The 288358-nt window shown below is 38.5% G+C and overlaps 4 protein-coding genes across 14 annotated transcripts; 1 reads left to right on the top strand and 3 right to left on the bottom strand.

Annotated features, from left to right (window-relative positions):
* Nucleotides 1-11084: 11084 nt before the first annotated feature.
* PHEX (phosphate regulating endopeptidase homolog X-linked) lies at nt 11085-110631 on the bottom strand. Its single transcript, XM_032204727.1, has 22 exons — nt 110520-110631; nt 106111-106179; nt 103838-103999; nt 89277-89363; nt 88056-88282; nt 84387-84455; nt 81595-81711; nt 78653-78736; nt 78219-78364; nt 71724-71817; nt 67181-67309; nt 64128-64229; nt 45518-45595; nt 43673-43776; nt 35457-35515; nt 23860-23914; nt 20544-20611; nt 19624-19754; nt 16516-16581; nt 16291-16395; nt 14737-14813; nt 11085-11187 (listed from the first exon to the last, which is right to left on the bottom strand). The coding sequence occupies exons 1-22, from the start codon at nt 110629-110631 to the stop codon at nt 11085-11087; spliced, it is 2244 nt and encodes a 747-aa protein (XP_032060618.1).
* A 17724-nt stretch (nt 110632-128355) lies between these two features.
* On the bottom strand, nt 128356-173468 carry SMS (spermine synthase). The gene is made up of 11 exons (XM_032188168.1): nt 173354-173468; nt 158787-158907; nt 149919-150012; nt 149116-149180; nt 146410-146585; nt 144433-144587; nt 143434-143523; nt 142300-142414; nt 141680-141759; nt 132303-132418; nt 128356-128909 (listed from the first exon to the last, which is right to left on the bottom strand). Exons 1-11 carry the CDS (start codon nt 173406-173408, stop codon nt 128879-128881), a joined length of 1098 nt encoding a protein of 365 aa, XP_032044059.1. The 5' UTR covers nt 173409-173468; the 3' UTR covers nt 128356-128878.
* A 26684-nt stretch (nt 173469-200152) lies between these two features.
* On the bottom strand, nt 200153-234254 carry MBTPS2 (membrane bound transcription factor peptidase, site 2). 3 transcript variants are annotated; one of them, XM_032188139.1, is made up of 11 exons: nt 234138-234254; nt 229694-229842; nt 227852-227990; nt 223875-223978; nt 221229-221356; nt 217439-217557; nt 216273-216453; nt 213700-213794; nt 211527-211722; nt 205658-205733; nt 200153-204271 (listed from the first exon to the last, which is right to left on the bottom strand). In XM_032188139.1, the coding sequence occupies exons 1-11, from the start codon at nt 234210-234212 to the stop codon at nt 204049-204051; spliced, it is 1485 nt and encodes a 494-aa protein (XP_032044030.1). In that variant the 5' UTR covers nt 234213-234254; the 3' UTR covers nt 200153-204048. The 3 variants fall into 3 exon arrangements, with proteins under 3 accessions (XP_032044030.1, XP_032044045.1, XP_032044037.1); XM_032188154.1 differs by lacking the exon at nt 200153-204271 and adding an exon at nt 211332-211396 and having other exon boundaries at nt 205672-205733; XM_032188146.1 differs by lacking the exons at nt 200153-204271; nt 205658-205733 and adding an exon at nt 209758-211396.
* An 11379-nt stretch (nt 234255-245633) lies between these two features.
* SMPX (small muscle protein X-linked) lies at nt 245634-285344 on the top strand. 9 transcript variants are annotated; one of them, XM_032197319.1, is made up of 5 exons: nt 245634-245786; nt 249323-249382; nt 253269-253358; nt 257293-257443; nt 258549-260294. In XM_032197319.1, exons 2-4 carry the CDS (start codon nt 249344-249346, stop codon nt 257428-257430), a joined length of 267 nt encoding a protein of 88 aa, XP_032053210.1. In that variant the 5' UTR covers nt 245634-245786; nt 249323-249343; the 3' UTR covers nt 257431-257443; nt 258549-260294. The 9 variants fall into 9 exon arrangements, with proteins under 9 accessions (XP_032053210.1, XP_032053200.1, XP_032053184.1 ...); XM_032197309.1 differs by having other exon boundaries at nt 245634-245766; XM_032197293.1 differs by lacking the exon at nt 245634-245786 and adding an exon at nt 246617-246773.
* Nucleotides 285345-288358: the final 3014 nt, after the last annotated feature.

The following is a 288358-nucleotide window of genomic DNA, read 5'->3' on the forward strand; positions in this document are numbered from 1 at the left end:
TGAAAGCTTTTTTCTGAGGTGCTATGGATGTTATCTTTATTTCCTACACTGTGGACATTTTTTTTTTTTTAGCTGTTGCAGTTTCTTCTCACATCAGCCGGAGAATCACCTTTCTGTTTCTCATTTTATGTGGTATTTTGCCTGATGTCCTCCTGGTTAATGATTATCTAAACATGTTAGTCAAGGTCTGAGAGCACTGCCTAGCAAATGAAAAAGTTTTCATTGGGGCTAATTTTAAAACTTCCTGTATTCTTGCTTCATATTTTGTCTAAAATCCCACCTGAGACCTGCTTTCATGACCCCTCCTCTCTTCTTCCAGCTTTCAAGAGCAGTCTTTAAACCTTTACTTTTAAACACTCATGAGCTCTATCATGGATTAGCCTCTGTTGTATCTCACTTAAAGTCATTCTGCTTGTGTGTCACCTTGAAATGGAGAGCAGGGTCTTCCAGTTCCTGTACTACGTAGTCATAGTTAATTCCTGCTAAGATTAATTGAAAATTGTTAAAAATATCACATATTTCAAAACCAACTATTTTCATGACTAAACGTTCCTTCCAAATAGTTGTATTTGTTGGTTGTATCCACCCTCTGCAGAAGAACTAAGTAAGTCTTAGATACTCCTTAGGTGCCCTCTGAACTTGACATCCCTCACACACTCCTTCTGTCTTGCCAGCTAGTTAGGACTGAGGTGCTCTGGAGATACTGTATCCACCAGTGACCTGGTTGTCGTACTGAGGTTGAGAAGCTCGTTCCTTCAGTGGATAATCTTTGGAGTGAAGTCCACTATACCTGTGTAAAATGCCTTCTGTAAATGTTTATATTATGAAAGAAACATTGCTATTTCTTTGCTTCCTACCATTCAGGTCTTTTAAATGTAGTTATCCTCACCATCTTGCTGGGTCTGGCAATAGCTTTGAATTTTGTTCACTGGTTAGTTCTTGAAAATAGGCTCTACCACCATTGGCAGCACTGAGATTCCTACCAGGGAAATAAGAAATTACACGATATGTCTTCTGTATATACCCTTGCAGCTGGGAGTTCTGCTTGATTTCTACTGTTCTGACTTCTTAATTTCAGCTCTTTTGTTGGGTTTGATAGCTGACTTCTTTTTTTGTTTGCCTCTCAGAAACACAGGCTGCATGTTTGTAGAGCTGAATTCATTAATTCAATGCATCTGATATCTTTGCTCACTTCATTATTGAATGACTTATCTTCACTGTGTCCCCTCCCAAGGTTAGTTCAGTTAAATATCTCCTGTCAGGAAATGACTTGATCAAAAAGATGAAGTGAAACAGGTTGGCTCAGGGAGTATTTTTTGGGGAGAGGAACTTCCAGCTTAATGGGTGCGAAGCAGTGTATTTCTGCTGGAATGAGCTGGGGTTCCCTACAGCAAGGAGCTACACAGAACTGAGTTGTCCTCTCCTAGAGCTTTCTCGGTGCTTTTTTGATTAAAAGATGGCCATTTGAAAAAATGAGATGAACAGTATGTGTGCAGGCATAATCTCATCCCTACCTAAACTACGTAACTAAATATTCCTCTTTGGTGCTTCCAGTGCTTTTGTGAAAGGAGAACACTTAAATAACATTGTGAACACTAATCCATGAAAAGTTGGGTCTGAAAAGCTTAGACACTGGAAGAGGGCTTAAAGAAAAATAAAAAATAAAATAAAATAAAAAAGCACCTAATTTTCTAAAAACTCCCATCTACACCTGTCTCCAAGTCTTTTGTGTGGAAATGTTATTCTCTGTAGAAAAAAAAAAGGAAATGTTATTTTTCAAACACATAGAATTTCAAAAATAAAATGATTCCCCAAAGAATAAAGGAAGGCACAACAGGACTTACTCTTTGGTTCATTGATTTTAGGGCCTTGAGGGACCATTATGATTATCAAGTCTGAGAATCTGAATAAGACAGACCAAAAAAATTTCAACATTAATTCCTCCATTAAGTTCCTCTTGTAGCTGAGTGATAGAAAAGGCTTTAGACTGGCATCCAATTTCATCCATTAGCAAATGCTACTTGTCTGTCCAATTTCCACAAATAATTCTCTCTCTCTCTCTCTCTTTTGTTTGTTTGTTTGTTTTGTTTTGTTTTTTTCTTTTCCCAAAGTATACATAAAGTAATTTGAAATCTTTTAAAATGAGTGTTCAGTTTCCCATCTTGGCTGGGCCATTTTTATACCTCCTAGAAGAGATCGTTTGCTGTGAAGAGTACAAGTACTCAAACTTGGGAAATCCATAAGGGACGGAACCCTGTTGTGGAGACCAAACCTACTCACTGCCAGTTGAACACAGTTTACCTATGAGAGCAGGAAAAAAAATTAAGGAAACATTGTTATTGATAGGAAAGATGGTGTTAAACTTTGAACTGGAGTTCACTATCACAGTGCAGAGCAAAAATGGCATGTTATAGGGATAACTCCAGATTCCAGACATAAGGCACCACTTTCTCTCTGTTTATGGTCAATACTCACCCCTAGACCTACAAAAGAATGCAGAGAGCAAGGCTGGATCTGAGCAACCCAAGGCAGCACATGAAGTCCCACATCTCTGAAGGTTTCTGTGGGACCTTGCTCACAGGGAAGTGTCTAAAGCCTGGATACTCCTCAGGTACTGCATCAGGAAGTAGCCCTGCATTTGCACCATGGAGAAGGGTCCTGTGTGAGCTTGGCTGTGGTAGGGACCGCATGAGCTGGTGGTGCTTGTGGGGTAATGCACTATGCAGGGCAGGAGGGCTTGAGAGGATCCAGGCCTCAGCCCCGAGGTGGAATGAGCAGAAGGTGTTGCTGGTGCTTTGCCTGCAGGCCCTGAGGTATGCGCCACTGGGAAGAAGTAGAAACCTTCCCCTCAGACTCCTCTCTTGCTTTAAGGAACAGTGTCAGGTCTTCCCCAAGTTCAGCTCTGCTTTGGAGCTCATGACCACCAACTGCAGGCTTACAATGGTGCAGACAGGTGTCCGGCAGCAGCAGTGGGGCTCCATTATCCTTTCTTTGCTGCGTGTGCACAGCGTGGCTCAAAATGGTGGCACTGGAGGGTGGCTTTGCAGCAGGGACAGTGAGCAAGGAGGGAGAAAGACAAAAACATCAGACCCTGAAATTTAGGGTAAGATTGCAGCAGAGCTGCTAATCCCACTTGAAAGAATGGGCTTGAATCCAATTACAATTTTTTTCCAATCCAATGGGAAAACCATTACGCTGATGACGATCGGATTGGTGCAGCCATGGCAATCTTGAAAGCATTTAGGATATTGTGATTAAATGATATAGTGGGCAAAGACCGAAATTGCTTCTCTAGAGAAAGCACAGCACAGATAAATTTTTAATTAAAATGAATTAATATGACATTTTTATTTGGAAAAACACATGAAAGAGAAAAAATAAAATTGAGGGGTATGAAAAAGGGAAAACACCCCTTTGTTTTCTCTTCTGGCTGATTGTCACCACACTGTTTTAAAAATCCCATTGCTTCCCTGTGTAATCAAGTTGATTAAAATCCTCTAAAGAAATAAAACAGCTGCACAGACCTTCAGAATCACACTCTCCTCTACTGCGTGTGTATTGTCTTCTTTTCAACAGCTTTGTTTTCAAATTATTCTTTTCCCTTCATTGCCTCTGAAAGCCTATTACTGGATTTATTAAAACAAAGCTGAATAAGCATGCTGAATACAGACACAGTGATTGCCTCAACACATGTTGTTCTTGCAAAGAGTACTGTGCTAGCAGGTCTAAACTGCCGGCTGTCGCTGAACTGAAAGCAGAACAAAGAAAAACCCAGCTGAACTAATGAAAGCGTTCACTAAACGAAGACTCCATATTTTGCCCTTCCATCACATGCTGCAGAGATAAAATAATAATTATCAGGCTGAAGTCAGGCCATGACATTTTCCTTCAACCCAGGCTAGGCTGCAAAATGTTCCTGGACTGGCTCTAGGATGACCTGACACCTTCCCACCACCACAGGCTGGGACCAGGCAGCTGCTACCTGCTGCTGCTGCAGCTGTGTCCTCCAGAGCATCAGCCTGCCTTGGGGTGTCTCAGAAAGGGGACACACTGCTGCCCTCCCACTCCCTCTTGGGTTTCTTGTGCTTTGCTGCAGGAGGTGGAGGGGATGAGGGGAAGGTAGTGGTCAGGATGGAGGATGTGCAGGGAGCACTGCAGACTCACACTGCACATATGCACACTGCATGCTGCACACACACTGCACATATGCACACCCCAAATGTGCACTGGACATGTGCACACTGCACATTGTGGCAGTCCACCTGGGCAAGGCAGTGTGGGAGGAGGTGGGTGGCTCACCAAGGAACACTGCTGAGCACGGTGTTAGGGCGAGCTTGGTCCCTGCGCCATGCATGACATCTGTGGCATTTCAAAGGTAGCACCTAGCAAAGCAGAGACATCTCTCATCCCAGCCAAGACATTAAGCTTCCTGTGTTTATTTTGAAGATGCAGTCTGGAAGGAAGTGTTGGCCTAATATTGGTGGGACAAGTTTTATTCTTGTCCTGCCTACTGACTTTGAGGTATTTACTTCAGCTCTCTGCAGCTGTGTTTCCTCATCTGGCAAATGAGATTAGTGCAAGCTAATGCCTTTGGAAACTACTCAGTGGACTATGAAGGAAAATTCCTGTGTAAGACACTAGATATTATATTCTCAGTCTGACTTTCTGTCTCATCATGGAGACCAGAAAATCTAAATGCCCTATATAAACTTACACTTAGATCAACAGGACATATCATGTTTACTTTCATAGATAAAGGTCTATTACCAATAAAATTCAACTTGTTATCTTTCATCAAAAAAAAATACTGAAAAAATCTGAAACAGCAACAAAGTAACTTTTAAAGTGTTTACAAAGATGAAAATGTAATACCTGCAAGATAAGAGTAAACAGAGTCAGTCCTATGCAAACGATGGTGGACTGGACTTCATTGTCTTAGAAGAATCACAAAGACTAGGTTGGGGTTTTTTATTTTTATTTTTTCCTGTCAATAATGTGTCCCCCAAACAGTTTTAAATCAGTAAATTCTATGTGCTATTATACAGATGGAGTGAAATGCTGGCCCCACTGATGCTAATGACAAATCACCCAATGAAGTCAGTGGGGTCAGAGTTTTACCCTGAGACTCTCTTTATTTAAAAATAACTCATATTTCTGACATTTTTATATACACTTACATAACATAGACTTGCAGACTTCCTGTGCTGTGCCTATATATATTATCTTTTATAGCAGTGCCCTTGTACTAATGCTTTGTAAAATCTTTTCATGATTTACAGCACTAAAGAAAAGATTTTCTAATTTCTCTTCATCATACTATTCCGAGGTCACACTGTATGGTGCTCTTCCCTCTCCAGTGCAAACAACTGAAACCCCACTCTAGCAGAATGACATGCAAGCATACGCTTTGATTTTAAATGTCTAATCAAGAGCAGCCACAAAGTATACCAGTGTCTTTAAAATACAGTGGCACTGCATTGTTTTGCAGCATTGACCTACAAAGGCAGCATATTTTCCTTTAGAATATCACGATATGATATAAATTGGTTAATTTATAGGCCTGTTACATGTGCTTGGGAGACAAAAAGGGTGCAGAAAAGTAGGAGGTAGTGACAGAATTACAGATCCCTTAGAACCATCAGACAGCCCATCCAGTCTCCTGGATAATGCAGCAAGCTCCAGTCAATGCGGTGCTTAGCCCCCATCCAGGTACTGAGCTGCAATACCCATGTACACATGCCTCAGTGCCCAGTCACGAAGGCCAATGGGCCTCCTGCACTCCCATTTTTCTCCCTGCAGGAATGATCTGGCAAGTTTGTGTACCATTTCCCAGCTCTGGTGGGTCAGCTACTTCTTCTGCAAGAGTGATAGTTTGATATTTTTAATCGCATGCTGTGACATATATTTATTTTTCATATTTGTTGTATATGAGATTTTTGTTGCTGGTGGTTTTACACAAATACTTTCCTAGTGTTGAAGCAAGAGAATGTGACATCATATTTTTTTTCAGGTTCCTGTACCAAAATCTCTGCTACTCAAATTTCAGAAGGGCACTATACATTGGCCATGCAAAACAACCAACACTATCATTATTCAAAGAAGTGTTGATATCCTGAGTAAATTTTGTGATGGAATTTAAAAACAAACAAACAATCAAACAAACAAATAAACAAAACTTTAAATTCCCTTTTGAAATCCCCAGGCTTTTTAAAACAGGTCACTTTTCACCAGTTCAAAGCCTAGATAGGGATGTGATAATTTTTTTAGGTACATTTTTGAAAATATGCATTTAGGTTCACACCCACAGTTAATATATGCATCTGTGTATTTGTCTAACCTTGTACATAAGGCTCTTTCAGCTGTGATGTTTATGGATGATTAAAATTATATCATTATATCTGTTTCTTTGATGACAAATTAGTGTAACACATTATCTTGATTCTCAGTAACTTCCAGCTTTGATGTTATATTTAATAAAACATGGTGCTGTGTTGGAGAGTCCCTAGGGAATCTTTAATTTCTTTTCTTTTTTTAAAATATATATTACATTTTAAATGGGATTAAATTGTCTGATCAGTGAGGCAAGCTCTTGCTGTAGTAGATAAACCCTGAATTCCTCAGGGCGATTTTTAAAGCCTCTTTCCAAGACACAGGCAAGCTCAGCAAACCCCGCGAGAGTTGAGCAAAATATTTCCCTCATTCCGAGGCTGGTTTCACGCTCCCACCCCAACATTTGCTCGTCTCATTCATCTCTTTCCATGCAAACCTGAATTTTATGTTTGCAGGTAGCTCTTCTCTCACTCCTTGTTATGATTCAGAGGCTTCACATTGGGGCAGTTCTGCTGCCTTCCCCTCTGCACCATCCAGCCCTCATCCACAGTAGCTTGTTCTATGTCTATTTTAATTGCCTCCAGCGGATTAGCAGGGGCAAGTGGAACTTAATAAACTCTGGCTGGAGATGGCCCTGCTTTCGCTGTCAAAAAATAACAGTAGCTTTGAGAACCTGGGGCCATGTCATTATACTCTTTATTAGATTTTATAAAGACTATATATTACAGAAGTAACATTGTAGATTTGGGCACTTACAGGACAAGCAGATTCTGTCATAGTGCATGCATACGAAAATTCTTCATCGCTTTGGCTTTTATTGGCTAACACAATTGTCTTTGAAATAGTCTGTTAATTTATTATGCAAGAAGGAAAATTAGGAAGTACAATAGACTCACCAGAGAAATAAAAATCCAGATTAAAAAGACACAAACACAAAAGACCTTTTAACTCACTATGGTTTTGTCTCGAGTCGTCAGGTTTTTAATATTTATTTGGAGACAGACATATATATTACATTGCTGTAAGACAGACTTCTATGCTGTAGTTTGTGAATAATACTCAGGAAAAAGTTACACATAAAACCATCTGATTATTTCATAAATGTTTCAAACATTTAGTGTCATGATAGAATTCTTATCTGAAGAATGCTGAAGTCCCTGTGCACAAGGCTTAAGACAGAACTTTATAATGCAGCTGGTTTGTTTTTTTTTCATCCTTCAGCATCAGGCCAAAGCCTGGACATCATTGACATACCAAAGGGGTTTACGCAGGTGAGTAGCACAGCTGCCTTTTCAGAGAGCTACTCGTGTAAAGCTACCCTTTCACAACAGGATCAGCAGAAATACTCACAGTGTACAAGGTGGTATTACAGCTTTCTCAATCTCAGAGAAATAAAATAAAATTAAAAATAATAATAATAAAAAAAAAAGGCTTGCATAGTTGCAGAATCAGAAGAAGGGGGCATGGGACAAGAGTAGAGGTTGTTTCTCTATGACTACACAGTAGAGAAAATCTCTTCAAATTCACACAGGCAATTTTTATTTATTTTTTTTTTTCATAGCAGATCTTTCCCCTCCAGACCACTGGAAGATAAGATTACTGACCCAACAGAAAGAAATATTTTACAATGTGCTTAAGGCAAAAATAGTGTTGCAATAATTACTGGCAATTAAAAAAAAAAAAATCAATATAAAAGTTCTAGGAGAAAAACATATATGATGAAGGATCTGTTTGCATAGAGGCAGTAAGTGAACCTGGTAGTAACACAGCAAGACATTGGTAGCAGAGACCTGGGAGGCACAATGTGAAAACGAAGCAGGGCCAGGGAACCTGTTAAAATAGAGGCAATGTGAGGAGACCTCACACGTCATCACCTTTTTTCTAGCTATCTTAGGTGACCTGATTTTATGAATGTGCTTATTAGTTACCTTCTGCTTTGTTTTCCAGCTGGCACCTAAATAGCTGATTCCAAAGTGAACTGTAAATTGTGCAGTCTGCTCTTTGGTTGGTTGGATGTAAGAAGCATCCAACTTCAGGTGAGGTGGCTCCTTGAGGAGGCTCCTTGTGCTAACACAAAGCTCTGCATGCTGCTGTATGCAAGACCTAAACCCAAGGCAGAAAATGCCTGAGTCAACAGCAAGATAGCCCAGACCTGGACACTACTGATGAACATGCATGTCAGCAGCAAGGAATTCTGGCTTTCTTGGCAGTACACAGGCCTCCTCTCAACTTATAAAAGCAGAGTCCAAAATCTGGCCATGCCCTCTCTTTCTTCCTTTTAGTGCATTGTTGTCAAGCACCTCCCTGCAATGCCCCTGGCCCAGGACCCATCCCTCTGTAGGAGATGGGTGCCTGCCCTAGCAAGGATGAGATTGTTTTGTAGTGGTAGCTGTGCTATTGGGAATATCCAGTTCAAAAGTCTTTGGTATTAAACATGAAAGCCCTGAGCCTAGCAAGAGTGACATAAGGCATTTTAGAAGAAACCACTATGCAGTACAGAGTTAGAACCCCCCAAAAATACAAAATGACAGGATCTGTCCCACTGGAAAATAGCCATGAGAGAGAAATTCTTTCAAATGCATCTCTGACCCAAGAGATAAAAATAGAAAACTCCAAGCAGACTGTTGTGAAAACATTCTTGCCTAAGCCAGTAATTTAGAAAGTTTAGATAAGTGTTTGAGTCGCTGTTCTGACTTCTTTGAGGACAATGACCGTATTGGTACTACCTTTAATGAGGCCAGGATTTCACCCCTGAACTTTGTGCTGTTGATCGAATGCAGCCAACATCAAGTTGTCTCAGTACTTTTATGAGAACAGGAATCAGGACAGCACTCAATTTGCTAAGGAACTTTCCCATTAGTAGGCAAACCCTGTGGCTTTGCTCAAGAGCCATTCCTACTTGTCTAAGGAAAGTTCTTATGAAAATACTGTTATCTAAATAGTTTGTGTGAAAAATATCAACAGGCAAATAAATGGTAGTAACAACTCAAAAAATAAACTATGTTCCATAGAACTAAGAGCTGGCTCAAAGGAAGAAAAGTGCATTTGCTCTTAAGAAAAAAAAATAATAATGATTTTCTTCAGGGGAAAATTAAAAGTAGAAAATCCTAGCCCCTAATATATATATATATATATATATATATATTTCTTTTTTTATTGTGGCACTGATGACTTAAGTTTGGGAACTCAGCTTCCTTCACTCTGAAAGGTAGTTTGAGGATTTATTTTATTTTATGAAGTATGTTTCCATAATGTATCCCTTCTTTATAAAGACATAGGAAACTAACCCCATTTGCAAAAACTTAGTTTCAGTTGAACCTTCATCCACCTTGACTATTAGAAAATATTTGATCAATCCTTGTAAAAAATTTATTATACTAATATTTATATACTGATAAAATAAAAATTAAACAAATTAATAGAAGAATCTATATTTTTTTTGTATATATATATATAAGTATATACACAGACGTATAGATTTGCAGTAATTAAATCAATGTAAAGAAACTCTCTCTCAATTTAAAATGATTCCACAATCCAAAAATGAATTAATGCACAGGGTATAAATAAATACCAGTTAAATATGTATCTTTCTGTTAGGGAAGAAAAGGCTATCTTAGTTTTCTTCCCCCTTATTAATAATTTTCTGTTAAATATTTTCTGCTACTAAATTTTATTTTATTTTTATTTAATATTGTTAGAAATCAGATAAAAAACTCAACTGGCCTGTGCATATGCTGTATTTAATAGTCCTCTACTTCTAAATTTGTCTTTTGACCCAGACAAGTCAAATGCTGCTGGCACTCTGTTTTTCAATCACAGATTCTTCTTTCCTTAAAACTACAGGTAATCTTGCCCTGTTTGGAGCATGAGGACAAACGTACACTACTTATATTCTTCTGTAAATCACAGACACTAACACATAGTAAAATTAAAACTGGTGTAGTATTTCAGGCTTAAAAATAAATGGAGGTGAAACCATCTTCAGCACAACGTAAAATTCAGCCCATGAAAAAAAATGCCCCCCAAAAAACTGCCCACACTTTAAACAGGAATAAGTGATGTAATAAATCTGGGTATCATGGTGCTGGGAAATCCCTCTGCAAGCCTCTGTTTTTTCACCATACATTGATTTTTGTCATAAGCTGTTCTAAAATTAGAAAAGGACAGGATCTGACAAGTATCCTTTCTATTTAGTCCTAGCAGATGGAAACCATGAGGTGCTTTCTCAGCTTGAAGCTGTTCCAAAACCTAAGGCAGTAATCTGACATATTAAACCTAATTTATATAAAGTCTTGTGCCTTTACATCATGCAACATCATTTATGGCGTGCTGGGCAGTGACAGTTTAAGTTATGAAAATGCTGTATCACACAGCAGATCAGAGCTGGTTTTATAGCAGGTCTCATGAATTTCTTCATCCAAAAAGAACAAATTTTGTATGGGAACATTCTGCATAGCACCCCTGCAGAGCAATAGATTAAAACTGGATTTTAGCATTTACCTCTTGCTCATATATAAATCAGGAATTAGAATTGATAATGGCAATTATCCATCAATGGCAATGCAACTGCAGATGAACAGGAGGAGTTTTATAGATAAAAGGAGTGTCCATATAGTTCATCCATATGGATGCGTTTGAAGTAACACCTCTCCAGATTGCAGAACATTATTCTGAAACTCTAATGGTGGGCATGAGCTCAGATGCAGCAGTTCACATTGCAGACCCCTGTCGACAAGACCTGGATAGGATGTCTACCACAGCCGGCAGGATTCTGCCCCTCGGTTCATATTCGTATTTACTGGGCAGCTGAAAGCTTTACGGAACTCTTCAAAGTTGCTCATGGCACCAATAACTCTGCAAAGAGAAAAGAAAAATTCTCAGCAGGCAGGTTATCTTCTATTAAACATCGTGGACCTGTGAGTGTTTCAACACATTCACTTCAGGTTGAATTTTCAGGCTTCCCTTTTCATTTCTCCAGAAATAAAAAGAAAAGGTTCAGGAGAAGCACTCCCATTTAAAGCTAATGTAAAGACAATCTTGTTTCATTCAGTGCTTTGAGAAATATCTTACTTTGCTAGAAACTCTACCAAAAACAATTACTTTTTTGGCAGGTCCCATGTCATTTAGAATGATTTTCCAATCTGAGCCTTGGCAGGAAAGGTAGGGGGAGATCAGCAGTAGACTTGTGTGGTGGAACCCTTCTTCCAGCAGCTGCCAAACTGCTGCAGCCCAGCACACAGCAGTGTGTAAGCACACATGGGGGTTGTGCTGGAAGTGGTTCAATTTGGCTCATGCCAGCCAGCTTGTAACAACACTCCCTACCCCCCCCCCCCCCCCCCACACACACACACACACAAGCCATCTCCCCAAGACTTTGCAGCCTGAAGCCAGGGTGGCAGACAGAGCCTCTCTTATCAGCCAGCTCAACCCTGGGCCTCCTAGGCCTTCTGATATTTTGGAAATCCATTTTCTGGAGCTTCTGATCTGACCAGCAACCAGGCTCTCTTGTTTCCACCCCATATGGCATGACAGTGAAAGAGCACTTCTCCTCACACAAGCTAGACAATGTGCCTGAATCCTAGACCAGCACCTTCAGGCATACAGGAAGAGCTCTTTGTGTTTCTTCTTCCATATCTGTATTATTTCATGCTGTCAGAAATGATTATTTTACCATTGCTAGATTGGAATTGTGTTGTTTGCAGATTTTTCCTGTGCTTTTAAGCTCATTGGAGTTTACTAACCTGAAATTTGAAATGGTATTAAGGTAAACAGCAGCCTAAGTTAGAAGCAGAAAAGTATCTACTGAGATATTAATTGTGTGCCTTTCTGCTCTCCTTCTTATGCAGTGGGAAGACATTTTTCTCCATTGTAGGCAATCAGCTTCTCAGCATAGCTCAGCGTGGTAGAAAACATTCTTATTACATTGATTAGACTTTCTGTGGGTAAGAGAATTTGCAGTCAGCTGGTGCAAAAATATCTAAAGGTCAGTTTTGTAAGGAGAATTACGAAATGTTGTTGGGTTTCAAATAAGATATACAGCTTTACTGTAAAAACATTAAAAATACCCACTCAGGTGCTGGAACAGAAATAGCTGGTCATGCTGGATTGCTACTGACGTTGGCAGTCATTCTGCCTGCCTCATTGGGGAGTTCACTTTGAAACTGTCATTCAAAATATGTGAACTCCCATGTTAATATGGAAGATCTGCCATTTAAAAAATAAATATAACCAGAATCTAGTCAGCAAAAGATCTTTATGCATCCATTAACGTGACTTTTCTATGCACGGTTTGACATTGCCATGTTAACTGTGGAATCAGAATCAGCTTTCTGGGTTTCAAACCACTGACCTACAGCAGAGACACCTTCCCCTGAATGGGTCACCCTGGGCTCTGACTGTCAATAGAAAGGCATACTTGCAGAGTTGAAGTAATCTAGCTTCTAGCTTATTTATTTACAGAATGATAAGATATGCATTCAAAATGCCTATTCTTTTTCAACTGAGAAGAGAACTGGGGGTGACTAGCTCAGATGCACACACCTATGCGCAAGATGTGTGGTTTTCATTTTTATTGTTTTTATTTTATTCTATTATTACTATTACTTTTTGTAATTACTTAGGAAAGGCTGTTTGGGATGTCTGGATAGCAAGTACTGTCATTTTGGAAAGTAGCTATATTGCTGCTATAATCATAATGGGTTTTGGACATAAATGAAGCAAAGCTGGGGGAAACAGATCATATTGTTCCAGTTGATACAACATGGAAGAAGAGACAAACCAAAATTTCTCTTAAGTTCTGAAACAGAAGATTGTTCTGGCTATCTCACATAAAAACTAAGAAAAAGATTTGTCTATATTTTCTATACTCAAAATTAATCTAATATTCTCTGTAATTATCTTCCATGACCTGACTCCTTCAGCTAAATAAGAGTTTTTCCTTGTGAATGCATTATTCTTAGGTTTCTCTGCACATTTTGTGTTTTGCACCATCTAATAGAAATGTAGCAATGTGATGTTTTCATATATAGAGAAAGGTAAATAAATCTGAGGATTTTAAAGCCAAGAAATGGTTGTTTTTATCAAAATCTGACATGTAGGAGTTATAAAAAATATCACTCTGTAGGCTGAGGCTCAGCTGGATACTACAGTCTTCATTGTCATGAAGTATTTTTCAATTGTTAAAAGGCATGTAAATTTGTATATCATAGTTGTTTTATTCAAGCTGGTGTGGCAAGTATTGCTAAGGTATGCTACTGCAAGTTTAAGTGCAGAGTGCAGAAATCTGCCAAGACCAGGCATACTCATCTGCATTGTTAGCTTACATTAAATTTGTGCTATAATCTTTCCAGCTCCATTATTTATTAACTCATTCTGGTTATAAGTACCTGAAGGTGTGCTATGCATACTGTGTTTATATGTCCAGTTTTGGTATGGCTATGTCCAGGGAATATATCAGAGTACCCGTACCCTTTGGTCCATGAAACAACCTCACAGCTCTCCTGTGAAGGCAGTGTTGCTATTTTTCCTTTATCAAGAGAGATAGATATGAGGCAAAGGGAGCTCATAAATCCTAAATTTACCCAAGGAAAATCCCAGCTTCCTCTTTAGTCAATAGAAAGTGGTAGGAAACTCCATAAGATAACCTGACTGAGGGCAAATACACAATTCTTGGTGAAGTAAATGCAAATGACATGAATCCCAGAAGAAACAAATTGCCCTTGGTCATGCAGACTCTGTGGAGATACAGAGAAATAAACACTGGCTTCCTAATTCTTACATAGTCTTTAAACATTCTTCATTTTCCAGTCTCTCCTTCTTGATGTTCAGTGGTTATGAGAGCCTGGCACAGGCCTCTTTGGCAAAGAGGTTGACATGCTGTTATGGTTGGACTACCACAGCTCCTTTAAGAATTGTGTCTTGGAGGTCAACTGAAGAGTTCAGTCTTGAACGGAACCTGTGTGGCATGTTTTGCTTTGCTTTTCTACCTGTTCACTATTAGTATAATTCAAGGCACTCTCTTTAAAGCTTAAATGAATTCAGGGAGTTTGAATCAAGGACCCTCCTAATACTCATTGTTTTCTACACTAGATTGTCATAGGAAAAAAATAAATAAAGATAGATGAAACATTTCATATACTCAGGTCTTGATTATAGAACATCACAAGAATCACAGCATGTTCTTGTTCAACTACTTTTGAGGGTAGATGCAAGTCCCTCATTTTTACAGAAGAGCATTTGTAACAGCAGAATATAAGCTAATAAAAACACTTGACTTTGAATATAGGCCAAAACCATAGGCCAATTTTGTGTTTCTTAATTTCTCTTAACATGCTAAATTTCTGCTCTTGTCTGCTGCAGTGATGATTCTGCATGTATACTAAGTAAATATATTATTTATACTACCTGAACATAGGAGGGCTGTGAGCTCCAGCATATATTTGTTCTCTTGCGGATTCTGATCTAAAGGAGTTGCATCTTACCTAATAAAAGATAAAAAGAAATAGGCACATCATTTGGAATGACTTTGCAAGTTAAAGCAGAATGTAACATCACAGTTCTTAAGATGCTTGTTACTTATAGAATGTATAAAATGGAAAGACACCACTAATTCCTATTTGATTTCACCTTTGCTAGCTTGCAGCGTTCTCCTGATATATTATCCTGTTTTTTGAAATCCTCTAATGGATCCAGTCCCCACCTGCTGTTTTTCTCCACCCACTCATTCCCTTCATCTAATCATAGTCACTTTACCAGTTCTTTTTTTTTTTTTTTTTTTTTTTTAATATACTCTATAATTGTAGTTTGCTTTTCAGCTTATGCTGGAGCATCTCACACCTTAATAATTACCAAGGATATTTCTTGGTCTCAAAGCTATGTAATGTTTAAAAGGTACATATAATGATGTTTCCCATCTCTAGAATTGCAGCTGCATTACCTTACATTTGTTCCACATTGGAAAGGCAGTTTCTTTTGAAATGAAACATTTTTCAAGTTTCCATTAGTGTTCCCCAATTCACTATTCCTAATACAATGCTTGGCCCAATTGTAACTGACCACAAAACAGAGTAGAGAGAATATTTGCATAACTGAGTAATCCATCTTATGCTGTATCCATTGCATGAAAAAACTCAATCTGTCAGTCCTTACCTTACCTAAGCCCCTGCGTCGAATATTTTCTATAAAAATCCTTTAAGCCAGACCACATATAGGATATATGTGCTTCAGTATAAACTACCAAAATTCAATCTTTTCATCAGTTAATATTGTCAAACTTAAGTGGTCATAGGTCTGTACACTACTACCTGTGGCAGAGAAGTGCCAGGGTAGGTTTAAAACCAACATTGGTTGCACTGGGTCCTGTTTCTTCAATTTTCAATGATTCATGCCTTCAGGTGGCTGATGCAATTTACAGCTCAACTTTTAATCCTCGTATAGGGAGTTTGCCCAGTTCTTTTATACAAATAAATCATTTCTGATATTCTCCCTTGTTTTTACAAAAGCTCGCATCTTCTATCAAAGTTTTACTACAATGTGTCCAATGTACAGCAAACAAAGGTAAGAAAAAAATAAGCAAAGATTTTGTTCACCACTGCTTAGTTTCACTGAACAATGTGCTCAGTAACAAATGGTGGTGGTATATCTGCAACAAGAGTTTGTGGTGGATAAACTGCTGGTGGAAAATAGTCATAAAATTCTGCGCACTTTAAGCACCAGAAAACTGGGATGCTAACATAGAAAGAGGTTATATAAAAAAAAAAAAAAAAAAAAAAAAAAAAAAAAAAAGAGAGAGAGAGAAAGAGAAAAGAAATAATAGTCTTGTGAAAATAAGTCTCTGTTTATATCATTAAAAGTATGGATTTGGTTGCTATAGATTATTGAAACAAAGCAGCCTCATCTCTGCACTGTACCTTGTGCAGGTCAATAGATGGAGACTCAAAACATATTTGTATTACTCACGTGGGCATAACTCAGAAAGAAAAGCTGGTTGTGTGTGAAGTCAAGGCCTGGCAATAAAGGTTCTTCGTCTCCTCCTCTCTTTTCTCTAATCCATCTCCGGTATGCCTAATAAGAAACAGATACAAAGTGTCTTTCAGTGACATGGAACCTAAACACGACTATCTTTCTCTTTCTCACTCTCTTTTTTTAGTAATACCACATTCCAGATATTTTTCATATACTTACTCTGAAAGCCTCTCGCAAACCTCCATTATCTGCAATGTTTTCTGCCAAAGTCCGCTTGCCATTCACCTGGCAGAATGAAAGAACTTCAGTCATTTGACCTGTTTCTGAGCTTCCTTCTTGATCAATTTTAAGGGACAGGGAAAAAAATAAAGGAAGGCAAGGACAACTTCATCCAATTTCAGCCATCGTATCTCTGGTTAAGAAAACTGGTTTTCAATGTGAAAACTGTCAGTAAACAATCCTCTGTTATGAGTTATCCTGGCTCTTTGCCTAGATCTCTGTAGCACAAAATGTAGTAGATAAAATGCACTCAAAAATCCTGTCCCTGATCTTTGATCTGAGAATCAATAATTTTCCCCTGAAGATTGTTTTTCTCTGGTTACATGTGAGATCCAGTAGCCCCCTTCATAAACTTTTATCCAATAGGTTATATTTGTTTCTCTACATAACTCTTTATGTACTCCTGGGATGCTAAAGTGACTTTCAAGTCAAAACATAAAAGAGCATAATTAAAACTAGCCATCAGAGACAGAATTGAAATTTATAGTATATCCAGTGCTCTAAAAATATCTGTGAAGGAGATTCATGTTGCTTTTCCCCAATATTGATTACAAGAGTAAGAGTGATGGAAACAAGAATATGCTGTGAGAAGCAGTGCTATCAGAACTTTCTGAAAAAGCCAGTCTTCTGGTATTACAAAGTGCAATATCATCATGGAAAAATCCTCATTTCTGCAAGTGCAGCATTATCTCCGATCACCCAGCTGATACGGTCTTAGTGCTACCAGACAGTATTTGTAATTAAGCAGTTTTACTCTCTATTGTGCCTAAAATGAACAATGTAAATAGCACAGTTTTGAGCTGAGCTCTGAAGATCAATGCTGACTCACAATTCTTCCAATGCCATGCTCTCCCGTGCCATGGGAGATGAGCATAGGAGGGGCTGGGTTCAGGACCCACTTTATTTTCAGGTTGGTATAAAAGGAAAAAATGGGGTAGAAAAGGTAAAAGGGCTCAGAAGATACACAGGCACATGCACTCAGTCCCACCACTCAGTGTAGATTAGCACCCAGGTCAGAGCCAAGGCATCTTGCTTGACACTTGGCAAGGGCGTAACAAGGAGAAATGGGAGCAGTAGAGGAAAGAGCAGACCCTTTCCTACCTGTCCTTCCTCCCCTCAGAAGGCCAGAGATGGAGATAGGAGGGAGGTTGTCAGGAGAAAAGTTGCTGGGACACCAGGGAACATCCATATGTATTAACTTTTTTTTTTTTCCAGCCTACATCCTCACACATTTTACTTGTGGTTACCTTGTGAAGTAGACTGATTTAGAGAATGAAATGAGAGTAAGCTTGCAGTGGTGTGTGAGCCACAGGTCATTTTAATAAGTGGAAGAAGTCCTTCTGCTGATCTCAGGAAGCTCTGGGTCAGGTATCTGAGACTAGTGGGTGCAGACAGGTCATGACAGGGCTCAGAGACCACGATAAGCCCTTTATTTGATCAGTTGAATTTATGCAATTACTGCACTCTGAAGCTATTTCTATATCCACTTTTTCTTTCATTACCTTGCTTTTCTGTAGATATTTTTATTGTAAACTAAATGAGAAAGAGGAAGAGTAAATAGGTTTCTTGATCCGTGTAAAATATTCGTACAGGAGTAAAAAAAAAAAAAAAAACAAAAACCTGCAGAATGTATGAATATTGATGTAAATGACAGCAGAAGGAAAAGCTCTTTGCATGCATAGCTCTTCATACAGAAGCGATAAAATACATCAGAAAATACTACGATTATTCTTCTATCCTCTAAATAGTGCTTTAGGTTATGCCACAGAAATAGAAGGAAAAAGCCTCACATTACAAGGCTGCGAATAACAGGATCTCTTCATAAGTCCACCCACCAGCTTCAAAGGTGATAACTACACTGGAGGGGATAACTCAGATCTACCCCATTTCAAGAGACACCATAGAAAGTAAAGTGGATAGTCGAACCATTGGCAGGAACATTAGAATGACTCTGTGTTTCTTAGGGAAGGTTTTAATGACCTTCTGTACGTGACGTTTTTGTATTGACAGTTCTTGTCCTATAGACGTTCAGGAACAAGCCTGAGAATTGGTATATACAAATTACTTTGTATGAATTACTTTATATCTGAGTTGTTGAACTTCAGATTGGACTACAATATGGTCTTGTTATCTCTGAGACAAATATAAACAGCCTGAAGAAAGTATTACAATTATTGCTAAGCATTCAATGCAACTTCTAGAAAGGCAAAGAATTTATTGTAATTCTGCTTCTAAAAGGTAAGTAGAGGTGGTGAAATTGACTAGGGGGTTGGGTACGTGTTTTATCCTGAACATTAAGATTAAAATCATGTCCTGGCCAGCATTAGTGGAATTTTAGCTATTGACTTCTGAAGACCTGGGATTTATCCTATTTATTCTCTGTTTGGGACACTTACATAAAGTGCACATTTTCAGAGAAGTCTATAGCTCTGATAGACAATAAAACAGAAAAAATTTCCTTGCACTTTCTTTCTCAGTTGTTTTCTATGAGCTACTGCTATCATAGTCCCTTCATTTGGGATACAAATTGGGTCTGTGTGCACATATGGAAAAAATAGCAAGAGTTGAATGTGAAATAAAGTAGGGTTTATACATCTGTTTTTATAGCTGTAATAAATAACAAGTATAATTGCTAAAGGAATGTATAAAACATGCTATTATGTTCTTCTTTTTAAAAACATTGGCTGCTCAGATTTCATTACTGACCTCATCTTCAGAAGACGTTTAACATGCTCAGTAATTAGACCAGCCCTGCTGAGTGGCTTCATCCTCTTCCTCTGTTTCCAATATGATGTGATGGGGAGAAGCAGTTTAACCCTGTCACCAGGGTATGAGTTCTGGTATTTGACTAGACTAATCAAATCTGGCAGACAATTTTAATCACAATTATTCACTTCAGAAAATGATTTGTTGTGAGAAATGAAGGTGGTAGCCTAATATCCCAATATATTGGGATTTATGAAAAGATAGATAAAAACAAACAAAAAAAAAAAAAAAAAAAAACACTCCTAATATACCAGTGCTTTCAATCACTTCTGTTTTACATACATGTAAGCCAGCTCTCTTCCAGTAGTAATTGCTGTATTGATTAACCATACATTTTGTCTTCTCTTTAAATTTTTCTTCAGAGCCAGTTGTCCACCATGGGTCTAAATTTCCATTTTTGTCGTATTTCCGACCTTAAGAAAGAAAGAAAAAGAATGAAAAAAATGAAAGAATGAAAGAATGAAAGAAAGGAAGGAAGGAAGAAAGGAAGAAAGGAAGAATGAGAGACCAGAAGAAAAGCAAAACAAAACAATAACAGAACAATAGCAAAATGAAACAAACAACCCATAATTTTCCAGTTTGGGAATCTAGCACTTCCACAGAAGTTAGAGGTAAATGTACTCATGGAAGTGTGTGAACAAAATGCTTAATATCAGCAGACAAAATCTTTACCTCAGTCAACTCAGTAGTAAAAAGCTCACATTCAACTATGCAATGTAAGAGGGATATAAGCTTTCTTGTGAATATAATTGTATTTTTCATCCTCAGCCTATATCTCTTTGTTTCTTTAAACCTGGTGACAACTAATTTATTACTTGACAAGAAAAAAAAATCTGTGTCATAGAAACTTCTGAAGTTTACTTTTTTTTTTTTTTTTTTTTGTCTTGGAGCAAAACTTGAACATTAGAACTACATTCATATAAACAAGGAAAATATATATGTCCCATTTCCCAGGCTGGTAGTTTAAGCAATGGAGACCAGACCACAACTCCTTGGCCAGGTTCTTACCTTCCCATTATAGAACTGAAAACAGCTTTAGGGAATTTGACAACTTGAACAAGACAGCACACTTCAATTTTCTTCATGCAATTCAGCATTATTAAGAAAAAAACAATAAAAGAGCTAAAGTACACACACGTCATCTTTCTAATCTGTCAACTGTAAGGAAAATAAAAGTTATCAACATACAGACAAACACTCACCATTATTATCAAATCCATGAGTAAACTCATGGCCAACAATTACTCCTATAGCACCGTAGCTTAGTGACCTGTAACACAAAGAAGCAGTTTTCTCAGAAAGTGTCTACACAAAAAAATCAAAAGAACAGAAGACAGAAAATCAAACAGATTTGTACCTCAAGAGAGATCGTTATTAAAATTGGGAGGGGCTGGGGGGGGATGGGACAAAAAATCGTAAGGTACAATTTTGACTTAAGGTTGTTGAAAGTCTGAAGGTTAAATCCTTACTTGTTTAAAAACAGTCTTCAATATAAAATTTCAAAAAGCATTGCTGTGGCTCACTCATTTAACCAAATCATTTATTAGCATCATCTGAGCTCCAGAATGTCTCCTGCAGCTGATTGTATTATGTATATTTTAACCAAGAACAGAAAAAAGTTATAGATTGTATTATTCTCTTATAGTCATGAAAAAAGCATAGATCAAAGGCTGCAGTGGGCTTCTGTAATGCAAGGTCCAATCATTCTTCACTGGCATGCAACAAACAGACTTGCAAATGACTCTATAATGCAAAGCATTTAATAGATCTTCTTTCAGTTTTCAAAGTAAAGGTCAGACAATTTTCTTGCACCTGCACAGGGATAGGGCATGAACTGCAGTCACATAAATGCACCGGAGAACCAGAATAGACAGAAATATTTTGTATTCTTGGTTGACAATAAATGACATTTTCCTTGTTATACCCGAATAAACACGCATCTGGGAGAAATAGGGATGAAAGGTTCAGTATGAAATGTAATGGATATAGTGGTATAGTGTGTGTGTGTGGGGGAAGTTATCTGCTAAATTCATCTTTCATTTTTTAAGTTGTTCCTTGTGATTTTAATTATTTCCGTTATTGAGATGCCATATTTCAAAGTAGCTGAGAGTATTTTCAACTGATTGTATTGAAACAGGAGAAAGGCTGAGTGTTTTGAAGTAACATGTTATTACTGGACCTAATGATCCATAGCACACTAATTGCTCATCTCAGTCATGCCCAAAAATTATGATATGATTTAATTCCCCCTTCTCCCATGGCAATTCTTCACTTTGGATTTCTTTTTTTTTTTTTTTCCTGAAAAGTAATTTACATGTGATAAAATCTTCCCTATTGCTTTTTATTTTCCTTCTTTTTTTCTTTTTTTCCCCACTACTATTGCAAACCTTCATTAGAAGATGTTGGTTAAAATTATACATTTCTGCAATGAAAATATCACCCTTTTGTGTGACAAATTTCAAATCTTGTGTAACACATATTGATAATTATCCATACTTAATGTACTATATTAGACTTGTTTTCCACATCTGAAGAAAAGTGGTTACACAAGATCTTTTAAAGAATAGCATGCAACCTATAAAGAGTTCAAGAAGAACCAATGAGACCTATTACTAAATGCATCTTATTAATGATAGGTAGCAGAGAAAACAGGCTGGTTCCCAGGCATACCCAGGTCTTTCCCCAGCTCCAAAATATGGGGGAAAGTTTGGGATTAAATTTGTCCTTTCCTTCTATGAACCCCATTCAGTATTTTGTCCTGCTCAACAACAGCTTTGCCAGAAATGCTCCCAGGTCTGCTCATGCTCTTCACTTTTGGGACACAGCTAGACACAGGTGGAGAGGATTAGATCAAGCCCAACAAGTACCATATTGGAGAGAAATGTTCTGGGACTGGGGAGGCTCTGAGGACAGCAAGGAAGCTACTGACTCAGCCTGATGTCTCTATTTCAATAAATCTGGCACTGAAGACTCATAACTATGAATAATGGCATTTGGATGGTATTTTATTTCATGTACTGAGATGTAAAGTGACAACTTAACTTCCCTTTATGCAAATAGATGCAGCTGTTTTATAGTGGTTATGCTGGAACTGGACACTAGATATGCACTAAATGTTAAATATTTGCTAAATCAGTTTTTCATCAAGTGCTGATGATTTTTTGATGATTTTTCTGTTCCAGTGCCATGTACTGTTTCTTTTAAGCAAACAGAAAACAGATCCAGAATATTTCAAGGACAAAAGCAATCTGTTGTCTGATATAAAACAGCTACATTTGTTTACTAAATTTCATTTTGATACGTACTCAAGCAAAACCAATTTAAGCTAAGGTAACCTTTAAAGAAGAGAAATGAGCAAAGTACAAATCTTTGAAAGAACCATAATTTTATCACTATGGGAGAAGGTCAGGGCACGGAGAAACCTCTTCAGCAAGTAAAGCTGGAAAATGATCTGTAATAACCACAGCAGAAAATAAGTTCTCCTTAACCAGAAAGGACTTTTCTCTATCCCCAGTTACCACTCAGAAAGTCACGTGGCTAGGGAGAATTCTTTTTGAATGCAAATTCATTCGTTCCTAAATTGAATGCATCTCTCTACACATACTGCCAAATTTTTTGTTTACAGGGACACATCCAGACTGGAAGATGGCAAACCAAAAACGTTTTAAAAGTTTGATTTTATTTTTTCACAAATATTTATTAAGGACATGTTTCACTTGTAATTGACTTTCTCTAAGTACAAAATAACTTTCAGAAACTGGTGTCAGAGACTTTTTCTGGTCTGAATCTGTCTTAAAATAGAAAGATATTGGACTGCATAGAAGCAGTCATCTTTCAAAATTAAATATCTGTGACCCGTAATTACTCTTCCTTGTCTATAGTAGCACGTAAGCCTTCTCAGACAATCACTCTTGCACATAGAGGTATTCTCATGCACCTCAACAAACAGACCCACTGTTAATCTTAGATTTTAGCAGAAAATGAGAAGAAAAAAAAAAAAAAAAGATAATAGATGGCTTCTCAGTCTTTTCTGTTGAAGGAGTGTTGGTCAGCTGATTTACAATTGCTTTTAATACCTGCCATATGCACACTGCTGCATCTGCATACTATAGCATTGAACCACTTCTACTAAAGTGCACTTAATTAGCAATTCATGTGAAAAATCAGTCATCAGTTTAAGACAACAGCAACACACATACTGCTCCCCAGGGTAAGAAAAGTTATCACACAAAGCAGCAGTTTTCAGATTTTTTTTTTATTATTATTATTATTTTTATTTTTTTTTACTATTGCAAAATCAGGACACAGCAAGGAAAAACAAGGCAACCCAAAGGTTGAGCTTTCCCTATACAGTGACAAGACAGTATTACTATGAAATACTTATTGGCTATCTTTAGCAGTATAGCCTGTTTTCTCTATGCCCTCTTCTTTGCCTGTATGTATTTTTCATGTAACTAACACCGTTACTTTCTATTCCTTGCTTTCACGTGTAAGAGGTTCCCCTGATGCAGTACCTACCTAGGATACTCTGTTCCCCAAAAGAAAGGCTTTTGCAGTTCTCCTGCTGGGAATCCTGTAATAGCAAAAGAATGACAATTGGCATCAATACATCAATATAGCTGAATTGCAAAGTAAGTCAAAAGGCCCAACAGTCACCTTTTTTGTTTAGTTTTAGAAGATTTTGCTAGGCAAGCTTTACCTCAGGTGGTACTTTCAGAATACGATGGAGAGGATCTTTGAGAAGTGGAGATCTCTCTCTTTCAGGAGCCCAATGAAAACAAGATGCTGCATTGCAAGAACATCTCCATGGCTATATGTGCATATATGTGTGTTTGTGCATTTGTTCCCATGAATAAACAGCTAGCATTTCTCATGATAAAGAAGAAAACTATTTGATTGCTTTCAGATGTGTTGACAGATCAACAGAGAATTTACAGTCAAAGACCAACAAGAATTATGAAATTGTTGGTTTAGTGAAGCTTCAGTACAGCAAAAGACATATGAAAGTGATATAACGTAAACCCAATTATAGTCTGTGAAATCAAAGGTAAAGGAACATACTTAGGCACTTCAGTAGAGGAGAGCTGTAGACAGTCCAGGCTGTAGAGCCAGTCTAGCTACAGGAATTACCTGGCTGCTTCTGGTAACAAGTAGCCAAAACACACTATCATTGTAGACACTGCAGTGAGTGGTGATCTACTACGTTACACAAAGGAGCCAAAATAGTTCCTTCATCAAAGTCACAGGTCTATTTCTAAATCATGGATGAAATTTCACTGCTATGATTCTGAAGACGATGGAGCAAACCATGTTAACAGTTTAACAACCCAAATAGTTGTCAAATAAAACAGACACTTATACCCAAAGTTTTCAAATGCTGGTGAAAACTGTAGTTCATCTGGGTCCAAATGCAGAATTTGATGCCTCACATGAAGAATTCTTATTTACAAAGCATGGGCTTACATCCACTTTGAATGTTACCCCAGAGGAAATGGTCCACTGATGATTCACTTGCTTTCCCAGGAATCTCTGCTTCACCTTACAAGGATCACTGCAAGAAATCACCCGGCTACTCAGATCAAAACAAACAAACAAAAAATGTATTCACTCGATTTTGATCACCTTCAGTTTTTCACTGACATAGATTTTCCAGTAATGTTTCAGGCAAAATTTCTGCTTTCCTTCCAAAGACATTAAATACAATATCCTGAGGGTAATTCACACCAAATGATATAGCAAGTGTTATGTTCTCCTGACTGCTTTTTTTTCACCATTCTACCCTGGCTGCCTTGACTACCTATTTGCAATTAGCTTAACAAAAAGTATGGTTTTCAAACTTATTTTCTGAGTACTTTTTTCTCTTACTTATGCAGATGCTGTTTTGTCCTTTCAAGCATGTTATCAACTGCTTTCCTGTTGCTACAAAACACAATTGTACCAATGTCAAGGACAAAGCTTTCCTGATCTAATTCTCTTTACCTCCCAGCACACACAGAAAAGTGTTGAGTGTTTATGGTGTGTGTTTTTAAACATCTCACAGTAATGGTTCACTGGCACATCCTGTTGAAAATTGTTTGCTAGTACACTAAGTTCTTCCTAAAAAAAGTCTTATAAGTTTAGAGAGGAACAAATCCATCCATTAGCGCCTGGTCCAAAATATACAGAGGCTAACAGAATTATCCCAGGACTGGGCTGTGGCACATTTATGTAAGTAAACGGCACTCCCCCATTCCACATTACAGCATGCAATGTTCCAGCAGGTTGGTTCATGTGACACCTGAACCTTCAGTGTCCTGCTCACATGCATTTTGTGACTGCTATATGTTGTCATCAACTTTGTGTGCTAAGCACCATAAGGTACTAAGAGTTGGAAATCTACCCTGAACTACATTGCATGCTTCCTTCCAAGTTCAAAAGTTCAGGCACACAGCCGTGTACCTGCTAGCACATCAAGAGGCTATCAAGATCTTGTAAGGAGCAGAAATTGCTTTGCTTATGCGTACACTTCAATAGTGAATTTGCACTTGTCTGTGCTCCGATAGAGGTATACATGCATTTTTTTGAGTAAACTAGGTGCAAAGTTTCACTCAGGTTCACCCACCTAAATAATATAATCTAAAGGTACCTTCATGTGACAGTGCTGAAATAGTCACATGTGAGTTAAGCCATGAGATAAAGTTACCACTCATGTTATGTGAAAGAATGGGAAGAAGCTCCAACCATTCAACAGGTTGAAAATTATCTTACTCTAAGTCAGGATCCATTTTAGATAAGACATGCCAAATAATGGAGTTTGTTTAAGGAGTGGTTTCTGCTTGTGCTGTGTGAAACACCTTTGTAGTTCAAATGCACCAAAGCAAGCTAAGGAAGTATTTTCAGGCCAAAGTGAGTCACTGAATATAAGACCTGTTTAAGGAAAACTCAGGGAACCCAATAGGGTGTTTTTGTTCAATAAAATTACTATCTAGTTTTAAAAGTGATTCCTGAGCAGCTAATAAAGTGGGGGTGTCCTTTCCTTCAGAGATTCATGGTACTAAGTGATAGAGGGTGCTTGTCCAGTATTGCAACAGTACAGGGATACAAGGAACAGTTTTGAAGCTGGCAACACAGGGCATCCCTCTAGAAACAATGTCTCCCTAAGGCAAGTGTCAAAAAGATTGTCCTTGGAGGAGACAAGGAAAACAATATCCTAGACCTAGAATCTCCTTGAAGTTATGACATGTGATAGATCACCTGACAGTTTCTTATTCTGTGCTGTTTTGAATCCCCTGAGTTAGGCAATTCCCTTCTGAAGCCTGTTTCTTGCTTGCTTGCTTGGCATATTGCACCTAAAAGAATTAATGACAAAACTCAGCGAGCTCATAGTAGGATGCAGAAGCAATAAATACTAATAAGATTATTTATATGCCACTGGAGTTCAAGTGAGAAAAGCACTGATCTGGAGAAGTAAGTCAGGCAGACTTCAGTTTCACATCTTAAAGAATGGATATAGGCAATGAGTAAGTACTTATAGCTAGCACTTCAACACAAATTTAGCCTTTAGTGCATCTTTACATGCTTGCTCTCTCTACATGGTCCAAGAAGAGGAATATAGGCTTAAAACCCCTCTGTCAGTTATGTGTACAGTTTACTACTAGTGCTGACTTGGAACACAGAAAGATAACTGTGCTCTCTTATTACAGACCCCCAGAAAAATCTCTCTGCCATAGGTATGATCTGGACTTGCTGAATCTGCCTTGCCTACTTTCTTACATCCGACCTACTTTTGTAGCAACATTGCAAGACTGCAACATCATTCTGAGATGGGCACATGCCATAAGAGCACTGGAGATTTGTGGACATCTGAGCTCAAACTATCAGAAAACAGCACTAATACTGTACATCCAAGCATTTTAGAGAAGGCAAGATGGATGAGCTGGATTGTCCTCCAGATGGACTTTGTGCCATTGATCACAACCATTTAAAGCCCAGCAGCCATGATCATAGATAGCCCTTTGAGTCCAGCAGTTCCACCAGTTTTCAGTCCACGTGAATGTCTACTTATCTAGTCCTTACTTCATCAATTTGTGTTTGAGAATATTGTAGGAGAGTGTGGAAAGTCTTGCTCAAATCAAGATAAATGACATGCACAGTTCTCCCCTCATCCCCAAGTAGATGATAGAAGGTTATTGGGTTGGTCAAGAAATGGTTTCCTGGATCTCTACTTTGAACCCTGTCATATACACAGGGACAGAGGTGAGGCTGACCAGCCTGTAGCTCCCTGGATCCTTCTTGTCCTTCTTGAAGATAGGAGTGACATTTGTTTTCTTCCAGTCCTCAGCAACCTCCCCACAACCTTTCAAAAATAAATAGGAGTGGCCCTGAAATGCCATCAGCCATCTTCTTCAACTAATAGGTTTGTCTTACCAGATCATGGACTTGTGTCTGTCCAGTTCTGTTTATATATTCCCTGATCTGCTCTTTCTCCAATGAGGTAGGACTCTTTGCTCCTTTGTCTGTTTTACCGGTAAAGACTGAGGCAAGAAAGGCATTGAGTACCTCAGTCTTTATAGGATCATTTGTCACCAGGTTCCCTGAGCCATTCAGCAGTGTGTCCACATTTTCCCTAAACTTTCTGTTGATGCTGATATACTTGCAGAAACCTTTCTGACAGCCCTTCACATCCTGCACCAGATTCATCTCCAGGTAATTTTCCTAACCTCTATGCCCACACCCTTGGACAGTGACTTTTTGCTGAACTTTCCTCTTGTTTATTTTACTGCTCTGGAACACAGGAGTATTTCAAACAGTGAAGCACATCTGGCTTACTTTAAATATTTCACTCTGAATATATGCTGATCTTGAAGCTCTGACAGCACTCTCCACCTGCACAGAACTACTTTTAACTTAACTGAAGGCATCTAGTGTCATTTTATCTATTGCACCAATTTTTAGCCTCTCTCCCCAGCAAGATGCTATGAAGTTTGTTGGAGTATATTTCAAGCTTGAAACACTTTTTTTTTTCTTTTCATTTATTTTCCCTCTCTCTCTCTTTTTTTTTTTTTTTTTCCATTTTATTTTTAAAGTGGCTTTTACTGCAATTAATGAATCAATTTACCAGCCAATACCATATGTTATTATACACATTTTGCAGATGAACACCCTGAAACTCAGGGGAATAATACTACTTCTCCAGAGAGACACAAACAATGACATTTCATCTTATAGTTCACTGTAACTATGGAAAGTAATAATGGATGAAGTAAACCAAAAACAGGTGAGATGCCTTAACATATCATAAGGAAACTTGGAGTTCAAATCTCAGTATGAATTCCAATTCTATAGTTCATTTACATTGCATAGTATTTTTAACTAAGACAAGATCTAGTAAAGCCTCATTCAAAGTCAGTGCATTTACCGTTTCCAATAATTAGCTGGTTTGTTTAAAGCAACTTCTTACAGGCTAGTGAATCCAGCACATAAATAGCAGATGTGGGAGACATCTGTGCTAAGCTATGTGACTTACAGGGTTCTCTGCTGATTGTTGTACTGGCTGTCCTCAGATGTTTTTTTAAAAAACTGCAACCTGTTTTCAAGTGTCATTGAACCAATTCGTATTTAGAATTTTAAATGGATAAGATATAAACAGAAGACTAATTTCTGGTCAGTAAGCAAAGGATTTTGAGTTCATGTAAGTAATTAAACGTGAAAAATATGAGGATGCTGTTTAGTTATCTAAAAACAGCATGAAGGGTGGGATACAATTCTTTAAAATGGCTCTATAGATTTCAGATTTTTTGGATAACTGAATCTCTTCCCAGTGCCATTTGAGATGCCTTTGCATATCCTGCTTGGGACATGCAGTGTCAATCTCAATGGAATAAGGTCTCCTGTCTCCAGGGTCTCAGATCTGCAAGATATGATGACATACTGGATGCTGTAAAGCATCCCAAACAGCTTTGATCTACGTATATGAAGGCAATTAGGATCACTCTGTCATAACATTGACTTGAATCCTACATCTTATTACAAGTTCTATCCTGCAGACAATAAGGATGGAAAACATCTATTTTTTTATTATAATTGTGTGAGGCACAGTAACTGTTTCAGACTGTGCACACGTACAAAGCATAACTTTCTAAGTCGTAGTGAATACATTCATTAACAGATAAAGAGAAGTGATGTCTTTAAAGCAGAGGACTCAGAAACTTTTGGTTCAGTTCTTGGCTCAGTTTCCATTTCATCTTACAAAAGAGGGTCTTTGCTGCTCATGAAACAGAGAGAACCTCAGTGGGGCACTGTGAGGAGAAATGCACGAAGGTTTGTGACAAGCAAACGAGTAAGTGTGCTGAGGGACTAAGAAACATGTTTTTACAATAAATTTTAATCTTTATTTTCTAAAGGCAACAACTCTCTAGATTCCCCAGATGAAAAGAAAAGCACAGGGAAAAAAAAAATCCTATTTTAAACATTTCTACATAAGAATGTTAGGAAGAAGAACTAGAAAAATGTGTGTAAGGATCATGTATCATGTCACCTATAACTGTAAGTAAATAAAAGAGAATACTGGCCATTCATAAATAGGAAAAAATGAAAATGAGTGCTCACTTAAGAACACTTAAAGCTTACTTAATAACAGAGCTCAGAAAGTATTCAGTCCAAATTTGTTATGTTCATTAACCTCCTGGAAACTAATGGAGCACTTGAAACTACTTCATCAATAACCTTCCAATTAGTCCAGTTCTTAAGGGAAGAGAAAGTGCCGCTATGTGGAGTCCCCTGGTCCTTCCCCAGCCATGGCACCATGTGCTGTTTGCCAGTGCTTGCCTGGCTCCTGGCGAGATAAGAGTTCTCCTTTGCAACTCACAGCATCAGCCAGCTGCCAGCATCAATATCTGCATGCCACTTTCTATAAAGATGATACTTACTGCCTAATATGAGCTCTCATCTGTAGTTTTCTCTATGGGTGCTAATTCAAACATAATTTTAAAATTCTATTTTAGATTATATCTTCTTCCTGTAGCATGTAATGAAGCTGTTCTCAAAAGAGGCCTCTTGACTTTCTAGAGAACTGCAGTACAAGCAAAAATGATGTAGAAGAAGCATAGGTATAAACTTACAGAGATAACATCAACAGTAGTTAATTATCCAATACATCTATTCAAGCTCATACCTCATTGAATGTATTGCTTATATTTGCCTCAGTTCACTGTAAATCCACTTTTCATTACTGTTCACAACCCACAGATGTTACTCTTTTGACATATTCTAGAGGCAAATATATCGACACTTGGAGAGAAAATTAAACACACCAAATGTCTAATGAGCAGTTCCCTTCTACCCTACACACATTCAAGGGCCAATATTTTAGTGTTGTAATGAAATAAAACCCTTTCTTGAACAGAATTATGCTAGCATACTTTGTTCATCACTTGTACCTATTTTCATCATGTACCTGTTGGCTGCTCTAGAGCTCATTAAAATAAAGTCTCTTTTGGAAAGTGTTTCTATATTCCAGTGATCATAATTTTAAAATATGGTGTTCATGCTGCTTAGGTTATATGAAGTGTGCTTAGATACATCTGTAGCATCTAAAGACAATGATACGTACCTGTTGTCCTTGTTAAGTACATGCAATTGAACAGAAATTGACTAGCAAATACTAAGAAAAATACAATTAGAAATTAAAAGTGATTAACAACCATTATAAAGATAAATGGTTGTTAATCTAAAATGCTTTGAAACATGGAAAAAAATAAAAAAATAGGAAATAAATAATACTCAAGTATAGAGATCATCAGGAGCAAACTTTAATCATAAGATAAATTTTATATACCATAATTAATAAATTTGCTTTTTGCAGCATATCTTGCCTTGATACTTACTTCTCTTCTGGAAAAATTAACAGAATTGTTGTTCATTTGAGCTATTGATAATTTACTAATGAAAATTAAATGAAGTAATAGCAGCCATAAAGGATGTTTGCACTGAAGCACAGCAGAATTCATTACAATCTCTGCACATTGAGTTTTGCTTTATTCTCCCAAATCCAGCCATTTTTTAAATAATCTAGTTTCTACTGTTTATTAATTTTCACTTTTAGTGACGAAAGATCTTTTCTTTCAAGCTATTCCATAGTCAAGATGCCACTAAAAATATTAGCAAATTTCCCTTCTATGAAGATTTTATGAACTTGCATGGAGATTGCAGCAATTTCTTGTTTAACACTTAAGTGAGCAATACAGACTACATTGACAGGAGAATTTATAGACCTTTCACCGGGAGCATGCCAGAGACCTCCCTGTGCTATGGGTGCAGAAAGCAAAGGCATCTTCCTAAAGTTAAGAAGTGATCAAGGACCCCCATGTTCCCCTCCACTTCTGCAGGTACCTGATGACAACTCCTTTTCAAAGTCCACAGATCAAGGCACAGACAATGCCTTTTCTCTAAATTGTTTCATGAAACCTTCAGTGACTAATCAAGTTTGGAGTTGCTGTGGTTAAGTTGATAATATCACACAGTACATTTCTGTTTCTAAATTGAGCGCTCTTAATTTTTAGAATCAACTTTAGAACCAAGTCTTTTCCCGTTAATGTAGCAGCTGCTTTCCAGAAACAATTTACATTATGCATTTTAGAATTCAGTTTTCTCAAATAGTCCTTAGTAAATGCACTTACCAAGAGAAGAAATAGATGGGCCTTGAACACACTAAATTCCAGTTTGTGTACTGAAGAGCAACACTCAAGAAGATAAAGAGCTGAGCTAGTTCGTTCTCTTTTCTCTAGCAGTGACCAGTAGATATCACTGGAAAGAGCATTGGGCATCTATCTGTGAGGTAGTTCTTCCATTAGCACAACTTTCAACCTTCCAGCAATCAGTAGCTGAGGGACCTGTCCTCCTGAAACAGAGTTTATCCTCCTGGATCAAAAACTATCCCTTTGTTCAAGACAGAACACCCTCTTTTTCCGATCTTCTGCTAATAGAGTGCAGAAGATCCTTTGGTAACACACCCCTCCAACTATTTTGAAAACAATGAATTTGTTCTTACCTCCTTTTCTCATCTCTTTTCTCATCTCTGATTAGTCTTTGAATACTGAATGGACATTCTTTCCTGTCTCATGATAAATTCCAATTAATAGTATTGGGAAAGAACTTCATGAAAAGTGTTCCGTGGAAATGAACATAATATATCAAGTTCATTTACATGCTGAATTTGAAAAAAAAACTCTAATAGACTAGGGAAGCATGACTTTTTTTTTTTTCTTCCCCCAAAAAGAAAGAAAACAAGTCACTTTGACTCTTCCCCATTATTTCATACATTTACTCATTCTTATTTGTTATGATCAGTTTCCTTCATATAGGTGCTAGAATACTGCATATAATTATATCCCTCTGGATGATCTTTGAGAAAATAGGATTTGACATTTGCCACACGCATTCTTCCCATGCCATGGCTGGTGTAAGTGACAACATACCAAGGCTGGTTCTTTGGCAATTTCTAAGTTCCTTTGGAATACCTGAGTGAATATCATCTAGTGCTTATATTTGTCCCAGTACACTTTATGAATTTCTTCTAAAGCATCTTCTATTAACACTATAGTTAAGACACTTGATGGGAATTAATTTCCATAAGAAAAAGCTTGAGGATATGAACCTCCCAAACTCTTCCAACACAAAGAATTGTATTATTTTTATGTATTAAGGAATGTCTTTTTTCAGTGTATTTGAAAAAAAAAAAAAAGTTTTATTATTAGTTCTTATATTCTTAGAAAGTTGTTCCTCCAATCTTTGTGGGGTTCTTATATCACAACTTTACATTTAACTTGCAAGAGCTCAAGCTCATTTTTATTCTCAAATTACATTATTTGTAGAATTTTGACATTCTGTTTTATAGAACTTTTTTTTTCTGTCGTTTAACTACACCTTTAAAAAGGACACAGGTTTTGTAGCATATCCCCAGCCCCTGCAGAACTTGCTGTGATTACAACTGAAAACATAGCTATACAGCAGTAAGGCAATAATTCCTGTGTGTGAGATTTGCCCAGAGATATAGCCCACAGCAGGAATATGCTTGGGATTGCAAAATTTGGTCTAACGCGGTACAGTTCTTTCCCAGCATCATTACTAAGAACTCAGTAACAATGTGAAAAATATTTATCAGCAGCTTCAGACCTGAGCACATTCCATGCACATCTCACAGAGGCCACATTCCCTGCAAAGCACATTGATGGAAGTCAGCAGTGGAAGATCATTTTGTACTGTGCCTTTCTTCAAGCCTCTCCTCATTTTGCACATCATTTTGAGGGCAAGGTTACATTTGTAACTCTCTCCCTCTCAGGTAGAACAGAGGTTTTTTTTCAGAAAGAACCACCTAAACCCTTTTATAGGAACAGCCTTAACAGGACAGCAAGCAGCACTATCCAAATTTCAAGGTCAAATGCCAGCAATACAAGACGGTCAGCAGTTGTGATACAAAACACAATCACCCCTACACCCATGACGGATAGGTTACATTTGACAGCCCTCTGCTTCGTGACACTTAGACACAGTGAGTGCACAATTCAGCTGCAGTAGCTCCAGCCTCTTCATTGAAGATTTCTCTAATGTGCCCTGGCAGAGAGGCTAGGAAAGCTGAATGCTGCTGAAACTTGAAAAGACCCAATATTAAAGAAGATGTAACAGCAACAGCTCTCATTTTGCACTGACTGAACTTCCTCTCTGTCCACACAATACATCTGAAAGAGCAGTGGAGGCACGTGCTCAGTTTAGTGAGAAAACCAAATGTCCTTTTTCAGATGTACTTTAGAGCTCTGATCAACTTGATGAAACCTGCCTCAAGCATACACTCCAACGATCAACAAAAATGCGGCTGCTTAATGATGGCAGACTTCTAATTAAAGTGGAGCAGTCTAGGTCTAGAACTAATTTTAATCAAAAGACCAGCCTAATTATCATACTTGCTTTACAAATTAGCTCACTTAGATACAAAAGAATTTAAATTTGGAGGCTAGAAATTATTTACAGAAATAGGCAAGGACAGATACCAGTAGACCCGGATCGCCTGTCCTCTGCAGTACCCTCTTCAGTAAGAAACATTCATTCATGGCCTTTCAAAAATTGTTTTTCTATTTGATCAAGAAGGATTCAGGAGAAAGCAGGGGAGTCACTCAGTGATTTTTGACAAGCCTGTCCCTGAGGACCCAGATCACAGAGGTTACAGCACTCAGCCTTCCAGACCCTGGCAGCATAAAACTGGAATGGCTGATTTAACTTGCAAAGCTAATAGCAATAAAGAGAAGTGTCAGGGCAAAGATAACACTATTATCCACAGAAATACTAGCATAGACTTTTAAAACCAGTTAGAAATTTTGCATGCAAATTCCTATTAAAGCAATTGGAGCAAACATCCAAACCCATACACATCTTTGGAAAATCTCAACAATTTTACCAACCCAGGATTTATACTCAGTAGAAACAACAAGGAACTAAAATTAGTGCAAGACAGGTGGCACCGAACATACAAGAAAATTTCATCATACTATACAGGCAAGAATTTTAAGTTATCTACAAATACCGCTTCTTGTCCTTGTAAGGTATTGAACAAATCTGCTGGACACCACTTTTTTTTTCTTTTTTTTTTCTTTTTTATGTCACAATCTTCTATAACCATGTTTTTTGCTACGTATCTAGTAATACTAGCAAACTGAATTGCTGTCACTTAGTGTTACTGCATATTTGCATATTTATAGGGGTATGTGTGCACATGTTTTTGCTACAGCAAACAGAAAATAGAAACAGTAGTATAAACTTTAATAAAAGTGATTTAAGCTAACATTTTTGTTCATATTTGCAATGAACAGACTACACACACAAGCAGTTACCACAACTCAGTTTACTCAGGGTAATTCACTAAGCAACAGCAATTCAGATTTGTTGGAGCCCTTGCTTTTCCAGAACTATCCTCTAACCCTCTAAATAAAGATGCCTCACAGATAAATTATGATGTTTGCAGTTCTGATTTTCATCCCCCCGATACACAGTCACACACACGCAAAGTGTACATATATTTTCTGAAGCTTAATGTAACATTTGCCAAAAAGACATTTTAAAAACAGTCTCAAAAGTCAGTTACTCACTGATCTGATTGGTAGAGGCACTATAAAAAGCATTGACAGTAGTTGGGCTGGTAAACCACCTGTAGTAAGAGCAAAAGAAATCTGTCAGTACACTTAAACAATTTTTATGAATAGAATAAGCAGAGATAAAAAGTTTACTCAGTGGAAAGAGAAAATGTAAAAGATTGAGGATACATTAAAGTTAAATTATTTCTCCAGTTCAGCTACAGTTTCTGGAACATTGAAATCTATTGTTTAATGGCTTTACTTTAAGTGCACTTACTCGATGAATGTTCAACAAGACTGATTGTTAAGCTTCCTATTACCTAATCCACTCTATTTCTAAGTGATGTTTGTACTTGTGAGGTCTTCCATGATGACAAACTGAAGTCCTGACTTCACCCAACAGAGGTGCAACATTGATAGCAGCTGTAAAAACTCTCTAAGTTTTATTATACCTGTCTTTCAACCATGTGCAGAGAAACTCCCTCTTGAAACTAGAGAGCATTTTGAAATGACTGAAGTGGCTTCAGACTCTTTGCTGAATAGGCACTTGTATGATTAGGATGATGTTAGCAACATGGGTAGGTCCTTTCTGGAAGCCTAAATTTGAAATAAACAGCTTCACGCTCTGTACCCTACCCAGTGAGCATCAGTGTGCCCATAAACAAATGGACATGCTCAAAGCAAAACTAATTTTACATGAAATGTTACCATTTCTTCTCATGTTTAGATTTCTCATATTTACTGGAAGGAAACCTAGATTTGAAATGCAAATAGGATTTATGAATCTCCTTAGCCTAAGCTCATCTATATTGGCAGTGGTTTCACCCATATGAGTGGAAAAATCTCAATAGGTTTCAGCAAGATCCAAATCCCCTCTGAGGAAATTCTGACTTGACTGAGTCCAAGATTTCACCTTATGCTTTTATAATGAAGAACTGAGAAAAAATTAAAGTAATCAAGATGATGAGAATTTGTAGTTAACTCATAATAAATTAGAAACAACTGTAATAAGCTTCCAAAAAAAGGAAAATCATGATTTCTTTAGCAACATATTACTCAGAAGTTTTGTAAAGCCTGCAAGCAATGAAAATAATGCAATTGCTTTGGAAAATTCCCTTCAGAACAAAAAGATGGCAGCTGCAAAACAAGGAGTAAGACAAAGGAAGATCTATCAAAACATGGAAAATGTGTGATGCCGGTGAAATTCAAGTGCATGATTTGTGCTTTAAAATAGCACCATCAAATGAAAGAGCTATCTTCAGGGCCTGACTGTTGTTCTGGCAGTTGATGTCCTCACATAGACCATGTAACAAAGGGGAGTGTTTTAGGATGGCAGCAGCCTGTCTTTTATCAATAAGTTTATCTGCTTCTCTCATGTTCAAAGCTGAGCAGCTTATTTTATAATGCAGTAACTTGAAAAAGTAACCAAGGAAAGCCAAGGGTGATGTCTTGTAAATGTCTAAACCATCCATCACACTATACTCTCTAATTGCCACAGATAATTCTCCCACTTTTTTTTTATTAGGAGATGCTGAAGGGGAGGAGCAGGGGGAGGTTGTTTATTTTGGTGTGTTTTCTGTTTCCTCTATAATAAGGGAATGAAATGTGAGAGGTAATGTAGTGAGATAATGGAAAACTGAAGAAAGAATGCTTATGGTGAGGGGATAAAGAAAAAAAATAGGGGCTCTAATTGACCACATTTTAGTTTCACATTTGTTGACATCAGTGATGAGCTGAAATGTTTTGAAGGATTCAAGCCAGGCACTTGTGCAGTGGTACTGCTCTCTCAGCTTAGCAGTAGCTCTGAAGGACTCTATCTGTCTTTGACAAGGAGACAACCCTGGAGGGACCCACCTGAAATGCTCAACACTATAATTTGGATTTTACTCAAAGTTTGAACAGACACAGCATTGCAACTTCTAACTCACCCTGTGGGTTTGCTCCACTTAAAACATCCTTTCTATTCTCTTGAACAGCAACTTCTAAGCATGAAAAAGGCTTCCAAACAACAAACAACTCCCTTTTTACAAATCCTTCTTACAGTGTGTGTCTTACAGGGCTCCCTCATTTCCAGGCACAGGATCAAGGGCCTGAGGCAGATAACTTACACTTCAAAAGAGACTAATGTGCTTTGCTCTCTTCCCCATCCTCTTTGCTGTTGCACTCCCGGGGCCACACTGAGCTCACTGCAACCAGCTCATGATGGGAAACACCACAAGGAGTGATTAAAGAGTTCCTCAGGTACAAGCAATGTCTCTCTAACATCACAAGTTTTCACCTCTTTTTCTGGGTGAGGAGCTAACCATAGCAATGCATGTATTTGTCATAACAGAAACACCTCACTTGGCCTGAGTGCAGCCAACACTGCACCACTGCTGGCCACACTTTCATACCTATAAAGCTACCTCATCACTTGCAGACAAGCTGCTGAGTCTCATCACAATCTCTGTATCCTGTGGCTACTCCTTTCTTCATGATTTATTACCGCAACAGCAGAGCCCATCTTGTCTTCTGAGCTTAGTATAAGCCAGACACCAATAGCAGTTTCAATTTTCTCACTGTAAAACTGAACTATGTTCTTTTTCACAACAAGGCCTCAAGGACAACCCAGTATGAAATTCGTTATGCTCTCAAGCAGATAGAAAGAGAAAACTTAGTAGCTGTACCAAGGCACAAAGAGTCACAAAGAGATTTCTGGTGACAAGCAGTGTATACTGCTGAATTTTATATTTGATGTTTAGAGACTCTGGCAAGGAGCATATTTGCAATCCAGCATTTTGTTGTACCTTGCAAGCCACTCTCAAGAAGATTTAGAAAGCATTTACCACAAAAGAACAGAAATAAGTGAGACTGCTTCTATTTAGACTAGATGAACAACTTTACCTCACATTTGTCAGCCTCTTTCAGTGAGCGCCTTGAAATGACTGAGTCTTCAGTGACAGACCTTAACTAATAATATATCAAATTACTATATGAAGACCTGTAATAAATAACTGTCAATGTTAAATTTTAAGGTGAAGCAAATTTAGAAATAGTTCTCACATTCCTGTTTGAAGTCTGGTTGGTCATTTGCTCTAAATCGGGTTACAATGTCAGTGTATTTGACCCACTATCAGGACAGGAAAAAGAAAAAAAGAAAAAAAAAGAAAAAAAAAAAAAGAAAAAAAAGACAAGCATAACAAAATCTAAGCTCCCATTAATTACAGACTAAACAATAAATCTAGAATTGTTTCCTCTGTTTCTATTTCTTATTAGCATGTGAAAGAGGAATAGCTGAGTGTAATGTCCTGTAACATTACCTATCAACTACTGCAGCAGTCAAAACATAAGGCTATGGACTTGATACTTGTAAGTTTGATATCTCTTGCAAAGAAAATCTTGTACTGAGATAACAAGTGAGGCAGATACTCTTATAGGTTTGTGTTACAGCTATCTCCACCATATCTTACTTCCTGAGTTAAGAGCATAGTGTGCTACAATGGCAGTCATGAAAAGCGTTGACTGGGAATGATTACAATACAGGGAAAAGCTTATTTCTTTAATTCTCCACAAAGCATGAACTGAAGTTGCAATTTGTTCTCTCAACTTTTTGAGTTATAGGAAACACTCCAATTGAGCAGAATTTGGTATGCAGTGTCCAAAATATATATTTTTTTAATTTTTGTTGTTGTCTTTTATAGACATATACAAAGACGAACTTATGAATATATAATGCATGTAAGCTGGTCAGAAGCAAAAGACAGTACAAAGTTACTAACGAAGCTGGAATCCGGAAAATTTCTTCCCAAAATAACAACTATAAAGAAAAACTTCTTCAAGGTGACTTTGAAGGATGTGTTTCCTCTTCTCACTCTTAGCCTGCTTTATACATTTTCCTGCATAGAAATAAAAGATTAGCCTCCCAGCTCAGTCTGCCATCTGTCTCCCTTGGGGCTGGGCTAGAAACAGGGATGGTGAGGCTGGGCTCATCCTCCAGTGCCACATCACTGTTTAAAATGAGGTTCAAAGGCCAGGAAAAGGCTTCAGGAGGGTCCTTTCCAGTCTCTCCTCTCCAGAGCAAGCCCACCCACAGGATTTCTGAGCTCAGAGCCCTGAGTTTCTACAGAAGTCAACAGCCTTCCTGGAGTCTTTTGTGGCTTCTTTTCCTTTTTTGCAGCTGGATCTTTTGTGGTGTCCTTGACCATGTCCAGCCCAGCACCTCCCCTGCAGTGAGCCAAGGGCCAGGGCTGACAAACAACAGTGTGTGGTCAAGAAATTCAAATAGGTCCTGGAGGAAACACAGGAACACTTCTGGCATGCCCTGCTATAGGGCTGGCTACCAGATGCCTACATCTCCAGCATGTAAGGCTGAGTGAAATAATCTTAGAGGTCATTTCCCAACTTCAAAGGAAAAAGACAATAATAATGAGTTCTGATGCCCAGAAAAGTTCTCTGACTCCCTGTTACATGCAACTGTGCTATAGGTGTTAAGAAGCATAGATTCAATGACTGTTAAAAAGGTGTGTATATACATATGCATATTTACACAAATGAACATATATGGCTCCATGGATGGATAAACAAATACCACTGAAACACTAATTCTTCTCTATCTTTCCCTTCCACACTGTCATCACCTCCCCATACACTGCTTATTCACCTCCCTCTGTTCTAACTGTGTCTTATCTGAATTAATGTAGTTACATTCACACTTGTTCTCCTCCCTCCCACAGTCCACCTTTCCAGCCTTGCCACCTCTGGTCTGCCCTCTCCATCCAACCCGCACCTCTTCATTCATTGTATTCCTTGGGTGCTGCCACAAATCCCTCTTGTATATACTCTCCTGATACCAGCAATTTTTCACCAGTTTGACAGAGCCATCTGCTGGGATACAGACAGGTACTGAAGGCTGCAAGGTGCATCTCCTGTGGCTGTGGAGACTGCAGGGGAACCAGGTCCCTGGAGACCCCAGTATCATGTCATAGCTCCTCAACACCAGATGGGTGTGACAGGTTTCCAGGTGCATTCCTCCCATCCACAGCCTGATCAGCATTGCACATGATGCCCTTCCTACTCCTTTTCACAGAATCATAGAATCATACAATCACTAAAGAATTTAGGGTCCTTAAAGATCACACAGTTCCAATACCTTGGCAGGGTCACCTCCCACTGGACCAGGTTGCCCAAAGCCCCAGCCAACCTGGCCTTGAACACCTTCAGGGATGGGACATCCACAGCTTCTCTGGGTAACCTGTTCCAGTGCCTCACTACCCTTACAGTGAAGAATTTCATCCCAATATCCAATCTAAATCTACTCTCTTTTAGTTTAAAGCCATTACCCCTTTTCATATCACAACACTTCCTTTTTGCTGTAGACCCAACAATGGGTAGGTCAGGAAGGAGCAAAACACAGGACAATGAATTTTGATAAATACTTCTGGCTTGGAGGATTTTTTCTGTTTCTTAGATTACAAAACTGTTGAATTCCCAGAATAACTATTTCCACTTTCTTATCCACATTCCTCTTGCTTTATCAAACTCCTTTGTCTTGTACCTCTCGGCTCCTCTGTCCCCTGATAGTGTTTCCCTAGTGTTTCAAGTGAACTAGCACTTTGTTTTTCCATATAGTTGACTATGCTGATGAAACTGAGTCCAGACTGAAATAATATTGCTGAGAAATCTGCGCTGTCTGCTAAATGAATATAGTGTTTCACATTTGGGAGTAATATCACAGTACTATGCGATAACTTATTTCCTTATATACTTGTTTTCTTATTTATCTTTAACAGTCCAGAGTGTGGACCATCTTTTAATATATATCTCTAAATATATAAATATTTTGCTAAAACCTACTGAACTAAGGCAAAGGAGAAACAAAGAAAATGGAAACAAACCCCCAAGGGTAATTCTCTATTAACACAGTGCCAGGCTTCAGTATAGGCCAATGATCTGTGGAGTTCAATGAGAGATAAAAGTTTAAAAAATGAAGACAGAAAAAGAGAAGAAAAAGAAGGAAGGAAGGAAGGAAGGAAGGAAGGAAGGAAGGAAGGAAGGAAGGAAGGAAGGAAGGAAGGAAGGAAGGAAGGAAGGAAGGAAAAGAAAGAAAGGAAGAAAGGAAGGAAGGAAGGAAGGAAGGAAGGAAGGAAGGAAGGAAGGAAGGAAGGAAGGAAGGAAGGAAGGAAGGAAGGAAGGAAGGAAGGAAGGAAGGAAGGAAGGAAGGAAGGAAGGAAGGAAGGAAGGAAGGAAGAGAAAAAAAGAAAAAAAAAAAAGAAAAGAAAAAGTAAAAGCCTCAGAATGCAGTGGTCTGATAGCCAAAATGTGGCAAGCACTGATGTGTTTAAGGCCATCCTTGACATGCCTTAAACTAGTGGGAATTATTTGTTTATTATAATAAATTAAAACACAGGATGACAGTTTTACTAGAGGTGGCAATGGCTCTCTGTGCCTTGGTAGTCCTCAACTGACACAGCAACAGTGGCCAGTGTAAGGGACACCACCTGCAGATCTCTTTTCTATCCCTGAGCAAGTGCAGAAGCAGAATAATCCCCCAAGAGGAAAAACCACGGCTGAGGGCTCAGACAGGCTTACCCCCAGCCCTGCAGGGAACAGAGCATATAGCTGTGCTGACAGAGAAAAGTTATCGAAAATCAGGTTGGGATGCCCCAAGCCACACTGTTCCCCAGTGAGATGCCCAGAATGGAGCTGGAAGGGTCTGTCCCCTGCCCTATATGTATGCACACGTAGGGACAGCAATCCCACCAGAGGTTCCTATCTATCCTCTTATGCAGCAGCCAGTACAGAAGGGGTTATTTTTTCCCTTTTACTCCGCTTCCTGTGGATGAGCTACTTTGTGACCACATATAGACACTGGACCTGTTTATCTTCCTGTTTTGTATTGCTTTTTTAACCAAATTTAAAAAAAAAAAAAAAAAAAAAAAAAAAAAAGCAGGCTGGAATAGATCTACCTAAGGGCAAGACAAAGGTGATGAGGAGACTGCTGTTAAGTAATCCTCAAAATAAAAGAGCAAAGACAAGGAAGAGAAAGTAGTCAATCTTGAAGTGGTTGGTAGGGTAAAACCTTCAACTTTTTGAAGCATAACTACATGAAATGACAGTTCTCAGAGGTGACAGCCCTTGAGGTGTACATTCAGGGACTACCTGGCCATTAATTTCCCTACAGGGGGCATTTGCATTCTTGCCAGCAGTCTACTTGGTCTGTGTTAGTGCTGCCTCAACTCTGCTCACAGGATGAGGGCTGCTGATTACAATTTCTGTGGAGAGGCAAGCATTATGTTTCACTGGGTTTAACCATTGCAGTGTCAGAGAAAGGCATAATGAGCTCACGATAACTCACCATTAAAATCAAGCAATAAAAAAAAACTGAAAATATGCAGCCAAACTATGAAATTCTAACCAAGCACAGGCTGCGTCTGCCCTACTGGCACTCTCTTCATGCCTCATGGACAATGCAGAGACATCCTTGAAATATAGAAATATTGAAATAGTTCAGTATGAGAAGGAATTTCTGGAACCATAAGGAAATAGCACCACAGGAGCTAAGCAGCAGCACTGATTTCAAAGGCTCTGTGCAGAAAGAGTTATTTTTAAGTAGTGTGATTAGAGTAATTAAATTCTGTTTATGTTATAATTTGCATTTTAAGGATTTGATTACCCACCAGTAAGAAGAGAGACTGATTCTTTTATGTATTTGATGACTATATGTGACACAATATGTACTCTCAGGTTTACAAATAAAATATAACATATGTAAATTAAATCATGTCTTAGGCTGTATGACTGCAATCAACAGCAGGTAACTAACAATGCTTATTGCTATCATTAATAATATTATCTCTTGATAATGGCTCCATTCATAGAAAAATTATTTCATAAATCTCTGCTCTATCATTCCAAATTCTAACTGTGACCAAGAGACATAATCCAATTTTAATTGAGATTCAATTAGTTTTTTTTTTTTTTTTTCCTCATTAAATTAAAAGTTTAAACTGACAGAATATGTCTATTGTGCATCGGAACAGGGGTACCTAGAACTTAATGAAAAGAGTACGTTTATGATAAAAATATCCCCAGGAGTTTCTGAATAATTGTGGTGGGTTTTTTTGCCCATAGGCTTTTTCATTAAAAAATGTTGCTGTGTGTATAGTTCTATTACAACATAAATTATATAAATTAAATAATGTAATTTAAAACATTGTTAAAAGATTATGAAAATTTGTCTTTTGTCTACTCACTCTGTTTTTGGAACTTCTTTTCTAAGCCAGTAGAAATCAGACTGGGCTGCATATTTGCGAGTTTGTAATACATTGCCAAAATAGTCACTTTCTGTAAATTTAAGCTGTATGGATAAAGCATAGATATTTTTAGAACATGTCCAAGAAATAAAAATAATAAAATAAAATAAAATAAAATAAAATAAAATAAAATAAAATAAAATAAAATAAAATAAAATAAAATAAAAAAGCAGAACTTTTAATTTAAACAAGATAATCACATAATTTTTTAGTCATTATCAAACTAAGTAAAATTTCCACATTTGGTAGGAGGAATAAATATTTTTTAATAAATACTGATGTAAGTTAAGAAATGAAGGGTGAAAGGATCTTTGCAAGGGACTAGTGGAAAGCTCTTGCCTGTGCAGAGAGAAACTAAGGAAATCAAAAGTACCCAAAGATAAATTGTAGACTGCATGTTTCTGTGTCTATTATTAGGGCAGACTCTTTTCCATATGGAAATGGGTCTATACTTATTTCTAAAAGTCCATTTAAAAGCTGCTTTCAAAACTGTAACAAAGCCTCTTGTTTTTTTTTCAGTTTGTTTTGCATTTAATTACAAATACTTTGTACTATGTGGCCTTGGAGGATTCTGCTGCCATATTTACCATTCCTCACATTAAACACTTACAAACATAGGGCTCCATGTTCCCATAAGCCTCCAGATCTATTAGCAAGCACCCCCACAACAAACCATGAAATAAAAAGGGATGTTAATGTTTTATAAATCCAGATGATATCCCTGCAAACAGTTTCAAATAGTCCCAGGACTTGTGAGTTACATTTCAGATTATGTTTCAGATCATAAAATTATAAAAATAATATAAGAAAAGTTACGTTTCAGATTTAACTGGGTTTTGCCACTGTGATTAAGAAGTTTTTGCTAGACATTACCATTACCTGGGCAAGTAACTCCATACCCTGATTGGTAAAGTTGGCCACATCCTCCATCTCATTACACTGGATTCACAGCACTGTCTTGACCCACTTTTCCATGAACAAGGAAGGACTAAGCATGTAGAACTTCTTCAAAGGTTTCTCAATAAATCATGCCTCCTTCTAGCGTACTTTCCTGTTTTCTGACATAGTAACTCTATCACTACTTGGATTTTAGTGGCTCATGATTGAATTTGTGGTTCTACTTTGCCTGCAACTTGCAGTAATACAATCTTTCACATACACACCACAGTTACCCCTTTGGAAAATGACAAAATATCTTATTCTTTATCATCTTCCTTCCTGCTGTGGTTAGGATACCAAGTCAGGAAGGAAAGTTGGATCCTTGTCCAGCATCTGTAACAACAGGGCTGTAGAGTGGTTAAGACCTCCCAGTATGATGAGAAACAAGCATAAATAAAATTCATAGCCTGGAGAAAGGAGGCAGAGCCTATACAGGCATCATCAATTGTGATAAATCAGAAGAAAAATGCATTAGTTTATTCTGAAGGCCATTACTCTGAGGAAGAATGCTTTTGTTTTTGTTTTTGTTTTCTGTTTTTATATGTAAATTAAAAAAAATATATGTTCGAATACTTTAAACCTTAAAAACGTTTAATAGTGGGGAGGTTCTTTGTACCCAGGCACATTTTACTCCCAGCAGGCCTGGAGGCCATCTCAATTAGACATGCCAACATTTACACTTTGGACACTAGAGCTAACATACTCAATTCAACATTTAGAAATAACCAGGCAAGCAGAATTCCAGATGTGGGTAAAACTAAGGAGCTGTGATTTTAGACAAGGGTGAAACAAAGCAAAGAATGGTCACAATATGTAAAAGAAGAAAGCCGCAAGTCTGACACTTACTGTTTTGATGTCTTCATTAATATATGTGTCATTCATTATAAACTGGGGATAACCCACTTTTGCCATAACTGCTTTAGCCTTTGAAAAAGAAAAAAGAAAAAAAAAAAAACACAAAACATTGGCAGACATAACCATTGCTCAGTGTATGACACTTTATTCCCCATTCTTTTCCCATTGCATATTATTATGCCTTCCTGAAGGCATCCTAATTTAACTTCAAACCAACTTGCCTACAAGGTAAATTTGGTGCCACAAATGAGTTTCACACCACATTGTGGAGGGTCTAGATTGTGTTGCCAGATTATCACAGTGGGTCTGTTGATACCTGCAGAGTTTTTGAAGAATTACAGCAATGTGAGCACAAAAATATTTCCTAGCAATTTTTGAGTTAATCAAATGGTCAAATGGTTCTTTCTGTAATGAATGGCCAAATGGTTCTTTCTATAATGTTTTCAAAAAGACACCAGGAAACGACCCGTTTTGCTATGGCACAGGCTGGTACACATCCATCTGTTAAAATAGATTTAATTCAGAGATATGGCTGACCCTGGATCCCCGCAAGGGCAAACTGCCACTTACACTTGAGGCCATGTGCACACTTTTCTGAAGGACACCGTACTTTCCTAGAACCCTATGGCTGACCTTTTTATTGTTCTCCACTTTTATCCCTTTACTTTACAGTCTTTCCCCTTTCCCTAACATCAGGAAAGGTGTTAAATAAGACACTTCACATTCCATTGACTTTGTTTTTTTGCTTTTCACTCATGAACTGGTCCCACTGTTTATGTGAAATCCTTGTAAACATGCTGGTGTGGATTGATAGTACCTGTAGATGAGTATTGCCACTTCATAAATCATAGTATGAGTATATAAACAACCTTAGCAATGTCCTCACAAAAAACACCAGCAAGCCACCCAGACACCCAGCATCTCTGTGGATACAACACGTTTCAAAAGAAAAGCAAGAGGATACAAAAGGAAAGGGTGACATAGAAAGAAGTAAAATATGACAAAGCCTTAGAATAACTTAAAGCCATGATGGACCAGAGTAGCAAAAAGATCTCACTTTGTATGTTTTTGGGAAGCTGAACATAACTTCTCCTTAAGCCTTTGGAATTACCCTCATCCCTCAAAAATAACTCTTCTGGAAATACTGTCCTTCAAACAGAAATACTTAAATCCAATTGTATATTGCAAGATATGAAATGCAACAAACTGATTGGCCTTTTAACCAACTACAGCCATACCAGTCCTGCATTCTGTCTGCAAACAGACCCCAGACCTCTCTGGAGGCCCCCTGACTTCTACTTCTCTCTTGCTCCATGAGGGGTTTGTTCAAGGGAGCAAACTATTTTTACTTCTTCCACAGTAAAATCCTTGCTCCCTTCCCCCTCCACAGCATCTCAACCTACAGGGCTTCCTACGAAGATCACAGACAGCAAGAACTGAAATTGTTATTCCACAACTGTAAGAAGGAAGCTGATAGGGAATTGCCTCAGTTTAACCAAAATTATTTTGTCTCCTCTTTTATTTTTCAAGAAGAAAGACCTCTTTGCTTCTTGAAACATCTTCAATTTTTCAATCTCATTTCCAACCCAAAGTCATAATCCTCCATTTGTGACATCACAATTAATTGCAGTTGAGATAATTATGATGTCTCAAATAGAAAATTACAACTTCAGGTGGGAAATGAGCAGCAGGAGCAGATGAACTCTTAAGCAAGAAAGATCCCATTGTCATGCAAATATCCCTAGTGGGGGAAAAAAAAAAATCAAAAAGGAAGACAAATGCTGAAGAGGAAATATGAAGTGAGCCAAATTAACTCTCAACAGAATGTTCTCTCAGTTTTCCAGAAGGTACAGCAGCCTTTCAAGATATCAAGATATTTCAAATGCTTGGGGAGAAAAAAAGGAAAAAGAACGGAGCACAGTTCATCTGCAAGTTTGTATATAATCAAGAGCATCTATTTTTTGTTGCTGATGGTGCTGTCAGGTCCAGCTGACTGAACTTTTGTAAGGGATTGGAAAATTTTCTTTTCTATTTCCAGTGCTTCAGTTCTAGTTGTTATACTGCTCTAGATAAAGTGAAGAGTAAAACTCATCAGATTTAGTTTCTACTCAGTCAGCTGCTTAAGCAAGTTCAGTGAATCTCAAATAATCTGCATGTGTTCCAGCCATCATTTGAATTGCTTAAAGTAGCCTCTGTGTTGAATTTACTTAATTGAGTCCCTTAACACTTTAGATTTTATATCTATTTAATCAACTTATATGATAGAGTAATTCCTTTAAAAGCAATTTAAACTGCAACTTGCAAAAATACAACAATGATTTTTAAAGAAAAAGTAAGGATTTACTGTGTTAGTACAATGTCATTTCACTCATGATTTAGCTAGTACAGTGTCAATCAAATACTGTTGATCATATTTTAGCACATAACTATTTTTTTAAGCTACATTATACCCTTTAAAAACATTCTTACCTTCTAGATTGCCTTCCAAATGAAAGCAAAAAAGATTCACACCTCACTGGCTGTAAGTGCAGAGGACTACAAAGCCAGCCTATGTCTGGAAGTGAGAAGCGCTACTTTACTGAAAGGTGTGGAACATGAGCCCTGTCCTCAGACCCACAGTGTTAGCTATGTGGTCAGGAACACAACATGCCCATCTCCTCTTCACGACATGGACATTTTGGGTAATTGTGGAATATCTGCCACATATATCTCAGTCTTTTCCAAGCAGCCCAGTGAGAGCAGCAACATGGAAATAAGAGTTTTCAGCCCTTTTAAGTCCCACTCTTTTATCAAACATCTCCAAGGGTGAGGATGATTCCTTTTCTAGGCTGCTTACTAGCAGATCTGATATAGGCTGACTGAAATATCATGTATTATTTAATATTAATTTTATATTTGAGTCATATTTAAATTTGTTAGTCTTGTCATGACTCTGCTGCATTAGAAATAGAAGATTGGAAGAGTTCTCCTAACCAGACTTGCTCAGAATTGCTGGGCTCACTTACCAGGATATACAAACTCTTGCTCTGTGCCTTTGACAACTGATGTTAGGAGCTTATGATTTCCATGCATGCGGAAAAAGGGTCAGATGCTTCTGAGATATCTTGTTATACATGCTATATAGAATGCTAGTAAATAACCAAATTTGTCTGAGGATATTTTGAAAGTAAACTCAAAATGTAATGTTGCTCTTAGTACTTTGATGTTTTAACAATGGCTAAAGCTGTCTGTAGTTTATAAGATATACATAAGGGGAAAGTATTATTTTATTGCAATGGTTACTTAGAAATTTTAAACAAAACATGTGTGTTGTAAATGTCTGAGCAAATAGGAAAGAAAACCATATACTCCTTAATAACTAAACACACCAGTAGACCTTATGAGCATTACTAGCAATTCTGGTGACTTCTTAAATGTTCCACTAATCAAGTAGGATAACAAAGATTCAGAAAAACATGCTTTGTTACTACAACATGAAGTTACTTTGCAGCAAGCCAAAAGGCTGTGGCACACCAGTAAATCTCCTGATTCTGACAGTGAAGGAAACGAGATCCTGGTGGAGGGGACAGCTACCTACAAGAGGACGTAGGAAGCTCTGTGAAGACCCTGGGAATTCCTTCACCAGATTTTCTCCCAACAGCTTTACAACAGGTCCAAGCCCTTTCAGCTGAGCCCAGGGCACAGCCCAACTTACAGAATGATAGAATCATTAAGGTTGGAAAAGACCTCCAAGATCATCTGGTCCAGCCATCCCAAACTTATCTATCACTGTCCAAATCATCCCAACTTATCTACAAAGCAGACAAGTTTGAAAGCATCTTGTTAGGAGTGGGTTTCTAAATTTGCACATTGGAAGTTTCTTGCTTCATTTTATACCTTTTATTTTCACTTGAGTAATGTTTAATGGCAGTTTGAAGACTCCTTATTCATAAAGCACAAGAAAGTAGAAAGCTCTCCTAAGACTGGCATGCTCTCTGACAATCAAGTCAGTATTTTCCCCTTGATAAGATAAAAAGTATGTTTAAAGGATCAGCCTTCCGGGAGGCATGCTCACACATATGGGCAAAGCAAATGAAATGTGACAAATGTACAGGAACCAACAATGTGATAATTGCACATGAATCCATTGTAAACACACCATGCACAACTTTTTATAGTTTAAAGGCTCATTTAATTTATCTAATTTGCATATTAAGTAACCATTTGTACAGGAGGAAAAGGAATGATGTGGTATTTCCCCTAGCCGCTGTCAAGAATTCAGACTAGCTTAGGCTATCAAGCAAATGAAGAAAAATCATCTCCATGAGCTTCCTCTCCTGCCACTGAAAGTGAGAGGCTCTGGCAGGGGGTGACACAGAGCAGCAGCAAAATTTAGAGGAAACTGTGATAACTGTTTTCTATCCAAGCAGCCAGAGAGAGCAGGCTTCAGGGCAGAGGACCTGGTATGCAACTGCTCCCTCTGCCACTGATTAGGCCAGGAAGCTTCACCACTGACTTCCTCAGGGCTGGGATTTTATCATAAGTTATGTCCTTCTCTTTCTGTCATGAGAGCTTTGTATGTCATTTTACTACAAAGTAATAAAAGGCCTTTCACTCTTGATTTAACTTGCCAAGGTGGAAACAAACACATGTGTTTCAATGTTACAAGGCATCATCGGTCAAGTGAAATTCTCATTTGGCACCCAAATGTAGCACATGAGGTTTCCAAGAGCCTTTTTTGCCCATTATAGCCAGATCTGGACACTTTGTAGGTCTGCTAGTGAAACCAAGTACTGGCATATTGTATTCACTGTTAAATAAATAAATAAATATCTCTATATATCTCACACCCAACAAAGTTTTATGAGTCTGACATAGATCTTCTGCATATCAACTTGACTCACAATAACTTTGTGAAGATCATTTTCAAGCTTCTAAAAATAATAAAAAAATAATAATACAATTACAGTTCACTGAAAAATTAGCATGAAATACATTTTGAAAGCTAAAATCATTCACAGCAAAGTAATGTTCCATTTAATTACAAAGATTAATTCAGCCTTTATGTACGTGTCTGGTCTTTTCATTTTTCATTGAAAACAGATGATTCAAGAGCCATCTGGTAAAACTGCTGCATAAATATCACTGCATCTATTTAGGTTTTATGTATAGAAAAAAATGGGAAAATAGTAATGGATCTTGGAAAAACAGTGAAAAGTTCCATCACAGGGCTAAAGCCAACTCCTACAGATATCAGTAGGAAGTGACACACTGTCTTGAGTAGGACCTGGACTGGGCCCACCTTAATAAGGTATTTTATTTCTGCCGCAGAGGCTACATCAAATGTCAGGGATTTGCACATCATAAACTGCAATCCAAGGTGAAGTAGCAACTCAAGCATGAACTCTTGGCCTGAAACAATAATTTTAAGAGTACTTGATCTGCACTCAACTGACAGTAATACATACTTCAGAATATAGCTAATCATCAGATTATTTATTTTTAAACTTTGCTTTAACTTTCCTCCTATATTTGTGTATCACAATGCAACCTGTGTAGACTGTGCCTATCAAACATTCTTTCCAAGATTTTTAGAGCTAGTGATACATTTAATAAACAATACTGATACCACTCCACACTCCATCACTCTGTGATATTCCCCACCCATATTTCAATAATCATTTTGAAAGTTTTAAATTAACCTGTTATGACAATGAAAAAAAAAAAAAAAAAACAAACACCTGTGGTTTCATTCTTGTAATAGCTTGAGTTCAGGAGCTAGAAAAAAATCTATCAAGTGACTTACATGAATAATCATACCCAGCAACAAAATGGATTTTAAAGATTATGGCATCAAATACACTTACAGCACCGTGTTTTGAAAAGTAGCTAAGTCCATTTAACAACTATGTACTGCCAAATGAAAAAAAAAAGTCCTAGTCCTTGCCTTGCTCCTCCCATCATAGTCCATGGTTCTGCTCATGCTGCTGGCAACCACAACCAAGGCTCTGTGAGCTGTCTCAGGTTCTTGCTACATCTTTCTGCAAGATTATTTAGATCATTATTCCAGAAGAAATGTACTTTTTTTTTTTCCCACAAATATTTCTTTGCCAGATCAATGAGCTGAATCACTACAGAGAGAGATCCAGCAAGTGCTGGAACTAGTGCAAGACAAGTGCTGGGAACACATGATGTGGGAAAGAAGAAAAGGAACACCACTGGGATTATGTGTTACATTACTTTACCCCTTCCTCTGAATCATCTTTTGAAACCAAAGCCTCATTCAAAGAAAATTTCCTGAGAAGAAATTATTACCAATACACATGGGTACCATAATGTATTTTACCATCCAAGGGAAAGGAGGGGAAACGGGACACAAAATTTTCTAAGCAAACAGTTGGAATTATATAATTACTCTTAATATCCAATAACTGTTACTAACCATAAAGTTACACTTATAAGTTTATTAGGACAGCCAAACATAGAAAAGAGCCAGAAAAAAAAAAAAAATAATTTACATCATAGTGTGACTCTTTCCTGTCCTAAATCCCTTTTAGTTCTGGCTCTCTGAAAGGTAAAGAACTTGAATGTTCAAGCATTCTAAAACTAATTTCATTGGAATTAAATTTTCAGTTTAAACTAATCCTGCATTGATTTTTTAGCAACAGAACCAAGCTAAATAACAGAAAATCTGAAAGAGTATGACTTCTATAAACATACAAATTCACTGTGATATTTTCACAAACATAACTCCTTAGTTCAATGCAGCAGTATACCTACTCATTATACCTACTCATAATTTTACCTACCAGCTTTGTTCCAAACTCACTCTGCTGCCATGGATGTTTGAATTTTACCAAGAAAAAAAATCTTTTGTCCATTTTGTCTTAATTCAATTTTTCATTTGTAACCTCTGCATAACAATTATCATGATTTCATTATTTTATGCATAGAACATTATATATGACAGGCATGAATTCTGTCTTCCATGAACAGAACCTTAGCTCTGTAAATAAAATACATTTCTTTTTGGCACACAACAAATATCTTCCTCTGTGCTTATACAATACATAAATGATTAGATATATCTCTTCCATAATTTTGAATGAGAGCTTAGTTTGACTCCAGTGAATCAACGGGATATCCAATTACACAATCAAAACTGTTTTTTTTTACATCCCTAAGTGACAAAAAAAAACAAACAAACAAACAAAAAAATGGTGAACGTGAAAACATCTGAGTAACAGCTTAACAGCTTGGAAAAACACCAAAATCTCAAGCAGTCACAACTCCAATCGAAGACTTCAAGACTTCTGTTTACAGGCAGAAAGTTGTGGAGGACTGGGGAGGAGGCCGAGGTAGGGGGAATCCCCACCTCAATTAAAGAGATCTCAATTAGCAGTTAATGATGGTCATTATATAGCTTACACCCACATGAAGTAATGAATACATATGGACAACATTTTAACCAGAACATGCTTCAAACAAAAATAAAATAATTATTGACTTCAAGAGAGAAGAGCAATGCCAAAGCTAAGTGTGCTTTAAAATTTTACTCTGATCCTGTATACCAGGCAGAGCACATTGCATACCAGAGTAATTTCTGGCTTTAAATCTGAAATATTTTCTACAGTTTAAGAGTAGGTGTCACCAGAAATAGTTTGTGGTTGCAGCCTGATTGGCTGCTGACCTTCATTTACCTGTCCCTTTGACTTGGCTTCCCAATACAGAAAACTGAAATAATACTTCATGTATCAAGCACAGTACGTGCATTTTGGCTTTCATTTAATCCAGGAAAAAAAATAAATAAAAAATAAAAATAAAAATAAAAATAAAAATAAAAATAAAAATAAAAATAAAAATAAAAATAAAAATAAAAATAAAAATAAAAATAATAAAGGATAAAGTATACTCCAAAATGAACATAGAAACAACCAAAAAGTAGATTTCTCTCATTATCTCTTCGGATTTTCAGTTCTGGTTTTCTACATCACTTTCTTTTTCTTTCTCTTTTTCTTTTAAATGAGTACAGACAAACTCCATGATTCAACCTGAGCAAGACAGAAAGGGCTCCTCCCAAGAACTTTGGTGACATGGCTACAGTGGACACCCTCGGGTGCATCTTCCCTAGCACCATGACAATCACACATAGCACTGTGATGTTTTTTCGGGGTGGCTGATGTCTGCGCCTGGCCTCCCCGTCATGGGTTGACTTGCTGCAGTGTTACACATCTGGGAAGTGCTGCTAGGTGGAATAGGGACAAGGAGCTAAAGGCATGGTTTCAGACTGTACGAGCTCCTAGACAGCTTTTAGGCATGATTCAGGGGACAACATGCTTCAGGAAACACTCCTGACAGTATCATTGAGGTTGCACCAGGTTCAATGACCTTCACAGTCATCCAACACTATCCCAGACAGTTATGCCTCCTTGCTTATCACCTTATATCACATTCTGGGAAAGACAACACATACTTTAGATACATAAAAACATTACCCCAGTAATCTTCATCTTGGCCTTCATTTTATTTCAGACTTGCTGAACTTGGAAAAAAACAGGGGGTTTATGTCTTGGGGACACCACACGGGCCCAAACGTGACCTAGACAGGTGCTGTAATATGAGTGCAACCACTTTCTGTCACACAAATTTATAGCCACATGATTTCAGTATAAGGAGATTTAAGTATAAGGACTTCCAATCACTCACAATGAAACCAGGGCAGACTAGTTCCCACAAAAGAATCAGGGAAAATACCTCATGTCAGTACCTCTCCATATTAGCACAACTGAGCTATGTAGCAAAAGAACTATTTAAGGGCAAATCATCACTGTACAAAGCTCCTAAGTCAGTTTTAAGAGTCTCTGGGTTTTCAGTGGAGTAGGGATCATGCTTGTAGACCACAAGAAAGGATGGTGCACAGATATGCACACTGACTCAGCCTGTGCTATGTCCAGGTGCAGCATCATGTCACCATGCCAGCAGTGACAGGTCCGCTCTGGCACAGGGATTTTGTCTGTGTGTCCCTCTAACACACCTGAAGATCACCTAGGGCATGAATTCAATAATGCATGTGCAGCCAGCTGGGAGCTCCTCCAGCTGCACTTCAAACAAGCCAGAAGCAAAAGTGTTCTGGTCTGGAGGCACAGAGGATTTGCAATGCCACAAAGAAAAAGACACCTTTGACCAGGATTTGGCACATTATCAATCTGCAGAAATTACGTTGCATTTTTTGTAGAAACTCCCTGGACTTGCTTCATTGTTCACCCCCTGAGCTCCTCATCAGCCAACTGGAACTCTTGCTGTCATGCCACCTTGTGCTAGAAACACACCCACCCTATTGAAAAAGTGTTTCTGCTGCTTTTGTTTTAGCTCTGAGGAAACAGCAGGTTTACCAAAAAAACACTGTGCTGCCTGGCAAAATAAAAGTCTCAAAGGCCCCAGTGTGCTGAAGAGATCTCAGGCACTGAGTGTTGTAACACCCTCTGTGAGAGAGGCAGCCAAGGGGCAGGGAAGCTCTCTCTACATCCTGTAGAGGAAATGAGTTACCACATTGCTTCTTCTGGCAGTTTTACTCAGAAAAACGCTTTATAACCTGTTCCAGAGGGGGATGACTTCTGACCTTAGCCTCTGCGTGCATGAGTTTATATGCATTTAATATTTTCAAGGTTATCTTTGCCTAGCAAAGGGTGCAGAGCTACTTTTTTATTAATGAATAATATGCAAAAAAGTCTCTTTCCATTTCTAGCCACAAATGAGCATCAGACCAAGTCTCCACACATCTGAGACCAGACACGACAGAGACTCATTCCTGCACTACTCTAGGTCCCCAGCCCCCATTTCAGTTTCAAACACAAACATTGTTTGCTTTATATTTAAATCAATTCCAATTATGTGTTTACTTTCAAATTGATGCAGCTCACCCCTTTTCCAGAAGAATGAGCACAAGACACCGCACAGTATCCTTCATGAAGGAGGGCGGCTAAGGAAGCTTTTATTTTCGGTGAAGCATTCTGGCTTCTGAAAAGCCAGTGAGGGAGCAAATTCCTGGGTCCAATGACCTCCTTGTTATAAAACTCCTCTAGAAATAATCTCCAGCAACACCACTACCTGAAGCGTTTTGAAGATCCATTTAACATTTCACAACTTCGCTTCCATGATCAGTGCAATACTTGAGCCAGCTAAAGTGCTGCTAAGACTAAACAAGAAGGCAGCTTTCCTCTCTGGGGCTCAGACAGGCATATATAGATTGTGTTGACATGGAGGTCAACGCAGGCAGGAAAGATAGGAAAGCCAGGTAGATACCTAAGCTTGCATTTGGACTCATCTTCCAAGCAAGACAAGGATATCCCATGCCTCAAGAATCTATTACTGGTCAGCTGGAGGACTATAATTTCTTTGTAACTGTTCCTCTACAGAAGGCAATAAAGCAACAAAGCCAACTAAAATTAGAGTTGTCCAAGACTTCCAGGGGTGATGGGAGATTTCCTGACCTTTGGAAGAATTAAGCTGCCTTTGAACATACATATGCTTTCACATTGCATTTCTGCCACAAAATCTTCAGATTCATCCCAGTCCCTGAACATCAGAAGATGGGTCCATCCACCTCTGTCCCCCTCCCTCCGTTTCAAGCATGAGATTTGTCACAGATGTTTTGATGTCATGCACCCATTTGGGTCTTATGCAGTTGTGGCGGAGTCTGAAAAATGACAGCTGAGAGATCAGGGTTAAATACAATTTCCTCTCTCTTCACCTGTTTTCCACTATCTGTTTGCACGGTGCTCAGTTTATTAATGGAACTGACATCCCTGCACAACTGAGTGAGCAGTAGCAACAGCCACATAACAAGGGAGAAGCTGACAGCAGTGATCTAACCCCAGAGGTAAGAGATAAGCAAACATGCCATGGCTATTAGTTTCAACTCTGGCCAAGAGAGAATAACATCTCCTGTGGTTACTGAATAGAAAAGCCCAGTCCTCCTGAAAAGGTTAAATTAAATTTTGGATGTGAGAGAGATTATTCTTTGCATGTGAAAATCAAAGTTTGTAATGAGAAATAAAAATTTGACTTCTAAAATAGAAAGTGTTGTTTGATGATCTGATGGAAAGTGAAGGTTTATTTTTTGTTCAGGGAAAAGCGTGGAACACTCTTACACCGAAATGAAAGTGTCATTCATTCTCTTTATCTTCCAGGTGAAAAACACTATGCTGAATATTAGCATTTTCCAAACAGCTATCTCAGTGATGCTGAGATATTCTACTGTCCATATTCCACACTAGGTAAGTACAGCAAGCTTTCCAAAGCCCCCACATCATTTCCGAGCTACACAGGATTTATTTCACTTCCTGCTCTCTATCAAATTCTCCCTTTCTCTTCACATGCCCATGCTTAAGGTAGGATAAAGATGAGTTACACCATGCAGGTAAGCTCCTGGTGATATATTTAATGCCCAAGAAAGCTGCAGAACGTGGCTCTGCCTATTCTGAACTCCAAACCATGTTTCAGCTGAATCAGGAGTCTTGCTCACTACTCCCTGCAATGAAACTGCTACAGTACAGGCAGAACCCCAACTTTTCACATTAAAGGACTACCCTGGACAGAGACTATCCTCATTGCAGGAAGCTGATTTCCTCAAAGGAACAGTATGGTTAGGGATGAACTGGCATTAAGTAGAAGTATGCTTTCCCATTTAAAAATGACAAAGTTATTGCAAAACTCTGAAAAAAAATCTAGTAAAAACAGCAAAGTTGGAAGTAAGAACCTGCCCCCTTGGCTTTTGAACAGAAATAAAGTGTCTAAATGCAATTAGAGCTTTTAGAAAGTTCTCCCTTTTGCTAGTTCTTCAGAAGCAAGTCTGGCAGCTTGTGAGTGTTCTGAAGCAGTCTTACTCTTTGTGAAGTTCTCTGAAATCCTTGAAACAAAAATATAAAGTCATCTTAAAAGAACCAGTGAAAGGTGTCTTGGGATCTTCTGTTTTGGAACTTCCCCCTCCTTACAATTGTCATTATGTCAGTCGTGTGCTGGTCTTCCTTCCAGAAAAAGCTCACTTAAGATGTGGGAGGCACTGAAACACAGTACTGGTTGCTTTGTGATATTCTTACATTATTTTATATAAGTTGGATTCACAGACCCCACAAGGTACAAAAACACATATTTCTTTCTGCACAGCACCTACTGACCATTCTGAAGATTGGATGCCTTGTCATCTTTGTGCAAAATTAACATGGCATTAGGCAAGATTAATTTCAGCTCCTGGAGCTGTGGTGTCTGGCCTCTTTGCCTGGATATGCCTAAGATGTTAATGAAAAAGTACTTTTCAGAACTTTATCTAGTGAATGTCTTGAGCAGTCTGTTTGAATACTCCCATACTCCCTGCATGTAATTCACAGATTCGCAGAATGGCCGAGCCTGGAAGGGACCTCTGACGATCATCTAGTCCAACCACTGCCAAGCAGGATCACCTAGAGCACATTACACAGGATGGCATCCAGGTGGGTTTTAAACATCTCCAGAGAAGAAGATTCCACAACCTCTCTGGGCAACCTGTACCAGTGCTCTGTCACCCTCACAGTAAAGAAATAATTTCTCATATTCAGCCAGAACTTCCTGTGTTTATGTACCTTCATGTTCCAGGGTTATATGCAAAGACACAAGGGCATGAGGGAAAAAAAAATAAATAAAAATCAGGCAATGATGAGATGATTCTCTGGTTTCCCCACTACAAGACTGTAGGAGGAGCTGAAGACATTTTCCAGACCAAAAAAAAAAAAAAAAAAAAAAAAAAAAAGGAGGTGCTTCCCCACACAGAGCACAGTGAGGCAGTGGAAATCATTGCCATAGAAAGCTGTGTATGAGAAAAATTGTCATGGGTTCAAAAAGACAAACTCACAAGAGAAAAAAATGAATAAATACAAAGACACCAATTCTGGCTTGGGAAGCAACTGAACTGCAGATTGTCAGAGGCTGGGAGAGGATGGCAGGAAAGTATCCCTTTATGCTTGCCCTGTCCTTACATTCATCTCTAAACATCTGCTACTCTTTGGCCACTGTCTGAACTAGAAATTGGACCTCTGGTCTGAGCGGTATGGCCATCATGTTCTTAGTGAAATCATCCAAATGTGAAGAGAAAATGACCACAGAGAACAGGGAAAGATGGCAGGGACTCAGCTAATTGATCAGAGGCCAGGATACAACCAGCTGAGTTCCAGCTGAGAAGCGAATGGCTTCGGTGGGATAACCGATGGATACGTACCTCATCTAAAGTAGTTATACTTTGTTGAATCAGGGCTTGTGCAGATGACTCTTGAATTCCTTGGGGCTATTGGTTTTAATTGCATTGCATTATTTAGGGAGGTTTGCTGTAGCTCTCTGAAGCAGAACAAGCCCTGTAGGCTAAGCTAAGGTGCCTAACACTACCTGAGAGAGACATGTATGGCTAAGCACTGTCCTTATATTTTCCCGTGTTTCTCTTGCCTCGATCTTCAGACAGAGAGAGATGCAAAGAGAACAAATGTTGCGTATATGACTTCCTTAGAGAGAAATAAAACCAAGCAGCAGGCAAGTTCAGTAGGCAAAAAATGATTGCACAGTGACCTTGGGATTTGTGCTCCATGACCTAAAGAGGTTAATAATGTTACAGAAAAATCTTATTACAGAAAAACAAGCTTTTTTTTTTTTTTTTTGGCTTGTCATCTATGCTTTAAAAATAGTATTGCAAAGCAAAAAAGATAACTTCCTACAATACAGCCTACTTTACAAGAGATTTGCAAACTTTCAGAAAACAAGTTTTTGTGTAAAAGTCTCTTTTTTCAAGCCTCCAGTTAAACTCAAGCACAAAGGGCATTTCAGGAAGGAAAAAAGTGATTAATAAAATAATGGCTCCTGCACAAGATAGGAAATAATTTTACATCTCAGTGACGAACTTCCAATGAATTATCCTCTGAAGAGCAGCAGAGATAAATTACCATTTTAAAGATGAGAGCACTGATCACATGAGCCATGTCAATGGAATTTCAGTAGCGGGTTCCCCTTGTCCCTGTGGACCACCATTACTAAACACAGTTGTCAATACCGTTTGGCTGACAAAGTGGACTGCAATCTGCACCTTCTTCGTCAGGGAGACAAAAGACTCCCCTCTCTCCCTCCCATCCTCTTTTGCCATCCTTCTTAGAGGCTGCAAGGTGGCTGGGCAGCTGTTGAGGCATCTTTCTGCAGAGCTGCTGCAACTTGCAGACCACGTACCTAAAGACTGTAGCAAGACATACCTTGCACTCATTTGAATATTTTATCTGCTTTTCAAATGTGGGCAAAATTTAAGGCTTACAAAATAGGGAGAGGAAAAAAGGACAAGAATAGGAACATGTTTTCTTCTTTTTCTTTTCCTTTTTCTTTTACTTTTTCCCTGTTTCCTTCTTTCCTTTTCCTTTTCTTTTTTATTTTTTCTTTCTTTCCCCTTTCTCTCTCTCTCTCTCTTTCTTTCTTTCTCTCCCTCTCCTTCTCTCTTCCTCTCCTTCTCTCCTTCTCACCTTCTTTCTCTCTTTCTTTCTTTCTTTCTTAAATCAGAGATCTCCACTGAAAATTTGGGAGGTTAACAGGCATAATTTAAGCAAATTTCTAATGATAGTCAACTACAGATCAATAAAGTAATGCTTGCACAGGGTGAAGGAGGCAGGACAGGGCAGAAAGCAGAGCATCATAGCAGAGTGCCAAATGGTCCTCTGTGATGTGGAGCTCCTTTAGAAGCAGCATGAGCTCCATCCAGAGAATTAGGTGAGAACTGCACATGAAGACAGACCACAGCACCTAAGCCTGTCAAAATCTGACTTTGTAAGACTGTTTTTCAGATGGTCTGGTTTAAATCCATGTTTCAATCATCTAAAGACAGGAATGGAGGGGGTAGGAGAGAGGGAAATTGCTAGCTACTTTCTCATATTGTTCTAATACAGACAGAAAGCCAAACATTAACTCCAGAGTTTGCAGGGACTGAAAAGATGATTCTCAGAAATCAAGCATTACAAGAAAAATGATCTTTATGTCACATGGATGTGTTGGTTTGATCCTTTTAATACATGTTATATTCATCAAATTAGAGTGAGCAAGTAGTGCTAGGTGTCTTTTCTGAACAACTTAAAACAACAGAACATACACACAGAGTTATAGGTAAGAAACATTACAGTGATTAGATGGAGCTGACAGGCTGCCTAAAGCAAAATCTAAGCATCAATTCCTGAAGAAGGCCTTAAGGCTTTCAGAGGTTGATGGTCCCTGTGATTGCAAAGCATCAGGGTGACAGCAATGTGTACAGGTGACCTCAAGGTGTACTTGAGGCAAGTACACAAGCAAGGTGGGGATCAGTCAGACAACAGGTAGCAGACACCATGTAAGACTGTGACTATTGTGAGAGAATTTGTGGTTAATTCTCTTTAAAGCCTGCCAAGTCATTTGCATTAGAGTGTTGTCATCTGAAGATACAATCACCATAAGGAACAAGATACATCTGAGTGTTCATTCAGGAAGGTTCACTGTGCAGACATCCAGATCTTGCATTTGATCTTGTTTCTCTTTCAGGAAATTGCCAAAAAGTTTGCTAATGACCCTATTATTTCTGAAGTTAAATAAAGGGCTAACTACAAAATAAACTGCTCATGTGAAGTAGGCCCAGTAAACAAGCAAACAAACAAAAACAAACAAATAAACAAAACAAACAAACAAAAAACTACGCTTCTAGAGTTCTTCTCTTTTCAAAGCATTTAAGAATAAAATGAGATTAAAAATATGGAGGAAATGCTAAGTATATGGACTTTCCATATAACCTACAGTTCTGCTGTAGAACTTCAGGCATCAACTCTGCTCTGCCTCACTACAAGGGACAATGTGCCCAGGTGGCTACAGAAGTCTGAGAGTGAGAAAAATAGGATGGCATTTTTGTCCTCAGCTCTGTCACTGGGCCAAGCTACTCCTGTGCTTTGGTATCTCATCCATAAACTGGGAATGAGGCCCAACCTCCTTTGACAGCTACTGATGAAGACATGATAAAGGGCCACGACATTCTTTATCTCACTAATAACTCCGTTTCTTTACTTAACAGATAATAACAGTAATGATCAGGTGCCATCTTCTGTTCTGGAAACAGAAACAAGGAGAAGATGCTTGCACAGGACTTGAAATTCATTTCAAAGTAGAATATCCTACTCTAATAAAAAAATTCCATGGAGGTTTTATTAACCACAGAAAACTAGAACAGATGTTTTATGTGTTACTGGGCTCAGTCCAGCAATAATTGGCCAAAATGCTAATGTTTTGCCATATTAAAGCAGATCAAAGCAGAGGGTCCTTTCTGAAAGAAAGTGCCTTTTGTCTGAAAGAAAGTACCTCCAGCACCCCACTGTGCTCTGTTATAATACTGGCTTCTGCTTTGCTCCAAAACAAAGAGTAAACCTAAGAAGCTCCCCAGGATCATACAGTTTGCTCTTCTTCAATTCAAGAACAAAGCTTCTTACTAATTTTTGAAATCCATGGCATTTGCATTGTCTTCAAGATGTGGATGAAAACTGTCAAACTGACAAAGAAATGTCTCTTTTATAGTTCTATATAATAAAGCAATACTGATGTTTTTTTTAACAACTCAGCAACCCCTAGTCCAACATTCCTGTTGACTTGTTTTTCCTGTTTTGTTAAGGGATAAGTATTAAAGAAGTGACTACATAACGTGCTGGACTAATGAGATTTTAAAAAGTAACAGATTTTGAAAGTTTTGTTGCATGATATATCTTAGATTTCCACAGTGAATTATCTGTCTATATATGTAATTAATACATTTCTTAAATTAAAAAAATGTCCATCCAAATGTTCCAGCACAAATCCAATACCAATCATTAGCTATAAAAGAGTATTTGATAAACATGCATAAAGTTCATATTTGGAAATCTACCAAAATGCCTTTCCAGGTTACTGCAATTTCTAAATCATTATGTAGCACTTATAACCCTGACCTCATTCCTACCTCAGTAAACTATAAAATTGTTGCTCAAGTCAGTGATAATGGGTTTAAACCATTTGCTATGCAAATGGTTTAAATGTAGTAGTATGGCATATAGTAGTATTTTTGTTGTACAGCTTGCATTTAGTTTGTCATGCACTGCTCAGCCCAGACTCACCTCATTAGCTTCAGAAATTTAACTGAGATGCCTAAACAGGGAGCGAGTACTGTAAGCTTCCTAAATATGTCAATGGAGGGGACATGGGCATCTCCACCCACAGAAGATCTAACCTAACTTCTGAACACAGCCCTCCCTGAATTGGGAAAGATGGATCTTTTTAGGGACTTTATTAGTTTGTGGCAAAGCATGTACTGTTTCTCTGCTGGAAGAAAGATAGCAAATTTTTTAACAACAATTTTAAGCCAATTATTTGCTGGAAAATCAACATATGACTTGTATATAACTGTAAAAGTATACAGAAACATCTCTATTAAGGAAATAAATAGAAAGTCTTCCTTCTCATAGTCTACATCAAATTTGTCAAATATCTAAATTAAAGATCATTATGCTTCTATGGGTATTTCTTGTAAACAAACAAGCATCACTTCCTGTAAGAAATAATAATTGTAGCCTATATATCATCAGATTAACAAGAAATAAACTGTCTCTTATTATCCTTTGCTTTCTATAGTTTATTGGTCCATTCATGCAGCTCTATTTCATTTGTGCATCTGTGAAGGGCACTGCCGTAAAAAAAAATGTAAATAGGCTGTGTATAGAATTTAAAACTTTCCACCAATAAAATATCTGAATTGCCTTTTCCACAAAATTTGAAAAAAATCTTTCAATTCCGTGTTTGTTTTTAAACCAAAACAATGCTATTTTCATTCCATCACACTGAGAAGGGACAGTGAAGCTGCATTTGCATGTTACTTTATTCAGAGAGGAAATTTACTAATTCACTGATATCCCATTGCCTTCACAAATAAGGATGAAGTCCTACACATTTCCCTTCTCTGCCTCGTTTATGCTTCTTCCAGCTGCTGCTCTGGGGCAGAGCTCTGGGCTTAGACAAGCTCCCTTTCTGTGTTTCACATGCTATAAGTACATGAAGAGTCCAAAAACGAGCTTTCAGTACCTCCTGTCTTCACCTCTACCTCCTGCATTTTATGGTCACACAACCTGAAAGTAATCATGACAGATAATGCTCACCTTGACCATAACACTTCATAACTAGCATTACCCTGTCAGGAGATGGCTAGATGGCTGTTCAGCTGGTATGGTTATCATATTCCTGGAAGGTGGCTTCCAATGTAAGGCTTCCACCATGACTTTGGAGAAGGTGAGAAATGTGGACACTTCCATACCGAACACCCTCAGCTGTCCCACAAGTTTTGGACACTGTTTTCTGTTTGTAGGTTGGTGAACCCCTGACACCCCAGTCAAAGCCGAAGACCTTATCAAGAAAAACACTGCACAAGTGAATGAGCTCATGGGCTACACCAGCCAAAGACAGAATGAGAAAGATGGAGGCAAGGGGAGGAAGAACAAGGCAGCTGCAGGTAAGGTCCATGACATTCTGTTCTCACTCAAGGAAAATCTTCACTCTGACAGGATTTTATCCACCCACCATTTACATTTATTACCTTCTCATAAGCTTTTCTTTTTGTTTCAGAGTCCATCCAATCATTTTCCTTTTCCAACATGTCGATAAAAGCCCAGCGTATTCCTTCAGTCAGCTCCTCCATCTGGAAAACAGTTAGCAAACCCCTCCCCAGTAAGTTGTGGCATAGCAGGATCGTTATAAGAGAAGTTTCAATGCATGATGGATTTGGTAAGACCATGAATAATTCCAAATCCAACAGTAACTGCTCGTGCTTATTGGAGAGTGTTTTTTTTTCTTTTTCTTTTCCTTCTCATTTCCTTCCCCTCAGTTGTAACACACAACTTTTTCGTTGCTGATCCTTTCATGTCACAACTGTGAGAATGCCTGCCTTAAAACTGTAAAAAACAAACAAACAAACAAACAAACAAAAAAAAAAAAACTGAGAGAATTGGAGTGATTTGTGGAGATTTTTGTCTCCTTGATCCTAGATCACTAATCCATACAGAAGAAAGAACCAGATGCAAAGCATTTGCACAGATAAAGCCTTTTCTGCAGAGAGAGCATCTGTAGCCTTGCTTGGTTTATGTCACTGAGATGCTCCTTATTAATACTGCCAAAGAACTGCATTTGGACTGACAGTATCATGATCCAAATACAAAGCAGCATCCATATATTCAGCCAGCAAGCTGTGCTTTTGAAGTGCTCTTACCCTTTGCGTACTGCAGGGATAGAGGCCATGGCTCACAAGACTGAGCAGCCCTTACTGCTTCTCTGGTCCTGAACTTCCAGTGGCAGCCTGCATCTGTGCAAAGCTATGAAAATCCACAACCATTTTAGCTTGGCTGTTTCTGTGCAAATGGTGGTTTGGCACATATATGAAGCCACAAGCATATCACAAGAAAGTGAAATAATAATAATTGGAGTGTTCAATGAGTATAAACATTAAGAAAACCCTGAAATAAAGAAAACAATGAGTCTCACAGCTAAGAGATGCATTACATCAGTCTAAAGAGCAGAAATGTACTCACACCTGTGCATTTGTCTGGCAGTGCAGACCAGAAAGGTAAAGGCAATGAGCTGCTTCTATTTGTATCAATAGATGAACCTTGTGACAGATGACCACCGAGAATACTGTGAGCATGAGGCATTTTGGAAGATCCAGCAGTTGCCAGAGGACTTTAACACAGACCAAACCAGAGATGAGACAGTACAAGACAGGACAGATAATCATTGTATGAAGACTTATTGGATCTTTTTGTTATCAGTTATGCTACATTTAAAAATAATGAAAATGTCAAGTACCAGAGTTTTATATAAATTTATTCCAGTAGTTAATAAATAAATGTTATTTATTATTAATCATTTTATATCTGGTAGTTTTGAAAAGTCATTAAAGATGGGGACTAAATTCCAGAAAGTAATGCTACCTTCAGCTGAATTGTAATTTATGTATCAGATGCATATTTTAATCTGGAACAGATCTTTATTTGTGGTGGAACCAGATAAAATGCAGCAATGCTCCTTTGATTATTCATTCTATCTCAAAAAAAAAATAAAAAATAAAAAATAATAATTTTTAGAGACAGTATGGGATAAACAGAACAGCTCTAGCGTTAAATATGACTAAACAGTCAACATTCACAGAAAACTGCATCCCAGGGAATAGAGTAACTTAAAGGTATTGATGACAGAGCACCAACTCAATTAACTTAGTGCACTAATGAGGTGAACTCCCCGTATTTGGAGGTTACAAGTTCAAACTCAAGCTCTACAGCTGGGCCCTGGTGTATAGTTAGGCTTTATGCACCAGCTGTATCTGCAGGGGGCAGGAGGAGAAACCTATTCCTGCTATCAAAGTTATTACTGAAACTGCTCAGGCATAGCTGTGAGAAACACTGCAGGCACTCTGGGTTAGAAACAGAGCTATATTTAGACACAAATAATGTCTTTCTTGATAAAAGGAAAAGAAGGATCTAAGGTATGAAATAACAGTCACAAAACATGGAAGAAAAATCCATGTTATATATAACTCAGAATTACTTTCTCATAAACATATTCTATGATTCAGGAAAAAGGAAAAAGGAAGGAAGGAAGGAAGGAAGGAAGGAAGGAAGGAAGGAAGGAAGGAAGGAAGGAAGGAAGGAAGGAAGGAAGGAAGGAAGGAAGGAAGGAACTTTTATAAATAAGAGTGCTTCTCTCAAAGGCTTTCTAAATACCTAAGAAAGAAAAACAGAACTGAAAAACAGTGAAATTAAAATTTTAACAAAAATGATCAACTAGAAAAGCATGCTTCTAAATGGATTGCAACAAATTTCACCTGCATCGAATTTTATCTCCTATAAGTCTGAATCTTGTGATTTATACTATAAACTATATATGAATGTCTTGCTATGCATTTACTGTGAATTTAGACGATAGTTTTTCAAAGACTTGGTCTGAAAGGAATTTGCATACTAAGAAAGGTTTTAATAAGGTCACATTTCAATAGATAACCATTCTCCAACAGCTCATCCCCCAATAAAGTGTATATTCTTACAGTCCTTCACACAGAAGCCATACTACCTTATATCCCAGAAATATGTTTGCCACTAAATTGCCAAATAGTACATTACAAACTCAATAAAGAATAAGGGAACTGAAAAGCTGGATCTCAGAGAGAAAACTCCAGATGAAAACAAGCAACAGAAGAAATGCAGAACGTGAGAGGGAAACACACATAAAATATTTGTAGAAGCCCAGTCAGAATACTGGTCTGTCTAAAATGAAGTCCTTCCCTGAGAAAAAAGTAGAACTAAACAAGGTCAAGCAGACAAACCAAGCTGATCCAGAGCTGTGGAAGGCCATTGCAGAGCTATTGTTCCCACACAGGATGCTGTTTCATGTGTTTCTTCAATGGTTGTACCCCTCTTGTACTAGGAGCTAAGTCTAATAATTAAATTAGTTAATTTTAAACTAACTACTGTTACAAAATCAATGGCTGGAAAAGCAGATACTGGAAAACTCTATGAAAAAAAAAAAAAAAGAATTGAAAATAAATCATAAAAACTTGTGCAGGGAAATTAATCATTTGAATATGTTATTAAGAAGACTCACCATCTCTTTCTTGTCTTCTTGAAAATGGGCATTCACAAACATCTTGCCAACAACATAAGGGAGTGCACTTTCAACAAAGTCCACACATTTATCCCACTGAGGCAGCAAAGATGTTGTTCCGTGGATCACCTGTTGGCAAGTGCATGCAGGAAGTCATAAAATTATATTGTTTATAGAACAAGTCTACATCGAGATACAGTATATCTTAAAGTATATTTGTTAAATAGCTAAGGAGGAAGGAAGGAAGGAAGGAAGGAAGGAAGGAAGGAAGGAAGGAAGGAAGGAAGGAAGGAAGGAAGGAAGGAAGGAAGGAAGGAAGGAAGGAAGGAAGGAAGGAAGGAAGGAAGGAAGGAAGGAAGGAAGGGAAGAAGCAGTAATATTTTGCAGTTATTTCCATTTTCGTCTAGTGCTGTGAAAAATCTTTTCAACCCCACAAAGTATCTGTGAATGGTAATGACTTAGACTAAACTGAGAGGATTAGTTATGAAAAGGTTCTCCCAAGTGCCCATTTGAGATTAATCTTGGTAGTTTTCTTGTGTTCGGTAGAGACACCTCCCTCTAGAAAATATCTGCTCTGAGATATCTCCTGAAAAAGTTTTTCTGTCTTCACCAGTTAGCTGGGAAGCCTAAGGAGATCATCCTCTTGGAAATCAGGTCAGTCCTTCTGAAACACCTCCTACCTCAGGGTAGTGGAGGGCTCTCCACTTAACTGTGCTAATTAATAATGTCTAACACTATCCACATCTTTTTGCCATTTATATGTCTGCTTACTCCTGCCACAGCCCTACTCCTACATATCACAGTGTGAAATGAAACATTGCTTTCCCAGAGTATTTTCAGGAGAAAACCTGTTTGAATCATCAAGAACACTGAGTACATGCTTGTCCCCCCAAAATCCCCTTATATGTTATGGCAGAAAGGTATTGCTAGAGTGTGTATTTTACTAAAGGAATGGTGGTTAAATGGAGACTTCAAGGCTCTGGTGAAGTTTCTGCACCACTGTATAAGAGCTTCGAAAGAGAAATAGTCAAAAACAGTCAATGAACAAATAATCAAGGCAATGTGAAGCATAAGCACATTATAACTTTGGTTTGCATTGCTGAATGTTGTTACTGTGGACACTTAGCAGATAACATTACTTTTTCTTGTCAAGGTAGGAGTTTATTAAAAAAAAATACACATTCAACACAAAATAAAAGATGTGTCCATGTAAGCAAACAGCAAATGAAGTGTTGATTATTTTATTATTTTATTTTATTAGATTCAAAGTGTTCTCTTTCTGCTTCAGGAACTCATTAGCTTTGCTCTACAGAGAATAAGCAAAATCCCAATCCAGTAGTTAACACCTGTCATTTGTGTAATAGTGGAATACAGTCAACACCAGGCCAGGTCAGGCAGGATAGGATTTTGTCCTCTCAAAGATTATACAAGCCTCTAAGCGCTGACCTTGTGTATACTCAGCATTTCCTTCTCCCCTATTCTCTCTTCCTTTGAGCCCAAGATCAAATTCATAGCAAAACTAAAGATGTTAGATTTGTTGTTTTCTCAACAGGAAAAGATTTCATTGGAAAGTTCCAGATTGGCTTAAAACTCAGCTATTGACAGTCAGCTATTTTGGAAGTTGAAAGATTGATTTTCTCCATCATATCGTCTGTAATTAATCTTAATCAATGACTCATACTTTAATACACCAGTGAGTTGCATTTTTGAATGCTTTTTATTAATACTGTATGTGCACTAATAGATTTTCAATGACAGAAAGAACACTGCATCTGTATGAAAGCCACATTAGGCAAACCGATACATAATAAGGTAACAGTTTCCTATACGGAGCTAAATTTGAAAATAAACTCCTTTTCCAAACCCTTCAACCCTCAGACATGATAAAACATTTTAATAAATAAATAAATAAATAAATAAATAAGTAAAAGGGAAAAAAAAACAAACAAACAAAACAAAAAAAAACCTCTCCATGCAAAACCATAACGGAGCTTTTTCATGATGCAGAGGAAAAAGGGAGTCACAGTATTAGTCATAAGAGCTTGAAATTCCTTCCAAAAGCTCTGACTACACATCAACCACAGAAAGAGCCAGGAGACAGAGCTGGCTTTTAGTGTGTGACACATTATTACAACATAATAATCATTATTATTTTGAGAGAGGCTTGACTGTAAAGAGGAGAGAAAGGCAGCACAGGCTCCAAGACCAATAAAACCAGAGCTGAGAGGAATAGATTATATCTCACTGCTGTTTTATTGATATTTATGCTACAACAGCCAACTAGAGCCCCTCAAAATTGTTCTCCTAATATTAATGTCTCACTCTAAAATGCAGTACTCCAGGTAGTAACAATGACTTTAAATAGCACGTTTCAAGCCCTCCCAGGCAGCTCAGTGCTCCACAACAGAAGTAATCGAGCTCTTCCCCAGGAGCCACTGCATATTTGCTAGAACTCAAATAGCCAGAGCAGAGGAACTGCTGATGTTCGCTGATTTTGTAATCAAAGCACTTTCTCTAGAGTCAGCAGGTTTGTCCTATTTTTCAACCTGAAGTTTTTTGAAGTTTCATCACTTTTCTCCTTTCTTTGCAAAGTGCCTTCCAGTTTAAGAGTCTCAGTGTCAAGATTTGTACAAATAAGATGTAAAAAAACACCAGTAGAAAATGAGAACCTGGTGGAATAACATTGCACTTACAGTGGGTGAGGCTGACAAGAAATGAATGAAAAATAAATTAAAATCCTCACTTTAGGGGTCAGTGATTCATCTCATGGTCATGTCTTTGTATGAAGTATTAAACATTTTCTTCACTGATCAGGCAAGAGGTTAGTGGGTACTCTTTATGATCCCAAAGGACCTGTGTGGCTTTAGTCCTGCATCCTCTGACTGGACCAGTCTGCTAAACAATAGTTTTGCCGTGGACTTCATTTCTTCCGTCATTTCTGCTGACCTGTGAAATCTGTTTCCCTGAGCTGTTCAGTGCACTTCACCACAACTGTTAACTATTAGCTCTTGCTGTTTACTGCACCTAACTAACTCTCCATCTCCAGATCCCCAGGGCAGATAATGTGAACGAGCTGCTGGCTTACTGCCCTTACTGTGCTGCTCTTAAGTTTTCACAAGCACTTACTTGAAACCTTTAAGACATTATTTTAACAACCTTTGAATCAACTTGAATTAGACTTCTCCCTAAGTTTTTGGATAAAGCACCCAGACAAGTTACAGCAGCTAGCTAGCATATCCAAAAGCACAGTATCTAAAGCTTAATGTTTCCTTCCAGGAATTTTCCTGACCATAATATAATTCAATGTTATGCTGCAGACTGGTGAATGAACAGCAATCTGTTCTACCTGGCTAGCAAGAAATGCCCCACAAAAGCGGACACTCACAAACTTGTCACTGTGGTTCTAACAGGCAGTTTCTCACATTTTTGCTTAAAGAAAATGGCATCTCTAACAATACTGATTGTGGAGCATAAGAGAGTGCCTTTTCTGCATAGCTTCATCAAGCTATTGGAGTTTATTTTTATATGTGTGATCAACTAGTAGCTATTCCAGGAATATGCTCAGTAAGGCATTTTGGATGCTTTGGTTAGGCACCTGCATGCCTTGACACGGAGGACAGAGCACCCACACCTCCTGCGCCAGATCACAGGCATCAAAGTGACAGCCTCCTGTTGTCACGATGTCACCAAGCAGCTAATTTTCATAACAACAAATAAAAATTTCACCTTCTAAACTAACATGAGCAAAGATACAAAAAGGAGAAGATACAGCAACTTTTCTTCACAGTTTCATCCTTGGTTTGCATAAAAACCCCTCACACTGCACAGATGATCATCAGGATGGATTTCCATTCAGGATCCACTTAATCAATCATATGTTTTTCTTAAATGTTCATATTAATTAATAGATAATTAGCCCCACTTTCATAGCTTATGACAGCAATTAATGCATGTATTTGAGACTTGACAGCCCTGAGTTGGAACTCACCTGATCATCTTCTCTGTGAAAATGACTAATGTATATACATGTTAGAGCTCACAGAAAGCAGACATTACAGCAAGAGAATGTTTTGAGCAAGCTCAGAAAAACAAAACAAACAAACAAACAAACAAAAAACCTAAATCTTCAAGTTTTGTTTAGCAGAACTCTTTTCATGTATGTATAAAAAGTATGTTTTTTTCAAAGACCTAGATTTTGGCCAAATAAGTTTGACACTTTGCAGGTCACAACCATGGCACAAAATTTAATAACTTTCCAGCTTTCCACTTCCTGTGTAAGGAAAATAAGCTTTTAAAGAGGAGGTCTAGAAACTCCTTAACATACTCTAAAAGATACTTTTCCTTAGTGTCATACACAAGAATATGCATGGCTTAATTATTTTAGATGGAATCTCCTACAAGAAGTTTAATCAATACATTTACCCAGCATGGAAAATATGTCATGTTATGCAAAGGTATAACCAACAAAAAATAGCATCTATAATGGAAACAATTAGTGCCAGCATTAGTACCATTGTAAATTCTATTAAAAACTTTAACTTACCCGAGAAAATTCCAGCCAACGATACTGAAAACGTCTACTGAGGTTAAATAATCTTGAATAAACCATCCTCCACACCAGATAGTTGGCAAGAGTCCTGTTAAATCAGACATGTTTTTATCAGATTTCTAAATGCATATGATGTAATGCAAAGCACTCACAGAAATATCTCCACAAATATTCAGACTGAGTGGTGGAAATTTCACCTTGAAAATTAATGAGTGATGACCAAATTGATAAATCCTTACTACACTTATAGTAATCTGTTGGATAGCAGCCAGTTAATATGTAATTGTGTAGTGGTAACCATGTTCTACAGGATAGTTATATTGATATAACTATAGTTATATCACCTAGTATGCCATGTTTAGGCAATGTTTTTTTTCAAAGGGCAGTTTTCATTTTCCATAAAAGTAGCAAGAACCGTGTCATAATAATAGTTGCATGAAAATTATGTACATAGGTTAAAAAAAATACCAGATTTTTCTGTTGTAAAACAGAGTGTTATCTCTCCCTATTAGTTAGGAAGATAAATTAGTAGGGAAGATAAACCATAGAATAGAAAAGATAATGATCCATCCCTCTCTACTAAAGATTATTTCATATTTGTGCCTTTCATTAGAAAAGATGATATTCATATATCAAGATGATATAAGAAAAATTCTTACTACTCACAGTTATTAAAGTATTACCACCCATGTTTTGCAGGTGGATAACTGAAATACCAAAACAGGAAGTCTTAGTAACAAGATTCTCATAAGAACTAAGGATGAGAGAGCCTGGAAGAAATTGTTCAAACTTTGCAGACCTGACATCTATGACCCTCTTTGTAAAACGTCAGGCACTTGACTAGGGTATTTATCTAGTCTAGGCTGAGCCTTCTCCATGCTCAGCAGTGGTTGTATGAGATGAAAGTGCACTGCAAATGGTCAAATCAAGTTCAAATAATCTCAAAACAAGTCCACTAATGGCCTAAGTGTATTATCTTTGTGTTATAGATGATATTTTTCAAGAATAGTCATTGTCCTAAAGCTACACCCAAAAGTTGTTTGTTGTACACTGGGTTATACATAATATCATGGGCACACCACAGACTTCTCCATAAGGAGGAAATTTGTTCCTTTGTAGCAGAAGATGCTTTGGTGTCTGAACAACTCCCTCTTCTATAAAATGCCAATTTCTTCAATTTTTACTTTCTGTAGAGATGGAGCCACTAGCTGTTCCTGCAGTGTCACTCTGTTAGCTTTATCAATATATGCTACCCATACAATCCCCTCTTCCAAATCCCACGCTTTATGGAAGCTTTGTCTCCACACAAGCATCACCTGAGCCATAACTTGAGTTTTGCCTCTAACCAAGTTCCTGTCTTGAGCTTCCAGCACAAGATATGTGGTTGCTGCAAGCTCAAGCTCTTGGTCCCTCCGCTGCAGAGCTGATAGTTATGTGAGGATGGAGATGTTTAAGGCAAGTTAAAGCGACATATTGTTAATTTGTGACAGAGCAAGTTACAACCCAGTCACTCTGGTACTCTGGTTATGCACACACATCTAAGTGGGACACCACACCAAGAGCAGATATGTGGGTGTGTGCTCTCAGCAGGCTGGCAGAGGCCTGCAGTGGGGACAAGTCTGGCCAGGCACAATGGTCGGCAGCTGAGGAAGGCAGGGACTCTGCAGTGCCACCAGTTTCAGTTGTCCCTCAGAGCTGCTCCCTCTGACCTGAAGCCAACATGAGCCTGGGTGTAGTTGTACATCTGTGACAGTCTGGGAAAAGTCTCTTATTTCAAGTCTGCACATCCTTAGGGGTTAGAAATATAGTCAACATATTTCACACAGAAAAACATAAGGGTTTAATCTCAAGTTAGCTGTCACCACAAAGGCAGATGTCTTATACTCGCTAGATTTTGTGGCCAGTGGCAAATTCTGTAGGGGACTAGAGAATTGCTACAATTTTTATACATCCTGCCTTTTATACTCCAACATCATCTTTCACACTGTGGAGAGAGGCTTTTACAAAGCATTAAAGGAAAGTCTTCCTTCCACTTAATTTCTAAGGCACCCAGGTATGAATTATCCCATGAAATTTAGGGTGTAATTTTAGACATGCCACATAACCCCAGGTATAAGCCCTCCTTCAGGATACAGATGTATCATACAATATATATAAATCCCCACAATATTCATAACATATACCTGAAAAAAAGCTTTTTAGCATGAATAATGTAAATTTATAGCACAGTAAACATTACAGCAGATAAAAGATCTAGCTCTGAATGAATGATTAAACAGTTTTGACAGAATGTTTAGGGTCATTAAAAACTTATTTCAATCTACAAAACAATAACAGAAAGTATAGATTTTCCCATTAACACATTTTGACAATGTAGAATTTCCCCACTTAATGGCAACTAAAGTGCCCTGAAAGAATACAGTTCTCATTTATTTTGTAAATGACCAGAACCCCGCCAGCTTCACAAGCACCTGCCTCCTGTATTTAAGCAGCACTGAACAACATCCTTGCTCCTCCAGTAACTATTGCAAATTCCCTCAATTTATTACAAATGTAATTCTGTGGATCTAAACCAGTATTTCTGCTAGTCCTACATATTAAAAGGTGTAAAGACATAATTTCCATCAAAGTTCATCAGTAAAAAAACTCAGCTAAGTAGACAGCAATCAGAAACCAAGTATATGTTACAATTCAGTATTTAATTGCTGAAAAAAAAAAAAAAAAAAAAAATTTCCTTCTGTGAACTTCTCATTTGGAGGAGTTTGTCCTTAAATTCAAGATGGGGAACCTCTGTCAAATCAATAATGAAGGAAAGACTGAAATTTGTAAAGGATGAATCTTGAAAAGATGGCATTCAAAGACACCAATATCAATGTGAATTCAAAAAATTTAGTCATAAATGATGAAGGCAGGTGTCAGTTTCAGGAAATAGACCACAATTAATTGAGCTCTGTTTTAATTTGAGAAAGAAAAAAGGCTGACACCTCCTAAAACCAAGCTCTCTGATGAGATTATAACAATTCCTGATTGCAATCACAGTAGCATCCACTGATGCATAAAATGCAATAAAATAGGAAGGTTTCACTTCAAAGCCCAGGGGAATGTATATTTATGGGGGATGGAGGCAGACCTTTTTTTTTTTTTTCCTGCTTTTGCTGTTGTTGTTGATGATGTTTGTTTGGGGAGAAGGAAGGAGGGGAAGGGGGTTGATAATTTCATTTTACTTTAATCTGTTTACTTTTTTGGGAGATGATTGTTTTATCTTTTTAGCTAACTGTACGAATTTAAAATCAATTGATCACCTTCATTCAGGTTAATAATGATACTTTTTGACTATGAAATGCCTGCAGTGCATATTTTGGGGTGGTTTTCATCCAAATTTCACAAATAATGTCACTGAGGTTCAGGGAAATTAACCTCCTCACATGGAGTAAAATCCAACAAGAAAATAAACCACAGAAATCCTCTCTGCACTTCCAATGAGACCTAAGCATTTGTTGTTTTAACCTTTGGGAAGACTGCAATACATAATCACGTATTTTAACTTCAAAACAACTGTTACAGAAAGAAGTCTAGACTGTTTCTTAACCAATATTACCATTGCTGTGATACACACTAAAAAAGGAAGTGGTAGAGAGCTTGCTTGCTGGGACAGTTAAAATTATACCAGTATTTATGAATATCTGCTGAAGAAGGCTCCACCCTATCTGGGAATAAAGTAGGTTGCTCATGTAAAATTCTGTAAGTTTGTAGTATTTTAATCAATAGACATGGTGGCAATTAAAGAGAATAGATTTAATATGAGATAATGGCAAATTAATTGACATTTTAAGAAAAATAGATCTTTCACAAATTTTGAGAACTGTTTGGAAATTGTATTCATAATTGGGTTGTGAATCAAATTAAAGAACTGAAAAACATCCATCTATAGCTGGAAGCACAAGTTCTCATTAAATTATTGTAGCTTAGCTCTCTAACTAATTTTTCAGGGACAGCTGAAGACCAGAAAGGAGATCTAGTGTCCCCTTGTCTAAAGAAAAATCCTCTTTATGCTGCAGGAATTACCATGTACTTCTCTATTAATTGTCCCACACTGCAAAAAATGCAGTAAAATGAGAAAACAGAAAGCTATTTATTCTGACAACAATAAGAATGGTAAAGCTGCTTCCTACAGCAGTTGCAGACATCCCTGTAATGAGGACACATTTTACTATATTCTATTCATTGCTCTCCTCTAAGGCACCAGCACAGATAACAGGGAGGGAAAATAAGCCTGCTACAGAGACCCGTGCCCTAGGCTGGACTCACAGCAGTGCCCTGGCTTGGGAATTTCAAACATTCCTTATTATGTTCCAGCCACACCACAGCACATATTTCAAGCTACACAGAGTTACTTGATTACATTCAGCAGGGTTGTCACTAAATAAATAAATAAATAAATGCCTTATTCTATTAAATTCACACTACACTCTGCCAATATGCTATTTTCTAGTAACATTGCCATGTGAATGATTTCGCAATTCAAGTCTGTTGAGCAAGTTCTCCAAGGGAGCAGTTTATGATAGGATTTTGAGTCCATACAACTTGTCACCTCCATCACTAAGAATTGTTTTGTAGCCAGGCTTAATTTTCACTCCATTCTTCCCTTCACCTGAAAGAAATTTCACCAAGTAGTTTGCCAGATCACTGGGGCATGAACCTTAATTTTGTGCCATGTTTGAATAACACCCATGCCTGCAGGTTGGTAACTGAAGAGAATATGAACTCAGAGAAAGTGCTTGTCTTTCCCAATGACACTGACTCTCCTGAAATAATCAGAAGTTAATTCACATTTTAATCACTGATGCAAGTCTAAATGTTTTGAATGCTTTAGTAGGAAACTGATCCATGGAAATATTTACTATTTAAAAAAAAAATAAAAAAAATCATGTTTTTTAAATTAATTTAACCTTTTAAACATCATATGGAGAAGGACAAATGAGATTACCCATAAGAAAATATCCTTGTTAAGCTTTTGGATTTTACTGCACAGGAAAATGTTAACATCTTGTTTTTAGCAGTTTGCATTAAGGTGATTTCTGATTTTCTCAGACCAGATAACAAAGTTGCTTCTGGAGCAAACTATGACATTTTAGATAATGAATATTATTACCTAATAGATAAACATAAACTTTGTTATCACGCGGTGACTCTTTGGATGGATTTTATGAATAAAAATTTGTTGAAATCTTCTTGGGTTGAGTTTAACACTGTATTTGACATTTCTAACTTTTTATGATGCAATTTTTCTTAGGGAAAACTTAGAGAAACTGAGCAGAAAACACTGATAGTGTTGGCTCACATAAACCATTATCAGCTGTAAGATTAACAGCCTGAATATATTAGAAATCAAAGACTGTTTTTGCCTGTCCCCTCAACCTTTGGCAATCAGGAAGCTGGTTTTGAATTTTGCTGAAGATGGATATTGAAGTTCTTTCTGGTCACTAGTCCAGCCTCTCTCCCCCATGATACACACACTGGTTTAACTTCTGTAACACTCATAGATGTTTTTTCTTGAAATTAAATTAAAATCCTAATGAAAAAAGCATCCAGGTATTTACTGTGTAGTAGTTACATTTGCATGTAAGTGTAATGGACAACCCAAACCGTTTAGAAGACTTTCTTCAGCGTATTAAAATTCATGGTTCATTAATGATATTTGTCTGAATTATATAAAGTAAGAACGTTTGACAATCTGTAGGCAGAAAAAAATGATCATCTTCATGTTTCTTATTGTTGATCTTCTTATTACTTTTACAGGTACTGGTACTATGAATTAACATAAACATTCTGTCATTAGAGGCACAGAGCAGCAATATAAGAACAATGCTTCCAAATTACTCTTTTTTTTTTTTTTTCTGAAATGCACATTTGGGTGTGGCCATACTGTACAATCAACTAGGAATTATTTTTAGAGATGAGAGCCTGGCAATGGTTTTGTGGTGGTTTTTAAAAGTTCAGCAACACATCTGAGTGGAGAGTGAGAGCAAATTATCACAGAAACAACTTAGATGTTATCAACAAAAATGCTTCAAAACAGAACATCATCTTCACATACCCTTTATTCCTCACATTGCCTGAACCTGTCTTGCCTGTTCTTGAACCTGTTCTCTGTCCCTGTGCAGAGAACATCCATTGTGAGCTGCCTGCATTTTTCTAGAGGTATAAATGATTTCACAAGATACAAGACCGTATACAGGTTAGAGAGGCTGAATGGATCTGCAAAGGATCTGCTGAACTTTACTGCAACATGTGTTTTGAGTAAAAAGGTGCTTGAAACTATTTTTTTTTTCTGCTGCACTCAAAGTAGTACTATATCTTCCTTCGGACAAAACCACGGAGATCTTTTGCCCAGAGACATGATTCCAAGAACCTCTGAAGCACCTGAAAATCCCAGGAAAAGCCTGGCATTCAATGCCCCATCATAAATATGAGTGAAACCATCCTTACTTTTTCCTTTCATTTTCAAGTATCCTGAATAAATCTTTGAAGTACTGGGGAACACGGACAATCACATTTTCTGAAGGACCTATGTCTTTGAGCTCAGGGTAGAGTCTGGTGTCAATCACTTTCTTGATGTATCCCAGCCAGTCAAACTGAAACAAAAAAAAGAAGGCTGTTTAAAGCAGTTTATCAAAGAAGATGATTCATTAACTAACTTGCACCTTTGAGATTAATGGTTTCAAAGCTTTACTTATTAAAAATTTAGAAACTATTGCAGTTTGTCTTTACATGTTTTCAAACCTTGCATAATTGTGTTTAAAAGAACATACAAACATTCTTAATAATATTCCTTTAACATGCTGTCTTTCCGCACTAGAAGATTTTGTTAATCATATAGGTCAGAAATTAAAACAATAGTTTTGTATTTTTCCACAACCAACCTGTGGAATCATGGCACTAAGCTCCGATATGTTCATTTTATTGTACATCACCTCGCTTGTTCGATTTTCATATGGAATCATGATCTGGGGGAAAAAAAAAATAAATAAATAAAAAAAAAAGGTGAAAACCAGGTTCATCTTCAAAGGATGTGTTCTTGTATCACCACTGTCCAGCATAATCTCAGTGCGGAAGTATCTCACCACCCCTTTTGCAAATGTTCATGACATTAACTTCCCTTTCTGAGGATGGCATTACCTAGGAGAGTTGGAATATGGTTCATTGTCAGCTTAACTCATTACGGGGAAATTTTATGAGCTGCATGTCTTCTTTGAACAAAGCAAACCAATTTGTGTCCTTTTTATAAGAAATGTGTGTGGATTCATAAGAGGCAAAAGCATACCTAGACATTTAATACTTATTTATCTTATCATCTTAGAAAGAAGCCAGTCCAAACTGTTTAAAAGGTCAAATCTGAGATGGGTATGCTGGATGGATATCTCATCTCTTGGATTTGAACATGTGCCCTGCTATGGCCTGATTCCATCTGAGGGAAAAGCCAGACACGCACCAGTTTCTCCCCATTTTACCAAGTGTCCTGATTTCCATAGCAGAAAACCTTAGCATATAGGCCAGACATGAGCTAAATCATTCACCAAAACAATCTCTCATCTAATTGACCACAGGAGCCAGACCTCAGGATCCTCTGCAGTATCAAATCCAAGGATGTAGCAGAAGAAATACTAAATACAAAGCAAGTCCTTTTATAATTGAGAAGAGATGATCAGATTCCAAGATGGTAGCCTGGTATCTTAACAGAGAAACAAGACAAGTACAAGATAAAGTTTAATATTTTGTCACTGTTCAGGAGAAACAAGAATTCCTTATGTCAATTTCAGCCCCACTCTAAGGTAAATCCTGTACAACAGGCTTTTTTTCTGCAGAATTTAAACAGGACAGAGATTGACGCCAGACTAACCAGACAGCTGGAAGTTCTCCAACCAAAATTCTACAGCAAATGTCTGTGGTTTTACTGTTGTTCAAGCCATACAGGAAAAAAAATGACTTTCTTCTCCCTTTCTGCACATTTCTTTTATCTGACAAATCTAAACTCTCCTTGAACCCATTTGCTCCCTTCTTCTCAAAATTTTTCCTCTTCCTCCAGTAATTCAGATCTACTCAAAAACTTCCTTTTACACAATAAGATCTCTTGAAGAATACCATTCCTCCCTAAATCCAATATATTTTCCCTTTATTCTAGTTGTCTCTCTTCCTGAACACACAAATTCTTTGTTATGTATGTTCACTAAAAAAAAAAATATATAGAGGAACATGGGATATCGTAAAAAACAAAGCGACAAACAGGACTAGCTCCTTCAAAATCATGGTAAAATGTAATGTTTATGTGATTAATTGTGCTCATTAGGGATCATGTAACAATCCACATCCCTGGACTTGTTCCTAATATCTGAATATATTTTAGGGAATTATTCGTACTAAAGGAATATTAGGTGACTGTGAGCAAACATGGCTTGTTGCATAAAAGCATGCATTACTAATCCTGAAGGCTATTACATGATCCATGTCATCTTATACAGCAACTTCACATATCCTGTTTGTGAATTAAAGCTCTCTAAGACACTTGCCAAATAAAACATTAGAACTACCAGAAGTAGCAATGCATCTTATCACATCACCAATAAACAGAACAAACAGTTCCTGTTTCTCAAGTCCACTGGATCGCAATGAAGTATCTGCTCATTATTACAACCAGGCTAGGTAATTGAAACAGAATATTGGCTTTTATTTAGAGATTTAACAAAATTTCATCTCTGCTTTCAGCTGAGACATGGAAACACTGATTTACTGCTGTTTGGATGGCTCTCAGTTCTGCACACAGACACACACACACCAATAAGACATATCATTGCCTTTCCTCCTGGTGTAGACACCAGTAGCAGTACCCAGGGAAAAGTCATTTTCTACTGCCACCTCTTCTGAGAAAGAGGCTTCTCTATTAACAGCAGAAGCTGCATTTCACAGAGGACAGTGGGAGAGTTTCTTTTCTACAGTGATATGAAGAAATCCTCAGTTCTGCTGGAAGTTCTGTAAATCAGCATCAAGTCTATACCGCTAACTTTTGCTGGTTTCCCAACACTGAAGAAAACTCTTCGCTCTAGCTTTAGAAAAAGCAGAAATGTTAGTGGACTTGAAGCTCCCAGGAGAAGGATTCCTGCAGCAGCCACAGTAAAGGAGATATAGGGAAGCAGAAATGCTTCTTCAGCCTGCAAGAGTCCTAAAGTCTAAACCAAACTCCACAGGGGGTGGGGAGCAAAAATGTCACCAACTAAATCAATCAGATCCGAGTGCTAGATTTAAATCTGCTTAGTTTTGCTAAGTCCAATTGGTCTCATAAAAGAAAACTCATGGAGTTTCTTGCCCCTTCCCCCAGGGCACCACAAGAAAGTATCTCAGGAACTTACTGTGGCACTGCTATGGCCACCCACCCATTCATTAACCACAAAGTGCCACTATCCTAACTCACTCTTGTGCTGCTCTTAGACTTCCTCAGAGAATGACCCAGTCTGCTCCTTGAATACATGGCAATGTATTCACAACACAGCTGTACAACAGGGACTTAAATTCTGCCCAAGTTCAAACAAGAAATATTATTAATTTAAAGGACCAAGGGCAATTGGCTAAAGGTTTTATTTGATTGTTTGATTTTCTTTTTTATTTAACCTGCCCCTGAGAATAAAATATTCTATTTAACAATTTACTAAGGCAGGAAGACTGTTCACTCTTTTTTTCTTCAAGTTCTGCTCCTTTCCTTCTCCTTCCAATAAACATTATTGCTAAGGTTGTTGATATAATGACTTTCCATTTTGAAACAGGACTGCACTTTTTTTTAAAGCTATATTAAATGCCACATAAAATTACCCACCTCAGCTATTTTAACTTCCAGCTTTAGAACTGACTTCATATCAGACTCAGCTCGTGAAGCATTTGCACCCAGAAGCACTGCTGTGTCAACCATGAACTGCAAAAAGGCATCTCGGTACTGAAAAAGAAAAGGGGGGAGGGTTGGAATGAAGTTATCAGTGGATTTGCACTTCAATACAGCTGCAGCAGTAGGTCACAAAATGTCCAGCTATAGCAGGGAAGGGAGCGGAATACTTCGTACTTTCATGCCCTTGCAACCAAAGTTATAATTTCCTTACCTTGAGTGACCACTTTCATTGAAGAGAAGAGGGGAAATAACACACTAAACATACTGTGCATGAAAGACTAAGATACCTGCTGTGGTACACAACTCTGAATCTCTGTGTAAATCTCAGGAAATGCAAAAGACACTTCTGGATTAGATCGAAAATACTTACAAATCTTATGATGGGATTAGACAATGTGTATGTGTGTACACAAATGTTTTTTTGCAATCTCATACAGTAATAAGAACAGGACTGAAGAAGTGCTTATAGGCAAGTGCAAGCTTAGGGGCTGAGAATACTGGGAGATAAATAGACACTCCACTGACCTCTATCCTCTATTTCTGCCACAACACTGCAACACATATTCCCACTACAGTGCTCTGCTTTCCCTAAAAAAGCACATTTTAGTCTAGTGTGTATACACAAATGTTAGCACAAAACACTGTATATAATGATACTGTAGTGACTTTTGTGCTACCTCTCTCCAAGCATCATCTTTAAGAGTTTTGAGAGGGATCAGATTCCTCTTCATCAACTCCTGCTGGCCCATAGTCCTCCAAAAGAAAAAAAACATTTCCCAATACATCACCACCTTTAATCTTTTTTTTAATCATCTAGACGGATGGATGTGGCTAAAAAAACTCACTACCTTCTCACTGAACTTAAAAGGGAAGCAAAACTCTAAGACCTTAATCATAAGTGATTTGTCTATGACAATCCAAGTTCTTGTTTTCTGTGAGCTTTCAGCTGCACGTGTCAGATGCTGCCCACAGGCTTTCATCAAAGGAGTGTAAAAGAGATGTTGCCATTGTCAAATATCGATACATATGGCAAACCTTACCAGTTTATGACTGCTGTCCACAGAAAAACAGCAAGAAAACTTGTTGATAAGCTGCAGCAGAGTACTGAGAAATCATGAAGAGAGGGAGAAGAAGAGTTAATGAATCACTGAGACGCACTGAGGAACTCTTGCTCCCTGTATTTAATAAATTCAGGTTAATTTTATGATAGCCATCTGTAAAGGAGCTTGAAATGAGCTCAGCCTTCAGGCCTAATTCAACCCAAGAGGCTGGCCTGGAGGGCAGCTCACCAATGCAATAGTATTGAAGTTCCACTTTGTTGAGACAGTCTTCAGCTTCTAGTCACTTTGTCCATGGTCTGGGAAATCCTGGAGCCTCCTCTGCCATGGACTGGGGGACTCCTGTTGCCACCAGGTCAGGTGAAGGCTAAGGCAAGGGTAGCTGTATCAGCTGCTAATGAATACTGCCAGCTGTCCTTGAATGCAGTGTGCCTGCAGACTTTCTTCTAGCTGACCCCTGATTAGGGAGGGTCAAGCACCTTTTTAGTCCACACCACAGAGAGGCCTATACAAGAGCCAAGCTCCTTAAAGCACAACTCCCAGAAGCAACCAAGAGATGCAGCGGTTCACAAGGAAGAGGTGAGTGAACTTTGTCTGACATACCCATCCTTAGATATGGTGGTCACGTGCCTTAGGACATGGTACCCAGACACTGCTGGTGTAACTGATTTTTTGTTGTACTCCTGGACCCAGATGGTGCCTCATAAGGAGGACACAGATCTGCAAGTCTCAAACTGCAGGCAATGCATGCAGCCCCTTGCTGAGACACATGATCTTCTAGCAAGTGCACTTTCAGCATGTTTGCAGACGGTAAGAGACTGGGGGAGGAGGTTGAGAAGGTTTTTCTGATGCATCATATGGTTGTGTTGCCACACAGAGGGACCTTGTTAGGCTGGAGAAATGGGCCAACAGGAATCTAATGAAGTTCTACAAGGGGAAATGCCAAGTCCTGCATAGGGTGACAAATAACTCTAAGCACAAACACAGGCTGGTGGCCAGCTGACGAGGAAGCAATTTTTATGAAAAGCTCAGGAAGTCCTGGTGGACACCAAGATGAACAAGAGCCAGCAATGTGTCCTTGCAGCAAAGAAGGCTAACAGTATCCTGTGCTGTATTAGGCAGATTTCTGTCAACGGGTTAAAGGAGGTGAACCTGACCCTTTACTCAGCGCTGGTGAGGCCACATTTAAGTGCTGGGCCCAGTCCTGAGTTAGCCAGTACAAGACAGACATGGCTGTACTGGATTGGGTCCAGCACATGGCAACAAAGCTGATAGAGGGCCCACAGCATCTGCCATACAAGAGGCTGAGAGAGCTGGGACTGCTCAGCCTGGACAAGAGAAAGCTAAGGGAGATCATATATATGTGTATAGGTATCTGATGTGAGGAGTAAAGATGACAGTCAGACACTACTCAGTTGAAATGTCTCCAGAGGTCCCTTCCAAGGTGGAAGAAAAGCAAGGGGGACCCCAAATCTCATTAAAGTCTTCACTGGAGAAACTTTGCGAGTATCTGTGGTGGTGGTGTTTTCTGATAGGAAATATCTTGACAAATCTAAATTCAAACAAACCACAATTTTTTCTCAGTTTGGAGCTCAACAGAGCAAAATCCACAATGACAAAAACTGAGGGAAAAAATTGACATTTTGAGTTTCAGTTAATGCTACTTACAGATTTAGCTTCTGTGGTGTTTTCTAGGTAATCCTCTCGAGATGAAAGAGAGAGGCTCGCTTGATCTAGCTGTTAAAAATAACAAGAAAAAGCATTAAATAATTAAATTCATCAGAATTCAAAGATAGCCATATTAGCAACCTTGAAAGAGTTCATGTTTTTCTGGCAATTACAGTAGGTGTATGTAAATACCTAATACATAATACATTGCTGAAGACCAGCCTGAGTTCCACATAATTAAAAAATAACAGAAAAATGCTGACAGATGTTACTAAATTCACATTAGTGTGATCTGGAAAGCCTCAGATGTCCCCTGCAATATTTGAGCTATCTACTACAGCAAAGTATCATCTACCATGACTTAAGTGTTTATGTTAAGTGGTTATGGCTGAATATGAGCCAGCAGTGTGCTCAGGTGGCCAAGAAGGCCAACGGCATCCTGGCTTGTATTAGGAACAGCGTGACCAGCAGGGCTAGGGAGGTGATCGTCCCCCTGTACTCAGCTCTGGTGAGGCCGCACCTCGAGTACTGTGTTCAGTTTTGGGCCCCTCGCTACAAGAAGGACATCGAGGTGCTTGAGCGGGTGCAGAGAAGGGCGACGAAGCTGGTGAGGGGCCTGGAGAACAAGTCCTACGAGGAGCGGCTGAGGGAGCTGGGCTTGTTCAGCCTGGAGAAGAGGAGGCTCAGGGCGACCTTATCGCTCTTTTTTAGGTACCTCAAGGGAGGCTGTAGCGAGGTGGGGGTTGGTCTGTTCTCCCACGTGCCTGGTGACAGGACGAGGGGGAATGGGTTTAAGTTGAGCCAGGGGAGTTTTAGGCTAGATGTTAGGAAGAACTTCTTCACTGAAAGGGTTGTGAGGCATTGGAACAGGCTGCCCAGGGAAGTGGTGGAGTCACCATCCTTGGAAGTCTTCAAAAGACGTTTAGATGTAGAGCTTAGGGATATGGTTTAGTGGAGGGCTGTTAGCGTTAGGTTGGAGGTTGGACTCGATGACCTTGAGGTCTCTTCCAACCTAGAAAATTCTGTGATTCTGTGATTCTGGCTCCTTTAGCAAGTAGGGTAATGCAAAAAGAGTGGGTCTACAGGATCAAACACTCATGCTGACAGTGATTCATGCTGTACATATTTCAGGGGCAACAGAGTCAACTTTGGACATACTAGTCTAGTGTGTGGAACAAATGTCCATTAGCTACTGGAACATGTCCACTGCTGTGTGCCTGGAAAGCATCATTAGCCTACTTTGACAAAAAACATGGTTGTGCATTTGAGCTTCACTCTAGACCATTATTGAGTGTTGTAATGAGTATTTGGCTTTTTGAATAGAGGTACAGCTGGATTCCAGCCACAGAAATCGTTGCGTGCACGCATGCATGCACAAGAAATTTTTAAACCAGTCTTGAAAGTTCAATGAGATCTGCACTTTGTCTTTTGAATGAAATGACTACATGGGAGTGTTTACATAATGTTTCAAGTCCTTAATTAGGCAAAATTCACAGTCAAATAATATTCTTAAAATCACTACTGGAAGCTGAGATTTCACAAAACATTTCAATGTGATCAAAACAAATTAGGATATAGAAGCCAAATCTGAAAACATAATTCATCCAGTTTCTGAACTCTTCATAAGATACTCATGGGAATGGAAAGAGTGGAAAAACAAAACCAACAAAAAACAGTTTTGTCATTCTAAGATTATTATTTTGATGTCATATTTGTTTTGAGAAGATAAGAAATGAAGAGAGGTTGTACCTAGTCATACTACTTTACACAAGCCCTTTTTACTTTAAATTCTACAGCATTTATATTTCACATTTTCTACATGTATAAAACTGACCTATGTAAATGCAAATAGAATCTCAAATGGATGAATAAACGTCATCTTGTCCTCTAATGGGTGATTTTCTCAAGATCTAAAATATATCAAAATCATAATAAAACAAATCCTCCACTGAAAGCAGAGTACCTGTGATGTTCAGTGAAATTCTGATTCTTTGAAAACCAGTATCACCTTTTTTCTGCATATTGAAGAAAAAAATAAATCACTATATACAATAGATATCAGTCTATTTCAGTTATGTGACTGTTGCTTTAAGTGCTCAGACAAATTTTCCCGGCTTAAGAGTCAGATTTGATAATCTATTGAAACTAAGAAAGCACAAATATGAGGTAGAAACAGAAAAGTTAACTAACATTTTTTTGTCCAAAAAAAAAATAATTATATTGAATGCTAAACAAAGTTTAATTTGGAGCTTCTCCTTTTTTTCCCAATCTATTTATGATTTTGCAATGCTGAACAAAGAATTTTGCAATAGAGCTATTTTCACGAGCAGATTGAAATACTCTTTGGTACAGCCACACTCCTGGGAATTTGTTAAAACATTGACAAAGTAGAATACTGGCTGATGCATTCTGCAGATCAAGTTCTTAATCAAATTAACAACAACAGAATCCCCCAAGGAGTAATACGTTATTCATAGGATGTAGTGCTTCAGTTATTTAGATACCTAATTTATATGTGCCACTAAGCATACTGAGTAAAAATACTACTAGGTACAATTCATTTCCAAGGGATCAGCAATATAGATGTATCCAAACCCCCCACTGACAGGTGACTTGGCCTAAGAGATTATGGTAGGAGTATGACAGGAGATAGCTAAATGTTTCCTCTTTTTATTCTACCATTTCAGTTCTTTTAAAAGAAAGTCAAGCCAAAGCAATCTTGACAGGATCCAAACAGAATCTTAGCAGAATGACATCCTTAATACTTGAACTCCTGATCTGCTACTGCCTTGACCATTCAGGAAAACTCCCTAGAGACAGGGAAAGTTACTGCTGAATTTTGTACCAGTCAAACACCTCAGTCAAATGACATTCCAAAGAGCTGATTCAGAATCAACATTCACTTCAGAACCACTGAAGTTTGGTCTGTCCAACTCTCATCCAAGACCCAAATACAATGTATTCTTGAAAGCATCCCTACAGCTAGCCAGGATGCCAGCAATGTAAGGACCATAAATATTATTTTGCTGTGATGAATGGTGTCATAGCTTTCTTTCTTGTTCCTTCTCTCTTGCCTTCATAAATTACATTCTCATAGCAATGGAGAGCTGGCCTACTCTGGTTACTCATCTCTACTTCCTAAACAACAATAACGCATTTGGCCCAGGCACTCGATCTTGCCATGATGACATCTCACAGTAACCATTACAATTCTCTCTTGAGTTTTGTCAGACTAAAGCTAGGCAATTTTACTTATTTATTTGTTTGTTTGTTTGTTTTTTCCTTCTCACTAATCTAAACCGTTGTGTAATGTCATGCATTGTTACTGAACTTTATGCTTTGGTTCAAAACAAAAGAATTTCAGTAAATGCTTATTCTTCATTTCAGGTTTAGAAGTGTTTGGGATACATTTTTTGTTGTAAGGTGCTGCTTAAGAAGCTTGTAAGAAGCACAAGATAGTATGTTTCCACCTCAAGAAAAATATCTCAAGTTCAAAATATCTGTGACCAATTCATCATTCTTTGTCTTCACAGACAAAAACCATTCTTCATACAACTGATAGTGTTATAAGCAGCACCCAGAGCACCCCCTGGACAAGATATCCACCACTTTTGTTTAAAAAATGAGATCACAAAATGCCATGCAGAGTAACCTAATAGATATCTGTACCTTCAGGATGTACCGGTTGGAGATTTTGTCATCAGCAGCCACGTATAAACGGATGAAGACAGAGTTACTGTATTGACCACGAAGAGTTGCCAGAGTCTGGACTAAGCTAAACCTCCTCTCTGACCACAGCCCCTCAGGTCCAATGTTGGATTCCAGCACAGGCCAGCGGAAAGGGGAGTGCCTCAGTATGCTTAGCAGTGGTTTCACATCGGCTTTTTCGATTTTATCTGAAATGTCAAAGTGTGACAACTGTTACATTCCAGATGATTCAAATCCAGCAGCAGCCATGGGAGGTGCAAGGATTTATCAGTGCTGATCAATTCCTAGGCAGGACAAAGGCACTGCTGAACCCCAGCACCTTTGTTCTGCCTGTGAACACAGAGGCCCAGCAGTCCTACACCACTTTATATGAATCAAGTTAAAAAAGAGGCATATCAGTGTCTTTTCTAAAAGGCAAAGGGCTGGAATTAAGTATATTTTCATAGACTGCCTGCAATCAAAGCCAGAGGGGTCAGCAGCTGGGCACTGCAGCTGCAGGGCAGCTGCCCAAACTGCTGAGCCTGCCCCAGGAAACCATGTCTGAAGGAGAGTGGGAAGGACAAAGAACACATTGATGGACAGACTCCACTCCCTCCCAACCCATCTTTCACCCATTCAGTTGCATAAAGTTTGTGCTGTGTCCTAGCTAGTGCACATCAACCCTACAGAAAGTGACAAGCTCAAGGAAAGCACTGCCGAAAAGTGGTTACAGGCCTTCCTCTCTAAGCCCACTTGGCACCCAGCTAACTCACAGTTGCAGAGCTCAGGGCTGCCTGAATCCTGCCCTGTGGAAGTGTTTTGATCACAGGGATTTAGAGAAAGCTGGAGGGTGCTGAGCAGACTCTCAAAAGTGTCTTAGGAGAATTTCATCAGTGTCCTCTGATACACCAGGCATTACTCCTGTGCCCCTTGGCAAGGTTCTCGCATCCTTTTGCACACATAAGGATCCCTTGTCAGAGCCCTGATGAACAAAGGTCTCTGTAAAAATGTCTCCTTGTGCCTTGATGTACCACTGCCTTGACTTCAGGAACAAACAGAGGACCCTCTGCATTCAGGCTGAATGCAAATCAGCAAAACCTGTGAGTCTGCACAAAGCTTCATGGAGTCCAGTGGAGAGCAGAAAAAAAGCCTGGATTTATAAACATGGCTAACACATCGGTGTCCAAAAATCAGACCACTTACTCTCATTCATACAGGATGCATAAAGGATCTTGGCCTTCTGTACAGCTTCACTGTCCTGTCTTTTGCTGATTGGTTTCTCAAGTAATGCTGAAAAAAGAAATGACATTTTTTCAATACCTTGGAAATTGTGGGTATGATGTTTGCCTGTCTCAACATTTGCTTCAGTCATAGCACTTAGTTAATTGAGGAAGAGGTTTCACATGTATTTTCTTAGGCAACAACACAGGCATGAGAGGTATTTTCATTTTTTCCCACCTCCACACAGGATATGCATCCTTTTTAAAGGACTACTATAAAGACAACTTACTGACACGGTTCATTGCTCACAAAGAGCCACCTCAGCAAACAGAGGTGACAGGAAATCAGGGGAAGCGGGTGGGAGCTAGCACACAGGGCAGAGACTGAGGAGTGTTTTTTTTTTCAGGTGGCTGAGCTCCTGGTGTTGGCATGCTGTGAGACTGGGGTCTAAAGGAGAAGGTGGTAGGATCCCAGAAGCAAGACTGTTGGGGTTTATTTCCACCAGCTCTGCCACTGCTGAAAGCTAGTGGCAGAGAGCTGCTCTTTTGCAGCTCTCACAGCCTCACACACAGCCTCAGCCTTGTGAATTACACAGAAGGCCAAGTATGGAACAACTATTTGAAAAGTTGTGTTATATAGCTCCCTCACACCACAGTTGCTCACCGACCTTGTTCTGGAAAACCAAACTTGTTTTCCTAAGCTGTCATCTCTCTGCACAAACGTTGCACTCATCACATTATGTAAGGAAGTGAAATATCATGCAGAATGAATCTGAACCTCATCAGTCCACACTCAGCTGCCTCAAGCCATTTAGCCAAACTTTAAACCAGCCACAATGTTGTTGTAAACATATGTACTGTGGCTAGATGCAGAGCCAACTTAGCTTCAGCAATATCCATCAGATCGGGTGCAGCACGGCAAGAGCACTTCTATGACTAAGAGAAGCAGTGTAGTTCTTGAGCACAGCACAGAAAATGGGCTAGCAAACTCTGTTGGACCTGATGCAGTTTTGTGAGACCCTAACAGGTCATGTCCAACATTACCTTACTGTTTCTGGAACCATTGGAAAGATTGGTTTTGCTGGAGCCATCCCAAATGCCTCCTGATGGGCACTCAACCAGAGCTAAGAAGCCTTAAAAAATTCAAGAGTAACTTTCCTACAGCATACTCCCCAGTGAGTATCCCTCTGGGCTTCAGGAGGATTTATGAACAAAGGCACAGTGCAGATTGGCCATACGAGCTGCTGTGCCTGCCTGAGTTACCACACATAAAGTAGGATGAATTGCAGTGCAGCAGTCCCAGGTCTGCCAAAGTCTACAGTTGGCCAGTAGGACCTCATAACACCTGCCACAGTAAAACCAAACCTCTTCTATGTGGAGCTTATTCAAGAACCTGCCATGCTTCACCTTTCAGATACTTCACACCCATGTCCAGAGCACCTACACTCAGGAGACCATACTGCTTACTTCAGAAAGGTATTAGTCAAAGAGTATCCTAGTGATGAGTAAATGCCACTTCGTCTATTCCTCCAAAATCCCTTTTCTCCATGGGAAAAAAAATAAATAAATAAATAAATAAATCTGTTTGGATCTTTGAGAAATTGAGAAATGTGTTGAGGTCATTCCCTTTTAGCAATGGATAAGGTAAGAATTTCATTTAAAAATAAATAAATAATAAACTGCTGGATGGGATTCCCAATAGTTTTGGTTTCACATCCTCAAGTTCTTAATATTTCTCAATTTCTTAAACACAATATCATACCAATCATTGACACATATATCCAGTGTGCACAGTTCTTAGCAGAATAATCAGACCTGTTCGTGTTTTAGGAATGACATTTTAAGAGAAACTATAAATGAAACCTACATAAAACTAAGAATGAAAAAACACACTCCTATTAAAGTTATTGTAATAACTTCTGTTCCTTGCCAGTGAGCTGCACAGCCATGAAATTTTGAAGCTAATAAAATTCAATAGCTAAAGCTGAGCTAAAGCTCAAGAGAGATACAGAGGATGACATCCAATAAAATAAAATCAACTCCAGGAATGCACCTGCATAAAATCCTGTTAATATGAGACCTGGTGTTTTCCCATCAAATCACCTTGTTATGTGACAGAATGAAGCTGTAACTCTTCCTGCACTTTTGCAAAGGGTGATAGTGAAGATGCTGCCATTTTGTGTAGAATTAATGTATAAAGAAAATTATTGGTTCCAATGATGCCAAACCCAGTTATCAAACATGAAAACCTTAATAAGAAGGTTGAACCTTCTGTTTGGACACTGAAATAAGGGATGTGGTCCGTGTGTGCTCTTCAGACTACAGAAGTTCTTCAGCGTTAGCCTCAAGCTTCCAGAAAGATTTAGAAGCTCAGATCTGGAGCACTGGTCGGCTCAACTTGCTTTCTGCATTAGCTGATATACTATCCAAATACAAGGTTCAGAAATTCTCTGTCTGTTTGACACGCAAATATTTATAGCTATTTTATGTGTCCTTGAATATTCAAGTTCTTCCAAGTACCTGCTTTTTCCCTTGCTAGGGGAACATTTGGGCTTGCATAAATCCACTGAGGAATTCAGTCTAATAGTTTTCTCTTAAGCCTACTGGCTGGAAGTAGAAACTCTGGCCCACTTAGGGAAAGTCAGTGTTTCGAATAAAGCAGTTCACTCAGTGCTGAGAAGAATGTTGAGTTTGTTCTTGGGGTGTTTTTGTTGTCACTGTTGTTTTTGTTGATTTTGTTTTGTTTTGTTTTGTTTTTGTTTGTTTGTTTGTTTGTTTTTCTGAACTCAGATTATGTTCTGAATGAAAAAACATGTTTTAAAATGAAAAGCACCAACTTCCTAAAGTAATCTTCCATTTTAGGACTCCAAATATTATCTGCATTTGACTTAAGTCTATAGACAGTTTCAATACACTAAAAAAATATATGTATCCTTCACCAGGTTTTCTGATTATGAAAGAAATTTTATCCACCTTTCATCAGCACCTTTTAGTTTCATCTTTAGATGGGAACTTTTAGGAATGGATCCCTTGCATGAGACACACAGCATTCCAACAATACTAAAAAAGAAAATGAAACAATAGTTCATTTTCCAGCTCCCAGTTAACTGTTACATTGATAAAGATGGAACAGAAATCTAGCCAAAAAGACTAGAAAAGCAAAATATATAAGGTCATTTACAATACCCTGAAAGAGCACAGGACCATAATTACCAGCAATGGCAATTTAACAACTCCTTGTTATTACTGACTTACATCACCAGCCTGCCATAAATGCAAAGCACAATGTCATAGCTGAAAGCCACCATGAAAAAAAATAAATAAAAATATGAACCAATATAGCTTAGACCACCGTGAAGACAAATTCTGTGATCACCTGCCCCTAGCCAAATATGAAGTACAAGTTTGGATGGCTGTTCTAACAAAGCAGCTCTTGTTCTTCCATCATGTCTTTTGTTTCCTTCACTTTCAAATTAATTCCAAGTTATTCTGTTAGGAATAAAAGGGGTCTCAGCCTGTGCTATTGATCTCAGCACCTCATTGTCAGTGTTTCTGTATGCACAGAATGTTCAGAGGCAAGATATAAATCTGTCTTCACATAAAACTTAGTTATGGCAAATGTTAAAACCTATTGGTAATTCTGCTCCGCAGTGCTGAAATAATATAATTCATCTCATTGAGCATCTATCTCTTGCACAGTCAGAAACTGGTTAAAGCTGTTCATGTTATCCCAAGCTTTCTGAGGTCATGAATTGCTCCATCATTCATTTTCTTTTACCGAGGGGCTGAGGGCAGGGAGGTTCCTGTTGCAAACCAAAGTTTTTCTGCTCATGACAGTCTAGGTCAGGTGGGCTTACATCATTGCCCTCCCTGGCCCCAGTACAAAACACAAAGACAGCATCACCAACAGAAAACACGCCATGGCTGGGGATGATCCTCAGCTGTCTGAACTGAAGATGCTTAGGCAGGCAGTCAAGGAAAAAAGCCACAACTGGGGTGGGGTGTTGGGTTTGGGAGGGCAGGAAGGAAGGTCTTTATTGAGTTTCCTTCAGACAGTGCTTTTCCAGGACAAGAGGGCTAAAAAAGGCCAACTTCCTGTGGTTCTCTACCCTACAGTAAATAGCAATCATCTGCTGTTGAAAGTGAGAGCAAGGCACTTTACAAAGTAAGCTTGGCTATTTTGTGTGTGTGCATGTGTATTTAACTATATGCTATTCTAAAGTGGCTGAGAATAATTTTGTGGCTAAATGTTACCTTTAATCTCACTTTCCATTTCTAGCCCTTGTTGATTTTCCTGCCTACTGTTTTACAGAGCTTTGCTCTGGTTTTTGACCACCATATTTTATTTACAGTACTGAGAAATCCTTTTTCACCTTCTGACTTGGAGTACAGGAAAAAGAAGTTGTACAGATTTGTAGGGAAAAGTAGCATGCATACCACTTATTCAGATTAGAAATAAAGGTTCAAGTTATGAGGGTCCTGGTCTGCAGACTGTATATGTAGTGTGCTATCAGACAGTTTTCTACATACACAGTGTCTCACAGGAATGCTATTCAAGTTTATTTCTTGTTCTACAGAGACAACATAAGGTTTTACTGCACTCTCCAGCCATAGATATGGAGAATACATAGTGCTAGTGAAGAGAGTAGCATTTTTTTTCCATTCATTTTTGTCCTTATCTTTTTACAAACATCTGCTGTATGTGGAAAATGCAAACCGAAGTGTTTGTACAGTGATATCTGATGATGATATGAAATATATTATGCTTTGTACCTTGAAGAAAAAGAACTGCATGTGTGAGTATTCCAGTGGGAATACTTAAAAAAAAATAAATAATAATATATACAAAAACTCCAAAGGGACATACCATTTCCTGGAAAGTTTTAACCCTGGAGGAGTGAAAAGCTAGAAGGAGACAAGTAATTCAGCATGAACTCCCAGGACAATGCTAGAGCAAACAGCCCAGTTTTGGGCTGTAAAAACTGAGAAGTATCAAAGTGGGGAAATAATCCTATTCTCCTACATGGGCTAGTAAGACAGACTGGAACACTGTGTGCCCTTCTGCTGTCCAGATTTTAAAAACTATTTTGAACATCTGGACTGGGAGCAGAAAAACATCACAGCCATTTGGGTTTTTCTTTGTGTGGAGAGGCTTGAGAACTGGGGAGAAAAAAAATAAATAGAAAAAAATAAAAGTCATGCAGTGAGAGACTTGAAGAGCTTGATTTGTTTAGTTTCATGAAAGATTATGGAAGGATGATGGGATTACAGTATGAAACTACCTCACCATTAGAAAGTGCTTGGTGCTGGAAAGATCTTCAGTCTATTGAAAAGAGGCAAAAGGAAAAACAGTCATTGGAAGACAAAGTCAGCAGTGACAGTGATTAACCACTGCAGCCAAGCAACTGGCAGAGATAGTGGCTTCTCTGCCCTTTAACATCTTCAAGACTTGATGTTTTGGGGGAAGATAAGCTTTAGCTCAATGTGAATTATGCTTTATCCCAGTGCAAGCTATTGAGCTTCATATATGGGTAATGTAATTGTCTGTGATACTAAAAGGTCACAGGAGATAATCTAATGGTTGCTCCTGGCATTGCATTCGGTACATTTAGGATAAGGATCTCCAAGCACTCTCAGACATGTGACAGCAAGGAGGTACAGCCATTATCCACTGTTGCAGATAAAGTGAGCCACAGAGAATTAATTCCTCCGTATCTAATTCATGTCAGAATCCTACTGATTTGAACTGAGTGCTGCTTTATGAGCATGAAGTTTGCTGAACTTGATTCAACAGCTCAAAGAGTCTGATTTGAATATGCTGAAAGCTCCTCAGCCCCTTTGATGTCAGTGACAGTGGGAGTCACTCAGCATTGGCCAGAAGATGCTCAATAGTACAACTGAAAACAATTTGCAGTGCATTGTTTTCAGTGCAGATCCAGAAAGCAGCCCAAGATTATAACCATTCACTGGGCCAAAGGAAGAAAAAGCTTGTCCTTTAAGTATGCCACAGTAAGTCTCTGTGAAAATTTCATGCAACTTTCATGGTTCCTTTGGTTTTGGTAGCAGTAACTAGAAAACATATGTGCTGTTTATCATTCCCTAAAACACAATGATCTTCAGTTTCTTAGACCAAAATGCAGGAACTCTGCTTGTGGAAAAGGAGTTTGCTTGCCTGTAAGCAAAGAAAGTGGACTTTCAAGTGGACTCTCTTTCAGTTCCTGAGCAACAAAGACTGTTCTTCAACTTCTCCTTAATATCCCTCTACAGCTAAAAGGGTCAGGTTTCTCAACTGATGAAAAGAGTAGTTGAATAAACTGTTCACCCTCTTCAGTTATCAGTCACAAGCTTTGCTTCCTTCCCAGGTTCTGTGCTACCTCTGTGAAGAAGTAAAATCCAAGTTATCTTTTAGACATATGTAGGATATCCTCCGATGCTAGCCGCAGAATGTTTTAATGATGTTCTCTGAGGAATTTCAGCTTAAAAGTAGAGAAAAGGGGGTATTTCATCATTGTTACCTTTTGAAAGCAACGTTTACCCCCATAATCCACAAGGGAAGTGCAGATGTTCATTTTGTTTCAGTGGGAGATGAGTGAGCCTATGGGTACACATGGTAAATGATTGGCAGTTTCACACTGGGCACACTCAAACCAATCACACAGCACTTGTGTGCAAAATGTTGTTCCTTAAACTCTGACATACTTATGGTTAATCTAATGTTCATTAAGTATGTCTAACTCTTAATCCCATACTTAATTCGCATTCAAAATCTCTGTCAAAAGAGTCCTTGAAAAGCAACTGCAATCCAAGCAGCACCTGTGCTGCCAGGGGCATTTATTGAGAACTCCACCTGTGTCATCAAGGCACTGCCCTTCTTCAAACTCCTAGTGCACTGCGTTTAAGAAATCAGGCTTGTTGCAGTTCACAGAGTGATCTTGGACAGAAATGATTTGTCCAGGATGTGAGGGGGCACACAGAAACCTTCAAAGCCACACTGTTGTTATGGAAATCACAGCTAGAACAATGTAATGTCTTAATTACAGTAATGTGAGCTTGCGTGTTCCAAGAGTGGTTATCTGAGAATGGTTTGGGGTCAGCTGACGTTCATTCAGAGTATCTAGTTTCCAGTTCCCTTTTTTCACAGCCTGGAGTTAAGTGAAGGAGGGTTAGTCTTACGGATGGAGGCCTACAAGGGGCACAATGTTCTACCTCAAAATAAAATCGGTGGCCACAGCATCCAAAATTATGCACAATACTGTTATGATCATTTGTCCAGTGGCAACTTCCTTGGCTTGCTACATGAAACTATGAGAACCGCCTGCAACACAAACAATCCAGGTTATGAGCTCTTCAAAAAGGAAAATCTGGTACATGTATGTATATATATTATTCTAATCAGTTTGGAAACCTGACCCCTACAGCTGGAGAGGTGAAGAACCAATATATCAAGTTATAAAAAAAATAACTTATAACCTGTAAAATACAGTTATACAAAAATGTCATTAACTGGCATATTTCAAAGCTGTACATATTTCCTGGAAAAAAAAAATAAATACTGTCGAGCCCAGATTATATTATTCTTAGAGTTAAATCTGTTCTCTCAGCACACTCTCCTGCAAAGACAGACATCTCCTGCTCCAGAAAGCAGTGTTTAATGTTTTGGTAAAACTTTGTCTTTGATAAAGGATCCTTGATTCTCTTAGCAGGTTTAATAGCACAGGCCACACTCCTGTGCTAATGCACTTGCCTTGCTTACATTTTAGATCCGCTTTGCATATCAAAGCCTTGGGAGAAGAGCTGAGCAACCTCTTGCCTGCCTGGAAAACACCACAGATGCAAGCCTTAAGGAAGGATAAAGAAGCCCAAGCATTGCGACCTTCTGGCACCATCGCAATCCAACAGAAAATTCATAATCTCAGGGCCTGATTAAATTCCTTTTTGCCTTTAAAATACAAGTTCTTCTGAGAACATCCCCTACTATACATCTTCAGCATATGCTACAACACCTTTCCTCTTCTAACAATTGATAGAGAGCAATATTTTTTTTTGAAGCTCCCCCAGCTTTTTTTTTTTTTTTAAACTACCAGTTCTGCTAGTTTTTCTCCAGTACTTCTTACTATTTCAGGTGTTTGGTGGACTGTCTGTTGTGCAGTTTGCAATCCCCATCCCCAACAAACTCTTTTTAAAAAGCGAGCTGCAAATGATTGTTTTTTAAATGAAAGTTTGCTTTTAGGATTCCAAAAGAAGAAAATAGACTGTTTAAGTATGTAATTTTCACTCCAACACAACTAAAAAAAATTTATCACCACTGTACTTAAATACTTTTTAAAGAATATACCATCACTCTACTAACACTAAGGCTCTTGTTGGTGGCTTTCAGAGGTCTGGAAGGGAAGCTGTCAGAGCCTAATGCAGTACCAAAAAAAATATTTTAATACATTTTATAAACACCCATTTCAATTTCTAATGTATTATGGTTCAGATTCCTTCAATGTTTCTCTACTGTCCTCAAATATATATGGAAAAAGCAAACTAGCATCAAAGGTTTTCAGAAATCTTGAAATGCTTAAAACAATGACTGCCTTAATAAAGACTTTTCCTTTGAGTCTAAAAGAAAGTAAGAAAAAAGAAAGGTGGTGGTTTTCCCCATTTGCTGGGGAGGGATTAACAGAAATAACACAACAGGCTTTCCATGACCTTCCTTCACAAAAAGTCTGATTTTTTTTTTTTCTTGTCAATGAGTAAGTGTGGCCATACAAGAATAACTTCATTTTTGAATTTGAATGATTCAGAAGGATAGTTTTATCTTACATGTAGTTAAAATACAGATATATGAAAGTAAGTCACTTTACCTGGAAATACATAGGTAAAAATATATACACTCCATCAAATCTGGAGAGCATTGTTTGTCAAAACAGAAAGAAAAATGTTAATTATGAAGTAATTAAAACCCATTGTTCAACCTGAACCAACTAAAGATCCAAGCTGAAATGCATGGGGTCTCCCATATCTTGAAATTTTCCTAACTACTCTGTTGTATGAATTTCTGGGGTGACTTTCACCTCTACAGTGAGAATTCTTTTACTTTATATGAAATTGCATGCTCTTTGGGGAGGAACTGGAGTCCTATATGTCACCCAGAAATTGAATACTTTAACTACCTGGCTATTAAAGTTATTTAAAAGAACACTTAATGGCTTGGAAGATTAAATATTTTATATCAAATGTTAGTTTCAACAGGAGAGACAGAAAAAGAGCCACCACACAGTCTAGCGTTTCACAATTAAGTTGTTATCCTGAGTTGAAAGATCTGGATCCATATCCCTCCAGACCCACTGCTAAGATAAGCTCCCCAGTTTCTTATTCCACAAGGAGGTAGGAGGGAAATATGGTAAAGTTATTTCTCAAATTAATCTTAGATGTGTAAGTTGTTTCAAATCAGTTTATATCATTTTTGAGAGAAGACTAATCAACCTTTCTTCACCCTCTTTTCTCCCCCTAAGAAAACCACACTCTGTACTGATGCTAATAAAATAGCAAATCTTTTTTCTCTTCTGATGCCTATAGTGAATCTTTTACATTTCATGAAAGCACACATTATTTTTAATTTCATGTATTTGGTGTTCTCTCCTCAACAGCCTTCCATCAATTTTCTTACTTTCTTTTCATCACTTTCCCCATTATAAATAATCAGGTTACCAATCATGTTACTGTAAGGACTCCCAATAATCACTCCAAGCATATTTCATCAAAGAAAATTCCTTGTTCATGGAAAACTAGGAAATAATGCAGAGTTCTAGACACAACCCACTTTGTGCTACCATCTGCTGCATTGTATATTCTCTCTTCACTGGAAGGCAGAAGCATCCAAGATGCCAATGAATGTTGCTATTGATCCCTATTGATCCCTTTTGGAAGACCTTTTGCTGGCTTGCACAGTCTCAGATATGTGCTAAATATAATAATTTCCATGTTTTAAAAACCTTAATATTTTTTTTTAATAAAAACTTTTTTTTTTTTTTTTTCTTTCCTGTAGCTCCAGGAGTTCATTCCTTGGAATTGTCTTTGTGGAGCTGATGCCTTAATCAGGACTGTCTTGTTTTGAAAAACTGTGTTTTCCCACCCACCCAACTCCTCTTTCTCTCCCCTCCCTCCCCCCCCATTTTTTTTGGAATGGCATTTAATGATGATCTATACATCATTAATCGGTTCAGGCAAACATCTTTCATATTTGATACAATTAGAGTCCATCAGTCTATTTCTTGATGGCAACGTCCATCTCACTATGGTTAGACTAGTGACTCTTGAAAATAACTAGTTCATATTATTAATTCCTCTGACACTGATAGAACATTTAATCATTGTGAATTAGTTTTGCATTGATGAGAATATAATTAATATGGATGTCCACAAGAATTCATGAAGATACAGTAATTAATCAATTCATAAATTTTCTGGTTCCTAAGGAACACAAATCAAACAAATGTTCCCAAACACCAAATTCATGAAAGGATGTTGTATTTTTACAAATAAATTCAATCAATATATTGACAATCTAGATTTTACTCAAGCCCCAGCCCAAGAAGAAATTCCCTCCATTCATTTTTCTGAATATTGATTTGGCAATATGTAAATTCTTATGGAAATGACAGCTGAACAGCTGTGCTTACATAAATGCTTCCTAATGCTGCCCGGTGCCCTAATAGACAGCACTTTTCCTAAATGAAAATGCTGTTTGTTTCCATAATTTCAACATTCTGTAAATTCTTTGAGTTTGTATATAAAAACAATAAGCACACCATGTGAGTTCCTCCAAAAGTCAGCTAATCTAGATGTACACAAACTGTAACAAAAACAGAAGTAATCTTACAGAGATGTGAGAGTTCATAAAACTAATTTCAATAATAAACCTCAAAAAATCTTTTAAGCAATACTCCCTCCAACTACCCACCCCAAAATACACACACATCCACTAGCATTTTGGCACAATAATTTAAACTACATTTAAACCAGAAGATTGTAAGAGCCCCAACTGCTACAGTGCAGAAGGAGCTCTGTGCTAAATGCCAGCATTAAGCTTTATTTCATTATATTAATACTTTCAACATGTACTTGCACATTTTTTTTTGTCATGAAATGGAAAATCAGATGTCACAGTTTGATACATTTTTTTAATGGTACAAACACTTCTGTCTGCAAGATTACCAAAGTACAGTCCTACAATTATTTTGGAATTTGGTATCTGCAGATATGAACATACCATCCAACTTCAAGTCCCAGCCAAAAGGCAGATTCCCTGCAAGCCCAGGGGAATACTGTACCATGCACGGAGCAGCAGTGAGGTGTAAACCCCACTCCTGCTCCAGTGCAGGACTTGCAAAGAGATGCTGTTCTGGTCTCCCAAGGAGGGAGACACTGTGGGAATTCTGTGGCTCAGCTGCTGTGCTGCCTTAAAACCTCACTTAGGAACCAAAATGATCTCCTTTCTGTACTCATGGTTTCCCAAAATCACCCAGTACAGATACAGCTTTCATTTTGAGCAGCCACAAAGCCTGTAGAAAGTCTTGGCTACTCCACCTCCTCCACCTCTGAACCAGGTACTTCATTTTACCAAAAAATAGTTGCCCAGAGAGATTTACTTGACTTAGACCTTTTCTGCTTTTTCTTATGCTTGGATGAGCAAGCAATATAGGAAAGATCTGGACCATTACAAAAATGTTTGGACCACTGAAAAGAGATTTGCAGATGAAGAGACTAAGAAAAAAGAGTAAGCACTGTTACTGTCTACTGCTCACTTGTTATCCAGGAGCAGGTATCAAACAAGAGGCTATTGGAAGGAATAACATAAGTATCCTCTCTATTTTTTTTAACAGTTGGTATTCTTCCTCTTATTCAGAACAGCTCTCAACTAGCTACCTCTTAAGAAAAAAATCACAAGAGACGGGTCCACTGAGACAGAACACCAGCAGTGAGCATCAGTGGTAACACTACAGATCTCATGGGCTACATACAAGTACTGACCAAGATTCTTTCAATGTGTGTAAGAGAGGCCAACTCTATAGTCCTGTGGCATGGGCACTCAGCACAGACTTCTGGAATTTGTCTGAAAGGAGAAACCTCTGGTCAAATAGTACAAGTTTCCATGCTGAGACATATTTGCCTTCCTGGATTTATATGAAAGAGAAGTTATTTTCTAAAGAAAATCATTGCAGATTACCTAAGAAGAAGTTTCCTACACTGCCAGATATTTTGTTTGCTGTCTCATACTCTTTAAAAAGCTATACACCATATTCTCTTAAAAGGCCTCCATTTCTTGTTTGCCACATTAAGAACTCCTCACTGTGTTTAAATTGATGGGCATTCAGAAAATAGCCACAATGAAAAACCTCAGCGCAGTAATTTAGTCTGAAGTAGGTGTCTCACTTGGCCAAGATCAGTATGACGACTTTATCTGTAACTGGTTTCCACAGACTTAAATTAAATTTGAAAGATCTGAAAGCCATGTTCACAAATGATTCACATAATTTAAATCACCCCCTTTGCAGTGCTGAGAGTTTGGAATGTTCGCAGAGTTTTTTGTTTTTTAATATATTGCTTCCTGCGTGGTCACTTGAAAAAAATTCAGTTGTATATCATCGTTCTGCAGATTTCAGAAAGGAAAAGGAAAATAAACTTTTTGGTTCACAATCAACATTCACCACAGGTAGTAGGTACCGATTTACTTGCCACTGACTTCCAGTTTTGAATTATTCACAAAAATCTCCCTACATTTCAGTAGTAAGATAATAGCACTCCCAAACTCTTAATTAAGGTCATTATTGGTTAATTTGGCTACCAATAATGACTTCCACAATTTCTTTATTTTTTTTTTAATTACCAATAATATATTTTGGAGAAATTATTAAATAAAATGATAATGAGGAGATAACAAATATATTAAATCAACTACTCTACACCACCCAATATTTCACATCTTTTCCCTTTTCTATGCTAAAGAGTAGTTCTTGCTGCCTGTTAAAGTAATTATCAGGCACTTCATTACACCCTTTTTTTTGATACGGAGTTTCCATTAAGCAAATACTTCTCACTTAGATGTTTCTTTCTTTGTCTTGTGTTTTCCTAGCTAAGGATTAGCCACATCTAAAGGGAATGCATTAAGAAAACTATATAAATGTGTGGCTTAGCGTGATGTCCTTGATTAGGCACAGTAAAAGGAGGAAATAATTAAGAATGAAAGTCACAGCTTGCTACTCTATATTCAATTAGATCTGGCTTATATGTGGCTAACGTTCATGAAGGATATGCAGTTTTCTAACACAGCCTTATTCTGGCAACAGAACAATTAGAATGAAAAGTGTAACTTAAAACAGGCTGTAGCAATATTTTTTCCTTTGGCTGTGACATCTTCAGCAGACTTAAAACAGCAGTCATCAGATTATAGCCTATGCTGAAATTCCAAAATCATACTCTGAAACTGAATGCAGCTTTCAAAATACTTAATGATGTGGAAATTGAATACAGTGTAACTGAAGAAAAAAAGTGGAAAAGGGTTTTGATGCCTACAAACACGCATATACAAAAACTAATAGATAAATAAATGCTACATTTAAGCACAACATCCTAAAGCTGATCTCTGTTCTCTGGTGAACAGGAGGCTAATAGCTGAACTAATAGGTCAATAGCATGCCTAAGGTGTGTTATGCTCAGGCACACCAACAGTATGTGACATGGTTTTAGTGAAGATGAAAAAATTCTGTCAATGTTTTCCTCCCTAGCAATAATTGTCACCTTTTTTTCCCAGTTAGTCTGCAGAGCTTCCTGGTGAGGAGGCCTTGTTGCTGAGTATAGTGCTAAGTCAAATAACATACAGATTAAAATACCTGTCTTCCTACACACTTCCACCCCAGGCTATTTTTTCTCCAGACACAAATCCTTAAATGGCCTCTTTCACTGATGACAGTTCAGGTACTGCAACAGAAACCTGAATGGCAACTTGAAGGAAACAGAGAACCCAAACAGCCATCTCCATAAGGCTACAAATTGCCTCCTGCCAAGAGCTAGCTAACTATACTAGAAAATATCACTACTTTTGCCTTCTTATATACCTTTCCTGCAATTGTCCACTGTCAGAGACAGAGTGCTGTCCTAGGCTGATGGTTGTCTGTGTCTGGGACAGGTATTTTTCAACATGCATGCTGTACTCCTGCGCCCTGGTCTATCAGTCTACTGCAAGAAGAAGGTAGTTCAACCCCACCACCTTTTCCTTTGGTATGAGAAGTATCCTTTTGTTTCATCCTTCTTAAATTGTAGAGTTAAAAGCAATTGTTTGCTTCCTCCCAAATTCTGTTTCTGTTATACTTCATTTTCTCTCAATCTTATTGTCAATGAAAACAACAGAAAAATATATTAAACAGAACAGGAATTTGTTCTGTTGGATATCCTGCAATAATCAGAAAAGAGTGTGGAGTGTTTACTCATTTCAGCATTAGCCACTCAATAAGCAACACTGAAAAGTCAACTAAATACTTTCAAAAATGTCATATTTACCCTTTAGTTTGAGGTCCACATTGTGCCGCAGCCAAGGATAAACGCCGTAGTTTGACATGTCTTCAGGAATAGGGTTATTATATATCCAACCATCACATGCAAATCGATAAAAGTTCTCGCAAGGATCTACAGACTGATTTATCTTGCTTAAGATGGCAGCAGCTATAAGTAAGAAAATAAATAAATAAACAAAAAGATACCACATAAATTTCTGGAACACTTTTACCTAAATAGAGAGTGCCTACATGAGAAGCAGAAAAAAAAAAAAAAAAAAGAAATATCTGTGCAATGAATGCTCTTGAGTGCCATAAGAGCAATGACCACTGAACCTACTGGAACATGACCTTCTGGAGCCAAATGCCTGAACACCGACTGTCCTTTGTTGCCATGACAGAATTAATTGCCTGAGGAATATAATATCAATACATACCAAACAGACTGTTAGCTTACCAAAAATTATGCACTGTTTACTTTCAGCTGAATAGCTGAAAAACACATCAAGTTCTGATCTGCCGTTCAGTCGAAAAGATAACTAGTATATTCAGCTCAGTCTTGCGACTGCCTCCCCCAGCAGTACAGCAGGTGAGACCAGGTAGAGACAGATCAGTCTGACAAGTCTGATAAAATAACTTTTGCACGCATAATCAAATGATCAAGTCCTGGCATAGGACTATATGAGTAAAGTAACAGAGAATATGGAGATAATGGACATCTTTTGGCTAAATGACCATGCGTTTTGAGGCTTATCCAAATAGTTGACTATATTTCTTAGCAGGAAAGCTGATAACTTTTTCAGAATTTATGGTGCTATTTCTAGTATCCAGTATTTTTACTTAGAATAGTTCTTGCTAAGATATTTCTATGCTGAAGTTCTGTCTCTCATGTTAGAAATTCTCAAATTGACTACATTGAAGACCTTTTGGTCCTTTTCTATGACTCCTGAAAAGCTGTTCTGCAAGGCAGAGCTCAATCCTTACATAATGCACCCTTAGCTAAAACACTCAGGTTCTGTAGGTGTCCAAGTCTGCCTTGGTGCAAAATACCAGATTCTGCAGAGTCCACAAAAAAAAAAAAAAAAAAAAAAAAAAAAAAAAAAAAAGTCTTACTTCATGTGCACAAGAAAGCCAATTCCAACTCAAACTTGTAAAATGACTTTTTTTTTTTTTTTGCCATCCTGAAGCTCAAGATGAAGTCCACACACTTCACACATATATATATATATATTTTTTTCTTTTTCTTCCTTTTTTGGAGGAGGTGGGAGGAGCATGGGGGGTGGAGTGTTATTTGTTTGTTTGTTTTGATTAGTAATCCTACTTGGATATCTGCAACCTTCCAAGAATCAGCTAAGGACAGCATTGCCCAGGGTGGCTGAGAACACTGTCAGTGCAGCACAGATGGAAGCCAAGTGACATGAAGTGTCAGGGCAATCTTGACATCTACAAATTGTTCAGACTAAATATGTAGTCCACAGAATTTTGTCAAGATTTCAAACACAAGAAAAACATCTCACTATATTATCTTAACATAATTCAGAATGAAAACAAATATTCACAGAAGTTCACATGATGTCCACTTTGTTACTATTGAAATGGCTCTAGAGCCAGATTTCGAGACGTGCTAACAATAGTTTGATCTTTGCTCTTGTTACATTCAATGCAAGACTCCCATTGATTTAGCAGGAGAAAAACTGTCAAAATGACAAGGCCAAAATGGGTCACTTAGGTGCTACCAAACTGGATCGCTTTAGCTCTCATTTCATACTAATAGATGTACAAGCTTTGTAAAGATTATCACATGAGTGGGGAAAAGAGCCTGCCAATATGAAAATATGGTTGCAGATTTTGAGTAATAGTCTCCACATTACAACTGTGCACACCTGTGTATGATCTGGCCCTAAAGTACATCTGTGCAGAATTCATTTGCCAATTTTCTGATTACTGGGAGGAACAAACCAAATACAAATTCCCCTATATATATATATAAAAAAAAAAAAAAAAAAAAAGTAAACCCTACAGGAAACTTTGGGTTCACCTGGATAGAACAGAGAAAAAGTGATTAAAAATATGAAGTTGAATTGCAGAAATTAAACAGATCCACAGTAATTTAGACATTGACTCTTTTTTTAATTTTGTTTTGTTTTGTTTGCATAACTGTCATTATTAATGAAACTTTATAAGTGAAAAGAACTGTGGAAAAAAAATAAAATAGTATAAACATCTCATTAACATACTGTGATAATGATATATAATACATGGGAAAAAATTGTTGCTTACCAGCTTCAATGCATTCTGAAGTCAAACAGTATTGTTGCTTCGGGTGAAACTTTATAAGACCTTGGCTAACTGCAAAATGGAAAACCATAATGAGGCCATTTGTCATGAATTTTAACAATTTGAGCCAAATATTTTGTACTTGATCATTCAAATGTCAGTGCAAACTCTGGCCCTAATGCATCTCTGGCTGCAGTGATTTAGAACACTTATAATGTGCATTAAGTAATTACTGCAAATCCTAAAAAAAATATTTTCCCCTCCTGTACATGCTTCCACCTCTCCTTCCTTTGTCTTTGCTTGCAGGCAGCATGGAACAAGAGCTGTCTGTCTCTCGTGGTACATTTGCACAGCACCTGGAGCAACAGCACTCCACTTAGGAATGGTGAGCACCACCACAACACAAAAAAATCCACCCCTCTTTCTGTCCTCCTCCAGAGATGTACCTTTCACAGCTGGCAGCTTACCATGGAGCTACCTAGCCATCTTCTGCAGGGCTTTCCCTGCTGCACCTCCTCCTGCAGCAGCACTGCACTGCCTGGCCCCACCAGCACCCATGGGATACCTTCATCATCCCCTTACTAGTCTGGAATGAATTAGATGGCAACAAATGCAGTAGTAACCCTGGTTTATAATCCAAAGAGCAGCTTCTTTGTGAACTGGCCCCCAAAGGTACTGGAATTTTATTTGCTTCCAAAAATCACACTGACAAGATCTATGAAATTCTCAGCTAATTTTGGTTATATTTCAAAAATGTGTATTACCACTGCCACTGAAACTTAAGTATAGGAATCACTGATTTCAGACTTTGCTGTCAGGCAGCAAATATGCAGACATTTAATGCTTAGGATGAGGATGGGAAGGAGTCCCAAGGGGCAGGTAAAATAACATTCAGTAGATGTGCTTAGTAGACATAAAGAAACATCTCACAACTTCTGTTATCTTATTAACTCAGTCCATGGCAAAAATAAATAAATAAATAAATAAAATAAAATAAAATAAAATAAAATAAAATAAAATAAAATAAAATAAAATAAAATAAAATAAAATAAAATAAAATAAAATAAAATAAAATAAAAAACAAACCAAAGGGTACCCCCTTTTGGTATCATAGGTATTTCAAGGTATCATAGCTGTGCTGCTGATGATAAAATGATTTCTCCTGTGGTGTTAAATTGTACAAAAGGACATGAAGATGTGAAATAGGATTTCAGCACTGGAAAATTTTACAATTAAAAACAAATAATAATTAAAATATATATATATAAATGAATATTAAGCTTTTTCATATTATCCAAATTCACAGCTTTAGTGACAGCTAAGGACAGAACTGTCTGGATTTCACTCAGACTTTCTTAGAAACTAAGACTGTAAAACTATTTCTAGTCTACTTTACCAAAACTTGCATTGACTCAGTGAAACACATCTTAAAAACTACTACTGGTTAATTTGACAATTAGCCGAGAAAGGCGCTAGAGTTTGACACATAAAAAAGCTGTAAATGGAACTCTGAAGTATGGTAGGAAATAGGGAAGCACAGGTCTACAGAATACAGTTTTGAGCCATACAAATAATGGATAATGTGCTTATTACTGAATTGTTTTTCAAAAGCATTGTACTTCTCCCATTCACGGAGATTTGCTTTCTCCCTCTTTAAAGTTAGCTTTTAAGAACTCATCCAGGTCTAGAAGGCTTGCTAGATTTTTCTTTTAACAAAGCAGAAAAAGGAGGGAAATTCCCAGACAACCTTTAATTATTTTGCACTTGATGAAAACTGAGGGAGAATGAAAACAAGACAATAAAGCTAAAAAATCCAAAGCAGACATAGTGGTTCATATACTTCTAAACAAAAGTAAAATATAATTTCAAATGCTTTTGTTCCATTTGCAAATTTCTCATCAGAGCAAATTTTTAAAAATTTTTAAATTAAATTTACCTGCTTTTGTTCTCTTGCCTTTTTTTTTTTCTTTTTCCTGTATTATAAGAATCATTACATTACTACCTACAGTTGTGATGTTAACCTACACATTTTACCTAGACTTGTGCTGGCCCTGGTGGGCCCAAAACCCCACTACAGATGTAGATGTTGGTCTGTCTTCCTTACTATTGCCAGGCCATGAGGCAGGCTGTGCTACCTGTCTCCATCAGTAGCCTACCTTCTTCCACCACGGCCTACCTTCACTGTTATTCAGGGCAGGGTGCATTTGTCCTTTTAATTTTGCCTGAGAAATGGGGAATTTGGAGGAAAGGTCCTTTTTTTTTGTGAAGCACAAAGCACAAAGCAATGTGAAGCACATTTCAGAAGCACAGTTCTTCACGAGGTGCTACCATGACCAAGTGGAACGGTGATGGCAGAGCTTGCCCAGAGGACCCAGTCCTCCCCAGCCCTCACCTCCACAGTAGTTCTGCAGCATTCAAGGAGAGCCATGCTCAGTGGGAAAACATGAAACACCCTCCTGCCTGCACAAATGCACTACAGACATCCAGAAAACAGCAGGGAAGTGTCAGAGAGCCCTGACCTGTGCTTTGGTGCCAACAGTACAAGCAAATAATGTTCAGTAAAAATGCATCATTCTCCTAGATCCTTCTGAGAGTCAAGAGAACTCTAAGAAGAACATAAAAGAGAAGTAGGAGAAGGTTATGTTACACTTCTCAAACTGAAAAAAATGAAAGGGAATTGTTTCATGTCCACCAGAAACAAGTTTTTGCAGATTAAGTAAAAATTCAAGAAAAAAAAATCATCTTCAGATGTCTGAAATGTTTCACATGACCATTAATAGTGGCTTCCTTTTCTACAGTTTTACGAACCTGAAAAAGAGTTAAACTTAAACTTACAAAAACAAAAGAGTATCAAAATGAAACACTAGAAGATTTCATTGACAAAATGTTAAAACATTACAGTCTAATTCTTTTCCATCATTCCCTTGGTTAAAGTCTTCAGACAATTTCAAAACAAAACCTTAAAAATATTTTCGTTGACCCAAGGCCAGTATTTTTATTTTCTTAGCCTTTATGCCAATGAAAATTCTTATGCTGAATCCCCGGTTACAGAAAAGGTCTCGGCACACTTACAAAACTGTCTATAAAAATTATTATCTTTGCTTGAATTTTTATGTCTGGTCTATGGGCAAAGGACAAGCCATGTTGTTAAAATTTCTATTGCTTTCTACAATAAATAAATATACAAACAACCTACTGCTAAAAAAGAAATAAGGTCTCTCCATTACTGTCTGGTGTTTGGTATCATATTAATTAAGAGAAAAACATTACTTTTTATGTAGAATCAATATTTTAAGCTACAAAGATGAGGATCCAATCTCCCTTACATTTATAAAGGGTTTTATTGAACTAAGTAAGATTCTTCCTATACACAATAGTCACTTGAGTGTGTATGTAGATTTATTCTACACCAGAAAAATACTGAGTGAGAGCCTGCTGCTTCAAATATTCTATAGAAAACCTAACATCTTTTTCTCGGTTGATATTACTAATGAAGCGTATCTTGCACACAACATCATTAAAGATTGGAGGGAAACAAGAGATACTCTTAGAGGTTAAGTTCCCTCAAGTCCATGTAAATTGGTGTTGATTAAAGAAATGAAAAGTTTGTCTGAATTATTCTAAAAAGGCTATGTCTCTGCAACGTTTTACAAAATATTGCTTTCTATTCACTGTCTGGTGGTTTCTGGGTGCATTTTTAGGTGTAGGTATATGCTTCCATGAGATATTCCAAGAAAAGCCACATAAATGATTCCAAATCCCAGAGAGAAATTTCCTTCTCTATTTCCTTCTCTATTTTTTCCAGTTACAGCTAATAAATCTGATCAAAATATTTTAGTTTAATTCTGGATGCACCTCTTATGATTTTTGTAAAGACAATTTTACAGTTCATAATAGAAAAACAGAAACATCTAAAAAATGTGCAAGCATATGCATTATTGAAGCTTTCTATGGGAATTTTAGTCGAGCCCTAATGAAAACCAAATGAAGGATAACCTAAAAGACTCCATAAAATATGTGCACTACAGATTGACTTTCAGGAAAAAGAGAATTTTAGTCTACATTGGTCACAAACTTCCAGTTTGCAATCAGTCTTACCAATATGCATAATTTTACCCTTTTCTCCGCATTCTGTAAAAGAATACAACTCTGGCTAGAACACATTCAACCAAGTATTCAAATTTAAATTCAGCTTTCAAAAGTTACTTGGGCTCACATTGCAGCTTCTAGCTCTAGTGTTCCCCATAACAAATCTCTTTGCTGACACATTGCCATTTTAAGGTAAAAATAAAACAAAGAAAAAGAAGAGGAGACTGGGATTGTCACCAAAACAGCGCATGGCACAAACACCCACACCAGGCGGGCAGGCTCAGGAGGTCTACATTCACCCTCGCCAGGACATTCTCACTTACCCAAGAAAAGTGCAGTGCCAAGTGCAACGGTGCCAGCCACGAACACACCAAGGGCAATCCGAGTGGCTTTGTTGGCTGCTTTCCTGGTCTCTGGTACCGTCTCCCCTTCCATCACGATGGGATGGGATGTGCTCACTCTCAAAGTCTGGTTTTGTTCTGCTGCTGTTTTATCAGGAGCTCAGCTACTCAGAAGCTGCATCCACCAGCTCTCCTCCTCCTCCCTTCTATTTAGAACTTCAGGTTTCTGTTGTGAACCATTTCCTAGGCACTTCTTGCTCTCTCCCTCTCCAAGGAATATCACGCACTCATATAAAAACTGTCTTCTGCACTTCCCTCTGACCAGACCTAGGGAAGGCAAGCAGTGACCACTCTACAGCTCCTGCTGCCTGTAAAGTCTCTACGAGCCAATCACTCAGCAGTCCACTTTATCAAGAGTTCAGAGCATGAGGATTTCACAATGTTGCTGAACAAATGTTTTAGTTATTCTAACATATAGCTGTAAAGCTGTTACAATCAAAGCAGGATTTCTGACAACTTTTACAAACACAAGACTGATGGAAGGTTTTCGTTTTGCCTTGCAGTTGTTTTAAAAAACTAATTATTTGCTGACTGAAGTTTCCTCTTCTTAAACCATTCCTACTGCATCATTTGACTTTACCAGAAGCAATATTCACCCAGTGGACAAATCCCTTTTTAAAGCTTCCTAAGAGCTCTTAGAATATCATGTAGCATTTTATTTTGGGAATTTGGTATGTGACACTTAGTGCCAAAAATCACAGTCATGCAGCACAAAGCAATAATCAGCACAACCTACAGAATAGTGCTGTTTTAAGAGATGGATTTTTATTTTTTTTTCCAGGCAAGATATTTCAGTATTGCTGATATGCAGCAAATTATAGGAGAGTATCCTACATTTCCAACTCAAGTACCACTATGATCTTAGTGTAAAGTATCTACTTGGCACTTCCAAGTTGGAGATGGGGAAAAGGAAACAAACAACCAACAACAACAAAAATCTATTTGTATGGATTTTTCAATTTCAGACTGAGACTCGACAATCCTCTCTCTAGGTGGCAAGGTTTCCCTGTTCAATCCATAAGAAAGTTCGTCATTTCAGAGTGAATTCTCCAACATGAATGTGACATTCAGCCCCTTGAAGTGCTCTTAGTTCCTCCAGAGCTAGATTCTCATGTAAAACATTAGGATGCATGGAGAGACAGCTGCCATGTCCAAGCTCCCAACAGTTTATGTGCCTAAGTCACTTCTATGCTGAGTTCTTATGTCATCCTTCTCCTACCCTGATTTAAAATAAAATAATAATAATAATAATAATAATAATAATAATAATAATAATAATAATAATAATAATAAAAATAAGAAGTAAAAGGAGAAAAGACAGACAAGGTATATGTGATGATGATTACCAGTCTGGAGACCAAATTGTTTCTCCTTATGAATGATTTACCCAAGTTGTCCTGGATCCCAGATGGGCATAAAGGAGAAACCCACTCCATCCATATGAAGAAGTGCATTTTAAATGTCCTGCAACCCTCTCAATAGCTGGGATAGGGTCATACAAGGAAAACACTCCCATTGCTGCCCCTGTCCCCCTTTGTCAATAAGACCTAGGAGGGTATTTTCATCTCTTCTCGGTGAAGACGTGGAAAAAGCATTTGTTTCTTTTCGCCTGCTTATTTGTCTCTTATTTATCCCACAATTCATGATGTTCAACAGCTGAGGAAAAAGAGGGAAATGGTGATGACATGGAACCAGGAGAACCACATGCCACTACCCCAGGGGTGTTTAAGGAAAGGCTGAACGTGGTACTTAGGGACACAGTTTAGTGGGTGGTAGTGGGGGCAGGGGAATGATTGGACCAGATGAACTTGGAGGTCTTTTCCCACCTTAATGATTCTACGATACCTTCCTTACAAGAATTCCCTTTCATGCATGAATGACTCCAAGGGCATGAGCAGAGCCCTGGTTTCAAATGGTCACTGGAACAACTCTGTCACCAGCACAGACTTGAGAATGTATGCATAGCAACATCGATACTATTGAGTCCTCATGTAGAAATCACCAGGAGTCTCAAAGGGCAGGGAGCTGACACAGAAAATGCATGGACATGCTGTGATATCACCATTTGATCTGTGATCTTATCCACCTTGCCCGTGACACAAACACTAAGTAAACCTCAAAAGGAAGTCCTTGGCAAGGATTTGTGTTTGTATGAGTTTTCCTTCCACATCAGTACCGAATAAATGATAGTGCAAATACTGAACATTTATTAGACCTATGAATACCTTCTGTCAGCTTTATATCCTCTCAATTGACCAACACTAAATGAGCACATCCCAAACTCACTCATATTCCTCCACACTTTATAACTTAAAAGTTTGGCTCCCTATAGAATTAATTATTTACAGCCTAGCATGTGTGAATACCATGTTCTATTAGTGTTTCACTGACAGCATTTCACTTTCAGGGTAAGATCTCGGCACTGAGCCTGTCAGAGTTTAAGAAGTGTTTGGATTGTGCTCTTAGTTTGAACTTTCGGGAAGACCTGTGTGGAGCCAGTAGTTGGATTCAATGATCCTCCTGGGTCCTTTCTACTCAGGGTATTCTATGATTCTCTTTCTAGGGCAACACGGGTCAAGAAACAAGAAATAGCTTTCAGCAGTGCAAAGAAGCAGCGATTTATTTCACAGCTCTCCTTGGGAAGATTGCAAAGGGAAGACGGGAAAGGGAGACTGGAAAGCAGATTAGAGGTAGAGTCTGAACAATTCAGTCCCCTTTTCCAAATAAGAACCTTAGCCAAAGCAATGCTGAGGGCTTTGGGAGCATGGAGGTGTCCCAACAAGAAACAGCCAGCTACAAGTACTGGATGCCTCTGGAGAGTCAGTCCCAGGCAGCATGCGATCCTTCTGGCAAGGGACTCACAAATCAGCTGCCAGCACATGAATGACTTCTCTAAGCTGGGGTTTGTAGGCTTATTTACATTGTGCCATCATGTAAGTGTCCTTCCCTGCATTTAGGAGAGCCTGGTCATAGTCAGTAACTTATTTTGGTTTCTCCAGCATGTAAGGAAATACAAAATTAGAGCTAAAACTCAAACAGCTGCAGGCAACAGCTACAAAGGTCCATTTCTGGCAGTAGTTGAAAAGGCGTATGGAGCACATGTGAATCAGCTTCTGATACTGCTGATCAGTAACAGAAGTTCAATGTTGCACTCGAGACACTTTCCTGATGTGTGCTAGGATTTCGTTGCCCTACTCATCATAACTCCAGCAACAATTTGGCAGGTACCCAGTACCAGCCATGCTTGCAACTGCTAGAGATGCTAACAGCACTCCTGGCTACCACAGTCCAATAAGGTGTTTAATGAGGCTGTGCACAGACTCTGTTAAGTGTTCATAAAACATTGAATGGACATAGGAAAAAGATCTGGTACTTAAATGCAACACGCTCTGAATTAGAATCATAGGATCATTACTATTCTTTCACCCAGAATTGCCTCTGGCTGAGACCCCACTCAAACAATGGGATCACTCTGGCACTTGCAACAGCGCTAGGACAATGTACAAACATTTCCACCCAAACCCATACGTAAAAGAGCTGGCAAGCCATCTGGAATGTGCTCCAGGCTAAACCACAGCAAAAATGTCCCAGCTTCTAGAAAAATTCTGGCTACATGTGTAAGCATGCATGCAAACATGCATACAGATACACGCTCACAAATACAAGTACTCATGCATTACCTTTCTGTTTTACAAGCAGACACAATCATCACTTCCATGGACTACACCAGTCAGGCAAGAGTTCTGATCAGAGACAAAACTGATAGTACTACGTGAACTTCTCTCCATGTAGTTTGGTTTAAGGTAAGTTCCCATTCTTGATGTTTGATTATCAGATACCTTCAATAAACACGGCAAACCCCACATTTTGCCTAGTTTCCACTGGAAACAGTCAAAAACAGAATTGTGTGTGCTGTTACTGAACACCCAGAACAACAAAACAGCCTGAGGTTGACATATATTCAGCTCAAGCTCACTGCAAGTCTTGCTCAGGCTCATTGGAAAACATTTTGTCTTTCTAGCACTTATGTAAAATTTAAAGTGTATTAAATCAACTGCTGATACTTTTCATGGAGACAGAAAAATCTGTTCTGTTTTCAAGGCAACAAAGGACAAAGTAACACACGTAGAACACGTAGGATCACACCAATATGTTAGCTACAGAAGGCATTTCCTCACACGCTGTCCTTGTGGTGCACAACTGAGGCTTGCCAGGGAGAGGCAACAGACAGGTTACCACAGAGGAATAAGTTACGCTTGAGAGAGGCAGTTCACAATCAGAGCATTGCAGCTTTGATAATGCCCTGTAAGGCATTTTTAGCTCACAGTGACATGAGGCATACCACTGCTACCACGCTGTTGAAGGCAGAACCACCAGGCAGATACAGCTCAAGTGGCTTCAGCAGAAAAGCACTTAAGAAGAGTCTGTGAAGTTACAGGTGTACTTGGGGGTATATGCTGACTTTGTTGAATTAGATTAATCTGCACGGGTCAGAGCAAAGGCTGTATTTAATTTAATTTCATTTCATTTAAAGTGTTCCACCACGGAGGCTTGAACTGTGTTTCTTTTTAAGCTATAGAGCTGTTGTAGCCAGGATTAGCTGATTGGGCTCTAAGTACACACCATGTGCTTGAGAAAAACGCAACATATTGCATTTGAAGATAGCTTGACCATTTGTCTTTAGATCTCTGAGTCTTATAAATGGTACTCTCTTGGCTATGAAACTCCTAAAATTTCTGTGCTGCAGCCAACAGCAGCCATGCTCTGGTGCAAACTGGTCCTTTATTCAAGTCAGACAGACAGCTGGAAATAAATAACTCCATTGTTTTCCACTGGTACAGCCACATCATAGAAAGCCTCAATTAATGACCCCTATCCTCACAGCTGCACTCGGAGCCAATGCAGTGCCACCAGGCTTTGCAGGGATCTGAACATTGCTGGTGGCAAACTTTTCCATAAACACCCTCCATACAATTGCAAATGTGGAGAGAACATGCTGCAAAGCAGAAAACATTTTTCTCCCACACTTCTAATTTCCCAAATATTTTTTATCATTATTATTTTTATTCCAAGTAGGCTAAGCTTTTCTCCTTACTCCAAGAACTTGTCCCTGCTGCAGAAAATACTTCTGTCTTTGACCACAAGTTGTTTGTATCCAGCCCAAACAGCAATTCACCGTGAAAGCCAACATCTGGGATGACTAGAGTTAAACTACTCAAGTTTGCAAGCCTTCTGAGAGCTGCTTTTGAAAAAGCACTTTAATGAAAAAGTGCATATGCTCTCAAAGAGAAAGGAGAACTGCTTTAGGTCTTCTGGCAATTTTTCTTCAGGAAGTGGATTGAAGTATAGCTAAACAAAACACCACTTCTCCTAGAGGCCATGTTCACACCATTATAAGTGTGTTTACAGATGGCCATTATTTCTGTATACTCTCCTCCTCATCTGTCATTCTTTGGTACAGATTATACATGGGGCCATATCCACTGCTCATGCTGACGTGGATTTTAGAAAGGCATGGTAGTTGGGAATTAAAGACATCTAAAATAATTCTGGAGCACCTTATTGCAAATTTTTGACTTTGTTCATCTGAACTATCTGTGAATATAGGCTGTATAGCACCTAAAAAAACATTGCTGGGAAATGTGATACTTTTAATGGCCATGGCAGTAGATAGGACATGACTTTCTATTGTTTCTTTAAAATATTGCATCAGAACTGCCAGAGCTTTAACCATTTCCTTTGCTCAATCCAGATGTTTGGTCACAGCCTTCAATAGAGAGACTATTTATATGAGCAGTGAAAGTAAGGAAGCTTGGCTTCCAACAAGTTTGTGCCTCATGGGTGAATCCTCAGATGTGTAATAGGACATACATGTACATTCACCAACATTTGCAACAAAGAGAGGAGAGCCAGCAGACCCACATGTGGCTGCTTTCAGCATGTACCCAGAAGATTCCCCAGCTGTGCCTTCCTGTCTCTCAGAGAAGACTGCTTCTGTAAAAGCACTCCTTCCTGCTCTCACACTTAGGTCTTCAAAGGTATTACCACAGCAGCACAAATTAGAAGAAACAGATCAACAACAGCTGAAACCAACAGCTGGGCAAATGCTCCTCAAAAGTACCACTGAACCTGGGGGCAGTCTGTTGCAGTGGGAGAATATTTGCTCAATTGCTTGTGCCAACCTTTGTAGAAAACATGAAAAAACAGACCAAAAACTCCTCTCAGTGTTTTACTATCCGAGGCAGTAGGGCTCGGCAATCTTGTAAGGCACCAGCTCTGGTGGAAACACTTCTCGCATGAAGATGTCTGTCACATCCCTCCACAGGACAGACTCCCCTGTGCTGACCAAGGGCCATACTCACTCTGAGGTCGTAGTAGCAGAAACAATAGGCCTTTCTATCTGGGCAAAAAGTTGTCAGAACTGAACTTCTTTGAGACTAAATCCCCTCTGTCAAATTTGTTTGGAACTGGTTGGCAAGGTCAAAGGTTACTGAGCAAGGCTGGGGAATGAAGGGTAAAGAGAGTCACGGAAAGCACAACTGCATAGGCTCTGCTCTCAGAGGAAAAGCAGCTGGTTAAAAAAAAAAAAAAATTGTTCTTCCAGGCATTGCTATGACCAGGCTCAGAAGCTTCCTGAAATTAGTTTTATTTTACTGTGTTTTACTTAAGTGGATACTTTTTCCTCTCTCTCATCTCAAAATGAGATTACAATTAACTTTGTCCAGAGTTAAGTGCCAGGAAAATCCCACATTAAATATGAGGTTCTAAATCCAACATCCCATGATGATGAGACTTCAAGCCCCTTGCCCAGTGGAAGTATTCTAGCAATTTGTCTGGTCTTGTAGCAGTCTTGATGTTACTTCATTGATTCCATCCATGTCCAGTACTGACATTCAGCAGCACCTCAGCAGGGCATTTGATCAAGCTCTCGTGAAAGGGGAGGCCAAAATTGTCCCAGGTTGAAACCACTGCACAAGACCCCATGGGACAAAACCATTAAGGCCAAATGTTTGTTTTCCTCAAGTCACAGAAATCCTCAAGAACCAAACAGTTAAGAGCCAAATATGATTATTTTTGCAAACCAAATTGCTATGTTCCTGACAAGCCTTTCCTGAAGTTTCCAACATCTCTATTTAAAATAAAGCTTTGTGCTATTTCTTTGGTGTTGTTTTGTTTTGTGTTTTTCCTATTGACACAAGGCCATAAAACACAGATTTCTCACTGTCTTATACTATTATGGATTTATATATGAAACTGATTTAAAAAAAAAAAAAAAAAAAAACAGCAAAATTTGTGGACACTCACATGGACCTTTTGTTGTACTCGTGTATACTTCTCAAAGTTAGTGCTTGATATTTCCACTGTATTTGAAATGAAGAGTACTAACTTCAAGCTTATTGCAAGGCTTGGGTAGAGGATTTATCTAGGGCCAAAGAAAAGCACATGGTGGATTTCTTCTTTTGTGACTCCTCTGCATACACTGGAGTGTTCTGGATTACTGCTTTTCAAATTCTAGTATCATAACAAATTTCCATGAGGAGAGCAAAGTTCTGGAAAGGGCATAAGCAAAAATGTCATGTGTTATTTCTGCTCTGAGCAGAATAACTTAAGAAAAACACTCATACCTCCATATGTAAAAGGCAAAAATGGAATAGAAATTTAGCAGTAAATTTAAAATAACATTAGAATAGGAGTTTTAAGCTCATAAGGGAATCCAAAGACTTGGGAATGTTGCAGTGCTGAAGACACCCACAATTTTGCCCTCTTAGCTTTTAGCAGTCAAAAGAAGTACAAATGCAATATAATGAAAATTTGAAGGGAAGCTGTGACAAAGAAATGTGTGGATCTGCAGCTGCTGAGAGCCTGCTCTGTTACAGGTTGAAAAAGTCATTGGCAATACAATGTTGCTGCCCTTATCTACACTGGAGATAAAAATGAAAGGCAAAATTGTAATTAGAATGAGGATTTTGGTACAGAGCTTTGTATCAAACGTAACCAAACTACTTAGATATCACAACTGGATCACTATGTGATAATGCTCCAACAAACCTTCACTACAACCTGAGATCATGGAGTGGGATTAAGGACACCCTCATGAGCGTGCCTCCGCATGGCTCTAAGCTACTCTTAGATACTGAAGTAACTGTGCAATAAAATTAGCAATACTGCTAGTGAAGCTAGTAACAATGACAAAAATAGTCATGATAAAACGTGCTTACAGGGAAGGAGAACCACATTGACCAAAACGAAATCCTTTTCTAAGCTTACAAGAAGGATCACACTCTTCTTCTAAGGGGTAGCTTCTAAAGGGGTAACTTCTAAACTAAATAACAGGTGGTTTCTTTCCACTAAAAAGGAAGAGCAAGACACTGATAAATTCTCTGATATTTAACATATTTAACATACTTATGCTATATTATACACATTTGATGCTCACAGGTCTTTGAAATTACTGCAAACGTGATCAGCATCTTCCTGGGTTCAACTAGTAGACTGAAATATGAGATTCAGTACCTAATTTTACAGCAATGAATGAGTCAACCTTTCACCAGGATTATGCTTTTTATATAAATTGAGAGTCAGATTAAGTATCTTCCAATACACACTACATACGGCAGTAAGATTGGCCAGAATGTATTAATAGCATCTGCTTTCCCTAGGCAAAACTGTACAGCCGGGCAATGCATTCCCAAAAACTAACTAGTGGTATAACAGCCTTCATAAACAATGGGGTTTGAAGCAGTTCATGAGAGGAAGCATGAGCCTCCAGAATGTCATGAGGCTGTGACAGGATGGTCAGGCTGGGTGTTAAGGTTCTGCACCCAGAGGGTGCTCAGGCATTGGGACAGGCTGCCCAGGGAAGTGGTCATGGCACTGAGCCTGCTGGAGTTCAAGAAGCAGTTTGGAAAACCCCTTCAGACATAGGGCCTGATTTTTGGGTGGTCCTGTGTAGAGCCAGGAGTTGTACTCAATGATCCTTGTGGGTCCCTGCCTACTCAGGATATCCTGTGATTCCATCTTTCCTACCCAGTGAAGTCCTCATGTCCATACTATGTCTGGGCAAGAACACACGATGTGAATTTTGTACCAACCTCTATCTATCTCTCAGGCATGACTTGACTCTGTACCTAGGCTCAACCTGCACCACACTCAGGTGTTCTGGGCCAGAAGAACACTGATGCAAGACCTCAGTGAGAACTGCAATGTGTCTGAGACAAGAGACCAGGATCCCAGGCTGTGCTGTAGCTAGCATGCAGGGACGTGGTCACATAGCTCAGGCTATCAATTAAATAATTTAAGCGGAAGACCTATATTTCCTTGCAGCACATTTTAAGCCTCTTAGAGTCTATTTAAGAACTGCTCCCCTTTCACATGCATCTCCTTACTTTCACTGGTACCAAATCTTACCATAGAAAAGCAGTCTGCAAAAAAGCAGTGCAGTATTCCAGCTTCCCACTGAGCTGCTGGCCTTCACTGCAGTTAATTCATTTCCTTTGCAGTCACTAATCACTCCTGTCAGAGAACCAGAACAGGTTATCAAGAACGATCTAAACAGAGCTCTTTTCATCCTTGGTCAGTCAGAAAAACTCACGATCCCTTCCCAAGCTTTCATACTATGATACTGTGATTGCTTTTTCTTATGACACTGGAGCCTTTGCCTTCAGAAAATACGCTCTTAAGAGGAATCACATGTTTTAAGATCAATTTCATGGAACCTTCAATGGCTTGCTGTTTTTGTTTTAGCCATCTATTTTCTTCACTATTATCTGGAGATAAAAGTAACTATATAACCATATTTTTAATTACATAAAATATTGAATGGAAAACATCCTCTGTTGCATGAATCTACAGGTACAGTAAACAATTTTAAGCTATTAAAATGTATTTTGTTTAGTATGACATAAAATATACTTACTATACTTAAATTATACTTAGTGCGTCTGAAGTTCAGATGTACTTGATTACCATTTGTTCACAACTGGATGCTTGAGGAAGGCCAGATTTCTGTCACTCACTGGAAAAATTATTCACCTGTTATCACTAGACAGCCAAGCAGGCGCCAAGAAGCCAGATCACAAGCATCATCCAGAACTAGCCTACATTCCTCCACTCTCACAAATAACACATTAGGTACAGAGAAGCACATCTGATAGACAAAGGAAATCACCTTGGCGTGCTTCACTGCAGCTCACCACCTTCCTTGCAGCCAGAGTTCACTGTGCAGTACAAAGGTGCTTGTCTTTGTAATAATCATTTCACATTGTACTCCTGGGTATGGATCTAAAACCACATTGCTATTTAATTTTTGCTACCAGAAAAAAATAATAGTAATAATAGAGTTTGTATTTATTTAACAACATAGCAATGTAGATCAATAGCTGACACTGCAAGAAGTGGGTGTTGGCTACACTCTAAAAGCAGCTGCTGGCAAGGAAGTGCTCCTAGACTTCGAGCGGGGCTATCATTACCATTTTCAACCCAACCTCAGAAAACAGGGCAAAAATCAGTCCAATTACCTGAAATGAAGTGGGAGAGTTAAACGACTAACAGACAGAAATTTATTTGAAAGTATTGAAGGTATGAATGTTAAAAAGCAATTAAAAACAATCCACACAACCGCAAAAAAAAAAAAAAAAAAAAAACACAAAAGCTACATACAGAATATTGACACAAGTTACAGATAAAGCTCTATAATTTCAATTAGGCCAGAACAGCACGTGGTTTGTGCTGGATTACCTTTCAGCTGCCCCCTAAAATCTAAATTATTTGAATATTCTGGAATGACAAATGATTTGGTAGATGTGATTACAGAGGAAAACAATAATAAGAAAAATGAGGATCAGCTCCCTTAGTGATTCCTCCCCCATGTTTCTAAAGCAGGTACACAGTACGGTGCTACAGCCTTCATTTTGAACATTTTTCCCTTGTCCCCCGCCTTCCTCTGACCTGTTTCCACCCACCCCCATCACCAGTTCCCACGCCTGCACAGCACACAGGTCTGTCAGCACAAGTGTTTGTCTGGCAACATGATGAACCAGAGAGGTTTACTTCTAACACAGATTGATTTTTCATCCTTTCATTTCAGCAGAGCAGCTGAAGTGAGATCCCAATCTCCCTATAATGTCTCTTCTGGCTCATTTTCTAATCTAAAGAAGTGCTGCAAGTCTCACAGAAGAGGAGCTAATGCAGGGTGAGAATGAAGAGTGGAGAGAAAACGGCTGGGACCATTCACAGAGCACAGCTAGCAAAGAAATGCCTTCACAGCAACCCCTTCACATGAGCCATAGCCTCGAGGAAAGCGGGTCGAGTACATTTTAGGAAAAAAAAAAAAAAAAAAATAGAAAATTCAGTCAAGAAAGTCTGAAATACTTTTGAGAAGTTCTGGCCAAGTAAATTTTCAAACATCTCTGCACATTCCCATGCATTTGCAGCACAACTAGGAAGAGCTCAGAGACTCATGGGAACAAGGAGGACTGGACTTCTCAGCCTCAGCAAACCCAGTTGAGTCCATCTCATGGCCAAGCTCTTAAAATAGTTACAGCACGACCCATGGAATAAAGATGCACAATCTATAAAAGGAATTGGCAGCAGTTCAACTCTTCGATTGTCCTCTTGAGCTGCATCTAATTCCATGATGACAAATTAAGTTTCCAGAAGTCACTATTTTCATGTGTCCAGCACCTTAAAAATGGTTGGCTCTTCAATTTTAATGACGTTCTCTCTTCCTCGACCTACCTTGAAGACCATCCCCTGTACCCATGCAATCCACCCAGCACCTAGAAGGGAGGCTTCTGGGTGAGCACAGCACCTGAAAGTTGTGGTAGTCCAATTTACCAAGTGCTCCTGGCCTACTCTGGTCTTGCTGCCCAAACAGAATGCAAACAGCACCCACAGCAAGCAAAGCACGTGGTCTGCATGCACACAGGCTGGGGACGGACAAGCATAGTGACAACCCCTTCTACAGGCTGGTGGCTTTGGGTCACACTCAGAGGCAAGTTCCCCACACCTCACGTACAATCAGGGCTCTACACCAGCAGCACGGCACCTCTAGTACGACTACTTTCTGTCAGAAGTGGTATGGATCCTGAAAGCGGGGTGCTGGGGTGTGGTGCTGCCACCCGGTGGTTGGCACTATCAGAAGTGCAAGTGACAGCCTGGAGTGTTGATAGTCAGTGTAGGTGTGAGGATGAGCAAGTTGCCTGGTATCCGAGTGCACTGCAGTCCTCCACCTGCTAGCCCCCACCTCCTGTGCACGCTACGATTAGGGCCTAGTGTGGGTCAGCCTTCTGCTTCTGAGGCACCTTCAGCAGTTCCTGGCCTACACTCCATACGGTGTCTGAACAACAAAAAAGCACATGCAACAGCAGCACAGGATCGTGCTGCATGTGCATTACCATCATCAGCTCTCCAGGAAACGTGGATGTCTTCCCTGAGCTCATGTAGCTGCTGAGGCAAAGCCCCAGACGAGACAGATGGTTAGCATGGCAAGTGTCCCCGAAGCTCATGGCCAGCAGATCAGCAGCCATTGCTGGTGCTGGATGCAGCAGCACCTGCTAGCTGTAGTCACACATTAGCTGCATGGCCACAAGCTACCCATTCTGTGTTTGTCATTTCATTTATTCTGCTTATGAGGCAGCATGTTGGAGCCAGATTGGCTCTGCTTTCTTTAGCACTGCCTAATCTTGACTGCAGTCTTAAGCGCACTCAGCCCTTTCTTCTTTTCGCATAGCCAGAGATGTTACCATGTAAAGGCACAAAGGACTTCACTACGTAGGACAAGATCAGAAAAAAAGTAGACTTGAGGTGTATTTTAAGGATAACTTTTTAAGGCACAGGACTGTCTCAAATCCAACTACAGAATGAGCAGATATCTTCCCTTTCCCTAGTATTTAACTGTTATGTATATAATAAGAACATTTTAAAGGTAGCAGATTATTATTTTTTTAAAACACAGGTAAAAACTTCAAAAAGGATATTATCCTTTTAAAAATAGAAGTTAACACATTTCTTCAATTACTCTGTCTTCACTTTTTTTTTTTTTTTAAATGAACCATCAAAAACTTGTTGCCTGAAAAATTCATCTGCAGTCCTCCTTTCAACCCAAATAACTAACCAGTGGCTGTCAAAAATACATCATCAAAAATACATAGGCATTACAAGAGAAGACAATCATTTGGAAGTAATTTCCCAGGATGTAAAGCTAAGAACAAAATTTGGACGAGGCACGGAATATATATACATATATACATCTAAAACAACTATTAACAGCAGTTTTGATAATTAACTGAAGAATAAAGTTAAACAGGGAAATGTTAGATAACATTAGCAGCTACCAGAAGCGAAACTGAGCTGTATATACTCAGCTTTGTCAGTCTCATCTCCTATGGCTATTGTTTTAAAATCCCACTGATGCTTATCTTTGTACACACAAAGATTACTCAGACACTAAGATGCTTCTACTATATATCAATAAAATACTTTTGTCTTTGGGTCTTTCAAAGTAAACCATACTAATAGTGCTCCACAGGCAATATGGCACAATCTGTCGTTGATTTGTTACTGAGGTCATTAAACCTATTATCATTTCAAATAACATACAATGAAGTTGTCATGGCACTTTGAAGTTGGAAGAAAAACCCTCTAATTGTGGTAGCAGTGTTTTTTTATTGTTTGTTTTCTTTTCATAACCTTACTGGTTCAGATTGGTTTTCCCAACTCCAAAGCTAAGTCAGCGGAGATGCCACTGCTAAGCTTCTACCTCCCACACTCATGACAACAACCCATGACACAGTTAAATCCCACAGTTCCCTTTCCTCCAAGCTTCATTAATTTTGTATTTGTTTGCTCAGTCTACGTTGAATGCTCCCTTTTTCTGAGTTGTTTCCTTTTGACCACCATTCCATCTCCAGCAGTATTATTCTCTTTCTCCCACAGTACTTAGGAGCTATCTTGGAATCGTTCCTTAGTAGAAATATACGTTAAAAATAATAATTAAAAAAAATAATCCACATTCCACATTTCAGATCTCTCTTCCTTTTTTCTCTGATATCTACAGAGGATACTCTAGGCAGTGCAACTTGCACATGTGCTCCGCAGCCCCCGGACATATCTCATCCTGTCCCGTTTCTGGTTCTTCCTTCTCACTCATTGCCCCAACCTTAACTGCTCTTGCTCCTGCATCCTTTCTTCCCTTGACATAACCGCTTCTGCAACACTGCACAAGCATACTTCTTATGCTTCCAATTACGAAGCAGTTTCACTCTCTTTGTCCTCCCTTTCTACTTTCTCCATTTCTTTCTTTGAAGCTCAAGTTCACTGAAATCCTAAAGCAAAGATTAACTGTTCCACATTTCAAAAAGACACCCCCATATCGCTGTGCTATTAATCACTCCTGCACTCGGTTACTTTGCTGCTACTTCTCTCCCTTGCTCCTTCAGCATTTCTTTAACAATTCAACCACCCTTTTTTTCCTCTGTAGGTAAGGTTTGTCAACCTCTTCCTATTACCCTCAGGCAACATCATATGGCATCTCCTATTCTTAAATTAAAATTAGAAACTGAGTGCTCTTCTCCCTCTCACTTGTCCCAACGCCTTATTCCTTCTAGCGAGCTGTCAACACCTCAAACCCTAAATGGTAAAAATAAAAAAGCAAGAGACACCTAACCATCTTCCCTGTTGTACATGTAGGCACCCTAAAATGACTCTTTATCCTATTCTCAAAGTCTGTACGTGAGGCTTTTTCTTAAAAAGTTACTTCTTCCCCTTTTTCGTAACTACCAAGCTATTTGGTACTGCTGTACTTAAGACAGATGTAAACATTTCTCCTTCCTAGTTAGCTGGAAATTATGCGTATTTCTCTACAATCTTTATTTGAAGTCACTTTGTCTGGCATTATTAATCTTTTTGAATCACATCCCAGAGTAACTTCACTTTGCCCATCGTGTTCATGCTGTTCTCTCCCTTCCTAATCTTCCATTCCAGAGCTTGCACCATTCCTCACATCTCCTTTCTTACCAACCTGTCTTTGCTTTGTGCCACACAATACACCAAGCTGCTACCCAAAGCCAACTTGCCACTTCAGTAGAAAAACTAGGGAGCATATTACAGACCCCCAAAGAATTCACATCTACAGTATTCCACAATAAAATTAAGTTCTTCTAGGCAAAGATTACTGAAGTCTCAAGTGATCTTCCCCACTGCAAACAACACTGTGCATACTACAGAGAATCTTATCTGAACATGTATTATGTGGGAAATTAATTAATTTATTAATCTGTGAGAGACAGAAAAGATACTCAATAAAAGGACCAGTAAGAACCTTTATGTTTGTTAGGTGACAAATGGAGAAGAAAAGGAGGTACAGTGGGAAGCATCATACCCATTAACTCTGCCATTTTAACATGGAATCCACGATGTATTTAAGAATTCACACACAAGGAATAACAGTGTACCTTTATTTTAACACGTGCGCTGCACTGATGCAGTAGATACAACGCCAGAAGGTCTTCTCTTTGCACAAACTACTATCAATCAATTTTAAAATATTTAAATCACATTTCTAGGTGGAAGCAGCATTTAGTGCAAAGAATAATCAAGAAAACCCTAATGTTAACTATATCTTGGGAAATGTTTGCATACATAGGTGCAGCAATCGTAGCTGTTTTCTAACTGGCCTTAAACATGGAAAACTGATCAGCTATTGCAGTTTGCATTTGAAAACTTGAACACAAAGCAATTTGTTTTCCTTAAAAAAACAAACAAACCAAAAAATAAACACTACAGCAACAAATAAATAGACCGACAGTGTGTACATACTTGTCCAGAATTAATTCAGCATCTTAAAAAAATAAAAAATATATATAATGTTCAGGGTTTGCTGAATTGCTTTATACTACTTCTATTACTTTTAAAATCCTACATTAAAAAGTTTACACAAACAAACAAAAGAATACTCCAAGCCTCTTTTTATACTGTATCGGTTGAAAAGGAAAGGTTTGCAAGCACTGCTGCCTCTGCCAACACTTAATTCAGGTCCCCTGGTCATTCCAGATTACAGAACGTCCTTGTACACTCAGCACCTCTGTATTCAGGCAGCATTTATGCTGAAGTGCCAGCCTTGGTACAGGAAGCCAGCACAGTATTAAGTCATCTTCCAGTTCACAAGTTTCTTTGCTAAAAACAACCACCCCCACGTGTTGTGACTGACTTCTAGATCTATCAAGCTCACTCAGGAAAACATATGCTGTAAGCCCCATCTTATGAATGCCTGTGTGCTTAATACCACCTACACCATTATCACACTAAGGATCAACAGCAATATTCATGCTTGCAAAGTTAAGGGTACAAGTAACTGCTCATAAGACATCTGCGTTTGTTTGCACCTGTAAAATATACCAATTGTGGTCCTGTATCATACATGATGGGTTACTATTTGATCATAGGCAGTAATATCAAGGTATTTTCTGGGATGGATACAATAGAGTTAAAACATTTAGGGAAATGCAAGACACTTTTCTCTGCCCTGTTCAGAAGGAGGCTCTGCTCTTTGGGACTACACAGGCATACACGGGCCTTAGGCCATGGAAGAACTGTGTCCCATGTGTATCAAGGAATCAGCACTAACAGGAATCACTTCAAGCCATTAAGAGGGAAGAACGCTTCTCTTTGACTCTCCAAACTAAAAGCAGTTTAACAGCACAACTGTACATACAAAAATAATTATACAATTATGCTCTAAATGAAGGGCAAATTTTTACAAGTTTTCCAGTATCACTCAAATTCTGTATGGGTTACTGAAAATTCATCAACAGTTTATGTATGTGGGACACGTAAAACTCTTCTTTATGTATGATTTAGGAATACAGATCTTAGGAGTGAATTTTGTTTTTTCATTAACACTAGTATTTTAGTTTTGTGGGAGGAAAAATAAATCAACTCTCTACAACAAAACAAAGAAAATGTGAAGACTAAGTGTTGAAGGGAAAAAAAAAAAAAACAAACATCATTGTAGTTCCGGATTAGAGTGCTTTGGGATAGTGCACTTTTTATTCTACCTTGGTAATGTACAGAAGTGTACAGAATGGTTATATCCTTCCTACCTCCTCTGATGTGAAATCTTTTAAATGTTAAAACAATGTTTTAGTCAGTACTTAAGCACATTCTTACAAAAATATAGCTTTTCAAACAACATGATAAACAGTTTAAGAAAAATGTTTTCTCTTTCAGAACAAAACTACAGTGTAACCTAGCTTCCACTGATAATTAAATTGCAAGTGGTAATTCAGCAAGAGCCTCTCATAACATGGTCGGTCTAGACCAATACAATCAGGCCATACACTACTCAAGTATATCTATTTGCCCCAAAACATTCAAGAAATACTGGTGCACGTGAATCTGTAACACATCCACATTTCTCTTCCCTGTTAAGCAACCCTTCCTTCTTCAAGAACCTAGTGCTTATGAGAACCCAGCTTTAATTACTGTGCTGTAAGAGTTCAAAGTACCTCTATAAACTACTGTTAAATCCACATCAAAATCTCAAAATCTAAGTAATTGATAGGGTAGCAGCTAAAGATGTCCATGAGGTGAATGGTCAAAGACTCTTTTCTCCTATGGAAGAGATTACAGAAATATCATGAATGAATGAAACTACAGTAAATAAAATTTAAAATTAGTTTTCTTCCCTTTGCAGTGAAGGATTTGGGGTATCCTTTCAGAAGTTGTTTTTGTTTTTCCTCCACCCCACTTTTTTTTTTTTTAATGTTATGCCTATCTTCTGTATATGGAAGCACTGCAGTGTTCAATTTTAAGTATGAAAGAAAAAACTCCATCCTTGAAAAGCACCATCAGTTAAAGAAGTATCTGGTGAAAAACAATCAAACAAACAAAAACTCCATGGACCACCCTCAGGGATGAAATGCTCAAGATGTCTTTTTTAATCAGTTTGTGAAGAACTACAAAAACTAAAAAGGATCACATTCTAAAGGTTCAGTGCATTCAGCAGCCATATAGTTTTGCTGCTTACTCATCTGTAAGTTGACTTTCAAAAATAACACCCTAGCTCATCAAAATATACATTTTCCATTTGCTTTTAAATTAAAATAATAATAAAAAACATTTAAAGAATTCACAATCAATAGGATGACTAAGTTTCAGGATCATCTACAGCATATAATTTAAAGGTTCAAGATGCCAATATGCAGCACGTGGCAGGCCTATATGCTCCATGCAGCATGTACATTTAGGATAATCTTGAATAATCTTGATGTTCAGACTTCAGTTTATTTCTTCCAAATAGTGTAGAATACCCACCTGGAGAAAATGAGCAGTCAAGGAAAAAAAAAGTAGGTAGTACATAGTTAAATTGGAAGTAATTCTTTTCACTTATATTTTAATTTTGAAAACTTCTTATAGGTCATAAAGATGGGTTAGGCAAAAATCTCGAAAGTGAAATCTCTCTGGATCCTCTTTTTTGCTCACCAGTTTAAAAGAGGACCCCATTTCCACTGAAATAGAAACCCTTTGCACACCCGTGTTTCCTCATCCCTGCTGCAGATTTTCAGGCTGTACATTTTGCATTGCAACCGCTGAACAAACTACAGAATTACTTCAGGAAGAACAATTAAAATTGCAACTCTTCAATCAGGAGTTCACCAAACTGGGATACCTCTTGCTTATTTACTTGATAGCAATCTTGAATAGGAAAGTGACATCCAGCTGACAAATTTGTGAGGCCCTACACCAACAAAATCAGACACATGAGTAATACTGAGATGTTCAGTAGCTGAAACAAGTATCTTACTAGGCAATCATTTAACTGTCTACTGGATCCCGACTGCCTCAACAGGGGTTCTGCTGAATGCTCACTTGAACAGATGAATCTAAATTTTGGCTTGGTTTTTCCTCTGTAAGCTTCTATGGTGTTGGCTTCAGGTGCCCAAATACTTTTCAAAAAGCAGAACTTTGTCACCCAGACTGAGCTAGAAGCAAACACCACGGAGCACCTAGCAGCTGTGTGACTACTCTCTTTGCTACTCCTCCAGTGGCATATGGACCTTCAGCAGGTGCATAATTCCAGCAGCTTCAAAGGAGCAGACAGGAAGATGAGACATGGACATCACCTTTTTTAGAGCTATGGCAACTGCTGCAGTTAGTCACAGATTTCTGGAATTTAAAATTTAGCATAACCAATATAGACTCGCATAAAGATATATGCTCCTCTGTTTACACAATGAGGTCACACATGCTTCAGATGGGAACCTGCATGTTCATCATAGTGTCCTGATGGAGACCTCAGGGACAAATACACTTTCCTTAAAACAGAGAGTTGACTTTTATGTCAATAGCTACTTGAATTTCAGATGAACCCCAAGGCAACACTAGTAAATACCAGAATTTCAAGCAGCTGTTACACACAGCTACTATTCTGGAAGTAGGGAAAACAAGCAACTATAAAATATGATAAGATTCCTTTAGCATTTTTGGCTGCATTCAGGTACCCATAAAGCTAATTTTTGGTCAGATTATGAAAATGAGCATTTGCATAAGTCAAAAGACTCATACAATTGCTCAAGAGATTTCAGGCACTAAATGAACATCACATAAGTGACTTTCTGAAGAAAGAAATAAAACCCTTATTTTTTAATTAGTTCTAGTAATTCTACCGTAAGCAACCACATTTCTGTCATCCGTGAAATATCACGTAGGTATAATCTTCTATTGGGATTCATACTTTGTTTCAAAATCTACATTTCAAAAAAGGTGATAACATGTACTCAAAATGCAGATAAATGGATATCAGAAGTCCAAAACCAAATTTATAGTCAGAGTTAAGAAGGTGTATTATATACATATATATGTATTTTTTTTTTAATATGTATCTTCCTTTGGGTTAATCTGAAGTCATTTAATTACTTTTTTAAATATTCTTGTATCTACACTACTATATCATAACGTTCTTAATTTAGTCAGAAAAAGCAAACTAAAAGAGCTTGCCTCACTTCTCTAAGAACTGTTCACTTTCAAGCTCTGTTATACCTATTTAATTGTTTTATTTTTTTCTGATAAAAATATTTCTTGTCTGCCAGCCTACATACTAGAAATAAGTGCATTTTTCAAAGGAAAGAAGTACAATTTTCTACTTAATTCATTTACAGGCACTTTGCATATTTAAGGCCTGCAGTTGTGAAGGCAAAAGGATCTTAAACAATTTATCTGGTTGTAAATTACATGGGTAAGTATCTTCATATATATTTTATTTCACTGTTTCCTTTTTGTCTTGAAAATGTTAAGATCAAATCTGAGTTTCAATGCAGACATGAAAATAATGAGAAACAGGAGCTTGTTATAGTCAGTATGGTGTCCAGAACAGGAAGCTATGGTATTAAACAGTATTGAGATTTTAGACAGAGAAGGAAGGCAAAATGAACACATGAAATAGAAGAAAGGCTGTGTCAAGAGTTTCACTGACTTAATATATTATGGATAACCAGATCCTGGAAAGACTTCTTGTATTACAAAATGGACAGCCACAGCAGGCATTACTACACAGAAGTATTTCCTGGGAGATCACAAACAAGTGGCATGTAATGTTGAGGGATGTTTTGAAACAGCGAAAATCCCATGGTTTGCTATAGCTGAGCAAACCAAGCTACCAGGGCAACTATGAGAAGTTCCCATGACAGTGTTCCCACATCGCCCAATTGAGGAATTCAGAAAAATACTGTTGCCAGCAGCTGGCTTCAAGGACAAGGTCTATGTGACTGCTAATCACAAGGGGGTTGTTTTCTTGCAGGTGGGGTTGTTTTCTTCTAGTTGTTTGTCTGAGTGTTTTTGACCAATAATTTTGAGTGAGACACTATCCACCCCTGTTAAGTTCACTATAAAAGTTAGGCTATTTGGGCAATAAAATGGAGCATGATCTGACTCTACTGGTGTCTGTCGTGCTTTTGGCCGTGCTTCCTGCAACAATGTAAGACCCAAAGCAAATTGAAACACAAGAGGGCAGATCAAAATGCCCCTCTGGAGCTCATGGCTTGAAGCTGTAACTTCCAGCTCCTTGTATAGGTTGCCCATCACCCACAAAATGAAGAAGTTCTGAAGAGTTATTTTTTGGAATGAGAATGTTGCAGAGAAATGTGTATACCTCCCTCCCACCACTTGGAGTATTTTTTCAATATCATTAATTAATAATGTTTGTTATGAATCCATTTTTTTTCTATTAAGATCTACTTTGAGACATATGTATGATGTCAGTTTATTAAGGGTTTTGCAGGGAACTGGGGAAGAGAGAGGAAGAGATAGGTGGTTTTTTGTTGTTGTCATTTTGTTTTGGTTTTGCGGGGGAAACAAAAACAAAACAACACAGTCTCATCAGAACTCCTGTGCAGCATTACCCTCATCATACAGTTTACTCTACACTGCATAAGCAACTACTGAGCAACACTCCAAAACATGAAGAAAAACACAGCTTGCTCTTGAAAGGTGCTGATCATTTCACTACCTATGAATTTATGACATCTTTAAAATATAATTTCTGCAACAATCTTCAAAAATAAAACTGCAGCTTTTTCATAGCAAATAAACTATATTAATACTGTTTAAGTTAGAAGTGTTTTCTTGCATTCAAATTCATTACCTCCAAGCAGTCTAGGCTTGCTCAATTTATTAAAACACTCTCTACCCTTTTTCAGTCTTTAAGGATACAATTCCATGTAGGAGGGAACACACACAATCTCTTTTGAAAACTCCACAGGACAATAAAGCCTGCTAAGCTGTTCTTCATACAGAGTCAAGGCATCGGTCAGATTGATACAGTTTCCCTAAAGAAAAAAGAAAAGTCCTGGTTATAATAAAAGCAGCAAAATTGCAGATGAATATGTATGCTGACATCAATACAAGGCTCCCATATACTTCAAAACCAGACACACGCAGTTCTTAACATTTAATATTTAAAGTGAATATTGAACATTTCGTCTTCATCCTGCATGCAGCAAACAACAATTTGTAACTTTGCAAGAAAGAATAAATATAGAATAAATTCTGCTATTCTCATTAGCAGAAGCAACCATTACATTAGCACTTCTAGTTAAAGTAGACCACCACGTGTTGTTTACCTTTAACATCTAGCCAATAACTATTTTCTTTGTGATCGCTTACATGTATCCGTAAACAGTATTACAACATCCAGATTTTCTCAATTATTTAACATTGTGTAGGTTTTAAAACATTAAAAGGCAGTATAGAATCCCATTATCTATTCATTTTAAACCAATTATTCCAAAGAGCAGTATGACAAAACAAATCAAATTGTGCAGAAGTTCTGTGGCTGTAGGTCACGCTGTCTTGAGCTGCTGGATATGACTTCTGAAATAGAAGCACTTGCTATCTTTTTTTTTTTTCTTGGAACTATGTAATATCTCATGTAAGAAAATATTAGTAATATCTTTTTCTGACCAAAACAAAAATTAGTGCTTACATGATTTTCTCTAATGGTGCAACTATGAAATATCAGACACACCGAACTCACAGCATTCCTTCCCAGACAGCTAAATAAACATTACATAAACAAATCAAATAGTTCCTGGAATACAAACACATCTCAATGACTACAAATGGCAAGGAACAGAAAAAAAGATCTCCTGGTTATAAGCACAAACTTGACTGAGGCTAAGTGTTAACAAGCAAGCCATGACAACATATACCTGTGATGCTGATACAGAAAAAGCTCTCATTTAATCAGAGGTGTGATTATCCATATCCATAGTGTTGCTGAAGATTTAGAGCTAAGAGTGAGCCCACAGAACACCAACAGACTGAACAAACACACATTAGGCAAAGAAATACGACAGTCATGCACGTTTTATTAAAAATCTTCATCAAGTTTCTTGCCTCCCCTCCAAAACCCAAGTACTAGAATCTGTACTTGAGCCTACTAATTCAAGAGCACATAGCAGAGAAAATTATTATTTAAGCATTATGATTCACTGAAAGTTGGCTGAACATATGAACAGAATATTTAAACACACACATATATATGACAACTTTGTTTCTCTTACAGACACAGCTTATTCAATATTTCTAGACCTGTAACTCGAAACAAAGGTCTAGTTCTATGAGGATCCCAGGAACAAAGGATTAATTCAACACTTCCAAAATGCTTGCACCTCACATGCCTAAGTCACTCTGCTAACACACAGCAAAACTTAGCTCCAAGAGACCAGTCTTTATTTAAGAAATCTGCATTTTTCTGTTTAACTTCTGTTTCTCAGTGCTCACAGATGTTTAGAAATGGTCCTAAAATAATTAAGTGCTCACAAACACAACTGAAATTAATTTTCATGAAGTGAGGAATTCACGTAAGTTTGTCGAACAAACACACGTGCTCTTACAAATGAGGCAGAGGCTGAAACAAGCCAAGATCTTATTAAAACCAATATGCCTAAACAGCTCCTATCAACACTGTTTTTTACATATAACAACATCAGATAATAACCAGAAATAAAGCATGTAATGCACATTCTGACTTTGGGATTTAAACTGTTTTTTTTACTTCTTTGCTTGCAGTATTATTTTTCACTATGATGTATTTAAACTTTCATACTTTCAGAATAAATGAAAAGACACTTTATCTCACTGTTCTTCCTCTGGATTTTTTTTCAGCATGCTCAAATTTTCACAAGTGAAAAAAGAAAATGTAAAATTAAAAATATATACTATGCATAGCGACTTTTAAAAAATTATGTTCTTGCAAGTTCTCTTTGAAAAAAAAACTTGCATAAAACATGCATTTAATTCCAATTTTGCCGTAAGTATGGGCATGATGTGCCACGTGGTTATTTGTTAAAGGAAGATGGCATGCTTTAAAACACTTGGTTTTGGACAGGTTTAATGATTTCCATGTTTCAGAGAACAGAGGAGATTTGTAAAAAGGTAAGATTTGAGCACTAACTCAGCACAACTGCTCAAAGCACAACAGACTACTGAAACGCTTATTTAGTAACCTATTATTATCCAGGGAACTGCAGCAGTTATTTTGTTCAGCCTCCCTTTACAAACATATAATTTTGTTTCAACACCAGACTGAATGGAAAAGAAAGGAAAAAAAAAAACAACCTGTGTGTGCAATTTGAGTCATAAATAGAAACCACTGCTAGGTAATTTATGGAGCATACCACCATTATGGAGGAAGTTTAATAGGATACACAATGAGATATAAGTATCTATACTCAGTTTCTCAGCCTGCTGTTCCAGTATTTCATCCTTTCTCCCTTCTTCAGCATCAGACAAATCACTACAAACAGCATGACAAACAAATTACAGGAACAATGAAACTTGCCAATAAGCAGTTTTTACTTTTTCAAACCCAGTTCCCAGATTCGCAATCTCCTCATCAAGATCTTACATAAAGTTAAAGATACCTTAACCTGTCCTTCAGAACACACACCACAGGACAATGTAACTCTGAAGAGTCACTTTTTTTTTTTGTAATTATTCAAATTTAACTCAACAAAAAGCTATAGAAATTAAAAAAAAAATAAAGCCTATAAAACTTCGATTAATTTATTTCAGTAATGAGAAAAAGTATCAAAAAAATCACCATTATTAACACTTTCTATTAACATCTTTCAACTAAGACTACAGTTTTAAGATCAGTAGATCACATTTAGATGGTCTTGCATCACTAAAATATGACACAGGGAACCATGCCCAGAATGCACCGTAGTGATCAGTCAGGTAAATCAGATAATCCACAAAGTTCCCCACCTAACAAAAATAGTTAAATGGTAGACCAATGCATTTTATGTTCTAAACAGCCCCTATACACTCAAGTAATAGCTAATACTGACCAGCGTTTAATAAAATTCAAAACTGATGAGTCCCCAATTATTCTTTTTTTTAAAGGGAGATCAGCAAAATTCAGCCTTTTTCCTCCCACACTGTTCAGTCCATTTTCAACATACAGAAAAAGAAAAAAAACTACCAAATTCCACTCCCTGCCCCCCTGGTTAATCTTTTTTTTTTTTCCCCCCCGTATCAAACAATTTGACAGAGGAGAAATGTGAGAATGCAAGTGGTGTTGCCTTTTTATTTTTTTAATCCTTAACAAGTATCCCTTTGACACTGATGTATTTGAGGTAGTTTTCAACATAGAGATTAACGGATCTCATTAACTTGCTCATGACTGATGATTCCTGAACTGTTTCACAGTCTTTGCATTCAGAGTCTGCTCGATGCTTGTACACATTTTGACAGCTCGTGTCTGTCTCCCAACACCACTTATTCTTCGCTTTCACAAGGTATAAATTCTGGAGCACAATGGTTTTAGTTTGAGTTTCTACAACACAACACAAAACAATTTAAATAACAAATACAGTGCTGGGCAGACAATTAAAAACTATTCCTTAAAATAAAGTAATTAGCCCTATTAATTCCAGTTAACTTTAAAACGTTACCTGTAAAGGGGATGTGTTCATCAACTAGTTCAGCTCAATCTAGGCCACTATGCTTCCTCTGACCTTGGACAGTAAACCAGTGATTTGAAAACAGATGGAAGGGTCCCTCTCTCCATACCTGTCCATTTCTTTGACATCATTTTTATGTACCTTACCCTACATGCCATTGTGACTGGAAATTTTCTCTGCCACAGTGCACTAGAGAAGGTTAATTTTTACTTTTAATTTAACATGGTTTTCTATTTTTATTTTGTAATGTCAAAGGATGGATTTGGACATGGCCAAGGTTTCTTTCCTTCCTCACTTCAGAGTGACTAAGAAGCAAGGAGATACATGGAGCACTGAAGTCCTAGCATCAAACCTAGGCTCGAGTTTTGGATGACAGGGACAGCTTTTAAAGAGATAACAGAGGCAAACCTGACTGCAGGTATCTCCACTGACCAAGTGATCAATTAGTTTAAAACTAAACTCTCAGTAACCCAAGGAAAAGCCTCCCCTTAAAAACTTCCAAACTGCCAAGAAATCACACAGGCACACACAGAGACATGCACACGTTCCTCCAGTCTCCTTTCATGTTTCAGACCAGAGAACCCTGCTCCCTCTTTGGAAGTGATAATTAGAAAACCCACACAGGAGCCAAAAAAGGATTTTAACTATGGAGCAACATAACCATGGTCTGGACACTCAGAGGGCAGGGCCACACTGTATTAGAGAGTGTCCCAAGGTGCGACAGCTTGGCGAGGGACTGGGCGTGTGGGGGAAATCTGATCTCTCGCACCGGTGGTAAGTGCTGTTTGCTCGAATGAAACCTGTGAGTGGTCTGAGAACATTTCCACCTCATCTGGCAGAGACAACCCAGAAGAGGAAGGAGTAAATTCCCATACAGAGGTATTTTTAAAGGTTCCACTTCTTAAACAGGCAGAAAATGATAGCTTGCTCAACCTCAAAGGATTAGATCAGCAGAGCAAAAATTGAGCACAGAAAAAGGCATTTCCATAGCCACGTGTACTCCACTGGCACATATTGACAACTCACAGTCAGTCTCAGCACCTTGCAGAGCATAGCGTCACAGTGGCTGGACAATCCTGGAGTGCTATGTGGAGGGCATAGGATTAGTGATGGTTCAGCAAAAAAACATACACACTAGTATTTACAAGTAGGTATTTCATGGAAGTTAGAAAATCACTTGGGCAACCTAGAAGTTATACTAGCTTTTAGAAGGTGTAACAGCATCAAAATGTATGCGTTCAAAAACAAGACACTGGAAAGGTCCAGCAGGGATGAAACTGGACCTTGGGATACACCGAGTTCTGATACAGTCACTGACTCAGACTTCTCTCCCTTCTGCAGTTTGAGAACTTGCTTCCCTTGGAGAAGACAATGCTGAGGGCTTCACAGACCCGTATTAGATCACTGAATACTTCGAAACATGAGCTTCGGAAGGAGAAGGAAAAACAGAAATATAGCAAGCCATGAGATTTTTAGGCATCAATGTAGTGGGATTAAGTCTATATGCAGACACAGGGCTACAAGATCTGTAGGTTAAGGTCTCTGACTCTTTGTACACTGGAAAACCCGGGTCCTACAAAGACTGCAAGACTCCCAAGGTGGATGACATGGTTAAAAAGCAAGGCCACTATCTGCACAAGTGCTCACATTGTTATTACTATTGGCGGATGCATACAACAATTACATAGGCATTTTTCACCAACATATTTAAGCACAGACTTATAGCAACAGAGAATGCAATCCATAAATTGTACTTTCTACCTCCCCAGAGCTGAAACAAGCTAAGAAGACCCTCCTACATCCTAAAATTGGACACACCTGTTCTTGCATCCCCTAGGAATACAAATAAATAATCTGAAAAGCCTTTCCACAGCTACGGTCTCTCTGTAAGTCTTAATATTAGACAATGTTAGTTACCAGTCTCCACCTAGTGGTGAAAGGATCTTCTGCATTACCACTGGGAGACTGCTTTGAGGATCAGCATGGCATCCCAGGTTATGTGTTAGAATAGTATGTGGATTAAAAAAAAAAAAAGAAGAAAAAAAGCTGCAATTAACTTTATTTCAATAATCTCAAAAAACAGTGTGCATGAACACTGCTGTATTGCACTGCTGATTGCCAAGCACATGGAAACACCAACTGTGTCCTGCTCAGAAATAAGTAGCTGAAAATAAAAACAGCTCCACACCTTAACTTTTAAATCCCACTTTCCCTTTATACAGTTATTGAGATCAACCTCTGCCAAAGTTTAAAAAAAAGTACTTAAAATTAAGTCTTCTCAATTTTCTCCACACTGTGTAACATCATGTTTCGGTAACTGTTGTTTTCAGAACTCCAATCTGACACACTCCTGGAATTACCAGAGTATCCCTCAAAATTTTTGCAGGCTTTTGTAAAAATGCAAAAAATTTGTAAAAAATGTAAAAAAAAAAAAAAAAAGTAAAAATTAAAAAAATTTTTGCCTCTGCATACAAACACTGAACAGGTAACTGCAAATTCTGGGTCCGGGAACACTTCTCAGCTCTGAGGTCAGGGTCCATGCCTCATTCTTAATGCACTTTGGTCTCAATTAGAGGAAAGGATATGGATTAGAGGAAGCTGTCAACATCAGCAGATTTACTCAAAATTTTTTGTTTGTTGGTAATGTACATACCATCCAAAAAATACAGTGTCTGCATTAAAACCTGCAACATCTAACCAAAATCAAATTAGCCTGCAAATATTCTTTATTGAATAAACTCTGCAGAAGAAGACTCACAGCCAGTGAGCACAGCAATGGCACCATCCATTTTGTCATCCGCAGATGAAAAGAGAAGCCATCACACCATCTGCACAATGCAATTAAGTAAAAACCAGGTATTTTTGTGCACTTATACGTTGATGAATTTGGGATTTTAAGTCAATCAAAAATACCATTAAGTAATTATTTGTGTATTAGTATTTCTTCTAGTTAATGCATATGAAATTATCAAATTTTAACAATTAAAAAACAGGAAAAAAAATCTGGAAGTTCAGAGCTACATCACAGGGCCTAAACAAAAGACTCAATTCTCACTTACACTGCAAACAGTTCACAGAACTCTAGAGGAAAGTATTACTGAATGGGAACAGAAAGCTACAGCTGAAGTGCACAACTATTTTCTTCTAGCAGTTATAGCCTGCAATATTACTTGTATTGCTTCCATGTTACCAACCTACTACCAATTGTTTTCATTTCCCAAACATCCCCAGCTATTCTGAAGACTGTTTTTCAGCCTGCACTTGTGGACTGGAGAGCACTGCAGTTAGACATGTCTAGACTCTGCCTGTTGATAGCTTTCTTGAGCGATACCTGCAGTGGTTTGCTCCTTCTGATAGCATAAATACACCTTCTTGTCGTCTGCTGTAAAACACTCCAAAATCAGTTTATGTGCTTGAAAGGTAACATTTTCCAAAACTTGTTCACAGCTCAATGAACAGGTGATGAGCATTTCCATTTATTTTTGCTAGCAGTGGTATTTAAGAGAGTCAGGCAGCAACACCATACTCGAGTCTGCCAATTTGTGAACAGCGTTTTCCTTTTGGATATAGGATTTCTTGAGCACTGAAATAAATAACATTCTAATGAGATACACAAGGTAACCTCTGTAAGCACAACTGTCAGAAGACAGGCTACAGAGGACAAGATCCAAATGGTAGTACAACATAATGCCAAGACAGAAAAAGGAACCATAGCTACTTGCCAGTAACCAGTAAGACAATGACTTTTCCAGCATCTTTCCTATCAGGCATCTCCTCCTCACAGTGAAGGCCAGGCCGTAACAATTAGGTGGACATTCCCTCAGTCACTTTTCTTGATGATATTAAACATATTTTCTGTTTTACAGAACCAACAAGCACTTCAAGAAAGCAGGTGGAGGAATGACACACAAGGTCTTGGGTTTTAAAAACACAGCTTCCTCAACAGGCTTCTGATTTCTTCAGCAGTAAAATGCAGCCTGCTACCTAGGACAGGCATCCTGGAAGTTAACAGTTGGAACAAAAGTAACTTAAATAGACAACATACAAAGAGCTAAAAATGCCTGTAATTTAACAACTAACACATCAGTGTGTCACTGTGGTTGGCTACTAAAGTCGGTATCAGTCATGTCTGAACTTCTGCCCACAGTCTAACCCAGTCTAGCCCAGCCACGGCTGCACCAGTCCCAACCTCTACTGGTTTCAGCTTGATGCAGAAAAAACACCTCCATAGTCCCTGGCTGCAGCATGGCCATCACTCCAGCATAAGCTTCCTCCAGGAGTCCTTCTGCAAAATCTGACAGATAGCAGTCCACAGACACCCATTTTCATATCCACTACTAAAGACATATGTACAAAGAAATACACAGTTTCACTGTATATGTCACAGGTAGCAACACTGCACCACAAGTGCTTGGTCTGTCTAAAAGATGTAGTCTCTTTTCAATGCCAACACCTGTCCAGAGTATTTCCACTATTAACAGAATAAAAAAGCCATTAAGATTTACGGCATGATAGGACTGTTTTAGCTGTATCTCATTTCAACCACAAGATAATTTACCTTGTCCACAAAACCACTGCATTTCAAAATTAAGCACCACGGTAAAGTTGCCAAAAGAACACCCCTCGTTCTGTAACTCAAATTTCTCAAGAACCCATCCAATTTAAGAGCAAACCAATTCCTTTGCACACCTCCGAAAGCTAGCTCTGACTGGAATATTAAATGAGTGCTCAATTGCATAATTTTAGCAGAGTTATTTCAGAGCTTAACGAGATATTTCAAAATGCTGCACTTAGATGCTACACGCATCCGAAGACTAGTTAAAGTATGGGCATGACACAAAAGAAATACGGCTTCAGAGGCATTTCAGTCATCCGTCTGCTGGGTCTTGTCATGTTTCTGTACAATTGCTCACAGCTTTGTGGCACTCTATATTCAGAATTACATATAGAAAATATCTTCAGAGGAAAGCTTTACCACAATTACATTATACCTGAGGTGGCTATACTGTAGCAAGTATAAGTTTTAAATTATATTTAAATGGAATTGGATTAGAAACTTGATACACAAAAAAAACTTTGAACTGTATAAAACATTTCATAAAACACCAACCATTGTAACAAGTGGATTAAAACAAAATCTGCTTCCCAGAAGTCAAATCAGCGATTTGCATTAGAAGTGGATAGAAAGCAAGAAGAGAGTATTTACTCCCAACTGACTCATCTTCTCATCCCATTGTACCTATGGGAAATCCTTACACCTTTATGAATGACACAGATTTTCATGTCTTACACTATACTACTGAAGTTACTAGCTTAAAAACCATATCTATCTTTATGAAGTACACGTGTTCTGCTTTTCTGAGAACTGCTTACAACTAAAATATCAGCCTTGCTGATTCTTGAAATTATGTTTTTAAGTTCAAAGACTTTACAATTTCAGTTGAAAATGAAAAAAGAAAGGTTAGTTTGGAAAGCCCCCATGCAAAAATCCCAAACGAATTATTAAAAGGAAAAAAAACAGCTTCCTATTAGATTTTAAGTTAGCTTTTTTCTTTTTCTTTTTTTAAAGTACCTGATTGCAATACATATACAGCAATACTTTACATTCAGATATCATACCTGTGTGAAATATTTTCCATCTTGCTTCAGGACCTTCATTGAGAGGTCAAGAATCAACCGCAAGAATTCCCACGTGGAATCTGCGTATAGAGTATGATTAAAAAACATCACTGGCTTGTTTACTGTTATGCAGTCAAGATTTGCAACATGTCCACCATTTCAATAGAGTAGCTACCCTACAGTTTTAAAAAACATAGTAAAAAACACCACAAAAAGGAAAACAATCAAACCCCACCCCATACACAATGGTAGTGATGGTGGAATCAAGTATTCTCTAGTTTTCTTGAGAATAATTTCCCTAAATTTTGTTTTGTTTTAATTAAAATTTTAATTAACTTGGAGGGTTGGGGAGGATGGGCTACTGGAATGTAAACTCCCCAAGAGTTACACAAGTTCATGTAAGTGCACAGTTTAAAAGCATTCTATGCTATTGTTAATTTTTTCTAATACTTAAGAAAAAATTCAAAAGGAACAAATGTGTTATTGTCGTTCACTGCTCCTCAGATTACTATTAAGAAAGACAAGAATCAAGGTACTTTTTATGCAAATTGCCAATTATTATGCAGTAGGAAAATGGAGAAAATACTCAGAAGTTTAGGAAGATAAATTAGAAAATTAACCTTCTTCTGGAGATGTGGAGATTGGAACAGCTGTCAGATCATTAATTACATAATCAAACATCCTTCCTTCTTTGGCATACCTCTTCAGTACAGGAATACAGTCTTCAATTAGAACCTAAAAGAATGAAGTATTGTATTTAGTCCTCAAAATACCCTAGAACTGACCAGGTAAAAGGAACAAACACGGATTCACATGGACCAAGCAGGGAAAAAAAAAGTACAATATGAAACATGGATTTAACTTCAGGCTCCATTTTCAACTTTTCACATCATATAAAGAAAACAAACAGCTGCAGGAATTGTGAGAAGTGCAACGCACCACAGGACTGAATTTCCTAGCTCTGACTATTGGGTGACCACTGTTCTGACAGTGACATTTCAGTCTCCCAACACATCAGTAAAATGAGGTATTTGTATGAAGGGCCACTGACTCATGCAAAGTAGCATGTGAGTTCTCTGTTAACTTTCTACAAGCATTTTTAAACTCACACCTGTAAACTAGTATTTACAAAAACTTCAAGGCACAGTGATGAAAATGGAAAAGGGCTACCAATAAACATGTCAGATCACACCTGGGCCAGTTTGAAAGCTCTGTGAGATCTTACACGTAAAATCCTTAACCACAGGGCTGCATGCATTTATCTGTTTATTAGTACACTAGGAATGTAATGGTAATAAATTTTGTCTGCAAATTAAAAACAATGTTTAAAAAATGTATTACCAATTCAGATATTCTCAGTAGTGGCAGGAAACCTAACAATACACATTTCTTCTCCTTTTTATCAATTTAAAGAATTTATGTTTAACACTGCATCCTTACCATTATTTCCTCTTCATTTGTTAAGTTATGGCAACAAATATTCTCATATTTCATATTCCTTAAGGGATATAAATAATTATTTTACAAGTGGAAACTTAAAAGTATTTTGAAGCTAACGTATACTTCCAAAACAAACCCCACTGATGGCAACTAAAGTTTAGAAATATCATTACAAATGGAAACAAATCCTTCCCAAAATTAAGAAAAAAAATCAAAAGGCTTCTCCTCAAAAAAAACTTTCCCACACCAAACTTCCAACCTAGAGGCAATTACATTTGAAGTATTACTTTTGATGAAAGCAAAGTAAAAATTACCTGATAGCATTCTCCTTTCAGATTGTCTAAGACATCTCCGCATGTTTTACGCATGTATTTTTTACACCCGTCAATCACCATTTGGTCAATGTTTGAAGACAGTTAAGGCATTCTACATTCCAGAAATAACACAGGTAACTGTTCCCTTTTCTTCAGAAAGAAATTCTCAAAAAGGTGAAATTTACAAAGGGATAATAATATGTAAATTTTAGCTACACATCACAGTAGCCAAACTTAGTTATTTGTCCCCAGTTCAGTTAGACGTTCAAGATGTGTGTGTTTTTTTTTTTTAAACAATTTCTGGCATTGTGGGTTACTATTACTGTTCATGTTTGAAATTTGAACAATAGGATAGCATACTAAAAAACAAAAACAACAAAAAAAACATAAAGCTAAAGTAGATAAGGACTACATTTTCAAAACCACCATTTTTGTTTCTAGCAAGGGGCGCCCAAAAACTAGGATGATCAACATTTCAAATGGCTAACAGTGGTTAATGTTACAAACTATTTCAACTACAGAACGTTAAATACCTGATTTATATCAGTATTTGTAAGATAGGGAAAGAGTTGGTCATACTGCCAACAGTACAATTCACCAAGAAATGACATTCCTATTGTTAATTTACTTTGCTTTTAAGAATTTTTTTAATAAAAAAAAAAAAGAGAAAAAAAATACACAAAGGAAAAGCCACTGACTTGATGGACTCATCTTCTGTGGTAACAAAACATCACAGACAGATGAGAGAAGTGTTCCTTCGCAGTCCTGTGTAAAGTGCTACACAATAATTATTGTATTGGTTGGGAAGTTGAAAGCACACGACAGATACAAAAAGATGTAGTCATTGGCTTATCCAAGCACACAAAATATAAATTTCAATGTAAACCCTATCTCCTCATGCAAATTAGAGCCTGATAGTTGTGCTTAACACTACGACGTCAGAGAAAATGCAGAATGCACAATGTTGAAATGAACAATCAGTCATTTGTCAAAGGATATCTCTACCATAGTAACCATCTTTGGCTTCAGTTTGACTATCTCATATAGTATACCCCCATCACCACCTCCTAGGATTAGCACTTCTTTGCCAGCATAGTTTTCCTTTCCACTGCCCATTATGGCTTGGGTATATGCCAGGTCACTCTCTGCCAGATCTGAATGGAAGAAAGAGAAAAAGAGTTGGACAAAACCATCTTTAATTATTCTCATTAATCCACAGGTGATATCATACAGACCAAGAGCATCTACACAAACAACCCAGCTCTCTGAGACACAGGTCAGGTACTAAGGAGGCCTGTGATTTACCAGAGCTAATGAAAGCATCCCATACAGGATTTCTGCAGTTCTCAGTGAAAACCCAACAACAGCTACATCCGCATTAGCACATACTATGTGCCAAGAGAAGCACATTTGCAGAGTAGAACAGTTGGTACTTAAGACTTGATGTCCACGCTTGGCACACTTCCATGAATTTTTACCTCAGAGTAGTGTAGCAAAGGACAATCAGGAGACTTTTGGAAGCACACTCTGGACCCCAACTAAAAAGACCAACCTAGATGCACCCCTGTGGCTCCCTGCACAGAAGCATAAGCATGACCATTAATACCTAACTGCTGAAGGGCCCCGAAGCATGACTTCTGATGACTTGTTTGCCATTAGCTTCAAACCAGGCAATAACTTTCTTCAGCTGTAATAACAGATCTGAGCTACAAAGCAATGATGTGCTGCTGCGCAAAACATACCCTAATATTATGCCTGCCAATCAGCACTTAATTGCACGGTAAAAGAATAACATAGAGCAATATTTTCAAATCCTGTGGAAGGTAAATAAGTAATGGCGTACGTCCCTTTTTATGAGGCATGCTGTGACAGTGTTCAAACAAAACCTCATTTCCATATGAAGCTCAGATGAAAATTTCTGGCCAGAAGTATTGGATACCTAATTTGGCAATTCAGATACAATACTAACTGAATTAGAGAATACTTTGCTGATGACTTAAGTATTAACACTCACAGCTGCCATCTGCACAGAATTCCGTAAGTCTCCTTGACAGCTGCAGAAAGCTAAATTGAATGCTTAGAGGTATTTCTGGTGATTTCAAAAAGCTACAGGCAAAATTCTTAATTACTCTGCTATTAGCCTCAAATTAGCTATCCTAACCTCAGACAGGAACAACCCCATCTACTTCAGTCAGTACTTTTCAACATAAATATTAAGGGGCTTTACAAAACATACTCCTTTATATCTAGGTTTTCTAGTAAATAGCATCCTTACACAGTTTACAAGAACAGTAACATATGTTCTCCAAGGTTCACCTTCAATCATACATAGGTCAGCAGAGTACTACACATAAAGAACCACCCATAAAGGTTGGGTCACCTTTTATTATTAACTGAGAGTTCAACTGAGTATTTTGGAGAAGAAAGAGGCAGAAGAAGTTCAACAATATAGCAGCTAAATGAGTTAAGATACAGCTGTTATGGCTGATTTCACTGAGGAGGTAATTCCATCATCACAGATAGAGAATAGAGCAGCAGGATTATCCCCACCACCACCACCAGTTTCCACTTCTGGATGCTGCTTGAGAATTCCACTGTTTTGAAGACTGATAATGTAGTTTGGTTTATTGTCAAAGAGAGGTTGCTCAAGAGGCTGCTCTTGCAACAGACAGGTAAAAGATCAAATGAATGAAGGGGTTAGCAAGCTGTGGTAGAGAACACACTAACTTTAATTCTCCTGTACTACTTTCCAGAGCAAGAAAGAAACTTTGGAAAAAGAAAAAAAAATCTTGTTTGTACTCTGGATTTTACGTCTGGTCAGCATTTCTGATTTAAATGCAGAGATGTACATGCATATATGGAGCTTCATATATCATTACCATGACCCTTAGTAATCTGTTAAAACTGTGACAAAGCAACAGAGAAAACATTTCTGATTAGTTCACGCCAAAGATCCTCCAGTGAGACAGTACTTACTAACATCCCCACTGAGGATAAGAATATTCCCAAACTGTTTTGAATGTAGAATCTTAATATTCTGAAAAGGTGAATCTTCATCATAAACAACTTCATCTATGTCATACTCCACCAAGCGTCCATCAGCTGTGGGCCAATACCTATCAATGGCGCCTCCTCTCAAAATGGCTGGCAATCTGGAAAAAAATAAGAAGGAGAAGAGGAATTACCAAACATTTGATAAAGTTTATTTTTTCTATTTCTTGTTAACAACCTGTCGACTATGCTTAATAAATAGAAAGTATTTACAAGAGTAAATGAGGATTTATAAGATCAAATGCTCAAGGAATTTAAGAAACCTATGAGACGTTGAATATACATAACTTGCTAATGCACCGATGAAATATCAGTGGTCATTCTTTATGTACAACAAAGTTCACAATGTGCATATGAGCGTACCTCTACCCTAAGAGAAGGGATTTACTTAACACAGTAGTTTCTGCAGAATAATTAGTTCACGACTAGTAATTGACACAATACAAAAATTGTTTTTATGACAAAAAACAATGACAAAACATCTTCCCACCTTCTGTTCAGCTAAGAATGCTATTTCTTTGAAATTAGTGTCTCACCCTTCTAAAGTTGTACTGAGAGATATTTTAAACACATATGCATACACAGAAGTGAACTACTACAGTGCTTCAAACTGAGCCAAGTTTGCAGTATTTAAGCACAATCCTTGATATCCACATATTGTAAAATCTCAACTGATAGCTTGCAATACTTTTTTAATGTGGTTTAAGCACCTGGGCAAGCAGGCTGTTTTGTTTTTTCTTTTTAATTCCAATACAAGTATGATTCAAATCAGTATTACACCTGAAAAGACAAAATATACTTGAAATGCAAGCGACTGACCAAACTGATTGAATTCCATTTTATGCAAAACATGCAGGCATGCAGTTCATCAAATTTCCCGTACATACACTCCAGAAATTTAGTTTTTTTTTCAGGTGAGGGTGCAGGAGAAAACCAGACAGACAAGCTTCCTGCAAATTCACTAGTGACTATCTATGAACTTATCAGAAATATTTTGTACCCTCACTGAACCACACGATGGCAGCACATGCTGACAACAAGAGCTTCTATTCACAAGGTCAAGGAAAAAGGCAGAAATGATTTGCAGCAGCAGTAATTCCGATAGAGCTGATGTGTGAAGCAAACACCAGAAGGATGCAAAGCAAATTTAAAAAAAGTTGAGGCATGTGTTACAAGATCCATACCATATCCATTGTTCTAAGAGGTTCATCTTCCTATACTAAGGTAACCACATGAATCTAGATCACCTCAGACTTTTTCCTGACCCATGCTTAACAAGTTCCTATCACAGGGATTCCACAAACTCTCAACATAATATTGCAGCATGAAAATGCCCTCTAAGAAAGCGTTTCCTTCATACACACATACACAAAATGATCAGTATTTGCACACTGTACTCCAGGTAAGGCTTTACCAGGACAAAGTAAAGCAAAACAACTAACTACCTCTCTGTTTTACACACAATGCAAAATACAATATGCAATGTATAGCAACACTTTCAAATCACTATCACTTTAAATGTAGTCTCCTATAACCTTCAGAGTCTTCTGCTGCAGCACTGCTTAGTTGTTTTCCCATTTTGTAGTTTGCTTCTTGTCTTTAAGGTATATCTTGTTGATTTTACACTGCTGCATCACCTAGTGAAGTTCATGTCCACAGCAAATGCTCCCTCTGCTCCAAGGTGCTAGTCACTGTGAAGACACTTAAGTGAGCTGTGCCCTTTCCAGACCCCTGGGGAACAACTGGTGTGAATGTTTTCTCCGCACTAGTCAAAAACCCACTGTTAACAATCCCCCCAGTTTGACATATAATCTTGTATTTAAGTAAACCAAACTGAGGGAAGATTTGCAAAGCACAACATGTTATTATCTTCTTTCAGTGACACATAAAAAAAATGGCTACAAAGCATTTCTATCTTCTTGGAGGGCCACAAGCACACACATACATTCCCACTGGGGCTTTGGCTGCCCATACTCAAGGCCAGCTCTGTGGGGTTATGCTGGCTAACCCTGCTCTGGCTGCTGGAACAGACCCGTGTGTGACAGAGCTGCAGGAGGGCCTCCTCCACATGCCAGGGGCTTGCACCTCAGCTCTGGCCCTGGCCCTTGCCTGAGCTGGGTTGCAGCTAGGCCTGGGCCTGGCCGTGTCTTTTGCCATTCCTGACACACAGCTTGGCCACGGGGCTGCCTCAGCACTCCGGCCCTGCCTGGCAGCCACAGTGCTGTGGCTGGCCCTGGCCATCACCTGCCCTGCTTGGCCCGTTCAGTAGCTGTGGGACAGGGCCTGGTAAGGTCCATGCCCTGGCCTGTCCTGCTGCCACCCTCGGCTCCCCAGCTCTTGCCTTCTGTCTGCCTTTTCTCACACCGCTTTATGAAACTGTTGCAGAAAATAGTAAAAAGAAATAATCCTTGCCCAAAGTAACAACACTGAAGATCAAGCTGAACATAATGAGAAACTTCACAGCATCTTCAATAAACCAATTTTAAAATATTAGGAGAAAAAATACACAAAAATTCTTATTTCAGGCTCCTTATTCACAGCTGTATAGCAAATTATACAGTATAATTTGTTTATTATCTTTAGCAACTAAGCAACCAAGAGACACATATGGAAATATATGCGTGAACTTACCGTTTTACCCTTTTTATGTTGCCATGAAATAATTCTTTCATTCTTTCTTCTACTTTGTCTAGAAGCTGAAAAAATAGCAAATGAGAGGTGGAATTTATAGAAGTGATCACCTGATGTAAAACATCTGTTAAATTAGACTAGTTGGAAGGCAATAAAAAGTAGCACCTGCAGTGAAAGATTTTGCAATATAACATGAAGTCCATGAATAATTAGCCTTAGCTAATTGCCTTAGCTTCATTACTAGCAAGAATGTGCATACCGTAGCAGCTGTCATCATTATATTCAATTGTCCTCCGGGTTAACAGCCAGACCTTTAAGCTGCAACCCAAAGGGGGAGCACAAGAATTCTAGAAGGTTTCATTATCCCCAAATATCTCAGCTCTGAAGCTTTCATGTTGGATGAGAAGAAATTATTTCTCCATGGGGAAGAAGTTTTAAAATAAAGGCTCACCATTTCCCACATTAGAGAAGAAAATCCTACACTAGTACACCAGGTTGTGGGTTAAGCATCCCTTCTCTCTCACTGCTCTGAGTACAGGAAAGGAACTGAGCCCTAACTGAGGCTGTTAGGGCTTTACAACTTTTACAGCAAAGAATTTGAGACTCGGGACATGCACATCTGCGCATATTCATATAGCACTACTATTCCTTGTCTGTAAGCACTAGGTTTGAACAAGCTTAGATATTTTAAAACATTTTATGAAGATATAGATTAGATCTATTAATCTAGATATAGATTTTGATAGACCTGGAAAAAAGAAGTGACTGCCTATGCAGTTTGGTAAACACAGTAAGGTTCATACCCGATCGGTTTCCTCTTTTCCTTTTGTTTGATCATTGTAGCTCTGCAGATCCACCAACACTAATCCATGAGGGTAAATTCTCAAATTGGCAAAACTACAAGACAAGGAGAGACAATGATGATGATTTTGTTTACTAACAAAAATGAGAGAGAGCAAAGAAAGTTTGAAATGACTTGTATTAAATTAAGAATGACCATTTCTTTTTCCAGCAGTCTGTCAGCTGTTGATAGTTCCAGCTCCGTTCTTCCTCTAGAAGTCACTAAGCAATAAATTTAAAGTTTCAAGGGCATGCCAGTTACTACATAACTAAGCAGCAGGCAGCAAGTTAATGAACATAGTGTTTAAACCAGAACAGCCACTGCATGAGGGGGAAGTACACTGACTACTGCTCTCAGCTCTTTGAGTAAGGCCTGCTTGGGCAAGTGGGGATTTCTTTAAAACTGAAAACAAAGCTGAAGAAAACAACTAGGAATGTTCCCTCCCCTCTATCTCCCTTCTCGTTTTTTGGTGTCTTTTTTCAAAACGTATAGCAATTGCTCACAGAGACAGTGTTGACGTTCAAAGCTGAATAAAAATATACACACCAGAAACAATAAACCTCCTGAAGCAAGCATGGCTTCGACTGACAAATTGCAGCAGCAAATCCTCATTGATGAGTACAGATGCAAGCACAGACAACACTAGTGCTGTACGCTCTGTTTCTTACAGCAACCAAGAAATTGGAAGCCGTTCTGGAACTTGCAACGAACAAAAGATAAGTACTTACAGGAAGGACACACGAAAACAGAAACAGAAACTATATCCTCCATCCTGGGGAGGGGAGAAGACAAAAAGAAACAGAAAGGCTACAAGTACACAAAGGAAGTAAAGGGAAGGGAGGCACACACTGATGTAAAAGAGGATAGAGGAGGGGATGGGAACAGTAAGAGTGGAGCAAAGAAAGAAGGGTATTGAGGGATGGAGGCTCATTAGCACAACACTGAGAAACTCCAGGTAAAGCTACAGACACTTTCTGAATGCCCCTTTATTTGCTTGTCTGCTCCTATCACCCTACTACTCAGTCTCAAAGGCAAATAACAAACCAACTCCTTCTGTTAAGGCAAAAAGTTCAGGTGACCTCCTCCCCTCTCTCCACCATTCCTGTCTTTTATTTGACTTTTCCACAGCTTCTTTATTAAACTGTGAGCCCTAAAGCCTACGCCACTTCTCATGTGTTAGTGGGAGCTTTGGGCAGCAAACACAACCACAGCTGCAGCCAGATGAGAAATTCGTAATATTCTGTAGGTGTTACCTGAAGACTACAATTTTTTGGTAACTGCAAAGGGATCAAATGATGAAACTGCTTGAAGTGATGCAAGAATGAAAACACACTCACTGCACTGCTGAAGGACACAACCGGCTTTGGATATCAGCTAACTGTAGCTGTGGTTTGTTCAAAGGTAACAGATGAACCAGGGTGCTACACACTTCTCTTCAAAAGACAAGCCTGAGAAGTCTCTGACTTTCCTCCAGATTTTATGTATAGGTCTTGCCTACAGAAAGGTATTTCTATACAGAACACGCACTTCCACCATGGTTTCCCCACCTAACTACCTGCATAGGGGCACCAACTTTTAGTGGCTCTACTTACATTTCAGCACTTGTCCACTAGGTGTCTTCCCTACAAGTATTTTTTAATCAGGCACTAGAAAAACGCCTGTTCTGCAATGGCCATTAAACTCAACCACTAACCACGAAGTAGGTACTCCCTCCAAAACCATTACCAGGAAATTCCTCCTGCATAAGAAATTACTCATGCATAGAATAAAATATCCTGTTTATCCTAATGAAAGAATGAAAACAGTCAAGGAGTAAACAGGTCTTTCTGTTGTGTTTTTTGTTGTTGTTTTTAACTACCAGCAAGAGTTCTGCCACGAAAGAGAGCAGGTTTATGAGCTCATCAGAAGAACAGCAGTGTAAGTATTTTCAGTATTCAAACACTCCTGGGGCAGCTTTTCATTCCTATCATACAGGCTACATATGAAAGTGTTCAGGAAAAACTGGATAAACGCATTCTACTGTACCGACTGTATTACTGTACTCCTGTACTGTGTCCCACCCACTGGTGGCTTATACAGTTCAGTACTTTTCACACTGGGCCACCTCAGGCCACGCAGAGAAATTGCAACATCCTGTAATTTAAGCTGGTGTTCTCATCAGTACCAACAGGACACAGCTACTAAGATTAAAAAAGAAAGGGCAGGAACACCCCTTCTTGCCCCTAAGTTTCTACTGGTCTTTTGAGTTTTTAAGCACTTCTCTCCGTGACTTTACACCCCGCTGAACCAAAGGGATTCAAATTACTTGCTTGCTTCTCCTAATTTCTCTTTGTACTTGGTACAGAGCAGCTACTGCAGAGGACAGCTCTGGTGAAAATCCTACCAACAATACTCAATGCACACAGCGAGCAAGTATCCAGCTGGTATGTCTCAGTGAAGCAGGACAATTTTTTAAATGAATGCTTCCCTTGAGAAGTCCATCTACCTAGTCCATCCACTGCACTTCCCATTTTATCCATTCCTATCTGGTAAATTCAGTCTCCTTCCAGAGGTGCTCCTCAAAATTACCACCTAATAGCCCACAAAAAACTGGGACAACTTCTGAGCTATGAATTCTCCTTGCTCAGCCTTTGAGAGCATGTGAAGGAGCTCTCCTTGCAAGAATAAGGTTACAGTTCACAAGTATTTCCTGCAACACACAGAGGGTGCTAAGCAAAACTGGAGAAGCGAGCAGAGAGCACCAGCGACTCCAGAGGGTTATGGACACAACCACTCACTCCGTTTCTGGTGAAGCCAAGAGAGCTGCTCCATGCCCTCAGAGCTGTGGCACCTGGGACAGATGAGTCCTTATAGCTCATTACATGGCACTGCCATTAAGCCCTCTCAATCTGGCACAATACCAGAAAGCTTCACGCTGCTGGAAAAATCTTTCTACCAGTCTATTCCCATACTTCAGGGGTTGCTATTTACACAAACAAAAGCAACAAGCCAATAACAAATTTCTTGTCCCGTGACTTAAGTTCCCTTTTCTAAAAAAATATAAAAATAAAAATCACGTGTCATAGTATTTGACAGTTAGCATTGTCTTAATTTCCCCTGTGCCTGCGGAAAAGTTTCCTCAGTATGCAGGCTCTGTTTTGGGGTCTTTTTTCGGGGGTAGGAGGCTGAGAGGAGGGTTGCCCTAAAAAGCCCATCTGCATGCCTTCTGACTTACCCCGTATGATAGCATTAGGGTGCAGAGACAAAAATGCTGCAGAACCATCACTCATTGGGTCCAACTGTTACTTCTACTGAAATAATGGGGTCCTGACACCTTGAAGGGAGAGAGCAGACTGGAGCAGTGCACTGGTCAGTAATTCAAGTTCTGAAAGTCCAGTTGATAATCTCTGCCCTCAGACAGTAAATTTATGTTGAACAGCCTGGATTTAAATTTGAAAACCCTCAAAGGAATTGATACATATCCAGGTTGGTTACAGATTTGTTGAAAATCACCTGTCTGGAAATCCAATGCCCAAAGTTCAAAATCCGGTAAGGACTAAAACACACCATCATTAAATAGTACAGGCGTGCATTCAGCAATGTGACCAGATCAGTGGTATTAAGGCAATACCAGCAGGCCAAGGCTGAACCCACAGACTTCCTAGCTTAAGTCAGCAGACAGCAAAGGCTACTTTAGCTTTTGTTACAAGCATCTACTGAGTGAAATGTGTGAATGAAGGCCTTCAGCAGCAACTCTTACGATAATACTGGGGGACATAATGTCAAAGAACTGTGATAATACAGTTTCAGTTTCCTACCCATAAAAATATAGCAAAGATTACTTTACAATCCAAATAATAAATGAGCTGCAAAAACACACGTTTACATCACAAGAATTCCCTCCTGCTTTTTGTCTCACTGAAAAAAATAATTCCTAGTTTTGAAATAAAACACCTACCACCTTTGGTGTGTGCTTGCACGTACTATCATAAAAGCAGTGAGGAAAAAGCTCAAAAATAAGGAGATCCTCTCCTTTCCATTGGGAAAGGAAATCTGCACATGAGAAGCAGTCCTCACTGTAATAAGGTCCTGCTGTTGCATCTGTATACCTGCATACATCATCTACAGCAGCAGCCAGGCTTTTTGTGCTTGCCTGCAAACGCATTGTGATTACAGAAACACTTTTACAGGTTCTTCACAGCACTGGATCTTGCCACCCAGAACAACTGGGAACATCACGAGTTAAGAAATATTATGTTTGCACAAATTAAGAAGTAATTGAAACCAAGCAAGGTTTTGGATAAACATCTGAACTTAGAAAGGACTAGAAGCAGGGAGATCAAACTATCGTAAGCCAAAATGTATGCCCTGCCTTAGCTCCTTGTATTGAGCAGTACGTGTTGCAATCCTACATATTTAAGGATTTTTTTTCCCTAGGGATCAAAACTGGATAAACAGACTGGTACCTACAACAGCCCTCTTCATTCCATCAAAGCTTTTATCTGCTGAAAGACTAACTTGGAGTCCTGACGTAACAGTGCAAGTATTTGGAGAATAACTTGCCAAGAAAGTTGCCACCTGTCAAATTACTCATGAAGGAGGAAATGAAAACCTGTTTATACCAGGAAATTCCAAAAACAACAACAAAAAAAAATAATGACGACGTTATCTTAATAAAGCTTACTTTTTCATTGTTGTTAAACGCTCTTCATTTTAATTACTAAGTACTTAAGGGACCTTAAGGAATTAAGCAACCAGTTGTTCACTGCACTGCACGACTATTCTTGTCCTCTTCTTACAAAAGAAGGAAATTAATGCAATGAAAGCTCTCGTAGTTCTAAACTGTTGCTGATTCCCAGCAACTGCTTCTGACTCTTCAGCCCATTTTTGCACTCAGACTAATTCAATGAATCAACCCCAACATTTTCATCTGACACAGCACTGAGGAATGCCCATCCTGCTCCTTTGAAATACACTGACTAGAGTACAGTGGTTAGCAAAACACCAAGGTGGGAAACAAAAAAGCGAAAATGCTCATCCCTCCCCTCACAGTGTTAACATATTCAACATCGTCATCTCAGTGACAAAAAAAACAACACCTTCAACTGACTAAATCTTGCACTGCTGCAAACAGTGAAGTCGAATGCCAGTAGGATTACATTTCTCTACACAAGAATTCAGACAGAACAGAGAAGCTTAAGATAGATGCACAAATATGGGAGGTCAAAAGCCTTTGAAAACACAATCTTGTACTGTAGAAACACTGGCTCTAGATTTCCCATTTTGTGAGTTTTTAAGGAGCTTTTAGGCAGAACTTGACACAAGAGGGATCAGGGAAGCATTACAGTAGATGTGAAGGAGGAAGACTGAAGAACAATAAAGAGAAAAATCCTAATAGCTGTACACGTACACAGAAGAGTACTCATTTACGAGCAGTGAGGCTACCACAATACAGTATCAGCTTCAATGATCTTCTTACTTCGGCTTTTATTTTTTAAACCTTAAGATGTAACAGGCCATATGACTGTATATAAAGTACCACAAACTGCCCAGTCCGAAGCAGAGCAACACCTCAATGAAAGCAGGCTATTTAAGGGGCCCCTAAAAAGGCGTATGCAGTTTTTACAAGCATTCTGAAAGCATACAGCTCAGGAAAACAAAACTGCTGAGGTCCCAGAGCTCGCAGAACAGTAGCTAGCACATGCTACCATTCCCCAATGCAGCACTTGCTCGCTGGAGTTGGCAAAGCACAGAAAAGCTCATTCATTCACTGCAGACAATGACTTGATTGGCTGAAGTGAGAGATTTCCTGCCCAGCTCTGGAGCATGAATGGATATTTCATTCATACTTGTGTTTGACAACCTGATTAGTAAAATATTTTCAGTTGAACTTCTTTTGATTAGCTTGCTCTCTCTGTTTTCATCCTCCCTCTCCCTCCCCAAGAGTATATCACTAAGCTAATGGACCAGGTAAAGTTGCCAAACATGACTTTTGCTTACTTCAGACAAAGAACAACATGGAGCTGTTGCTCTGGTAATGACAACAGGAAAGCATGGCTTAATCCCTAAATCAGCTCCAACTCATTCAACAACTGCAGCCCTCCAGAGCTGTTCACACACAGTATCTTTGTCAAAGTTTTGTCAACAGCCAGGCCTACAATTCAACAATCTGTGACAGAGGGCACCCCACAGGCTATTGGGGTTATCTGCACAGGCTTCAGATAGTAATATATGGCTAAGCAACATCTACAATCTCAACTCAGACATTTGTTTTTCTTCGGATTAGTACCTAGCTTGTTATAACAGCTGTGCATCTTGCAGGGGCTCAGACATCTTCGGCTGGTTTGAAAGTGTGCTTGTGTATGCATACTCACAAAACCCCAACTCCCATACAGCACTGACTAATACATCCGTGAGCTAGCTTGTTGCGGAAATTTTCTAACCAGCCATATCTGCCATGCCTACTAGAAAAGCGTATGTCAAAACTGAAACTTCAGACATGGTTACTCCTTGTAATTTTTGTTCTTCTTTTCCACTACAAACTCAATTTCCAGGAGTACTCTGTTCTGAAAGGAAGGAAGGTCTCTATTCCCATGCTAATTTCTTACTAGTTGTATCAGACACTGTTTTCTTTTGTTTTTGATTATGTTTTCTCTTTTGTTTTTGATTGGCATAAAAAACTTATAGTTTTAGTTTTCCAAATTAAAAAGCAGGCATAAGATCACTAGTATTGAAACAAAGCCCATTTGCTTAGCATCAAAGCTTTGGTATGTGTACCTGTACCAATTCATTTTGCCCTTTGTGCAACTGTCGATTGGCTTGTGTTTTTGACCTGTCAAGGCTCCTGGCTTGTATTTACATGCTCCCTTGTTTCAGTTAACTCTAACTGCATCACATGACATTAACAGAAATTGTCTGTTTGAAGCTGCCATAGAAAAAGTATACACCATTTCCATGAGGGAAGTGAAACCACAAGACTCCAGGAAACAAAACTGCTGAGGTCCTAAAACACAGTAACACATGCAGGAGCACTCTGAATGAAAGTCAGTGTTTGTTCAATAGGGCTGGCAAAGCATAGGAAAAAGGTGCTTTCATACCCCTACAAATAATGAGTCAACTAGCTAAAATGTGTAACTTCTAGAGACAGTCTAGAATACAGCATAGTCCAGATTGCATTTAATATACCAAAAGAAAGCAATAACCACTCTTTATTAGTTTACATTTAGCATTGCACTAGAGAAAAACTTCACATTTCAAGTAGCTATCTCCTCTTAGGAGCTCTTCTGCACAGTGCTGTTCTTCCTTCAGTTTTGAAGAGGCTGCCTCACAAACCGCAATACCTTACATTCAAGATGATCTCTTGGATTACTCATCTGGAAATAGCCAAGCCTCTAAGACCTGTGCTATATGAAAAAAAGCTCTCAAAGTTCTAAAAATCAGTGTTAAGCATCTTCATTAGGAAATACACTTTTGAACTGACATTTGTACCCAATTTAACATTAAGCTCGTAACAGTCATTCGTTACGCAAACCAAACCCAACCCAACTAAAACTTTCTGACAATTATTTTCATTGGGGAACCCATATACATTTTGTATTAGTGATACATACAGTGAAGCACGTTATAGACAAGGCAGAACAATTAAAGGCATCTAGTTAGAGGTCAGTAACAAGTGGAGTACCACAGAGGGTGTCAGTAACAAGAGTAACACCACACAGGTCGGTGGGGTGTCAATACTGGGTCCCATTGAGTTCAACGTCTTCATTAACAATCTCGACAATGCGGGTAGAGCACACCCTCAGTAAATTTGTAGATAGCATGAAACTGAGGGGAGTGGCTGACTCAGAGGGCCACAGTGCCATCCAGAGGGACCTGGATGGGCTGGACACATGGGCTGACAATCTCACGAAGTTCAACAAGAAGTGCAGAATCCTGCATCCAGGGAGGAACAACCACAGGGACCAGTACACCCTGGGGGCCACCCAGCTGTAAAGCAGCCCTGCAGAAGAGAACCTGGTGGCCCTGCTGGCCACCAAGCTGAGTATGAGTCAGCAGTGCACCCTTGCTGCTAAGGCTAACAGTATCCTGAGCTGCATTAGGTAAAGTATCACCAACAGGTCAGGAGAAGTGCTCTTTCCACTCTACTCAGCATTGGTGATGATGCACCTGTAGTACTACTTCCGCTTCTCAACTACTCAGTACAAGAGGGACATGGACATACTAAAAAAATCCAACAACAGATGACAAAGGGCAACAAAGATGAAGAAGAGACTGAAGTACCTGTGAGGAGAAGCTGAGAGGACTGAGACTGTTCAGCCTGGAGACAAGGAGGCTCAGGGGACAGAAGGAAACTCAATGTCTATAAATACATGGAGGGAGGGTACAAAGACGATGGAGCCAGGCTCTTTTCAGTGGTACCTTGTGCCAGAGTCACTAGAGGCAATGGGCACAAGCTGAAGCACAAGAAGTTACCTCTGCAAATCAGGAAGCACTTGACTGTACAGGTCACCAAACAAGGACAGGCTGCCCAGAGAGGCTGGTGATGTTCTAGGTTGTAGAGGTTCCCTCTTTGGAAAGACTAAGAAGCCACCTGGGCATAGCACTGGGCAGCCTGCTCAGTGTGCCCCTGCTTGGGTAGGGGGTTGGACCAATTCAACTGCTCTGACAGCAGTATCTCTTGCCTATGTCATCTTGTTTCTCAGCAGTACTCTGCTTTATTGTAGTCACTTCAAACACAAAGATGGTAAAAACAGTTTGCCCTGCCAGAACCCTGCAACATGATATAATATAGGGAGAAAAATATTTGTAAGGAGGATAGATAGGAAGTTTATAGGGAGTAAAATCCACTCACCTGCCATTTTTTTGGATGTAGGTTGCTAAATAACCATGATCTTCCCAGTTATGAACTGTTTCTGTCATTCCCTGCTCCTGAAAAACGGGCTGTAGAGCTTTAAGAACGGCATTGCAATCAGCTGCAAGATAGAAAAAAAAGTCAATGAAGATTTTCCACATCATTTTTTTTTTTTTTAAAGGAACCATCTTTTCGCTGGCAGCCTGGAGTATTTTTTTGAGTTGTATGGAGAACAGCTTTCAAGTTTACAGTTGATCTCATGCAAGGTGGGGAAAAAAAAAAAAAAATCTGATGTACCTTTCAACCCCTGTGCCTCCCCACCTCCATAACCCATGAAGTTATTTTCCAGTTCATGAAGATTCCAACAAGATTTTTAAATCAGTCTTTGTCTCTGAGCAGAGAGATCTACAATTGGTCTACAACTGATGTAATGAGTATTTTTACTATGTCTGTTATTGGTCACCAACTTTACCACAATCCAAGCCAGGCCTTATTCATGTAATTACTTTTGTTATGAATTAAAAAACACATACACACCCCAAAACCAAAAATAAACAACATTCCCACAAATAAACCCCAACACTGAGAAGATGCTTGGTAATTTCCTTGGCTTAAAGCACTGAAAACTAGACAGGGCAAGTTGCCCTGCCCAGACAGTGGTCATTTTCCCTTCCATCTTTGTCTATTGAAGACTCATTTCCAAGTGAAGAGCAAAGTCAAGAGTTCTCAATACAATACACAGCTGAATCTCATCACAAAGTATTATTAAAAGTAACTGCTAGTACACAGTAACATGGAAGCAAAGATGCTTTTGTCTCCACCTTGACACACAAAGCATAAAATTTCTTTCCTGTGAAAATGGCCCAGAAGACTCTTAATGCATTTTAGTGTGGGAACAGTAGGATCAGTAAGACATGAAATTCCAGAATTTACTGGATATTAAATGCCTGCTAAATTTAAGTGTTTCTGGGATCATTTCTTTGAAAGTTAATTTAGCTTCCACCAGTGACTTAGAAAAGCTACAGAACGAAGGAGAACAAAGTTCATCCTGCCATTTCAACAACACCTACTTCAGCATACACCAGCCTTCAACTTAATAACCAATTGCAGGGATTAGGTTTGTGAGTCAGCAGGAGCCCAGGAAGAAAAGTCCTTTTTCTAACACCAAGGACAAAACAGACTCCCAGATGAAGTCTTCCCAATGCTATGGAAAAGTACTCTTGCCTGGAAGCGCACAAAAATCCAACTGGAAATAACCAAAGTAATCTCCAAAAGCAAGCTGATACTCTGTCCATGCAGATACTTCAGTCAGAACACACTGACTTCAAAAGTGTCAAGTTTAGCATGCACAATTTTAGTCGTAATAAAGATTACGTGGAAGAAAATTTTAAGCTCCATTCAAACAAGCATCCCAAGAACAAGTCATAAGACTTGTCAGTTGATATGGGAATTGACCACGAGTTAATCAACTATTCTGGTAAAGCTGCACCTTCCAGAATCAGAACAAAACTAGTAAGACACTCACACCAGCACGCTATTAAGCTGTAAGATGCGGCAAGTATAATCATTTCTGTTTCACATACATACAAGACTAGGCTATTAGTCATGCAATTTGGTAAGGATCTAGAATCACTCGCAAAAGTCACCTGGCACAGCCACTTGGATGCAGTTTATAACTAAATGCTTCCAGTCATGACACATTATTTCCCCCCACCCATCTATTCAAGAGCTATTCTATGGTAATCATTGTTTTATTCCCTGCTCCCAAATGCATATACCCTGAAAACCAGTAAGCATAGCCTGCAGACGCAATCAGCAATAGCTTCCAAGCTGTTTCTGATTTGTACAACCTTCAAGCAAAAGAATGAAAACATATCAAGTCATGTAAAGTTTCTCATCTAGCATAAGCAGACAACTCCAGTCAACTAAACTCAGTTTGATAACTTGAAGCATATGTTTACCCATTTGTGAAGCCTGCAATTATCCCTCTCTCCCAGAAAGACTGAAGCAGGGCGAAAAAAAGCATTTCTTTTAGTGTTCTCTCTACACAAAGAGAAGAGCAAGCCAGTTCCCCAGAATCTTGGGAAGAACATTTATTAATTGGGGAAAGGCCCTGCTTCTTACTGCTGACATTACCTAACTTCACATTCCAAGATATTTACCTTCCATCTTCTACATCTCACTCATTAACTCTCTACATTGTAATGTTGTGATTTATTGTTCATTAGAATAAAAATGATTTCTGTTCAACAGCTATGAATAATTCAACTGCTGCCACTCTGCAGCACCTTTTCCTCAGTAGGAAGCACTGAGGATGATTTTGACCCTCATGGACAGAACACCCACAAGGTCCACTATCAATATGAACATTTTTCTTCCCTACGCTGCTGTAAAATCCACATTATTTGTGCCAGCAAGTTTTTGTACTTGTGCAACCCAATTTCAAACTTTCAGCTTCCAGCACTCATCAGCCCCCTTATTTTGAGAAAGACAGGAGCAGCTGCCCCAAGGCTAATATATTCACAAAAACTTTTTGGCACTTTAGACATGTGGTCCCCTCTCCTTGCTTGTTATTTGCTTCCTTTCACTACTCCTTTATTTTCTGCGTCATCTTTAGAGAAACCCATGCTCTTCCCTCAGTTCTTATGTCACTACCAAAGTAATGCTGTTGGACAACAATGCTGACAATATGTCATACACTTCCAGACCAGTAAATCAGTGTGAAACCCACTCTGAATTGGTATGCAACTAACTCCCAAACCACTTTATTTCTGCAGCTCCTGGAAGGCATTGAAGAAAAGATGGAAAAGCAATTCCCTGGAAGAACCGAAGTGTTCATATCACGTTTAACCTACCAGCTTTCAACAACATCAGCGACTGCTGTTGGGTGCGCCTTGGCAGAGACCGTAGGATAAGTCACAGGTACTTTTCTGCTCCATGAAGACACCAATCCCTGAACTAGCTGATCGCTCATCACTCTGCAACAGATTTCTTTGCTAAGCAGCCAGGCAAAAGATTGACTGCACTCTTTCTATTATGCGATTAGTTTCAGGAAATTAAAATAACAATGCGTACTTTCATCAGGTCTCCTTTTGGTTATACCACACAAGGTTTGCCTTGGAGGGCTAATTAGTTCTCTCAAGTTGGGAGGCTCCTTTTAAGGCTTCAGTGGTTGCTTGAAGGCACCACGAAGTTTCGGGAATCTCAAGATCTCTCACCCAAATCCACTAGCCACCACCTGACTCCAAGCTCAGATATGCTATGTGAAGTGTTGATAAATGAAAAGGACAGTGGCGATAAAAACAGCAGAATATCTTTGAATCTATACCAAAACATTAATTCAAGTAGGTTGTCAGATGGTTTTAGTTGTTTTGTTTGCTTTCTGAAAGGCTGGGAAAACAAACAAGTTACCAAGTGTGAAATATTAAGTATTTGGTATTTGCCAGAAGCAATGAAAAGGCCCAGAGTTTTAACTCCAGGGAGCAGAAACAAGAACATTGTGCAGAAGACTTGATATACATATTTCTCAAAACAGCTAGTGACCAGTCAGTTCAAGCCATGCAGTCTTGGCAACCCAGTGAACTCCAAGAAGAGAGATGCTTCGGAACAGTTGCAGACATTCCTCTGGAATTTTAGCAGCCAAAAAGCCATTAACTGATAGCCATCTGTCAACACGAGGGCAGCTCAAAGTCCACAGTTCCTGACTGGCCTCATGCATTAACACCAACCAGTTTCATCCAGATACTCCAATGGTGATCTCAGTAATGTTATTGGACCAGACTATCTCTAAAAATATTCTGGTTTAAGACATCCTCATACCAAAGTATTTACAAAATCTTTAAGTTATGGGAACAGATTAGATCTCATTTGAGAACATTCACCCCATTTCCAGCTTCAAATTTTTCTAACCCTGATTTTAAGCCCTTTCCTCTACCAAGAATGTAACACAACCAGAAGAGTAGGATGCATTAAAGCACTTATATATGCCTTGGCACTTCATTTTTCCCTTGGTAGCTACACTTTTAATAGAGAAAGGTGAAGAGAAATCAAATGAAATGAAGTACTTCATTAAGAATTCATTAAGAGTTAGCACACATACAAAATGTGTGAATACGCTGAGAGCAGAAGAGCAGCCTCAATGACTGGCACCTTGTTTCTGTCCAGAGCCATGTAAATTCACTATTTCAAGTCATTGTGCTGGGCAAGTCTGAAGCTTTTTTGAAATCCAAAATTCATGAGAAACTTTAGGCTCCAGTGCCTATATTTCAGAGGTTTTAGTGTGTTGTTGTTTTTTGTTTTTTTTTTTGTTTTTTTTTTTTTTTTTTTTTAAAGATACTAAAAAAAAATGTAAAGAAAAATTACAGTTGGAGTGCCAACCCTTCCCTTATTTCTCATCCTCACCCTACTGGGACTCCTCCACCCTCAGCATGAGAATATACAGCAGTACGTAATAGTTTGCAGAAAAGTAGTTAGCACTTAGTCACCAACCCCTACAAGGCAATTTTTTTTTTTTTTTTTTTAACGTTTTCAAGTTTAATTAAAAGCCATACTCCTTTCATCCTGGTTAAAAGCATCTTCATGCATGGAAACACAAGTGCAGAGCACACTAATGCTTGAAATATGCTACCCAGAGAGATTCACACGCAAACATCACAGGCTTAGCTAAGAGTTCAGAACAACCGTTGCCTAAATTGGTCCTTTTGACTCCAAAAGGCAGAAATAAACCCACCCCTCACATTTAAGTAAAAGGACCCCCTCCAAAGAACCCGCTAAAGACAGTTTTCATGAACCCCCAGGTCAAAGAAGCTAGCTTTTGCTTGACATGTTAACAGATACTTACAAAAAGCAACCTGCTTTAGCAACAAGCATGTCTCACAGTACTAAGTTTTAAGACTGTTCTATACAAGTTAAAAAGCAACCCTGCTCCTTCCCTCCTCCCCACATACATCCCAGAGCTACTAACCACCTTTTCCCCGAAGCATCCAGTTGGTTAGGGACTCAACCCAAAATGTTTTCCCTCTGTTGACTGGCAACAATCTAAAACTACACTGCCACCAAACAGGGAACTCCCATCCTCTCTCATTTCTACCTTCCTTCACACTAATATTGGCGTCATCTCACGCGCCAGACTCAACATATTTAAGAGATGATGCTGCTGTAAGAAGAAAGGACAGGGAAAAGTGAGTAAGTACATTTTACAGAAGATCTGAGTTTTGCACAAGAAGAACAACAAAACAGCACCCCACTGGGGCACAGAGAATGGCAGGGGTTGGAAGGAAGGTACTGCTGATGATCACCTCACCCAGGCCCCTGCTCAAAGTAGGGTCCATTGCAGCAGGTTGCTCAGGGCCACACCAGCCATGTTTGGGCTCTCTCTACAGACTGAGACTCCACTGCCTCCATGGGAAACCTGTTCCAGTGTTCAACTAACCTCATAGTGATTTAAGAAAAAAAAGTCACGTTCAGCAAGAATTCAGTCAGAAGCAACAGTACAGTGATCATGAACATCTGTTTGTTGACTTCTGCAAGCAGTGCAAAGTGCATGTGTATATAGAAACAGAAGCATCATTGCCAGAGATGCAGCCTGTTGACCTTCTCTTATTCAAAGGTCAATAACATCTTTTCCCACCCTCCCTTTTGAAATCTTGTAAGTAGTGGTTTGATTTTCCTTTTTTTTTTTTTAAAAACTCTTTTTCTAACCTCCTTTAAGGTGATACTCCAAGAAGTCTTTAAGATTTCAGCAAAAACAGGTCTACGAGCTCCAGCCACTTCAATAACAGCAAAGTTACAAAAATCACTCCTTCAGTCTTCTATTCAAAGAATCTTGTATTAGGATAACACAAAATTTAATCAACTATACATATAAAACTAAAAGTGATCTTCTGTATTAAATATCCCAGTGTGTTTTTTGTGAATATTAAGTTCCTGAAGGCTTCTGTAGCCTCAGTCTCAGAAATACATTTGGACATCACTAAGGCTTAAGCCTGAAGTCTGTGCTTCACAGGTGCATAAAATCTCAGTTATTGGATGACAATGTTAGTAGGCTGGATTAAAATTAATCCAGTATTAATTGGATGACCTATTACCAAATTGCAGAATAACAGTAACATCATATCTTAAAGTAACACTAGTAAACACATACCTTGCAAAATGGACCTTACAGTCACTATCTTGGCACTTATGTTTAACACTTTCACAATTGTTTATCTTAATCATTTGAAATTCAACACTAAGAATGGTATGTTGGCTCCTCAATCAAGAAGTGAAAAGGCAGAATGCTTTCAGTGGTAGCACTTGAGAGTCAATATTTAATTTCCACCGAGTTCTTAAAAAGGCAAATTTTTTGAGAAGTAGTAAAACTCTGCTAGAAGGACAGATTTTGAAGGACAATAATTTTTTCAGTACATTCAAACACAAAACACCATGACAGTTTAATTAGTGAGAGCAGAACACAAGATTTATTGGACTATGTATCACAGCACTCCCACCCTTTACCTCAAACTCCCATGAAATTTCAAACGCATCGTTTAAATGAGGAAGTAAGGAATGCTAACAAGATTGCACTGTTTATTCCTCATCATGCAAGATCTGTTACAAATGCTTTCCCAGGAACAGTAATCCTTCCATCAAGGAGATTTTTACTATAACAGGACCTCTGCTGCATAGTAAACCTGCACCAGCAGCAGAGCACCATTAAAGTAAAAAAGGATCCTAATATACAATTACTTTTTTCACTCCAAGTGAATATCATATTTCAGGTAGAAACGGCCATTCTATATCTATTTTATGGTTTGGTGTTAGTAATTATGTTGTTTAGTGCTTTTAGAATACATTAGAAGTGTAGAATCTAGATAGAGGATACACCACTACCCTACAGAGGTCTTTTTACATCTTCTCACTAGAGAGAACACCAAAGTAAAGGGGCAGAATGAAAAGACCAAGAAACATTGAAGAGCACACTCACTGCATGAAATATACTTTTCTGCTTTACTCCCTCCCCCTTTTTACCAGGGCAGCAAGCCTTCAGGTGAGCCAAACTGCAAAGTCAAGCATCAAAATAAAGTTAACTTCTCATAGGTACAGGCATCTTTATTACAAAGCAGCCAGAATTGTCTATACAGTGCACGCCATTTTTCTATTAAGACAAACTTAGTAATGATTTGTTGCAGTTTTAGAACTGAATATAAGCATATTTTAATCTCAATTAAATTAACCTAAAGTTTTAGAAGTCCAAATACACTACAGAGTTGCAGTGATCTCAGAGCAGTGATCTCAGAGGGGGAGGAGGGAGTTCCACAGACAAACTGCTTGTGTGGTGTGCAAGAATCCAATCACAGCAATGAAAGAACGCTTTAATTTAAAGATAGTTAATGCTTGTATTGGCTTAGTGTCTAAGTTTGTTCTCTTACTTAAATAAAGCAAGCACCTAGCACACATGAAGTTATTAGCTGCACTACCAAGCCTTTTCAAGCACAGATTTAGTCACTGCAGAAAAGAACAGGAAGAAAACACTTGATATCAATTTAGAGCTTACTCACACTTGAAAACTAATTTTAGGTGTGGACATAAAAGTGCTTATTAATGAATTTTTATAAGCATGTGCCACATATTAACTTCCCCACCACCACTACCCAGTCAGCCCAGAGGCACTTCTCAATTAATATATTTTTGGCTTTTCAGAGAAGATCAGAGCCTTGCTGCAGGCGATTTTGCTTTTTAAGATCACACAGTGGTAGGGTGAGATGAATCCTACTGACCAGCTGAGGATGTAAGTATTTTGGGGATTTTTACAAATGCAGCCACACACTTGAACAGAGATTAGATCTTGCAGACTGACTCAGAGAAGGCTTAAAACAGGTCACTTGAGCAAAGCAGCTCAGCCTTGTTAAAAACATTTACTAGCTGTATTTTGCTGGTCTCCACAATTTTGTCCCCCAAAATCTCTATGCACTTGCTCACCTGATGAATACCAGCTAGAGCTTAGAAGACCACCATGTACACGCAGCCTCTGCATGATGGCATGTTCCTGTGGAGTTCTCTAGGAGAAAGTATCCACTCTCCACAAGTCTCCTTAAAAAGGTATACCAGTGGAAAATAAGCAATCGAACACCACAAACACTGGTCTGCAAGAAAGACCAGTCTTCGCAGTCACCATTGGTAAAATACCAAAGAAAGGAAAAGAAACCTTTCACTCTAACAATGGCTGTCTACAACAGAGCCAGGAAATTCAAGGTTAACACACTTGCATAATGTCCGAAACCAGAACTACTTGAGGGGAAGAATGAAGACAAAGAATCACCACCTTCCAGACCCTACCTTGATTATATTTGCATAAGCATTTGATTATCATCTGACACAACTGAGGAAAGAGTTAGTCAGCAAATCAAGCATTACAAACAAACTTTTCCTGGCTTTCTCACTGCTTGTAGATTCATCAACATCCAAGAGCTCACTTCTGATGGCTCCCACAGAACAATGTAGTGATGAATTTTAAAAAGAGACCACTACAGTGAACATACTGATGTCTTTTTTCCCCTCACTTGATTTTGGCAAGCTCCTAGTCTTCACTGCTGCTAGGAGCATTTGAGGGAACATTTTGAGACAGCTATTAGAGGAACGTCTTTCAGTTCAGCAGGGTGAGTCCTACAGGAACATTCCACTAGGGGAAAAAGTTTAAGACACCAAATTCTGGCAGACTGGACAACTCCAAAGCAAAAGCTATTTGAGCACAGCCTCCCCAGAGAGATAAAAAACGGGAGGATAAAAGCAGCAAAGAACTGCTGGGTCACTCTACCTTCGGCAGGTACACAGTGATCACATGCAGATTTAAAGAATACTAAAAACAGTCTCTTCAATTCACTCAGACATTGACAAGTAACTTTCCTCATTTTTCAGATAAATGTACACTTTAAGAGTGGTTTTGCTGTACCTGGAATCTAATTACATCTAACTGGTAACTTTTTAATTACTAATCTTCTGGAACAACACTGAACAGTTCATCTAAAAGCCTACAGTAGCTCTAGAAAAGAAATCACAAGCAGCATCTGACATTCTGAAAAGTCACACTGCTCTGTTTAGTTTCCCCTACACTATTATTTCACCCTGTAATTGTATTACAGGTTTTTCCACTTTGTATAAATTCACTATTTTTCAATACAGATGAAGCCTTTGCATACCAACAGCCTTGAAATATACAAAATCCATTACATGAAATATTTGTCACACTGCTCTGGTCAACACATAGGAAGCATCTTTCATCTTTTAAATGTTTAGGACTCACAACCTAGCCTCTCCCAAGGCTGGCTGCTTGCTCAAGCTTAGTTTTGCATGGGAAAGCTGCATTTCATTAAACTTCCTGTAATGCTGTATCCCAACAGATCTTCAGTGACAAGCAGTACCTGAAGACAGAAACCAAAAGGCATTTGCAAACATTTTCACACATTACATCTGGCTCACCACCTTTGCACACAGCATATTTACATGCTCAGAAAGCTTCCTGCATCTGACACATGGCTTGAACCTTAACATCAACAAATGTGGTTTCAACACCTCAGCTCTGCTAGCTTCATTTGTCTCTCCCAGTCATGTGTAAACTCAAGTCCATCAACTGGTGTTGAAAGACTGTTCACATTTTAAACAATATTGTCACCTGCTGAGATGACTGAAAGAATGTTTTGTAGTTACTTGAAACATCTTATAAACTGGACTTTTTCAGGGCAATATTACCAATTACTTTTATACAATTAAGGATGTTAAATACTGGAGTACATAAAGCAGTATATTCAAACAGCTGTAAAAAATGAATGTGAGGACTGTTGAATCTTTACACCCCCTAGACCATATATATTCAGGCTTCACCTGATGGCATTTCTTTATGCTTAAAAAAAAATGGGCCAGAAGGCTAAGATGTAGCATTACCAGCAGAGTTAACAGCACCTTCTTACACTGTAATAGATGTTTCAGCCAGGACAGCTTCATATATTTTAATTAATTTGTAAAGCAGTTAGTGCCTTTGCTTTAAAAAAGTGCCTCAAAAATAAAACACACACAACCCACCCTTTTTGTAAATGAAGCTCATCTTCAGTAAGTACAATTACAGAGCAAAACACTAATCAAAGAAAAAAATTTGCAAGTCAAATCCAATATCCATGGTGCCAGTTCAGGTGCCACAAGAAAGCTGTTAGTTAATATAATTCACCTCTTAATGTATCACCCACATCTAAAATATTAGTGGATGTGAACTGCTGCAGCTATTAGCCTTTATTAGTATTATTTAAATGCATTCCTGCTGATGACAGGCTTACACCTCAGGGATTTCTTCTCAACATACACTTTCAGAATTAAGCAATGGACCCCATGGACAGGCAGAAGACCTAAAAAGGAGGCTCAGCCTGGAGGTCATATCCTCTTCTTTCCATCTCCATAAAAAACACTAATTTGAAGAAAACCAGAACACATACACGCATATGTCCACTTTCTCCTTTTCTCAGAAGCCCAAGCGTAGCCTTGCCTGCGCTACAGCCCTGGAACTCCCAGCGTGAGCAAACCCACACAACAGTTTCGCTGGTTTCTTTCATTAACTGCATCGACTCAAGTAACCTCTGCTCTCCCCTCAACAGCTCACTCACCTACACCCTGCCCTCAGTCTTGCTAGCACATCTGTTCATGCAGCTGTACAAGGAACTGTACAATCCCCTGTGCCCCAAGCAATAATCCCAAACAGTAAAACGTAAAACACTTAAAGCTAGTTTTCCAGCAAGTTCTTACCTTTTCAAAGCACCTTCCCAATGCAAGTAACAAAGAACAAGTCTGAATGGAGTCTCCATATATCTTTCCCTCTCATTAGAGGATCTTGAAAAACATTAAAGACCTCTATATTCAACAGCACAGAAAACTAAGCTTCTATGACACCTTCATGCATGGATGAAAACACTTCCATGTATGAGCAGATTTACATTACGCAGTAATCTAAACTCGATTCAGTAAATGTGTAAGACCTCAAGCATTACATACTTTCATAATGAAGCCATTAAACTAAGTAACTCAAGTCCCAAATTCCTTATTTCTGATGAACCAACCAATTAATAAGAATGTCATTAGCCCAGAAGTAAAAGGCATGGCTAAAGCCTTCTCTGCCCCGATTAAGGAAGGTGAATGAACAGTGTCCTTTTTCATAAAGGAGGGTTTTGTTAGAACAGTCTTCATGCATTTCAGGATAAGGAACACTATGCTGTCTGCCTGCTGAAGTTGTCTGTGTATCTGCTCAGGGAGCCACAAATAAACAAGATACTTCTGCCCAACAGATCAAGCCCCGCAGTTTAATGAGCTTGAGGAGACTACCATAAAGTCAGGTTGTGTTAGCCTGCTGACAAAGATTCAGTCCTATTTATACCCAACACTTTTTTTTTTTGACATGAAGATGCATTGTTAGACAAGGTATAATTTAGAAGAAAGACTGTATTGACTGTCTTCATATTAGTAGATTTTGTAGTACATTACTAATAACTACCTGTTTTAACCTTTCAGGGGATTGAGGTACATGCTTTCATTCAAGCAACCCTATCCCCAAGGCAGTGTTTTTCCTCATTCTCCCTACCACCCCTCAACCTGAAGCCAACACAAACAGAAATCCCACTTTCTCCTTTTTAACTTCTACAGCCAAGTTTCCATTACTGGCATCACTCAATACATCTAACAACTACCAACCTCATAGAAGTGATGACACCAAACATTAAAAAAAAAAAGCCTAGTATTCCAATTATTCATTCTCAAGGGACTTGTTGGGTACACACTTTTATTCTGAAGAATGAACTGCACATGGACCACAGTCCCATATGCTGAGCAAACTGAACTGCCTAAAGACAACAGGGCTGCCATTGAAGGTTTTTGGCACATGACAAACAAATAAGCCTGTAGGGATCACCCATCAGAACACACACCAATCTGCAGCATAAGCAGTCACTAGCTAATAGCTGCGCAAGTATTAACATGCAATCAAATCCTACCTGAGATCCAAACCCTACCTGAGATCCTACAGAGCTGCATCCCCTCCAGATCCTTTCACTGATATCCAACTACAGTCTCCCTCATGACCCTCAAAAGATTGAGGATTAAAACAAGTTACATGCAAAAGGATTAATAAGGAGAGATTCCTAGAAAGTGTTAACATCTCAGAAAGACTATCCCATACTTCACAGTCATGTTCAATTCTGATACTAGCCTGATACCAGCAGGCCTTCTTGCTTTCAGGAATAGGAAAATACTGCATAGATATTATATTGGGTGTTAAACAAATACTCAAAACATTATATTCAAATGACTTCAACTATCATACATAACTCTTGTCTATAACCTGGCACAGGCTTATATGGCTTTTGTGTCTGTAACCAGGCACAGAGAAGCTGTGGATGCCCAACCCCTGGAGATGTTCAAGGCCAGGCTGGGTAATCTGATCTAGTGGGTGGCATCCCTGCCCATGCCAGACAGGCTGGAACTGGGTCATCTTTGAGGTCCGTTCCAACCCAAACTGTTCAATGACATGCAGGTTATTACTTGAAGAAAAGACACCATGACCACATATACTTACTGCAAGATGCATTACAATGGAACATGAATGAACTATTGAAAAATACTTGCTCTCAGAGGCTAGTCTTGCTTTTCCATGAGCTAGGAGTCAACAGCTGTATTAGACCCTACCAAAAATAACTTGTCAAGAACTGAGGGCAGGTAGTGTCTCAAGGAATAAAGACTGTGCATCAACCAAGAAGTTAACAGATTATGCATTTTTCTAGAATACAAAGATGCTACAGCTGCAGCTGAGAGGTAGTGGTAATATTATCCTCACAAGATAATAGAGGGTTCAAAACCACACATTTAATTATAGTAAGCCATGTCAGAACATTCAGAAGTTTTACTGAGTTAGAAAAAAAAGTTGATGTTCCATGATTTTGCATTAGAATTTAAGTCCTTTAACACAAGTTCACATTCACCATTCTTTCTCTACAGACAACTCTTTATGGCTTGGCCACAAGCATCAGACAAAAGGAAAATGCCACACAAAAAATACACTACAGCCAACTTCAGAGCTGTCATGGGCTCTGAAAAGTTCTTTGCCTCTCACTGCAAATGTCTTATTGTGCTGAAACACAAGGAGAAAAAGCTTCTTCCTCCTCTGGTCTGCACAGCAACACTTCTGCAGTAGGTTCCTACCACCATTTAGATGCATCCATCCTAACTGGTGAAAGATGCAAGCATTGTCTTCAAAAGAAAATGGAGTAAGAAGTGTTTAAGATCATTATCACAGTCTCTGATTAATGGTATAGTTTTAAATACCATGTAGCAGTTAAAACAACGCTGGTTTGTTTTCAGTACACCTAGTCCTACCCCTTCCCCTGACATCTCTGACTCCTCTGCAGATGCCAGCACTGCAATGCATGAGAGCTCTGTGCACCAAGCAGGCAAAGAGATCACTGCGTTGGGGCTGGGGAGGAACAGGAGGGTCCACAAAAGACCCTCCTTTTAGACTGGCTTAGCTTCTTGGTTCTGTTCATACTGTTGGACGTGGTGCTTAGGGACATGGTTTAGTGGGTGACATTGGTGGTAGGGGGATGGTTGGACCAAGTGATCTTGAAGGTCTTCTCCAACATTAATGATTCTACAGAAAATGGCAGGACTATGTACAGCATGCTTGGTGCCTGCTTACCATGAGTGACTAAGCTGCACTGTAAGACCTCACCATAAAACCACTTAGAAGACTTTCACCTTGAAGCACATTTGCATATTCTAAAGCAAACTGCTTTGAGAACCGCTCCGTTCACATCTTCCCCCCTCTCTGCTCTCAGCCTCACACCACGGAGGGCACAGTGCGCCACAAAGCCCTGGGGGCAGAGAAACCCCTCTCCCCACTCAACCTATCGACAGATTTCCTTTGTAGATGTGGAGAGCTGCCTTCGCTCCTACCTCCCTGCAAAAAAAAAAAAAGAAAACAAAAACAAAAACAACAAACAAAAAACACACAATAAATGGAAGCGTTGCGGGGGTGGGGTGGGGGACACCAGGCAGCAAGTGGCCGGAGGGGGAGAGTCTCACCACGGCGCTGGGCCCCCAGCAGGGCTCCCCCCGGCCTAGGAGGCCTTTTTTTCACCCATTTTGCCTGCCGAGAAACGTGGTGGCTTCCTCCTGGCTCCACCGTGCCCCCTACAGCCGGCCAGCCGAGCGCGACGCTGCCTTTCGTTTCCAACGACTCCCCTCACGCCTCTGCTGCGGGATTAAGCTCCAACCTCCCCCCCCACACCCCCTCCGTGCTTTTCACCCACCCCCTTCCCACAGATGCAGGGCTCCACCGCCACCCTCAGCCCCCCATCTCCGCCCCGAGCGACACCCCCGCGGCCGGGGGGCCCTGCCCGAGGCTGGAGCGGGCCCGGGGGAGGCCGCGGCGCGCAGGCAGCCCGGGGGCGGTGATGGCGGCGGGCGGGCGGGTGGGGGAGAAGCGGGGGCACCGGGGCTGGGAGGGGGGGGGGGGAAGCGAGGTGTGCGGGAAGGTGTCCCCTCAGAGCCCGCACGGGTACCTGTGGCGCCGAGCATGAAGTCCAGGGTGCTGTGCCGCGCTGCTGCTGCTGCCATAGTGAGGTAGAGCCCTGTGCCATGCCTGGAGGAGGAGGCGGCGGCGCGGCGAGCGCGGCGGGGCAGCCTATATGGGCGCGGGGGCTGCGGCGGCGCCGCGGGGGTGGGCGCGCACCGGGCGGGGCTCGGGAGGCCGGGGAGGGGCGGGACGGGACGGGACGAGATGGCGGCGCCGCGGCCGTTAGCGGCAGGCAGGGAGGGAGGGGACGGGACGAGCAGAGAGGAGGGGAGAGGCGAGGAGGCGGTGGCTCTTGGCCGAGATGGCGGCCCCGCGATGGGAGATGGCGGCGGCTCGTCGGGAGACCCGGTGGCTCCCCGAGCCGGAGGCTGCGGCCCCTCAGCGGTGGCCGTGCCCGCCCCTCTCTGAGGCTTCCTGCTGGGGCTAGCCGTTACGGCTGGGGAAAACCAAACCAAAATAAAATAAAATAAAAAATAAAGACCAGTCTCGATTTGCTTTCAGATTAAATTCGCTCCCCAAATCCCTTAGTGGTCTTCCAGCGCTGAGGCCATGGATCAGCTTCCAACAGCGCAGGGGCCACGCAGCTGCTGCAGAGCTGCTCCTTGCCCAAGGCCCGTGCTGAGCAGGCAGGGTGCTGCTGGCTTCACCAGAGAATCCTTAAAACCCTTCATTTCAAGTCTTACTTATTTATTTTTTAATGAAGGATAACTGTAAAATTGCACATTGAAGCCACAAATTATACCAGTCATGTGTAGTTACAAACCCAGAAACGCACTATCTAGATGTAGTTGGTGATAGGATTAGTGTTCAGTGTTATCAGTTATTGCACATTTTACAGCTCGTGGTTCCTTTCTTGTAGAGGTTTTGGCAGGATTGAGATGTAATTTGAACAATGCCGTGGCATCAGTGATTTCATGTGATTCCACACCCTTAACAAAAGAAGTTTATAAGTAATCATTATCACCCAAGCTGCTGTACTACCATCATTATTTCCATAAGTTGCAGTAACATTTTTTCAACATAAGCATATATTGTCCTCATTTAGAACTGTACAACTCCACATGCACCCTGACCAAAGCAAAAACATTCACTGGTGACCTGTATCAAAAGAAGTGTGGATGTCTACAGATCTGCAATAACTACAATTTTGTCAGGTGGTGTTAATTTGACTCGGCCAATCCATAAGAAGTTTTTTTGTTTTGTTTTGTTTTGTTTCTGTCTCCAAATAGCCAAAGTTAGCCAAAAACCTGGCCTTTGCAGGTTCCCATTAAATATCTTTGATCCAATCCTGGATGTTACAGGGGATCATATAATCCCTCATCCCCACATGCAAGTAGATAGGGTGTACTTGCTGCCATTTCACCAAGATTCCTGCTTTTTCTTAGTGCCATGCCTTAAAAATAAATATATAAATAAATAAATCACTCTTCCTTGCTCCCTTCTCTGGTCTTTCTGCTGATTTTTCTTTCAGACATGCAGCTGCCACAAGGCAGCCAGGAAGATTCCTGTATTTTATGATCTCTTATGTCTCTCACCTTTACTTACAGTGGCTGTAGTTGTTTCAGTACCTTGTTACATAAAGAAGCTTACTGAATTTTTTTTTCCTTTCTTAGACTTCAGTGGCCACAAAGAAATAACCAAAGCCTTTTGTTTAGCTGAACTAATTACATTATCTTTCCATTGTGGAATAGTCAGAAGAAGGTAATAGTGATGTTGTCACCTAAGTACCTACAAGTATTTGTTCATACGTGCCAGAAGCCTAGCTCAATTATGGCCTTATATACCATGAGCAGCTTCACCATGTTTCCTTGGGGAAAAAAAATAGAACACCAATTTCCAATTTGTCTCGGAGATATTTTCCTGGCATCAATTTTGCTATTTAAGGCCAAACATTGTGGACTGCTACTAGAAGACAGGTGGAGCATCATCTTTCATCTTTTTAATTAAATTTGCTGTGGGGAAAAAAAAAAAAAAAAAAAAAAAAAAAAAAAAAAGAACTGTCATCTTACCATATTCAATTTTTTTTTTATGGTTGGTAATCACTGGACTTCAACTGAAGAGCTGAAGAAGCTAATGGATTATTTCAGAGAATAGTATAGAGTCTTTCTTAAACTTGTTTTTAAAGGACAGTTATTAGCCACTTGTTTTATATGGTGTTACAGAGCAGCAGCAGCAGAAAGCCCACAGAATTTAAGCCTCCAGGTGATAGATCCCATTACTGAGGAAGGAACTAACAGACTTCTCTTCCGCTCCTTTGGCATGACTTACCTTTGCCTACTACTTAACTAGGTCATGCCTGGGATATTTTGGGGAATCTTCCTATTAGAAAATTACACTGAAGGGGAATTTAAAGAAGAGCAATTAAAATAATTAAGGAGATTGAGGGACTGATTTACGAGACAAGATCAAAAGGGCTAGAATATTAAAACAGGCTTCACCAATACTGTGGAGATTGGATGACATCATAGTGTTAAGATTAGCACAGGCTATATGGAAAGAGTTTATTCAGTGTAAGGTTACATGCACATTTTGAAGCCCGTAGAGACTGCAAAAGCAAGTGCAACATGGAAAAAAAACGGTCATGCACCAGTATTTGCCCAGTTATGGAATGCTTTGTTCTGAATAGCAATGGCAGAGGCCCTACCCTTTGCAGGGAGTTTTGATAGATAAGCTAAGGCACATCGGCTGAAGAGAACAATCTTGCAGTGGAAAAAAGCTGGGACAAAGACCTTAAATTGTATGCAATAATCTGCACTAGAGGTGCATTTTAGCCTGCATCGCCAGGTTCATCACCAGCTGAAACACCCAAGTTTTTAAAGCAGAACGTAATATTATTTTTAATCACAGACTACCAGTTCATCTTCCCTGGCTACATCCACCTGTGTTCATTGGTCTGAAAATATTTCACCTACAACTACCACAACCTCAAGTTCACTTCAGGAATTTAACTATAATTATGAGGTTAAACAACTTCTTCATCATAGACAGCAAAGAAATTGCCTCTAAAAAAAACTTTTTCCTCATGTTGTTTGACATAGTTCACATTTTTTTTTGTTAGTGCTTCTTTTCTCTCCCCAGACCTGATTCTTTATATTCAAAATAACATTAATCAATTCGTGCTAAGCAGAGTAATTCATACAGTACAATTAAATAAGCAGCATAACATGCTAGTGTGTAGCTCCATGCTGAAGTGACTGTTAGAAAGTAGTAACAAAATGGGAAAAGCAGGGACTAGAAACAAAAAGAAACTTAGAGTTTGATGCAGACTTCTAGAAACAGTTTAATTGCTTTCACTATTTTTGTCAATTTTTACCCCAAACTTTACACCAAAAACAAAACAAAATGAAAAAAAAAAAAAAAACACTGCCACAGCTCTAATTATTTAGTATTTGCTTGTAATTGATAGAAGTAACAGTAAATTTGCAAGAGTGAGGGATGGAAAATAAAAACTAGATGGACACTTCCTTTTACAAAAGCACAACGGGGAAAAAAGGGTCTTGTAAGTTTGTGTCTGTTCTTAGAAAATGGCTTGAGGTAAGAATTATGATGAATGATGAAGTTCACCTCTTAGCAAAACGGTGTGTCTTATTATAAAGACAAATCAATGCTTTCAGGAGGTGAACATCTGTTTAATATGGCTAAGAAAACTAGAACTTACAATTCTAATGAATTTTCTTCTTTCATTTGTATTTCTACTCTTGTGTCTGAGCATGTTACTGTTTACTAAAACAAATAAAATTTATCTCCCTCTTCTTGGATGCTCACAATCAAATATGTAGACTTGCTAGGGCATTGCTCTAGACTTAAAAGGAAAGAAAAAAAAAGCAAACTATTTCTTTCAAACTAAATTGAGGTACTGCAGAGCCTACATCTTACTAGAAACCATGAAAAAAAAAAAAAAAAGAAGAAGAAGAATTTCTAATTTGAAAAACAAGTATGAGTTGAACAAGGAAACACATTCAAGTAGATTACAAGATGAGTAAAGATTTATTTTATTTTATTTTATTTTATTTTTTAAGTTATACAAACAAGAACATTGTAGTCAAATTATATCATAGGACATAAGGCACCTCATAGAATAAGAGAACAATTTCAGGAAGTTTTCACAAATTCAGATAAGAGTTAATTGCTTAAATGAATGCTACCATAAATTGTAGCACCTATTATACTCTGCCTTTTGAGAACCCTTTCCTGGAGACCAGCCAGAGTGCTGTATTTGGACCCTTACGGTGGGATTTCCGTTGATCCAGACTCCAGTCTTTAGGGCAGAGACTGCTCACTATGGAGGTGAGACCTCACATTCAGCAGCCCCACAGTCCTGGTCATCCTGCACACCTCTGTCTTCAGGGACACCTGGCCTGAGTTAGCACTGTGACGGTGTGCTCCCCTTGCTTCCCCCCCTCCTTTCAGTCTGCCTGCCTCACCCAAAGACCTTGCTCAGCATCTGAGGGATAATTGCAAAGCCTTTTTCAGTGGCCACAAAGCTAGTTATTGTCTGGCTCAGAACAGACACTGGAGGAACTAACAGGAGAGACTAATGTTTAAACATCTTGCTCAACAGCCAAGGGCTAATTTGAGCAACGCGCCCACCAAGATCGGCTTGTAAACAGTATAACCATAAGTCAGTCATCTTGCCCCATAAATAACAAGCAGCCCAAGAGCCCTTTGAGCTCTCCTGACAAAACAGCAGGCTGCACGCCAGGGTCTCTCTCCTGGGTCAGGATGGCTCTCAAGGTTACTTCCTTGTATTGAGGGGATCCTTATCGCTGCAGTCGGCATGTGTAATAGCATGCTAACACATTGTAATGGCGCTTCTGATCACACTTTATAATCTTAGATAACTAAAAGATTTGTGTAATGTATCTAATCCCATAAACCACTAAGTCTGGGATTGGGACAGAATCCCATCATATCTAGACTCCCTCCTCAGAGTCAGAGGATCAATAGAAACTCCACTCTGATTCTCATTATTCAACGAGAGGGTCTCCTTGGTGATAAGCCTTTAGGTCAGGATTAGGGTAGAATCCAGTCATATCTAGACTCCTCAGAGTTTGGAATGGGAAAAGGAGCTCCATCCTAAACTTCATGACTAATGACACTGTCAACCCTGCCTAGCGTAGTATGCAATGTCTTTTATGTAGTGTCTTTATATCATATTTAATTTCTTTTATTTATTGTCTTTATGAAGTATATAATGCCTTTTAAGTAGTGTGTGATTAAATGTATCAACCAGTTATAATCAGGCTTACCTTACCATCATCAAACCTTTAAGTCATGTAACCTTCGTTAAATCATTATTCTATATCAATAAACTATATTGCTGTCTTCTGAATGAAGTGCATATTATTTCCATCCACAGCAAACCAGTGTAGTCAGCAGGATACAAATACAAAAGTGTGGAGTGAACCCAAGTCCCAACTTCTCAGAAGAACGGGCTCATGACAAAATGCTGAGTACCTGTTCGAAGCTACATATCAGGCAAGGGAGAACAGAGCTAGAAAGGAGCAGAATGTAAAGGGAGGAAGAGAAGGAAGGAAAATAACTGAGTTCTTACTGTCTTTAAGAATTGAACAGTTGCAGAAACAGTTAAAGGAGGAAAAAGAAAAAGAAGAAGAAAGAAAAAAGAAAAGAGAAAAAGAAAAAAAGAAAAAGAAAAAGAAAAAGAAAAAGAAAAAGAAAAAGAAAAAGAAAAAGAAAAAGAAAAAGAAAAAGAAAAAGAAAAAGAAAAAGAAAAAGAAAAAGAAAAAGAAAAAGAAAAAGAAAAAAAGATTTGGAAAAAAAGACATACAGATCAAGAAATTAATAGTATCCCCTAAGGAGTGGGATGGAGACATCTGGGTGTGTCCTGATGATAGCAAGCCAGAAAAAGATGACACTTTGTTCCCCTCAGATCCTCCTGAATATGAATCATGATTGATTCATCTTAGAACAGCTGGAAGGGACCTTAAAGATCGCCTGGTTCCAACCCTGCTGCCATGGGCAGGGATGCCACCCACTAGATCAAGTTGCCCAGGGCGTTGTCCAACCTGGTCTTGAACACCTCCAGGGATGGACATCCACAGCCTTTCTGGGTAACTTCTCCCAGTGCCTCACCACTCCCTGAGTGAAGAATTTCCTCCTAACATCTAATCTAAAACTCCCCTCTTTTAGTTTGAAACCATTCCCCCTTGTCCTATCATTATCTGATTGAGCAAAAAGTTGCTCTCCATGTCCAGGCTGTTGAGTCTCCTCGAACTAGTTGGGGGTGCACTCAGTCCCACTGTCATTGTCATTGATAAAGGTGTTAAACAGTACTAGAAGCTAGTACCCATTGTTAAAACAGAAAGAACTGACGGATCTCAGGGTGGTGCTCTGCAACATATTATGGAAACCACCCCTGGGATCCATTGCAATTGGCAAATCTACAAGAAAAATATAGCAGACAACCAAGCAAAACTGGGTCTAAATACTCATGGCAAGTCTGGCTAAGTGGTGGTGACCAAATAATGCTAAGTGAGGATGAAGCAAATGGCTGCAGGCTCAGGAGTTGTCTTACATTTAGGACTCAACCCAATAGATGTGCCCCATTCTCTCACCAGCCTAGTAGCTTATTAGGCTGGGGGAATAGACACCAGGGAGCAAAGAAAGCCCTCCATAATCCCCATTAAATCTTTTAGTGAGCTCTACAGCCATCACAAAAGCTGCTTGCATACAAGCCACACATGAACGAGGAACCCATAGTTTCCCACTGTCTGCTACTGTAAATTTTACAATACTAAAACCACTGATTAGAGGAGCCCCAGCAATTCTTAAACCCTATATAGTTGCAAAACAGGATAAAACATGAAGTGATGGAATATAATGAAAAAGAAGGTAGTAAGCCTCCCAAGCAGCTCCCTACATGGGAAGTATTAATACATGGCATTGTTAACTACAGCCGTGAAATGGGCTGGGACAATGTGCCAGCTGAAAACTGAAATCAGAAGCCGCAGGGAGGAGATCATAAAGTAAGACCCGTGAAACAAGGAACAGAAAATAAATTAAAGGAAAATAAATGTAAACCCTTGCAAAGAGAATTTAAAAAATGGAGAGATGAATTGTGGAGAAAAGCATTATCCCTAGGCATTCACAGAGCTGCGATTGATGATCAGCTTACTGGCATTATCTTGAGTCTCATTGTAGCACTCCAGAAATGAGGTAACAATGAAAGGAAGGAGCATATGGAAAACAACCCCTCTCTTTACCCCAGGAAGTACTTGCAAGGCCTGAAGTAAGAACAAGTACTGCCCAGAAGGTATCAGGCCTGCCTATAAATATATTATATATATATAAAATTACATCTATATATACATATACATAAAATTACATAAGTATAAAATTCCAATTGGTCCTTAAGAACCAATTGACAAAGACTTTTTAATGAATAAGGAAGCACAAATGTTAATGTTAACACAACCAAGATGCCAAGAAGCTGAGCATGCAATTCACAGGACAAACAGTTAAGATTCTCTATGTAATCTCTATATCAATAAACCTTATTGCTGCTTCTCTCTTCCGAGTGAAATGCATATTATTTCTGTCTGCAACAAGTACACTTAGTAACTGCGGTTCAAGCTTGACATACTAACAAATTATTTTGATAACACTGAGAAGCAGCCATGGAGCTTCCTCACCTTTGCCTCCTCACCAGCATCCTCCTTGTCAGTAGATTCTACCTTAGCCCAAGGTCCAGCCTCTCACCCACACATAATATGTATTTTTTTTTCCTAACTCCCCAAATGCCACAGGCCTGACACAGCTTCTTTCCATGTTTCTCTTGACTATACAATAAAATTCACCAGAATCCCAGCTAATATTTCTTCCCTCCCCAAACCAAACACAAGGAAGGGCTGGATGAACACTGCTTTTCCAGCAGTCTTGCCCCCAAACCATCACATGTCACAGCAAAATGGGATCAAGCTTTTCCTTAAGATGTGTCATCTCTCAGAACTGCCACATCCTATAACCAGTCCCTTTTGTAGTTTGAAAATAGACCCTGAGAAACCTTTTTATAACTTCTATCAGATGACATCCCCCACTCTGTCTGCATCCCCTGTCATCAGCTGATCCATAGTCAGCTCATCAAGTGATCCCAACTCCACATCAGATGATCGCTATCTCGGACAGCAATAAAAGGGCTTTCTTGACTTGTCCACCTTCTTCATCCTGTCTGTCACATATTCCAGATATAGTTCTTCTGACATCAGGAGGGCTTGCTAATGCTAGTCTTCCTCTATGACCTAAGTTACATTTGATAGCTGCATCAGTTAAAGTATCTTAACCTCTCCAAGCTGGTGACTTGTAGACCCAGCTATCTGTGGTTCACAGGCAAAAAGCACAGAAGAAAAATGGATTCTGATGCCTGGTTTCCTTGCATGTAAAGCTCATGGCAAGCTCAGGGGAGGGCAGCAAAGCAGTGCTAAGGGTGGCTCTGTGTGCTACAGCTGCAACCTTAGGATAGTCCTCTACTGGTTTCCATCAGTGATAAAGTAATTTTTCTATTACTGAAAGCTAGTTCCTTCAGTTCTGTTCTGGCTTGCATTTCCTAATAATTACAGTCACAAAACCAGTAATGCTGTTTTCCTAATCCAGCCAAGTCACATCTTGTCTACCATTTTATCATTTCCTATTTTGTGCAGGTAACTTTAGTGAGAGGTTAGCTCCTGGTTTGCAAAATAACACACTGAACAGGTAAATCCCCTACGGTTTTTGTCACAGCACTCTGTGGTGAAGGACATTCCCATTTCTTTTGATCTAGATGAGCAGCTACAGCTGAAATGATGTAAAAATGAAATCAGACTAATGAAATCTTAAAATAATAATAGGGAGAGAAAGTTTCTTGACAGCTTTTATACCTTTAAAAACTAAATTACAGGAAAGTATGCATAACTTGATAATTTGTAACCCGAGCCTTGTATAATATGAGGGAAATATTATTTTCTTCAGATCAAAATGTTTATAAGGAAGGGAGTCCTGCACAAAGAATGGGTGACAGATTGATTAAAATAGGAATTATTTGTTCATCCACAGCCAGCACAGGAGGCAGTAAAATAGATGACCAAAAGAGAGAGAGATTTTAAGAAAAGGGCAGTGGAAAATGTATTTTACCTGCAACAGAGACCAGTAACACTTACTTTATATACATGTTGTACAATACTGTTTCTCAGAAAGTTGTTCCTTCTAGTTATGCTTTCTAATTCCTTTTTGAGTGGTGATGCCTCAATGAGATTTTGCAGATGACTCCAGCTGAGTGGTGCAGTTGATACAGCATAAGGAAGAGATGCCATCCAAAGGGACCTGGACAGGCTGGAGAAGTGGGCCTACGTGAACCTAATGAGGTTCAACAAGGCCAAGTGCAAGGTGCTGCACCTGGGTCAGGGCAATCCCAGACATGAGGACAGACTGGGGGAAGAACTCACTGAGAGCAGCTCTGCAAAGAAGGACTTAGGGGTTCTGGTAGACAAAAAGCTTGACATGAACCAGCAGTGAGCACTTGCAGCCCAGAAGGCCAACTGCAGCAACAGAGGAGTGACCAGCAGGTTGAGGGAGGTGATTGTCCTCCTCTGCTCTGTCCTCATGAGGCCTCACCTGGAGTCTTGCATCGAGGCCTGGGTTCCCAGCACAAGAAGGATGTGGGGCTGTTAGAGGGGGTCCAGAGGAGGGTCACAAAGATGATCAGAGGGCTGGAGAACCTCTCCTATGACGAAAGGCTGAGAGAGCTGAGAATGTTCAACCTAAAGAAGAGGAGGCTTCATTGAAGCTTTTCAGTACTTAAAGAGGGCTTATAAAAAACCTGGAGAACAACTTTTTCTTGGTCAGATAATGATAGGACAAGGGGGAATGGTTTTAAACTAAAAGAGGGGAGGTTTAGATAACATTTTAGGAGGAAATTCTTCACTGTGAGGGTGGTGAGACACTGGAACAGGTTGCCCAGAGAAGCTGTGGGTGCCTCATCCCTGGAAGTGTTCAAGGCCAGATTGGACAAGGCCCTGAAGAACCTGATGACATGGGTGGTGTCCCTGCCTATGGCAGTGGGGTTGACACCAGGTGATCTTTAAGGTCCCCTCCAACCCAAACCATTCTGTGATTCTATGAAGTGCAGTCTGTAAGAAATGCTGGTAAATGATAATGTGCATTTTTTTTTATCGTGTCTGTGTTATGCACTGGATTTGGGGCTCTAGGTGTGAACAGCTGTTGCCACCAAAGACAGACTTACTGCTGATTTCAAGAGAGACAGAATTTCAGTCTTTGCCTGGTGCCCTGCAGGCAGGATTAAAGTTATACTCTTTTACGTGGCCATCTGACTTTCTAGGCAGAAGTGTACATAACTGCATTCAAAATATAAGACCAGGGAGAATGAACAAAGAGCTCAAGTACACATTGACAAATCATACTAGCTACAATTACAGCACATGCACACTGTCATAGCTCTATGAGGGGTATTAGTGTGTGTTCACTAGATCAGGTTTTTGATTATTAGCAGAAGTATTACCATCTTGCCTGTCACACTTTTGATTGCAAGTGCAATATAAGTTCTAAGTGACAATATGGTCTCTTCCTCAAAGTGATCTCGAGACTAAAGGTACCTGCCTAAAAGACTAAAGGAGTAGTGCAGGAAGGCTGTTCCACATTAGAGTCTCCTGTGAGCTCTGTGAGTGAAGATCATCATTATAAAGATTTTCAGGTGTCTACAGAGCAGAAGTCTATATTGGATCTGGTTGTCTTGACTGCCTTCACAGTCAGCAGAGCCATTTTTAAGATCAGATTCATCTCATCCTGCATCAGATATCTAAAACAGACCAAATTGTGGTATTCTTCTCTCTATTCACAGTTCAGGTGAATGCCAGTCCAGACACTGCTCTTCACAGGCTAAATTTATTTCCTTCTATTCCAAGATATTATTAACATGAAATAAGTATTGCCATGTGAGAGGCTAGAGCAATGATGATTTAAAAGTTTTCTCCTTAGCAGAAACTTTTTGCACAAACTTCTCCATTCACTTTCTATTGTAAATGAGAAACAGCATGTGCTTAGGAAAGAGAGATGACTTTTCCAAGGGAAAAACAATACAGTAAGATAATACCAATCAACTCAGAAGGCCATGATCTCAGTCTCTTGGCTGCCAGACCATTTTTGAGTTTATTAAAGGCATCACAGAAAGAAGTTGGAAGGACTATGGTTATTCACAGGCAGGTCCTCTAAGATGTTGCCAGGTAGCATCTAATTATAAATCTGTGTTTTTAAATACGAGGTAATTAAATCAAAAGATAGAGTCAGCAATATAATTGAAAGTGAATGATCTATATCTCACCTAAATAGTTTCACAATTAGAGCTACAATGAATTGACCAAATTTGGAGAAACACAGAGAAATGTAGTTAATCTTCCAAAATGTACATTAAAAGATACTAAACTTATTAATAAAGTAAAAGATGAAAGTAGAAGGTGTTTTGTTGACTGATATCAAAATTCACCAGAACCCAATAAAGTAATAGTTTGCACTAATTAAGCAAAATGGCTTTTGGAATTAACATAAAAACATTCTGCCTAAAACAGCCATTGTCTTCAACATCAGAAAACTTATGTGTTCTTGCAACCTAGAAGTTTGTCAAATAACATGTCATTGATTGTGGTGTTTGGTCCCTGCTGGTGCATTTAATAAAATGTCTCAGTTGAAACTTTAAGAGAATGATCCTGTCTTCTAATTAGAGAGGAGAGTCAGATCAATGCTTAATTCTTAAACTGCTACTGATTATTCCACCTTGGATAATTTAGAGTCTTTCTGACACGTGGTGTTAACTACTTGCTTCCTCTACTAGTTTGTAAACCCATGAGGACACCAGCTGTTTCAATAGTGACTATAAAAAAAATACTAATTCAACAGCTAACTGTAAATTTCACTTGTGAAGAATATATTTGATAGTCCACCTGAATTTTCTATACTTGCCCTATATTATCTGAACAATTTCTCAGACATTCTATATGATATTCTCCTGTCAGTTAACCACTATGTTAAAAAATCTTTTTTTTTTTTTTTCCATTTTTTTTTCACCATTCTGACATTTAATTTTTAACTGAAAGAACTTCTGCAGAACACAGAATGGCATGTGTAGCTATTTTTAATGACTGAGTAGTTTTTCAAAGGAGAACAAGAAGTTTGCTTAGAGGTTTTGACTGCAGCATTAATATAACGAATACAGTGCTGTCAATGTTAACCTAAAATACGAGAAAATCAGAAAATTAACCCGATAGGAATGCTTACCATATGCAAAGTTCAAACACAACATATTTTGGGTTTGCATTGGTTTTTTTGTTTTGTTTTGTTTTTGCTTCAGCTTCAAAATTCTGGAAGGCTTTCTTCAAAGAGTTGAGAAACAAGCGACATTGTCAAATACTTAAAGGTATTTCCAATAGAAACTGTAGCCACACTATGCTGATAATGCCCGAGTAGAATTTTCAAAGGCAGGAATTCTAGGCTGAAAACAATGAGAGAAATGCAGACTTCAACATAGAGAAAGAACAAAATAATTTCTTATACAAAAATCAAACCATTGTTGATTTCCTCTGTCCGGACATAGTTAAAAGATAAAAACTTGTTTGATGAATTGTATGCCAAAGTACAGGCAATGAAGATGTCAGTTGCTTTAATAAACAAAGGTGTAGGATTGCTCAGCTATGTAAAGGAAGGGTAATTCTACAGTTTTGTAATTTAATAACTTCAAATATCTCACATGATAGCATGCAATTGTATTTTCTTTTTTAAGGTTATTAATTTAGACTCTTCCTTTGTGTGTGTATGAATCCTGAAAAGAGCACGTAGCTATTTTATTTCCTGTAAGCCCTCAAGTCCAGCTTTACCAGCATGACATGCAAAATTACAAATGTACAGGAACGGATAATCTTATAATTTCTGGTGTGGAAACATCTCGATTTTTCAGTTGTACTTGACAAAGAGGTTGCTTTTATTTTTAAAGCAAATGGCAGGCATCAGAAATAAATTAGGTTGGTCTGGCTCCTGTGTTTTGTTGGAATTGTTACTGTGCCGGGTTTCAGTTGTAAGACAGAAAGAATGTTATTGGTTCACACCTGCAGGGAATTAGAAATCGTGGTTAGTTTTGCCTTCTGATCTAGGCAGTGATACAGTGGCATTGAGTTTGTACTCTGATGAATTCAAGAAACAAGCTGCTCTGTTCTGAATGCTCACTTTTTCCTTACTTCTTTTTCTGCTTTGCCTTGTTTTAAAGGTCTACATCTGTCACAGTCTACAATACTGGCTCTCGTTATGCCTAAAGAGCTCAGGTTGGTGTCTCGCCAAATCCACACAATGCCAGAAGACATTGATTTGAAAAGACATTAGAGGCAGCTGAACTGAAACTTCTGGATTATATTTCCCTCTTGATTCCTATTTTAAAGTATACACTATTGTACTTCTCTTCATCACATACTCACACTAATATAGCCCCATGCAACAATAAACAGGAGCAAACTGCCAGCCTTTAACTTCTACTGTTTGCTTAGGAAGTGTGTGGGAGCTAATCTGAAGGAGTATTAATTCATTTTCTGACCAAATGTATGATGAATGACAGATTTTGCAATGAAAGTGGTTCAGGAAAAGGCAAGACGTATTCTCTCTGTAATAGCCATGTTTGACTATGTCAAACAAAGCCACATAACTTAACTCTAGCCTATATATTAAACAGATTTTTTGGAACAAAACTATGCAGTTGCCCGACTCCATTCTTTTAGAAACCTTTTCCACAGATTTCATTGCACTCTGACATCACTGTGCTATGCCACTGCAAGCTGATGACAAGAGGAGCCCAGGGCTTTCCTGGAAGATGAGACCAATTGTCCTCTGCGTTATGGGCAGCCAATGCAGCCAGGCCTTCCCCAGCTCCAGCCCTGTAGGAGGGCAGGAGCAGCTTGCCACTCTGCTTTCCCATGTGCTGCCTTGCGTTGACACAATTCAGCAGGATTAAAGGACCTGGCCCTAAAAGACAAAAGAAAAAAAAAAAAAAAAAAAAAAAAGCTTATCCTGTTATAAAGTCTGTTATAAAGTGAGCATGAACGATGGCATCAGTGCCTCATGCCTGTCTGATCTGCAGAAAAGCTATCCATGGCAGCACTTTCTGATGGTGTTGAAACACGTGTCATAGGGGAAAGCAGGGAGGATCCGCAGCAGAGTTGCAGGGGAAGCCAAGGCTGTCAGAAGAAATACTAGCAGGCACCTTACTCTAAGTATTCAGCTCCTCCAAAAATGCAGTCTGGTCAACCTTCCTACTCCTGGATCTTTCCTGCCAGTTGCGAGACCGCGTCATTATGATTTTGCAGGGTGAACCTAAGGCAGTGTCTTTCTTAAATTTCTTGACAAGTCTATTATTACTAAGCATATAGGACTGTTTAAACTACTGACCACTTGGCAACAAAGTGGCTTTGTTTTGAATGAGTTTTATTGTTCTTTCATGGACAGTGCAAAGCTAAAATTACATTTTTTTAAAGTTTGCATGTGCTTTGTTCAAAACAGAAAAGATACTTTTTGATGGGGAAGAGCCCCTGCTTTTGTGCTTGTAGACAACATTTCTAGTCAAATTTATGTTGTTAGTAGCATTAGCTTGAGGCATACTTCTGGTAGTAAGCCTCATTTCTACCTTCATAATAATTCATGAAGCCTAACTCTTAGGGACTGGTTTCTGGAAACAAATGTCAGTGAATGTGTTATTTACAGACTAGTCCTGTTCATACAAAACACATCGTGCATGGCATATTTCATTGCCTGGATTATATGCAGGCTGTTTGAATGGTGACCCCAAGTAACACATTTACAGTATATCCTTCTGTAGATTGCAGCTGTTCAGAGTTCTATTTATAAGTTGTTTAGAAGTTAGATGTCTTGTAAATGTTGCTGTCCATGAAAGCAAGAGTTCCCACTTCAAAAGTAATACAGACATGTACACATTTATTCACAATCCAGACTCTGGACTGTTTTTATCAATCCTAGAAACCCACTAAATCAATGACATTTTCTCTCTTCATCTAGCTTGCAGTCAAGCCCACAATCACATTTCCTGAGTGCCTTGAATGTTTAATCAGTAAACACTTCAGGGAAATATTCAACCGCAAACAAAAATCTATCATTATGGGCATGTCATAAACACACAGGGAAATTCCTACTTAATTTTCTAAAATTACTTGCTTACACAACTAAATATGTGGGATTAAACTGACTTTAAGAAAACATAAACTGAGAAGCAATAAGATGCATACATATTGTTTTGGCCCTGTGCTTCTTCTGTAGGATTTGCAAAGATGTTATCATGCAGCATTTTGGTCATGGCAGGATTGAACTGGAAATTGCTTGAGAAGAGGTGTTGGTTTGGTAAAAGGTTGCTATAAAACCTAAGGTCATGTTTCAAGCTGCTTGAAATAACATCTGTTAAAAACAAGTCACACACCTGTGGTGTAAATACAAAAGTGCTAGCTAACAAGAGGGAGGTGAAAAGACAAAATAAGATGAGGTACCTCTGCATGAAGGAAAAGCAATGGAAATCTGTATGACCTTTCTTTAATCCTTATACACCTTCTGCAGTTCCAAGCCCCAGTCATCTCTCCCATTTCTCCTTTGAATATCGTGTCTTTTCAGGTCCATTCTCCTTTCTTCTGCACAATCACCATTTCACATGTTTACTGACTGGAGACCTCCTTCTTTAATGCTCTCCCATTTATTTTCTCTCCACCATCTTGGCTTTTCATGTGCCATATGCTCCTCCAGCCCTGCTTCTGTCTGTAGCTCTTTGATACCTAATTCACCTTATTATCTTTTGTTCATCTGAGCATCTTGAATTGTTATTTAGAAATCAGTGGAGCTATCTTGATTTTCCTATACAAACTTCAGTCACTTGCCAAGCTGGTTTGTGTGATGCACTGTTTGTTCTCAGATCTTTTTCCTTTCTTCTCCTTTTCCCAAGCCACACTTCATTTTTTTTTTAATTTTAATTTAATTTTTTTTTTTTTTTGATACCAACCATTTGCATCCCTCCTGCTGCTAGTCCTTTTTCATCCCAGCAATTTGATTTCCCTGCTGTTTGCAACCTCTTTTTCCAGCTTTGCCTGCACTCTTGCTGACTTATTGACTGAATCAGTTTTCAAAATGTGTAACTGCTGTTTGGGTTTGGACTATGTGACAGAGAACATGTTTAAGAGGTAGCATCTCTTTTCCAGAAGCCTCTCTTTCCAGTGCACACCACTCTCAAACCATCCTTGCTCCATTACCTGGAGGGCCCACTCTCCAAACTGAGTTACACCCTCACATTGGAAGAAAGCCTTTCTCCCTGGAGAATTTACAGTCCAAATACGGCAATAAAAGGATCAGCAAAACATTATTGCTCCTGTATTACAGTTCTCTGAGCTGAGAGTTTAATTCAGACCTTGTAAAACGTGGTGTCAGTTGTTAATGGTAGAACTACTCTATTGTATGGACTCTCATCTCAGTGGTTCTCCTAGAAGCCAAACCAAGTCTGGGTGGATAAGGAGATTTTCTCAACATCTACCATAGCTATTCTGCATCAAAATTAAGGTGCTGCTGTTTTTGGTGATGGTTGCATTGCAGTCTTTACTGTGAAGTGTAATCAACCCGGAGAAACTGGTTCAAGAGCGTTAAAACAGGCTGCTGTTATTTCAGCTGTCCAGGAAGCTGATGGTAACAATATGGTCAGTGCCCTTATTGGCAACCTTTCTCAGGTTTTCCATCCTTTTTCATTTTCCTTTCAGGGAGTAGTAAATCCCAGACATTCACAGATATAAACAGAAAAGTGAATATGTAGCAAGGAAAGTTTCTGGTGTGCAAGTTGGCTCTTTTTAAAGGCCCTGATTTTCTGCTGTGTTGTGTTGGAAAAGTAAATCCTTTAGAATGAAAACCTTAAAAACTTCTCCGGATTCAACGGTCACTTCCCAGAATCTTGACCAAATCTTTATATGATGCATCTAATGCTTATTCACTGCAAAATCTCCTTCTTCCTAAAGCAAATAACCTTTCAAGACAAATCCAGTTTTTACTCTAGCATCCCAAATATTCTCTAGGGAGGTAAAGCATTAAGGAATGTATAGTATTAAAATATATATACTGGTATATATAAGCTGCTGATAAACCCCAATCGGAAGTGCAGCTGTTCAAATAGATGCCACATCTGGCAAACTAAGCATATTTAGTCAGGGAGTCATAATTCTGTAAACACTCTGTCAAAATAATATCCTCACAGTCATATCTTTTAAAGAGATATAAAGAACAGAAAGGTCGACAAGTAAAACTCCTAAAAATCAAAACACACAGATGCCTTCCCTCTCCTTTCCTTCCTCCCTGACTTCAGGGGTTGCTGATAAATTCTCACTTTTTTATTAAAAAAAAAAGTGTTTTTACTGACTAAACAAAGCCAGTCAGATACTAATAACTCTGTGAAGTGGTTCAGGATTTGTTAGTGAGATGATGAAGTCAAGATGGGGAGGTGGAGGCGTTGCTGGAAAAGGCAGGAGGTAGAAAAAATACAGGTTGTGAATTCAGTGTCAAACTTGTAATGAATGTGGAAGTGGTAATCCGTGTTGGCAGGGAAGATGTATTTCTGAGTGGCTTTCCCTTTCACAGTCATGATCTTTGCAGAAAGATGGCTAAAAGGCTTGTGCGCTGTTCTGTAGACAATAACCCAACTATTCACAACTACAACAGAGTTGTAGAATGTGGAGAGTGGCCATTTGATGCCACACTTTTAACAAAGAGTCCTTGTCTTTAGGCATACATTTCATTTATTTCTAAATCTATCCTAGCTATGTTGATTTCTAAACCACTACCTTCATCACCAATATTTTTAAGCATTATTGTCTACTTTTCTGGGTCATTTTGTTGCATTTTTTACATTAAGAATAAAAGAGACTGATAATGCCAGATACCTAGCAATTTTAAGTTGCTCATCATCGTGTTTCAGTGGTCTTAATGACATATATAAAATTTAATATTCTTTTGCTAGACAGAAGTATTTCAAATCAGGAATGATTCAGATACTTACCATTTTTAGAACATGTTCTAAAATGTTCTGTAGAGGAATGTGGTGTGCATGAATGAAAACCTTTTGAGTAAAGCAATCAGGCACAAACCAGTGATTATTTGTGTGAACATCTATTCATTCACACGCCACAGACCACAGAAGAAATAAGACAGGCTAATACTCATTGGTTCCAAGTTGTTTGTATAGTTTTAGTGGGTAGTATTTTATCCCATTATACTACATACTACTGGTCTGGGTGCTGTGAGCAGTCACATTTGTTAATGTATTCTTTTTTCAGCATCACAGCAGAGCAGGCTGCACCTGGGCTGTGTACTCAGGGTGCATCTATAGTATGTTGGGTGAGAAGCATTCCCACATGATTGCTCCTCAGATGGCTTATCTATGGTGGCATCTCTTTCTCTATTGGCTGCAGAGGGAGGAGAAGATGACTATCCAAATGCCTAAAGCAAGTGACTCAAGCCAGGTGCGGGTGAATCCCTGAATTCTTCTCTTGTTGCAGCACCCTGTTCAGAAGACCAGTAGCCCTGAAAACTTGCTAGAGTCCAAAGCAGAGAAAACTGCTTTGATTGCTTCATCCTCATGCTTCAAGACTAAATAACTTTTACAAATGTGCTTAGAAGTACAAACCAATGTTTTATAGCATGCAAAGTAAGGGGTTTTGCCAAACTGTTTAACTAAAGCAAGGAAAAACCTCTGCTTCAGTCTGCAGATAGAGGAAGCAGGAAAGAAAAGTGTTTTCCTGCCTTTATAGGTCCCATTTTGTCACTGTTCTTTAGTCTGTTAGTCACCTTATTCCACCATTACTTTACATTGCACTTCATGTAGGGACTGAATGTTTCCCACTGACTTCAGTGTAACCAGATCATCCCTGAGCATGGATGGAAGAAAGGAGCCCTTTTTATTTTCAAATTGATAACAGTCCTACTACTCATGCATAATTTGGTTAAACTTTCATGTGAGCATCATAGTCAGGGCTTACTTCACAGGTTCGGTTTGATTTGGACCTACAATCCTCTGATAGCAGGTATAATTGGCTTACTGCACTGTCGGATTTCACAGCAAAGCATTCCAAAGCCTGGGATGCACCAGCAGAAATTTCTAATTTCAGATGCCTGACCGGTTAATTATTTAGGCTGTTCTTAAGACAGATGGTTTTCCTTATGGCTGGAGAACAGCAAGTTTTTATCAGCACTGAACTTGCCACAATTTCTTCTCACTGATACATCAAGGTCAAACATTTAGAGTAGCTGAAGCCCATCTCAAAGCTCCTTTGTTCATATATTCCATATCCAAAGCAAAACCTTCTCTAAGCTGTGAACAAAGTTTAATTTATGGTATTTTAAAGGTAGAAAAAGTATCTCAGCGGACATTGGAAAAAAGCAAAATGGCTAATCAAATATTAAAGAGCTTTTATTCTTTAAAATAATAGCAATCCTTTTATTTTAAATCACAATATCTTTTCAACATTCCAACAAGCTCATTCTTATGTGGCCCATACGTATCTTTAGAGGAAGCTTCCCCACACACGCTGCTGTGTGATATTAGAAGTAAAGGCCCTGGATACCAAAGTCTGTATGCTCCAAACCAAATACAGCGAAGATTAAAAAGCAAGCAACAACCAAAAACCACACTGAATTTAAAACATTCCAGAAAACATCCTGGCTCTGTCCTTGAGCCAAGACCTCAAATTCACCTATGGTTTTATACAAACAGTCTGGACAGTAGGTCATCGGATAGTCATTGGATTGTATCCAGAGTGTTTTCCTAGGAACATATCCTGTTCCGACCTGTGCAGACAGCATTTAAAAACGTGGATGTAACCACTGCTGCATTTTGTGGGATGCTCAATTTAAAGCTTCCCCACTGAAGCCAACCGCTTGATTGAGCCTCTGAGGTGAGAGGAGTGGTGTGCTTCTCAGCATGGCTGGGGCTGGCAGGGAGCTCTGGAGGCCACCTGCTCCAAACCCTGCCCAAGCAAGGACACCCAGAGCAGACTGCCCAGGGCAGCCATCTCCAAGGATGGGGACTCCACCACCTCTCCCTCACCAGTGCAGTCAAGAAGTGCCTCCTGCTTCACCCTCAACCCCTAGCCTCAGCACGAGGGTTCCACCTCAGGGCAAGCAAGGTCCTCACTGTAGGGCCTAGTGAGCTCCACTGGTCTACCTCTCTCTTTTCTACCTCCCTCTGTTCCAGGTCATAGAAACATAGAACCATGGAATCATCAAGGTTAGAACAGACCTTCCAGGTCACACAGGGTTTGTGCAGCACAGCAGACTGCCCAGCTGGAGGCTTTCAAGCCCTAGGTCCATACATAGCTGCTGAACCACTTCTCTTCACTGCAAGTTCTTATTTGTCGATATGACGAAGCCATTTCAGTTTTCTTCCCTGCGGCTACAGCCTATGTATTTCACAGCTTTCTAGGGCCACCAACAATCATTATTTTTATCTAAGCTGATGATAAGTTCAGGTCAGCAAAAGTTAACTGAATGCTTATCAAATTAGCATCTGTTTGTATATGGAAATCTATGGCAGAAGAGATTTGTTTTGCATTTCAAAGCACCCTTTTGATCTAGAAGTAGGCCTTCATTTAAGGGACAAATTTTCATTATTTGCTTATTAGTTTGCAATTAATAATAAAAATCATTTTTAAAACCCTTATGATCACTCGTTTCCTGGATTCTTTTCTTGCTATTTTACCTCATTATATAACAAATTTGGTTTCACGATTTTCCCTTCTTAATCAGCTATATTCACTTTCTAGCTTTTTTCCCCTGTACCTATGATGAATAAAGCTCACCAAACCTGGACTCCCAATCTGGCTGCAGCATTAATGTCTTCAACTACACTGCACAGCTGTAAAAGCTCATGCAAATAACTTGCATTGAACTAGCATTTGACTTAGGATGGAGTACAGGAGAGGAACTGAAAGAATCACATATATGCAGAGTAATTTATCACATTTACTATTGCACATGCTAAAAGTAACCTCCTTCTAAGTAACCCTGTAAGTGAAAGCTGAGATGTTTTCTTCAGAACTGCTTTTGGTATTTTCATGTCAAGATACAAAATGGAGGTTAAAAAGATTGTGCAGCTCCTAGTTAGGTGAAGTCTCAAGTTAACAATGGGCTTCTGCACATCTATGAAAAAAGACTGGTTGGTAATATGCCAAAGCGTTCACAACTATTTCAGTGATATTTTAACTTCTGCCTCAGTTGCATTTAATTGTAGTTAAAGTGGTCTGTAGAGGCCAGTTAGGTTAAGTACTGAAGTACTCTCTCTAGTTTGAAGACAAATGCTGAAGATATATGCCCAACTCATCCATATCACTCCAGTAAATGAAATGGAGAATTTTGTCTACTTCCAAAAAGCATAGTATGCATGTTTTATTCTGTTTTGTGTGTTTCTACCTTCAACAGCATTAAGCATAATAAATGCCCCACAGAACATTTACAGGGAATAAACTCAGACATCTAATGAAGAACAGTAAATGGTCGTCGTAAAAAAAAAAAAAAAAAAAGTTTGTTGGTAATAAAAGAGGTAAGTACTGAGGAATGTGTGGTTTGCAATGCATGTTCACAATCTGACTTTGCTGATTTTGCAGCAGCGATAGAGATACAGGTGGTTTGGCCGTGTTTATGCTAGCTATTCAAATAGCTGCAGGAATGGAAACAAAGCCAATGGGCAAAACATTATAAAAGTGGATTATTTTTTCTTAGTAACTGCATCTGTGAGGTCAAGTCATATAGGAGAAGGAATGGGGAAACAAAATGAAAGTTCTGACTTCACACACAAGCTACTGGAAGTGTGATCAGGCCTGATCCATGCACAGCAAGCAGGGCACTGCCTTGCCAATATAAATGCCCTGAACTGCTGTATGAAAGTACAGACTTTCATTCTGTCTCTGATCTTATTTTTGTAGAGTAACTATCAGCAATGGAAGTTTGTCAGTGTTATTTGAAGTTTAGCTCTAAAAATGCTTGATACCACACTCTATATGTGCTCTTTCTGATCCGGATTCTGTAAATGAACAAACAACCTCTCTCTGCTACACCTGTTCCCAAATTTTATCCCATTCCTAACTGAATCTCCACCTCTTCGGATCTGCAAGGGAGAAAAAGAAGCCAGGTGCACCACTGTGGCACTTGGATCATCATATTCCCCCTTGAGCAGCCTTGTCTCCACCTGGTGCCTCTCCATTGCCTCCCATAAATCTGTGCACTTCTGCTACCATCACTCCATACCTGGAGAAACATGGTATTTCTTTTGAAATAAACCTTTTTTTTTTTATTTTATTTTTTTTATTTTTTATTTTTTATTTAGTACTCATTGCAGTACTTGTATTCATTTCTGCTGCTTCCAGTCCTAAGGTCCAGACCAGGAAGAGAGCGTGTGTTACCTGCTGCCATAACTTTTATAAAGAGTTATTCTGTGCGAAACCAGAAAGCTTGGATGTACTTTTATGCCGAATAAAACTCACCCCAAAAGCCCTATATTCCACTTTAATTCATGAGACAAAAAGAAATTCTAGGGAAGAGTAAGAGTTGATTTGTTGCCCACATGTAAGTATCTGGCATGATAGGAAATGCCCTCAGGTAGTCCCTCCTAGTATCCAGCTGCTGGTCCAGAATGTCTTTGATCTCCAGCAGAGCCTCATCTGCCAGCCCCATGGGTAGGTTTCAGAAGCCCTAAGACCTAAACCAACATAAGGCAAATGGAGACAAGCGGGGGATGTGTTTCAAAACTTAAACATTGTTCCAAGTCAAATTACTAACCTAAGGACACCTTAGGATATCTCATACCACATTAGATGCCTGTGTGGGTAACTGCAGCAAATGCAGAAGGTTTAGAGGAATTTATGCTTAAAAAATAAATGAATAAATAAATAGTCAGGTAATATTTTAACAGAGATCCTCACAGAGCTATGAAATGGACAAAAACACAGAGACTTTCCCAATATAATAGCAAGTAAAAAGGGTTGCAATTAATAAATGAGAAGTTTTCCTTTATTGTTTAAATGATTCCTTTCAGGGGAAATGAAAAAGTATGTACAGCCGTATATTTTCAAGAATGCCAGAAGTGGTGGTTAGATAGATGGTACTCAGCCACCACTACATTTGCAAACAACAAGAAAAAAAGGCAGATGCCAATAATTAATCAAAAATATAGAAAATGAGTTGCATAATTTGTAGGTACATCCAACTGTATTTCAACAACACTGCTGCCTTAAAAGTATCAAAGTAAGCACCAGACCCCACATCTGTTTGAGTTGAAAGAGAGACAAAGAAATTATTAGAGGCCTGAGTGACTCTGCTGCTTATGCTTCATGAATATTGTAGACTCTTAGTTTACCATAAAATTAGAATAAAATCTTAAATTGCACCACTTCATTGCGTAGTTCAAATCAAACGGTCACAAAAATCTTAAGATTTAAATGAGTTCACTGCATACAAACCTTATAAAGATGTTTAGGAATGTTTCTGTTTGGTAATTCAAATTGGCATGCTCAGCAAAGCAAAGCCAGCAATGAGACACATTAATACAGTATACCTTTTTAAATGTTACCCTTAAATTATATGAGTGATTAAGTCATAATTCCTCATGACAACATGAGCATATTACTGACTTTTTTAGTCTAGACTACAGAACATACATAATTAGAATAAGGGATAACATTTTCCAAAACCAACTGAAAAATTTCAGGACCCTCTTAGAAGCTTAATGAAAATAAATAAATAAACTATTGTCTCTACCATATTATTTCATAAATATGAAAGCCATCTCCTCATGCAAGGATTCAGAAGAATGCTTGCATGCAGACCTACCTGGGAAATTCTCCCAATTTGTCTGTGGTCTGTGCTTTGTGCCTACTTCTCACAGTAATCTTTTATCTGGAAACAAAGCCATGCTTGCTGAAACAGCTCTGCTGGTATAAAGTAACAGCTTGTCCAATAAGCAACAAAGGACAATTTAGTTCTCAGTGCAAATAACCTGGATAACTTTAGATGAGTTTGCTCAAGAAACGTAGCAATAAAGCCTCATTCTCAAATGAGGCTAAACCGTCTGGTTACACCATACTAACAGCCACAAATTGCATCTAGATACTTAAGGAAAATTGTTTAGAACTACCTAGAATATATGCCCAGCTTTGTGCTGGCCTGTACACACACATTAAAGGTTGTAACACGTAGCATCATTTTGATGTCATTCAACAATCCAAACTTTAAGTTCCTCCCATAGCAGGAACTTAACACCTGGAGAAGTGGTTTCACTTACCTTGACTGTGGAATCCCATGGCAAATATTTCACTGCAAAATACGCTAACAAAGTCCACAATGCCAAAAGAGATTCACACATGAGATACTCCAAGAAGGTTGTGCTCCTGTAAGGCAGTCACTATGTACCTTTGTCACATTACAGTGACTGCTTTGACTACTACTTTGCTCAGGAACAGCATGTAGGTGTCTGTCTGGATGTACTTCTATTATAAATCAAACAATTACTGTGATAAGCTGGTAAATAAGAGAAAGCAATTTGTCAGTTATTATTAATTTTAGGAGGTGGTCAGATAATAAAAAGGGTAGTGGTAAGCTTGTAGGCACCTAGATAGATGATATAAATTACATATGAGGAGTGTGAGAAAACGAGATGGAATACAGTAATTGCCATAAACACAGGATTATGTCATTTTACCCTATTTTTAAAAACAGATTTAAACACATGAACAATCAAACAATGAATTTATTTGCAGGATATATTTATCATACATAGAAAACAATTCTTATTGTTTGGTTGATTAAATAGAGAAAAAGAGCACAACAAAAACACAATACATTATTCAAAGCGTTCCATATATTTGTTAACTGACATTTTCAAAATGAAGCTTTTTTCCCCCCTACCCCCTTTTTTCTTTTTAAAAAAACATGATCGTGAACAATACATAGTGGTAACAAACGGTCTAGAAATCTAACATTCCACAGCTGTGAGTCAGTGTGAAAAATAAGGCTATGTAGAGGGGAAAAAAAAAAAAAAAGAATTTCAAAACAATACATATTCTATTGACAGGCTTCAGATAAGATTATCCAAGCAAATAAAATCTAAACATTAAATTATATAAGGAAAAGAGGAATTAAAATACTAACAATATTCCAACTTGGGAAGGACAAAATCAGATTTCTCCTACGATGGTTTGGAAATAGACTTTGAACTTTCAAACTACTAAGTGAAGGCCAGTTATGGTATGCCACAAAACAAATCCAGGATAAACACCTACAAGTGAGAAATATCCAAGTCCTTTTTAATATGTAAACTACAACTACCCCAACCACTTGTTCAGTACACATTCATCAGTGGAACAACAAAGTTTAAAAAAAAAACAAAAAAAAAAACAAAAAACTTGGAGCATCTCCCTGAATGATTCAGTGAAGGGCTGGAAAATCTATCTGCATGCTCTTAAATGTTAATTACAAGTTCTTTTCACATTTCATGCTGATGTAAATGGAATGACTGGAATTGCAGTGTCATATCCTGCTCTTTGTCCCTATCTTTTCACACTAGGTCAGCAGTGTGAAGGTTTCATAAAGCTGCCATAAACTGAGGTTCTTCACTCCCTTAGTCCTTGCCATCTGCTCTTCAAATGATCATAGTGGATGAATCCAAGGAACACGAAGGATTCCCAGAGCTTCTGTTTGCTGGCAGTCCCTAGTACAATGCTCCACACATGCTTCATTGATATAGCATATGTACCACAGGTACATACAGCTACATTAAACAACATTTGTATGTAGCATTACATGCAGTTCAGGATAAAAAGGGTATAAAAACTTCTAATACTACATCTTACCTGAGTTAGATTGAGCTTCCTTACTCACAAGGTCACAAGAACAAAGATAACGCAAGACAAAAGCTGTGGGAACTGATCTGAATGCAAGTGTACACAATATGTATTCTACAAAGAACTATGGATTTCCAGAGTTAAAATCACAATTTCTAAAAACAATTAAATACTGTCTAGGCTACATAAACCTTCCAACCCCTTCTTCATCTGTCATTTCTTTTGTCATAAATAATATACAGATAAAAATGCAGATCTTTCAGATAGAAAGAAGATAAACAGAATTTATTAAAAAAAAATCAAATCTATTTGTTACAGGGCACCCTTTGTCATCCTGTAAAGTGTATAGGAAACTACTGGGAAACTTGGATTGAACAAAAATCTATCTTGTAGCAAGGTATTCAAGAAAGCTGGAACACCCAGGCTGCCATGGGAAGGTTTCATCAGTATACTCTACACAGTCTCACTCATCCCAGTTACCATGCAAAATTAGCAAAACCAGCAGCATTTAGATTGATAGATTCTGAAGTCAACCTCTTTTAAGTGCCCTGGAAATCTTTGTTTACTGTGCCTATAGCTGAGGCCTCTCAGAAGGCAGGAAATGTATTCTGAACATCAGCGGAACAGGACTCATGCAGCTGTGGTTACATTATGTCCATTCCACATCTTCTAATAAGAAATCCCTATAGATCGGTTACAGGAGGAGAACACAGCTGCGATTTTAAAATGTAGAGAAAGCCAAGGAATTCATACAGTGAAAGAAAAATGCCAACACTGCAGAATATAGAGGACTGCCAGAAGTTATCCCTAAAAAAGCTGCAATATAGGCTGTGGCTGTGTATGTATATATGTATATGTACACACACACACTCATATATACCTGTGTGTGTGTATATAGATGTATATGTACGTATATACACACAAAAAAATCAGAATCATCACACTGATAAATGTCAGTACAGTTGGTTGTTTCATTCTAAATTCAAAAGGATGAGTTAATAGATTTTTTCACTCTGACTCATAAGCTAGCAGATTAGTCAGTCTAAAGTTATCTGCAATTTTTCTAGAGAAGTCTCTTTCATTTAACATGTAATGAATCAAGCTGGCTTTCATTTCCTAAATTAACAATGACCGTGTAACATCATACATGCTAAGTTACCCATTATCACATCACATCATGCATTATCAGAACATGCTATGGAAGTCTTTGCTGATATAAAAAAACTATAAAACAAACAAATCAGAACAAGTGACTACACTTAAGGAATTCTGACAATTATCAAGTAAAAGCATACAACACTTCCTAATGTTACACATTATTTTTTCCATCTGATACAGATTTAAAAAGCATAGTATATACATATATAGTAGTATCAATGCAATCTTTTAAGAGCACTCTGTTTTACACTTCAGTCATTATCCTCTGTAATGACATTGATAGATTCTGTATTAAAGAATAAGGTATATTCTGAGGGGCTAATTAGAATGAGAATTGAAAATATTTTATTTTTAAGGAAAGATTTCTTTTTAATTTTTACAAAAATATAAATAGAAGAAACATTGTAAATATCCCAGAGTAAAAATCAAAACCACACAAAAACATTCTGTGCCCTTCTGTAAAACAAAACAGCAATAAAACTCCCAATAACTAGATGTAAGCAAAAAACAGCACTTGTTTATCGGAATATAAAATGGAAAATATAAAAAATAAAATGGAACCATTGAAACCAACAACTTTTTCTGCAGAGAGTGGTCCAACTTAACTATTCCTGTTGCCCACAGGTAATCCAAGATATGTGCTGGGTCACCCTTCATACGAAGTGATGCCAGTTTGCTTAAAGCCTTGATTCAAAGCACCTATATGTACATAAACCCTTATTCAGTAGAATTCCAGTATATGGAGAAATGGACCCATGAATATTTTTAAACCTTTATAGTACTACCTCTACCACAGATGTTATCTAGGGTCTTTACAGTGTGCTAACTTGTCTGTTTTGGTGAAGCCATGACCAATGTGTCTTCTCCACTCTTGTTTTGATTATGAGGTCAAACACAGATTGAAGTTTTATTTAGCATAAGTGACTTTCTGTGATTATGTGAAGTAAAATAAATTCTTTTGGTAAAACATTATATTTTGGTAGCACATTAAATAACGAGGAACAACCTGCCAGCTTCTGTATAGTAGCTGTATCTTGTGTATGTTATTTATTTATTTTTTTCCCCATTGTCAGGAGGAGTACAATGTTAAACAGATTGTCCCAAGCAGCTGGAGTCAACATGAATATATAAAGCATCTAACTTGAAAAGTTTTCCACAGAACACTTTTTAAATCATCCTAGATGCATTTGTTGTTCCTTTAGAGAGTAAGACAGCACTGCAACTCTGATACATAAATAGTAGCTTTTTTGAAAAGTAAATAACCTCTCTTACTAACTTGCACTTAAACTCCTAAAGTGCAAATTAATTTTGTGCACCGTCAACTGGACAAGACGCAGAGGCAGAGGAAAGTGGCACGGTGCCTGGAAAGGAAGAGCTCAGATTAGTAAGTAGTTACTTAGGTGAGAGAACAGATTTCTAGAGCATCCATTCAGAGCCAAGCTTTGAGTAAGAACCAGGCCAGGCCGCTCATGTCACTGCTGTCTAAGGAGAGAGGGAAGAACAGCATATCAGAATGGGTACTCTGAAACTTCTGCAAGTTAGTAAGAGCGATGATGAGCTGACCTATACTATACCATGTGACTCCTGAAGAAAGAGATGCCTGTTGGCAGTGTCTGCTAGTTTATTTTTCCTTTCTTGCACTTTGTGAATTTTAATAGTCCCCACAGGGAAGCACTCCTGCTTGACTGGCTGAAGGATTTACTCTACTCTCTCTTACCAGGATCTGTGCTGAGAAGTCTGGGTTGAAATGATTGAAACTCAGAGGCACAGGCCTGCCACCCCACAGAGGTAAACTTCAGAAAGCTGAGCCTCTGACAGCACTGGAGAGAAGTAAACTAACACAGCAACAAACTAGCAAGTACGTCTCTCATTACTGTTTGTGTCATCTTAAGAGAACAGAATACATCTTAAGTAAGTGTGAAGGCTCCTGTGCAAAAATACAGTAATGCACCAGTGGCCAAATGCAAACATCGGAGTTAGGAATCCATGCAGCAGCACCAGGAATAGCACCCAACCCCGCTGTTGAAATTACCCAGGCTTCTACCTCTACTGCCAAGAGAATCTGTTTTAGATGATTGCGAATTGGCCACGATCAACCCAGTCATGAAGCACCAGTTTCATGGCTCTTTGCAGGCCTGTATCCATTAGCTTAGCTTCTACCTTCTTGAATGGAAAGGCCACCTCATTAAAGGAACTCTGAGCTGCTGCAGCTCCTGGTGGGAGCATTATACAGTTTACAAGTTGCAGAGTATTTTTCAAAGTTTCCCTGATTCAATTATACAGGATTCCAAACCAGAGCTTTTTTTTTTTTTTTTTCTTTAAAGCGAATAATCATATTGAGACTATTACAGACTTAAAGGGTCTCAGAATAAGTCAGACATACTTCAGTCAGCAAAACACTGGTCATTCTTCCATTGTTCTTTTAAAAACAAGTACAAGGTCCATATTAAGTTCAGAAAGCAAAGCCAAATCTTAAAATAGATTCACAATCGTATCAGAATCGTTTAGAGGAAGAATATGAGACCAGCTTCAACTAAGCTTCTTAAATTATAATGAATCTTCTATAAACTAAAAAATCTTCTATGAACTTATTATTATGAATTATAATGAAAACAAACCTTTGAAAGACAGAGACATGTCAGTGAGTTACTGGGCATATTGCATGCACAGAATCAGAAGATGGACACTGTAAGAACAGGCTTCACTTTTAACTGTAAACAGGTATAACACAGTATTATTTTTTGAGTACATGAACCAGTACATTTACCACTTAGCAATAACTGTGCACAGCATTTTTCAGCACTCAGAAACTAAGTTTCATTTATTGTCTCACTATTGCTGAGAAATATTGACTTGAAATATTTCAATATTTCAATATTGAAACTTGAAATATGGACTTGAGATATTGAAAATATCTTCAGCCGTGTGTAGTAATATACAACCGAATGTGTAAGAAACATGTGGGCTTTGTTATCCTCCCACATACCTCATTCTCAACAGACATTGGCACTTCCAATCTACATCCTGAGGATGCTTCGTCTTTTGGCCAGCTGAAAAGATACTAATCCATATGGCCTGTCTCCCCTCGTTAACACATGGTAATCATTTGCTTAGCTTTACACCATTTTGAGATGAGACTTAAGGGCTTCCTAGAGTGCAGTCTGCTACAACATCAGATCAAAATACAGAACAAAGACAATAAAGATTATGCTGACTGAAAAATGATCAGAGGCCACACAGATTTTTTTTTTAATTGTTCAGATTATAAAATAAAACCTAAGTGTATTTTTCCTCCCACTTTACAAATGTTTGAGGCCAAATAATTCCCTTATTCTGAGATTTAAGTTAATAAATTAGGCTTCTTCCTGTGAAGCTTTAAAATGCAACTTCTCTAAAATTAGTGCAGTGCTTAAAGAGTACACAAGATTCATACTGCTTTTTCTTAGTCTTCCTATGATGACAGACACAACGTTGTACAGATTTAAGTTACAACAGCGGCGACCAGTGATTTTCTTTCAGTGTCATTTTAAGGGAATTATTTCAATCTCTGTACGAACATGTTTTAAAAGGCAATGGATTCATTCTCTCCGTGTACTGTGAGAATTGATGGATAACCAATGCTCTATCGTGCTGTCACCATCCAAAGTCCCAGTGCAACATTGGCAGCCAGAAGTGTACTACCAGAAAGCAAAATTAAAAAGCCAACAAGCTCTCTCTTTTGTTTTTCTACAATCAAGGAGCTCAGAGTGGCTTCCAGGAAAGAATTTAATATCCATTGGCCATCCAAAGCAAAGCAGGGTACAGCATTGATAACTGCCAATGCTCCTGACAGTGAAATTAGGTATCTGATTGACATTAGTTAAGGATCAAGAATAAAATCCAAGAAAATATAAATCCAAATTTAATATAAAATGTACCTCTTATTTCTAGTATGCAGAGAGAAACATGAGGGTTATTTTTAGGTGCCGTTCTGTTTCATATAAATTATATATAATATAACCATAACATAAATGCCCACAGAACTGCCCTTATGGGTTCGTTTACTTTAAAGTAATAAAAAAGCACTAGCATTTGATACTTTAACAATCTGTGCTCTTCATAGCTCAGATAAAAGCAGGAGACAGCAAAACCACAATTAATACTGCCCATCTTCCTCCCTTGCCTCATGCGGTTTTGGAGCAAGGTTACAGCTCTGACACTACACCTGAAGTAAGAAGGTATTCTAGACCTATGACCTAAGTATGCAATAATGATTAGAAATATTTTCCAAACACTCCCTTACTGGTGTAGGCACACGGCTAAAATATGATTTGAAATCTGGCCTCTTCTCCTACTTACCTGTTAGCCAGGAAGTGGAGTGCATTTCTGTGCATGCATGTGCATGTGAGAATGAGACAAAGGTAGATCATTTCTATTGCTAGTAAAGCCTTGCAAACATTACTACTTACCTTCATCCTATACCGGCTGGACAAAAAGACACGATTCAGAAAGAAGCTGGACTAGTGTGAACCTTGGCATGTTCACAGAAAAGGGAAGTTTATAGGTAGCATCTTTACTATACTTTTATGGACAAATCTACTTAACTGTATTTTAACTACCCATAAACATTTCAGTTTCTAAGGTTAAGGGTCTTAGATTAGCCATATACAAGACCAAGTATATATATGATCTCACTCATTAATAAACACATTTAAATGCATTATCGTCCTAGCTTTTGAATAGGACAAGTTGTCTCTTGAAGATAAAAACACACAAAAACAAAACAAGCAAAAACAAACTACAACAACAACAGCAAATAAGAATGGAAGTGAACATCTACACACTGTTATTTAGTTCAGCATAATGGCTCAGAAATGGTGTTAATAAAACTCTAACATATCAAAGCTAGCAGTAACATTTGTCCTGCCATAAATTCAGGATTACTTTGACTTTCTTGTCAGAGCTGCTAAAAATCACCATCAAGAAAGAGTTTTTTTTTTTTTTTTTTTTTTTTTTGGTCAAAAAAAGATGACCAAAAATATCCTGCTAAGCACAAGGAAGTGGGAGATTTCATTCCTGGCTTGGCACATGGACAATAATCAATGCAGAGATGGGATAAAGATGTCAAAACTCTACAGAAATGTTTTTGAGCATCCTGTCTAAAATGATATCCAACTGAAATTTTGCTGGCTCACTAAATTCTAAACAGTCTCCTTCTTGTCTTAAAAGAACAAACGTACTTCAAAGGATACTTGCAAAATGTCTCTATCACCACAGGCAGATCGATGCTTAGAAAGTTATGTCGTGGTACAAAACTGCTGAGACTTACTGAAATGAAAACATAAAGGTAACACAAAAAAATCAATAGCTGTTGCAGAAATATAATATTACGAATTCGAGTTTTTTATTTTACAGAAAAAAAACCAACACATTTTATATGACAGTTCTTCGAGCATGAATAGCCAATCTGAATATGGTTTTGCTTGGCTTGTTTTCAAAAGACACAGTGCAGCCATTAAATCTCTCTTAAACATGCTAACATAGTAAAATCATACCACAAAATACAACTAGTATGATTTTAGTAAATGTAGATGTATATTTTCAGAGACAACTGGACATCTGTAGTCATAAAAACCATATGGTGTAATTCAAGTCCTTTCCCAAAAAAAATCATATAAAATGAGATTATAGTTACCAGGCTTTTTCAACATATGTTGTCCACATGTATACATTCATACTGTGGGTGCACATGTGTACTTTCTCTCAGGGCCCCACATTTTTTCTCTTGCACTACCTACAGAAGATTACTATATTCTGAAGTTTAGCTCACGTTGCATGGAAAGGGGACAAATAGGGAGGAGAACACCAGAGTAACTCTAAGAAAGCAAAGGCTGGGAAATGATACACAGGTACATTACACTTCTTAACAACAGTTAGCCAGTAGCTAAACAGCCTCTTTTACCTTCAGATGATACCTTAGGTGACACCAAGATGTAACTTACTGCAACAAAAAAGCCTGGGAGATGAGACTTAGTACCCTTTGTATAAATAAATACCTTCCTTCTGCACTGGGAGACTGAACTGTCAACTCCACATGACCTTGGAACACTCTTTGGTACTGTAACTTCTTCGAAGGTATAGCTGAAATTTCAGCTGACCACATGTCAAATGTTTATGAGAGACTTTATCCTTAAAGAAAACTAAGTTAGCTTGAGATCTCCCATCCTGTTACTACAGGGATGCTCTACCTGGGTTGTCTGAGTCTGTCAGCTTCAGGGACTGTTTGAAACCCTTAGTTCTGTGATAACTGAAAGAGAGGCTCCTTTCCTACCATAAAGCTCCACTCTGAGCATGGTAGACTCTTATCCCCAGAGTAAAGAGGCTCAGGTAATTTCAGGTAGAATCAGAAAATCACCTTAAGAACGAGCTTGAACAGCAAATGCAGTAGTCGCTCTGTCCCTGAAGAACAACTTTGAACAGAGTTGAGGCAAGCCACAATGGTTTGAATTTTCCCTGCTTACATGAGGAAAAAAAATACATCCATAAGAAATACAGTTTCCTCAGAGATACATGAAAGCAAGAGATCAAAGAACAGATTGACTAGAGTACTGAGCAGAAGAGTTACAATCCTACTCTAACAGTAACATCCCTTGGGAAAGGAACAGATTAACCTACCCGCTCAGAAATTCTAAAAACATAGGCTAAGAGAACATCGGAAATTGCAGCATTAATACGTAACACACCATTATTGCTGCTTCATGTATCTTTGTTAGCAGATCAGATTTCTTCAGGTTCAATGAATTGAAGAACAGAACAAAGGAGAAAGAACACTTCCAAAGGAATATGAGGCTAAGAACTGGTCCGCTCAGCTGCATTAACGTTACTTCTGTTTTTTGAGGCCCTTGTGATGAATAATCAAAAAAGTGAAACAGTACAGCAAGTAAGTATACCGTGGGAAGGAGAAACCTGGAAAGCAAGGGGTCCCAAAAATAAGAGTGGTTTTGGTGTGGCAACACAACAAGCACAGAACTTCCCAATACCAGAAGTGCCTCAGCAAGACTAAGATAGTTTGAAAACCATGTTCTCTCTTACCTTAGCTGAAGAAAGACCTTTAATTTAGGGGTCTGAGAGCAAATAAGTAAGTCTGTTGGACTACTGAGTGAAGAACATACAGTCAGAAATCCTGGGCACAATCCAGCTCAGAAAGCCAGAGGCATCGAAGTCAAATGATATCCAAGACAAACAACTCATTAAGCTGAAAGTTGGTATCAGAACATCTGATCAAACATCTTGTTCATGAGCTAAAACAGCAAAATGGCTGAGACAGCCATTGTATTCAAAGATTTCAAAAGACATACACTGCAATATATTGTAATTGCAAAACCTGATTGCTTCTTGACAAACACCTAATGGCTACTAACAAGTCACCATTCCGAAGCTGTGCCTACATTCAGAATTGTTCACCGATCTCCCTCCCTCTTTGATACGACAAACTACCTGTCCCTAAGAGCCTCCAGACCTGGATCAAAACTCCAAACCTGGCTGCTGAAGCAATCTCTCCAAAGCACCACAAAACTCTTCAGGAAGTTGCTGAAATGCTGTCTAGACTCTGAAATATGAGGCAATGAATCTAGTGGCTGTAATGAATCAAACCTAATGGCACGAGGCAAGCCTGCCCTTTGAGGGATAAGGATTATAGAAATAATGTTCCTCATACATGTCTTCAAAAGACACTGCTGAGAAGAGGTGAACAGCAATGAAGCTGAGTGAGAGAAAACAGTCATTGTTTTCCCCACTCAAAATGAATAATTCTTTGACCTGGAATTAACGTTTACTTTGTTGGCTAATGCTAGATGGCATTTGCAAATATGAAGAAGAGTGCACATCAGACACAATTTTAATCAGAAGGGTTGATAAAATGATTTAGTGACTAGGTTGACCAACAAGATTTTTAAAATCTCTTAACGGAGGAAAAGACAACATATGCTATGGAGGAGAAAGAAAGTATGGCATGAGACATTTCTGTATGGTCTCCAGAAGAAAACGAACAGACCTTTTACATTTGGATAGAAAGAATTACTGTCCTCAACAATAACGGGAAACAAGTGTTAAAAGAATAAGAAACCTGACTCTGCCAGATAGACCTTCATCAGAGATTATGACTCTTGACCAATAAACTCCCCAGAGCTAGAAAGTGCCTTTTTTGGGAAAGATTTTGATAAAACAGAGATAGGATGCTGGTCCAGTTTTGTACTAGGTAAGTTCCATCTCTTTTCATGAAGAAAATCTTGCAACTTTTGGTCCCTCTTCTGATAGGTGATGGAGGTACAGTAACATTGAGGGATATGATCTTCCCTCAAAGAGTGTGAATTCCAAATGTGAACGTTAGTCACCAGATTTTCCCAACCACTTACGAAAGGAAGTCAAGATTTTGCAATACTAGAAATTGCATGAAGGAATAATAATAAAAACTGACAACCCCAAAAAATCAAAATAACTAAGAAATACTGCAAAGTTGCATAACAGTAATAACAGGGCACTCCATTTCAACCTTACATATATTCTGTCCAACATAAGGAGAGCTTCTAGAGTATAACAGGCCTGTAGTGAGAAAAGTCTGAAAGTCTTGAGTAATACCACATGAATTAAACCCACAGTATGAATTTACATTAGAATACATTAGAGACTTTTCATAGAGAGGATGCCAATTAAAAAGATTAATCAATGTGTCCATACTTAACAATGTACATTCCTAATCATTTCTTCTGCTTCAGTTTCAGTCATATCTTCAGCAGTGTAATTTCATTTAGTAGTGTGATTCTTTACTGTTATTTTAGACAGAAAACAAGAGCTAAATATAGATGTTAATCCACATTAACAAAAATCATTTTTGATATATTTTACTTCAGGGACTAACAGATTCAGGGAATCTCAAGCAGTTAGTCGCACAGCCTATTTCTTATAAATAGCTAATATGTGTGTGTATCTATCTATATTTTAAATATCGTATCCTGAAATTGGCTTCAAATGAAAATATGAAATAATCTCTGTTCCTCCATAAACCAGGACTACCGTGGCAGCAATGTAAGCCTAAGCAGAAAATAATACATGCATAAACCTAGAACGTTTTTCAAACATAACTCAAGTGGCACTACTAGAGCAAGTACACACTCGTGCAACTCCCTTGTCAGGTTGCATGATAAATGTAGCGCTTCTCTAAAAAGTAATGTTTACTGCAAGCAGGAAGGCTATGAAAAAGAATAAGGCATTATTTCCATTTATTTCTATTTCAAAATTCACATAGTAGAGAAAAAATATTTTCCCTTTTTTAATATATATATAGTTACCACATTCTGATTGTCACATCTGAAAAAAAAAAGAAAAAAAAAAAAATCTGCTAGCCCCAACCCAGTATTGTACAGTGCAAAGTAAGTCTGAAATACATCAAAGTTGTTTCACTGGAATGCAAGGAACACTGCAGCTGGACTACCGGCTGCCCAGGCCAGGCTCCTGTAACTAACTTTAGCTCTGGTGTTTTTCCAAGGGGAACATAGAGCATTAGTTGCATGTCAGCAAATTCTGTAATAAAGTCAGCTTTTAGCTTTCAAACTAACACATTTGTTATGCAGTTCCCAGGGTACAGTAAATCATTTTAAAATTATATCCCTGCATATATGCTTTTATTTATTTATTTTCACACAGTGATCTCTTAATTTAGAACTACCTCTCTAGATAAATCCAATAATATTATTTCCTCATTTCTAAAGGAATGACAGACAGGTCTGACTGCTTTGCAGAATTACCACGTAGTAGGAAACACTGACTAAAATTCCAACATACTGAAAAAGAGAACAGTATCAATTGTTCTTGAATACCTAGAGTTTGTATTGTTAAGCTAGAGGGCTGAGAAAAGGAACTTAAAACAAGTATTGAAACAAATACTATTCTTACAAATTATTCTTGCATATGGAATAGATGTCACCAAATATAGAACCGTGTGTTAATATCACACAGTTGACCAATGTTTTTCTTCCTGAATGGCAAAAGGGCAGAAATAACAAGTAAAGAAATCCTGTTTTGCACTTATAAATGGCCTTATGGTGCAAAGAAGTACAAATAGATAACCTGATTTTTCAAGGAGTATCAAAATAAGACCAGCACAGAAAGATAAAGATTGGCAGATTAACAAAAGATATGTTTATGCAAGAACACTAGAGGATTTACACAACCAGATTTCATCACTGTTTCTAAAGCTCTTTTGTACTAAATTCCAATGCTAATTCAGAAAAGCATAATGCCTTGCTAAAGAGGTACTTCAGGATGCCTGAAGCAAAACCTCTCCCTGTGAGGTACAGCTGTCTGAGTAACAGACAAGTTCTTTACAGAAAGGGACAGTATGTTAACACTTAATACTTTTTTAAGCCCTTCTGAAGCTCATTTTCACCCTGCCACTCAAGCTACTAAGTAGGCATGAAGACAAGTTTGTTAATTCTTCCTGTACTTGCTCCAAAAGAATTACTTTTTCCTTGTATATCTGACTCAAGGATAAAATTTTGTCTAAAGGAAAGCCATAATCCATTTCAAAATAAGGAATTAAACTGCTATATGCTATTTAATTTAGGGCACTTAAAAAAAATTTTTGGAAAAAACTATGTTGCGATTGTACTTGTGGTTTAGTAGTCATGGGAATCTGTCATAGGTACTTGGATATTAGGAGTGATTTAAGCAGTTGTGCTAATACTACAGGAAAGGCGTTGGAGCAAGATGCCCTGGAGATTTTGCAACAGCATTTTGAGAAGCGTATGTGTTAGCAAAATGCAGGTGCCTGTTTCCCATGACTAAGCTGAATGGTATCTTTTATAGAAACAGCCCTTTTATACTTTTCTGAATAAACAACTATCTCATATCACATATTGTTTCTATTACCTTTGTAACTCATTGCACTGTGCACATTTCATTTTAGGCCTGAGTAGTCCATGTCTCTCCACTGGCTGTAACAAGAAATGGATTCTGCATTAAATAAGTTAACTGATGAGTGCTCCAAGACCTTGTTCAAGCAGCCAGGAAAAGTAAACCATATTAGAACTTTTTTGTTGGACTGCTTTAATAAGTAATACGAACCTGTGTACTGTAGGTGCATAGGGTGTCCTACAAACAGCATGTCAATATGGGGTGGATGTTTTACCCTGATTAACCTTGTTTGATTTTCTAAAGAAGGAGTCACACAAAAGCTTGGAACAAAGTCCTTCTGGCAGTCCATGTTGGTTCGACAAACTTTGCTGGCCTCGATAACTTTTCGTGCTGGTAGACAGGCATACTGCAAAGGGTGTTTAAAAAGATTGTCAAATGTAAAGGTATTTTCCAACAGATCAGAAATAAAAGTACTATTCATTCCTTTTTAAAGCAAAGATCTCACTGATACGTTACTAGCCCACAAGGAGCTGGAATCTGATTATTTTTTTCCAGATCCTACGGAACCTCTACCTGATATACATTCAACCTGTCATTCCATTTTTAGTGGAATGTAGAAAAGATAGCGCATGTACCACAATAAAAGGTAACTTTTTAAAGAGCTACAGACACACACAACAAGTGTTACAAGGCATCTATATGTATGTCAGTGATTTCTAATAAACAGGGCCTTCATCAACGTACAACTGACTTACCTGTTTAAGAAATTTCAGCTTTCATTGATTAGGCTGAAGATCAGGTTGCTTTCATCACTCAGGAAAGCAATCAACCACTCTGCACTGACTGAGTGGTTGTGAAATGACCATTTTGAACTAGACAAATACAGCATCTGGTGCAGTGCTACGTCCCAGGTCCTACCTATGTAACACTCATTCACTCTCTGCAGGCTGAAAGACCAGATCTTTCTTGCTCCCCACAGGCCAAGCAGAGAATAGCATAAAGGAACAGGAAATTGTTTTCCCCCTCGTGTCTCTCGTAAAAGTTCCATGACAATTTTCCTTTTGTTCTTAAACACGAGCAAGGAAAGTTCTTCATCTGTTGTTTGCCTTAGGAAAGACAAAAGAGGATCTTCTTGCTTCTTAGCCTGACAGTTATGCTGCCTGATAGCTGCATGGGTGTCATACACTCCATTAACCTCAATACAAGATCTTCTATTCTAATTAGTGGGAGGGGGCACATTTTCAAATATTGCTGTGTAGCACTGCATAAACTATTTAAAATAATTGTCCAAAAACTCACAGCCATGCCAAGGACATTTGAAGGTCACAGGCTTCTGGATGCTTTTATTTCTTCGCTGTTCCTAAGTACCAGCTATGAGCTTAAGAATGTCAAAGCTCAGTAGGGCAGTGTTTATTAAACCTTGCTGAGCTCCAGGATGTTACCAGCCACTGTCATATTTCAAATGGACTGCTGGTCTGTGCTCAGTTTTCAGTGACTAAATACCACAAACTGGATATTGCTTTTTTTGTTCGTTTGTTAGGAGTATTTGTTACAGAGAATCTGTAACTATAGCAGATGTAGTAACAGAAGTTTCTATTTCTTTAGGTATCTATCCTATAGGTTAAAACAGTAACAAACTGGCACGTGTAGAAAAGTTTACACAGTTCAAACTTGTGCTCTTTGTTCTTCTAAACAGAACTATTAAAAATACTCCATCACTGTCAATACAGATCATGTGTTTTAAGAAACATTTCTATATTTTCATGAGAGTAACACACAATCCTACTCTGTAACTTTGTATGTTTCTACATGCTAAAGAAAACCAGTGTGGTGAAAAAGGAATCAAATAGAGGCTTTACTGAAAAAAAAAAAAAAAAAATTGGCATTCTCTAGGAACTTGTCTTGCATGGTTTAAGTTTTATCTAGTGAGCAGCACAGCACTGCTGACTTCACAAAAAATAGCTGAACAGATAATCCGGTACTTTACTTTGCTTGTAGTGTTCGTTACCTTTAAAGATTGAAATAAGGGAATTAAGCCATTTTAATGTCTTCTGAAAAGTGTTTTTTTTTTTTTTTTTTTCCTCACCAATATTCTGCATCAAATAGTGAAGATGAGGAAAGTATCTTTCTGCCTAAAGAATGAGGGGTATAAAATCTTCTCTGGTTCTTCCAGAGACTCCTTGACTAATCATGGGAAAAATTATAACTAATATTTTGGCTTGTAAGCTGTAAATGGGAAAAGTAATGTACATACTAACCTTTAATACAAACTGTAGATATTCTTAAGCACTTGAGCATGCTGCATAAATGTTGGTAAATATTTCTAGTTTCATTTAAACAATTTCATATTTACCAAACAGCATTAGCACTTTAAGTAACTTACCAGATGGCTGTCCAAGCTATTGCTGTATGAAAAGCAAATGTCAGTGAGGCTGTTGTTACTACAACATTCAACTGTGCCGTCGAGTCTTCTATAAACTAAAGAACATAGGCATAGATAAAAAGAATGATATTATAGCATAGTAACTTCCTGAATTAGTCTCTGAATAAAAGAGACCAACCATTCTGTAGCTTTCAAGAATTACAGTGATTCACAGACTCTACTTGTGGTTCAGTCAGAACTAGAAATAAACTTCACCACTTTAAGAACACAGATTTCAAGCATGTCACATGTTGATTTTTTCATCTTTACAATCTCCTTGAGATCTGGCAGATCTATTACTTCCATGTTATGAGCATTATGAATTACAAAAAAAAAATAATTGGCTGTTGCCTCCAACTGCATTAAGCGCTAGCATAGAAATTTCCTGTTGTACTGACTTCACTGGCTGACTATTGAGATAACTAAGACTGAAGATGTCCTCTTTGAAACACAAAAGCCTTTACAGGATTCAGTTTTTGAAAGATTTCCAAGCACTGGAAGCTGCAGCAGTGAATAAATGATGTTTTAAAACCCAGTTAAGTAGTGCGGTGCAGAATCCTTCTATGGATACTGTTAGTTAATACAACCTAGCTCACTCTACAGCAACAGCTTTTTAAAACAAACAAACAAAAGAACAATTCAAACCAACAGTCACTGTAAGAATCTGTGTCATGGCAATATTGCAGTACCTTCCTTCGTTAGATCATGCTTGACATACTGGTTGCTGATTTATCACTGCATAAACTGCAGTCCACTAACATGGAGCTTTATGCCTGGGGCTTACAGGTGTAAGCACTGTGCCATATAATCCTTCCTTCAAGTACCCTAAAACAGCCAACATATATTTTTGAATAGTGAATGACCATGAAATTAGTTCCCTTATGAACTGCACTGAATTTTTTTTTTTTTTTTTTTTTAATTTCAAGAAGATCCCCGGGGCATTGTTTTTTTTTGTCTAGCTTCATACTCAAATATTTTATTCTCCATTTATTTTATTGTCAAGTAGATAAGGTCCTTTTGCTATATATATTTTTATTGATACTCTGCATTTATGTTAGTTGTTAACTGTCAAGATTTTGACAAATAACAGCTGCTAGAGATTGAAAAGAGTCATTTAATTTCAGAGGAATATTTCTCACTGCTGGAGGCTTATGGCTCTGAAAATGCAGGCAGACTGGTCTGATTAGAATGCAGCAGTGGGACAATGGGCTGCTAACACAATACAGCAAACCAAGCTTGGATGAAACATTAAGTCTCCTGTACTAAGTCCCTGGTATTCCAATCTAAATAGGACTGGTTCAGTTGCAGAATATGAAGTTTTATTACCTATGACTCTGAAATTACATATAAAATAGCAGAATTACAAATAAAACAGCAGAATCTCAGAATATACAGCTATGGCATCTAAGAATAGGTTCTTACTTGCCATCCCAGCCCAGCTGTAAACATTTCCAGAGTTGCCCTCATTTTCAGAAGGATTATCCAAACTCTTAAATATCTAAAAGGCTCTTACCCATACTCCACTAGCTTCCAGTTTAAGTATTTATCTTAGTTCCAGCTATAAGATTACTTTCCTTACATATTAAAAAAAAAATCAAAATACTACCTTTTCAGTCTCACATGACAACTATAATGCATCAAAAATATAAGTATTTGAGCTGCCCGACCCATCTGTCCTAGTATGATGAAAAAACTGCATTGTCAATTTTCAAGCTCCAAGAATCATATAGGTTTTGCTAAGCTGCAGTCCCTTAGCTTTGGAATTCAGTCTCCATGGATGCTTGCATGAACCAAACTCTGGAAAGCTGTAGGGCATGTTGCAAGACATTCAGCCAATTTAACTTGACTGTTCATTTTTGTTCTACTTAATTTTTGTTTATTGTTATAGCTTAGTTCACTTTTTTTTTGTTGTTTCTCAGGGGTAAGTTGTTACAACAACAGCACTCTAATGTATAAATGAAAACAGAAGGAAACAGACTGATTTCTAGAAGCAATATGTGCGGTCCAGACAAAGCTAAGTTAACTGGCAAAGACATTGTGAAGTTGAAGAAGCAAATGAAACATAAAACCTCTTTAGTGAGAAACATCACAAGAAGTGGCCATAATAAAGCACATCATTGAGTTAAGCCACACAATTTGTAATGTCACACTAATCAAAGCAGTAAGGTGATGTGTGAATTTACAGCTGCAAAAGATCACTGACTTGATCCATGGAACTGAACTAAAAATAGAGAAGATAACTGTATTACTGCTAATAACCAAGTTATACAATATCTAAAAGAGGCAAGTTCCATTACTCGGATCATACAGAATATTTGTATAGGATAACTGGAAGACAAGAGAACTTCTTCTATCCATCCCTTCCCTGCCTTTTATTTCACAAATAAGGAATGGCATATTGGTCACTGCTTAAGAGAAGACAGCAGACTCAACTTAATGAGAAGTCTGCCCCACTAACAAATCCTAAATCCAAAGTAGTCTGTAAGATGTGATAAAATTATAACAAATAACAAAGAGAGCACCTAAAATCATACCTCTAGCTGGAAAGCTTAATTGTTGTAGGGTGGCTGTATTTATACAGTAGCCAATCTGTGACTTCTGTGAAATATCTCCCAGACACGAATTCCAGTCTTCTACAGTATAGATTGGGCAGTCCTGTAGATTAGTGACAATATCCCCCACAAAGAGACCTCTTGGTCCATTGGCAGGAGAATCCTGAGAAGAAACACTGAGGTCAGTCATGTTGCTATAGTTGAAACTATAAGAATCTGCTTACAGTTGAATGGATGTTGAACATCCATGAAATGTTTAGGTTAGGACATTATTTTCAGAGAAACAGAAAAATTTAGGCTCCATTAGAACTGATTATTTTCACTGATGATCAGAGTATCACAAAAAAAAAAAACATACTCCATGAAGAATAATTTATTTAGTGCATAAAGGGAAAAAAAAAAAAGGGCAAGTTTCCAAGCGTTTTCAAGGGACCTCGTCAAATCTGAGCAATTATTTTCATACAAGGTGATGTGTTTTCTCCTATCATTTCAAATTGAAGAAACATGAATTAGTACCCTAAACGTTCCAACAAAGCAGGGTGTACCTAGACTGTCGTAAGTATAAAGCACAGTAAATGTCATTCTTTTCCTGAGTTATAGCAGTTTGGTTTTAAACCCAAGAAAGACTGAGACCTTTCAGCTCTGCTCTTCTTCAACAGTTCCGTATTTGATTAAGTTGGAAAAAAATCACTCCTTTCCAGAAACTCAGTCTACTTCTGCTTTGCTTCCAGCTGACCAAAGATGCATGAAAATCAAAATAATCTTTAACATTAAAAACAGATAGCAATAAGCTAGAGTTATAAGGCACATTTGAGTAGATTTACCTGGTGCCAGCACTAAACAAATCAAATAAAATCAAAAACGAACGAACAAAACAACCCCACAGAAACAAGCCTGCAAAGTTATCTCAAATATCTAAATAGTCTTATACTATGCTTAGTAGTCTGTAATTATTCATGCCATGTCCATTCATTTACTACCACTAAAAAACATGATATCGAGAAGGCAACTTCAAGCAGACAAAAAGCGCAATATATTAGATTTTGAAGAGTGCTGCACTGACCAAATTTAATTGCGAAAATAAGAGACTCACGTACATTTCAAATCACAAACCATATAATATGAAATCAGTAAAGAACTTTTCTTACCTCTGTTACCTCTGTGACAAGTGCCCCAACACCCGTGTAATAGAAAGGGAAAAGAATGGCTGGCAGCAGAAACAAAACCATGAAACTTGCAACACCAAGAACAAAATTATGCCACACTCCTAAAAAGAAAAGGAAAAAGGTTTCTAAATAAAACATTAATATTAATAATAAAAAGGTATTTTTTGAAATGCAGGATTTTACAGTTAACTTCTAATTAACTTTTCTGAAATAATTACTATAAGAATGGATGAAAAATTAATTCACGGCAGAGCACCCTGAAGAAAATATGAGTCAATTTTAATCAATTTTAAGCTACAGCTTCTATCCACACAATTGTCAAGAACCATAAATATTAAAAAACTAGTGGAAAGAAAATGTATTACTTGTCACCTTCTACCCCAACAAACTGTCGAATTGAAGAATCTTAATAAACGGGCTTGTATATGAATGCTTTTTTTTTCTGTTTGTCAGTAAGAAGCTTAAACTTTAGTTGACATTCAATACTTTTTCATAGTTATTCCTGTTGTATCAATAATTACTTGTATATATGCCAAACAAGATTAGAAAATTATTTGAAAAATGGCTTCTTTTACAAGATAATCAGGAAAACCACACCATGAAACTAAGTTCACCAATCAGCAATTCCTAACATTATTTTTGCCAATGTATTTCTAATGGCAATCTTTACAGTATGCTGCTCTCCACAGGATGAAACAAACCTCTGTCATAAGGCAGGCTTGCTTTCCTTCAACATCTAGTACTATACAATTTTTTTCATTCCTTCTGTGCTCTTGGACAACCGTTTTGTATGACCTATGCAGGAAAACTTTTCAGTGTCCAAGACTCCAAGGAAATAATTCCTTCTCACAGTGCTTCATCTTGTTAAGATGGTTTGATTCAATTCTATATTTACAGTACACTTACAGGACAGGAACTGAAATAAATGTATTTAAAAACATATTAAGCTTATCTTTCTTGCACTGTATACAATACAGCAGTCATAACCCATGACAGACTCTTATTTCCTCTGCTTATCTTTACATGCCACCCAGTCTTTTACATTTCTGATGCTGTAGAAATGAGAAACATTTTTAAAGTGCTTTAAATAAGAGTTTGTTGCTGTTTCCACTAATAGATACTCCTTAAAGTGATTTCTCTTTCTGTAAGTTTTTAATCGTATCTCACTGAAAGATAATTAGATAGATAAAGAAAATTGAATGCTGAAAAACTTTATCTCACACAAACGCATGCATGCGCACACAAACACAACAGAAGTATTAAGTAAATATTTGAACTTAAGTGTTTGAACCTTTTTATCTTAAAAATAAACTTTATTTTTTTCTCCAGCTTAACAAAGTATAAAAATCTAAGACAGAAACAAAATTGCCTTGCAACATTGTTGCCACTAGAGAGTGTAAGCTGGAGGGAAAAAAATAAATAAATTAAAAAGAGGTGATGGAACTGCTGGAGGGTGACAAAAATGCACTCCAATAGCTAGGAAAACATGGGCCTTAATACAATAATCTACACAATTTGCTGTGTGGAATACAGCAGGAAAGTCTAAAATAGAAAGGCTTGAAATTCATCCCAGGTGATCCCTAGAAAAATAAACAGCCTTGAAATGAGAATACCTATTGAGGCACACTGATGAGTATACCATCCATTTCATTTTGCTAGAACAGCCTCATCCTTGGAAACTTAATTCTTTATATTTAAAAAGGCACACTTCACACAGCCCTTAAAACACCTCAAAATATGCTTTGAAAATCTTTAGCTCTTTTTTCTGTTAAAGACAAAACATTTTGAAATAAATTATCTGAAAAATAATCTGAAAAATAACATATATATTTAAATTAATTATAAGCAAGGGCTGCACAGAAGCACGTTTTAGTTATTAGGTATGCAATGAAGGCTAGAAATATCACAAGTCTCATTCGCTATTCTTGAACTCATGATGCCATCTGCTGTACAACAAATATACTGTTTAAAATTCAGAGTACAGGTGGACTATAAAAGGAATATTTAGTGTGGTTCTCTATTCTAGTTCTTTTAGTTCTTTCGTGTAGCTACAGTAAAAAATCTAAAAATTTGCCCTGTAAATTAAGATCTTCAGAAGACTGAAGACCTGATAATTGGTTCATTCAACTGCTCTAGCAAAAAAATAAATGAGTACAGTTTAACAAATACCACGTTTTATTGACATCAAACATCCTTGTAATAAACTACACATAGCACTAGCTATAAAAACCTGCATGTATTTGTTATACCAAATTGATCACAAGCCATTAACGCTAAAGAGCCTTGCAAAGTGCTTGTTCCTACCTTCCATTCCCTATGTCAGGTTTCCCAAAAATTATTATAGGTGTTTACTTGTCATCAAAGCCATGATAGCAATTCTTTTTTATTGCAGCTTATAAACTCATTTTTCTAGATCATTTCCCAGGAATGTAAGTAAACAACTCATTTTGAAAATTACGTCTTCTCTTCTGGTTTTGTTCACACTAGCTGAAAATGGAAATTAACTAATTTGAGAAAAAGGGCTTCATAAAAGTTAGCCTACTGCAGCAAATGATTTTGGTACATTACGGTATTTGGAATATAGATACCTTTACTTACCTAGCATTTACCTTCATTTACCTGACCTATGAAAACCTGAAAATAAGCTTTGCTAAATGCTTCTGTATGCCCAGTCTAAAATACTCTTTATAATTTCTCTTTATAAACAGTGTTACCACATACACAGTACTGCAGGCTGGCTGCTTTCTACTGCCCCCTGCAACAGAAAATTGTCAGAATCAAGAACTAAACAAAAATGATATTTTTTCTGCCTTTATTTCAATAGGTTGGGAAGCCCCTTTTTCTCTAGAAGTCAATAATACAAGCAAACGAGGAAGCATAACACAGTCTCAGTCTAGCTTTGCACAGCAGTTGAGCTCTGCTTCACAATAGCCAAGGAATTTTTAGTACAAAAAGCATTAAATCAAAACCACTTGGAATTTTATTTGGAGCTGTAAGCTGCAATTCTCTTTGGATGTTTGTGATTTATCTTTTATTTCCTTCTGATAGCATTGTCAAAATACAGTCACCTACATAACAACGTAACTCAGACTTTTTTGACAGTCGTTCAAGCTATTGTTGAAAATCACATAATAGATTGCTCCTATTGCAGAAGATGGTAGTGGTCGCTCAAGGGTATTCACCTGTGACAGCAAGTCATGTTCTCATACAACCAGTCTTCTGGCTGAGTATTTATTTATTTATTTATTTATTTGTGCTCCAATGTTTTACTATTTAAGCCATATGATATGCAAAGAAAGTTAAAGGAACTTCTGCACCTGAGCTGATATAAGAGCTTATAATAATGGGAAAAGGTGGTCAGAAACCACGTTTTTTCCCAACCATATGAACAACTATTCCGAGCTTGATTGAGGACAAAACATTTTTCAAGTCAGGAAATTCATACTAATTTATGTTCCTAGAAACAGAATTATCTCCCCCAGAAGACAGCACAATATGGACAGTGATCAAAATGATTTTCTGACATCACAATTCATGTTCAGAGCAGAAGGATCACCTTTAGGTGAAGAGAAGCTTTTATGCTTCTTCATTTTAAACCTTCAATACTCTATCAAGGATTTATAAATGATACCTGTAGAATAGCTGAACTTGAGTTGGATTTAAGTTGGACTTGATGATCCTTACGGGTCCCTTCCAACTCGGGATATTCTATTATTCTATGATAATAAGTAACTGTGCTAAGGAGAGATTTAATAAGAGCACAAACTATTACCTGCACAAAATATCCTTAATTGCTGTACTGGTGATATCAGCTGCAAGTGGGTTGTGAAGAGGTCCACAAATGCTCCAGGATAGACAATGAAGATAAAAATCCCAAATCCATTAAATCGTACTTGTTCTCTTAAAAAAAAAAAAAAAAAAAGAAAAGAATAATGAAGAGCAGTTATTGCACACAACAAATGAAAAACTGGGAGGTTTTGCATAGTACACATTTTGGACTATGAGAATAATTAAAATTACACTTATCAAACTAACTTATTCCTCCTAACATGAAGGATGGAAAGATAATTAAACTAGAGGATATTTTCTCCTGTAATTGCCACTTTTAAACAACATGCATTTATAAGGCTGGTAAAAAACAAATGCTCAACTTTGACTTCTTTTCTGCCTCCTGGCAATAACACATGAAATATTAAAAAAAAAAAAAAGTAAATTTGCTTTCAAGTAATATTTATTTTAGCATATATTTTAACATTTGGGGAGTCTATTAGGTAAAAAATGGCAACCTTTATTATTGAATTTCAAAATAGTCCATGAAAAATAATCTGGAAAAGCAATGCCTTTCCTTTAACAGGAATGCTTAGAGATTTCTGGAATTTATCATTTCTCTTTGTCCTAAGTGAAATTCAGAGTAAATTGTGAACGTACAAAAACGAGGGAAATGTCATCTGAAAGTCAATAGGGTAAAAGGACAAATGCTATTTAAATATGTTAGTAGCTGACACTGTCATACAGATAACAGTTTCAGAGTTTTCACAATTGCTTTTAAAGGGCACTTTTTGGAATATCTATGTGAAGACTTTACGAAGCTAGATATTTCAGAAGGGACTTGTAAAGGCATGACAATCACGTTTCAAGCCAATTATTGCAAACAAATCAGCTAATCTCATATCTTTTCTGTGACAGTACACTGGGCAAAGCATTATATTTAGTCACTTTTCATACAATCCCAGCTGCAAGAATGAAGCACATATACAATAAAAGGAGACAAAAAATTATGAGAAGACATAAAATTACACAAAACAAATCAGAACAAAGTAATACATGAATTCTCTGCAGGTAACTCATAAAAACTGCCCTTACTAAAGATTAGTAAGGGTAATCTCCTGCCCATGCCAGATTTCATGACTTGGGTAGAAGGGATAAAGAGAAGGAGAAAAAGGCTTTTTTGATATAAGCCTTGACAAAGCTAAGGCTTGAGTATTTTATGCTTTTGTAGTTCATAGCCAATACTACCTTGAACTGAAGCTGGTGAAAGTATGTAGGGAGTCAAAATGATGTACCATAAAATATTATTATTATATACAGTAGTCATACAATTCTCCCATAGCACTGCTATTTAGTAAAGCCTGAGGATGGACCTTGATAGCACTATAGACCCAATCTGTACTAGGAGAAAAACAAAAACATAAAAACACAACACAACAAAAGGACAAGGAGAAAACAGCAGCAGTAAGTTGCTGTAAATGGAAAAAAAAAAAAATAATCTCCCAAATTTTAATGGATAGTAATTTTACAATGGACAATCCAATTTTTTTTTCTCCTTGAACTAGATGGGAATCAATTTTTAACAAAAACATAACCCAAAGCTGAATATTCAGAGCCACTGCCCCAGATCTTGAGTGAAAGTATCATACCACTAAGGTATAAGAATTATTAATTCTGGTTAAAAACAGCTCCATAGTTACTCCTGGATTCTCTGCAGTTAGCCAGCAGCACATGAAGGCACTGTAAGAGAAAGGAAATTTTCTTGTCTCTTCCTGTCATGGGATGAGCAAGAGCAAAGAGCTTCATCCTCCAAAAAAAAAAACCCACTGGATATTACAGAAACCAAGCTTAAAGACAAACAGAGTATATGAAACACACAGGGTCCCACATCACTCCTTTGACTGAGAACTTTCATTGCTATAAAACAGGTTGTAACAGGTCCAAATGCAGTCACGACTTCTTATTCTCAAGAAAATTAGTGAAACAACTTAGGGCTTCATGCCCATGGGACAAATAATGCCTATGATGTCCCCAGAAAATGTGGAGGACACCTGAATATCAGTTCTGATAACCACCACTTAACCCTCTTATGTTGGAGTGTCGTTTAACAGTAATTGACTAATCATCAAATAACATCTTTGTGAAATAATGATCACAGTTAACAGTGACATTAAGAAATTCATCTGTGATCAAAATTAACACATCTCTGACATTAACAAGGGCAAATCATATCTGACTGAGTTACTGCTGTTCACATGCTACTCATGAGCTGTGTTTAAACAAACTAATTTAAAATCTATTTTAAAGTACCATTCTACAACAGCATGCAGGTCCTCTTCAAATGCCACAGCTTCAGAAATGAAATTACTGTATGAAAAACAAGATCAATTATGAGCAGAATTACTAAACCTGATGCAGCGTGGCATATTTACAAAGCAAAAGTCTTGTCTCATGATCAGTAGAATAGGCACTGTATTAAAACTCTGTCCTTTCTTGTACATCCTTCCAGACTTAAAATCTAAGGAAGCTGCTATGAAATACAGAATAAACAGACTCTCTAGATAAACTGAAGAAATGCTAACAATGTTCACCTGTAATTGGAATATTAGTCTTTCTTGGCACATAGTAAGAGAAAAGTAGTTTGTATTACCGAATAGCTGCCACCCCATGGCCGACTTCGTGTATCACACCACTGATGAGGATTGCAGAGAAGAAATAGGTCAGCTGGCTGACAGGCAAATTTACACCAGGCACCTGTTCATGTGGGCATGACAACAAAACAAAACACACTAGGAAACCAAGAGGTACAAAGACAAATCATCCTGCCTCTAACCTTGCTGCTCTCACTCAGCTTTCTCAGCCCACCAACACAGCAGGAGCCACACACACAGCACTAGTGGTTTGTACCTCTTCTCTCTGTTTAGTCAATCTAGTTTAAAATACACTGAATATATATTCTTCTGTTGAAGGTTGAAAAGCTCTGTAGGTGAAAAAGCCTTCTCCCTCCCCTCCTCAGTCCCCACAACCATGACAGAGCGTGCCCTACTCTATATTAAGTTCCAGAAGTTTATAAAAAAATACAGACTTCAGCTAAAATGAGACAGGTTTGGCACTGTGAGCAATAGTTTACAATATCCTGTAGATATTGTATGCGGTTATTGAGATCTTTGAGACCTACCCTTCAAAAAAAAAAAAAAGTAATACATTTAAAACTGGAATTGTCAGTGTCTCTTCTCTCTTTCACCTTCTTGTCTCTTTCACGTGACACCACCCCAAATTGAAAAGATCAAAAAAAAAAAAAAAAAAAAAAAAAGAGTAACTTCTGTCTATTGTTCAAGCTTTGGCAGTCTGCATATGGCAAATTAACACTAAAAAAAGCACTCGCAATGAAGATGTTATTTTAATTGATGTAGGACATAACATGCAGCCCCCCAATTCTTCCTATGGCTGTGGATTCCCACCGTTCCCAAGCTCTTCTCTGCACTAGTTATGAGATAACAGCTCCTTCCAGCCAGGCTCCAAAGCCAGTCAGGAGGAAGCCTCCCCTCTTTCCATCGGACAGGGAAGAGGACTGCTCAATTCCCACCTTCTCTCAGCTGCCGTGGCTGCAGTAGGAAGACGTGCTGCTGACTCAGGCACAGTTGCCCTGTCTGCCCTGCTGCTCCCCACGCTCCTGGCATGGAGCACCCCAGAGCTAACAGCTGCTGTGCACATGGCATGAATTGTGATCCAAGGGCAGAAAAGAGATGCGATGGGCTAACATTTCTGACCTGCCTGTAAGACCCTCTAAAAACGACCTCATGTGACACAAAAGGCTGCAGCTCCTGGCTGCTGTTCTCCAGGCATCAGATCCAACTGAACAGACCCCATCCAACCCTACCTTCATTGAGTCCTGCCTGTTCCTCAATTATGTGCATTCAGCTATCCATGAAGAACTCTGCAACAGCTTGATGAGACAATCTAGCTAAAATCCTTTGGAGAACTGTCTTCACTAGTGTTACACTGAATCATTTCACAACAAACGTTCAGTGTGACCATGACCAAGATATTTATCTTAACTGGCATGATTGTGCCTCACTGCATGAGGACAGCTGCTCTTCACTCGTGAGGCTTCCATTGCTGGCATTGAAGCATTAGCTGGTGGCACTACTGGATCAGTTAACTGGCATTCTCAGTGGTTCTTTGCTCCAGGAGCATGGGAGGACAGACAGCTATAGCAAAAGTTCCTATTGCAATACCACCGTGACTGTATCACATTAGAAAACAACACTGAGTGCTTTCCCATATCATGTCAAAGAAGCTAGGTTAAGATACACCTAAAGAGGGAGCTAAGTCTTGTGAAGAATTCACGCAGTATTTTGTTAACAAGCATTGTCACCTCATATTTCACAGTCTTCTGGAAATGCCTTTAGTAAAAAAAAAAAGGTCCTTTCCTAAAAACTGATCTGTTTCTTGCCCACTTTTGCTAATAGACAACCAACACAAGGGGAGGAAGCTAAAGAAAAACAACCCAGTTATCTACAGATGGGTACATTGGATAAAAATGGCTGAATAAAAAAAAAAAAAAAAAAAAAAGGATGGGTCCAAAAATCTAAATCAATAAAACGTAAGTGTAACTCCCTTTCTCCAAAGAGGAAGGATAAAGGCTAAGCAGATTTATGCCAAAGGCTGGCTAAAACACAGTTAAAAATTAAAATAAAATAAAAATAAAAATAATAAAAAACCCACTCCTCCAAGGCAGTCAATTAATTATTAAACATATTGATGTCTAATTTAAATGATTAGACAGTCCTCCTCACTTCTTCTTCACTTCTTTGCAACCACACCTGGGTCACTTTTAGTGCCAACTTACGCTACCACATTCCGGTCAATAGAATACTCAAACTCTTTGAAGGCAGAATTACAGAACTGTGATGGTTGAGAAACAAAACAAAAGGAAAAGAACCACACAGGTCACCTTAGGAGAAGTAACCTTATCTCCTTACATGACATTACATTATCTGTATACCATCTATCTTTTTCAGTACTGATCTCTGCTCTTGGTTTGAGTGCAGTGATACTGCCAATGAGCAGTCATTGCGGAATCCATTCCACATTGAAACTGTTAGTATTTCTGCTTTCATAGTTCAGACCAGATTACTTGCTAAAGCTCATCTTCACTTTGCTCACCTTTTATTTATGTCACTTTTGCAGAAGAGGGGAGCATTGCAAATGACTACTTTACTGTGGCATCACAAAAGTGGATGGATTCATGCAGTGATCACAAAAAATGAAAATATAAGAGAGCTATATCTTATTCTGGAATGCAAGACACATGTGCTTAACACATACCCTGTTGGCAGGTAAGAAGTTTTCAGTCCCATGTTCAATTTGTGCTCTACTAGACACACAGTATACCACCAAGACTTCCCACTCCCTCCTGCCTGCTTCTGGAGATAATTCAGGAGCAGGCTGTGGACCAGGTGACTACAGTGGCAGTACCAGCAGTTCTCTCCCAGGTTACCACTTTTGCCAACACATACTGCATTTGCTGCATTCACCCTACATGTGTGAAACAAATCCAAAACATCCCAAATACACTGAGTTTATAATGCATGCTAACGATCAGGCTGTTCACGTTCATGCAATTTATTTAAGTCTAGTGGCATACGGTCAGTTTAGCACTTATGGGAAGGTCTGTCAAGGCAGCACACGATTCCCAACTGCTGTTTCCTAGACTAGCTGAGCAATACAATAGAGCAAAATGGTTGGGTACCACTGCTCTAAGCCATATGGTAGAAGGCAGAGCAATCTTATAGGACTTTTTGCTTTCCTGGAAAATGACCACACATTCTAGCCAGACAGCATTCTTGGTGAAATAAGGTTAGCTAGGAACCTTTCCAGGTTAAACCTGTTGTAAGGGTAATGTTACTTCCATTACTGCCTTATGTATTTTGATGCAAGATATAAAGACAGTATTTGCAATCTTTCCTATTCTATAAACTCAGGATTTCTTCCTAAAACAACACAATCTATTGTCCAGCATCAGAAATCAATTAAATAAATTATTAGGCCTTTGACTAGATACTGCCAGAAACAGAACACTCAATTTCACACTGTAAATTAGGCAGAGGTCCTTGAACAATCCAACAACACACGATCTCCTCACTAATGAATCTTTGTTTCCACAATCACACAAAGGTCTTTCCATTTCTCTCCTTCTCCGCTGATGTTTTGTGTTGTAATAAATGAGAACTCTTCTCTTCCTACGGTTTTTCATTTTGCAGATTTCAAGGCCATCACTGGCTGTACACTGCACAGCTCAGAGAAGGTAAATTCTTATTGCTGTTTTGTATTCTAAGTACTGTGATAATTTAAGACCTTTCAAAATTACCAACCAGTTCTCACTTCTGAGAATATTTAATATAAATTCTTTCACATATTTGCAATCATTTGTCTTCCTCTCTCTTTACTACCTCCACCCTCCATTTTTAAGGCTGGTAACAAACCAGCAACGTTTTATTTAAACTAATATTAGCAATTAGGTTATTCTTGCATGGGAGGATTTAAGTATCATATATCCCATTAAGAAGTTGGTTAGTATCCGTTCACAGCCCTCAAATGAAGACCTGAGGAGAGAACACTTACCACAACTTGCAGCATACGATCATTCTGGGCTTTTGGTGCCTCAGTTAGCATCTGTGTCAGCGTCTGCATCAGTGTCTTTCCAAGAAGAATAACAGAGCCAAACATGGCAACTATACCAAACACCATTCCCATGCTGAACCTGCAAAGACAGGCAAATAGTTCAGCAGTACATAGGCACAGGAAGCTCGTGCATATTTTCTGGATATTTAAGTTCGCACATAAAGCTCATAGGGCAAAACTTACCAAGGGCCACTACTATTAATTCATCAACAAGGAAGTACCTAAATATGAGCTAAAGGAAACAATGACACTAATAACATATAGTAGTAACGTATTTAATAATACATAATATTTTCCTTGTTTAGTGTTTGACATCCAAATCACATCCCGATTCATCTTCGAATATTTTTATGCTGTTCTTATGCATTCTATTTTTTATTCAGTTACCCAACACATGTAACTTGCCATTAGCTATGAATAAAAACATAACTTTACAATGTATAATTTACCATGTTGCACCACACCATCACATATTTAGAAATCTGGATCAAGTGATGGGGTGGCATACATATTTATATAAGCTTTTTCAATAAATTTTGCATCTTCCTCACCAGCAATAAAAAGTGCTAAAGAACAATAAATGAGACTCAAACTTCTTTAAAGAAGAAAAATTAAAAGGTACAAATGCAAGACCAGATGAAAATCAATTACTTAAAACACATTCTTCTTCTCACCCATTCACATTTCATTAAATCAGTGTGAAAAATCATTTCAATTTACTTTAGTTCACCTAATGGTGAATTTTTATTCACCATTATTATTATTATTATTTTACACAATTCAATAGTTGAAGGATGTGATAAAGTCTATTTTCTAGCTGCAACATTTCAATTTACTACCAGTCCTTCTTCCTCTCACAATCACGTACTTGTTCTCTTACCATCCTTAATAAGGCTCACTGGAAATTAGCAATTTTATTTTAAGCAATATGCACTTGTAATGCTAATTAAAGAGACCGATGGAAACATTATACTGTAATAAATTATACACATTAAAAAATTGTGATTGATACAGAACTACTTAAAAGCAAAGTAAAACCATTAGATACTAGAGAAACCAATATGAAGCAGACTTCTCTTTCACAATTATCTTACTAATGGTAGCAATACAGGAAATGAAAAGAAATTCAAGCCTTACTTATTTTTATTTTCAGAGTGGATATAAAACAACACTACGGAGGCAATTCACCAATAATTTTCTGAATCAGTCCAAAAGCATCCATATTAAACACCCAGCTTATTTACCCGTTACCAGCAGTCTGTGCAATCTTCGCAAGGAAAGGTGCAGGCAGGTAAAAGACAGAGCTAGAGCAATGTCGTTCTGAGTAGGTACAGTTGCTGAATGTCTGGGAAATCATTGGCAGCAGGGGCACAACTGTCTCTGGATAATTTGTAAACTCTAGTGATCAGGGGAAAGCTTGGTGTACAGTAATGGGCAGATCTGGGATATGAGAAGCTGCTTTCAGATCTACCTCTATAGAGTACTATATGTAATAGCTTTATACTTAAGACCTATGAACAGCTCAAACCACAGGTAAAAATACAGTTTATAGATGTCTTGTTTTACAGCATCCCCATATGTAATCTAGCTGTAGATTTTTTAGCAGAGGGCATAGACTTATGCTGGCACAATACCTTTACAGCAACCCTGTTTGGTTGGTTTTATCCTTAGCCTATAGAAATAACCACATCTAGGCATTCCACCTGCAAGGATGAAAAGCACAGATGTGGTGATAGTTGCTGCCTCTGTATTTGACAGAAAAGAAAAATCATGAATTTATACCATAAATAGAGAAATCTGGGTTTCCATCTCCCCCAGTTGTAGAACTGGTGGTTGAAGAGAGCTGTTTGCCATCGCATGTGAAAAGGAGAGATGCTCAAGCCATAGGTCAGCAACCAGTCTTCATAAGATGCCTTCAAAGAGCTGGATGACTGCAAAACAATGGAAAGTTAGTTCAACCCAAAACTTTCAGGAAGATTCTGTATCATGTGACCAAGCAGCAAATCAGACTCATTTATATAAAGACAGATGTATAACTTCAAGTACATGTCCTGTGCATTATTTATATTTTGATATATAGGTGTGACCTGTAATACAAAAAGGCTACACCACTGTTATGACGCAAATCACAAGTTCAGAAATGGAAGAGAGATCAGCCATCCAGTGTTATTTGGCAACTGCAACCTTGTATCATCTTTCCTAGCGTTAAATCACTTTCCGTAATTTTTACCTGCCTGGTCAGAAGGCTAAGGAATGAAGTGTTGATGGTATTTTTCTATGTGCAATTACATTTTAGTAAACGTAAAAGTTAAAAGATTTTAAAACTGCAACGAAGTAAAACACAATCTGTTGGCTTTCATTTGGCATCGGCTTGTTTCTAACATTGGTGAGATGTGGAGCAGAAACGTGGGTATTGTTTAGCAAGGGTCAAAATGAGGTCTATTTTTCAAACACTGTGACTGAAGAGACTCTGAAATATTTGATCACACCATCAAAAAGCCAAAAAGACTTTAAAAGTATCACCATGTATTGCAACAGTGATTTCATTCACTACGATCATTTTCCAGCATTTCGAGATACTGTTGGAACTCCTTCCTGCTAATTCCAAATATTTCCTTCACAACTTGTCTTTGCAACGAATGCGACCTATGGACTATATAATTAATAGTTTACCACAGTAGTATCTAATATTATAGCCCAGGAGAAGTAGTTTTGCGATTGTTATTTTATAGTATGTGGTGTTGGTCTTCTCTCAACCTGCTTCGTGGAAGTTAGCATCAGAAAGCCTGCTGAAGGACAGCTTTCCTTAGAGGTGAAGGAGGAATTCATAGCTGAGGAAAAGCGTACCAGAGCTGTGAGCCTTCTGACTCTGGGCTGTTCCCAGGGCAGGAGTGTGTCTGACATAATCCAGACAAGTCTTCAGAGCTGTCTGAACTACAGCATTGTTCCCGAATTTCCCTGTGAGCAGCAGCACCTACTGAAGACATCAGGAATGCGCAGTTCACAAGGGGCTCCCCTCTGCCCCCCCAGAAGGAACTTCACAACTTTCTGGCTGTTGGTGAAACAAATTTAGAACTCGCCAAGTTCCGAGCATTCCTCCTTTCCTTCTGCAGCAACGGTGGGGAATAAGCAGCTCATCTTGCACAGCCATAGACTTTCTCATTTTATTGAATTAACTAAAATTCAAGCACTAAAAAGGCCTTCCACGATGCCAGAGCCACTTGCTCGTCATTCATTTATTACCTATTACACCATTTTATCCTTCCTACCCATGTGTTTATGCATGAATTCCTTCTTCAATTTACTGGTTTCACTAAGATTTTTGTTCAGTCAGCTGAGGACAAACACAGAAGTTCTCATCATAATGCATCCCCTAGTCAGCACTGGTCTTACCCTACAACACCACTACGTTGTCCACAACCATATCAGGGTTTGCTAGCCTAGCTGTAACAGAAGAGACCACAGGGAATATTCCATTTTTACAAAGCATACGTAAGCCAGGGAAACAAGGAAAATGCCTCCTCGCATAATCTTGAATAATTAAGAGCAAAAATATGCACAACATTAAGTACATTCGTCTTTTGGGACTTAAGGAAACAAACATCCTATTCACACGGGATCCCCAAAACCAACAACTAACTAACCACCACCACCAAAAAACTCACAAATATTATAACTGGAAATAGAAATTTGGCACTTCAAAAATAGCTCTTATCTTTATCACATGCAAAATCAATCTAGAAACTTCTCCCCTAGAAATTCCACCAATGCATCCCACCAATTCATTGCAACCACACCACAGCTCCACTGTACCAGCAAGGCATAAACAAATATGCATTTTTTAATGAGAAATAACAAGATTACTGACCAATACTTTGGCCAAAAGACACCAAAAATAATTTTCCTTTGGGATTTTTCTCAAAAAAAGTTGAGTAAGTGGTGTTCATAACCATTAAATGATGGCATCCCTTTAATTTAAAGGAGTAAATGACTGCATTCCTTTTTTCCCCAATAGGATCACCACGTTACCAGGTACACCCTCACGCCCTGGTATGAAGTATGTTGGTACCTTAAATCTCATTTCAAGCCCCCTTCACAGACTTTGGCTTCTTTAGCTTGAGCTCTAAGTAATCTGTGTTATATTAAGTTCACTATAAAAGCAATACCCTTTTTATTTATGCAAGCTTTCAAAATAATGGATGTCTGCTGAATACTCCGGGAGCTCCACAACTATCTGCCAGCAAGCAGGAGCCCTTAACATTCTTTCGCGCTGACAAAGTCTGTTTGAGAGCCCCGAACCATTTCAGCTTCCTGACCTTAAAAGCTGAAGGCTAACCTTGACTGAATGAGCCTAATGCATCTTTTATTTCTGATAGCAGAAGGAGGGACAACCTTCCACCCTTTTCACATCCCTGATCCTTCAGGCAGAATGAAATGGGATGATTTAGCATGCTGGGGAGCAGGAATTCAGGGGTCTGCCTACATGATTCCCTTTTTTAAGACCCGAACTTCGCTGGGAAACTTTTGTATCAGTGTTTCAGTAAAGAGCAACAAGAGGGGCTTACATTTCCAAGTCCCACATTGATTTCTTGCTGATTTGCTAATGCAAATACATCTTGTAATTCAAGCAATATTACGTGAATTTATTTATGCAAAAAGACATACGCACAGTTCCTCCTTTCATACTAGAGTTTGAAAGGGTTGAGACTGCCACCCAAAAATGTTGGAAATCAGAAAAACTGTATAAGAGAAAACTGAGCATGAGACATTCAACGTTGAACAAATTTACACAGAATAAACATCAACTGCAAGTTATAGCACACATCCTTTTCTTGCCAAAAATATTTTTAAAAAAATACATTAAAACACTCTAATATTTTTAATTCGTGTTCTGTGCGCCGTTTTGGTGTACTTAAATTTTACGGAATGGGAGATCTGAGCTGGGACTAACTTTTGCTACAGTTGCTAGCAATCTAGGGTTATGAGTGTGGTGGGAGATTAAGCATACTAGCAATAGAACAAACATGAGTTTCCTGATTATATAAATCTGGTTATTTAATCCAAGTTCTATTTTGTTAGCGGTACTCACAATGAAACTTATCACTGAGATGTATTGACATCAGATCCATCAATAAATTCACAGAAACCCAACAGCTTCCACATCATTCCTGATGATTAATTACCTTCGTCAACTTCTAGGTAAACATCACAGTTAAAATTTAACTCCTGGACTCTCCTGCCTGCTAGAGCATTCTAGGCATTCCCCTTCCTTTTTCAACATAACATGTATTAAATTTGGTGTAATAAAACTTGAAAAATCTTCAGATAAATTATTGTTGTTGTTGTCATTTGCATCATTAAAACGTACAGACTAGTATTTGACAAGAACAGCTTTCATCATTTGCTGAGCTCCATAACAATTAGCAGCAGGGGGAGCCAAGTATCTTTCAAGTTCCCTCATCACCCAAAACTCAGCTTTCCTTATAACATTTTTCCCTGGATTTTACACCAGTGACAAAACGAACATTTGTTACTTTGCAGCAATGCTAAGCCCCATTTGCACTCGGTAGAAGCAGATCCGGTTCATGGACTGCAATGCAAACTTCAAAAAGCGAAGGAATTAGAGATGGAGCATTTCCTTTGGTGTTTTCCTCATATTTAACGATCACAAGTCCTGTTTTGGATACAAAGTTATCAACTCCATCCATGCCTCACGTCGATATCGATCGTTAATACATATACATATATATCTATATCTATATATATATATTATATAAAAGAAACTCATGCCGTGCACACATGCGTTCCTGGATATAATGACACGCTGATGGCATATCTTGGTTTACACATTCCTAAATATAATATCCGTGGCATATTTTGGTTTTAAACCTTTCCTACTCCATATGGAGGAAAAAGATGAGGCTGATAATGCTCTTTTAGGATTTATTTCTTTGAAGGACAGACAGCACCCTCTTACGACTTATTTATTTGAAAGGCAGCTCCGTAGGGCCCTGATATTTTTTTCCAGTGCACTAAGAGCCTCCAGAAAGAGACGTACGTTGCTTTTAACCCAAATTTCCGAGAAATGCCGTCAGACACAGGCTCTGCAGAGCACATTTATCAATTAAACGCGGGAGGGTCCCCGGGGTGTGGGGGGAGGGGGAAGGAGGGGACCCTCTGCGCCAGGCCCGGGGCTCCCGCCCGGCCGTGCGCCCGCAGCCCTCACCTTGAGCAGCGTGTCCGCCAGGTAGACGGCGCACCAGCCGCCCAGCACGCACACCACCACCGGGATCGGGATCATGGCGGCACCCGACGAGGAGGAGGAGGAAGAGGAGGCGGCGGCGGCGGCGGCTCGGACGGAGGAACCCCCCCCCGGAACTAAAGGCGACGCGGAACTTTCGCGCACCGGCTGCGCCGCCCGCACGGACTCTTCCGGGCAACGGAGGAAGGGCGGGTGAAGGCGTGACGGCGAGCCCCTCCCGCCGCTGCCAGACGCGGGCCAGATGGCGCCTGCGTAAGGCAGGGGGCGGTGCCATGTGCTTTATAGGCGTGGCCTGCTGCCGAGTGGGCGGGGCTTCCCTTCCGTGGCCCCGCCCCGCCCCGCCCCGCCTGAGGGGGGACGTCCCCCCGCCCCTCCCCCCCAGCGCTGAGGGCTGTGCCCCAGCCGGTCCCGCCCACTCTAAATTTACCTCAGCTATTCATTTATTATTTATTATTTATTATTTCTTGTCTTTATTTGTTTTCATGAAGGGGTAGGGTGATGTGCTCGCATGGTCTCGTCACATTGCCTGTTGAAGGTTGGGGGTAGGCCACCCAAGCGCAGCTCCCAGAGAGCCATCAAGAAAATGGCGGGGGACGGCAGACCTCCACCGTGGTGGGGTTCGAGGAGATCGTGGAAGCGTTTCCCTGATGAGGGAGTAATAAAGTTCACTTCAACTACTAAAGTGCCTCCAGAAATCATTTAACACAAATTTCACGACACAAATAAAGCTTTGTGTGAGGCTGGTTGTGGGTGCCTTTCAGCCAAACACCCTCCAGACCATTACATTACTTCCCTGCCTGCCATCACGCAAATTCTCTCATTTTGTGCCCCTCTCGATCCCTCACTGCTCTCAGGCATGCCTTCACTCTTACTAGGAGTGAGACGTGCCCTGAGGTCACGTCATAAAAGTTGGATTCTTTGGTTGAATCCTTCCCTAGTTCAAATACTCAAGTTTAAGCACCAAAGGTAAACAAGTACATGGATTCGGCAAACAATAAGGAAAAGATGTATTTATTTGCCTATACAAACTGTGAAATTGAACCTACCCCCCCTCAAAACAAACGAACAAACAAACAAAAAAAACATATCCTCAGTTTTCCCATTATTTCTAAAGATTTTTTTAGGAATGAAGACGCCAGTGGTGGGAGAGCCCTCTGCAGATGGTGGCTTCCAGTCCGCCTTTCCCTGCATGCTCCAGATAAAGTATCACTGGCCTCAGTTTCTCAAAGATTACTCTCTCTCAAAGATTATGCCTCTCTACTACAAATGCTTATTCCATCCATTCTTCAGCTCTAGTGCATATGTGGGTTCACAGACTGTGCTGTGGGACAGCTGTTTTGAGGAAGGTTCATAAAACCAACCACAACCAGCACTTCGACACAGAAAGCTCTGTAGAAGTTGTATTTTCAAGAGCTGTGCCTGTGTCTGTGCTTTGAATCAAAATATAAGACAAGCTTTCCCTTTGCTAGAATTTAAATGTGTTTAATGCCATTTTTCAGTCACTTTTTCATTATTTTTCAGCTCTTTCTTTGTTCTGTACATGCATCTTCACCCTGTCCTTAACACAACTGCTGCTGGGAGCTTTACTTACCAATACCAGCAAGAAGAAAAGCATCTCTGCTCTGAAATTCTTGCTTCTCTTGCTTCCCTACTTTCACTAATAGCATAGCATTGCTGAGGGTTATGGGTAGGTCAAGCCAGCAAGTAAAGGGAGACAAAATCTAGATTTTGTTACATTTGTAAGATGGGAGTCCATCCCTGGACAGTCCCTTAGACTGCCAATTGCATGAGAACTAGTAATGCGTATCTGGCTTCTCTTGCTATACTAGTGAAAGCTAGTAATACATACCTGGCTTCTCTTATTGTCTGTGTGGTGAATTTCTTTGTTGTTCAGCTTGGAGATGCTTTTCCTACAAGCTCCAGATTTTCCATTGTCCTTAAGCCATTACACTTTGGTGGGAGCTGCTAACTGATGCCTTATGAGAACTTTGGAAAGGATTCTGTTCCAACGTAAAAGCAGAATTACACAAAATGTATTCAGCCCTACATGCAGTCAAAATATAGTTTGTACAATGACATAGACAACTCTAGGATGTCCCCTGCATCTAAACGAAATCATCAACAGAGCCCTGGAATAATCAGATCTGGCTATGGCTCTTCTGCCATGGTCCCCAATTTATTATACTCAGCTGAAAATCATTGAGGAGCAATGCAAATATGGTTAATTCTAGACTTTATTGATTGAAAATGTCAAGTTTTTCCAAAGACCAACATGCATTTAATATAAATATACAAAATATATATATATTCTAATTGTGATCTTTGGAAGAAATAGAGGGCAATATAAGTTAAGAACATGAGTTCTTATAGTAGTGACATAGTCTCACTGAGAGCAGGCATAGTAAAATGGACACAGTGCCTCCTGCTTAACGGATCCAGTACATAAACAGTTTTTGTAACATTATTAGATTTTTCTTCAGTGTTTATTTAGTATGCCATATAAAATAGAAAAAGTAATTTTATTGAGTTTGCACAGAAATTGGCAGTGCAGATAAAAAGGAATGCAACTAAAGAGTCCAGTCTATTTTATTACTGGAAAGCTCATCACAAGCAAGCAAACAAAAATTAGAATTTTCTGGAATGTGGAAGATACTTTGAGTGAACTACAGCACTGCCAGCCCCACTGTTTTCACTCACATAATTTCACTTGATATTTTTCTGGTGTCTGAAAAGCAAAATACATATTCTGACAGAATAAAACTGTTGCAGACTGTAAAGTGTTAAGGGAGACAATTCATTTTGCTATTTTATGATATTCATGATTAAAGATTCCCACTTGAAAATGGTTCAGGAGGTAGCAGAGATACTGATACATGCTTTTTACTACAATTTGTTCTTCCTCACACACACATACAGTGATAAAGGATTGACTAAAGCAAAACGTCATACTGTAGTCAGGTCAGTGCACAGTATCCAGAAGTTATGACAAGGCAGTCTAATGCACAGTTTAAGAAGTCACAGCTGAGGTGTGTGCTAATGGGAGGGCACGGGTGGGCCTCAAAAGGGCAGATATCTAAGAATGTTGGAAAAGGATAGATACCAGTCATCACACAAGTGTATCTAAGTCCATGCCAAAACTTTAAACAGAAAAATAATAACCTTGTAAGCACAATAATACTGATTAAATGTAATTTGGCAAGTAAATACCAAACAGAATGTCTAAATAATACATGAGTGAAGAAACCGTCAAGTTAGTGGATTATTATCATAAGCATCTTTTTATAGAAATAACAAATATCTTCATCTAAAAAATTAATTATGAACATGTTTTATTGTTGATTTCTTCAACTTTCGCCTATTACTGAAGTAGCTAAGGGATTATAAGGGATTATTCAGATATTGCCATACGAGGCACATGATGCATCGCAAACTAAAAATAAAATCAGTCTTAATGATTTCAAAAGCTCTAATGTTAGAGGGGTTTGCTGGGCTCCAGGGAAATTGCAACTTCTCACAGTTCATTTCAGGCTTAGACCTAAAACCAGCTATGATGTGGAATTTGACAGTTTGAAGACAATACAATCAGAATGTGACTTGGTTGGGCAAGAGTTGAGGACAGCAAATGGGTTTTTAGGTGTGTTTTGAGAAGTATTTGATATTAAGTTGTTGGGTGTTGAGATGAGCTAAGCAAAGGAAAGGAAGGCTGGAACTTCCTTGCTGTGGCCCTGATCCTACAAAAGCTCATGCGGTAGCTTAGCCTGAAATGAAGGGGTGCTTTCATGGAGCAAATGTATGTCTGCAGAATGAGCACCCAAGTCTACTTGGAACTTCAAGCACAGAGAAGGATGCATGAAAGAAGAAACAGATAGACAAAAATGAAATGTGTGGTCCATTAAGCACTTATGCAGGTTTGGATATTGCTTTCAGCACTTATGCAGGTTTGGATATTGCTGCTGGAGGGAACAAAAAGATCAGAGTAAAGAAGAAATCTGAGGCTCAAGAGAGATACACAGACTGAATCACTCAGAGATGTGTATTGCGTTGCTTATTGAGTGTTTGAACAACAAGTGCCCATCTTTTTGGTTACCTTACTAGAATTATTATCTAAAAATCTCAGTATATGGAAAAAAATCAGGTAATGAGAATTATGGAGACATGGAGTTTTAAACAGGGTGCTTTAAAGTGAAACCCAAAGAAAGAAAGAAAAAAAATCTTTGATGCTTGCTATGCCTAGAAAACAATAGCAGCATGTTTTACAATTTTCTTGATCATCTGTGTTCCAGTTAAAGTACGAAACAATCTTCATTTAAATTCAACTGAGATCAAAGTATTCTGTTAAGTTGCATGATTTGTTTGCGTTAGTTTACCTGGTTACCAAAAACATATGCTGAAAAGGTGGGATTTTGACTCTTAACTGAAATTTGTTCTTAAGTCACTGTTCATATAAGCAATGTAAATAAAAGCACAAGTGTTCATAGAAATATGCCTTTATTAGACTCATCTGCTGCAAAGAGTAGTAGTACATGCTTTTTGTTGAAAATTGTAGTAATTGTTGATTACTAGTGCTTGATCTATGACAAAACAAATTACAGGTCTTTCTTAACTGCTATCAATGCTCAGCATTTAGTCATCTATCACAATTCTATAAGGAACATTACAACTGAAATTACATCTAAAGGTCCTCTGAAGCTGTTGGACTCCAAGGAGAGAAGCAGAAAGAAAAGAAAAAAGAAAAAAAAAGGAAAAAAAAAAAAGAAGAAAAAAAAAAAAAAGGAAATGTAGAAAGTTGAGAGCTATGGCTTAGATGTTATTCTAGAATTCAGTTCTGTAGGAATATTAGTTTTGTACTTCCGCTGCTCATTTTAGCTGATAGTCTTGCTTGCTAGGCTGTTTGGCTTTGCATCCTCTGCAACTGTTTATACATGAGAAAAAGCATCTTCTGCAGAGTAGCTATTCAGCCTTAGCTCCTGTGCTTGGATATTTTTACAACATTAGGATTCTGTCCTTGCAAATGGATTTATCAAAACTGCAGAAAACAAAGAGCTCAGTCAGTGCAGGAGGGGAGCACACAAGGGAAGATGATGCCAAACAGCTGTTCTGCTTTTCTGCGCTTTAAATTACCTGTGAAGTCCCTAGGTACACAAACCTCTATTCTACAGCAGAATGCAAAATAAATAGTTTCCTTCTAATGGGTATTGTTTCATGCTCACCATAACCTGAAATGAATGCACATGATAGCATTAGACCTATCTATTTTGAATCCCAAAACCTGGAGGGCAGCTTTGAACCCTTAAGAAAAAAGTGCACTTAGCTTGAGTAAGTCACAGTGAGATAACACTTTGAAGAAGACAAAGCAGGCTTTGGTTTATTGTTGAGCAGACTTACAGCCTGTAGCACTTTTATTCTCCTCTGCATATACGGCATTTAGCTGTTCTAACAGGAATGGTTTGCACAGGAGGAGCAGGTGAGGTTATTGCTGTAACTGTCTGCCCTGATAGTACAGAAGGTGAAGCAGCTCCTGAGGTGCTTCAGCATACAGCATAGCAGTGGGCTACACCAGCACTCATTCTGTTTTGCCTCTGGGACTGGGCTGTAAGGAGCAGCTGCTTCATGTCCACCTAGCCCTCCAGGCAGCAGATAAACTGAATCCTCACTGGTGTCCCAGTGCTACAAATCCCCCCTGCCCCTTGTCAGTCAGAGTGCCTGGGGACTATCCATAACAAAACCACATTTCTTTTTGCCTAATGTTTATCTATGTTAGGAACATAAAGAACATCTCTTTTTTTCCTAATAAAAATAAATGATCAGTTTGCAAGTCAGCTGCAAGCATCTTCCTGTATACTCTAACCAGAATACAAAGATTTATGTTCCACCACCTCACCAGTGGTTGGTGGGCACAGGAGATGCAGGGCGGCTGGCAGTTCTCAAAAGTCACTTTCAGGACAGATGATTTTCAAGCACCACTGTTAGCTTCAGCCTCCAGCTCTTGAGAACTGAACTGCACTTCAAAGGGCTACCCCCTGTGTTGCTCAGCCTGATCTGATTGAATAAGGCAGCTTAATATTTATAGTTTCTTTTTTGAGGTTCTTTGTTACCCTTGGATAGAAGATATTGCTAGTCCACAGCCTTACTTCATATGGATGTAAAATAATACCTGAAGGCTTTAAAAATACTTTGTGTAATTTCCTAACAGAAATTGTTTATACTATTTTTAACACTTGAGATTTGATACTGTGTTGAGAAACATCATTTAGAAGTTAGCAGCTGGAGGACTTTAGTGGTCTGCCTGTGCCAGCACTGATTTCTATTGACAATTTCTCTCTGAATGGGTCCAATATTTGCATGGCAGGAGACCACAAATGATTGAAAAATGTTCCTATAGCCGATCTGATTCAATAAAAGAAAGGTTTGATATAGATCATATTTGACTCCTTGATAGATAGGTATGACTAGTAGATTTATTCATATCTTCACTGTAGAAAGCATTCATTCTTAGTTGTCTTTTTTTTTTTTTTTTTTTCCTGAACATTGGAGCTATGAGAGTTAAGGATTTTTTTTTCCTTATGACTCATGGAAACTAAGATAAGTGTCTTGATATTGATTCAAACTTCAAAATTCTTCACACCCACAGTTTATAAATCTTCATCTTTTATTTTCTGTTCAGATACAAACCAAAGATAGCAACTGATCAATTATGTATGACTCAGCAGGTTGGTGCAGTTGTCCTTGAATTTGGTCATTGTTTTAATCTAGCGGTATTAATTTCTTTAACTTGTCCTTGATGTTCTGCTTCTTCCAACCCATTGCCTTATCTCCTACATTTTGTGCCCGTCTTTCTAGCCAGGCAGATCTTTCATGTCCCAGCCAAACCTTTTTTCCTGTTAATCTGCCATTTAGATGAAGAATAATCAGAAATTAGTCTTTCTTCTCTTTTTAGACTTTGACTAATTGCTGTACTCAAGTCTACTACATTTGCTCCCATAGTGGGATCATAGCTGTGTGTGAGCTGAACACCTGCACAGCTGCAATTTAATTTCACGCTTTATTGTAGGAGATAAATACATTGCTTTGTCTGGTGCTAAGCCCCCAGATCCCCTGGTATATCACCTCGTTCTTGTTCATCTTTGGGCCAGGTGGATACAACGGCAAAATTCCTTACCGTCTGTCTGGTGAGGCCTCTTCATCTGACCATTGAAGGCGAGATGTAATATTGTTCAGCAGATGTAATTTACTGATGGGGGTGGCCTTCATCAGAAGAAACCTGTTGTGAGAGTAAAAAAGGTAATAGTTCTCGATTTGAATTACCCTGATTTGTGAAAAAGACGGATGGTCTTCTGTACAGAATTTCAGTAATGATTCGGTTAGTTCCTATTTTGTCACACTTGTCTGCCCAGAACAAAATCTGATGGTGCGATGTCATGTTTTTCATATCTTTTCCAACTTTGCTGAATCATTATAGCAGACAGGATGTTTACAAAATCAACATGTTGCTTAAAAATTCATATTGCCTTCAAAATCTGCCAGTACTTGTGCTCTTTATTATGATATCAGCTTTGCCAGCTGTAGTGGCTAAAATTTCCCAGGAGGAAAGTGGAAACAAATTTGTTATTTTTATGTCACCATCATATTTTATTTAGTCAAAGCATGTAAGTAAGAATTTTACAGAATACAAAGCAACAGAGAATATGGCTTTTGGGTAATTCAGCGGTTAAAGCTATGATGTTCTAATGTTTGTGTGGGTTATATTCATAATGCAGGTTTTAGAACTTAATACAAATTCTTATGATGCTAACAAAGCTATTAAAAGATGCTGGAACTCTGAAATTTAGAACAAGGTCACTGGTAGCCTCTAGTGAGACCATCTTCCTAATACAAGGCTAATTATTTCTTGATGGAAAAGTCGGTGATAATAATCACTATGCTTTTATATGGAAAGAGAGCATGCAGAAGCTGAATTAATATTTAGCAGCTCAGAAATGTCACAGAAACAAAACCAGCTAATTTAGATATGTTTGTTGATTTCCTGTGCATTAGATAATATCAAACATTTTACATGCTATTCCCTATTGAAACAGACTGATGTTATTGCTGTAGGTATAGCTGTACATGTAGAAACTCAAGAGAAAGTGATTAATTTTTTTCTTGATATTAAGAAACGTATAGATTGGGGAAAACTGGGAGAAACAATCAAAGAGTAGATGATACTTCCTGAGGTCTGTCAGTCTTTCTAAAATCTATGATGCAAAGGTATTTTTATTTTAAAACAAGAGTGGGAATGGGCTCCAATGCCTAGTGATTGCTAGCTCTGGAGTATTTTAATTTCTTTTGTTGTTCTGTCTAACCTCATGTGACCACTGCTAAAATTCTCTCTTTCATCAAGCCTCTGCACCAAATAGTTATTACCTGCAGTAGACACATCCTTGCTAAGGGAAAAGAGCCCAGACATACAAATAAAATTTATGTAAGTTAGAAGATAGATGGTGTTCTTTTTTCTCCAGTATCCTCTAGGTTAGTCCTCAGATAAATCAGTCTGATAGCAGGTTTCTTATTTTTAAACCTTAGTCATAACTGTGATTTTTTAAAAAATATCAATAATTTTCAAACCTAAATGTATTGAATGAGGAGAATAGTTTATCTTGCACTGCAGCCTAACTTTTCATATTCTTTGCCAAACAATTCAAATGAAGATAATTAATTAACCACATACTTAGTATCCTTAGCCCACTATTTCACAATTTCAGTAAGAAACTGTATTTTATAGAGCTAAATTTAATATAAGGATGCAAAATTTTGCACTGCCAAACATATTACAATATGTTGCTATTACCTGGTAATTTGAAGCAAAACTCCGGGAATGTATTTTTTAACTTCTTACTGTAAAAACTGGTCTTATTTCAAGCTAGCTGAGATTGTAACCACTCCTTTGTTGACTTGCAGTTTCAATTGTGTTACATTGCTTGCATTATGCTAAAGCATTTTGATCCATTATAGAAAAATATTTTTCTTTTAGGAGCCTGAGGGAAGTTATATCTGTGCTCATGAGGTTTCTCAAAAAGGAAAACATTTAAGTAAGCATTGACAGACTAAAGAAACAATTCTGACATTATACAGTGAAATATCCCAGTCAAGAAGTAAGATACATGCATGTTTCTGTTAACCATCAACTTCATTTTCTAAACTAATAAGCTGTTCCAGGAAGCATGTTAATTAGACAAGCTTCTAGAAATGCAGCAAAAGTATATTTTGGACTATATTGGGATTTTCCTACTTTAAATATATTACTATTTCTTTTGGATCTTTGTACACAAACAATAATTTTATACATTGTGTGACAGTGTACAGCTATCTGGACCTAACACCATGCTTTTAGTCTATCATCTGAAATGCACATATGTCTCATGATTTACTTATTAAATCATCGGCTGCATGCATTTAGCAGATGAATCTGCAAGTCATGGGGCTGTGCATCCTAATGGTTATTCAAAGCCAGTGTTACTCTGCAAAATTATTGTAAAACTTATATTTTTCCCTTTAAAATCTATGCAGACCTACATTTTCTGATTTTAATGATAAAATATGGGCTTTTCCTTCAAGTCCATCAAAATTTAGTACAGCTTAGGTGTGATAGTTTATGGGTGTTAGGTGAGTGACATAGGTAGATTCTCTTCCTATCTGCACATCACTAAGGTTACCTATTATATTACTAAATTATGAAAATATTGCAGGAAACAGTGTTGACTTGATCTTCTACATGCATATCTGTAAAACGATGGGATTATAAAATGGAAGCAATGGCCTGGTTTGTATTACAAAACCTTTGTTAATTTAATGGCATACGGGAAAAAGAACTGTGTATGCTTCTTGTATCCCAGAGCTGATTTGTAATATAACTATTTATAATACAGTTTGAAATAAATTCATGTACAAGACCATGTTACAAAAATATGCCACCTCTTTCATTGCTTTCTAGAATCTCTGTTGTAAACATGAACCTTCACAAAAAGGCAAATAAAGTCACTCATCTGGCACCAACAATACTTCAACATGGTCTCGGCCACCTGGAAAGCATGACCTTAGACTGTGACAGAGCAAACTCCTTCATTCTAGGCAAAAGATAGGACTGTGAGCTCTCTTATAAACTCTGCCGTGTTTCAAGTGCTATAGTCTTCCACCCCTCAAGACATTTTATAGCAGTCATGTCCAGTCTTTTTAAGGAAGGGTCTGATTGCCATGTGTATCTTCACTTGTGTTGACCTAGCAAAAATGTATGTGCCTGTGGCATGCCTACCTGTGTGTCTGTGCTGGAAAGGGCGTGGCCATGAGTAGCTACAAGCTGCTGGAGCAAGTCACTACCTTAATAAGCTGCTACCAGATGGCAGCACTCTTGGGAAGGAGGAAAGCAGAGAGTGAGTCAGTCACAGGCTTGTTGAAGTGGTCTGGGAGGTCACCTTCCCCTTGGAGGAGGTACTTGAAATGAAGAGTGGTAGGTGAAATAAATTAAAGTCAAGGGAAATCCTCCCTGAAATCACTACCCCAATCATTATTATTTAGTTGTTAGAAATGCCCATGGCAGCAATTTTAAAATTGTTGAACTTAAAAATTGTTGATCGTAAAGGTTTTCTAGTCCTTCTCCAGCAGAGGCCTGTGCAGCGTCGCCAACAGCGACACTGCCGCTGCCGCAGTTAGTGTTGTGGGTAAGTAGTAAACAGGCACAGCTGAGGCAGGGGACCCAAGAGGAAAGTTCTCTCCTCTGAAGCTGCAGTGAATGGGAGGCTGCATTTCTGGGAGTGGAAACATGGGGTTGTGCCCCATGTGCAACTTGTGTCAGGTATCCTTCAATAGCCTTCACTCATGGATAGCATGAGCACAACTGTATAAGAACGTTTCACTTCTTTATTAACTATATCAACTCCCCTCGCCCTTTAGCTTCATCCACATCCCCTGTTGTCCAACAGCTAGCAGCCATGGCCTTACAGCTTCAGGAGCGCTGCTCCTCCCTGCCATGATGGCTGTCCTGCTCACAGGAGCACCACACCAAGACCCTGAGGCAGCTGCCATGCGAGCTCGCTCCCAACCCAGCAGCAATACAGTCGCACTGGTGTGGCATTCACCTCCCCTAGACAGTCCCACCGAGGTGAGTTCTTCATAATTATGTCTCCATAATTATTTCCTTCTCCAGTGAGGCAGGAGGGAGGCACACGAAGCCCCACACGCCGTGGAGGAGGTGTGCATTACCTCCCACCATCGTATGCCTCACTCTTGGGTGACAGGGAGAGGGGTCAGGAAAAGGACCCAAAGGTGTGTTCCTTCAACACCTACTGCTTGACACTTGAGCCCTGGTTTTACGACGGTCAAGTGTCACAGGGGACTGAGCTGCAGGGTGAATCAAACGCTATATTTAGGAAGAACAACTGGAAGCTATGACAGGAATTCTCTTTTACACTTTGCTTCTCAACCGAGTTCCACTGCAGCCTGGAGCAGCTCTCGGTGCCGGCCAGGCTGAAAGCATCGGAGCTATTTCAGACACATTGAAAGGATCACAGTCAATATCTCAGCTGGTGGAAGAGGCTACCTCTTTTGACATCGAAAGGAGGTGTATATACTCACTTGACGGTTTGGAACTTTTCTTATATAAGTAGATAAGTAGATAATCTTGAAAGGGTCAATTAAAAACTCAGAAGACTTGTGAAAACTCTTTAGTAGATGGCTGCGAGGTGACTGCAGTAGTTCTGTTTTTCTTCCTGTTTTAATGTCTTGTGCGGTGTATTCAGAGCAGATTGTTATAGTTATTGCTTCATAGTCTATGGGGATCTTAAAAGGTTTAAAACAGAAAGTCATTTAAATACCTGCTGACTCATAAGAAGCATAACTGCATTAGCTCGAACGCTAATTCGAGCATGTACAGAGGTACATGCTTATTGTTTTCTATATGTTTATCGGAGCTAGTGAAATGTTACATGGGAGATTTGATGTTAAGAATGGTGCTCTTTTATTGTAAGCTTAACAGGTAACAGTGGTGGAAACGACTGCATTATAGGAAATATTACAGTGTTTGCCTACAGCATGTAGTAACAGTCTGGAAGCTGCAAAGTGGGGGCTTCTCTTCTATATTTGTGCTAGCTGGGTTTCACAGTGGTGTAGTTCCTGTCAAAGCCTTTTAATAAGATAATACACTTCAGTTCTGTGCCCAATACACCCTTTGTGCTTGGTGCAGGGCAGAAAGGGGCAGCTTTCAGCTGGTGTGCGTGTGTGTGTGTGTCCCTCCTCGTGTGTATCAGCTACTGTACATCTCTTGTACAGATTACAAAAGATGGCATTATGATATCAAATCGTCTTTAAAGCAAATTGAATCAGTCAGCTTATTATCTTTCTGCAGCCCTGTCAGAAATTATTTTTAGCTGATGGACAGTAGATAGGTCCTTTGTTTTTTAAAGGGACTTTTCACAATCCGGCTTTATGTCGCTCTGCAAAAAGTAGCAGTTACTTTCACTGGGAAGTCAGGAGAGCACGGGAACTGGCAGGGGCAGCCTGGCATAAAACAGCTTTGAAATCCTGTTGCCATTGCTTCCTAAGTTTGGCTCGGCATGCAGACCATAAAAGGTAAGAGGTGAGGTGTGGGGTGGCCAAAAAAACACCGGGGCATAAAGGCTGCGTGTCTCTGTGCTTCTCTGGGCATGCACGTGGGAGATTCGGCTGGGGAGGAGACTATTTGTTTAAGTTTGCAGATCTGGTTGGGATGCCAGAAATAACGCAATCAGTGCAGCACGCTGGACTTTCTGATACACCTGGTGAAAGAATACAGAAATTTATAAAATTAAGTAATCTCTTCAGTACTAGGTGCATCTGCAGTCTGGGGTTTATTTTCCTACAGCTAATGGTCAGTATTGTTCTGGAGGGAAGCTCAGGAAAGGGAAGGAAGGGGACAGAGCTGGGGAAGATTGTCTATTTTTACTCAGTGATGTGCTGTTGTCCTGATTTCTTCAGCAGTAATGAGGACAGCACAAACTAGTAAGGAAAATCACCTCCTCCAAAAGCAGTCCTACACAATTGTATCATACGTCCATCTTTAGGAACCGGTGTCTGATTGCAGTCGTTGCAAGTGCAGACTTCTAGTGAATCCAGAGCACCTCACTGAGTAGCACGATTGCTTTACTTCTTTTGATAGTAGAGATCCCAAGTAAATCCCTGCCCATTTAGCTCAAGGTGGCCAAAGAAGCACAGAACAGTGTTTTTGCAATGCAAAATATATAGAACAGTACATCTTGGCCTGAATTTCATTGTGACTATGTTTAGAAAGTAGAAACACGGTGTTTTTAAATGCTGTATATTCATTTCCTATGCTTTTGTTTCCATTTTTCATTCTGATTAGAAAAAGGAAAAGATGATAAGAAAAATTAATTAAACTTTTATGTATTATAAGCCCTATCTTTCCAATAAACTGGTGGATTATTTTGCATTTGTCTTTGGAATACAACTGCTGCTTAACAGCACAATGCATCAGTATAAGTTGGGTGGCAATCCTGAGGAAATGCTTATTTCCGTTCATAGCAAAGATTTTGAAGGAGTGGAATAAATTCTTTGGCTGAAATTTTGGCTTATTGAAATCTGTGCAAGTGTTGTCATCAACTCCAATGGCCAAGATTTCATCCCATAAACTGAATCCTGGGGTTGTTCGAACTGTCTCAGACTACAAAATATTCCCACAGTGTAAAATTATCTGGAACGGTGCTGTTTCCATTTTGCACAGTGGGATTTATTTTTTTTTAATTGATTTACTTATGTAGCTGAACCAATTTAACCCTGAAGCCTATGCCCTCTGATGTTGCCTCTGATGGGGTATGTTTTGGTTGGCCAGCACTCTTAGAGCTGAGTGTGCAATCAGAGAGAGACCTCTAATGGCAAGTCACTTGCACTTTAAGTTCTGCTCTGAATTAGGCACAGATTTAAAGCTGATGTGAGAGTAGGCAAGAGCAAATCTTCCATGCAGCTCCAGGGATACAGTTTCAGACTGATATTCTGGGCTGAAGTCAACCTACAAGTGATCTATACTTTCCTCTGATACTGCCTCCACGGGACAGTTATGCTCTTTGGAATACCAAAGTCTCTGACCCACTTGTGACTTCTTGGTATACTTCTACTCTTCTTTTTTTACATCATTTATTCCTTTTCTCTGTATATTGTTTCCAGTCTCAGGTAAAATAATGTAGCCAAAAAATGTTATAATTTGGTTGTTATCAATGAATTCTCTGATGGATGTATACTTACTTACCACCTTTTAGTATTACTTTCTTATTTTGCATTAAAATGAGCTGGTTAAAATGATCAGACTTTGATAAAGGTCTAGTCCAGTTAAAGTTGTAAATCTTAGTGAAGAGTAAAAGGCTGAGACGATATTGAAGTTAAAGGGATATTAAATTTCTTTCTTGCCTTTTTTTTTAACCTTTACAAAATCCTTTGACTTTGGTGTGTTTCTCTTTGTTATTGCATATTAATTTTGTACCAGTCCATACCTCTACACATGCATAAAGTTATATGAAAAATTCTTCCTTTTTTGCATTAGTGCTAAGAAAAATAATACATCTAAAACTTGGAAGAGAAATTACTTTGTGCCCTAGCAATTCTCGAAGAAAATTTATAATATAACCATCTTGATCGTTTTCAGTCTATATGTATTAAAGACTTACAATAATGTGTGAGTCAGAAAATGGTTATGTCTTCATTTATCAAAACTTTGTGGCGAGTTATGTTTTATTTGAAGGAAGGTTTAAACTTAGAGTTCTAATAATTCTATTGTACATACCATGACAGAGATAATCATGCATTGTTTATCCTCAGATGCTTCCTTTAATTCTTGCTCATTTTACGATGCCATTAAAGGTTTGAGAGATTCCTTATCTCTACTCATTATTGTTTTTAATGTGAAAGAGAGAGCTCCATTTGTGTCTATGAAAGATTAATTGGAGAAGCTCAGGTGTTCTGCCTCCTGCTATTCAGAAGGAATACCTAAGCAACCCTGAAACTGAGACAGAAACAGGAGATGGGCAGGTGAAATGGATGCCTGTCAAGAGGCAGCATGGGTTAAGTTCTAGTTTATCTCCCCTAGCTATCAGAATGTCAGAGCCTGTAACACTTTCCCATTTTGCTTGCAGGGATAAGACTCTGTCTTAAACATGTCAAAGCAGCCAGCGTCACATGTCAAAGCCATTCAGGTAAGAGACAGTATTTATGTTTCTAATACAATAAAATAATAAATCTCAACCTTCATTGTTTGACAAACTGCATTTTGATCATACAAAACACTGCAGAAGTCCTAACTGGGGATTATTCTTTCAAAGTGAAAAGCTTGGTAGTTATGAAGGCACTGAAAAATGTTGACCTGAGGAGCATCTTATGATCTAAGCTGAGAAAAAAGACCAATCAGACAGGCTGTTTGCTTACTTGATTGCTTCTCTGTTCTTTCCAATGTTAGCTTATGTCTGTTGGTGTATCAGCTAAGTAAAACATGGTGATACTTTTGCAAAACCAATCAGCATTATGAGTAAAACTAATTCTTGCAACTATTGGATTTTCCACGGAATTTATGTGATTTTGGAATAACTGAAGGCTAAAAAGATGGTGTAGCTAATTAAAGTTTTTCATTTCTGCATTTCATCAGTGAAAAAAAAAAAACACTCCAATATTTATTTAAAAACATTTTAGAGCCAAAATGAAATGGGAGAAAAGTTGATGTTTTCATTAGAAAAAATCTTGTATGTCACATACCTCCTCAAATGGCATATGCTAGTTCATTGTTACATGCTTATAAAAGAAACACCTGTAGAATTATCCCAGCATCATCATAAAGTAGCTAAACTGCATTGAAGTCATGCTATCATTGATTCTTTTCTAAAAGCAAAGATAATTAGCGAGTTGCAGAATTGTGCAGAATTTTCATGTATTCTGTAAAATACACTTGCAGTCAACTTTTTCCATGAGTTCAGGTTCCTTTGAAAATCTGTAAGAAGCACAACACGGAATTTCTGACCTAAGCTCTGTTTCCCCAAGGTAATACTAAATTAGTGGATTGGGGCATCAAGACTAATTACCCAGTGGCTAGACAGCATACTGAAGTGGCAAGGCAACATAAAAATGCTAATTCTGACCATCATCATCATCAAGAGTACTGAAAGAGACATTCAAGCTACCATACTAATTCATTTGAGATTAGCAGAAGCCATTGATTTCACTCACTTGAAATTGTTGTTCCTCATATAGAGACTATGGAAATGTTTGTATGAGTAATGAAAAATTGTAGATAACTTCTAGCTCAAAAGTGTTTACATTTTCCATTTAAACTTCATAGGTATGTACAACTGTTTTTAAGGAATGAATTCGGTTTACTCTTTTCCTTTAAGTAAGAACTCCTTTTTAGTTTTCTGATGACCTTCCAACTTTTAAATGTAAATAAATTCTTCTAGTTTGTCTCTTAAGAAAGTACATTAAGTTTAAGCACTAAGTTAAATATTTTAAGAAACTTCAATTTTTGCAAAGACAATTTGAATCCCAAGGAAAACTACTGCACAAACTTAAATAAATCTATTAAACATTGTGTCAAAGTTTGCTCCAGCAGAGAGATTTGCCCTGGAGTTGATACCTATCTCTCTTTGAGCACTTTGAGAACTGTAACTCAAAATGTCACATTACTTTTTTATATTATGATTCATATATTAGGATCCTTTACTATTAGGTGCTAGTATAGTAGGACCAACATCCCCTGGAGAATAAACATAGTGCTACAGCGATGGAAATGTAATGCCACCTTACTGACTGAAGTATCCGATGTTACTCCATGTGAGAAGTGTCTTCTTTCTGACTGTACAGGGCATACACTAAAGGTTTCACATGCCCACAGCCACTAAATACAGACGTGAGAGAGCTAAGGGTAGCAGCTGGTTCCCAAGAGTAGTTTGGGGTAACAGAAAACCAGAGTCCCTAAGCTCATGCTTGGCTACCAGTAGTGTAAGATCCAGAAGTTCCTAATCTAGATGCCTTCTCTCTATAAAATAAAAAGAGAGACAAACCAACAAATCTCTAAATATCAGTTTAATCAAGACAAATTATAAATTTATATTGTATTTCATGCTTACAGATATTTTTCCTTAAGTTCATTCAGAAAGATCTTAGCAGAGTAGATGAGTACACATTTCCACTCATGAAAACTACAATGACATCCAAAATATGGTAGGCACTTTCCAGAAACAAAGAAAGATGCAAGCCCAATAAGAATCAGTGTGATTAAAAATAATAACCACATCTACAAAGTCTGTCTACAGCAATTATAATTTACAGTTTCAGGAGTGTGGAACAAAAAATGTGCTATTACCAGATGGGGAAGTGGGCAAGGAAGAGGTCACTAAGACTTGTATCTCCATCCCAGCAGCCACATGGCAAGAGCCCTGAAGAGGATTTAAAAAACACAACAGCACACTTGTGCTGATCACAGCACAACACAGTCCTTGCAGAGCCGCACTGGCATACAGGACTTAGTCTATCACTCACCCATAACACAGCTGCTTATCCATAGGAATGGACTGGCCTTGGATTAAGAGGGAGATTTATGGCTCAGGATTCTGGTATCTCTGGTCAGGAGCTGCTAGGAAATTAGGCACACTTTAATTTTGTACTAGAAATATATATTTTAATTTATTGTGTGTTATAGTATGGGGTGTTACCAGATCCAGACAGTGTTAAACTATATTTTAAAGGCTGCTCATTTTACCAAGTTAATATTTCATGTCTTGTCCAAACTCAGAAGTGAACGCACTTTGCAGATAAAATAGTTCAAACCGCTGTAGTGTGACACAGAGCACTCTGAAAATGCTGAAGCAGAGCAAAGAATGGCTTATTTAATTTAATTAGCAGTCTGGCACTTCGTTCATTTTTATTCCTGAACCATTTTTAGTCACAGTAGGAAATGCAAGGACCAGAATTAGGGTTTTGTGGTCAGCCTCAGGTGGCAGTGGGAGGCTGACTTCTGCTTTATTGACTCCAAGGGGAATGGATGCCTGAGTTCAAAACAAGCACCAGGAGGAACGATCTGTCTTGGGAATGGTTCTGATATTTCAGCTCTGCAAACCTGTATGGCCACGCTCTCTGTAAAGCACTAAACTGTTTCCTATTCCAAAAAAAGCAGCTGACTGGAGATACCAGCACCTGGCTGGGGAGATGCTTAAAATTAAAAAGAGCAGAGCAGGTTTTTTTTCCACTCATAAATGAAATAATGGGTTAAGTACTGTGAGGCTGAAAATGCCTTGTCTCCTGGGAACTTAATAAGTGCAGCTGAAAGGTTTTGCAATATATAAACTAAAGCTCAGTGAAAAAGCATATGAAATGAATGCCCAGTTGTCTATAAAATACACAGCTCTACAGACATCTGCCAGCCCCACTGAAGTGGTAACATCACCATGCATAAACAAAAGTGAGAAAAAAATGAAAAAAATGAAAGGTGTTTATTTTTTGGCAAATGGATTCTTAATTTGTTTGATGCTGTATTGCTGCTGCCAGAACATTTGTTGGTACTACGAAGAGTGGGCTGTGTTCCTGTGGCTACCCAACCTGGGGCATAATCTGCAGGGCCAGGATTTGAGCAGAAGGAGGGGATTGTTCATCTTCATTTTGTGCAAATCAGTCAGATGGTAAATGACAATAAAGCAGGTCGCTGTTTGAAGGTTCTCTGTTTACTCTCAACAGTATTACCGATTCACCCGCTGGTTTTACAAGTGGGAGTCATGATATTTTGATGACATTTCCTACAAGCAGCTTCTCTTCTGAGATCACGAGATAAGAATAGGTATAATTTGTGCATTTAGTTGATCACACCATTTGACTTTTAAAATAAGCCAGGCTGGGTCACATGAGGAAACAGATACAATTTAGCTGTTCTTCCATAGGCAATGTTTTCTGCTCTCACCATGGGAGTATTGTGATGATGCCGTAAGTGCTCAGAAACCACAATAATGTCTGTACCCTCGTTGCACCCCTTTGGAGTTTTGCCACTGACCATTGTGCATCTCTCTATCAGTTGCTGTTATATGCATCCTCATTTCCTTTTCACAGGCTAATATTAACATCCCAATGGGAGCATTTCGACCTGGTGCAGGCCACCCTCATAAAAGAAAAGAACAAACACCTGAAGAAGTGGACGAGGTAAGAAAAAAGGGGGCTTTTTGATTTTTATTTTTAAAGGAATCCCTACCATTGATGTAAGACAGCCTTTAAATCAACCTCAGAGCACTACCTACCAATCTTAGGTACCACAGCTGACATACAGTGATCATTTATGGGAGTAAGTGGACATTTATCAATGACTCCTTATATATACCATTCTGGTTTTGATGCTGAGGTCTCTATAGGAACTGTTTCAAGGGTATGTAGTTCTACCTAAGCAATAGGATGATATCTGCTGTCAGGATTTCATGAACAGTATTTATCTAGACTGGAATTGGTGAAATACAGTAGGAAAAGCTATAGGAAGGCTTTGGAAGGGTCTATTACTACCTGCTGCCCTGTGGTGTAATTTATTGTTTCAGCTTATCAATATTGGACAGTTTTTCAAACCCAACATTTGGAGACCTTTTGAGATTATTTATCAAGAAGTAGAGATTGAGTGTGAAGACTATACATTTGCAAATTAAAACCAGAAATTGTAAACCTGCAGAAGGGTGAAAATACTTCCTGACAGATTAAATTATGTGCTCCGATGCCAGTAGTTTATAGGGAGTATTTAACATTGAGTTTTGAATGTGGAGTTAAATTTATGCTTTAGTCAACATTGATCACAGATACCATGTTTCTGGATGATATTAAAGCATCTTATCTACTAAGAACTTCCATAACAAATAAGAACTAAAACCAACAGTGAAGAAACAGGAATAGTGCAAATAAGAAAAAGACATAAGTAAGACGGTGCTTATGGCTTCTTAGCCAGGTGGCTTAGTCTGGCTGCATAATCCCCATTTCAAAACTGGTCTTGCTGGGCCAGAGCTACTGATGCTCCTTGAAGACAAGGGCAGGAGAAGCTCAGATCGACCCGTTCAACCAGGCTGGCTCTGGCAGGACTCTTCTGGGCAGACTCTCAGCCATGCTCTGGGTGAAGCAGGGCTGCTGTGGTTAGAGGGAGCCTTGAGCAGAGCCCTGAGGGCCAGAAAGGAAGGAACTAGCCCCTTCACTCCAGGCACACAGTGACAGTGCTGGTGGTGCAGCCCTCAACTAGAAACAGTCAGGTTTGCTTTGGACAAATCATCAGCTTCTTCCAACCTGGTACAGGCACTTATCAGTGACGGTTTTTGGCTGCATAATAGCTAATTCTTCCTTTTCAGTCTAAATCAGACAGGTTTGTTTTCTGAATTTCAACATATTTGATATAAATAGTGCTCTGCTTACAGAGAATTACTCTGAAGAAAACAAACTCAGCCCAATTTAACTCCTTTTTAAGAAGATTTAAAAGAAAACAAAACAGAACGTGACCTTAAACACATACTGTTCCCCTGAAAGAAATCAAGCCACATTCTCTCTGCAGTAATTAAACTGGTGAAGGAATACATGTTATTAAGCAGAAACTAATGTTTGAGTGAATTCTGGTGGTATTTGAGAAATAAAATAAATGACAAGTGCTGATAATTAGATTTGGTTGGGTAATTGAATATTGCTTTGCTTTACAATTATGTGAACGCTATCCATGAGACAGATATTATGGAATAAAAGTTCTTGGTCCCAGTTATATAGCCAATATTCAACCAAACCAGTGGGAGCAGAGACTACAGAGACAGATCTTCTCATATGAATAGAATAAAAATGCTACCGCCTTGTTAAGCTTTGAGATAAAGCTTGTGAGTCCTTAAAGCAGCCTTAGACTAATACACCTTTTGCTAACAGTCCTTAGCATTCTTCTCCATATTTTAAAACTCTGGCAAAAGAGATGAGGGAAATATGGCTCTTACTCAATGGGTTGGTGTGGTCAGAGGGGACTACATATTTCTGAAGGTCAAAGGAGAGGATATCTTAACATGGACAAGAAATGGGAGGTAGGAATTTCAGAATATAACTTTTCTTCAGTCAGAGCATTTCCATGCATGTATTTGTTAACTCTTGTCATACATCTAAATCAATCTGCAGACTTTCTTCAATAAAACTGAAGGCTGAGGTCTGATCTCAGCAGTTCCTTGTGCACAGAGTGAGTGATCTAGGGAGAGATGCAGTCATAAATATCACACACCTGAGATTGGGATGGAAAACTAACGTGGATTTATGGAGTGCAAAATCTCCAAAACATCATCAAAGTTTGCACTATTTGTACTATGAGAAGGAATGCTACAGCAAAGGACTTTAAAAAGTCTTTTTAACATGGTGTCTGCTATGTACTAGTAAGAACAGTGTTCTTTTTAGGATGGTTTAGGATTGTTTTGTTTTGTTTTTAGCAAGCTGTGCAGGAAAACTGTAAATGTAAACAAAACAAGCTCATGACACCTCTGACTACTGATACAATTTTGTGCATCCGTCTAAACACCTTTTGTGTCAGTCTAATTATTCTTGTGTTGTGCTTTGCTGCCATTCCCAGATGTCAGATCATTAAGCTAGATAACAGTATGTGTGGTGGCTGGGGCAGGACTCCTGACTGGGATCTTAAATTATCAAAACAGAAACAATAGTACAATGGTGCTAATTAATAGTAGCTTGTATTAACTAACATCATATTAGCTAAAAAGTGGGAAAAGATAATACAAATTTAATAAGCCAAGCAGCATAATTGTTGCTGCAGTTTTCTTTTATATGTTGATCTATAGAAAGTTCTGAAAGATCAGATAAGAAGAAACTGTCAGTTTTCTAAAATTCTTTGTTTATTTGCTACTTGACATTGTAAAAGTCTGCTTCCTTATTACTATGTAGTCCTTTAGTCAATAGCAAAAAGGGTTTTTACTGACCAATAGGAATCGACAAATAACTTGGAAATTTTAAAAATGAAGTTAAATATTAGGAACCGACTGATCACAGGCTAATAAATCTAAATACTAAGTTAACTCCAAACTACAAAAAGCCTATCCCAAGAGGACATTCACAGAGTAAATAAAATAAAATAAAATAAAATAAAATAAAATAAAATAAAATAAATAAAATAAAATAAAATAAAATAAATAAAATAAAATAAAATAAAATAAAATAAAATAAAATAAAATAAAATAATTGTGAAATTACTGGCAGTTAAATATTCATTCACCTCTAATCCTACATGACTCCCCCTGTATGTTAGCTGTACAAAATACAGAATAGATTGGCTAGACCTTAAACTCCCTACTAGAAAACTACTCCTTCAAAACATTGCTCACTGTAGAACAGAAATAGTCTAAAATATGCTCTACCTCACCTAGGAGCAATAGTACATCAGAGGAAGTACCAAGGGGTGAAAAACTGTGGTCCATCAGGAAATTAGCTGAGATGATTGCTGTTGTGTTAAGTGCTGTTGTTAAGTGCTGTTATTTTTACAGTGTCAGCAAAATAGCCATTAGGGACTACCTTAATTGAAATATAGTGACAATTTTTTTTTCTGTTTTTACCACTGAGGTTAAGAAAAATTAAACATAAACTCAAGCTGAGCTTGGATGGAGCTTCTGGGGTCCATAACCTACTGTAGCTGGTCTCCAGAGCTGGGGAAATGTGTGACGTTTTTCTTCCCCATTTGGCTAGCACCTATGAGGCTGTAAGAAATTGGATAATAAAAATGGTTCTTCAGCTTTTTTTTTTTTCTTTCTCTAAAAAATGAAAGATCTGGGAGCTGTCTTTAATACATCACTCAGTTGTTAATTTTATGCTAACAATCTGACACTGTAAATTCTTACCCATTTACAAAAAGATCCATATTCCTCTACACCGAGCACCTTCTAAATATATTTGTAAGGTGTTTAGACATTCAAGACAACAACCAACAGAATTATCCATCTCTTCCTGCCCCCCTCCCCTCAGAGGTTTCCATTGTGATTGAATTTAGTATAAAAACATCCTTTTCTGTTTCTCAAATAACTGACCTATGCTCATGCTCAAGAGCTTTCTATTGCAGCAGCAAGGTCACTGATATCCTTTCGTGCAGAGTGTTCCTGCTACAGAGGAGGAGAAAGAAAAGAAACATCTCCCAGGAGCTAAGAAACTTCCAGGTCCTGCTGTCAACTTATCAGAGATTCAGAACATAAAGAGTGAGCTGAAATTTGTCCCCAGAGCTGAACAGTAGTTGGAACAAGCAGGTGAGTAAGAGAGGTTCTTTGCATGGCTCTAGGAAAAGCAGGCTGGTCCAGAAACATTTTTATGTCAAAAGATGTCTTTTCAAAAAATAAAAAGGACCTGGAATCACATTTCATCTTTCAAAGATAAAATATGATGTGTAGAAGAGATCTCATAATCCTTGGAATTCTGCTTTATTTCAAAAAAGGAGCATGCAGGAGACTGTATCTGATGATACGTGTTTAACATACATGCACCCATTAACCTACCTAACAAAAAGTGTATTTGGCTATTATATTGAAGCCAGCTAACAAATACCATCTTACCATCTTCTTGCTTCACAAGCACAAGTTCCAGTTCTACTGAATACAGAACTTGTATTTCAGTACACTAACTACAGATAAATATATTACAATGCAAATAATTTTATTCCAGTGAGGGACAAGTAGGTCAGTATTTTTAAAAAGTTTCTTTGGAACACTAGAGATTGGATATTATTTTATTTCTGTAATTCAAAGCTAACATAGTAATGGCTCTATGCATTTGATCACACAAATGCACCCAGTACTACTTGCGGTACCCAAGGACGTGCAACATATCTTTGAGGATCACCTCTCTCAACCTGCTAGCTACACTTTTGATGCAACCCAAGATAAAGCTGGCTTTCTGGACTCCAAGCATACCTTGTTCATGTTGAGCTTTTTGTCCACCAGAATCACAAGCCCAGCTCCACAGAGCTTCTCTCTATCCATTTGTCATCCAGCCTGTAATCATGTTTGGGATTGCCCTGACCCAAGTGCAGGGCCTTGCATGTTAACGCCAATTTCAGAATTATTTTAATCTGATTTCAGTCAAGGCCAATAAACCTCTGTTGTTTGACATTCTGAGCCATAAAATAATTAATAATATTTTCCATCCATGAAATTATCATTTTATTTTCTTTGAAAAGCCTGAGTCAGTAAAGATGCAGTTATAATGAAAGTTCAGCTGTATAGAGAAGTTTCAATACAAAACAAAACAAACAAAAAAAGAAACACAAACAACTACAGTAAGAAAAAGATATTTGTGTCACAGAGTAGTCATATGAATTGCCAGTTGTGCCTGATACAAGTCCTTTTTATCATGAAGAGAGACAGAGGAGCTAAGCTGAGTAAAAGAACATCGTCTGGAATTTACTGCACAGAAACATTAAAGAAGAGAAAATAAAAAGCAGTGCAAAAGGATTCTGTGAACACAGAAGTGCTGCGGTCCAGGAATCTTGAAAGAAATGGCGTATAATCTGAGTGAATTGTCCCAATACACACTGTACATTAATTTATTTTTTATGTGCAGCATAAATATGCCATTTAGAAGGAAAATATATATTTTTTTTCTTACTTTTAACCAGCTCTGCCATAATGTGCATGTTATTTTTGAAGCACAACAGAATCTTTCTCTTCAGGAAACTTGGGAAAAGGAAAATTAACATTTTGTAAAATGTAACATTGTAGTCATCGCACTAAAGCAGTACCCAGAGAAATATGAGTTTTTAATGTGAGGCTTTAAAGATTTTTTTTTTTTTTTTTTTTTTTGTGTAGGAGATATTTAGATAGAAATTTTACCCCATAGTTAGTCTCAGGTGATTGCTATTTTCAATGGTTAAAATTATTATTTTGTAATTAGCTTACTGAGAGTCTGACAAAAACATTTAGGGCACATGCAGAGATTCACTGTAAAGAAAAGATTTCTACAGGAAGATCAGCAAAGTGAAAGTGAAAGCTATGAGGTCATTATGAAGTCATTTCTGTCTCTGTCCTTCTTGTGATGTTGTATTTGATTATCAGGTCCCAACGCTGACACAGATGGGATGGCTGATCACATCATTCATGGAAAGGGCAAAAAGGAGCAAAGGGTGAGGGGACTCTGAAATACAGGAGGGTGGCAAGAGGGAATGGTTGTGTGAAATAACATTGTCCAGCTGGGAGCAGGAGGTGGTCAGAGGTTACACGCATTCAGCCATTAAGTGTAAGTGCGTGTGATTGATTGGAGGTGTCTCCCCCAGGAGATAAACAGTGGAGTGTTTCTGATTCCAAATATTCCTGCAATGATGCTAAACATGATCACCATTTACCTATTATCTGGCTAATGTGAGAAATACCGCTTTCTAGATTTTGGGTCTAGATCAGTCACAGATCACATCTGAAAACTTAATTTCTAGAAGATTTTCAGACACGGTACTCACTAGAGACTAGGAGTTCAGTTTTAGTTGAAGTGCAGGACTAAGCATATGCATGAATTCTACATAAAATTGAAATGTAAATCAATCACTTGCCATATCCAGCAGCCTGGAAAGGTACTAAATCTAAGGACTGTCTCCCATAGAGGATGTTCATCAGTTCCGTTGTTTTAGGCATGGCCTGCAGCCTTATATAAAATGTGGTGTAGTCAGTGAGTTGTTTTATGACTGTCCATTCCAAGCCAGTGAAGATAATCTTTTTTTTTTTGCAACAAGTCCGTACTCACATCTGCCTGATACGTCACTTCATGTCCAGGAAGGGGTTACTGACCATCCTCTAAATGTGATACTCTCTAAAGAATGCTACATTGACTGGTCAATAGAATATGTCTGTGCAGAGTGCATACTGATAAATGAGTACATTCTTTGGATTTCATTGTTTGGAAATGAATTATCTCTCACATCAGTACAATAAACTCTTCAGATATTCACAGTCGAGGGATTTCCCTTTGTTGGTATTTTTTATGTTTCTCATGGTATGCTGTAGGTACCCACTGAAACTGATGGAATAACTCCAAATTCTCTAGATAATTTCCATTATGCTGTGATTCTATAATAAAATATCATAAAAGTATCAAAAATATAAAAATGTCAAAAATATCAAAGGCTTTATAACTACAGCAATTATTTTTAACACTTTCCTTTAGTATTATCATTTGCCAATGGATAGTTTCAGTAAATTGCAAGTCATCATGGCCAATTTTGTTTAAATATTGATCCATGTTTTCCTGCTTGGTTTTAGAGTGCAAACCCATCAGCAAAAATAAAAAATGAATAACAATATGTTAGTCCATTATTTACAAATCTACTCCTGCATAATTTGTAGTTTAGAGTAAAGAGTAACTTCTGTTAAATATTTTTGGTTTTGCTCTTTCACCAAATTAGGGAATATCGAGAGATTTATTAAGATCATAGTTGTGAGTCTAACAGTTTGTGGGAGGGATATAATTAGTAAAATGTCGTAAAGCTGGATCCAGTGAAGGTCATAAAGTGCTTATCAGTTAAGATATTCCTGTAGTCATCCCTTACTGCTGGTCTATCATCTATAATTAACTCATTAGCATACTCTGCTTTGTCGTAATGATTTTTTTTTCTTCCACGGAGCTGTAGACGATGAGTTTGATAGAGTCAGTTTTAGTATACAAATGAGTTGTGATTCATTTTCATTTTCTCTATCTACATTTTTTTTCTGCTCCCTTTGTACGTGCACAATTCTACATGCATAAGAATGAAACATACACAAAATAAAATAGCAACACAATATCACACACTAATCAGCTAAGTATATGTCCTATTGAGAAAGCCATTGTAGGAAGCATTTAATTTGACAGAAGGAGCCTGCTATGGCTGTGATTTGTTACCAATTGTTGTGATACCTTATGTGTATTACCACTAGCATGGTGATTGCACAAGAAAATAATGATTGAGCAAAAAATTGTCATTTCTCTTAAGTATAGTTTATATTAATTGCAGCCACTTAGTACCGGAACTCATAGAATATTTGGATTCTTTCAATATCCTTTACTCTGGCATTGTCTTCTGGACATGTTTGGGGAAAGCTCTCATTTCGATCCCAATTACAAACGTACTCAGAATTTGGTCAGACAAGGCTGTTAAGCTATGCCTGGGCTGTTGCCCACTAACAGGGTGCCTGTCCTGTTCATGGTATGAGAAACAGCCAGTACTTGCAGATAAGCCCTGGTCTTTACCTGGAATTCTCCTGAGCAGAACTGCTCAACAAATGTTAGTTCTGTTGTCAGCATGGGAATTGTGTTTTGAGGGCATCAGAACAGACAGCTCCCCAGGTCAGCTTAGACTTGCAGCATTACCTCCTTTACAGCATATTGGGAATCCTGTCTCACAAAAAAGAGGAGTCTTGTCAGCAGAGCAACCTCTGAAATTGGCATCACTTGGAGAAGAAAGAGAGAGGAAAGGAAAAAAACAGAAGTCCCTTAGAGGATAGAGCTCTTATATCCATACTAAAAGATGTTCCTTGGTGTCACTATTATTTGCAAAAAATGTCAATTACCCTGGTCTAAAAATACACATTATAATTTTGCCCACTGAGTACGGTGGATGTTAATAACAGTTTCATGCTATGTACTGCTTTTAAACTGCATCTCACTAGAATGGTAGCCATCTACCTCTCCTTATGTTACTGGTTTGATACACTTTTCAGTGATTGCATCTCATTCCTGTGCTCAGGTAGACCAGAAGATCATGGCTAAGCTGCTGTACAGTAACAAGCAAAGTTAGTGATGTTTTCTCCAGCAAACATAGCCAGTGTCTCGCTAGTAGAGGACCTCTGACATACTGTAAGCTCTTGGAACAACCCCACGATTTTAAGAAATTGTGTTCATGTGATTAAGCCCAATTAGCCAAAGCTTGTGTGAGAAATGGAAATTCATCCAGAGGGTGTTGGGAAGTTCTGATCAGAAGGAGTTCAGATCTCCTTCCTTACCACAAGTGGGAACAACAGGGTGAAGAGAAAGAATCTGTTTGCAAGTCAGAGAAGGCTTGGAAGGGGACCCCATCACTGTCCATAAATACCTGAAGGGAAGGTGCAAAGAGGTCAGAACCAGGCTCTTCAGTGGTGGAATTTCCAGATTAGGAGTGCTTGGGGATTTCATGGCCAGTCATCAATTTTGCAAGGCAATTTTCCATTTATAAAATTTTCTTAAGAAACTAAGTTTCCAAGGTTTTTTTTTTTTTTTTTTCTTTCTCCCCTGAGTCTACTTATGTCATCCTTCTGGACTTTAAAACAAAAGAGCTAGAAATTTCTGTTAAAAGAGAAAACTGGGATCCCCAGTGACATGAGAAGAGCCTTTGGAATCATGTTATCTCCTCAAGAAAAAAAAAAAGAGAGAGAGCGAGAGAGAAAGGAAGAGTTATGTTTTATTTCCCAGAATTTCTGTGTTTAAAATTAAGGAGTTAGGTCATTGTCTCTAACATGGCCTGCAGATGTCCATTATGAACTGAGGGCCTCTTTTCTACCACTGCTGAAATGCTGCAGTAAGCCCCAGCATGTGGTTCCCTGGGCCTTTGCAGATCAAGGAGAGTTTGCCTTCACATTCACTTGTTAAATGATGGAAGTGAGCAGGTAAATGGGCTGGAGAGGCTGCTTTCTAAATGCCTAACAGGGCTTAAAGGTATGCATTTGGAGACTGATTTTAGTGAGTAAAGAGCAGGGAATGTTCTTCTGAACAGCAAATGCTTTCCTGTGAAGTAGTTACACAGAAAAAAAAAAATATTTTGTGGTTTTGAAAAGTAACTAATAACTTCAAAACAAACCCCATAAAAACAGAAAACATTTTGCTCCAAAGCAAGCTACAAAAATTGATTTTTTTTTCCAAAACATTAAATATGCAAAACAAGTATATTTCTTTTCCAAGCTATGTCTTCAAACACGGTGTTTTTATTACTGGAAGAGACAAGCACAAAGTAGTAACTCAAAGTGCTCTCATTTTTCCCAAGAGCCCGAGTGTGACAGAAAGCCTCTATTAATTTTTACAACGTGATCGTGTTATTTACTACTCTGCCATTGCCATATTCAGGGCTCACTCAGAGAGTTTGCAGACATGTAGAGGTCAACAGGCCTCAACAAATACACAGAAGAAATTTCTTCATTGAGCCTCTCACTTTGACACATTAATGCTCTTAAAGTAACAAAATACTTCCCACACTGGCAATCTGGTCTCACAAATCTCTTTTCCTTTCTCAGATGAGAACCATCAGTCTTCAGGGTGGGAGAAAGGTCCAAGTATTTGGTTGGAAAGCTGAAATTAATTTTTTTTAAAACGAGTCTCTGCTGTCAGTACTTGTTTTGTGTGATCCCTCTGTTGATCAGTTAGCCCTGAACTTCTGCTGTCACACTCCCTTGTAGATAATCCCATTTCCATCAGTGCTGCTCCTGACAGATTTTGTAAGAACTAAACTTTTCAGTGAATTCCCGAGTTGGATACTATTGCTGGCTCCACACTCCTAAAATGAAACTTAAAAAGGCAGAAAGCTCCCTGAAGTTATCAGATATAGAGAGACTGGTGAAGTGTGAAGATGGGTTACAGTCAGTAGGCTTTTTTCTTGCTTCTCTCTGCTATATGTAGTAAGAGAGAGTATGAATTAATCACAAAATTAAAAAGTAAGTATGACTGGCATGTATTCTACTTGGAAATCTTAGAAATCCCTAAGGCCTTTGGCCTCAATTTGGGTTATTGGAGAACAGACCCTAGTATTTGGAGTATGCCCTCTGACTTAGATGGAGCTTACCCTGAGGCACACACACAGGAGACCATGCAGAGCTAATGAGGAACCACGGGCGTTAGAAACCATTTGGACAGCAGGAAAGAGATGGTACTGAACAGTACAAAAGAGTGAGATGAAGGCAATGCTTTCTGTGCACCTAGAAACTGTCCTGCCAGCTTTCGGTATGTGTGGTGCCCTCAGACATTGTGATGACAGGTGTCATATGGAACCCAAAATAACAAATAATTCCAGTCACTCACCTTACGGGTTAAAACTGGGCACAAGGGTTTTCAAGTGCCTCCGTCAGAGTAAAAGGGCTAACTGCTTTTGAATACATGAAGTGCAACTTCCTACGTTATTAACAGCTCAGCTGGTTTTATCAGACCTACATAAATTGTAGCCAATTAAGCTGACAGTATGGTCTGAAACATCATGGCTCTGATGTGATAATCAAATGAATTTTCTCCCCCTAAATTTAGTGCCTCATCATTTTGTTTTATAGCTTTTATTCGTTTCATTTGATAAGAGACTACCTAATTATGTTTTCACAGCCTTGTGCTCAAGAACCACATAAATTACTGCATCACCATGCTTTGGAATTTTTGGCATCTCATTCAGGATTTTGGCTCTATATTGCATGAGCCTTGTCATCTGCGTCGGGGAGTAGACCATCTACAAGTGCCTTATTTTGAAAAAATACAGCTTTTTAATGTCAAGGCTATCTCAATTCCACACTCGGTTACAAATTCCTTCTGAGAAAAAATAGCATCATATAATGGCAGCAATAGGTAGAGCTCACCATGACAGTAATTCCAACTTCTGTTGGCTATTGGGCAGCACTACTGAAGAAATATTATTCTGCAGATTATTCTGTAGATACCTGGTTTTTGCTCTCCCTATCTGCTCTGGTTTTAACCACCTAATTCCCCCTTGACCTGCTGCAGCAGTCTGAAATACAATGTATTTCCATGCACTAGGAGAACAAACTACACAACATAAATAAACATTTCCCATGAGTCATACTTTGTTTCTCGCATTTGATTTGCTGCAGCTTGTAGCTACTTGAAATGAAACTTAGCTGAACTAACCTCTACTTAAACTTGAGAACAAGTATAAACTCTGGGATTTTGTCTCTCCATTTAGTGGTTAAATTAGTGTGGCTGTGCTTGTTTCTTGCACAAATGGCTGAGCTCCATATAGGGATATGAATTCAATAAAAGCAGAATAAAACCCTCACACTTGGTGCTCAGACCTCACGCCCCCACTTTGGTAGAGTTGTCATAGCATTGCTTTTAATTTAATAATGCAGTTATTCAATTGGTTAAAAAAATAAATCGAGTCCTTCATCTGTTAGTTCTCCTGGGTCTTTGTTCCTGTTTGCTGCCTCAGAGCAAACCCTGTCTTGAAATTGCTGTTCCTCCTGCATGGCCTTACAGAGCCTTTCACCATACAGAAATGTAATCTTGGCATGAACAATTGCTGCGACTGAATGCACTTAGGAAAGAAGTGGGCAGTAGCTGTACAGGGCAATAGCCTTGCTTGCTCACAAATGAACCCAGGGAGAAGCAGGCTAACTGGCCCATGTCAGCTGCTGTATGAGTGCATTTTGACAGCAGTGTAGCAGTAGTACTGGTGTACACAAGCAGATGGCAAAATTGCTTTTGCTGAGGAAACATCAAAGAACAAAAAGCTTCCCCCAAGCCAAACTGCTCTTGTTCTAAGGGAAGGACGTGATGACAGTAGCTAGATGGTGTTATTTCAAGGCTCTGAAAGGTACAGCCTTTGTGTATGAGACAAAACCAACACAAAGTGTGTGCTGAAATGGAAGATAATTCAAATCTGAAGACTTGAAACTGAACATTTGAGCTTAAATAGGGAGAACACAGGGAAAAGCAAGCCTCTATTTGTTTCTGTGTTTGCAAATCATGCTGTTCTTGAGTGCAGTACCCTTCCAAAAGACTGTCAAATACTGGGATAGAGTATGTCCTCTGTTGAACAGAGCATCTACTTAAGGATCTCAGATCTTACACTTCTGTATTTCTAAATTTCCTTGATTTTGTAGTTTTGTCTGAAAATAGTTGAATTGATCTGTTTCTTCAGGGTTTGAATAGAAGCTTTTTTTTTTTTTTTTTTTTTGGGGGGGGGGGGGAGGGGAGAGAAATCTTCCTCTCTTGTCCTTAAGACAAGAAAGGCTTTCCCTTTGAAGAAAAACAGCATATTTGCAGGTTTTTGTTGTTGTTGTTGTTTGTTTGTTTGTTTTTCAATTCCCTTTGCTGAAAATAGAGTTAATTTGGATGGGTGTACCTCACATATTTCTTTCAAAGTTTAAGCCCATCATTCAAAAAGTACCAAATTAGGCAATGACATAGATTTTATAGAATTATAGAACCATTTGTAATCCTTTCTGCTCTGTATATTCTTTTCTTATTTTACATCTGTGCTAAATGCATGTCTTAGATTTCCTTTTAGATGTTTGAACAATTATTTCAGGGGCAAACCAGTTGCCTGCCAACTTACTGCAGTTAAACGCATTAGTAAACAACACCTGAATCGCTGTTGAGCATGAAACCTCGGTGAGGATGTACATGTTCAGCTTCATGTACGCAGTGAATAAGAGGCTGAGCTTGGCCAAACAGCACTGCTCAGTTGCTTGTCAGCTTGCTGAGCTGCAGGGTGACATGATCACATGTCCAAGTGTGAAGTCATTTGCAGTTTGGTTGAAATTAAAGAAATCTATTTCCCTGAGGCAAGATGAGAAGTAGACCAATTAGCTCCAACACCATAAATGCCTTACCTTAATAGATGCTATGGAGGTGACTGAAGACTGGATCCCTGAGAAGCTTGAGCTGACCTGAGGCTAAAGGCCTCATTCTCTAGCTGAAGTTTCATTGTCCTGCAGTGATCTATGTAGGCAGCAGTTTCTGGTAGCCATGGAGGATGGCAGAACTACGTACCACACTGCTGTGGACCTATTTCCTTCAGAGAGACACTGAAAGCTCTTCATGTCCCAAAGTCTCTCTTTGCCATGGAGGTGGTTCTCTTGCATAATGGTATAGTGGACAAAACTGCCTGGATGCTAGCTACCCTCTGTTTAACACCTACTGCTTGGCTGCCTGCACCATTAAACAGGGAAGCCAATGGGGAGCTAATGCCCCATACATACACAGGTGATGGGGCAGATATGAGTGGAGAGTAGATGTCCCAGAGCCTACAGCACTGACCTGGCAGAACCAGGCCACTCCTGCCTTGACTGCCGTGTCTCAAGGCCTGGGGGAAGGCCATCCTTGTCTTCTGCTGCCAGGCGCACTGGTATTGCTCAGGGCCAAGTCCTGGCCTCTCCCAAGAGGCAAGTGGCCATAAGGAGACATAAGAGTTTACAGGATAGAGTCCCCAGTTCTCACCCAGAGCCCCTGGTGTCTCTGTTCACATAGGTCCACTCGGAAACCTGCACTGCAGAAGCCTACACCCCTGCCAACTCAAGGAGATGTTGCTGCATACACTGTTAAGAATCCTTGAGCCACTTCTGCAATCAGCATCTTGAGGCTTTAGGATCTAAACAGCATCTTGAGAGCTGTTTAGATACAGCTAATAGAAAAATAATTGAAAACAGTCATATTGTCTTCTTCTCTGGGGCTTCAGCAACATCCTGAGTCAGGAGCCATTAACCCTCACACTGGGTTGGAGTGTGAACCATCTCCTCCAGGTTTGTACCTGAGTACTTTCTTTAAAATAAACAGAACAATTTGAAAGCACAGCAAGAGAAGGCATGTGCTGGTAGCCCCTCCCTTCTGCGTTGGCTCAGCGATTATCACATGCACCCAGGATGAAGGAATAAAGCAGTTCAACTCCTTCTTCTCCTCAGAAGGATTAAACCCCACACTTCTTGCCTCTGTGGAGACTGGAGACTACCTTGGCAGGGGGAGCCTTTTCTAGACTTTGAACTAAAGCAAGACTGCTGTGCAGAAATGAATTAAAATTAATCTGTAGACTGTGAGCCTGACGGCAGCTTAACAAGGAGTTCATTTGTCAGTAGGGAAACCTGCTTCCCTGTGCCTTAGCATGTGGACTGCTGTATGCCTTGTCTTAAGACTAATTCATGTAGCAACAGTTTCCTCAAACTGTGCTTTAAAAGAAGCCAGGGTGGCTGCTGCTGCGTTTTGTACAAAGCCTGATGCAACAGGGTCGGTGTTGAAGAGGAAGGTCTCTGTGGGAATCCACCACGCTTCTGGGTGCTGCTCAGTGTTACATGTCTCCCCATTACTCAGCTGAGCAGGTTTATGAAAAAAAATAGGTATCTGTAGACAAGTTCGAGCACAGTTTGAGATTATGGTATAGTTAGACCACAGTTTTGAGGAACACAGTTTTGGAGGGAAACACCTAGGTCCCTGTTGCACCACAGGCAGTTAAACCACTAAGGTTCTGGCCCCCATTAATGAAGAGCACAATCCCAATGCCACTCAGTGGGAGCTATGCTCTTAAAACACTTAAGTGTGTGCTTCTCAAAATCCCACTCCAAATTTGTATGTGCGAATTGCATATTGTTCATTGTTAAGAGTGAATGTGCCTCTGTGTCTTTCTGCAACCCGATCCAGGACACATACTGATACAGCTGCATGAATGCTCCAAAAGGAACTGTTTTATGTAAATCCTGAGAAAAGCCTGTCTGCAGAGCTAATTGAGCAAAATAAATCTTTTCCACAGAAACTGTGGATCACATTGGTAAAAATTAAAAATCAAAAGTTAATCGGTCTTAGAAGCCTGTTTTTAATAACAGCTCATTCCTCTCATATTTTCCTTTTATTTTCATGTAGAAAACATACTTTTTTTTTTTTCTTCATTTTGTTTAGCCAAAAACAAATTTTGTGTTGTGAAACAGGATGTCATAGAAAATTTTAGTTTTACTGTATATCTTCCAGTCAATCCTAATACCTCATTTCTAAATGCTTGCCTGTTATAGATGGCAAAATCAAAAGGCATATTGTCAGTACAGTCTTGTACAGAAAACATGCTGCAATGCCTTCATTTATGTTTTGGAGTAGAAAACAAAAGAAAACATGTAATATTTCCAATACTTCCAATTTCCAACATTTCCAATTTCCAACATGTAATATTTCAAATATTTCAAATTTTCCAAAACATGTAATATTTCCAATGAAACATGTAATATTTCCAATAAAACATGTAATATTGGAAGCTGTAATAAATAATGAAAAACTATAAACACAACATGCATATATATATCTTACTGACGTGAAAGAGCTTCATATGTAGTGTATCTGTATGCATAAAATATTAACTATAAGCTTTCGAAAGAAGAAATAATTACCACATGACCTGCAGTAGCTTTAAGGAAACAAGATAATGCAAGGAATTAAGCGTATACTGAATAGACCAAGTGTCAGAATACACAGTTTTGTAATACAGTCAGTTTAATGCCAAATTAAATTAGCATAATTAGTATGATGTCATGGCTGCATGCCTATCCATCTCTGAAGAAGTCCTGTGAATTGTGTCTAAGATGGCTGTTAAAGTTCACAAACCTGTTCAGACCTCTTTCTTCCCTATGGCAAGGGGGCCTCAAAATTCAGAACAAGAGCGTTACATACTCAGAAGAGGGTGCAGAGAATGTGGGTTAGAGAGACTGTTTCCTGTTTTTTGGCAGCTAGCAATCACTGTCTTATCACACATCCTTTTCCTTCTGTTTGCTCTACTTTTTAATTGTGTTTTGCTTCATGCTAAGTGCTAAGCATTAAAAAAAATAAAATAGTATTTGCAAAGTGCACAGAAACCTCCCAGTCCTGATCTGATATTTGATAATACCATACCTAACTTCCATTTCTTCTCTAACTATATTTGCAGGGATAGGACCATTGTCTCAGCCCCCTTTTTATTGCACATGCTAGAATTATATTGAAGTAAAACAGGTGGATGAATAGTACCATGATTAATCATAGTTCAGTCGTGCTGTGATATTATCTGTAGACATATCAGATGTGCACTATATTTATATAGAATGACACTGACACATTATGAATTCTGTTGAGAAGAAGCCATATGACCAGGAGAAAGCAGCATTTTTAGTAACTGTAAGTAGCACAGATAGTCAAATGTGGGCTATCTGCATTACAGCCTGGGTAAGGTGACAGAAGAGGCAGAATTCATGACGAATAAATTGGATATTGCTGCCCAGAGATAGAGAAGGCTGAGATTTCTATTTCCTTTTTTTGGAGAGGAGCCCCTTCTCAGTGTCTCCAAGATCAAACAACTTGCTGCTCTTGCATTAACAGCAACAAAATCAATCAAAGAGAGCTCAGTGACGAGTATTACTTCACAAGTGGTGGTGCTTGCCTTGCCCCAGCCCTGACACCCCCGCGTTCCCCATCCTCGGCCCTGCAGCATTGCCACATTGACAGGGCGAGACACATGGCTCCACACCAGCCTCCCATTTGAGGCCACTCTGCCCTGGTGCCTCAGGAAGGGCCACTGGAAGAGCTTTAGCTGACAGGTCTGGCCCTGTCGTTGCTGGGCACATGTTCCCATTTAGTTGTCGCGCAGCATGGTGCAGTGTGTTGGGCCATGCCAGGTTTCACCTGTCTGAGTGCTGGTGAAATCCCTTTAAAATAAACCTGGATCTTGGCAGAGTGCTTGCTGCCCTGATGTCTGCCTCGGAAACAAAGCAATCCACCTGCAGAAACAACTCCATTGTAGCCCTATCTGTTGCTGCGGCCTGGCTGGGCAAGCAGGCTGAGGCTGCAGGCCAGAGGACAGCAGGACTGCTCTGTGACAGCCCTGCTGGGCACTGCACTGACTCTGGGGCTCCTTTTTATTGCTGTTATTTTGTTATGGTGATTTTTAACTGCCAGAGAGCTTTCTGTGCTTACCAACACAGGCAGCTGGGCATTTCTTGCCATCTCTCTCTGTCCTTCTGGGAAGGGGATTAGTACAAGTTAAATGCTATTTCCCCCCCCCCCTCAGTAGTAATGTACATGAGAGGCATACCCTGCTGCTCCTTCAGCAGTCAGAAGTGCTAAAATGCAAAAGGCTCTTTTCTGACAGTTGTTTCTGTGTTTGTGCTTGCTATGTCATTAATAAAGGCTGTTTTTCAAAACATGAAGTTGTGTTTTTACCAGTGCTACGTTATGATTCTAGTGCAAAACATTGCCCAAGGGGTTAATGCTGAATCGAGGTGCTTTACACCATGTATTGCTGGCGGTATTTTTTATTTTTATTTTATCATTAAATTAAATTAAATTTAAATTTAAATTAATTTACTTTAATTTAATTTAATTTTAGTTTTATTTTATTTTTGGTAGAGAAGATGAAATCATTGTTCTTGAGAGGTTAATCACAGTTAAAACTGTTACGTAAATAATGCATTGTGACCAGTAACTCTTATAGGCAACTAGAGGGCAGACTTCTAAAACAGTTCAAGCTAAGAAGCAGCTAGGTGTACCTTATGGTCTTCCCCAAAACATGCGAATTGTCTAACTCGTGGGGGTTTTGCATCTTTAACTGGCTAAATACTTTCAAAATACTGTCCTAATATGGCTCAGGAAGCCTATTTCATAAATAATAACAATAAATATTCATTGTTATGTGTCAATAGCCAAGTAGTTGGTATTCTAAGTCTGCTAATTATTATATCCAATAAATCTGAGTTGCTGTTTCCTTATCCCTCCCTATGTCTCAAAGTGGTTGTTTTCATCAATTGTGTTTTATTGTGTACTGGAAATCACTTTGGACTGAAGAAGCTTTTTTTAAAATTAATTAATTAATTTATTTTTATTACATGTGTCAGTATTGCTTAGCATCTGAATGGGGCTTGGCTTATGACCCATTCATTGTGGGATGTTTACAAAGACCCTCGCAGTGGCAGAGGAAAACAGAGAGAAGTGAACCCATGCGGCCGAATCACCAAGAAGCAAACTAAACAAACAGAGCCCCACCCCACCCACCCACCCCTGGTTTTAACCTCTGGTGATCTAGTCTCACAGTCTGGGGGAGATGGGGCATACATTGTAATTTTTCAGAGCTTGGAGCTGTCAAAATGAATAATCTTGAAGAGCAGCATTTAAATGTTTTGCATCACACATCTGAATGAAGCTGTAGATCAATGTAGCGAGAAGCAGAGATGAGGCGGGGGTTGCGGGGCCAGTTTGGAAATGCCAATTTTATGTTATTCTGCAGAGCTGGGCCCTGCCCTCAGCAGGACCACAAACACAAGAACAGCTGGGGTTAAACCAGAGATTTTGAAAAAGAGACTATTTCTCCCCTGATTAGCAAGACTAAACTGTCTCCAGCAAATTCTGGGCAGTAGGAGTGCTGAGCAGGAATTAGGGTTTGGGAGTCTGGCAGGCCAGAAGTTGTCGGTCCTTGGAAGCCCACCTCGAAGAGTTGCGCCAGCACCTTGGCAGGCTGCCAGAGAGCCAACACGGGGGCCGATAAGAAACTGCCCAGCCCAGTCATGCTCAATGTTCCACGCTGCATCAAGAGAATTGCTGAAAGCAAGATGTTTCCATAAAAAGTTACACTTCCAAAGCATAAACCTTTCCCAGTGGAGAAATGTTCCATCAGAAAATATTGGACCAGTTTGACTCTTGGCATACTCTAAAGTACAAAAGCTCATTGCATTTTAAATAAACTTCAACAGCTTCAGATCATGCCAACTCTCAAACAACAAATCAAGCAAACTCCGCTTTTTCTCCTGTAATTATCCAACCTAATAATTCTCTTGCCATTTTCCCCTTTCGCTTCACTGAAGGAAGAAAGGTTGTGTTTGCAGTACACCAAGATGCTGTTTGCTTCTAGTTTCATTGCCTAGGAATTTGAAATTCATGAACAGTCATGATATAAATACATACAGCTTTAATCCCAAATTATGTATGTACAAATGGCACTAAAATTCAATTACTCTCAGGACACACATGATCAGACTTTGTTTTGTAAAACATTTTTGTTTGCTTGGAAATGTTGCTTTCTAAAAACAGCATGAAGTGCACATTTTCTTCAGGGACATATGAAAGACAAAGTCTGCCATGCAAAGGTTCAAACGTGGCTTTTGAAAGCCTAATGAATTAACGTCTAATGCTTAGACCTTTCCCCTCAAACATTAAAGTTCCATGAGAGATGGAAAGTGTCTGTGATGAAAAATGAATGGCAGAACTAGCATCCTGGAGGAAATGTGAGTCCTGAAGAACAATGAAATAAAAATGTTCAAACAATGTTAAAGTGTGGTAGGAACTGAAAAGTCAGGAAGCTAAGGGTGCGTGTTTATGTGTTCACTGGTGCAGATGAGTTAACATCCTGTACAACCTTATATAGAATTATCTGAAGACTACAGCTTAAAACAATTTTCCTCTGACCATCTCATATCTGCAAAATTTTGTGTGGCTATGAAACTAATGCAATAATGCAAATTCACCTTGTGTACATACCAGTATTTCTCTGAAATAAATGACCTGACTATACACTTGAAGTGCAGATGAGAGAAAATTTGGTACCTATATCTTAATTTCTGAATACAAATCAGCACTATTAGGCTGTGTGTTCAGTCTTAACTGATTAGCTGATGCTTGTGTGAGTCATTTATCAACTTAATACTGTTTTAATATGTGCTTATTATTAAGCACTTTCTCAGGGTTTTTTTGAAAAGGAAAAAGCCACCAACTCCACAGCGTCATTAGTGAGGGGATCTGCTGGAGGACTTTATGGCAATCCACAGCGTGCCAGTTTTGTCACTTTCCACAGTTTTGCCCCTGCAATTCTACCACTCCCACAAAATAAAAATACATTACCTCTTGCTTACAAATTTGTATTTAAAAATACAACTAATTTTATAACCCTTCTCAGCATGTGAAGACCATGCAGATACCAAGCAGTGTTCCTTACCACTGGGCATGCACTCTGAAGAAAATCAGCCAGCTTACATGTGGTACTAAGTGGCAGCCAGTGTGACAATAACAAATGCCATGAGCATTCAGGTGTAAAATCGGAGAACCTTTCCAGCAGCAGCATTTTGCTGGGTGATACATTGCATTTAGAGTAGCGAGAAAGTTTTGTGTATAATTTAAAGTTTAAATATTTGATTGGAGAGCTAGGACCAAATGAAGTGCAAGCATAAAAGAAGTCTGAGGCAAGTGCCTCAAACCATTGTTCACCATTTAACTATACAGCACAGTTTTGCAGTTTAGAGTTCATATGGCATGAAACAGCATACTCTTGAGGCTGATAACCCATCCCTACAAAACTTTTATTGCACTGTTTGACTATGATAAAACCACTGAAAGGATTTAACTGGAACAGTCATTATAAAACCATAAAAATGTCAGTAAAAATACAGTCACCTTTCTCAAAATTTCAGCCCCCGCAAATCAACCTTTTTTTTTTTTTTAATTTATTTTATTTTTTTTTAATTTATTTTTCTAAAAAAAAATAAACAACATAACTAGGTGGCCTGAATTTTCAAAGAAAAGCACAGAACATCTGAGGATTTTCAATTTCCTGAGACAGAATATACATATTTTTAAAATAAATCAGGCGCTTTCCACTAGAAGCTTTGTTTTGTTAGATTTCCAGCTTCCTGCCCACCCTGAAGAAAAGGAGTATAAGTTCTTCCAACACTTTCCATGGCAAAGTCAATAGAAGGGCAGCATGAGCTTTCAGCTGTGCTGGAATTGGCATTTGTCGTGTAGGGGCTTCAAGCCCATGACACTATGGGTTTGGTGCAAACAAGGGCCATTAAGATAGTTGCAAAATGCCAGAGCTACTACTGGCTGAGGATTTCCAAGGCTGCCAAATGTCCTTCTTCATGGGACAACCACTCCCTTTACTTTCAGGGCTGAAGCTATGACTGACGTGAGCAGGGATGCCATGAGAGCAGATGACAAGATTTTGAGGAGTGCAAAATGACTTTGGTCCCACAGCTTGTGCTGCCCTATGTGGGCCATGAGAGAGGTTGGCTCCTTAGAGCTGTAGTGCTTGTGGTGGGTTATCTCATGAGGCTGCTTCCCCAAAGGCTATGCCCCCCTAATCATTAGTTGCTTTTGAAAACCGTGAATTCTGTTTTTTAGCTTTATAATAGTTTGGCCGTGGTTAATCCAGTTTGCATAGCACAGTATCAGTCATTATGTTCTTGCCTCCTCCTCCTGTACTTCACCTGCAGACACCTGTGAGGAATTTCCCCCCAGTTATCTCTGTGGTGGGCAACCAAGAGCTGACTGTAGGGAATCCGTACAGTGAGAGTAGTCACCACCATATACATTTTCTCCTAGCTGGAAGCTTTGCTTTCAGAGACACATCCTGGTTGAGAAACCCCAGTCATGTAATTAACTCTCAGTAGGTGCATTTCATATTGCATCAATGAGTGCCTCCTTACAAAGCCTTCATCATTTTCAGCACACACAAAAAAAGATGTCCTGTTGTTTCAAATAGCACCACTTTTTTGGACTTTTTCTTTTAGTAGTTGGTTTTTATTGCTGCTTTTTACATACTTTGCCAATTATTATTTTATTCCTTATAGTGCTTAGCCTGGCTCCTGTGTATATCTTCAATCCAAAGGCATCACAGTTATGAGTCTTTTTTTTTTTTTTTTTTTTTAATTTTATTATTTCTTAGTGGGACCTAGCAACTTCTTTTTATTTTCATGGTGCACCACCACCCAGGTGCTTTTCCACTGTCTGTTTTTCACCTGTGCCTGAAAGCTGATAAGTGGTTTTGGCTATCACTGGAGAAATCAATAGGCTTTGTAGCACCTCAAAGGAGGTAATAAGTATTTTGTGGGTTCTGTTCTTAGACCTTTACTTTCTTACTGATAAATTTGCTACAAAAATAATTCCTGAACTTTTATTGTCTCTGTAAGGCTTTGTCTTGAGAATCCAAATTGCTATTACAGGGAATGAAAATAAAATAAAACTAGACTGCCCTGGAAATTCCTTTCTAATCTTAGTGCTATAAATTTTTTACTACTTAAGCCCTTTAAGTCACATGGCTTCATTAACAGGCTGTTTGGACATACTTGCTCGTGCAATCAGGATGATACCTTAAAGGGGAACAAGCCCTTGAGCGATCCTACATAGAAAACTCAAATGCTTTTTTAAAGCAGAGGTGGTATAGGTGGATGAAAATAGCTTAACATGCATTCAGAGAACAATTTCCTCCCTATATTGATTAATAATTACAAAGGATAGTAATTATAGGTGCACACTTGCATGAACCTAACAGGTCTTAGTAAAGTGCCACAAAGGAAAAGCTGTATTTTTCCATTCTGAAGGTATTAATTTCAAAGGTAGTGAGTACTGCAGCACAGTTCTCGTTGACAGAGGTACAAAGAGCTATTGCAGCTTCTCATCAACAATGTTAATCAAAGTATTTAGTATATACAGCTCGGTATTTGGTTCCCATTAAAAATCATAAATGACCTCATGGACTTACAAAGCAATTGAAATTGAGTCTGAAAATCTTTTTATAGGGATGACATTTTAGGTTAAAAGATGTCAGAGGGTAAACATTAATGAAAATCATAAAATTGAAGCAAAAAAATGAATTTAACATGATGCTACAAGCACTGTTTTTTTTTTTTTTTTTTTTTTTTTTCAGACATATAAACTGTGCAGAGAGAACATGAAAGGTAGTTCCAGTGAAAGTCACAGCAGAGGTAGAAATGACAATAATAAAAACTGTATCAGAGCTTGTATGTTTTCTTTGTAATACCATTTTGAAATGTTATGCATAATCAGTCCTCATCAAGTTAGTTTCTATTAACTGCTTCCCTATGATAAACCTCAAGATATGCTTTCACAATTTTAAGAAACTGTTGATTTTCATCCTGAAAACCAACATATTTATTGCAGCAAATTTGCTGTTGTGAATCATTAAGCTAAAAAATGTGTTCAGTAAGGTGCTACTTCATTTAAATAATGATAACTAGCAGCCCATGTTGTATTGCTTTAGGTGGCTTTCTGATCTGAGCCAAGAGCTGCCCAAACAAAAGAAAAAAAAAAAAGAAACAAACAAACAAACAAAACAAAACAAAACAAAACACTACTGATACAACTGAGTAAATGATAGAAAAGTTCAGAGCACATTTCCATGATCTAGAGTATAATGTTTGTGACATGATACAAACACTAAACCTTCTAAATTAGTACTAGTCATTTGTTATGGGAAGAATTTCTTTCTTTTTCCCTGGAAAGGCTGAAATCTGGTCCTTGGCCTTTTAGGAACTGCATATGATATGTGCATCATTTGCATCTTGGTTCTAATAATCAAGAGAAAGGAAAATCAGTGTAACTCCATGAAGAATCATAGCAAATACAAATATTTCAATTGTATATTTCCCAAAGACTTCAGCGGTCTTTGTTCTTGGGCATGTCCTGCTATGTGACGCACTTCCCAGGTGTGTGGTGCCTGGCCTGAAGCTCCTTTCTTTGGACACAGAACCAAGGAGCTCTGAGGGCTCTAGCTCCACCTACAGATTGGAGGGCTGCCCAGCTCCTTACTGCAAATCCACAGCTGGGCTGGGAGCTTGGAAATACCAGAAACCTGGATAAGCCCAGAATTTCTATGTGATTCAGAACCTCAACATGTAAGAAAGAGCACTGAAGTCCCTAGACAGAGGAAGGACCTCAGTTTCCAAGTTTGTGGGACGCTGTCATGGCTTGGACCCTCTAAGAGCTGCCATCTCAGTTTGGCTCGCCAGTCCATGGCAGGGATCAAGGCTTGAGGAAAAAAAAAAAAAAAGTAACTTGAGGAAAACTTCAAGATGTTACACGCTGGGCGAGCCAGCTGCACTGTTGTCTACTTGATATGAGATGCCTGCAGCTGAATCAGTGAGGAACAAATTTTCCACCTGAAAAATTCATAATGGATTGTTTCCTTCTGAATAAGAACTGTTCCCAAAGAACAACCAATCCATCTTTTGTATGACTAAGATAGCATAAAAGATTCCTTAGTATTCAACTAAAATCACGGATTTTACCTTTGTTACATGATTAATTGACTGACAACTCATTGAAAATATTGGTCATTCAGGGAACTGATAGGATTCTGTGCTTACACAGTACTTGATTGCTTTAGAAAGTTAAAAAATATCTGATGTATAGAAGGTAAAAAAGCCTAGCTGCTTCTTCATCTGACTTAAACCGGGAATCCATGCACAAACCTCACCATAAAAAAATATTCACGTCTATGATTTTGTGTTTCTTGTTCATGCTTATTAGCTCTCCGTGAACTACTTGCATAACACAGCCACTGTGCCCAAGTAGTTGCAGTCTCCAAATAACTAAGGGAACAGCTTGGAAACCATGCGCAGTTTAATACAACTGCGCTGAGTCAAAAATCCTCCAAAGAGCTTCCAACACATACTGTTATCTAATCTGTCTTTTTTACCACTTAAACTGTTATGGCAGCCATTAGGTCAGTGCAATGCCATTCTTCTTAATTGTGTTATGTTGGCTAAGTGCCCAATTTATACCTTTCAAAAATGTCAGAGATTTGTTCCTTACTTGGCAGGAGATAAATTTGCTGCCATAACATATTGATCTGAATGACCTCCATTCAATAGCTGTCACTTCAGAGCCACCACATTGAATTTCTCTCTTTTGCAAGTTTCTTTGCTGACTAAGCTTTGTGTCAGTGTAAGTAACAAGATATAATGTGTGGAATGCTTTTGCTTGGCTTTTATTTATTTATTATTTTTGCTGTTGTCCTAAATGAAAAGGTCTATTGTTATTGACTGAACGTGGTCTTACACAATACTCTGCTACAGCTTCCTTGTGTACATACTGAACTACAGAGAGTACAAAGGGTCAACATTGCCTTTGGCTGCCCATCCTACACTGTCTGAAGACAGACGTAAATTAATTGGAGGAACAACACGTGTGAGAAAGCACATATGGCTTTCAGGATTTTTTTAATGACAAAGATAAGAAAAGCTCATTATCAAAAATAAGCAAAAAAAAAAAACACTTTCATATTTCAACACTTGTGTCTAACATTCTTTGTCAGATAAATCTCAAAAAAAAAAAAAATCTGACCCTCTGTATTGAAACTCTGTTTGTATGTGTGTAACCTGAATCTCTATTTTTTAGCTGCTTCCAATATATTTCATTTTACTGTAGGTAAGATAAAGAAAAAAGGGAGAAACTGTTTAATGTTTTCAGTATTTCACAGAATCACACAGTGTCAGCATGGCAGAGGTTGGAAGGGATCTCTGAAGGTCATCTGGTCTGACCCTCCTGCTCAAGCACTGCCAGCTAGAGCTGGTTGCCCAGGACCACATGAAGAAAAGATACATATCAGAGACAATATATTTGAGATGTATGAGAGGTGCTCAAATACGTGAGATCACTACTTTTATCCTGACAGAAACTTAACAAATAATTGAAATAATTTGCAAAAAGCATGCAAGAAAGCAAAACATGTTTTAATTTAAAGTAGACTTTTAAATTTAGTTGACCAGCTACCACTGAGAGGGATTCAAATGATGAACCCCCCCTTTGCAACCTGAACCCTCTTTCTGATGCCCCGTCACAGTATAAGTATGTTCACCTGGAGCACATTTGACTTCCTATTGCTTCTTCCGCTGTCCATACGGACAGTGACCCAGACATGATATAAATATTGAAGCAGTTGCACAGGAGAAGATGATCTTTGCAAGTGGTGCCCACTGACGGGAAGTGAGGGCAGTTGAGTTAAAGCGGATCCTTTGGCACTTCAGGTTACTATCTCAGGAAGGACAAGGCTTTTATCAGCTGAGAAATAGAACTGGGGAGTCAAAGAAGATAGTCCAACTTTATTTCACATTCCAAATTCCCTAGAGTAATCAGAGAAAGCATGTTGGTGTATATACCTTCTTTTCACAAAATTTTCCTTCTGAAGAGTGGTGTGTTGGGAATTCTAGGCTAAGTCTGCTCCACACTAATAAAAGTTCATGACCTCTGTCCCCTTCTTACCTTACTGAAATGAATACCCTTTTCATTCCCAGGGTGCTTATTCACCAGGAATGCCCAGATGTCACTTAAAAGTTGTGGGAATGAAAGCCTTTCCTGGGTCTCCTAACTCCAGGAAGTTGTTACCTTCATTTCCCACTTGCACTTTTGAAGAGACATTTTTGATCCTTTTAATCAAAATTTTCCTGTGCAAAATTTTCTCCAAGTAGTCATGCTTATTGACAGTATGTATAGCCCAGGGTACGTAATGAATGCTTTCAGATTATTATAATCTTTAGAGTTTATATGTTTTAAATTACGTTTTGCTGCTTGGTGAAATAATATTCTAAAGAAAAGACCCAGTTCTCCCACTGTAACCCCCCATCCTCTCCCAAATAAATAGAAGACTTCTTGCTGTCTTTTCTTAAATATTGCATGTATGACTGTGATAGTGGTGAGTAAGAGATCTATAAATGGGTTCTGGTGAGGAGTAAACATCATGTGGTCGTTCACTTTGGAAGCTTGCTGAGTGGGAGGCATTTACTGAACCTTTGTGCACTTGCTATAATCACTGATTTTCTATGAAGTGCTAATGGTATATGTCTGTTTTCTCCTTTGTAAGGGAACTTCTTATAAAACCAGCTGCATTACCAGAATCTTAGGGTTAAGCATATAGGGCTGGAAACTGTTCAGATAAAGACAAATTTTACTTAGCCTTCAGGTGATTCACGTTCAGTCTTTAATTACATAATATTAGCACTGAACATGGTCATTTTATTGCATATATGGAGATAGAGCCAAAATCTGGATTTATTTCTTATTTCTTCTACTTTCAGCTAACATGTTGCAGAAAATACCGACAGTTTGGAATTACTGGTGCTTTTTTTTAGAGGAAATCTTTTATCTGTTTGGAGTTAAGTAGTTTGGGTAGATTTTCAGGGAAAAAAAAGAAAAAGAGATGCAACATGAAAAACTATGCCTTTGGGAAAAAAAATGAGCTTTTAAAATTCATTAATTTATTTAGATATTTGTTATCAAGTTGCATCTGTGTTGAACAACATATAAATTAAATGATTTCTTACATAAAAATAGTAGCACATATTCCCGTGGTTGGAAAATGCTGGGACCCAACATTTTTGCCACAGAAGCTAGCATTGGCATCTCATCAACTGCAATCAGAGCCCTGCAGATTGTCAAAATGGGAGTGAAGAAAGTCTCTAGGGCTGAAAAAAAGCCTCTTTCCATGATTTAAGAAAGCTCCTAAGCATGTGCTTAAGTCTGTCCTTAATCACGACAACATTTAAGCTTGCATTTGCCGTCAAGTACATACTTTCCTATTTTCTTTAAATGGCAGAGTGTTGTTCAGTAGAATAAGGTTGATTGGAGTGGCAAGAGAGGCACTGGTAGATAAGCTGCAGCGGCTGAAAGAATAACCAGGGAACATAACTGTGAGGATTATTAATGTACCATAAGCAACCTATTTTTGAGTTTACAGACTCCCATTGATCTCTGGAGGAGTTTGAGCTCTAAAAATAACACACCTTTGGGAGCTGGGAGAGAGAGAATTGTAGCTGGCCAGAGGGAGGTCTGAATGGATTGGAGCATCACGGGGAGATAATAGAGGGTCCACTGACTGCCAAGGGAGTTCAGGTAGCAATTATAAGCAACCAGAGAGCGGGAAGTACACCTGAGAGAAAGATAATATTATTAGCAGATGTTAAAATAGCACTGCTTGCCAGCAGTGTGCTTCATACAAAATTTGAGAACAGTGGGCTTGATTTTCCTCAGCACCTGAGCTCTGAGGCAAGGCTTATCATGACAATTTGTTTGGTCCTGCATTTGGATGGCAAGTGGCAAGGTGCTGGTGGCTGTAGTATTTTTTGTTCCTTCTGTTAATTAGTCTTCCAGGTGAATGGCCTCCAAGAAAACTGGGTTTCATTGGATGAGAGCCACTATATCTTAGTTGCGACTGAGAGGACCAGAGACATCAGACCTTTTTAGGGGATCCAATGCCTAGTGAGAGTCCTGTGCCATGGGAGGGGGAAGAAGAGAGGTTCTTGTTCAGCTGGATGGGATGTTGTGCCAGCTGGGAACCTTAAGGCTTGAGGTCAAAAAAGTATTAAGTGATATCGAGATCAGCAGGAGCTGGGTGCCAAATGTCTGTGAGCCATAAGAAAAGGAAAAAAAAAAAAAAAAAAAAAAGGATTGAAAACTGGGGAGGGAAAAGGGAGTATTTGATGTAATAGAGCCTGAGGCTAAAAGTAATTTAAGTAAGTAGCCAGCTTACTTGTATTGTTAACCCCACTCAGTAATATGGCACTTAACACATTTTTATTTCAGTCTGTTAGCACTGGCAAGCCCACAGAGAAGCAGGGGCAAACAGGGACCTTGCACCTTGCCCACAAAACCATCCTGACCCTCACGAGCAGAGGACAAGTTCTCCTGGGACCAGCAGAGGCTCTGCCCAAATTCACAGACCAACTGAGGGTAGAGATCACCTAGTGCAGCCCCTGCTCAGAGCCGTGGCAGCTCCAGCAGGCTGCTCCAAGGTGTGTCCCAGATGCTGGGTTTCTCCAAGGGTGAAGACTACCCAGCCTCTCAGGGCAACCTACTCCAGTGCCTGAGCACCCTTACAGTTGAAAACAAAACAAAACAAAACAAAACAAAACAAAGTTTATTTTCCTGTCCATATTAAATTCCTTGTATTTCAGTTTGTGCCTGTTATATCCTGTCCTGTCAGTGGGCACCAATGAGGAAAATCTGGCTCTGTTTTCTTCATACCCAAGATCTCTGGGGTTTGGTGCCTGGGTGTGCATGGCACAGAACAGTTGGTGCTACAAGCTCAGGAAATAAGGAAAAGCTAAACTACTTGGAAAGTAAGGTAGGGGAAGATGAGCATGGTGCTCTTCTGTGCAGGGCACACATCTTCTACAGGTTAACACCTGCATGAAACACAGCCTTTTCATCTGAGGCGATGAATCTGCTGGAAAGGTGTAAAAAATGTTACATAACCCCATAAAAGAGAATGCTGAGTTATAGCTGTCATTCACTCCATGAACCTGCCCACAATATATTTAGAGATAGAGCATGGCATTGGCCTATTTTGGTGGAAGAATCAGGAAACCCTTGTGACACCGAATGCCCAATTATGCTTCTGGGTGCCCACTGCGTTATGCACACCGGCGCTAATAGATACCCTGTATTCTGAGACCAGGCTCGAGCACTTGTGTTTAATCATAGCTAGTAATGTTTTATCCACCCACCACTGCAAAACAGTCACCTTGTGATATTCAGGAACAGGCACGGCACAGTTTGAAAGAGAAAGAGAATACTGGATTGAAACGCAAGGAGAACGTGTGTAGGCAGGCGGTAATTATACAGGACGGGATTACACGTGCGTGCATATCCCGGGGAGCCATCAAATACAGCTCTAAGGTTTGATTTTGGTTTTGAGATCTGAAGAATAAGTACATAAAATTACCTGATTGGAAGGAAATTTCAGCTGAAGCAGACTAGCACATTGCCTCACTGAGTCAGGTTAAGAGATGATTAAGTTTGATTGCTAATGGCAGGAGTGTGCCAGTAGCACTGTGTTGTTTTTTGACCTCCTTCCTTAGGACATCGACACCCCCTCACTTTTCTCAAGCCCAGTTAATTAACTTTTAACTTCTTTATTCAAAAGTCACCAACACTTTCAAGGAGTTTGTATAAACCATGAAGAGTTCTTCTGAAGAGCACCTCTTTTCTCCAGTGAAGTGTTTCTTATCAAAGCTTAGCAGTCCCAGCCTTTTGAATGTCCCTCCAATATTTCTTCAAATGTGTACAGCTCCCAGCATGTTCAGGAGTGGCAAAACTCCAATTTATGTAACACATCATCAAATATAGAAGGTTGTAATTTTTCACTGCCCTATGACTTTTTCTTTACTTTCTGAGCATACAGGCTCATGAGTTCAAGAAAATTTATAAGAAATTAGAGATAATCTTTCACCCCAAATATTTACATCCTATTTAATTAAACATATACCCTATGAAAGGTAATGTCTTGAACTTTTCACAGTTACTTTCAAAACCTCTTTTCCTCAGTATTGAACCATCTGGAACCACCGATATCAGCAGCAACCACTGATACCTCTTAACTTCAAAGAGAACAGGAATAGACCCTATGCTGGGTTTCAAATTAGCTGTGGCAACATCAGGAAGAGTCACTGCAGACAGGTCAATGGAAATTGCTCATTCTCCAGACAGCAGCTAAACACCCCTCTATGTTGCTTCACATAAGTAAATAAATGAACACTGATAGGATATATAAAATTAGGACAGAAAATACTGTGCTGCCACATCCAGAATACTGTGTTCAGTGCTGGCAACTCCTGGAAATTAAAGCAGGAGGGGAGGATTGAAGATGTGACAAAAATAGTTACAGGGACAGATAATTTCCAGAAGAGAGGTTGAAAAACCCTGCGACTGTCCAGTTTGGAAAGGAGACAAAGGAGACTTGCTACCATTCACGGGTCAAATGGACAGAACAGAGAAAGCAAGGGAAGAGGATAATCAATGCAGTTGAAAAAATATATATATATATATATTTATATGCATCTTAAAATATTTGCATGTGCCACGGATAAAAGTAAATACTGCTTTGATTTCTAACTAGCTGATATGTCCCTACTAAATCCTAAATCCTGCCGTGCCTTGCTGCAGGATTTACTGCTTGCACTTGCAGAAGCAGTGCAGGAGCCTCCCAGGGTTGATGCAGGGCTGGGGCTGGGGCTGGAGCTGGAGGAGTTCAGGAGTCCCCCATGGCCCACCAGCCAGCTGGGGGCAGCAGGGCAATGGGATGGGGCAGGAGTGGCAGATACCCTGTACTGAGGACAAAACGTAACTCTGTAAGGAGATCATGAGCTCTTAAGTCATGAAGTTTCATCAGATGGAGATTTGGAGAGTGGGTGGAAATAGCTAGTGGATCAAAACGATTTGTTTCACGCCCACTCTGTATTCCCCAAGCTCAGGTGTAAACAAGTACACTCAGTGAAAGCAAAATTGCAGGTGCTGGTACACCCCCTCACAACTTACCGGTACTTCTCTGCATTCTCTCAAAACATCTGTTAGTTCCCTGATAAATTATTAATTTCTGGTCTTGTATTTGTCACACAGGTCTGACAAGAGAAACCGAACAGATTCCAATGAATGGAGATCGTCTGAAATGTTTTATATATCTGTATGAAGACTATGAACTTCCTAACTCTGCAATACCCCATAGGAAGCATCTTCTTTGTACATTTATGTCAACACTTTCTTCTTCTCCATTTTGTTTGATATAGAAAAGTAATGATGAAATAAAACAGAACGCAGTAACTAATACTGAATGTGTATATATTTAGGAATGATTTTAATCTGAGAACAGGGAATAGTGTAATTAGAAGTTTGAGCAAAAGTGGAATAAACACTTTTTTTTAAAAAAAAAAATATCATTATTTGCAATTAATTTGGTTTCTTTCCTTTTGAAAAAAATCAACATGGAAAAAAAAAAAAGAGTTTAAAAATGATTTCACAAAATGCAGAATGAGTGAGAAATGTAATGTCTGATTTCCAGTTTTGTATTCCTGGTTTTAGAATGGGAATCATGACTCCTGTGTAATGGGAAGATAAAATATTAAAAGGGGTGGTCTTTATAGTTAGTTTAGTTAAACTCTTCTCTCATGGCAGAGCCGAAGTATTTCTTTTTCCTGGGAATTTAAAAATGCGCTGATGTTCTGATATTTATGCTTCACCCTTACATTGTACAATAAAGGTACACGACATGAACTAGCTGACAAAAAACCTGCAACCTTTATACAAATAAACAGGTCAACCAGCCTTGAAGGAACATGTTCCCGAATGCAAGCTCAAGGATCACTATCTTCAAAAGCACAAATAAAAGGGGGACATTGGTGTACTAATGCTAAGTGAAAATCATGTATGATCACACCAACATATAATGAATAGTCCCTGACACTTGTTTTATATGGAACTGTACATAAATGAAGACTGTTCAATGCAGATTCTATTTTTGGAAATGAGATCTTATTGTTAGAGAAATTTAATACACTGTGTCTCCTTGGTCTCTCCTGTGTTGTTTACTGTGAAGGGATGAGAGGAGCTGTTTTGTAATAATATTCTTCTACCATTGATTGAAAATATTCTACATGCTCTGAAACTCTGCCTGGCTCTTGTTTATTTAGTTAAAATAAAGAAGATTATTCTGGTTAGAAAACAGGTTTCAAGTTGAATGTTGCTAACAATGACATACATTTAATTCTTGTCTGCTACATGACCAAATACAAAAATTGACTGGCAATATTTTTATATTTTAAGTTATTACACATACTTGCATGGCTTTGTACAGGAAATTAGAAAGGAGTCTTACTGACTGCAGCTTAGTTAAAAGGACATTCTTGTATTTTTTTTTTTTTTTTTTTTTTTTTACTTTCAATATTTAATACCAACATTGCTTAGCATTCTGCTTCATCCTTATATGCTTATGGCTGATTTCTCTAAATGCATTCCTTGGAGGCAAACATCCCCAAAAGACAGGTTGAAGTGAAAGTGTCAAGAGGCAGAATGCCTCAGGAACACCTTTCATTTACATACTGATGAGATTAACATGTCTATTCAATCAAAAATGAACAATTTTCCCACACACTGCACTATCAGTCACTGATATTGGACTGCAGTGTTCCTGTCAATATGGAAGTGATAAAAAGAGCAGAAAACACAATCCTTTGAGCCAAAAGCATGTTGAAGGCGAGATGAGTCAGGGACTCAGCTTTTATTATGCCTTACTTCCTTTAAAAATACTTCAAAGAACTGCAGGAAGGTAAAGCCACATTTTCCCTCTCCTTTCACAACTAGGAACATTCATAACTGAAATTGCAGAGCATGGGAAGAATTGGGAGCGATGGGGAAGCCCCATTAAATAAAATAAAATAAACTGAGTACCTGTTTAGTCCTGTCAATCCAGTCTGAATTTTCTTTCCCATACAAAAGGTTTTACTTATCATTGTCCCTGAATTGTCCTTTGGTTAGTAGATGCCTATTGTTTCCTTCCATATGTTAGTAGTGCAGTACACAGGGACGAGTGGGAAATGTCCCATTAACCCGGCACTCTCCACGGTTCAAAGGCTAGTCCCACATCACATTTGGTCAGAGACCAGAGAAAGGGAAATCACATTCTACTCAGGAACGGCACAAGTACTGTTTCATAATTGCCTTAGTGGAGGATGGCCTATCTTCCTGTAGGATGATCTGTAAAACCTACAGAACTTTTAAGATTTAGACACTACTGTGTAACACATCTGAATGAGTAAGTAAAAGAAAATATCCATCCCTGACACAGAAGCATGTTCTTTTGCCATATTTCAATTTCATATTTTTTGCCATTATTCCTCCAGAGTAGTACTACTGGTGACCATTGAAACACCTTAATGGCAGCAAGGGGTTAATCAGAGGCAAAGACTACTTCTTCTTAGCTTGATTTGTATTTTAAATGAGCCTTCATGGGTATGAACCAAACTCACTAAGAGCTATCTGACATCTCACTAATGAAATGATACATGACCACCTATACAGTGAAGATAGAGAAATGGCTGCAGCAAAATAGACATTTATCATAAATGAATCACAGAGAGAAACTCCCCTCCACCCGAAATCCTCTAACATACTCAATGAGATTTAAACATCATCCCTCTGCTCTGTTCTCTGCATGGTGCTAGCATAGCAGTAAATCAAAGGGACAGTATTGCCCTGGCATCACTAAGCTCAGTTCATGTACAATGGAGGAGGAGTTTCCTTTGCTAACTTCCTACCTGGTTCTCTACACTGTAATTTTTGTTTGTTTACAAATTTTGAAAGAGGGACTTCTTTAATCTAATCAAATGTATTTTTCTGACAGACTATTCAGTAACATGGTGGAGATATGTTCTCTTAGAAAAACAGAAGTAGCTATTGCTGTACCTCCAGAAAAGGATTTAGTCTGAGACATCACAACCTCAGCACATCATGGGAGAGACTTTCAATCATTGGTCACTGAGCAAAAATGGGCTCTAATGGTTCCTCTGATCATCTGCACAGAAAAATCCAAACACGTTTAACTTGGAGGTAAAGATAAAGGAAGAGAAAAAGTAGTGATTACTGCTACCTGGAAAATTTTTATGAGTTTGAATATAATTCAAGTGATGACTCTAGTTTAATGATTTCCAATTAAAAGATTATAATGCTTCTGTATTTCTAAGACAAATAGTGCTGCTTGCCTTAAAACTCAGGAGGCTCTGCTTTATGCATTCTTGAATTATAGAATGGTTTTGTATTTCTCTGGTGGTACAAGCTATTATATTTAGTAGCAAAAGGAAGGCCCCGCTCTACTCATCCATTTATGAGTACATGACAGGGAGCTGACTCCCAGGCAGAAGCACCAACTAACGAAAAAGTAAAGGCCATACCTGGACAAACCAAAGAAA

This window comes from Aythya fuligula, chromosome 1 (genome assembly GCF_009819795.1).
Source record: "Aythya fuligula isolate bAytFul2 chromosome 1, bAytFul2.pri, whole genome shotgun sequence".
Taxonomy (NCBI): Eukaryota; Metazoa; Chordata; class Aves; order Anseriformes; family Anatidae; genus Aythya; species Aythya fuligula.

Coding starts and splice junctions, on each gene's coding strand:
- PHEX (XM_032204727.1), bottom strand. CDS start 110,631: ATGGAAGGGGAGACGGTACCAGAGACCAGGAAAGCAGCCAACAAAGCC. Junction 88,283..89,276: donor TGCATCCTGTATGAATGAGA/GTAAGTGGTCTG, acceptor TTGACATTTCAG/ATAAAATCGAAAAAGCCGAT. Junction 20,612..23,859: donor TGGGGAACAGAGTATCCTAG/GTAGGTACTGCA, acceptor TTTGTGTTACAG/GTCACTAAGCTACGGTGCTA.
- MBTPS2 (XM_032188139.1), bottom strand. CDS start 234,212: ATGATCCCGATCCCGGTGGTGGTGTGCGTGCTGGGCGGCTGGTGCGCC. Junction 229,843..234,137: donor TGGCGGACACGCTGCTCAAG/GTGAGGGCTGCG, acceptor ATTGTTTTGCAG/TCATCCAGCTCTTTGAAGGC. Junction 227,991..229,693: donor CCCAGATTTCTCTATTTATG/GTATAAATTCAT, acceptor CTGTCTTTGCAG/GTTCAGCATGGGAATGGTGT.
- SMS (XM_032188168.1), bottom strand. CDS start 173,408: ATGGCAGCAGCAGCAGCGCGGCACAGCACCCTGGACTTCATGCTCGGC. Junction 150,013..158,786: donor TACATCCAAAAAAATGGCAG/GTGAGTGGATTT, acceptor CTTGTCTTGTAG/TTTTGCCAATTTGAGAATTT. Junction 132,419..141,679: donor ATGGAAAATATTTCACACAG/GTATGATATCTG, acceptor TTTTTTCTTTAG/GGAAACTGTATCAATCTGAC.
- SMPX (XM_032197319.1), top strand. CDS start 249,344: ATGTCAAAGCAGCCAGCGTCACATGTCAAAGCCATTCAG. Junction 249,383..253,268: donor CACATGTCAAAGCCATTCAG/GTAAGAGACAGT, acceptor TCCTTTTCACAG/GCTAATATTAACATCCCAAT. Junction 253,359..257,292: donor CACCTGAAGAAGTGGACGAG/GTAAGAAAAAAG, acceptor CCTTTCGTGCAG/AGTGTTCCTGCTACAGAGGA.